The sequence below is a fragment of the Talpa europaea genome (genome assembly GCF_964194135.1).
Source record: "Talpa europaea genome assembly, chromosome: 9".
NCBI classification, from domain to species: Eukaryota; Metazoa; Chordata; class Mammalia; order Eulipotyphla; family Talpidae; genus Talpa; species Talpa europaea.
In genome coordinates, this window is record NC_140076.1 from 918574 (window position 1) to 1136487 (window position 217914).

General features: G+C 70.1%; 1 protein-coding gene across 3 annotated transcripts; it reads left to right on the forward strand.

Moving 5' to 3' along the window:
• Positions 1-7076: 7076 nt before the first annotated feature.
• Positions 7077-202276, forward strand: PRDM16 (PR/SET domain 16; the record flags this gene model as incomplete). Of its 3 annotated transcripts, none has more annotated exons than XM_084243700.1 (17): positions 7077-7113; positions 77303-77652; positions 110066-110116; positions 175424-175558; positions 183877-183979; positions 188508-188721; positions 190115-190262; positions 190859-191012; positions 191640-193047; positions 193199-193286; positions 196150-196319; positions 196788-196865; positions 199157-199332; positions 199550-199724; positions 200162-200392; positions 200981-201155; positions 202142-202276. In XM_084243700.1, the coding sequence occupies 17 exons, from the start codon at positions 7077-7079 to the stop codon at positions 202274-202276; spliced, it is 3828 nt and encodes a 1275-aa protein (XP_084099826.1). The 3 variants fall into 3 exon arrangements, with proteins under 3 accessions (XP_084099826.1, XP_084099828.1, XP_084099827.1); XM_084243702.1 differs by having other exon boundaries at positions 202199-202276; XM_084243701.1 differs by having other exon boundaries at positions 110069-110116; positions 193202-193286.
• Positions 202277-217914: the final 15638 nt, after the last annotated feature.

Below are 217914 nucleotides of genomic sequence, written 5' to 3' on the forward strand. Positions count from 1 at the left end.
TCAGTGGCTTTATTTAAGTGATAGTTTTTCCTCTTTGGTGAAGTTGGAGCAGCTGTAATGGCCCCAGGCCAAGGCGAAGCCGAGGTGGTCGTTACAGAGAGGTGCTGAGTGCCGGGGAGGCGAAACCCCGTCTGCGGCCCGGCCGTGGACTTACCTGCTGCTTATTAACAAACCTCTTTAAAAAGCACCGTCCGTCCTACCAGAGCCTGGTCTCCGACGTGACTGGCTTGTTCGTGCTATGAGACGGCGCTGGCCCGTGTGATCCACACGACCCACGGGGCACGTTTGCGAGGACAAACACCTGCTGGGAGCCCAGGGGTTACCAAAGCTGCAGAAGTCCTGGGGGTGTCAGGTGGGAGGGGCCCAGACTGCCCACGGAGAGCTGGGCTCACGCCTGCCCATGGAGACCCGGGGCAGGGCCGCGGCAGGCACCCCACGGCGGTCCTGGAGAGGCACGTGCGCCCGCACTGCCTGGACAGGGCCCGGCGCCCGCCGAAGCCCTCTGCCTGTGAGCACCAGTTCCCTGCCCGCAGTACCCACGCTAGGGGGCCGCAGCCAGGGCCAGCTACCCTGATGCCACTGGGGGACCACCCCGCAGAGCCCAGGAACCCTGGCATCACCTGGGCAGCCTTGGACACCCCAGGCAGGGAGCTCTGCCAGCGCTAGGCGTGGCCCGGATGCCCGCCCGCAGCCCTCGGGAGCGCTCAGCTCTCCCACACCGGCACCTGCTCCCGCAGCGTCTGTTGCAGGCCCGCGTCGGCCCTTGGGGAGCAAGAGCGGGGAGGCGTGCGGGCAGCACGGGCCTCCTGACCCCCATCTCCTCTGGGGCTGGAATCCACCTGCATAGACCCAAGATCACTGCACACCCAGACGCCCTGTCCACTCCAAGCACCAGCATCCTCACAAGTGCAGGTCGGTCCTGGGGCTTTCGGGGAAGTCAGACGCCTGGAAGCCGGGCCCACACCCAGGGCACCCACCTCACAGCGCTTCTGGCCACGAGGGCGACGCCCTCGGCCTCCCAGAGGGCAGGCAGCAGACCCCGGGATGCCCGATGACCCCCAGACAGCCTCCATCCGCTCAGCAAGACCAGCACGGCCACGGCGAGGGGTTAGACCTGCATGGTCCAGGGCTCCTGCCTCTCCCTCTCCGGAGCCCCGTCCTCAGCCCAGCCAGGGGCGCCTCTCTGCGTCCAGCCGGGAGGGGGATCCAGCACCTGGCCCGGCGGCGGAACAGACTTGGCTCTGGGAGAGACGGGACTGGAGCACACAGGCCCTACTCCACAGAGCCCCAGCCAGCGGCAGGCCCCTCGCCACCCCTCTCCCTGGCCCGGCCGCCCCTTTGTGGACACTCGGGACTTGGCAGCCCACGCGCTGACCCAGAGCCCAGAGCGCACAGCTGGGTCTCCCTGAGCCGGGGCTGCTGGGGCCTCACAGCCTTGCCTGGGGCTGACCTTGGGCGGGGTCAGGGGACAGAGAGGGGAGCAGGGAACAGCGTCCTGTGTGCAGGGGGCAGCCCCGGGCACTCCCTCTGCTGCCCCCACGGCCACGCCCACTGCTGCGGGAGCGGGGGCTGCCCAGGCCAGCCGGCCCTCTCCCCCTCACAGCCTCAGGGGTCCTGCAGTCTGCCTGGGGCTGGGAGGTGCCGCCCCCCAGAGGAAGGGGCGCAGCCGGTGCTCACCCAGCTTCCCAGGCCCACAGAACCGGTCCCGGAGGGCACGAGGGGTCTCAGCAGAAGGGGTGACCGGCTCTACCGGGGCGCCCTGGGGTCTCCCTGGCTCAGTAGACACTGACCTGGCGCCAGGTCAGGGAGAGCGCGCAGGGGGGCTGGTTTGGCCTGGGGGTCCTACCCCAAGCCCATTCCCCTCCCGCGGGGAAGCAGGGAATGACCTGGAAGGTTCCCTCAGCGGGCCGCCCCCGCCCCCGCCCCCGCCCCCCCTTGGCCACCCCGGGGTGGGTGGGGTGGCTTCGCGGACCTCGGAGCTGGGCTCCCAGTCAGGCCCGAGGCCGCCCCAGCCCGGCCCGCCCGCCCGCCCGGCGGCCACACCCGAGGAGGGAGAGTCAGGGGCGCTCCCGGGGGCGGCTCCCCTCCCGCCCGGCCCCGCCGCGTGTGTCAGACCCCAGCCGCCCCAGGCCCGGGCGCCGCGGAGGGGCGCAGGCCGCGAGGGCAGAGAGCACCCCTGGGCCGAGCCCCGAGCGCCCCGCCCGGCCCCGCCCCGCGCCGCGCCGCGCCCCGCGGACCGACGACGCGGCGGGCGAGGCGGCCTCTCCTCGGTCACTGGGTCACGCCCGCGGCCTGGGCAGCCCCGCGGGGGGCGCGGGGCGCGGGCGGGACGAGGGGCCTGGCGGACACGCGCGGCCTGGGCGCAGGCCGGGTGGGGCCGCTGGTCCGCGTGCCGGCGGCGGGCTGGGCGCGGGCGCTGGGCGCCGAGGGCCGGCTGGCTCCTGCCCGGCGGTCCCGGCCTCCGCCGCCCGGGGAGCGGCCCGGCGCCCCGTTTTCGTTGTGGCCGGAGCCCCGCGGCGGCCGGGCCGCGTCCTCGCGCGTGGGCAGCCCCGGGGGGTCCAGGCCGCAGGAGCCCGGCGGGCGGGCGTGGGGGGCGGGCGGGCGTGGGGGGCCGCCCCGGAGCCGCCCCCGAGGGCCCGCCGGGCAGTGGCCGAGGGCGAGGGCGCGTCCGGGGCCGCGCTGGGCGCAGGGGGCCGCGGCGTTCGTTGGCGGCGCGAGGGCTCGCGGGCCGGAGCGGGGCGCAGGGGGAGAGCGAATCCGCCCCGCTCCCCGGCGGGCCCTGGGTCGGGAGCCCCGCGATGGGCGGCGGGCCCTGCGCGTCTGGGAGGGCCGGGTGGGGTGGGGGTGCCGGAGCCGGAGCCGACTCCCTTGCAGCCTCCAGCAGTGAGCTCGGCCCTGGGCTTCCATCGCTTAAATTAAACAGACAAACCAGCATCTCCGGATCTGCCCCGCAACCCGCCGGGCAGGCACAGGCAGCGCGTCACACCCAGGCCAGTCCCCTGCCAGGACTCCAGGACGCCCGCCGGCCACAAAGCCCGCACAGAGGCGGGCAGCGTGCCCCACACCTGAGGCAGCGGGTCTCCAAACCTCTGGGGTTGCTGGAAACCAAACATGGCTCCCGTCCTGGGGAGTCTGGGCGGGGAGAGTCCCGACCCTCCAGAAGGCCGCGGCCCGGAGCCTGGGCACGTGTGTGCTGGGAGGCCACAGCTCTGGCCCCGGGACTTGCTGCCGCCAATTGGGGCCTCGGGTAGGAGAGGGGTGCAGGGGGTCCAAGGGGGGCCTGAAACTTAATCCCAAAGTCCAGGGAGGCTCAGGCGGCCCCGTTCTGGAGCTGAGGTTCCACTCCAGGGAGCCGCCCCTGCGGGCCACGGAGGGGGCCTCCCAGAGCAGGCCCTGGGTTTTCTGCCCCCCCCCCACTTCTTTCCAGCTAGCTCTACCTCCAGGAATTCTCCAGACTAGTCCCCGCGTCCCCTGCTGGGCGCCGAGACCACCTCTGCTTCCCCCTCCACAGCAAGAACCAAAAGGCCAAGCGGCCAGCACCCCTCCGGGTGCCCAGCCTTCCGCTGGCCAAGTCGGGGGAGCCTCCCCACAGGGGTGAGAGGAGAGTGCACCCGGGAGCAAGGGCCCCTCCCAGCTCCGGCCTCCCGCTGGGGACCGGTGCAGACCGGTGGTCCGGGCCCCGGGGCAGTTCCGGATCGGGGAGGCGGGGGCCTCCATGTAAATGAAGGGAGGGAGCCTTTACGCTCAGCTACCCCGCTTTTTCTCTGAGCAGAAACCCCGGAGGGCGAGCAAAACTTAATTGGAATCCAATAGAGCGCCGAGCCCCGCGCCCGAACCCCTGCGGGCAGTTTTGGGAGGACGTGAGGAGCTGGGAGGGAAGCGGCCGGAGCCAGGTCCTGCGGGCGCTCCCGGGCTCGCGGCTCCCAGCCGCGCGGGGCTCCCTGGCCGGAGGCGGGGGCGCGGCAGGGCCAGCTCCGACCCCGCGGGCCCCAGACTCTGCCCCAGCGCTGCCCTGCGTCCCTTCAGCGCAGAGCTGCGGGCTCTGGGGGGTGCGGGGCGGAACCTGTGCAGTCTCACTGCCCGCGCTGCTCTGAGCACCCCAGAGGTGGGGACCCCCTTACACATCGCCCGCAGCCCGCGTGCAGCCACGCCGCAGGCCGGCCTCGCTCACGGCACCAGGGCGCGTCCCCAGAGGGGTCCGCGAGGCCAGCGTCAGCCCCCCTCCCCGGGAAAGGCTGGGCGTGGCCGGCTGAAGAGATGCCAGCGTCGGAGCGAGTTGCTGGCAAATGTCCCCGCTGCGGGCCCCGGGACCCCATCAACCAAGTCCTTCCAAAACTCGAGAGCCGCTGGAGCACGGCTGGGCAGGCCAGCCACAGCCCGCAGGCCTGGGCCACGCCACGGAGGTCACGGGCAGGTGCTGGGCGGTGGCCACCGGCTCAGACTGCCTGGAGCTGGGCTCCATTTGAAAACTGCCCCGGAACCACTTAGTATCAAGGAAATAAAGGGCCCCTTTCCTGCTGGGCCCCCGCCTGCCCGTCCCTGTCCCCCAGGTCCCCGCTGTTGGGGGGCAGGATGCACACAGCCGGGCCAGGAGACCTGCCTCCCTCTTCCCAGGACCAGAAGCCTGGAGGCTCTCGCTTCTAAGTCTGGCCACGCGGGGGCAGGGCCTGGCCAGGCCAGGACCCAACTTCGGCCAGGGACATGGCCTTGGGGACAGCCTGCCAGGACTCCTCCGGCCAGGCCGGTCAGTGAGAGAGCGAGCCCTTGCCAGAGCTGCTGCTGCTGCACCTGGGGCCGGTGGGGGCAGAGGGGACACCCCCTAGCAAGTCCCAGGTCCCTCCCCATGGAGGCCCCAGCACTCCCCACCCCCTCGGCAGCCCCACGCGTGGGGGAAAGATCCGTGACTGCTCCCCCAACCTCCAGCCCCCTTCCCAGGCCCCACAGGGCATAGTCCAGACCGGAGGGTGCACCAGGGATTTAGTGGGGGCAGGAACTGAGGGAAGGAGCAGGGAAAAGGCCTACTAAGGGGGCCTGCAGAGGATGGCCTTCCTAGCCCGGGCCTGCTGGAGGCCTCAGGGTGGGGGGCAGGGCCAGGCTGAGGGTCAGGGGAAGGGGTGGCTTTGCAGGCAGGAGGTTTCGCAGGGGCCGCTGTGTCCTCCCCAGGCCTCATGCCTCACCTTACTGGGAGACGCCAGGGGTCCCGGTGCCGGGCATGAGGGTGACCTTGTGTTGTCTCTGGCCAGAGCTCAAGTCGCCCTGGGCCAGAATAGGCTGGTGAGCTCCCTCTCCTCCCAGCGACACCCTGGGCCCCTGAGCCCCCAGAGGCAGCAATGCCCTGGCCCCCAGTGGGGCTCCCCACCGAGCCGCGGAGCCGGGCAGCACCGCCCAGGCCCGGCTGAGCCCCGAGTTTCCTGCACGGAGCTGGGGCGGCCGCCAGCCGGCAGGAGGGCAGTGAGGCTGGGCGGCGGGCACTGGGCTCGAGGGGGCAACACTCACCTGAGCCGGAAACAGCCGAGGTGCCGCCTTGGGCGCGCGGGCGCGGCAGGACGTCCTCCGCCAGCGCCTGGTTAGGGGCGCAGGGCGGGTGCGCGGTGGGAGCGCGCGGGGCTCCGTCCCGCCGGGAGGTGGCCCCGGCGGCCCCGGCTCAGGACCAGCAGCCCAAGGCCCAGCGCCCCACGCGGGCTCCCTCCCGCCGGCCCGCGCCGCCCCGCGTTGGTTGCTCTGGGGTGGCGCGGGCCGTGTGCCTCCCGCAAGGCGCCTCCGCCGACCCCAGGGCTGGGCTGGGCTCCGAAGCTGGTGCCGCGTCACCTCCTTCAACTCAAGGCAACGTGGGGTCCTTCCGAAGGGAGCCCCGGAGGGGGCTCCGCTCCCGCCGCACAGCAGAGGGGAGGGGGCCGCCCGGGCGCCCCGCGCGAGGGGCCGGCGCCCGCCGGGGCCCGGGGCGACCGCGGCCCGAGCGGCGGGCGGCAGCCGCGCGCTCCGAAGGGCGAGGGGTCAGCGCCTCCCTCGGCGTCCAAGCGCTGTCAGGGTCCGAGCGCAGCGGGCGCGGGGTCCCCGCCACCCCGCCGGCCGCGAGAGCCCCGCGCGCGCCGGCCCGGACCCTCGGCGGGCGACGGGCGTGCGGGCCGGGCCGGCGGCCGCAGACCCTCGCGCCCCGCGCCTCCACCTGCGCGGCGGCCGGCGGGCGCCGGGGCGGGGCCGCCCCGCGGGGGACTCACCTGGGGCCGCGGCGGGCGCCGGGCTCGGCCTGGTGTGGGGCGCTGCCTCTGCGCCGCCGCCGCCCGCCCGCCCGGCCCCGCGCCCCGCGCCCCGCGCCGCGCCCCGCGGCTCCTCTCGGCGCGCTCGGGCTGCGGGCGGCGGGCGCGGGCGGGGCCGGGGCGCCCGCGCCGTTGTCTGGGGCCGCGAGCCCGGGCGCGGGCGCGGGCGGGGCCGGGGCCGCGGGGCGCGGGGCGCGGCGGGGGCTTCGGAGGAGCGGGGTTCGCGGGCGGCGGCGGGGCGCTCCGGCGACGGCGCGCGGCGGGCCGGGGCGCGCGCGGGGGGCGCGCGGGCGGGCGGGCGGGCGGGCGGGGCGCGGCGCCCTCGGGCCGCGGGGACCCTCCGGCCCGCGTGGAGCGGGGGGCGCGGCCGGCCGGGGAGGCGCGCGGGGGACGCGGCGGCCGCGCGGCCCCGGCGCGGGGGCGGGCTGGGGGGCCGGCGCCTCGCCTCCGGGGCCACCTGGGTCCTTTTAAAGTGTCGGGGTGCGGGCCCCGGGCGGGCGCGCCGCGCGCGGAGTCTCTTAAAGGGCCAGGGCCGCGCCGCGCCGCGAGGGGGGCGGAGGGCGGGGCGGGGGGAGACGGGCGCGGGGAAGCCCGGGCCGGCCGCGGAGGGCCCCCCAATCCCGCGCCGAGGCGGCGCGGCGCGACGATGAGGATGATGAATACATTGCAAAGTTTTTTTGGCCCCGGCGAGGGGTGTCAGATTGAGCGCTCTGTGCGCATGTGCGAAGGTGTCCAAACTGACAATGCTGGGGAGATGAAGATAGTGTGCGGCTGCTTCTGGACTCGGGGAGGCGGAGAGAGATTCCGCGCGCCGGCACCATGCGATCCAAGGCGAGGGCGCGGAAGCTAGCCAAAAGTGAGTCTCCCGCGCTCGGCCGCGCCGCGCCGCCGGGCCGGGGCCGCGGGGCCGGGGCGCCCGGGCCAGGGGTGCGCGTCGGGGCGCGGCGGGCGCGCCCCGGGCGCCCGGCCCCCGGCGCGGCCGCGTGGCCCGGGGGCCGCTCCGCCTCCCGCGCCCCGGGGCGGCCGGGCTCGGCGCGGAGGCTCGGGGCGCCGGGCCGCGCGCTCCCCGAAGGCGCCGGCCCCCTCCTCGCCGAACCCCCTCCCCCCGCCCGGCGCTCGGGCCCGGGAACCCGAGGCGCGCGGTGGGGGCCGGGGAGGGGGGCCGAGGGGGAGGGCCGGGGGTGGAGGGGAGCGAAAAGCGAAAGTTAGCGAAAAGTTGGCGAGAGGGAGAGCAACTTTTCCGCCTCGCTCGCGCGCTCCCTCTGTCTCCGCGCCGGGGCCCGTCATGCTCCGGCGCCTGGAGTAGTGGGCGCTAGAGCTCCGCCTCCGCGCCCGGCCGCGCGGGCAGGGGACCCCGGCCGGGCGGGGCGCAGGCGGGGGCGCGGGCCGGCGCCCCCCGGGCCCGCGGCGCAGGCGGGGCGCGGCCGTGGCGGGACGGCGCCGCCGCGGGGGCAACATGGAGCCGCTTTCCCGAGCCCCGCGCGCGGCCGCCAAGTTCGGGGCGGCGGGTGGCCCGGCGCGGCGGCGCCCCCCGGCCCCGCGGCCCGCCGGCCGCCCCGGCCCCGCCGCCCGCCCGCGGGGCCCGCGCCCCGCCGCCCGGCCCCGCGCGCGCCCCGGCCCGGCCCGGCCGCGAGGCCCGGGGGACCCGGCGGCCCCCGGGACGGCGCCCGGTCCCGGCCTTACTTTCTCTTTCGCTCCGCGCCGGCCGAGCCCCGGGCTCCGGGCGCGCCGCCCGCCGCCGGCCGGGTCCTCGCCGCGGGCCCCGCGCGCCCGCCGCCCGCCCGCCCGCCCGGCCCGCGCGCCCGCCGCGCCCGCCGCCCGCGCCAGCCCCGGCCGCGAGGCCCGCGGGCCCCGGCGCAGCCCCGGGCGGGCAGGTGGGGGCGGCGCGCGAGGCGCTCCCGGCCCGCCCGGCCCGGCTGCAGCGAAGCGGCGAGCGCCGCGCCGAGCGGGACCCGCGCCCCGGCCCGGCCCGGCCCGGCCCGGCCCGGCCGCCCCGCGTCCCGCGCCGCCCGCCCGCCGGGGCCGCCGGGCTCGGGCCTCGCGCCGCCCGCGGGTCCCGCCCGCCCGCGCCGGCCTCCCGCGCGCCCCGCCGGACCCCGCCCGCCGGCCTCGAAGCGCCGCCGCGGCCGAGAGGAACCGGCACCGGGCGCGGACCGCGCGGGGCCCGGAGGGCGGCTCCCCGCGGGGCTCTCCGGCCCCGCCCGACTGCGCCCCGGCCCCGGCGGGTCGTCGGCCGCGGGGAAAAGCAGCTCCGGCTCCCGCGGGGCGCCCTGGACTCCGCCGTGGCCGCGGGGCCCCTCGGCGCGGCGCCCCTTCCCGGCCCCCCGGCGCGCAGCCCCCGCCGGGCCTCGGCGCCTCCGCTGACCTCTGGTCCCTCTTGGTGCGAACGAGGCCGGCGCGTTGCGGCGCGGGGGCCGCGCTCGGTGCCCGCGGGGTTCGCGGGGAGCCTGCGGGGCGCGCCGGCCCGCGTCCTTCTCGGAGGCTCGGCCGGCCGCAGGCTCGCGCCTAGGGCGGGCCGGGGCGCGCGGGAGTGGCCGGGGGCTGCTGGGCCTTCGCTGCAGCGGGACTGCTCGGAGCGCCGGCGCCGGGAGGGCCGGGGTCCGCCGGGGAGCGCCGGGGTCCGCCGGGGAGCACAGGCGCTGGGCGCCCGGCCGCTGAACCGCTGCACGCCAGGTGGGTCTGGCCTGGACCCGGCTCCGCTCTGGACCTAGGACCGGGGCTGGCGGCGCCCTGCAGCTCAGGCCGAGGCCAGGCAACCAGGCCCAGAGGCAGGGGAGCCGTGCACCCCCTTCCTGGAGTGCTGGTGAGAAAGTGCCCCGGGCGATCTGTGGCTCAGACCCAGCTGGGGCCTCTGGAGAAAGCCCTGGGGCTCCTGGCCCCTCCGGGCCGGCCTCCCCAGATCAGGCCTCCCCAGGAGGTGCCGGGCGGGCCGCAGGGGCATGGCCGGCAGGGATTTCGTGTCCAGGACTGTATTTCAGGCAGGTGTGGCCGTCCCTGGGGACCTGACTCCACTCCCCGAGGGAGCAGGCGAGTGCCCAGGCCAGCGGGCAGGCGGGAGGGAGCAGGTCACCCCACCGCCCGCTCAGCACTGCCCTTGCATTGGGCCCTGGCGCCTACGCAGCTTGTGCTGGCCCTGGAAGGACGACCTGCCTGGCCGGTGTGACCCCTGGACTCAGCGGTTGGGGGGCTGCCCCAGAGGGCACACCTGGGGCTGTGATTTCGTTTGTGTTTGCCCAGGATCCCATTCCAGGGGACCCATCTGCCGGGCCTACATGCTGGCTGAGATAGCTGCACTTCGGGGTGCGCACCTGGGGCTCTGGGGCAGGCTCCTCCAGGACAGAGGCCACGGGGCATGCAGGCCTGGGCTGCAGGGCACCCCAGCACCCCTCAACGTGCGCCTGGAACCCAGGGCAGCGTGAGCGCGGGCCGGGCCCAGGCCTCCCTCATGCCGGCTGGGCAGAGCTGACCTGGGGAGTGGCTGTGCGCACCCCGTGTTTCAGAAGAACACATCCGGCAAAGCTCCGTGTTTCTCCTCTGTTGTGAGCCGGGGGCAGGTGGGGGGCAGCACAGCTGGGGGGAAGCACCACCAGAGTTCCTCTGGGGGCAGGTGTTTCCCAGAACCTGTCTTCAGCCAGGGTCCTGCCAGAGCCACCCCTGAGGCTCGAGCCCCGTGGGTGACAGCCCCCTCGTCCCCAGGCCTCTTGACAACTGCTGCCCAGCCCTGGGCCCGGGCAGGGCGAGGGCGTCCCTCTGCCGCCCGGGCACTGGGCCGTCTGGTGCGTGTGTGTTGGTGGCGATGTGCGTGGCGAGGCAGGGTGGGGAGCCGCCAGCTTGTCCCTTCTCTCCGCCGGCCCGCCCCGCAGAGTGGTCTGTCACTTCCACCTCTCGGTGCCCCTCCTGGGAGCTGGGATGCCAGCGTCTCGCCCCGCGCCCGGGAGGGCTGCGGAGCCCAGGGAAGCCCTGCTGGAGTTGAGCGTCTTGCCCGCTTCGGGCGAAAACTGGAGGCTGAGGTGGAGGGGCGGGGTGCAGGGCTGGCCGCCAGGGCCAGGTGCTGGGGCAGCACGCGGCTGTCTGCAGCCTCTGCCTCCTCCAAAGACCTGCCCGCCAGGGAGCCAGGCCCCGGGGGAGGGGTGCAGGTGTGCTCTGGGGGTGACCTCTGGCAGCCTCCCTGGGGATGGACGCAGGCGGCCCCAGGGTCCCCAAACGCCGGCCCCCAACACACCGCCCTGCTTCCCTGTGGGTGGCAGGTACGGGCTGGGCTGACCCTCCTGTCCCCCCAGGCGTCCACCTGGCTCCTTGCCCCCCTTCTGGGCAGAGCTCAGGGCAAGGCAGGGGCCATTTCTGTTGAGAGGTCAGGTGCCACCGGTGGGGCTGCCGGGGCCTCCCCCAGGCCCCCGGGGAGGGCGCCAGCTCCCCGGGCCGAGGTAGGCGATTAGCCCCCTGTTACATTCAATTAGGAGGCAATTAGGGATCCTTGGAGGGGCTGGGGCTGGTAATTAAGGTGACGCATAATTAGTTTCAACAAAAATTATCCAGGATTAAAAATCTTTTGAATAATTTCGTTTTAAAATTTCAAATAGCATCAAATAGCATTAAATACAATCGATCGGGTTTTGAATCAAACCGAGTAACAAGTCTTGGGAGCCGCAGCTGCCGCGGGCGCGGGGCCTGGAAGCGCCTGGAAGCGCTGGCGGGAAGGGGCTGCGGAGGGAGCAGGGGGCGGCCCTCGGGGCTGGCGGTGGGGGAGCGGCCCCAGCCGGGCGGTCAGGCCCCTGGCGCCCCGAGTCCAGCCGCTCCCTCTTCTCAGCGCAGAGTCGCACCAGCTACTGCTCCAGCAGCCCCAGCCCGCGGCGTCTGTGCTGCCTCCGATTCTGGCGGCTGCCGCCTGCGCCCTTGACCCCAGCCCGGCGGGAGCAGCCGGTCCTGCCCCAGGGCCGCCGTGGCCCCAGGAGTCCCGGCTCTCTGGACGGAGGAGGGCAGGCCCCCACCCGAGCCCAGTCCCGGAACCCTGTTCAGCCCCTCAGGCTGCAGACCCCTGTCCCTCGGGGGCTCGGGCCGCTGCCCAGAGAGACGGAAGGACGCAGCGGAGCCTGGGTCTGTGTGGGGGTGGGTGGGGCCGCCAGGGAGGCCGCCTGGATGGTGCCCCTGGCTCCCTGGGCCACAGCAGGGGTCCGGGTCCCGGGAGGCGGCTCCGGGGCCAGAGCGGCTCCTGCCGCGGGGAGCGAGGGTGCTAGAGGGGCTGCAGGGGCAGGCCTGGGAGAGGTTCCCTCAGAGGAGCCTCCCGCCCCTGCCCTGCGAGAGAGAGGGTGGGGTGTGCCCTGGCTGCCACTCTCAGGTGTAAGGAACCCCAGGCTCAGAGAGGCCTCCGAGGTCACGCGGGAGGGCGCGGGGCTTCTCGGGGGCTCTTCTCCGGGGGCTCGTCAGCCGGAGGCCTCCAAGGCTTCCCCCGGCGCCTCCCCCCAGAGCTCCGCAGGCCGCAGTTAATTCCGCGGGATTTCTTTTAACGTGTGGGGTTTAAGCACTTTCTAAGGCCGGCGCCGGCCGAGCAGGTCTGTGCCGGGCACAGGTGAGGGCCGCCCTCTGCCTGCGCGGGAGCCCGGCTGGCCGTGCGCTGCTCTCGGCTGCCCGCCTGGCCCTGCCTGACTCCCCGGGCAGGTGAGGTGCGCACCAGGGACAGCCTGGGCTGCACGCCCCCACCCCCCACCCCCCACCCCCGCGGCAAATGCAAATGCAGGGGGTGCCGGCTCCTGGGCTCGCCCTCCCACCCCACCCCACCCCGGAGGGGAGCGGCCCCTCCCCCAGGCAGCCTGAGGGAGGTGGAGCCCGAGGGGGACCTGAGCCTGGGGGGGAGGAGCCAGCGCGCAGCCTGGGCACTGGCAGGAAGGCCAAGGCCAGGGTCACGGTGGCCGTTCTGGGCCTGCGGCGCGGCCGGCTCTCCTGAGCGGCGGTGGGCCCCAGGGCGAGGGGGGCCTCTTCTGCTCTGGCCGCTGGCCTCTCGGGCGCAGGCAAATCCTCTGCGGTCTGGAGGTGGCCGGGCTGGCCGGCGACGGCCTCGCGGGGCTCCCGGAACAATGCCCCGAGCTGGCAGCGAGGCCGCGGCGCCCAGATACATATTTGTTTAATAGTTAACATTCTGTGCAAAAAAGGAGGGAAGTCGGGTTCTGGTGGAGGCTTTGCTTATTTTATATCCACTATAACTATTTCTGTCCATGAAAATTGGCTTAATTATATCAATGGAATGTTTCTTTTTCAATTCTGTATGCAATTAGTCCATCTTGCCGGCTGCAATTTATTTTAATAAAAAAATAAACCAGTGGTGTGTTCAGTTCCTCATCCCCTGGGGACAAACGCGATTGGTGTGTTTAATTTCATTAAGTACAATGCGGCCTACTGGAAAAATGTATAAAATCAGCTTTATACAGCTTAAACACTGGCATTTGAAACAAATCATTATTGCATTAGCTGTCACACTGGTAATTCTAGAATCTAAGGAAAAAAATATATTATGGCTGTTTTTATAACCCTTTGCAAATACACTGTTAAAATAATTTATAATCATTTTAAAACATGGCTGGGTCCTGGTGAATATTTTATCTCCTCCAAACAAGGTCCCACAATATCCCGATCTCGGGAGCCACGTATCCACGACGGGCCATTCCCAACCCCGCACTGCAGCGTCCAGCGCCGGCCGGAGCCGCCCTTAACCCTCCGGGAGCAGAGGCTGCCCTCCCTGCCAGCCTGCCCCTCGTGAGGTCGGGGGACCAGCCCAGCCGCTCCTCCCTCCACCCTGCCCAGCGTCCAGCGTCCAGCGGGAGGGAGTCCCTGCACCAGCCCTGCCCCACCCCCACCCCGGGCAGCAGGGCCCAGAGCCTCACAGTTCCCGAAGGACCCCAGGAGGCCGCGGGGGCTGGGGCAGCTCTCAAAGGTGCCCCCTTCCGCTTGGGCACCAGGCGGGAAGGGGAGTGTCTGAGTGTGCAGGGAGCGTGGCCTCAGGGAACTGGCTCGTGCCCTGGGTGCTGGCCGAGGATGCTGGCCGGCTCTGGGGGCTGGTGGGCAGGGGCGCGCGGGCTGTGCCTTGCAGAGCTCCCGCCTCGTGGTGGACAGGCAGGGCCACGTGGTCCCCCGTGCTGACACCATCCCTGGTGAGGCCTCAGCTGCTTCTGGGGATCTGTCTCTGCGCCCCCCACCCCGCCATGGACGCCGCCCAGAGACAAGGCAGTCAGGTGGAAGAGGGCCGGGGCAGCCACTGTCCTTGACCCTTCCCGGCTGCGTGCTGACGTCTCGCCACGGTGAGGACTCGGCCTGCCCTGCCCCTCGGCCTCCCGGCCCGCCCGTGTGTGTCCAGGCCGGTGGCAGCAGTGTTCCGTTCCATGCGTGCTCACTGCCCTGGGGGCCGAGGGCGGTGTGTTGGTCTTAAGGTCCCCCCCTGCTCCCCGTGGCTGCAGGCGGGTGTGGGGACCCATCTTCCAGAGGGGCTCCAGCCTGTCCCCCCCGAGTGCCCCCGTGCCTCCGGCCGGCGGTCAGCTTTCCATTCGGAGAGCGGCCGCGTCGAGAAGTAGCGGCCTGTCCACGGCCCTGCTCAGGAGGACGGCGGCGCGGGGGGCCTGCGTCACTGCTCCCGAGGCCTCGCTGGGCCCAGGCTGACGCCCGGGGACGGAGCACGGGCTGGGCTTGGCCCTCGCCCTCCGCGCAGCGCTCGGACCCGCCAGGACCCGGCGTCCCTCCGGCTGGGCGCCCGGGGCAGGACCGCGGCCCCGCCACCGCCTCTGGGAGGCCCGAGGAAGCACAGGCGGCTCGGGAGACAGAAGTGAGTTTTGACTTGGTGCGAGTGTGCGTGTGCGTGTGCGTGTGCGCCTCCACTTTCCACCCCACCTCGAGCAGGAAGGCTGCAGGCATGGAAGGTTCTGGAGGCCGGCATGGTGTTGGGGGGGTCCCGGAGAGGGTGAGTCGGAACGGCGACAGGCGATCAGGCCCAGTCTGGGTTGTTCTTTGGTCTGTCTGGGAGGCTGTTTTGTGGGTGCTCAGCCTCCCAGCCTCTATGGGGCCATTGGGGGCCCAGGGGTCTGCGGTCAGGCCGAGGGTGCTGCGCCCCAGGCTGGCCGTCCGTGCAGTCTGAGCTCGTCCCCCTCACCCAGCAGAAGCCCAGGTGCCCCTGCTTCCAGCCTCTGCGGGGCAGCCTTGGCCACGTGGGTCTACACTGCCCGGGCAGCTCCCTCCCTCCCTCCCTCCGCTGGGCTCGATGGAGGGCTGCCTGGCTACAGGCCCTCGCCCACCTGTGGGCAGGAGCTGCGGGGTGCTGGCCAGGCTGCCCCCGGGAAGAGCAGGTGTGCCCACCAGACTCTGCGTTTTGGGGCCCGGACCTCCGTGGCCACGCTGCTCAGATGAGGAGAAAGCCAGATGCAGGCTGCAGGCCTGGCACATCTGGGCACAGCCGGGCTTCCTGGCCTGGCCTCTGCTGGCCCAGGGGGGCGGGTCCAGCCCACGCCCCGCCCGTGTGCAGAGGGAAAGGCCGAGGGGGGGATCGCGGAGGGGCCCCGTGGAGGCCGGCGCAGCCTGGCCCGCGCGCGCTCAGCGTCCGCCAGGCCGTGGGCACCGTGCTCGGGTGGCCGGCAGGCCGGGCCTCCGTGTCTCGGCGCAGGGCCGGCAGACACGTGACGGGAGCGGGCACGGACGGCACGCTTTCCCGGGACACAGCTAATCCCGTATCCATATTCAGGAGCTGCGGTCGATACCACACTGAAATATGGATTTACATAATAGGCTCCCATCGCTCCCGGGCTGCGCCTCCGAGGGAAGGGGCATGCATTTCCAAACACTCAGACATTTGTGTCTGCTCAATGGGCTGTGACGGCCCCTTCCTAGAGGCCCGGTCACGTCGGTCCATAAAACATTTAAACAAAGACCGAAAATTACGCTCACCAGAGGAGCCAAATGGCGACCCCGGGAGGGCCAGCGTGCTCGGGGCCGGCAGCCCGCGGAGGCCAGGCGCCGGCCATGCTCTCCCACCCCGCCACCCTGCACACGCGCCCCTGCCACCCCTGCCCGCCGGCCCGGACGCCGCCCAGTGCTGCCCGAAGGACGCCGGCCCCCGAGCTGAGCTTGCTCCCCGCTGCCCGTCTGGGCTCGGCCCCGGGGCTGCGTGGCTGGTGGGCCGTTGCTCTGCTCGACAGCAGCGTCTCTGGCTTGTGCCGACCCCACGCCCAGCGCCAGCCCCCGCCCAGGAGGGCCACTGGCCACCACACCCCCCTCCCAGACGCCTGCCCCAGCCACGTCTTGGGGTGTCAGGGGAGGTGGGCGCCAGCTGGGGTCTGGGGGCCCTTTGGAAGGAGCAATGACCCAGAGAGTGTCTGGCTCCTGGGGGCAGGGCTCCCACCGGCTGCGCCACCTGACCCGCCACGGACACCTGCCTCCGTGGGTCCCGGCAACCAGCCTTCCTTGCAGATCAGCCCAGGCTGACTCGGGAAAGCGGCGCCTTTGGGGCCACTTGAGAACTGGGGAGTGCGTCGGAGGTCAGGGCACCCCAGATCCAGGAGGAGGCCCGTGCGGGACGGCCCTGGGGTCCATGCGGGGTGCGGGGCCATGCCCGCAGGCCAGGCGAGCCCCCTGTCCGGCCCGGGCTTGGGCAGCGCTCGCCGTCCACGCACCCGCGTGTCTCCACCTAGGGCGGGGTGGCCGGCTGTCCTGGGAGAAGAGGGGAGAGCTGCAGGAGGGGGCGCCGAGCCCCCCCGCATGTTGACACCCGCTCCCCGAGAAACAAAGGGGAGAGGGGCTGTTTAGATAATCCTGGGCCCTCGTGCTCACATCTCGAAAAATTAGACCCTCTTGAAAAATCGCAGAGCCATGCTGCCAGTGTCAGGTTCCCAGATAATGATGTGTCTGTGTGTGAAAATATTAAATTGCAATCACACGCCCGGGAGTGCCTCTCTGAATAGGGGATTCAGTTCCCGGCCGGGCTGCGCCTACAGCCAGTGACTGACAGGACCCAAATGGTGCCGCGCGGCCCGGCGGGCGGGCAGGCGGCCGGCTGGTCCTCGGGCCCGCGTCCGTCTCGGCCTGTCTCTCCGGCCTTTTCTTTCGTGACATGGCCAACGAGGTGGCTAATTATTTATTTATCACGTTAGCAAGAGGAAAAGCTTCCAGAGACAGATCAATTTTTCCCCGGGAGTGATTTGACGTCACTTTAAAAGTAAGACCTACTAAGACATCTGGGCACTGCCCCCTGCTCCTGGACAAAGCCAGGCGAGGCCTCGGCTGGCCGCCCGTCGTCCGAAGCCACACACCCGCCGCCGCCAGGCTCTGCAGCCCAGACGAGGCCCCGGTGCCAGCCTTGCCCTCCCGGCCGGCCTCCCACGTGTCCTGTGTCCGGTCTCCCTGGCCCTCGGGCCAGGCTGCCCTCGCAGGACCACGTCCACCTGGGCTGGGAGCTCTGACTTTGCCACACACCCATGGGTTGGCGCTTCGGGGGGGGGGGGGCTGGGCCCTGCGGCCTGGAGCTCGGGCCCTCCCGCGTCCAGGGAGCCTGTGCGTGGCATGCTGGGGTGCAGCGCCGGGGGGCGGGGAGGGGCACGTGGGCCTCGTGTCCTCACAGACAAAAGGGCTTACAGAACCCCCGGAGAGTAAGGGAGCTCAGAAATCCTGGGGGCAGATAGCTGGCCCAAGGGGGGCTCTTGTTTCATGGCTGGGAACCAGAATTGCAAAGCGGAGGGGCCCTGAGTCTTAGCTTTCTCTCCACGGAAGGTGTTACCCTAACCTTCCAGGGCTGCCGGAGAAAGCCCTGAGCTGCTGTTTGCTATTGAATCTCGTCTGCTAATGACGGGGCCCGGGGTCCAGGCCCACCCGCCCGCGGCCAGTGCTGGCAGCCTCCCAGAGGACCCGTTCTTCGCCCCGGCCCAGGGTTTAGGTTCCTGCTTCTAAGGGGCAGGGCGGGGGCCCGGCGGGCGGAGGAGCCTTCCCCAGCAGGCCCCGGCCAGCCCCTGGGAGCCCATGTGACCGCCGGCCGCTGTGAGGGCCAGGAGGGTCCCACAAAGCTCTCGCTCTTCACTCACAGACCCAGGGGACGCCCTGCCCTGCCCACAGCGCGGAGCCAGATGCACACGGAGCACTCGGTGGCTGCGCTGGGCCGAGGCACTGACCCCAGCCAGGTGCGGGCATCCAGGAGACGGTGACCACGTGCTGGCCCTGCTCGGGCCAGCGTCCCATCCACCTCCCTTCTCAGGCCTCAACGCTTGACTGAGTTGTCAATGCAAATCCAGGTGACCCCCTGGCAGGTACCTGAGGCCAGTGGCACCTCCCCTGCTGGCGTCCCCTGGTGCAGCCAGAGCCCTCGCGCCTGTCCACAGCGCCTGCTCCGGGAGCCGAGCGCGGCACGTGCTGCCTCACCCCAGGCCCAGGGGGCTCTGCCCCCTCGGCTTCCGTGGGCCCGACTGCAGGAGCGAGCCCTGGGGGCTGCTCGTGGGCACCGGCGGTGTCCAGGTCCAGTGTCCAGTCCCCACGTCAGGGTGGTCTCCGGTGGTGGAGCCAATGAGGGAGACTTGCTGGCCCCCGTGGGCTCAGGGGCAGTCAGGCCCCAGGGGTTCGCGAGAGGCCACCAGGCAGCGGTGGCCCTTGGCCTTGTGCTGGACTCACTCTTGGCTGCGGTCAGATGGACAGGAGAGTTGCAGGTAGCCCAGGGGTCCCTGGACCCCAGCTTGCTCTGAGGACCATTGCCAAGAGGCCCTGGGTCTGGAGAAGCAGAGAGGGGTGCTCCGGGGACCCCCTCCAGGCTGAGGCTGGGTGCAGGTGGCTCCTGGGCTCCCTGATGACCACCCCGCCCCTGGTCATGGCGAGCAGGCCCGAGGGCCAGCGCCAAGTGCCCTTCTATCCCTGAGACCTTCATCCTGGCCTCAGGGGTGGGTCATCCCCTGCCGGGGAGGCAGCACCGGCCACCTGGGCCTTGGTGCCCTCCAAGCCCTGAGTAGTCCGGGGGCAGCTGGAGTGGTGTGGCCTGCAGGGTCTGCGAGTCAGGGCCCCCAGTGCACACATTCATCCTCGCCGCCCTCCCCTCCCCCCCGCCCCGCTGCAGGGCAGCCCCTCTAGGACATTCCCATCCAGCCCAGGGTGCCGGGAGGGGCGGGCCGGGGTGAGGGCTGAGCCCGCGCAGCCACTGTCTGCGGGCCGGGCTGTCACCATCAGCAGCTGTTTCGGATTCTGGAGCTCCCTGCGCCCGGTGGGCAGGTGCTGTGAGCACGGAGCTGGCAGTCTCGGGCGGTGGAGGTGGCTACAGGCGAGCGGGCCCATCAGAAGCAGCATCTCAGGGGGTGGACAGTGAAGGAAACTGACTGGCCGGCACGCGATGGGGCATCGGGCCTGGGGAGCCCGGGTGGACAGTGGGGCGCAGGTGGCCGGCGACTCCCTCCAGCGGGCCTGGAGCCCCTGCCACGTCCCTCGGGGAGTGGACCCTGCCCGGGCACCCTGCCCGCCACCCCGCAGCCCCGCAGGGGCCGGACCCCCGCCAGGGTTAGAGTGCCACCCTGGCTCCTGGGGTCTCTAGGGTTGTTCTGGGGTGTGCGGTGCAGAGTGGAAACCCCAAAGCCGGGAGGGGAGAGCTGTTTCTCCTGGCCCTGACGCTGGAACTGTCTTCGCTGTCATCAGGGGATGCTAGGGAGTCCCTTGGGGGACACGGGATGCAGGGTCACCCCACAGTAAGCCTGTACATGCGTGTCATGCACACACGCACACACACGCCAGTGCAAGACGCACGGGCAGGCCCACAGTGCAGTGGACATGCAGGCTGCAGGCCTCTGCGTGTGCGCAGACCTGGCCACGTGCCGCGAACCAGCTTCCGGTTTTAGTCACCGACGGCTTAGGGGCTGGTGGCAGACACCAGGCGTGCCCTGCTGCGGAGCAAGGGACCCTCAGCGGTGCCGTCGCCGGCCCCGGGCCCCACACGGTGGAAGGGGCTGGGAGTCCAGCACCGCCTGTGGCCCCGCGGGAGAAGGACCGGGCTCTGCCCTCCCCTCGGCGGGCACGGCGGTCCCCACAGACCGGGCATGTGGCCCCCCCTCCCGCGTCGGGGCAGGACAGCTGGATCTGGTGTCATGCAGACCCAGGAGCGGGGCGTGGGGTCCCCCCTGGCCCTTTCAAAGGGACATTTGATCTGAACCCGGGGGCCCAGCTGGGAGGTTCCCGTGAAGCCGGGCTGCAGAGTCAAAGCCCCAGGGCCGGGGAGCCCTCTCCTGCCCAGCCTCTGGCAGGAGGCCCTTTGTGGGATTATCTGCCCCCCTGGGAGGCGCGGAATGCCGGGGTGAGGGGGCACAGCCAAGAGAGCTCCCCAGCCTCCGCAGAGCGGCTGCTCTCTGCGCCGTTTTGTCACCGAAATTTGAGGTGCAGTTGAGTGCAGGCCGCTGGCCCGGACACTGGAGCCAGGAGGCGCCGTCCCTTCTGCCCTCGCCCCGGCCACGTCTGCCGCGCTTCGGCCCTGGGCCGCTGCGCAGACTGGGGAGACGAGGGAGCCGGCCCAGGCGCTTGGGGGTCCCTTGTGAGTCACGTGCCGCCGGGCCCCCGGGCGGGTGCTCCCTGTGTGCCCAAATCACCCTGTTGGCGGGCGGCCCGAGGCCGCGGACCGGCGCCCTGCCGCCAGCCTGCCAGAATGAAGCCCGGAACGCTGGACACGGCCTCGGCAGGGGCCCCTCGTGTGGGTGTGGGGCCAGTGATGGGGCCTCTTCTCGAGGGTCAGGGCCACCCGGCCCTTGGACGAGGCTACCTGGCAGGTTAGCGTTCTGGGGCGACGAGGGGCTGCGCGTGCCTCCTCCGGGGGGCGGGGTCTGGCCTGCCTGGAGCCCAGGGCAGTGCCCACTCTCCTCCGGCCTCTGGGAGCTGTTTCCAGGGTCACGGGGCACACAGGCAGCAGGAGCCCTCGGTCAGGACTCCCCCAAGGCATGTGGGAACCCGGGGGCAGGGCATGGCCAGCAGCCCCTCGGGCCCTGAGCGGCGCCCCCACGTGTGGACGTTACCCAGGTTGGGCTCAGCTGCCCGCGCCTGCCCCTTCCGCACTGCAGGGCCGGTCCTGGCCCTTCTACCTTGGTGTGTCCACAGGGGCTGGCCTCCAGGGCCCTCGTTGAAGGTCACGGTGGCCTTGGGGGCTGGGCCGTCGGATGGGCTGCTGGGCGGGCCCAGGGTTCGCGGGGTCTTTATCAACTCCAAGTCGCCTGCCCAAGCAGCCCTGCAGTGGGGGGGTCGCAGGTCAGGGCGGCCTGTGCTGGCCCCGGCGATTCTCCCTGGCCCCTGGGGTGGGGGCGGGGGACGGTGGGGGGCCTCCCAGACCCCCCGCCCCGCCAGGCGTCTCCTACACCCCTAACCCCTCGGGCAGAAAGGCCTGGAGCCCTGGACCTCTCCAGGGCCTCTTCCCGCTGGCCTGCTGCCCACCAGCCTCGTCACATCCACTGTCATCTGGACACTTTGGTCCTATTTGGAAGCGGAGGGTCAAGAGGGACCAGTTGGGGCTTATCTCGCTGAGTGACTGGGGCCGCGCGGGCCCCGAGCCTGGGCCGGCCACGTCCGTTCTCTCCAGGGCCGAGTGTCAGGCGCGGGGACCCCACGGGGGCCGGGGCCAGGGCCGCCCCCACCTGTGACCTACTGGGTGGACGCGGAACCAGGTTCTCTGCGGGGAGGCCTCGATCGGGGAGCAAATGGGGGGCTCCGGGCTTAGGCCGCCGGGGCTGCCTTATTTATGTGTTTAGTTTGTGAAGCACGCTGCTAATTAGGCGAAAGAGCTGCAGAAATATGCTCGCCCCTGGAGATTTCTGTGAAAAACGAGAACCCTCCTGAAATTTCCAGTAGTGAAGCAATTAAGTGATGGAATTCCGCAATCTAAACATGGTATCACTCACCTCCGAGGCGCGGGAGGGGGAGAGAGGAAGCGGGAAGGGGAGACCCAGAGGCCGGCCCTGAGGCCCACCTGGCGCTGCCCTGGGGCTCCTGGCACCCCGCGAGCCCTTCCTCTGGAGGTGAGGGGTGCGGGCGGCGCGTGTCCCCGAGGAGGGGAGGGGAGGGGTCCTCTGGTGGCAGGAGGTCGGGACGGGGCGCCCCCAGTGTCTCCTCCGCGCAGGAGCCCGCGCCCCCCGCCCCCCGCGGCCCCGCCCGGCCAGCCTGCCGCTCTCGGGAACCGCTGTCCACATCGGGGTCAGGTCAAGGGCCCTGCCTGGCGCTTGGCAGGCAGCTCAGCCCCAAATGAGGAAATTCACATTACTTGGTTTGTGGGAGGGAGTTTTGAGATCATCGGAGGAGATTTCAGCCAACGTGGATTTCTTTGTTTGCCCACGAGCTCTCCAGGCAGGAAGGCCCCGCGCCCTTCCAGACCCTGCGCCCGGACGCCAGACCCCAGCCCGCGCCGGCCGCCTCCCTCTCCCGCCCGCGGCCCCGCCGTGCGCGTGCCCCCGAGCGCCCCCGAGCGCCCCCGAGCGCCCCAGAGTGCCCATCCTCACTTGTTTTTTTTTCTTTTTCAAAAACAACCTTGAGATGCCTTTGGAGGAGCCTCTGGTCTTGACAAATCAGTCTCCCGGGAGGGGGGCGCGTCCGGGGCGCGCTGGGCCGGCCTCCCCTGCAGTGAGCAGAGGAGACCAAACTCTGGGCCCGCCCTTCCCAGCCCCGTGACGCCGCTGTCCTCTCGCTCTGCCCGTCTGGCTGGGCCTTCCCCGGATGCTCGCCCCGCTCTCTGCCCGCCCGGCCGCCTGACCCGGGCCACAAGTGCCCCCCACCCCGCGGGCAACCCGCCGTGCTCGGAGCCCCCACGTGACGTGGGCCTGGGCCTGCGCCCCTAGAACAACCCTGAAGCCAAAGCAAAGCCCGCTGGCCTCCCCAAGGGGGCCGGGTGTGTCTGCAGAGCCAGGCCCTCGGTAGGGAGAGAGTGGGGTGCTCGCAGGACACCCCTCATTCAGTGCGAAGGGACATTGGGGAGGTTCTGCCCAGAAGTCGAGCAGCCTGTGGCCCCTGGTCAGCACGGTGTCCGGGCCTGCTGTCCTCGCACGAGGTCACCTGCGTGAGGGCCGGGCCAGCCAAGGCTGCTTTCCTGCTGCGTGGGGTCGGGGGGGTCTCCAGCTCAGAACCCCGGCGACCCCCATGCATGCCCAGCAGTGCTGGAGCACTGGTCACACCACCTGTGTCCACGGGGCCTGCGGGACCCCGCAGCGTTCTGCCCCCTCCTTGGCGGCCGACGTGGCTCCCCTGGGGGCCCGGAACGAACCGTGCTCTCTGAAAGGTGGGCCCTCACGCCCCCAGCTGCTCCCACCTCCGCTGGCCTCCCAGGAACTGCCCCCGTGGCTAGTCTGAGCCCAGGGCACTAGACGGGGCCCAGCGCCTGTCGGCAGGACACGCTGCGGGGCTCAGGCTGGCCCCCCAGGGCCATATGCCCGGCTGTGTGCCTCTGCGGGGGAGACTGTGCCCTCGCCGACATACTGGTGACCGTGGCCTCCAGCTCCAGCCGTGGGCCTCAGCTGTGGCTCCTGCCCCCCTGGCTGTGGGTGCAGCCGCGTGCGGGGACTCAGGGTGCCCCCTGCGCTCCCTCCGTCAGTGCAGCTAGGCGAGTGAGAGGGCAGCGTCTCGCCCCATGCCAGAGCTGTCGGGGCCTGGGGTTCAGCACCCACCCCCAGCCCCACAGCGTCCTGAGGAGCGAGCCGGGCAGCTGGGACCTCCTGAGGAGGCAGCACCGGTCCTGCTGCCCAGACCCTGGGGTCTACGTGTCCCCCCGAAGGCAGACACCTGGGGAAGGCTCCAGGGCTCCACCCGCAAGCCCAGCCCGAGCCGGCACTCAGCAGGCCTGTGCCTCCTGCCCCGGCCCCGCCGGCCTGGCCTCTGAGGGATGGGCCCACGGGTGCACAGGGCTGGGCCCCACACTCGGGCTGGGCTGGCGCCTTCCTCCCAACGCATGAGGGAGCCAGGGCAGAGGAGCCGTGACTGGACGGACGGCGAGGGCGCGTGAGGAGGCAGGAGGCTGCGGGAGAGCCTGCACCTGCCCCCCTCAGGTGCCAGCGGCGGGGTGCATGGTACCCGGGTATGCCCAGCCTGACCGCAGGCTCCCACAGGCCACCCCACAGCTCTAGGCGGGGCGACGACCGTGGATGCCCGGCCACGCCCGGGCCCCAGGAGCCTTGCGTGTCACTGAGACGGGGGTATGCCCATCCCGGGGTCCTGCACACAGGCAGCATCGGCGGGGCAGTGGGGAGAGGCTGCTGAGGTCGGGGTGATGGTGGGCCGGGGGTGCTGGCTCTGGGAGTGCTGGTTGGGACATAAAGGAGTTGCTGGGCAAGGCCATGGTCCTGGCCTCTTGGGTGCTGGCACCTCCCGGCGGCCCCTGCTGTGCAGGACGGGCCACCCGCCATGAGCAAGGGGTGGGCCGCCTGCACCCCGCCCCGGCAGGGCCCGCCCATGTGCAGGGCAGGGAGGTGTGCAGGGCGCTGGGCCTTGGAGGGGCAGGGGCTGGGGCTTCACTTGGGAGCCGTGTTTATTTCGGGGTGAAAAGTGCTGCATGCATAGAGCCGGGGCGCGCTCGGGTGGCCAGGAGCAGCACGAAGGCCTAGGGGCCCCCCACACGCTAGGGTGGGGGCCTGCGCTGTCTCCACGCGTCCAAGGGTACCAGGGAGCCTCCAGCAAGACCTTCCCGGCCCAGGAAGCCGGCGGAGGCCCCAGCTTGTCTGGTCTCAGCACCTCAAGGTAGATGACCAGGGCCTGGTGGTCTCGTCACATTATCCGGGTCGTCCCCCGAAGGCCGTCGGGGCTGTGCTGGCCAAGCAGTAGGCCACGCGCCCATCTCGCAGGGCGTCCCCCAGCCGAGCGGCCCCAGCACACCTGGCAGAGGTCTGAGCCCAGGGTGGCGGGTCAGGGGCAGGGACCAGACTGGGGGTCAGGGGCAGGGACCAGACTGGGGGTCAGGGGCAGGGACCAGGCTGGGGGTCAGGGGCGGGGCTCGGCCTACCTTTGTGGTGCCCCCTGGGGACAGACCCCACAGTGTGGGGACGGGATAGGGGTCTCAGAGTCCCAGGGGCCCAAGCAGGGGCAGGTGGGCAGGGAGGGGTTCTTGGTGAATTTCCCGGAGCGCTGAGGATTGGAGAGGGCCGCGGCGGCGTGTGCACTTCTGCGTCCTGCGGTCGGCCGCCGTGTTCCAGGAAGTGCCGAGGAGAAGTGGTGGCTCTGGCCGTGACCTTGGTCTGGGGAAGCGGTGGCCGCAGCCAGCGCGGTCTGTGGCTGCTCTGACCTAGAAACCAAGCCCAGGTGTGCAGGGGGGGGCGGGCGCCGTGCAGTGGCGCCGCGGGGGAGGGGGTGGTCAGGGCACCAGGCTGGCACTCCAGGCGCAGGCGAGCGGGGCCCAGGGCCGGGGGGCCCAGAGTGGGGTGGGGGTCCAGAGCGGGGAGCACCTGAGGCTCCCCCTGCCTTTGCAGCTGTCCTGGGGCATCTGAGATCTGAGAGGTTCTGGGCTGGCCCCAAGTTCTCAGAACAGACCATTTGCACATACACAAATGTTGCGCAACTGGGGGGCCCTGCACCCCCATCTCGGGATCAGGCCCGTCAGGGGAGCCGTGGGGGCGAGCAGACGGGCCTCCTCGGCCCGTGCCCCCGGCGTGACCCTGGAGGCCAGGGTCCGCTGTCCCCCGCGGGGCACGAGCCGTGCCGGGCGGTGACTTCCGTGCCGGTGACGGGGCGCGTTGGGGGTGCCGGCGCGGCGAGACGGCGGGTGGCCCCCTCCGCCCCCAGTGCCGCCTGTGGACTCAGCCTGAGCGACGGGCCTTCGGACGGAGCCAGCGCCCCCTCTGCCGGGGCAGCGAGGCGGGGAGTAGCCCCGTGGTGAGAGCCTGGCAGGCACCGCGGGGTCCCCGGGGGTTCTCCAGGAGAGTCCCGGGCCCGGGGCTTCCCGCCTGCCCCTCCCGCCTGGGGCCCAGAGGCCCGGCCCCTCCGAGTCCGTGACAAAGCACTTTGGCCCAGAGGAATTTCCGTGGGGGCTTTTCCGTGTCCGCTGAGACAAAAGCTGGGGTGGGGGGAGGCTGATCCCTCCCGTCCCCCGGCCAAGCCCGGGTGGCCGGGCCCTGGGAGGACAGTGTGGGCCGGGGCTGCCGCGGCGGGCGGCGGGAGGGCTAGCGCGGGCCGGGGTCTCCCGCTGCCCGGTCTGCCTGCGTGACGGGTGGGGGGCTGCAGTCCTGCCTTGGGGTCGGGGGGGGCCTGAGTCCCCTCCACTGGCCGCCCGGAGGCCCCCTCGGAAGAGGCTGGGGCTTGGGGGAAAGCAGAGGAAGTGAGACGCCCAGCTAGGGCCTCGGGACCAGGCTCTACAACCTGGGCCGATGACCCTGCCTCGGCCTCCCGGCCAGGAGGCCCCGCTGTCCCGGGAGGCGGGAGGCCCCGTCCGGCGATGTCGCGGCCGGCTCCGGGAAGTGAACTGAGGCCGGGTGCGAGCTGGCGGGGCCGGGCAGCGTGGAGGCCGCACGTCGGGCCAGGGCCCGCTTCCACCGCTGGCGTGTCGGGGTCAGCGGGGGTCAGCGGCGGCCAGCAGGCCTCGGCCCCCTGTCCAGACGGCTACCACGGTGGGCAGCCTCGGCCGGGAGAACAGGGCCTCGGCGGCCGGCCTGGCCTCGGGGTTCTCCAAGGGGTCGGGGGGACTCATGGGTGCATCAGCCACTCGGCAGTGTAGGGGTTGGCGCCCCTGCTCAGGGTGCTGCTGGGCTGGGGGTGCCCACCTGCTCCCCATGCCTGGTCTGCGCTTAAAATGAGGCCCCATCGCGTCTTAGAGGGGCATGAGGTTGCACTAGGACCCGCCGGGGGAGTGTCAGCCCCGCCCCAGGGGGCCGGTGGGCCTGGCTCAGCCCACCCTGCAGCGCCGGCCCTGCCTGCTGCTCTCACCGCCAGGCCGCCCGCGGGGTGTGCGCTGGGCTGGGCTGGGGCCCAGACCCCGGAGGGGAAGGGTCTGCACGGCTGTGCCCCTCCCGGGGCTCCCTCCCTGGCCTCCCTCCCTGGCTCCCAGGGTCCCCACCACCTCTTCAGCCCGAGCCCCCAGACCCGGGCTCACCCCCATGTGCCCCAGGGGCTGCCGGGACCGCCCTGGCTGGGGGTGAGGTCACGGGGGTGGGTCTGCGTTTAGGCCCCAGACCTCAGGGCGGAGGCAGGGCCAGGCGTCCCCGCGCCGCTTCCTCTTTCCCGGCCCGCGCCTCCTGCCAGCAGGCCTCGCAGCCACCTCCACCACCACCTGGGCAGCTCGCGCGGGCCTCCCTGCCCGCAGCAGGACACCGGCTGGGCCCTGGCACAAGCCCCACGGGGCGGTGAGTAGCCGGAGAGCGCGGGCGCCGTGACTCCGTCGTCCTCGGTCTCCCGGCTGGCCTGTGCTTGGACTGGCCTGGAGGGCGGGCAGAGGCTCTCTCGGGCCACTGGCCAGTCCCCAGTGGGCAGCCCAGGCCCTTCTCTAGCCTGGCCCTCCCCTCGCGCCCCTTCCCCAGGAGACCCGGTTCCCCAGAAGCTCCTGGAGGAGCCGCTCACCCTGTGGCCGGGCCGCACTGGGCCACAGTCCTGTTTCCTGAGCAAGCCACGAGCGATCGGGGCAGCGGCCGGAGTGGCTGGGTCATGGGGGAGGCCCAGGGCGTGGGGTGAGGCCCGTCTGCCCGGAAGGGCATGTCTCCTCGTCTCCAGGACGGGCTGGGGCTGCCGCTGGGCACCGGCAGGGCTAGACGAAGGCTGTCCTCTGTACCAGCGTCCCGTGGACACCTGTGGGTGGGCTGGGCAGGACCCGTCTCTCCCCAAGGCCCGAGCCATGATTGATGTGGCCCGCAGGAGCCCCCGCCCTCACCCCTGCACAGGCCCCATCGGGCCCCATGGCGGGCAGGGAGAACCTCTGGGACCCCCATGCCGAGTGCTGGGCACCCTGCGCGGCTCAGGGGAGGGGAGGAGCACCTTGGGGTCTGCTGAGCGTCCCTGGCACCAGGGGCTGTGGGGAGATGCCCCCTTCACTTGCTGCCATCGCTGGGGCACCCCACACCACCAGGTGGGCGCCTGGCACCCCTGCAGGCTCTGGGGCCTGCCCATCCACACGCAGGGCTGAGAGCTGCCTGCCTCCCTCACGGCGCCCCTCCCGCGGGCAGGCTCCTGGATGTGTGGGGGCGCCCTTGGCTGGGGTGACTGCTCTGGAATGGGTTTGCCCCAGTCACACCTGTGCCCCCAAGTCCTTCCACTAGTGGGGAGGAGCCAGGTCTCGGGGGCTGGGGTCCCCAGGCCCCCCAGGTCACTCACAGCTTTCGCGGCACCCGGCCTACCTCATGCGGCCTGGCCAGCGCAGCCGGGCCTGGGGCTGCGTGTAAGAGGCGTGTGCTTCCAGGAGACGAGCCCCTTCTGCGGCCTCGGGGCCTCTGCCCACCCTAGAGACACGCGGAGCCTGCCAGGCCCCATCGGCCAGGCTGGGGACTCCAGGGAGGACAGCGGCTGGGGAGGGGGCGCCCGGACCCAGGGCCAGGCAGGTGCCCCTGGAGCCCCCCCAGCCCTGCAGGTCCTGGCTTCCTGTCCCCCGGGAGGCAGCCCACCTGGCTTGCCTGCCGGATGTCAGGGAGTGTCCCGTCGGTGTCCAGAGCGGCCCCCAGACGCCCTCAGCAAACGCCGCTGAGTGGCCCAAGGATCTAGGAGGCCAAGGAGGAGGCAGAGGGTCTCCCTGTCCCTGAGCTAGGGGTTGGGGGGTGGTGAACAGGCCCAGCTGGACTCCAGGTGGCAGGAGCTTGGGCCCCACCCCAGGGCTCCAAGGGCCAGTGGATGCTCCTGACTGCCCCCCATCCTGGGCCATGTGCCTTTGCATCGGGCGGGAGGAGGTGCCGTGAGGCCGGGCGGATGGACACACTCAGCGGCTCTGCGGCCTGGTCTTTGCAGCGCAGGCCTGAGCCGGGCCGGGCTGGCTGTGGCAGGCGTCCCTGTGGGGCTGCTCCTCGGCCTCTGTGGCCACGGGGGGCCTGGTCCTTGCCCCCCCGAGCCCGGCAGGGCGTGCTCAGGGACGTCCGCGCTCAGGCCCCCTGACACCACGGCCTGTGTGGCTTAGGGAAGTGGAGGTCAGCCACGTGGCCTGCACTGGGGGTGCCCCGGCACGCGGCCCGGAAAAGCAGAGGCCAGCATCCCGCGGGCAGGAGCAGGGCCCAGGGCCGGCCCGGCCTGGGGAGGCGGAAGGTCTGGAGCCCACATGGCTGTAGACACCGGTGGGCCGGCCCATCCGGACCCGCCGCCACCAAGCCCCCTGCACCCCACTTATGGGGGCGCCCCCTGTGATACTTGCTGGGGAGATACTTGCTGGGGAGGACACAGCCAGTGTCCTCACGGTGGCTCTTTGGCCCTTCGGGTGGGAGGGAGGGATGCCTTGGCTGGCAGCACGGCCAGTGGCCTGCTGGGCCCGGACATCCCCAGGCAGCAGGGCCCCCGGAGGCGGGGTGGGGCATGGACTCCACCGGTCACTGAGTCACTGGCTGGAAGCCCCCACGTGAGGAGGCGCCCCGGGAAGGGGCGGGGCTCTCTCAGGTGACCTTGGCGCTTCCCGCCCGGCCAAGGCGCCCGTGAAGGGCCAGGACCGCGGGGTCCCGCTGCGGGGAGGTCCCGGGCTGGACAGTGGGCGAGGGGGCTGCGCCGTGCTGGCCGGAGGGGGCGCGCCCACACTCCCGACGCTCCTGCTCGGAGCGGGGTGGCTCCGGGCCAGCGCACCTCGGCTAATCACCGCATCGTGGGAAACGCGGAGCCCGGCCTAGAGGCAGCCCATTGTCTGGGGGAGATTAAAGCTCCAGCGCGGCATTGTCTGGGCAGCGGATAAATCTTCGCGCTGTCACTCAGCCGCTGAATTAAGTCCCCCCTCGTTTCTAAAGGGGCTTATCTGTGCTGAATGGGGGGCCGCCCCGGCGGCGTGAGCAGCGTGTCAGGGAGCGGCTGTGCTGGCACCTTGGGGTGTGCGTCTGGTGGGGAGGGCTCCACCTGAGGCCGGCTGGGGGTGCGGGTCCCGGCGCGGGCCGGAGAGGCTCGGGGGCTGGTCACAGGGCAGGCCGCACGCGGCCCCGGCAGCCTGAGCCGGAGAAGGGGTGCAGCTTGGAGACCCCGAATCTTCCAGAGTCACCACCCACTCGCTCCACAGCCCAGGGGCCCTCCTGCTGGCGCGCCCCTCGCCCAGCACCCTCGGGGGGCAGGAGGGTGGCTCAGGGGGGCTTTCCAAGGGTGTTAGCACGTGCCCCACAAGCAGGTAGTTGGGGAGAGGGCATCCCAGCCTCGGGCCCTGGGAGCCCTTCGGGGCCGCAGCCTGTTGTGGGGGAGACCCCACCAGGTGCCCACTTCACAGACGCGACCCAAGCAGAGGGGCAGGGCCGAGGCCCCGCAAGTCCCGCCCGCCTGGGGCCGCCCCACGGGTCTCCGGGGAGTCTGGGCCCAGGGCCCCCCCAGCAGGGCGATGCCGCCTAGACCGCGCCCAGCGGGGAGCTGATGCCTGAGGCTGCGGCCGTGGCTGCAGAGGCCTCTGGGGGGTGGGACCCCCTCCCGCCCCCCACCCCAGCCCGGGCCTTCAGGCTCCACCCACCCAGGCAGGGCTGGATCCACACCCAGATGAGTGTCGGGCGGTGCTGGGAGCGGGCTCTGCTGCAGGGTGGACCGTGCAGCTGACCGCCCAGGGTCACGTGTCCTCCAGGGCCTGCTGGGACCTGTCCTGACCTTCTCAGTGGGCAGAGCAGGGACACGTGGATGGCAGGGCCTGGTGGGGGCGGCCAGAGCTGGTCCTGGCTGGCCTCTGCCCTCTCTCTGCCTGCGTGTGGCTGGGCGGTGGCTTGACTGTGCACGGCGCGTGGCTTCTTCAGATCGTCCCGGGCCCATGGGAGCCTCCGTCCCCCCTGCTGGGTGATGTGAGCGCAGGCGCGCCCGCCAGGGCCCGAGGCCTCGAGCGCCCACACCGCAGCTGGAGGGAGCAGGGCGGCGGAGATGGGGCAGTGAAAGCACCGCGGGCTGGGGTACGCTTGGCTCCAAGGTGGGGTGCGGGCGGGGCCTCCCAAGGCCCCCTCCGGGGCGTGGACACGCCTGCTCCAGTCCTCACAGGGTCGCCCCGACCCCTGCTGATGGGAAGCCCAGTCCTGTGGGATTAGGGTCCAGCTGCTGACCTCATTTCGCCCCAATCACCTCTTTAAAGACCCTTCTCCAAACCCAACCTCATCCTATGGGCCCGGGGCCGGGGTCATCGCACAAACTTGGGGGTGAAAAGGCGGATGCCAGGTAACCCGAAACTACACTGTCCCCAGGATCCTCGTGGCCCCACCCGCCTTTCGGGGTGTCGCAGTCATGGCATGCTAATGTACCCCAGAAAGCGGGCCGCAGGAGTGCCCAGGGTGGAGCCAGAAACCCTCACGGGGTGCCGGGTGCCGTGGGCAGGCGCTGGGGTGCGTCAGCAATTAGCGGGAGCATTTCCTTTGGAGCCCGAGGGGCCGGAGCAGCCTGCACCTGAGGGCCGTGCTTGGGAATCAGGCTTGACTGGAGAGCTCAATTTTTCTCATTTTTGTGGGGTTGAGCCTTTTCAATAAGATTTCAAGAGAACAAAATCAACAGGCCCCAGGAAATTTGCATACGGCTACTTAACATCAATTCTGTATGTTTTTTTAAAAAGAAATAAACACATAGGCAGACTCCCCCATCCGCAGGGCGGCTGCCCCGGGAGCTAGCCCTTCAAGCCCTTACAATTTTTTAAAACCCAACAGCTTTCCATAACAAAGGGCAAAATTCACAAACAAATTGCCTTCCTCCTCCCAAGTCTGCTCCTTGGCCTGTGAAGGTCTGTTGACAACACACAGCTCCTGGGGTCAGTGCTGAATGGGGGACCCCACGGAGACAGGGTCCCCCGAGGTCTGTTGAGAACAGCGAGGCTCAGAGCTAAGTGCTCGCCCTCCCCCTTCCGGTCTCCTCGGAACACCAGCTAACAAGCGGCTTTGTGGGGGCCTGGGAGGTGGTCGCCCGAGGCGGGCCGGGCTGCGCAGTGACAGCCCAGGGACAGCTGTCCTTGCTGGAGGGCGCTAGAAAGTGCTAGAAGATGCTGGAAGGTGCTGGAAGGCAGAAGTCTCTGAGCATCAGGCTGGCCAGTGCAGAGCCACGGTGTGCTCTGTGTGAGCGCCACCCCTCCTGGCTGGGAGGGCCTGATGGACAGCTCTGGGGGGCTGGGAGCCAGCAGTGCGGGCCCCTCCGGCAGCAGGAGCTCCGCGGGGGCCTGAGGTCCAGGCTGAGGATGGTAGCAGACAACGGCCTCCGCACCTGGGCGGGTCTGCCTGGCTACCTGCTGGCGCCTGTCTGGGGCCCAGGCGGGTGGGTGTCCAGGCTTCCTCCAGAAGCCATGGGCAGAGAGACCAGGCTGGGAGCCAGGCCTGGCAGGCGAGAACTTTGGGTCACCCTCGGGTCCCAGGCATGGGTCTGGCCACCAGGACTCCCAGGCCTGGCTCTCTGCCCCTCGGTGGACTCCTCCCCAGCCTGGAGGACCCTGACCCTGGCTTCTGGCCGTTTCTGGTACCCGCAGGCACTCGATAAGTGCCCTTTGAAGGCGTGAACGAGGGGCGGGTCCACCGGAAGGAAAGGCAGCCGGTGTGTGGGGGCAGAGGCTGGGCAGGACGGAATGTTCTGGAATGGCTGGCACCGGAGGCGTTGGACCGGGAGAGCGGCAGGAGGCCGGGAGGACAGGGACTCTCCTCCCCTGTCGCTGGGCCTGCACGGAGCGGCAGGAGGCGGGAACTCGCCCCGGAGGGCCCCTCCTTGCCCGCCGACCGCTGGGGACAGTCCCTGGGCGCAGGTGCCGGGCCGAGCCCCGCGTCCACCTCATCCCGCCGCTCTGTGGCCTGGCCAGAGAAGACCCGGCTGCTGTCCTCTGCCCCCTCCCTGTTGGCTCTGGTCTCTGCTGGAGACATCCCGGGAGCTGGGCCGGACCAGGGGCCTGGCGGCCGGCGCTCCAGAAGCTGTGGCAGAGGACCTGGACCTGACGGAGCGAGCGGCCACGCGAGTCGCCGCCTGGACCCCAAAGGGTTAAGGAGCCAGCGCGGGCTTTGTTGGGGCATCTCTTCAGCCTAACCTGTAGCCCGGCCCAATCCTTTCCTCATGACCACGATTAGCCCGGCCGGATGAATAGGCCGCGTCTCCTATGGTAACCTGCAAAATGCATTCCTCCGTGCTCCCTCTCAGTAATTACATTCCGCGCTCGGCCCACAAACAGCATGCTAATTAGCCCTGGGAGCCTGGCGGGGTTCCCTCCGGAGGGGCCAGGAGAGGCTGCACACAGCCGCCCCCGCCCGGGCAGCAGCGCCGAGAGGTCCGGGGGGCCCGGAGGGCAGAGACGGGCACTGCCCGGCCTGGGCTGCTGTCCCTGGTGGGCCTTTGGCGTCCACCTCCGCCCCCGCCCAGGAACCGCCCCCGGGTCTGCTTATCCTGCTCCCCTCCGGCCAAGGAGGGAGGCACCGAGCCTCTCCTCCGTGGCTGGCCCTTGTCGGGGGGAGCCTCATGGCGGGGCGGGTGGCAGCCTTGGGGAGCTGGTCCTGGGGGAGGGGTCGCGCGTTCCCGGAGGGCAGCTGGGGGCACCCACTCCAGAGCCTGAAGCCCCCCGGGGCAGGAAGGTGGGCCTGAGGCTGCCCCAAGACCAGGGCGCTGGCCGAGGGGTGCCCGGCCTTCTTGGAGGTGTAGAGCCACCTCCCAACTTCCATCGGGCCACGAGGGCCAGCACCTGTGTGCCGGACACCGCCCAGGCCCAGGGCAGAGAGCGTGAGGCGATGCCTGCGTTGGTGCAGACAGGGCTGCTGCGTGGTGGGCGCGGGGGAGGGTGTGTGCCGGCAGGAGACACCCCGGGTTCCTGTGCTCCCTCTGGGGTCCACCTCCGCCCCCGCCCAGGAACTCCCCCGGGACCGGTTATCCTGCTCCCCTCCGGCCAAGGAGGGCCCGAGTGGCACCAGGGCCACCTCAGGATGGGGCCTATGTGTCGATGAGGTCAGCCCTGCCCAGCAGGAGCTGCCCACGGCCAGGCTGTGCACGCGACAGGTTGTTTCTGGAGCCAGCCCAAGCGGCAGGCAGCGGAGGGCCAGGGCGGCCTGGCTGTGGGGAGGCGAGGCCTGGGTCACGCCTGGGAGGGTGGCCTCGGTGGGCAGCCCAGCCCTCGTCGCGACGAGGCTATGGACATGGCTGCCCCGCCTCGGGGTCTGGGACGCAGGCTGAGCCTTCCTGGGGGGCCCCGCCCTGCAGGCCTCCCCACTCCACTGGTCTTGGGGGCCCGGTCCGGGGTTGCGTTGCCCAGCCAGGAGGGCGTGGTGCCGGGCCAGGAGCCGCCACTGCTGGGACCTGCGTCCAGGTGGCTCGACTGCGAGGCTTGAGGCTTACGGAGGGATTAGGCCTGGATTTGGAAGCCAGCAGTTGGAGGTGTCAGTCTGCCGGACTAATTCTAATGTAAACAGAGCAATCCCTTAAGTATATATCACTCAATGCTCCCGGGAGCAGCGGGCAGGGCTCCCTCACACCAGCCTCGCAGATACCTGCCGCTGCGTCTCTGTGCTCAGCCCGTTCCCCGACCGCCGTGCCTGCGGCGAGCCCTGCTAGGGTGTCACCGTAATTATGGGCAGCAAACCGGGCGGATTTCCATGCCCCATTGTCCTCCCGCTGAGCCAGCCCCTCGGAACCACCTTCCCTTGTCAGGGATACACATGATCCCGGGCACCTGTGGCCAAGCCCGCCGCCTCCCGGCACGGCCGCCCGGGGCCCCGCGCCCCCCACCCGCCGGCCCCCTCCCCGGCTCCCCTCGCTGGCTGTGGCCCCAGGCCCCGGGCCCGAGCGCGGCTGCCTCGGCCCGCGTTGCCCCGGCTGATGGCCGGCCAGCACTCTCCGCTGGGACCGGCCCCGTCCGGCCGGGGAAACGCGCGCGGCCAGGGGGGCTGAAACCTGACATCTGTGGGCGTCCGGGCCGCCTTTCCTTTTGTGTCTCAGTAAATCCTGCCCCACCCCAAGGTCAGATTCTCTGCTTCCTTCTTGAAGTTTGCTTCCCAGGGAAAGCCCCGGTCCTCTGGGCCGTGTATGTGAGTGTGCGTGTGTGTGTGTGTGCATGCGTGTGTGCGTGTGCGTGAGGTAGGGGTGCAGCGCGGCCTGGCCTGGCCCAGTGATGCGTGGTCCCTGCGCCCTGAGATTTCCCAGGGCGCCTGAATGCTTTCCCTTGGCCGCCGGGCGCCTGGGCTGAGGGTCCGGTCTGCGGGTCAGGGCTCCCTGGCAGGCCAGCGCCCAGCCCGACAGGCGTCACGGCACCGGCCACGGCCACTGTGGGCTGTCCCTGGCAGGGCTGGGCGCCTGCACTGTGCCCAGTGTGGCCGTTCCCCAGACGCTGGAGGCCAAGGCCCAGCAGGACCCTCGCCAGGTGTGGCCGGCCCCATCCCCTGCCCTGGCCACGTCGTCCCAGAAGCTGTTGTCAGACTCAGAGCGAGCAGAACGTGTCGTCGGCCCCCACCCCGGGCAGCGCCGGGCTCATCGGTGCCTTGCAGCGGGGGTGGCTGTGGCGTCGGGCAGGACTGGCCACTGCGGCCACTGCCTTGTGCCTGTTACAGTGACCATTGTCGTCGGCGTCATCTTAATGTGAGCCTGGTGACCGCCCCTTGGGGAGCTGCACCCCGTGCCCTGTGGCCCCCGCGGGGGGGGGGAGGAGCCCTGACTCGGCGACACCCCCGAGGCCAAGAGGGACCCTCACCGGGCAACAGCATCTGCTCCCCCTGGGGCGGGAGGGCTCCCGTCCACGCAGGGCGAGGCCTGGCAGAGCTTCCTGGCCAGGCCCCCAGGACCAGCCCAGGGACCCCAGTGTGTTTGCCTGAGCGCTGTGGTTTGGAGGAGACACCACTGGGCACCCACCCGGGGACGCGGCAGCCTCTGCAGGTCCCCATCTCATGGCGGGGGCAGGGCAGGCGTCCCCCTCCCGCACCTGGCTGGAGGGCTGTGAGTGACGTGTGTGGTCGGGGCGCTAACCCCGCCCCGAGAGTGGAAAGCCGCCGGGGTGTCTGGCCAGCCTGGGCAGAGTGGGCGCAAGCAGGGTCCTCTGTCCACCACGCCCCCTCCTGCGTCCCTTCTTCCACCTGCTCCAGCTGGGGCCGGGCGAAGCGCACGGGCTCCCAACTGAGGAAGGAGGGGCTTACCCCCCGAATCTGCAGCTTAAATCCCCCCTCGGAATGCCGAGGTCTCCCCCAACCCCCTCGCGGCTCTCGTTGCCCCCGAGGGGGCTTTCTTGGCGCCGTGGAGCCTGGAGGCAGCGTGGAGGCCCCTGGGTGCTGCGCGGCCTGTGGCTGCGGCCTGGGGGTGCTCCCTCGGGCAGAGGTGGCCCCAGGGGCCAGGGAGCCCTCACCGTGCTCGGGAGCGGCCGCGGCCGCGGGGCCAGGGCTGCAGGAGGCAGAGGTGGGGCTGGGCAAGGCGAGCACCCGGGTGCCTGTGTGGGTCAGAGCCCGCCGGCAGGCTCGCGGGGTGCTGGCGCCCCTGGGAAGCCACCGCTGGCCCCCCGGGCCCCTGGGACCCCACGGCAGCTGCCGGCTAGGGCCCCGCTAGGTGGGGTGGGGGACCTGCACCCCCTGCTGCCCGCCTGCACGGCAGGTGGCTCACGCCTGCGCCCGGGCTGGAGGCCGCGGCCACTGGGGTCTCCGGGGACACGGGTCGGCGCGGGGGCTGCGGGCCAGACTGGGCCAGGCAGGAGGCGACTGGCTGTGGGGTTTCTGGTGGGGGGAGAAGGGTGGGAGGAGGGAGAAGAGGGAGGTCAGGAGGACTGAGGGAGGGCAGGGAAGTGGGGAGGGGCCAGGAGGGGGGAGGAGGACTGGGAGGGGGAAGAAGGGACTGGAGGAGGGGGAGGGGGTCCAGGGGGAGGAGGGCTGGCAGGAGGGGGAGGAGGGGGAGGAGGGCCGGGGGAGGGGAGAGGGCCGGGAGGAGGGGGAGGAGGGCTGGGAGGAGGGGAGAGGGCCGGGAGGAGGGGGAGGAGGGCCGGGAGGAGGGGGAGAGGGCCGGGAGGAGGGGGAGAGGGCCGGGAGGAGGGGAGCAGGGCCGGGAGGAGGGGGAGAGGGCCGGGAGGAGGGGAGCAGGGCCGGGAGGAGGGGAGCAGGGCCGGGAGGAGGGGGAGGAGGGCCGGGAGGAGGGGGAGCAGGGCCGGGAGGAGGGGGAGAGGGCCGGGAGGAGTGGGAGAGGGCCGGGAGGAGGGGGAGCAGGGCCGGGAGGAGGGGGAGAGGGCCGGGAAGAGGGGAACAGGGCCGGGAGGAGGGGGAGCAGGGCCGGGAGGAGGGGGAGAGGGCCGGGAGGAGGGGAGAGGGCCGGGAGGAGGGGGAGCAGGGCCGGGAGGAGGGCCGGGAGGAGGGGGAGCAGGGCCGGGAGGAGGGGAGAGGGCCGGGAGGAGGGGAGGCGGGGCCGGGAGGAGGGGGAGCAGGGCCGGGAGGAGGGGAGAGGGCCGGGAGGAGGGGAGGCGGGGCCGGGAGGAGGGGGAGCGGGGCCGGGAGGAGGGGAGGGGGGCTGGGAGGAGGGGGAGCAGGGCCGGGAGGAGGGGAGGGGGGCTGGGAGGAGGGGGAGCGGGGCCGGGAGGAGGGGAGGGGGGCCGGGAGGAGGGGAAACAGGGCCGGGAGGAGGGGAGAGGGCCGGGAGGAGGGGAGAGCGCCGGGAGGAGGGGGAGCAGGGCCAGGAGGAGGGGGAGCAGGGCCGGGAGGAGGGGAGAGGGCCGGGAGGAGGGGAGAGGGCCGGGAGGAGGGCCGGGAGGAGGGGGAGCAGGGCCGGGGCTGGTGGGCGGGGGAGCAGGGGCACGGGGGACCCACGGCCAAGGCCGCGGGCGCATGCGGGGGGCGATCCCGGCGCGCAGCCCCCTCGGCCGGCCGGTCCGGCTCTGGGGTCCCGGCCTTTTGTCCGCGGCCCCGCGCGCCTGTCAGCGCCGCCGCCAGAGGCCTCATCTTTTTTCTCGCGGGCTGAAAAGGCCCAGCGTCGCGTCGGGCTGCACACTGCGGCCTATTCTCCTTCCCCGCGGACCGCAATCACCGGACAGCGCCGCTATAATTCACTCCCCAGCCCGCCCTTTGAAAGGGGCCTCCGCGGCGGCTCGCCCGGCGAGATAAATCATGTACTCGAAATTAACTTCCATTGAGGGCGGGAGGAAGAAAGGCTGATGGCCGGGCGGGCGGGAGCGCTCGGCAAATGTCAGGCGGATAATTTGGGGGGTGTGATTAAGATCTTATCTAGGTGGGAAGTAAATAGAAAAGACTTGAATAAAACCCCGGCCCCCCGCGCCCACCGGCCCGCGAAGCTCCCCGCGCCTGTCTTTCTCTTTGCCCCCGGCCCACCTGGGGGGCTGCGGGCGGACACGGAGCCGGGGCCGGGCAGAAGCCGGGCCGGGGCCGTCCCTCGCGGGCCGCCGCGGAGGCCGGGGCGTCCGTCTCCAGCCTCCCGCTCGCAGGAGAGGGCCGGCGGGGCGCCCCGCCCCCCCGAGACCCCCGCGGAGAGCCCCGTCCACTCTCGGGGCCTCCGGCCGCGTGTTTGCATCTTTCGGGTCAGGACCGCGAGTGACTTGGCCGCGGCGAGAGTTTCCCTCGAGTCAGACGAGGCCCCGGCCGTGCCTGGGAGCGGAGCCGGCGGCGGCCGCCTGGACCCCGGGCGCGGGGTGCACACGCCCCAGCCTCCACCTGCTGTTTCTTTTTGCTGCCGATGACTTCATCCACCTGAGCGCAAACCCCACGGCCGGGCCGCGCCCTGACAGTCACCCCGGCCCCACGGCCACATTCCTGGAGGCGGCTCCTCCGCGGGCTGCTCTGGGCCGGCGTCCCCAGCTAACAAGGTGGCTACACTGCTGACCATCTGTCTGAGGCCTGTGGCTCCCCTGATTGGAATCATGCAGGGGGGAAAGGCAGGGATGAAGGGCAGGGGGGAAAGGCAGGGATGAAGGGCAGGGGTGAAGGGCCGGGGTGAAGGGCTGGGGTGAAGGGCGGAGGTAAAGGGCAGGGGGTGAAGGACGGTGGTATAGGGCAGGGGTGCAGGGTGGTGGTGCAGGGCAGGGGTGCAGGGCAGGGGGTGAAGGACGGGGGTGAAGGGCGGGAGTGAAGGGCAGGGGTGAAAGGCAGGGTGTGCAGGGCAGGGGTGAAGGGCAGGGGAGAGAGCAGGGGTGAAGGTCAGGGATGAAGAGCAGGGGTGAAAGGCAGGGATGAAGGGCAGGGGTGAAGGGCGGGGGTAAAGGGCAGGGGTGAAGGGCAAAGGTGAAGGGCAGGGGTGAAGGGCAGGGGAGAGAGCAGGGGTGAAAGGCAGGGATGAAGGGCAGGGGTGCAGGGCGGGGGTGCAGGGCAGGGGGTGAAGAGCAGGGGTGAAGGGCAGGGGAGAGAGCAGGGGTGAAAGGCAGGGATGAAGGGCAGGGGTGCAGGGCGGGGGTGCAGGGCAGGGGTGAAGGGCAGGGGTGAAGAGCAGGGGGTGAAGGGCGGTGGTAAAGGGCACGGGGTGAAGGGCGGGGGTGCAGGGCAGGGGTGAAGGGCGGGGGTGCAGGGCGGGGGTGAAGGGCAGGGAGAGGGCAGGTGGAGGGCTGAGGCGGGTGAGCAGGGTGGTCTGCTGTGCTGGGCGCTGGGCGCGTGCCTGTGCGTGGCCGGGGGCTCCGAGGGCGCATGCGGGAAGGGCCCCTCCCGGGCGCCGCCTGGCCTGCTGTGGCTGTAGCTCTGGGCGCAGGGTCCACGCTAGGGTGTCCACTGTGGGGTGTGCTGCTCCCGGGGAACCCCGCGTTGTAGGGGCAGCGGCACAGGCCTGGCCGTGGAGGCGCACCAGCCGCGGGAGTCAGGCGCCACACGCGCATGTGCACACACAGCACCCACACAGGCACACACGCGTGCACTTGCACACCTGCACGCACCTGCACACACACACATGAGACACACGGCAGGGCACACACCTGCACACACACCTGCACAGGGCTCACACACATGCTCACACACATGCCGTGGGGGCAGCTCTCAGCGGGCACTGGTGCCCTGGCAAGGCCCAGGCATCTCCCGCTGGCCCCTGAGCGGGCTGAGCTGTGCCACCCCTGACCCAGGGGGCCCGGGACAGGCTGGGGCCCAAGGTGGGTGGTGGGGGGAGGGAGGCTCCTGCAGCAAGAGAGGGGGGCTGCCCTGGCCTCGGAGCAGGCGCCCCCCCAGCGCGGGCCCTGCCTCTCAACCTCCCCCGCACGGCCCTGCCTGGCCGGGTCCCACTGGCCTCGCTGTGGCCGGTGCCTCCGGCGCGGGGGCACGTGGGTGAGGAGGAGGGCGGTGGACTCCTTCCAGGTGGGAGAGACGTGCCCCGGGTGACAAGGGCCACGCCTCGGGGAGGCCCCGGGGGACGCGGGTGGCGGGGAGGCCACGGGGCAGAGAGGGAGGGCTCGGGAGCGAAGACAAAGCCAACACCCCGCCCTGAGCAAACCAGCAGGACCAGGCAGGTGACAGATGACAGGACGGCGCCAGCCTGAGAGCAGCCTGGACTAATGGCCGGACTCTGCACTCCCGGGATCGATATCCCATCAGGCCGGCCTTGCGAGGGGCGCTCCGAGGACAAAGGGGTGACCAGCGTCCGCCTGTGAGCGCTGCCCCCAGTGCACCTTCCCCGCGGCCCGCCAGAGCGGGCGGGGTCCCCGTGCGGCCAGGCCGCTGTCGGGGGGTTGTCCAGCCTCTCGCGGGCCCTGGGCTGGGGGCCCCCGGGGGGGTGCCTTCCAGGTGTGGCTTCCAGAGGCCCCCCGGCTCCTCTCGCCTCCCCCGCGGCCTTGGGTGAGGTCAGCGGTGGGTCTGGCACCTGTTCCACCTCGGTCAGGCCCCTAGCGCTGACCGGGCCAGCTCCCTGGGGTTTCGGGCAGCCCCTCCCTGCCCCACCCCCGTCCACCGGTCCGTGTGCGAGTGCCGAGGACGGGCCGCCGCCGGGGCGTGCTCCGCTGCCTCGCCTGGGGCGGTGGGTGGGCAGCCAGCTGCCCTGGGGCCCCGAGGCCAGCGGGGCAGACTCGAGGGGCGTGCAGGCACCCGGGCCACATGGCAGGCGCGTGAGGGTGCACACACGGGTGGGGAATGCGTGTGCCCGGACAGGTAAGCACATGCAGGGCCCATGTGAGCTCCGGCACACTGAGCAGGCCCGCGGTGCCAGGGGGAGCAGGCGAGGGCCCTCCCACCTCCCGGGCACTCTGGAAGAAGGGACCCCGCGGTGCCCGCAGATCTCAGCTCTGCAGACCTGGGCCCCTCAGTCCCTGAGCCTCAGGCTGAGGCTGGGCTGCTGACCTGCAGCCTGTGGCCGAGCCCCGGACGCCAGGCCTGAGAGCCCCGGACGCCAGGCCTGAGAGCCCCGGCGGCTTCCTTCCGGCTCGCCTTGTGTGGCCAGGGGCTTGGCCCTGAGAGGTCCCTTTAGTCGCCTCTCCGGCCCGCGGCATGGAAAGTCCTTTGCCCGCGAGGACGGGGCGAGGGGCTGCAGGGTATCCCGCCAGGCGGGGGGCTCCTGTGTGGCCGCGGGTGCAGGTTGTCTCGTGGTTGGGGGGACTGTGCAGCGGGTCCTGTCTGGACCATCGAGGGGCCTGGGCTGGGGGCCCATGGGCAGGCGACTGGAGGCCGGGGTGGCGAGGGGGCGCCGGCAGGTCGCGGAGGCCGCTGGCTGGGGCCGGGGAGCGGGTGTGCCGCGCACTGAGGTCTGGATGACGGATCCTTTTTCTTAATGTGAGCCACGGAGTTAAGTGTTTAAAAATTGTTCCAGAAGCCGAGAGGGGCCTGGTCTCTGGTCACGCCGGATTGTCTCTCACTTAGCAGCTGACGGGCCTGTCTGCAGACCACGGAGGCGGGGTCAGGCCGGGGCGCACCCGTCCCTGCAGCCCGGAGCTGGGCGCCCGCCTGCCCGAGTCTGAGCCCACCCGACGGGGCGCGAGGGCCCTCCCCGCCGCTCCCCAGCCTGCTCCGGCTCTGGGCCTGGGCTCTGGGCGGAGACACGGCCAGCGCGGTGCCCGCCGCATTATCAGTCCACAGCCTGAAATCCAGGCAATTGAGGGGACGGGTCAAATCGTGGGGTTCTCCTCGCTCAGCTGCCCCCTCCCCTCCTGGGGGCCGGAAGGTTCCAGGCTGCCCCCATGCAGGTGGGCCTCTGACCGTGCCATCCCGTGTGCGCCGAGTGCCAGGAAATAGGGGTCCTGAGGAAGTGAGAAGCGTGTGCAGTGGTGGGGGGCCTCCTGCTGCCCGGCCTGGGGCTGACCCCGACAGGCTGTCCCGCGGCGGGGTGCGGGGGGTCCCTGCCGTCCTTTATTTGTGCGGCTCACAGAGTCCCCCAGCCCAGGGCCCGAAGGCCGCCCGCCCGTGTCTCCCTGGGGCGCTGTGTGTCTGCGGGGCGGCGGGCGCGGGCCCGAGGGGCCTTGGTGCCCACCTCCCGCTTCGCAGCCGCGCGTCCAGGTGAGAAGCAGGACACAGTAGCTTGTTAGCGCGGCAGAGCCCGCGCGAGGACGCGTCGGTGGGTGTTTCTCCTGCCTTCTTTCTGCCGCGCAGGAACGTGCTGCAGTTAGTTCTCCGGGCGCGGGCGCGCGGGGGCGGGAGGTGGCCGGCGCGGGGGGCGAGGGCGCCGGGGCCATCCGGGCCCGGGCCAGCTCCCCTGAGCCCCCGGCCGCGGCTCGCCGGCCTGTAGGTGCTTCCTCGGGTCCGCGGGAGCCGCTGGCGAGGTGGGGGCGCCCCCGCGCCGGCCTCTGCCCAGGGAAATGGCCTGCGGGGCAGGAGGGATGGCCGGGCTTGTTTTTAAAACAGGCTTTTATTTTAAAAGCCTCGTGTCCTGGAGGAAAGCAACATGGGGCTGCTGCGGGAGGGGCTGGGCAGCGCGTCGGCTCCATCAGGACGGAGCGGCCGGCCGAGGCCGCGGCGGAGCAGACCTGCTTCTCGGCTCCCGGCCGCGGCGCCCCCGCCAGCGTGGCCCGGCCTGGGCAGGACCGCGTGAGGGCGAGGGTGGCCGTGGGACCGGAGTTCGAGCCAGGGCGAGGACGTGAGCGGCCGGCCGGGGTGGGGTGGGGTGGGGTGGGGGCCCGGAGCCCACCTGTCCCGGCTGGGCCGGGAGCACCCCGCCCTGAGCAGGCCGGACGCCAGGCGGGGGCGGGGGCTGGGGGCTGGGAAGAGGCTGCGCCACGTCAGGACCTGGGTGATGTAGTGAGTGAAACCCCATGAAAAATGAAAGCAAGCCCTGCCCTCCTCCTGAACAAAGGCCCCTCAGTGGGCCCGGAGCAGAGCGGGCGCGGGTATCGCCCAGATCTTTTATATTAAACGCGCCCGGCGGAATATGGATCTTATTAGGGGGCCTCGCTCCACCGCCAGCCCCTCGCCGGCACATGGTGTCTGCGAGGTCAGGGGCCGGGCTGGCCGGCTGCGGGGCGGTGTGTGGCAGCCGCAAGAGGCTCCGGTCAGCTGGGAAGGGACAGGTCCTCGTCCAGCCTCCAGAACCGTCCAGTCCCCGGGACCCCGACACTCTGCACAAATAACCCCGTCTTCTACTGCTGCAACCCCGGCCCCCGCAGGCTCCCCATGGCCGGTGCGGACGGCCAGGGTCCCCGCCAGGGCAGTGCAGCGCCCCCAGGTGCTCCCCTCGGCCCGCTTGGGCCTCCCCCGAGCGGAGCGGCGGCCTGAAGGCTCTGGCCCTCAAGCAAGCAGGCACTCGGCGCCCGGCCGCCAGGCCCCCCAGTAGTCCGGAGAGGCCAGAGCACAGAGGCCAGGGCAGAACAAACCCTTGAGGGCCTGCGGTCGGACAGGACCCTCTTGGGAGGCAGGGAATGTGCCCCTAACCTCCAGGCCCGCGGCCCATGGCCCCCCCCCCCAGGCCTGTGCCCCCTGCCCCCCAGGCCCCTGGCCCTGCCCCCACACAGCCCAGGAAAGGAAATCAAATTTAGGGGTTTCCCTTGCTGGCCAGAATGTTTAATTTAATAAGGGCGGAGGGATGCTGTTGTATTTTATTTTATTTCTACTTTGAACAGGTTGAATCTTCCTGTAGGGCCTGGGAGGCGGCTGCTGGGAATGAGAACCAGCCCAGCCTTGCAAATCCAAACCAGGGCTCCTGCCTCCCGCGCCAGCGAGGGCGGGGCGGGGTCTGCGCTGGGAGCCGTCGGGCCGGGCCGGGGCTGTGGGTGCAGGGGGCCAGGTGGTGACCCCAACTTCATGGCGTGCGAGGGGGGCTCGGCCCTCAGCAGGCGCCTCCGGTGCCCTGCTCAGGACACAGCCCACGCCCGGCTGAGCGGTTGACCGGGTGGGGCCCGGTCTGGACCCCACGGACACGTCTCAGGCTGGGCCTGCTCCACTGCTCTCAGCAGCCGGGGCGCGGATGCGCCGGGCCGCCATCCTACAGCGCGGCTGCCCTGGGGGAGGCCCCCGCGGGCTGGCTGTCGTCAGACCCCCTCGACTGAGGGCCGGGGACGGGGCGACTCGAGGCGCCTGTCAAGTCTGTCACCCCTAAGAGCGCCCTGTGGGCGCCCGAGTCAGCCTCCCAGGCACAGTGGGGTGTGCTGCAGCCCACGGGGCCTTTCTGGAGGAGGCGGCACTTTGTCTCCCGGACCCGCCCACCCTCCTCTTGTGCTGCCTTTCAGTCCGGAGTCCCCCAGGTGAGGCGGCTGGCTGGACCCCGGTGGGCAGCCCTCGGCCCTGGCCGCGCGGAGACGGCCCCGGCTGACGGGGTGGAGGCTGGAGTGGGCCCCGACCTTTAGCGGCCCAGTGTTAAGTCCAGCTCCCAGCACCAACCTGCAGCGTCGTCCCCTCTCCTCCAGGCCAGAGAGAAGCCCCGCCGCCGGCTGGGGTGGGGGCACCCGACGTGTCCCCCCACATGGTGGGGGCTGAGGGTGACACAGCAGCGTGTGGAGACATGCTGGGCGGGCGACTGGCTCGGCCCCGCCGGACCCTCGGCCTCTGAGGCCCCCTTGGCTGCCCAGGCTGGGGGTCATCCCTGCCGTGAACCCTGCTTCCTGGCCGTGGACCAGGAGGAGGAGGCCTCGGCCACGGAGGGTCTCAGGTGCAAGCTGACCCCTGGCGTCAGGGAGTCAGCCGCTGGCTGAGCTGCCGCCACCTTCCAGGCCAGGCCTGACCACCCGGCATTGTGCTGGGCCCCCAGGGCAAGCACGAGAGGGCGTGGCCTCAGACTAACCCCGCCTTCTGGCCCGCCTGGCCGAGGGCGGCTGTGACCCCGCACCCTCAGGGGAAGAAGGAAGCCCCCAGGAAGCACCCTTGGCTGACCGTGAGGCTGGTGTGGCCATGCCGGGCCACCCGGACCAACACCCAGCGCACGGTGCGCGGCACCACCCCCAGCCGTGGGCCCTTGTGCCCTGGGGCTCTTTCTGGGTCCCTGGAAAAACCCTGCTGAGCTCACCCAAACCAAAGCAGAGCTGCCCAGTCCCACTCGCCCGAGGCCACTGCCACTTGGGTCTTGCGCTGCCAGTCAGCGCCAAAGGCAGCAGGCTGGCCGTGGGAGCGGCACCGGGGAGCCCGCCCTCCTCCGGCCAGCAGGCTGTGGGCGCCCTCGCATCACTGGGTCCTTGGGTTCTTCTCCGGCACCTAGACCCAGGGCCTGGGTCCCAGAGGCCCCAGCACCGACCAGAAGGACAAGGAGGGCATGGCCACAGGACGGGCCGCCCCACCTCATCCCTGGTTTGGGCCCTCAGGCCTCCTGTTCTCCCCCCGCCCCAGGAGGCGCCATCAACGCAGGTCAGGCAGGGGAAACTGAGGCCCAGGGACAGGTGCTGGTTCAGGAGTGGCTGCTCACAGCCCTGGGGGCAGGGCAGGCGGCTCACAGGACCCACTCGGGCTGCTCAGCCTGACCGCGCCGGCGTGCAAAGGCTCCCGGAAGCTGAGTTCCAGGGGGCGATTGTGGGGTTCTCTGGCGAGGGGCCTTCTTAAAGGGGATAGAGGCTGGCTGGCCGGGCCGCCCCTTTGCCACCCCTCCGGGCAAGTTGGGGCGTCTGTAATGCGTTGGGGGGTTTGTGGGCGCTGACCCCACGGTCTGGCCCCGGGGCGGAGCCGGGCAGGCGTCAGGACCGAGGGAGCAGGTCCCGGCCGGCTCATTAGCACACTCCTTTGTGGGCCGTCCCGGCTGTCACCGGGACTCTGTGGGCATGAAGGCGTTAGAGCCCAGGAGCAATTAACAGGCTGCTTAATTAGCAAGAGGAATTAGCGTGTGAGAGGCTGCTGTCCTCCCCGGTTATCTGATTATGCGCTCATCAGGCCGGCCAGGGTAATCCTCCGCATCTGCGAGCTGGCTGCTCTGTGTTCCCAGCTGAAACGTCTTGGCGATCGAGGGGAGAAAGGAGCCATTGTGGGCGAGGCGCTGCTGGCCTCCCTCCCCGGCCAACTCCTCCGACCGGATGGAGGCGGCCGCCGGCGCCCTGGTCCCTGCCGGCCAGCTCGGCCTCGCCCGGGGACAGTGTCCCCCCAGCGGCCGATGAGCCTCCCCCGCAGCCCCAGGCCCCGCGGCCCCCTTCCCAGCTGTGGGGCGCAGAGCCCTGTGGATGGTGTGGTGAGGCCTGGAGGCCGCTGGGCAGTGAGCAGGGGGCGGGTCCCTCTGAGCTGGCCCGCAGGGACAGGTGGGCCGCGGCTGGTGCGGGCGGGAAGGTCCTCTGGAGGGGGCGGGCGCGGCGCGTCCTGGTGTGCACAAGCGCAGGGTGCAAGGGCTGCCCTGGAAGGCCTGGCCAGTCTCGGGCGAGCGGGCGGGGCGGGGGCTCCCCTGGGCCTGGCACGCGCCCGCAGACCCCACATGCCCCCCAGGGGGCCTGGCGCTCAGGGGCCGGGAGCTCGCTCGCCCAGCCCGGCCGGGGACCCAGCCCGCGAAGCTCCCGCGCGCCCGGGGCAGGGTCCTCCTGGCACCTTGGGGCAGCGTGCCAGGGCCAGGGGCCGGAGGCGGCGGTGGGAACCGGCGTCAGCTGGGAAGGGAAAGGTCAGAGCAGAAAGGCCGCGCGAGAGAGGCCCAGACGGCCTCTTGTTTTGCAAAACTCAAAATAGATTTCAGCGCTGAGCTTTTTAAAGACAGATCTTTCGCTCTTCCGCGGTCCTCGCTTGACCTCTCCCGGTTTCTGGCGGGGGAGCCTGTTACGATTTGGCATCGAGCGATTTAAAATGCATAGCAGCGCGCGCGGGCCGTGCCAGAGGCTGATGTGTGCCGGCCGCTCCAGCTCGGCTTTCTCTGGCTACATCAGGTATCGCCTTTCCCAGACGATGGCCTCGCGAGATAGACCCCACCCGTGACCGGTGGGCGCAGCCAGCGCCCTCGCCGCCCGCACGCTCCGTGGGGACACGCCCGCCTCTCCGGGCATCAGGGAGTCTTTATCGGGCCGAGTGATTAGCGCTGGTTTCTGGTTTCATTTTGGAAGGCCCGTGCTAAGCAGCTCCATCCGCCCGTAAAGGGACACAGATGCCCTGGCCGGGGCCCCCGTCCTCCGCGGGGCAGGGCCGGCCCACCTCTGCTGCCCACCGGCTGGGCCAGGCCCGGTGTGCGCGGGCACAGGCCACGGCCCGGCGCGGGAGGCCCCTTGGCCCTGGCTGCTCACGGCAGGGGCCGGACGCCGGGCAGATGGCTGATGGGGCGCGCGAGGGAGGGGACTCGAGCCCGGGGTCGGACTTTGGGCGGGGTCCCCACGGGGGCATCCGGGACAGGCCCCTGAATCCCAGCCAGCCAGGGTCTCCGGATCCCGGGAAGGGGCAAGCAGCTTGCGTCCACTCCCGGAGGAGCTTGAATGAGGAGCCCCTCCCCCCGGGGGGCCCCAGGGCCCGGACACGGCCGCCTCCCGAGGGTCCTCCTGGGGCCTTTGCTCCAGACGGCAGCTCCGCTCACCTCGGGGCAGCCCTCACCCCGGCGGGGAGGGGAGCCGAGGAGTCCATGCTGCCCCCCGCCTGGGCCCAGAGAACTGAGGCGTTCGGTCTACCTGACCTGTTGCCCTCGACTGTGGTGGCCGGGACGGGGCCCGCTTCCCTCCCTTCCCCCTGCCACGAGCGGCTCTGGAGACGGTGTCGCGGCCCCGTGAGCTGAGCGAGAACCATACGCCCCTTCGCGTGGGACGGACCACCCCATGGCACTGCCCCGGCCAGGGCTCTCAGGCCGCTGAGGGAAGCGACAGGGGCGGTCACCTGGCCGGGCAGCCCTGTGGACCTGGTGCGGGGGCGTCGAGACACCGCGCCGAGAGTTTCCCGGGGCGGGGGTGTGTGCAGGCGGGGACCCCGTGGACGCAGAAGGACACGCTGAGCCCGACACCCCCGGATTCCATCCCCAAGCCTGAGACAGCCTGGTGCGGGGCGTCCTCAGGGCCTCCTGGTCTCGCCCCCCCCAGGGACCCTCAGCGCCTGTTGCTCCCCTGGGCTGGTTCCCATCCCAGCCCCGAAACCACACAGCCAGGGGGCGTCAGACCGGCCAGCAGTCCGCGAGGCCCCTGCGGGAGCATCCAAAAAGGGGCGCCCTCGGCCCGCCCGTCCTCGCACGCCCCCCGTGTTCCCCGCACGCCCCTCAGGGCTCACCCTATCCTGTCCATGTCCTTTCTTCGCCATCCGTTGCTTCCACTGGGCCATGGCCAGTTTGCCCTGGGAGCCAGGGACCCTCAGCCTGTGGCCAGCAGCACAGAGGGGCAGGCTGGGGAGGAAGTGGCCTCAAGGGCGGCGCTGTCCGGGCAGGGAGCTGGCCGGGGTGCCCGGCGCTCGATGGGCGGTCTGCAGGCGCGGCCTGCAGCTGCTCGGTCAGAGCTGGGCTCTCCCAGAGCAAAGGCTGGCTCCGGCCAGAGGGTCATGTGAAGACCGAGGTGCCGAGTCCCCGGCGCGGCCACTGCTGAGGTGCCAGGGCCCTTGTAGGGGGTGGACACGAGTCAGGCCCCCGCCTCAGGCCTGGATCCCAGGGAGAAGGGGCAGCGCCCTCCGTCCAGCGGCCTCTGTCCAGCAGCACATGGGCCGGCCAGCACGCACCAGAGCCTGCGGGCTGCGGCGCTCCTGGGCCCAAGCAAGGCCACCTGTGTCCCACGGGCAGGGTGAGCTCTGGCGGCCCCCAGAGCTGCCCGGCTCACCCGGCTTGTTTCCAAGTTGAGACTCGCCACTCCCGGCCACGGCCCAGCCCACCCGCCTCCCGCAGGCCTTGGCCACCGTGGCTGCGACCCGCAGTGGGCGACTTGGCCCAGCCCGGGCTCTGGCCAGCAGATCCCCTGGCTGCGACGGCCGGGCTGGCTTCCCTGGGTCCATCCTGCGTCCGGGGCTGGGGCGGCACCCCCCACCCCCTCCCGCTCCGGGACACCCAGCTGTGTGCCTCCGCGGGCGCCGCCGGCCCCTGGCCGCTCGCACCTTCGCGTCACACCCGGCGCTGGACCCGTCCCGCGTGCGCGCACGTGCCGCCTCTCGCTGCTCCGTCGCCGTCTGGTTTTGCTTCTCTCCCGCTTTGAGGACAGCTTTGGAGTCGTTTCCGGTTCAAGAAAAAGCTTTATTTTCAATCTTATTCCGTGTCGAGGCGCAGGCCGGGCACGGGGAGCGTCACGGTCTTTCGTTCTAACCATTGAGACGACGTGTGTCTTGCTAAGTTTTATTTTTAAGCGGTTTTCACTGAGACTTTGTGTTTCCGTCGCTGCGCGAGCCCATTTCTCTTCTCGTCGGGTTTGTTTCAAAGGAAATTTTTAGCAAGAAAGAAAAAACCCAAAATATCAGTAATTCAAGCTCTCCAGCCGCCCCCCACCCCGCCCCGACTTCCCTGCCTATGCAGCAGAAAACACCCGCGGGGGTGGGTGGGGGCCTCCCCCAAGCAGCGTGCAAACATGCCGGCCAGGGTGCGGGCACCCCTGCGGGGAGGCCTGGGCAGGGCCACCCGCCCTCGCCCCTGCGCCGTCCCTCGGTCCCCTCCCGCCGCCGGCCTTCCTCCCTCCCGGCCCCTGCGTCCTGGATAAGCCTGTTAAATTGCCCCGTAATACTTAAAATGCTAGTGCCTTTAATATGTAAACAATGACAATTTTTTTCCAAAGGGTTTAGGATTTAAATTAGTTTTTTAAAAACCCAATTACTGCCTTTTAATGCGAAGGAGAAGCTCTTTATGTGCTAATTATATAGCTGGGGAATGGGCAATCAGGGTACAATGGGACATGAAGGGCACTTTTCAAGGTTTAAACTTTCTTCTCTGGGTCTGGAGCGGGTCTGCGCAGGCAGGGCCTGGTGGTGGCACGTCTGCGCGAGGCCCGGTGGGGGTCGAGGAGCCGCGGCAGAGACACGCACGTGGCTGCTGTCGTCTCTCACTCGCCATGTTTGTGAAGCGTCAGATCCTGGCCCCGGCCCCGATCCCTGCCCAGATTGCTCAGGCCAGTGGGCAAAGAGGGGACGCTGCTGGGTGCAGGGTGGACGGAACCCGGGCCTGGTCCCCGCAGAGCCCACATAGAACCTTCTGGAACCTTCCAGAGCATTCTGGATGCCTAAGCGGCTGCTGGGCTGCAAGGAAAGTCTCACCACAGGCATGTCCCAACGCAGACCCGCGGCGGGGCTGGCCTCCCAGAGCCCAGGTCAGCCGGGGATGTCCCGGCGCCTCGTGGACAGCACCTGCTTCCTTGGAACAGGGACGGTGCCGTCTAAACAGAACTTATCTTCGAAGCCCAGTGGCCCCTCTTTTGCTTGCGGTTCCGACTGTGGCCTGGTGGCCGACAGGTGCGGGGCATGGGAACGCCCTCCCTGGGGGCTGGGGCTGGGGTGTCAGGGAAGAGGCCGGGCTCGGCGGCGCCCCCACCAAGCCTGCAGCAGGACTCCTGCTGCCCAGACCTGGGAGCGGCGCTCACCCACATGGGCTGCCTGCCCACACCAGCCCCTGCGGACAACCGGGCCTGTGGCCGGCGCTGGGCTGCCGGGCGGGGCAGGGACCGTGGCCAGCGTGGCCGTGTGACAGAAGGCAGAGAGGACACGCTGCAGGTGGCAGGAAGGCTGACTTGGGGCCCCCGACAGCCCTCACGGGGGCTGCTGATCCTTCCCAGAGCTGCTGCCCCAGCATCACCGCCAGGACGTGACCCACCATCCCCTGCCCCAGCCTCTGCGCTGGACCTCACCTGCGGTCCTCCACAAATCCCGCAGCCCCTGGGCCAGCTCACGCCCCTTGCCAGAGAGGTGGGTGTCCCCGATGTGGGGGAGCCAGTGGGCAGGGCCCCTGGGGCCCCACTGGGGGCCGGGGTCAGGGAGGAGGGCGAGCACCCAGGCCTGGCCCCCGGGAGGGTGCCCAGGACTGGGCGTCAGGCAGGAAGGGCAGGGGCTGTGGGGGAGCGGGGGCCCGCGGTGGGTGGGGGCCGGTCAGCTGGACGCTCCAGGCGCAGGTGTCTCCGGGGGCTCAGAGCGCGTGGCCTGGGCCGCAGGACGGGGCTGCGGGAGGCACATCCGGCGGGACTCCTGCGCTCAGGTGTCCTCGGCACAGCCCCACGCGTTCTGGCGTCCACACTGATGCGTCAGGGCCCCGAGCGGCCCGTGGCAGGGTCAGGCGGAGGCCGAGAGCAGCGGGGCCTCAACCCAGTGGGTCCAGGAATGGCCGCGTTGGCACCTAGGGTGTTCAAAACCAGCGCAGATTAAACTAAAGCGATTAGACAACTTATTTTCTTTTTCAAGACATTAGCTGGTCAAAAATGACAAAAATGTCCTTAAGCCGAGCCGAGGCAGGGGCCGGAACAGGCCGCCCTTTGTTTGGCTGGGGGCCGGGCCGCGGGGCCCGCGTGGACACCCAGGACCCCTCCCGCAGCCGGCGCGGGAACCGGCCCGTATTAGCGGGGATTAGGCGGCCGAGCTGGGGTGGCCGGGCGCTGTGGCCACCCAACAGCGGGCCTGGGCCGAGTCCGCCGCCCGCCAGGTCGGGCAGCTTGGGGGAGGGCGTCTTCCTGGACCGGCCGGCTGCCCACTTCTTTGGGGGGTTGGGGCGCGCCCCCAGGGAGCAGGGAAGAGCCCCGATGCTGCCCGGCCCCACGCCCCAGCCCGGCGGCCCCGGAGCCGACCCTCCCGCCTCTGGCCCGGCCCGGCAGGTGGGGTCCCGGCCGGGGGGCGGGAAGGGCGGGCTGGGGCCCCCCCGCCTGGCTCTTCCTGTCCCGCAGACGCGGCCCTTGGGCCCGACATTTTCTCAAGCAAAGAAAACATACTAGAGCGAGTCTCTTATCTGGGGACAAACAATGAGGCCGGGCCGGCCGGGAAGGCTCTCGCGTCAGCCCGGGGCCCAGCGCCCGCCAAGCTGGGGCGGCCTCGCTCCGGGGCGGCAGGTGACGCGCCAGCTGCGCCGTAACGGGAGCCCCGCGCACCGCGCCGGCATGGCTGACAATTGGAGGGTCTCCTCGCCCCCTTCCGAGCAGCGGCGTTGTGGCCGAGCACACCCTCCCGGGCTCAGGCACAATCACGGGGTCGGGTTACCCCGAGAAACAGGCTTTCCCTTTGTTCCGTCCAGCGCGGCTCCGGCGGCCCGGCCCGGCCCGGCAGACCCTGCTCTCTGGGCCGGTCTCGTGCGCCCACCCCCACCCTCCTGGGCTCTGGTGGCCGCCGAGGGGAGGGTGGCCCCGGGAGGGCCGGGTGCGGGCCCGGTGAGGTGGGCGTCCCCCGTCCCCGCAGCGGCTGACGTGGCAGGCGCAGGTGTGCGGGAGCTCCGCTCGCCCTCTGGTGCACGGAGCCCGGGGCAGGGCAGGTGGGGGCCCAGGGCCGGGGTCCCGGGTGGCCTCTGGGCCTGCGACTCGGGCCTGGGGCTGCCCCTGTCCCCCCCGACCGCATGGGGCCGTGCAGGGCTGGGCGGGAGGGGGGCCCCGCCTGGCGGTGCCGGGGGGCAGTGGTGAGGGCACGACGTCCAGGAGGGTGCCCGGCCCACCAGAGAGGCCGCCCCCCACGTCCGCCTCACAGATAGGACGGGCCGCTCCTCCGAGGACAGCCAGTTCGTTTGGGAAGCTGCGCCGGCCGTGGCTGCTGTGCTCTTGGCCAACTTGCTGAGTCACGGAGAGGGGACGGCAGGGTCTGCCGTGGGGAGAGCCACAGCCCGGGGCTCCCAGGACCCTGTGGGCGTCCCAGGCTCTCCAGCCCGCTGGCCGCTGCAGACCGCGGAGCCCACCCCGGCCCCGGGCAAGCATACTGCCATCCAGGTGACACAGGCCCCCCAAGACAGGACACCGCGCTCATTGGCACCCCCTCCTGCAGGTTAGGACCTTCCCTGTGGCCGGAGCTGGTGGGGGACGGAGGCGGCGGGAGCTGGGGGGCCGGGTAGGGGGCCTCGGCCTGCCGCATCCGCGGTGGGCGTGGGGAGGCCGGCATTCGGCCCAGGCAGGGCCCCAGGGTGGAGGGCCCAGCCCTCGCAGCCACAGGCCGGGCGGGCGTGGGCGGTCACGTGGTGCGGATTTGGCCCGAGGGCCGTGGGACGCTGCTGCCCTCCCCCTCCTGGAGTACGTCATGCGCGGGCCACGTAGGGCCAGTGGCCGCGGGGGAGGGCTGGAGCGCACACCGGCCATGGCAGCACAGCCCGGCAGGCCCTGGTGTTTCTCCCAGAGATTCCAGAACACCCCGGCAGTGGCACCTCCCTGGGGTCCCGGGGTCTGCCGGCCGGGGAGGTATGACCAGGCCCAGAGGGGCCATCTGGGAGGGCTCCCCAGAGGCGGCGACTTCGGATGGAGCACGCGTGTGCCATCAGCCCCCCGACCCGTGTGTGGTCTGGTCCCCGGCAGCAGCTGTCTGAGGTCCCGATGCCTGGAGACCTGCCTCCCAGCGCCCCAACTGGCCCCGCCGTGGACACGAGTCACGAGGGGCCCAGCGCCCACCTGCCCCGTTGTCCGAGCTCGGGCCCCTCTGTGCCAAGGTGCCCTCGCCCCTCGGGGGCCCTCGGCTGCGTGGCCTGCCTGGCTGCTGGGGAGGAGGCCCCATGGGCCTGGTGTCCCGGCTGGCTCAGTGCTGCAGGCCTGCGATGCTGGGGAGCAGGCGGGGCCCCGGCCTCCCCAGATAACGCTCAGGCCCCCCCTGCTGCCCCGGCGTCGCCTCAGGATCCCATGGGCCTCCTGGGAGAGAAGGCCACGTCCACCCGAGGGCAAGCCTGGTGGGAGCACCAGAGGCCTCGGCCTCATGCGCCCACTCTGGGAGCCACAGCAGAGCCAGAGAGGGCCGGGCCGGGCCTCCCGGGGCTGGGGCTGCGGTGGGGTGACTGCGCCCCCACATGTCCAGGCCTAGGCCCCATTCTGGGTGCCCTGCCGCACCCCATGGAGTGCTCTGTGGATGCTGCGGTGCTGAGGCAGACACGGCCGCCCCTCCCTCCCCTGGAAGGCGCCCATCCCCACCAGCCAGCTCCCACGCTCACTTCCGGGAGGCCCCTGTGCCCTGGGGGAGGGGGGTGCAAAGCGTGCCAGACAGCCAGGCCTGACTCTGGACCCGGCACCACACCCCAGCAAAAGGGAGAGAAGGTTCTGGAAGGTTTTGGAGGTTCCCCCGCCCTGGCCCAGCAGGTGCCGGGGAGGCCCCAGTCCCGGGGGGTGGCGGGTGGTGTGGTCACTTGCTGGTCTGCGTCGGGAAGGGCTGGGAGGACCCGGGGGCCCCGTGGGCCTCTGGGGAGCCTGGACTCCCCTGGCCTCGGCTGTGGGCAGGACCCTGAGCACGGAGGAGGAGGCCGGCCCGTTCCCAGCGCTGCCCTCGGCTCCCCCTCGGCCCGTCTTCCCGGGCGCTGTGGGCGTTCCACTTTGACCTTTGGGGTAAGATAATGGGGCTTCTGTTCTGGAGCCGCTGGGAGTCGGTCTCCCAGCTGGTCTCCACGGGCCGCCCGGGGCGCCCACCCCCAGGGCCCCTGCCTTTGGCTGCGTTTCTCTCGGGGGTGGTGGCCGGGCCGGGTGGGCACTCCCCAGCTCGCCCGTGGGCACTGGGGCGGCGGCTCTGGTGTCCGTGCCCCCCAGGGCCATGCAGCACCCGGGAACCTTCCGCCCCATGCTGGCGCCTCCTCCCCCACCCTGCAGCCCAGCTGTTTCCGTGAGGACCCTAGAAAAAGCCGGCCGGGATGCCCAGGGTGACCGGGGATGCGAGGAGCCGTGTCTGAGTGATGAATCGTGTGCTCTTTGCCCCAAGCGGGCAGCAGGCACGGAGCTCGGTGAAAGCCGATCCCCAGCCAGCAGGGGCAGGGACAGAGCCCCAGCAGGCGGGCAGGGGCTGCGGGGGCTTCAGGCCGCCTGCCCCACCCAGGGCCCCGGAGCCTGGCTTTAGGGCCGCAGATGGCCGCTCGCTGCCCTCACGGCAGTCCTGGTGGCAGACGAGGTGCTGGCCCTGGCCTGCCGCGGCGCTGGCCTGGGTGCGGGCAGGGAGTGCAGACTCGTGGCCCCGGGGCCAGGACGGCTGCCTCGGAAGCGGAAAGGGGCGCAGGCGCAGCCCCTTCCGGGGTTCAGGCTGAGGGGTGGCCGGGGGCTGGGGAGGTCTCAGCAGGGAAAGGCCAGGTGGCCCCCCAGTCCTCATCGGCTCTCGGGCCACTCCCGGCGCCCGCGCCCGCCCCGGCATCGAGGCACCGCCTCCGCCCCGGCTGCCAGACCCACGTGCCGCCCGGCCGTGGGCCTCTGCTCCCCGCTCCCCACAGCCGGCGCCCGGCACCCAGCACGGTGGCTCGCGGGCGGACGCCGCCTCCAGTGGCCACGCTGGCTGTGCCCCTTTGTTTAGGGACCTGGTTTTTATTAAATTTAATTGCTTCCTTTTCTGGCCTTAAATCAAGGGTGGCCTCAAAACAGGGACAGCATCGATTTAATTTAATTACTCCGCAGCCTTCCCAGGAGAAGCTCGGCTACTGGAGCTCCGGGGCCCGGCCGTCGCGCCCAGCCCGAGAGGCGGGACGCAGCTCCTGTCCGCGGCCGGGCCGCGCTCGCCGGCTCACCGGCGTGTTTATTTTCCCCTGCCATGAGGAGCGCGGCCCCTGACTCGGGCGATTCATCAAGGGCCGTTTATCTTCCGAGCCGGCGTCCCCACCGGCCGCTCAGGCAGCACAAAGGAGAGGCGGCCGCTGCCGGCCAGGTACGGGGTGGGGCCGCCCGGCCTCGCCCCCGCCCGCAGCGCTGGGCCGCCCCGCGCGCTGTGACCCCGTCCTGCCCCGCGGCCCGACGCAAGCCCCGGGGACGGCGGCGTGGAGGCCGCTGCGGCGTGTTTTATGGAATGTCACCGAGGACACGGCGGGTCCTCGCGGCCCGGCGCCCGGAACTCAGGCGGAAACACTGGAAATTATTAAGATGATTTGTTAAATAATAGAAAATGTTTTTCATTTCCAATTTCCAGCGCTTGCTGAAACCCTCCTCGGCCGCCTGCTCCTCATTCCTTAATATTTAGACTTATGGGCCAATTTGAGGGTATTTTCTCTTTCTGCCGTGATTAATGCTTCCGTGGGACAATGTCATCACAAGTCACCCACCTGCCCTGTCAGCCCGGCATCAATCTCTCCGGCTGGGTGGTAATTTATGGCGGGCGCCGGCGATTTGCAAGCCTGGTGGGGCGGGCGGAGGCGCCGCTCGGCTCTGTCTCGGCCGCGTCAGCTCCCCATTAGCAGAACAAATGGTGCAGAGACCAGGCATCATCTCCAAGGCTCGATAAATATTTTATCAGCCATAATGGAAATTGTCAGATTGATCTAATTGTACAATACGTTATCAGTGTGCTATCGGGGCAGGCCGGCCTCGCCGGGCCCCGGGCTGCGGGCTGCGGGCTGCGGGCGGCGGGCGGCTGGGCCCGGCACCGAGTAAATAAAGCGCCGGTCACTGCAGCCCGTTAAGGGGATGATAAATTTTGTGGAGATAAATGGCTTCATCCGGCTGTGCCTGGCTAGTCCGGAGTTTTGAGAGCAGGAGGGGAGCAGAGGTGGGCCCGGGCCGGGGTCGGGTCCAGACTCCTGCAGCCCGCCCGCCCGCCCGGTCGCCGGGGAAACGCCCCGCAGAGCGGCAGTGGCCCCGGGGCCTCTGCGAGGGGCGCCGGCCGGCCTCGGATGTGGGCGCGCAGTGACCCCGGGGGCCCCGGCCCGGCCTCCAGGAGCCGAGCCCGCTGGAAAGGCCGATGCGTGAGAGCGGCCTCCGGGTCCGTCCTCAGGAAGGCTGGGGGAGGGGCGGGGGCGGGGGGCGGTCAGGCGCTTTCACAGCCAGGCAGGGCCTTTTGATTTCTAGAACAAACAGCGATGTCTCAGACCTGGAGCACATTTGCAAAACCGAGTGAAAACATCTGTGAACAAGCCCGCAGCGAGCTGCCGGGCGGCGGGGGCGGCCTTCCTGCCGGGCGGCCACTGCCAGCCCTGCCCACATCCTCGCGGCCTCCTCCCGCTGTGGATGCGTCCGGGGCGCACAGCAAGGCCGCTGGCCTCAGCCTCGGTGGGCGCAGCGGCGCCCGGGGACGTTGCCCCGAGGGGAGGGGGCGCAGGCGCCACGGAGGGTGCGGGGCCGGAGGGACAGGAGGTCAGCGCGGCGTGGCTCCCGCTCCTCGGCCCGCCTGGTGCTCTGCGGGCGGCTCTGGCCACGCTCTCAGCCCGGCTCCCAGACCAGCCCCCGCAGGGAGCCCCACGCGTGTGTGGGACGTGCACTTGGGCCTGGGCCGGAGCACATGCACACACACACGTGCACTCATGCACACGTGCACACACACGCACACATGCACATGCATGCACACAGCACACACATATACACTCACACGCGTGCACACAGCCATGCACACATGCACACACACCCCCACACATGCGCGCACACACGTGCGCGTGCACAGAAGCCCGTGCTCCAGCTCTCCGTTCCCATCACGTAAAGGACGGCAGCAGGGCTGGGCGGGCTCCACACGGGCTGAGCTGCCAGGAGGTCCCTGTGTGGAGTTCTGGGCGTGGGGTCCCAGCGTGGGGTCGGGCGTGGGCGTGAGCTGCGGGCACGTGGCCGGGCCTGGCGCTCGGGAGCTTCCCCGCCCACGGCCAGGCACTGGGATGGCCCCAGCCCGTCTCCCCAGCTGCCCTCTCCCCTTCCCACGGAGGGAGGGCAGCACCCAGAGCCCTCCGGCCCTCCTGGATGGCCAGGTCCGGCTGGGTCTGCGTGGGGTGGGCTCTCCCCGGGCCGCCGTCGCAGCTGCAGCAGAAACAGCCGAGGGCCCTCCTGCCGGATGTGGGGCAGTGGCTGCCACGCTGCTCCCTCCACTGCCTGGACTCCCCGGGCCCTGGGCCCTCTCCTGGCTGCTGGGAGCCCTCCTGGGAGGGACCCCCAAGAGGCCTGGCCGCCGGCACCACCTTCCGAGGACTGGCCGGCCCTACCCACCGAGGAAGGTGCTGGGCCTTGGGGTCCCATCACCCCAGGACTTGGCGGCCCCAGGCTCTGATCCCTGGGGACCTCTCTTCAGAGCAGACCCTGCCCCATGACATCACATGTGCCCAGAGACGGCTGTCTGGTCCTTCCCCGGGCCTGGCCCTGTGGGGGAGCCCCCGGGAGGCCTCAGATGGGCTGGAGGACAGGCCGGCTGCAAGGGTGACCAGGGCAAGTGTCAGCTAGAACCGTCTCCCCTCACTGCAGCTGCCCCGTCCCTACTCATAGTTGGGAAACTGAGGCACGGGGGAGCTGGGAGGCCGGGCACCTGCCTGGGTCTGCTCCCGGGCCTCTGTGCCATCTGAGCTGCACTGCATGCGGGCGAGGGCGGGGTCCTCTCCCTCCCAGCGCTCTCCCAACACCCCGGGCTCTCTCCTCCGAGGGGACACCCAGAGCCCTCCAAGGTGACCCTGGCTGGCCCCACCACCTGCACACCCTGGGTCCATGCTGGAGGCAGCCCCCCGGGGCCGAAGTGTGGGAGCAGCCGGGGGGCGGGCACCAAGGCCCTCGTGCATGAGGGGAGGGAGGCCAGGGGGTCTTCTGGCTCCGGCGCCACCCAGGCTCGCCCACGCGTGTGCCCCGGGCCTGGGGAAGGTTGGGGCTAGGCCTGGCCGCCAGGGGCTCCTCCTGCCCTCCCGAGTCCATCCTAAACCAGCCGTCAGGCGCCCCTCCCCCTGCAGAGGAGACAAGCAACCAGAACTGCAAAGTGCACCCCTTGGGCGCCTGGACGGATGTCCTGGCCGCCTGCGAGTGCTCAGGGCCGAGTCGGGGTTACCCTGTGCCTGGAGACCCAGGCCACACGCTCGAGGTGGGCCCCCAGCCCCCAGCCCCCAGCCGCCATCCACCCAGCCAGGTGCGCCTTGCATGACCCAGGTGCCTGGAAGACGCCTGAGCCCCTGCTGGCACGTGGGCAGCCGTCACCCCGCGCAGGTGCTGCCCGCCGCCCCAGGAGCCCCACTGCGGCCAGGAGAGGGCGGGGCGGGATGACACTGGCCCCATCGTGCTGGGCCCGAGGGACGCCGGGCAGCGAGCCCCGCTGCTGGCTGGGATTCCGCGCCCCGTCTCCTGGGCACCCACCCTCGGGTGGGACCCGCTGCTGAGGAGGGAGCGGCCTCGGCCCTCCACACCAGAGACAGAGCCCGGGCCCAGGGCCCTCCAGAAGCTGTGACCGCCTCACCCCCACCGTGTCCTGGCCGCTGTCAAGGACGCATGTGTGTGGTGTGCACGCGGTGATGCAGGCAGCTGTGTGCACGTGGCATGCAGGTGTGTAGGGTGTGCAGCAAGCGTGCGTGCATGTGTCCAGTGTGCACGCGCGAGTGTACATGTGCCTTCTCAGGAGTGCCATGGCTGATGGTCAGTTTCATCCCATATGACAACGAGGTCTGGGGGCACTCAGGAGCCCCTGGCCCAGCAGTTTGCTGCACTCGGTAGGGCCCTGGGCAGCCCCTGTCTGGGCTTCTGGGGCCTGGGCAGGAGCCGAACAGGTGGCCACAGCTGCTTCGAGGTCCCCAGGGGCCCGCGGCTACAGCCGGGGGGCAGGGCGGGTGCGCAGGGTCTACTTTCCTTTTCACTTGTGAGCACCCCCCACGCCGACCATGTCCGTGCCAGGCCGAGAGCTCCGTGGCCTGTGCCGGCCCCCTGCTGTCTTTGGGGGGCTGCCGGCCATGTGCTCTCCAGGGCTCTCACCTGGACTCTGCCCCCAGAGGGCCCCGGCGCATGAAATTGTGGGGTAGGGGCAGTGTTGGGGTGTGGGAGGGCTGCCTGGAGGTCCCAGAGAAGTGGGGGGTGCCTCAACGGCGCAGGCATGGGGCGGGCAGCGCCATGACGGTCAGTGCCTGGGACGTCACCGGCTGCGGTGACCGGGCCAGGCAGGGGGCCAGGTCTGCAGGCCAGCAGGCCAGCGAGGCGAGGGAGCCGTCTAGCCCGGCGCGGGCCAACACTTCGGTGCCCGTCACCCCCTCCCTGAGTGCGCCTTCCCATTCGGGTGGGGTCCTCAGGGCGGTGGCCCCAGCCGGGCAGCAGTGTCTGGGTTTGGGGCCGTGGCCTGGCTGGCGCGTGGGGCAGCACAGCCCTTCACGCCGGGATCGCGTCGGTGTTTGCCACACCCAGAGGGGGCCCCTGGACTGGAACCTCAAACAAGTGGGCGAGGAAGAGATGTCCCAGGCCCCGTGGATGACCTGAGGTCCCCCCTCGCCGGACTACCCGGCTCCTGGCGTGTGGGGGTGAGATGACCGCAGAGGTGACCAGGCCTCAGCCAGGCTACCCTGGCCGGCCGGATAAGACTGTCCCGGAGCCAGCACTTGACCACCTCGGCCAGCGCCTGGCTGCCGTTGTGTGTCCACCAGCTGGGCCGGGGCCTGGGAAGGCACAGGTGTGAGCCCCCGAGTCCAGGCAGCGGGGCTACAGGGTCTGTCTCAGGGCGAGCAACAGCCATGCGTTCGGGGCCGCCCTCTGCCGTGGCCCGGCCAGGACGGCCGTCCGCCTTCTCATGTGCGCGGTGGCCCGGGAGGAGCTCCGTCGGCGGCCCAGTGTGTGTCCAGCCACGTCCCCTGGGCCCTGGGCAGGCCAGCGTCCACAGGCACCGGCGCGGCCGCATCTCCACCGGCGAGGCTGAGCTGCAGGTGTGTGGCCGGGGCTCAGCCGCCCGCTCCCATGCCTGGAGAGCGCTGCGGAGGGCTGCACCGGGTGCGGCCCTGGGACGGCTCGTGTGGGCCCCGCGGGCGGCGCCTTCAGCCTCCATCCCGGAATTGTGGAGAATCCTGAATCCTGGTGTGCGCGGGCGCGGGGTGCTCCTCTGTCCCTGCAGACCCTTCCACGCCCGCGGCTGCGGCTTCAGGGCCGTAGGAAAGAAAGCGAGGCTTTGCACTGGGACATCCCACGCGTGGGGCCACAGAAGCTCTGAGTGGGGCCCCCCTCTCTCCTCCCTGCGTCGCTCGGGACCCCTGCCGGACACCCGTCCTGAGGCCCGTTGCGGGTATCTGGCTGGCAGGACACACGGGGCGAGCTGCAGACTGAGCTCAGGCCCCACACTGGAGCCCCCTCTCTGGCCCTGAGGGCTCCGGCAGGAGGTGGTGGGCGTTGGGGGGTGAGGGATCCTCGAAGTTCCCTGAGTCAGAATCAGTGGCCAAGACCACTGAAGTCCTCCGGGACTTGGCAAGCAAGACCTTGAAGACAGGCGGCGTTCATCCCTCGCCTGGCCTCCTGCCCTCCGTCCGCCCGTCCACCCACCCACTGAGATTCCTGGGGGTGCCGTCTGTGCCCATGTGTGTCCTGAGAGGGAGATCGCTGAGCCCGTTCCAGCGAGGAAGCTGACCGAGATGAGGGGCCGGGGCTCCTGCCTCAGCCTCTCGTTGGGAGCGCGAGTGTGCAGCCTCCACTGCCGAGCACCCTGGTCCGGGAGCCACGCTTGCCCCAGGGTCTCCGGGCAGAGTCCAGGGCCTCTGGGACGTTGGTGCTGCCCGCCTGCTCCTTGACCCGTTGCTGGGCCTGGCACCCAGCGGGTAGAGGGCTGCGGCCAGGCCTTCCCACTCTGCCTGGCCTGCGGCCTCCTGCCGGCCTTCCTGTGCCGGCTGCAGACTGCGGCAGGTGGAGAGACCAGCCCCGAAGGGGCAGAGGCCTCCGGGGGCCGGTACGGGTCTTGGAAGGGTCTGCGGAGCGGAACACGGGCGGGGAAGGGGCCAGGAGCCGGCGCAGGGTCCCGGGTGGGCCACGCAGGTGCCGGCCGGCTGTGCTCGTCTGGCTGCGGCGCGGGGAACGTGGCTGGGGCAGCGGGCGGGCAGGGCCAAAAGGCCACACCCTGACCCCTCGCCAGAGGCCCCGAGACCCCCAGGGGCGGCCACAGGCTGGGCCGCGTGCAGGAGCCCCTCGTTCGCCGCAGGGAAGGGCGAGAGATGCTGCGTGGGGCTGCCCGGAGGCCGGGCTGGGCCTGGCACCCGCCTCCGCTGAGGTCTGGTGACGGAGCGCCCGATCCACCCTTCCGGAAAAGGCAGTCCTGTTTGGATCAGAAAATAATTAGCAGGGCTTTAAGTGGGGGTTTCAAGTACACATTTAATTTAGGCTGATTAACAGGCATGTGCTAAGTACACGCCAGCTGAATTTTAAACCCGTCCCATTGAGAAGCTCGGAGCACGCGGCAATATGGAAACTCGGTAAATGCGCCGTTCCTGTAACTGGCAATTATATTAATAACACGCAGCACTTGTCTCGCGAAATTCAAATTAATGTGTGCGTGTCGGCCTCGGGGCCGCGCGGCTCCCAGGCGGCGTGTGACCGGGAGCCGCTGGCGGGCGCCGCGCGAGGGAGTCCCGGCTCCGGGAGGCCGGGACATCGGCTGCATTTCTCGCCCCTCCAGGTCCATCTCCGAGCCCGGCTCCCTCCGTCTGCGGTTCGGAGCCGAGAGCCGCTGTCCCCCGGGCCTGGCGCCCCCCCACCAGCCGCCCCCCGCCCGGTGCTGCTGTGTCCTCGGAGACCCGCCAGCCTGGCCCGGGGCCCTTGAGGAGCAATTAGGATCTGCCCCTGCCCCCCGCCCCCGCCCCCGGCCCCAAACAGGCTGCTGCAGTGGCCGCTGCAGGCCAGGGCGCTTGACCTTGCAGGAGGACACCTGGTGCTCTCACCTCCCCGCCCCAGGCGGGCAGTCGCGGACGTGGCTGGGCTGACGCCCCGGGACCGCCTTGGCGCCTTCCGGGGAGGACTCGCCGCTCCCTGCCCATCCCAGGCCGCATCACCCCCTTAGTCAGGAGCCCCGGGAAAAGCACTGGGAAGAAAAATCAACTAATCCTGGCCTTACACCCCCCACCCTAACCAAGGCTTTGGTTTTTGTGGGTGAATGGAGGCTTTGCTGGAATATGCGCCCCCCCATGCAGCCCCCAGCCTCTTTGGCTGCACAGGGTTCGGCGACGTGGGGTGGGAGCTCCAGGGCGGGTTGCCGGCGAGCTCGGCCTCCCTGACCGTCTCTTCTCCTGGGGCCCCAAATGGCCAGGGAGCCGTGTCCCAGGAAGAGACCCCTGGAGCCCCGGGGCTGGCTCCAGCGTCTGGATGCCCGACCACCCCACCCGGCGGCGGGCGGTCCTCCTGGGATGGTGTTGAAAGAAAACGGGGCAGAAGAGCCAGGTCCAGCCCGGCTGGACTGTTCCCCAGCCCAGACTCGGGGTTCGGAACTCGGGCTCGGGCAAGCGCTCCTGCCCTCCCTGTGTGGACACCGCTGCCCCCGCACGGGGCGCCGTCCCCGGCCCGCCGCCTTCCCCAACACCCGCCGCCCCTCTCGGCCCCCGGAAACGAGTGTGCTCGGGCGGTGCCGCGGCCGGTGCCGCGGCCCACCCCGCGGGACGAGCTTGCGCGGGGAGGCCGGCGCCGCCTTTTATGCCAGGACAGCTCGGTGGCTGGGAGGCTGCGGGCGCGTGGGGAGACCCGGCTCAGGGACACGCTGCCTTTGCTTGGCGCTGACCCCCGGGAGCCACAGCCCGCCCCGGCCCCTCGCCGCTCCGCGGAGCTGTTTGGGGTAATGGCCTTCCTTAAATTAATAATGCGTAGAAGGAGATTTACAACACGCTGCTCGAATATTGTCCCTGCCTTTTTTCATGCATTTGTCACCGTGGCCTCTAATGGAGGCGCCCGGGGAAGGATGAATAACGAAGAGGGGCAGCGCGCGCCATAATCCAGGGCCATTTGCAAATTCATCACCGATATTCCCGGAGAAGCCAGGACAGAGGCGGTGACGGATGTCCCCCCGCGCTAATATATCTGCGCGGCCCGCTGCCGGGGCCCCGAGCCGCCGGGGCCTGGAAGGAGGGTCCTCGCCCCAGCAACAGATGGCGGCCCGGGCGCCGGCCGGGCACATGCCCCCCGCGCTCAATTTGATCGTCCTGACTTTGGGGGTGACTCTGGCGGGGGGCAGATCAGAGACGCTCTCCCAGCAGCCCCCCTGCGCCCCTCAGAGGAGCCGCTTCCCGCTGCTTGGGGCGGCGCCTGCCCGGGGTCGACCCTGCGAAGGGATGGCCCAGACTCACCCCAGCGCCCCAGGCTGCTTTTCTGGTTGGGCATTTTGCGGCTGCCCCGTGAGGGCAGGGCCTGCTCCGGATGGGGGTCCAGACGGAGCGGGGAACGGAGGAAGGGGTCCCTCGGAGCCATCACCTCCCACCGGGTTGGACTTGCTTGGAGGAGGCGCCTCTTGGCCAGACCCCGCCCAGCTCCTGCCCACGGTCAGAGCCACAGCCCTGCTCCATCAGCAGGCTTGGGGGTGCACGGCGGAGCAGGAACGGGGTCTGTGGGAACCCGGGGTGCAGCAGCCTTCAGCACCCGGGGGGCTGCGAGACGTGGAAGGGGTGTGGTGTTTGCTTCAGCACCTGTGGGGCCTGGGGGCAGGTGGAGCCCAGGGGTGCGCCGGGCTGTGGTCTCCCCTCGGGGGCTTAAGGACCTGCCCGGGCAGCCTGCCCATGCATGAGGCTGACCCGGTGGACGTCAGCCTGGGGGCTGGCCGAGTGAGCAGGTAGAAAATTCCAGACGCCCAGTCCCGTAGAAACTCCGCTGGGCAGCACACGCGGCGTGGGAGCCGGGCTTACCCGAGTCTCGCATTTCTCTGTCAGGTGTGACCGCGCCGGCCCCTCCCGCCCTGCCCGAGGCTCCAGGCCGCCGCGGTCGCCCTGGGGTGGAAGGGCCTTGGATCTCCCTGCCCAAACGCTCAGCCCAAGCCGGTGGTCTGGGGGGGCAGGTCCACCCCGAGGACAGGGACCGTGGAGGCAGAGGCGGCAAAGGTCGCGGGCAGGCACCGGGTCTCAGGTGTGCCAAGTGCCGGAGCAGGTGGCTGAGCTGCCAGGCCTGGCAGCAGCCGGCGGGGTGCTGGGAGGCTGGGTGCGGGTGCGCCTGCGTGGAGGCAGGCGAGGGGGGCGGCAGCTGGGCTGGGTGCTGCCGGACACCCCGTAGCGTGGGCATCTGACGTGCAGGGACCTCTGCTCACCCCCTAATTAATGTGGACGAGGTCCTAGATGACGAGGAAGAAACCGTGATGACGGCTGGTCACGGAAAGGAAATGCAGAAACAGCTTTTCAGGACCAAGCTCCCCTCCCTGCCGCCGCCCAGGGAGGCCGGGTTCTGTCGCCCGTGGGTGCGGGCAGCGGGGCGTGGCCTCCCCCGGCTCACACACGCCGACACCGCCGGCCGTGACAGCCCCTCGCCCCCAGCGGGCCCACGCGTCCGAGACCCCAGCGAGCCGCGGGGGTGAAAGCAGCCAAACCAAGTTGCTGCCGCGTGTCCTGAGGGGTGACTTTCCAGAAAAGGAGCAGCCCTCGCTTGGTGAAAGCCGCCTCCGTGAAGCCCAGGGCGGCTCGGGGGCCACCCCCACGGCGTGTTTTAGAGATGCGTTTTGTCTGCGACTTACAACTGAGCCGCTGACATTTCAGGCTTTTTGCTAAGTCAGTTAAATTTAAAGCTGATATTTTCTTTGATTGCTGAGAAGGCAGTTTGGACGCTGCCGGGGCCGGAGGAGAGAGGACCGAGGGGCAGGCTCGGCCTGCGGGTCCCTCCTTTCCGGAGTCTGAGCTGAAGGGCTTGTCACACGTTTTCCTTTAAGACGCGGCAGGCTGGGCTGGCAGGAGCGGAGCGGAGACCCAGCTGCAGCCCCACAGGCCGGTGGCCCCGCTCCAGATGGGCAGGGAGGCCGTGGCGGCCCGAGGGAAGGGGTTCCCGGCCCCCGGTGCACAGGCCCCCGAGTCAGCCCCTGGGGGCAGGCCTGAGAGGCCGAGTGTCCCCCCTCCCTGCACCCCCTGTGCTCGGCAGGCATCGCTGGGGGCTGGGGGTGCCCAGCAGTGGCTTGAGAAAGATGGGGGCCAGGCGCCTTGAGGAACGTGCCGCTCGTGATCCAGGGTCCACCTTCCCTGTGTTGGGGGGGCCTCTGGGCCCCCTCTTGGCCCAGGAACCAGAGAACCACATCCCGCCACCGTCACCACGGACCAAAGAGCCTGCAGGGGCGGCGGGAGGGCCGGCCTAGTTCTGCGTCTGCCGTCCCGGGGGTGGGGGGCAAGGCCCCGGGAGTCCGGCCTGGTCTGGGGTCACCCAGGAGGAGTCTCAGGCCAAGCTCCAAGGGGGCTTCTCGGCCGCGTTGTCTCGGACCCTGCAGGAGGAGCGGGGCCGGGCGGCCCCTCCCGCGCCCGCCTCCCCCTGGGGCCTGGAGGGCGAGGCGTGGGTGTTTTTTGCGTGACCCCCGGCCTTTCTGCCCCAAGAAACACAGGGCTGGAGCCGCGCGGGGCAGCGGGGGGCGGCGGGGACGCCCCGAGAGCAGAGCAGTTTGCAAAGCTGCTCGGAGGGCGGCCACGGAGCTCATCTGATCCGGGCGGAAAGCACACAAAACGCGCCCGAAAGCGCTCAGGGAAAGTTTATTTGAAACTTGGCCGCGGAGCAGGCGAGGGCTCTTTGTTTGCCGGTCACAGCCGCACAGGCTGCAGCCCTGGCGTTCCCACATCTCGTCAAAGGCGGGCCGTTCCCCTCCTTTCTCCGCGAGCTGATTAGCAGGACGGGCAGTGGCGTGAGGAGATGTTGGGGGCAGGAAAATGGGGGTCATTTTGGAAAACCTCTTTGTGGATGGGTCGGGAATGGGGAGAAAATGAATAGTTATAAGCTCATTTCCATAGAAACTGTCTCATTATCATGCGGGCTGCCCGCTGGACGCGGCTCCTGCCAGCAAACGGGCTGCACAATTAAGTGTCCCCTGCCCGCCGCCCGGCTGCCGGGCTGGTCAGGAAGATGGCCCCCGACCCGCGGCGGGAGAGGGGCCGCGCCGCCCCTTATTTTTCTGGAAACCCCAGCCGCCGCGAGGGGCTTTACACGCGCGCGAGAGACACCCGCTGGGCCCCGCGCCCTGCCGCCCCGCGTGTCGCCCCCACGCGCTGCCCCGAGTGGAGCGGGCAGGCCCGCCCCGAGGCCGGAACAGACGGGGCCGGGACAATGAGGCCCAAGCCCCCTGCCCGCCGCGCCCTTGGCCTGGGGTCCCGCCAGGTGGGGGTGGGCGCCCCCCGCTGCCCCCGGCCCTTCCCGCCCCGGCGGGTCACCCGGGCTGCGCCCAGCCGCGTGGACAGGCCGCCGGCCCGGGGAGCGGGAGCCGGGAGAGGAGGGGGTTCTCGTAAAGAAGGCGGGCGCCGGGGGGCGGGCGGGGAGGGGCGGCCGGTGCTTTGGGGAAAGGCCTCCCGAGCGCTGGCTCAGGTGCTGCGATGGCCCCGGCGGGCGGGCGCACCGGGTGGCTGGTGGCTGAAGGGCCGGAGGGCGGGTCTCGTGGAGGGGAGCCCGGCCCGCTCGCCACTCTGTATCCCCAAAACTGTTTCATTGTCTCCAGCAAACGCCGCCCCTCCCCCGCCCTGGCAAGGGCTCACGTTCCTCCTGGTGCTTTCGCTGGCTGGTGCTTTCAAGACGAGCAGCTTTTCCCGGGAAGCGAAGATCATCTACACTCCTGCAGGATCCGCGGCGCCCCCGCCCCGGCCGGCCGCTGGACGTGCATTCAGGGCCCGCGGCCCCCGCGGCGTGGGGAGAGGCCTGGGCCCCCTCAGGCCACCGCGGGGACACCCGTGCCAGGCCCGGCCCACCCTGCGCCGGCCCTGGGCGCCTGGGCACGGGCTGGAGGGCGGCCCTGGCCAGGAAGCTGGAGGTCAGAGCGGACCCTTCCGGGCGGCCGGGGCCTCAGGGTCTCTAAGCTTCGAGAAGGTTTGCGGAGCGGGGGCTGGGCCCCACTTGGCTGGCCACCAACACCGCCCAGCACTTCCCACCATGTGTCCACCCCGGGGCGCCGAGTGCACAGTAGGGCTGGGGGTCGAACGAGAGCCACAGGCGGGGGCTTCACAGCGGAGCCTGCTGCTGCCGCTCCGGGTCAGAAGCCCGAGGCCCCGGCATGGGCCTCCCGGCGGCCTCCCTGGTGCGTGCCCCGCTGTAGCCACCCCCTCTGCCTCCATGGCTGGGGCCCTCAGGTGCCTCTGCACCAGCGCCCCCTTCCCAAAGGCCCCCGGCCCCTCCCTGATGAGCACACGCCCACCGATTCCATCGGGGCCGACCCTGTTCTCCATCAGGTCCCATTTAGGGTTCCTGGACTGGGGTTTGGAGCACAGCCACCCCCAGGGCAGTGGGCAGTGGCCTGGCTGCCCCCTGCAGGGCACCAACTTTGCTAGAGGGTCTGGAGAGTCCTACCCAGCCCAGGAGCTCAGACCCCTGCAGCCCACCTGGCCACCCCCTCTAACATGGGGAGGGGGCACTGGCCGGCCCCCCAGACCCGTGTCCTCCAGACGCCAGAGGCCGCGCCCCAGGGCTCTAGGTGCTCGCCCGCCGGCCACAGCTTAAGTAGACGTGTGAAGCACAGGGGCGAGGGGCTCCTTTTCGTGGTTTCTAAGGTTCCAGAAGCGATTTACAATAATTTTAGGTTGTCCTGGGCTTGGCGGACAGCGAGGCGGCAATTTGAGGAGACAGAGTGTTTCGGGGGAGGAATTCACTTCCTGGCTTCTAACCGGCAGCCCGGGGCCGCGTGTCAGGGACACGGCGGTGTCCGTGCGCAGCCTGGGGCGGGGAGGCCGCTCACCCCGCGGGCCACCTGCTGACGGGACAGGAAACTTCCCTGCGGAGGCGGGAGCGAGTCTGGGAGGCGTCGCGCGGGGCTGAGGAATTGCCGGCTAAGTGCAGGTGGCAGGCGGGGGGCGCCAGGAGGGCCGGGGGAGCGGGCGCGAGAGAGATGAGGTCGCGGCCGGTTTCGGTGGCGCCCTGTGCAGGTCTGGCTGCCTTGGCGGGAGAGACACCTCGGAAGCAATTTCAGGGGAGGGCTGCGTTGGGGGGGTTCTGGGGGGGGCGTGCTCTGTCTGCAGGGCCTTCACCCTTCACCCGCCAGTGGGACAGAGCTCCACGGGGCTTTCGGGCCTGCACCCCAATATACAGGGTCTCTGCACCCCAGTCGCCCCCACCATCATGTCCAGGTGCCGTGGTGGGTCACGTGGCCCTGATATCTGTCACACCCGGGAGACTGCCTCTAGCTGGGCGCCCACCTTCATGCGCAGACGGGCCAGCTGCGGGCCCCACAGGCTCCTCCCCTCTCCTTCCCAGAGCCCCCGTGGGCAGGGTGCTCTCTCCTGGCCCGTCCACCGGGCTCAGGCCGGGGCCTGTGGGCTCAGGCGGGGGCCCATGGGCTCAGGCTGGGCTCCGTGGGCTCAAGGCAGGGGCCCGGCCTCCGCTGTCAGGCCACAGCTCAGGCACCACCAAATGCTCCACACAAGGGGGGTTAGTGCGGGCTGCCCTGGGCCAGGGAGGGCTGGGGTGGCGGATGGAGCCCCCCCTTAGCCCCTGGTCTTTCCTGTGTCTGATCTGAGCGCCGCGCTGGAACCTCACCTTGCTTTCCGTTTGGCTGAAATTCATTAACTGCCAGGAAATCATGGATTTCCAAACCCAGCTTTTCCCACCGCCTTCCACTTAGCAGAGAAAATCAAATTGATGCGAGCACGTAACGAGAAACAGCCCGAGCGCTCGCGGGAGCCGGCGTGGCCGCCCTGGCTGGGGCAACGCGCCCGTGACTGTGCAGACCCGGGGCCGCCCGGGGCCGGGCCAGGTGTCCGCCGGGCAAGCCCGCCGAGGCGTTCTCCTGCCTTTGGGGCATTGTGGAGAGGAGACCGAGCCGCAGCCCGCTCAGCCGGGGGCCTCCTGCTCCCGCCCGGCCTCAGGAGGTGGGGCCTGTGCAGGGTGCAGCCCGGACCCGACGCCCCGGCCTGGGGGCTCCTGAGCAGTCACCCCGCGGCAGGGGGGCCCCTGAGGTGGGCAGGGGCAGGCAGAGAGGCGTGGCACCCGGGCCAGGCGCTTGGCTTCCAGCGGCCTCAGGCCCCAGCTGTGGGAGGCCATCCCAGGCTGACCGGAGTGACCACTGCCCAGGAGCCCCTGCACCCCCAGACGCCGGAGCCGGCCCTGGGAGGCGGCCGTCAGCACCCGCTAGGTAGACGCGGGCACCAGCCGAGCCTTGAGGGCTTTGCTGGGTGCACCCAGCGGCTCTCTCTGCACCACACGCCTCTGGCCGCCCGCAGAAGGGCCCCCACTCAGGCCTGGTGGGCACGGGGCTGGGGCGCGTCCACACCCACTGCACTCCCAGCGGGAGCGTGAGAGGCAAGAGTGCAGGCAGGGAGGCCCACAGCCTCTGAAGGCTCTGGCAGGGCCCCTCTCCCTTCCTGGGCACCCCCCGCCCTCCCTTGAGCCTCTGGCCCTCATGGCCGGAGCCGAGGCTTGTCCCCTGGGGTCTCTTTAGTGGGGGCAGCCAGAGGGTCCCGCAGGGAGGCAGGGCAGGTGCCACCCCAGCCCCGTGTCGTCACGCACCGAGTGCCGCCAGATGAGGGGCAGGTGGGAGCCCGCGGCTGGGGTCCGTGGCTCACGAGGAATATCAGGAACTTTGCTGCACCCCAGAGGTGAGGAGGCCAGAGGGGGGCGAACGGGCAGGCGTCATGGCTGCCCACCCTGCGCCCCACCCTGCCCTGGGCCTGCCCTGCGCCCGCCCTGTGCTCACCGCTGCCACCCACAGGGGCGAGGGGCAGCGGGAGAAACGGGCCCAAGCCGGGGGTGACTAATTGGATCAACGAGCAGAGAAGCTGTTACAGTGGAGCGGGAGCGAGGGGAGCAGCCCTGTCCTCGGGGTGCCTGCCCGGCTGCGTCCAGCGCCCAGGACCTCCCTGCGGGACCCCGCAGTGGGCTGCTGCCCCCACTGAGGAGGGGCCTGGGTCGGGCCACGTGGGCCGCGTCCATTCAGCCACCGCAGCTGCCCACTCCGGGGCCCATGGCCAGCGTGGGGCCGCTGCGGGGCGTGCGGGATGGCCCTCCGGGACTCCTCGGGGCCCGCCTGTTGAGGCCTGGCCACGCCGCCCCCGAGGCCGGGCGAGCGCGTGCGGGTGGACGGGCGGGGCGAGGCCGGGCTGTGGACGGCTCCCCAGAGAAGCCCGCGGTGGTTCCCCTAAACGTTCGTGGAAGGAGGCCCCAGGTCCCGTGCGCCCCTGCCCTGGGGGAGGGTCCGGCAGGAGACGTCTCTGCGGAGATCCTCCGTCCCTGCCCGCGGCTCCGAGGGCAGAGGCCCGCTGTCCCTGAGGCCCCGGGCGCGGCAGGCCTGCCGCCCAGCCTCCGTGGCCCGGCCGGGGTGGCGGGGCGCTGCCCTCGCTCGGGGCCCATCGGGCGACCGCGGGCACCGGGGGTCCGACCCGCCAGGCGCGGGGGGACGCGCCGTCAGCGGGGAGCGCCCGCCCCGCCCCGAGGCCGCGGGCCCAGCCCGCGGAGCGGAGCCCCGAGCCAGCCGGCCCTGGCGGCTGCGGTCCCGGCCGGCCACGCGGGTCAGCGGCGCGCTAACGCCTTTGTCAGGGTGATTAATAGTGGTGGGGAGCGTCGTTAATTCACTGCCTAATGACTGCGGCCGCGCGCGCCGCCGTCGGGTGATGTATGGGGGAGGCGCCCACCCCATGGCAGAGGTGAAAATCATTCCGACAAGTCAAATATTGTCACGGGGACAAATGGCTCTCCCTGTTAATAAAAATTAATGAATTTTTTTCCTTCTTGCTTTTTTTTCTCTCGCCACTGGCCTGCTAAATGGAGCCGCAGGCCGGCTGGGCAGGGACGCCCGGCGCAGTTAAGCACTTTATTTGATGGTTAAAACTATAAACGTCTTTATTAGGGCAGGAGCCGGCCAGAGGGCCGGGGTGGGCGGCCGCGGAGCGGCGGGAGCTGCAGCCGGCTCCGGGGGGCGGGGTGGGGGGAGCAGCGGCAGCCTAGGTCCGCCGGACCAGCCGCCTCTGCGGGCCGAGCCACCCTGGGGCCCCAGGCCGACCCTCCTCCCTCCCGCTCGCGCCCCCTGTTCACGGTCCCCCCACAGCGTCTTCATCGCGGCCAGGGCCGGCTTCCCCCCACCCACCGGGAGAGCCCCCGCGGGCGCCCATCCCTTAGGACCCTGCCCCCGAGCCCCGGCCGGCCTCCCTGCCAGGGGGGCTCCGGTCTCTCTCCCCCGGGGACGTTTATTTCGGGGCAGCGCCCAGGCTGGCGTGGAGTCGCGGCCTGACTGGCAGGCGGGCCCGGTTGGTAGGGACGGAGAGATAAATATGTCTATAAATAGTTGGGTGGCGGTTGTTGGGGTGTTTGCTCACGGTTAACCCTTTCCTCCTCAGCCGGGCCGACGGGAGCGGGGGGGGGGGGGCGAGGAACCCACGGGCCAGCGGTCCCTCCCTGGCCCCCGAGGGCACATTTCTCCCGGCGTTTGCCCCGGGGCAGCCACTGGGGCACCCCTGGCCGGGCCTCCTCTGGGGTGGCCCAGCAGCGGGCAGGGGTGGTGGGGACAGGCTGGTGGCTCTCCCCCCAGCCCCACACCCACCCCAGCCTCCAGGCCACAGGATCCCTGGGCACCCCTGGCCCTGTGCACCCGGCCACAGGCCGAGCGGGCCCCGGTCTCTGCCACATGCCCCTGGCGCCCCCTGCACCCACAGGGCCCAGGATCCCACAAAGTCTCAGGCCTGTGACCCCAATACACCCAGCCCAGCGGGAAGGCCTGGGTCCCCCCGGTGTGGCCAGCGCGGCTCCCAGACCCAGCGGAGACGGTACTTCCAGACCCCGGCACCCGGCTGGCCGCAGTGAGCCCCCCCACCCTGGTCCCCTGGCGCTCCACCCCGTCTGACACTGGCTTCCCACCCGCAGGGTGGTGTGTTGCAGAGTGGACGGGGTGCAGGGGTGCCTGCCCGGCCGCGAGCGCCCAGAATAGTGTCCCCACGGTCACCAAGGCGAAACGTGTCCCTTGGAGCGGGGCTGGGGGCCGAGGCGCAGCCGGCCCTGTGGCCACTGCAAGAGTGCCCGGCCTGTCCAGGGCAGGGGTCCGTCGGCGGCTAGGAGCCAGCCCGAGCCCCTTCTGTGGGTCTGGTGACAGGGAACAGGCTGGGGTGCGGCGGGTACTGTGGTCACAGCGGCCAGGGCTGGAGACCAGCGTCGTGGGCACTCGAGCAGGCTGGGGGGCGTGGCCCGGCCGCATGGCGGGGGTCAGCCACATAGGGCGGCCGTCCCCACACGCCAGCCCACTGGACAGGCCCTGTCTGGGGCCGACCCCCCGATATATGAGGGGTCTGGGGGCCGGGTCCCCCACTGCCTCTCAAACACAGGAGGCGAGGGGGCCGGGAGGGAGGCGGCTCCCAGGGCCGGCGGGCGGGAGCGGGGTCAGCTGTGATTTAGAAGAAAAACAGTGAGACTTGAGCGATCCCAGGCCACCGCGCCGCCCCGGGGCTCGGGGAAGTGGGATATTAACCGTGGAATAAAGGAGAGAAAGAAAAAAGGCCAAATCACATCTCCTGAAACAAAGAGGCTTTTACCAGGAACAAGCCTTGATAAAAATTACAGCAGCTCGAGCTGCGCAGGTGCCCGGGGGGCGCGGGGAGGCTGCGGGGGGCAGCATCCCGCCTCGAGCCGCCAGCCCCCAGAATAGAGCCCGGCCCCGGGGGAGGCTGGGGCCTGGGCCCTCGAGGGCCGGGCTGGGGGCGCCTGACAGCTAAGGAGGGTGTCCATGTCGGGGCAGCGGGAGGGTGGACATCCCGGGGGACCAGAGCCACGGGCAGAGCAGCCTCTCAGCCGGGGGTGGGGCGCAGGCAGCTCTCCCAGAGCCCAGGCTGGCCCGGGCCTGAGGGTGACCTTGACCAGGCCGCGCTTGGCCACCTCAGCAAGGTCGTGGACAGGATGCCCGAGGGATCCACGCCCAGCAAGGGGCTCAGCTGGGCCTGCCCTGGTGCCCCTCCCGCTCTGTGGGTGTGGGCGGCCTCACCCCGTCCTGCATGTGGACCAGGAGCCTCAAAGCAGCAGAAACGCCCCTTTCCGCCCTGGAGGGCTCCGTGTCCCAGGGCGACCCGAGCCTCGGCCTGCCGCTTCACGAGGCATGGTCTCTGGGCGCCCCCCACCCCCGGGACCGGCCGAGGCAGGTGCACATGCCCCCCTGGGCCACACTGGGCCCCCTGCAGGCTGGGCCTGCGCCAGCTGACCCGGGCACGTCCAGGCACTAGGCTGCGGGGCCTGTGACCTCTGCCAGGCCCCGTGAGAGGAGGAACTCTGCGGTGATGGGCCAGGCCAGCGTCCTGCAGGGCACGGCGGGCAGTGGAGGGGGCCCCCCTAGAGAGGGAGCCTGGCAGCCCGGCTGGGCATCCAGTTGCTAACCACCACTCACCCGTGGTGCCCAGGGCTCGACCCCTCTGCCTGAGGGCGGGGCCCTCGTGTGGTTGGGACACGCACCGTGGCCGGCTGGTTCCGGGGCCCTTTCCTGGCCCCCTGATCTGTGGCGTCGCGGCAGCTGGCCCGCCCCGGCTCCGCAGCTCAGTGTGACGTCGCGCAGTGGGGCAGTGGCACCCAGGGGGGCTGCTGCGGTCAGGTGGGCATCCAGCGGGCTCCTGGCACTATGGCCACCATCGCCATCTCCCGCCAAGGGGCGGGTTTGTGACCTGATGCGGCGGGACCTCCAGCGATCTGGACGGTCCAGGAGCCGGCCCGTGGGGCTAGCCCCTTCCTGGTCTGGGCCCCCCCCCAAGCCCTGACTGCAGTTCTCGGGCTCGGGGCGGGGCGTGCGGGCACACACGCGTGACTGGAGTGGCCAGGCAGGAGCTGGAAACTCCTTCCCCTGGTGCTGCAGGCTCAGGCCGTGCTGAGACGCCCAGCTGGGAGGGCAGAGCCCCCAAACAACCAGAGCACCCGTCACCTTGCTTCTCCTCAGCAGCCCAGCGCCTCCTCGGGGCCAGGCCTTTCCCGGGGTCCAGAGAGGGGCGTGGCAGGAGGCCGGGCCCTCAGGGAGCTGGCGGCTCAGGGACACTGGCCACGGCCCCCAGCGGAGGCCCACTCTCAGGGCCGGCGGCCCCTGCACAAGGTGGGGGGGGCTGCGGAGACCACAGGAGCCCCCGCCCGCCTATAGCTGAGAGCCGGGTCGGGGCGATGCGGCAGGGGCCACATTCCGGGATCACTGCCTTGCCTGGGTGCGCCTGTCACCCCAGGGGAGCGCCGCCCCACTCTGGGCCACGCGGCACCCATGAGCACAGCTCGGCCTGCGGGAGACCCTGGTGAGGGGCTGGGGCGTCTGCCAGCGGCTCCCAGACCTCAGGTTCCCAGACCCCGCCTGCCCCGGGTTCCCCCACCCCAGTGCCTCCTGCTGGGCTGGGGGTGGGGGGCAGCCTCAGGCTTGATGGACAGGACGAGGCAGCATGGCATTGGGGTCCCCCGGCCTGGCGCCCTCCCGGCCCCCAAGGGGAGGGAGCACAGCAGGTCCTCCCACCAAAGGGCCCAGGGAGGCGGGTCACCTAGGACATCTCCACGGCCCAACCGTGGCCCCGTACACACTCATCCACCTCTGTGCACACGTGCTCGCCGACACCCAGCACTCCTGCACCTGCACACACATTCACATGTGCAGCTCGCCTGCACACACCCAGGCACACGCCTGCATATGTACACACTCAGGTGTGCACACACAATGCACATGCATACACTTGGGAGCCCCTGCACACGCACACACACCTGCACACACTCACACCCCCACACACTCACACACCTGCTCACACTCCGCCAGGTTTCCCCTCAGGTGCTGTTCCGGCCCCTCAGGGCAGTGTCCACTGCAGGCCCACCCCAGGGCGGCGGAGCCGGCGGCCACACGCACTGGCAGGGGCCACGCAGGCAGCCCGAGCCTGCAGCTGGCCGGGCACAGAGCAGGGCTGGGCCTCGGGGACACTGAGGTCCTTATCTGGCTAAGGGGTCGCCCGTGTCGAGGGGACATGTGGGAGGCACCATCTGCCGCCAGCTGGTCGAGCACGTGGGTCCTAATTTGGAGACCCCTTTCTCTCCATACCCTTAAATACTGGCAGAGGGAATTGAGGCCCCACCTGGACCACCTCCGGCACCGCCGAGGCCCCGTCAAGAGGCTGAGAGACCCAGCCTTAAACTAGGGGCTCCCCAAGCGTCCCAGGCCAGGGCAGCTGGTCCCCTCACGGTGGGCATGACCGTCGCAGGGTTAGCACACAGCATCCCGAACGCGGGGCCTGGGTGGCCTGGCCTGCACGGTCAGTGCCCGTGGCCTGATGGCCATGGCCACCATCAAGTCTGGTCTGGCTGCCCACCCCAGCCCCACCCGCGCCTCTGCTGTCGTGGCGGGTCCCCCAAAAGAACTGTAGGAATGAAGGGCACAGCCAGGAGCCTCTAGCTTGGAACTACCACTAGACCCGAGTAGGGCCCGCGGGTCCCAACAAGCCGGGTGCGCAAGCCCCCTGGTCTCGGCACCCCAGTGCCCTCAGGGAGCACAGCTGGACTGCAGGATGGACGCGGGGTGTGGGTTGCCGCTGCAGAAAACACCCAGCCAGCCAGGGCAGCCCCTCCCCAGCTGACCATCTCAGGGGGGCAGCCAACTGTTTTGGGGGGTAGCCGACCGTCTTGAGGGCAGCCAGCCATTTTGGGGGGCTGAGGAGGGCAGTGTCAAAGCTGTTTTCCCAGTGGCTCTAGGACAGGGCGCCGATGTGTCGGTGCAGCTCCTGCAGCCTCCGAGCCTGCTGGCTGCTTCCTCGGCCCCGGGGCCAGCCCCCCTACCCCCCACCTTCTCCAAATGTTTCTGCTCAGTAATGAGGCCGCCTCACAGCCCCCCTCAAAGAGGGAGCTTTCTCCCTCAGCAGTGGGGGCGGCAGGTTGGAGCGGCGGGTTTTCCTGGCGGCTTCAGGCAATCACTTAACCCCTGTGACCGCGGGGCGGGAGGCCGGGCCCGGCCGCGCTGCAGCCAGCAGGAGCCCCTCTCGCGGAGCAAATGGAGCCGGCCCTAAAAGCCTGATTCCCGCCGGCGGGCGCGGACCTTCGGGAGGTAGCACTGAACAGGACACACGTGTGCCAGCACAGGGCACGCACACACACACAGAGGACATGCACACACAGGACACACACAGGGCACACACACAAATGTGCACATGCGCACACACAGGGCACACACCCATGGGACACACATGTGTACATACACGCACACACATGCACACATCCCTGAGGTAGATCCGGGGACCCTGGCCACGTCCAGCCGGCCAAGCTCCCGCAGCAGCCCCTCCAGGGCGAGTGCGGCCGTCACGGCTCCGGGACGGGTGGGCGCTGACCCCATGCTCTGCTCGGCTGGGCAGGCCGCAGGCGGTCGTGGGCCGGCCGCCCGGGGGCTTCGGGGTGGCTTGGCCGCCCCCCTTCCCGGAAAGACCCTCCCAGCCGGCCAGAAAGGAGCCGCTGGCCACGTGACGCGGCGCAGTTACCAGTGTGGACGCTGCTAAGCAAATAAGTGTCTTCCCTGGGCGTTTTTCCTTCTTCCAGACTTGGGTTTCTTTAGAAAGGAAACTTTGTTACTCCCCGTGCGGCCTGTGTGCAGGGCGCCCCGGGCTGAGCTCATTCTGGTTCCGTAAGGCCCGTCTCCCGAGGCTCCCGTGGCAGGGGGAGGGGGTGGGCAGTTCCCGCCAGCCCGAGGGGTGCCTGGGGGCCTGCAGGCCAGAGGCCGCCCCCTCCACAATGCGCCTCCAGCTGTTTTTCTTTTTTATTGCGATGAAATCCCCGTAACAGAGAACAACCCTTTTAAAGAGCAGCTGATGGGGAGGCTCTTAGCGGCTCTCGAGGTTGTGCGGCCACCCTGGCCTGAGGCAGCCCCCACCCCAGTGCTGCCTCGGCCTCTGGACCCGACGTCCGGACGTTTCCTATGGAGGCTACGGTGTGTGGCCGAGGCCTCGCGGGGCGTTCTCTTCCCGAGCGTGTTGGGCCCGAGCGGGTCCAGGCCCGACTGTGTGTCCAGGCCCGAGCGCGTGCGGGGGGCGGCGGGGCCTGCGTGGGGAGGCCTGTGCGGGCTGACGCTGCCTTGTCCCCGCAGGCGACGGCGACGCTGTGAACAGCATGTGCGAGGCCGACCCGGACCTGCTGGCCGGCGAGAGCGCCGGGGACGAGACCGAGGACAGCATCATGTCCCCCATCCCCGTGGGGCCGCCGTCCCCCTTCCCCACCAGCGAGGACTTCACCCCCAAGGAGGGCTCGCCCTACGAGGCCCCCGTCTACATTCCGGACGACATCCCCATCCCTCCGGACTTCGAGCTCCGGGAATCCTCCATCCCGGGCGCCGGCCTGGGCATCTGGGCCAAGAAGAAGGTGGAGATGGGGGAGCGGCTCGGCCCGTGCACGGCGGCCCCGAGGGCCTCGCTGAAGGAGGCCGGCTTCGGATGGGAGGTGAGCCTGCGCCCGCCTGTGCCCGCCCGCACCCGCCGCTGTGTCTGGAGCCCCCGAGCGCGGCTGGCGAGGGGGCAGGACGGTGCCCGAATGCCGCGGTTCCCAGGCCTGTTGTGTCCCCGCGCGCTGGACGCACCCCGAGGGCCTCAGAGGCCTGACGGGCATCCCCTGTGCCGGCCCTTCCCGGGACGTGTCCTTCTTGAGCTCGAGGCTCGGGTGCAAGAGCGGCCGCCGGGGTCTCGGCTAGGGGTGCGGTCCCGGCAGCATGGGAGATGGCGGGGGGCCCAGAGCGGACGTCCTTCTGGAAGGTTCTTCCGGGGCCTGGCGGCCAGTGCCCGCTGCCCAGTCAGCACTGGGCAGCCTGCTGGGGCTCCTCGTGGCTTAGCTTCCCAGCAACCTGTGCCCACCTGCCGGTTCTGGGTCCTGTGTGGGGTCAGGAGGCGGAGGCTCAAGTGAGGGGCACACTCCCTGGGTACCCTGCTCAGCCACCAGGGTCACTGGGCCCCAAAGTTGCGGGACCCTCAAGGTGGCTGGCGGGCTCGGAGCCCTGCAGAGACGCCCCCCCCACCACAAGCCTGGCCTGACACCCAGTGCAGCCAGGCCGGTGGGCATCCCGGGCAGGCCCCGCCTGGACATGCAGGGCCAGACACCTTCAGGGTGCCCTGCTTTCTGGGGCGCGGGGGCAGGGCACCTTGGGAGGAGGGAGCAGCTATGCGGAGCACCAGGGGTGCCACCCCTGCCCCCCGGGGCCCAGGAGAGGTCCTTGCAGCCTTGAGCTCCACGTGATGTGAACAGCGTGGGGCGTGGGGCCTCCTGGGTCCTGGCAGGTGCTGAGCCTCGCCCGACACCTGTTCCCGCTGGCCCGAGGCTCAGAGGTGCACCCTCTCCCAGCCTTTGGGGTCTGCCCTGGGGCCTGCCCCACCATCCACGCTACCCCGAGCGCTCTCCAGGCATGGTGTGGGCCTGGAAGGCGCCTCCTGCAGGTGCACCTGGTGGGTGGTCCTTGCTGCTGGGAGGGCGCTCCTCGGACATGGGCAGGTGCGGTTGGGCGGGAGGCGGCCCTGGGGACCTGGCCTGCCCCCCCCCGCGGCAGCTCAGGAGCAGGCGTGCAGGCTGGTGAGGAGGGCTGGGGCTTGCACCCCTGCAGGAGGCTCGGCGACCTTGGGCGACTTTGCTCTGGTACACACGTCCCTGTTTGCTCTTTGAAAAAGAAATGGCCCGTATCGCCCCGGCGCCTCCAGTGCCAGGCTGGGGCAGGCGGCCGCGCAGACTGCCGGGGCCTGTTGACTTTGCCACTCGCCCCGCGTCTGCTGCCAGCCTTGTCCCTGGCACTGACCCGACAGCCCTTTCACACCGGCGTCAGCCGTGCCTGCCCACCTGGCACCTTCTCGTACATGGGCGCCAACTCCAGCCCCCCGGCCTCGCGCTCAGGACCCACTGCCTCTCGGCCGGGCTCAGCCCCACGGCCTTGCCCCTGACCACCAGAGGCTGCGGGCAGCTGCGTGGAGGCCAGAGACAGGCGGCCGGGGCATGAGCGGGGGTGCCCCCCAGATCCCCAGAGGCCCGGCCTAGAATGGACCTGGGGGCTTCCTCTGTGGCCCACGGAACTCACGGGCTCTTGGGGCAGTTTCATTCCTCCTAAGGGCCTTGCTGGAATTTTCCACCCAGGTCCCCACGCTGGTGGTAGCTGTTTTGGGTTTCTGTCCTGCCTCCGGGCTGGGGCGGCCGGGTTCTGACGGGAGGGGCCTCCGGCGGACCCGGCTCGGGAAGCCAGGTGGACAGGAAGGGAAAGGCACGGCCGGGCTCGGCCCTTGGGTCAGCCGGGAGCGGCAGAGGTGGCCGGGCAGTGGGCGGCTCCGCGGCCAGGTGTGTGGCTGGTGCTGGACTGCAGGGCGTTCAGGTTTGCAGCGTGTGGGGGCCCTTTCTGGAAGGGGGGCAGGCGAGGCTGTGCAGCCAAGGTGGTGGCCCTGAGGAGGACGTCCAGGCCTGGTGGCAGGCGCAGCGGCCTGGGCACCCGCCCATCAGTCCGGGAGCCAAGCACGGATACGCGACCAGCCGGTCCACTGGCCCGGCCAGCACGGCTTGCAGGTGGTCGGCCACCCTCCGTGGCCAAAGCGCTGGTCGCCCTGCTGAGGTTGGCACGGGAGGCCTTTGACCTCAGGCTCAAGGCCAAGGGGTCATCCTTGTTCCAGCAGGGAGGGGTCCACGCTGGCCTCACTCTGCGAGCCGCAGGCCCACGGGCCGGGTCCCGCCGCACGAGCCGCACAAGCGTGCCTGACGCCCAGCCTGGAACCCCGCTGGTGCTGGGGCCGCCGCGGAGCCCGCGTCACCCGGGAGGGAGGCGCCCCAGCCGGGGCAGTGCGGCCACGTCGAGGGGACGGTGGCGGCGGGTGCGCGGGGGGCTCCCGGCTGTGTCCAGAGGGAGGGGTGAGTCCCTGCGAGGAGCCCCGGCCCCGCCGCCCAGACGCGGCCCCCTGCCCGGATGAATCACCCGTGATTGCGTTTATCGCCCTGGGGTCTGAAAAAACAATTCTATCATTCGTTGAGCAGATCATGACATTTATCATCATGCTGTTTATTTTGCTAATTAAGAGGCTCCGGTGTGCAGGCCCGGAGGGCGGGGGCGCAGCTGTGTCCAGGGCCTGCGCCTGGGCCCGTCGGGAGGCCGGGCCCCAGCGTGCGGTCTCCTTGTGGGCTGCTTGCTCCGCGTCGAGCGTGTGTCGGCCGAGGGCCGAGCCTGTGCCAGGGTGCCCAGGGGGTCCTGGTCCCAGCCGCAGAGGCCAGCACTCGCCGGGCCTCTGCCTGAGGAGCCGGTGGAGAATGCCCACAGGGACGGGCGGGCGGGCTTTCGACGGCCCGAGGAATTTGCTCAAGTGGCTGACCTCATCCCTCGGCTCTGTGTCCTGAGTATTAATAATCATGTTTGTTCAATCAACAAACAGACTGTGGGCACAGGGCCGGGGGGTCCAGGGGACGCAGCGAGGCTCGGAGTCTTGGGAATCTGCGCCCAGCCCGGGCCGGGGAGGCCTGGCTCGAGGGGCGGGTCTCGGCCCGGGTGCTGGGAACAGCCTCCGGTTTCCCGAGGTGCGCGGCCTGCACGAGGGAGAGGCTGGGCCCTCTCTGGCACCCGCGGCAGTTGACGGTGCCCAGTGGGGAGCCCAGCCCCGGGATGAGGGGGCCCTGTACCTGTGATGCCCCCAGGATGGACCTGCTGTGAAAATGGGGAAACCGCGGGACTCCCATGGGCCCCAGGGTGCTCGGTCTCATCCCCACCTCAGACTCGGGATCCCCTGGGGAGCTGCACTGTTTTCTGGTCCCCACTGCCTGTGGCCAGGCAGGAGCCGCCGCCAGCCGCACAGACACCCAGGTGCGGGGAAGGCCCGGGCGCGACGGTGCTGGAAGGGGGGAGGCCTGGACCCTGTCCCCTGCACCCCTATGGGGAGGGCCCCCAGCGCAGGCCTGGCCACTTCCAGGGGTTTCCCAGCAGCATCCTGGCCCAGGGGTCTGGAGGGCGGGACCTGTCCCATGGCAGAGCCACCCCCTGGCAGGCCTGTCTGGAGCCAGCCTGGGGTGAGGGGCAGGACAGCGCGACGCAGACGTGAGCTCCCCAGCCTGGAAAGAAGGCACAGGACCCCAAAACCCCAGACCCCGTGGCATTGTCGAGCAGCACAGCCACATCCAGGATCAGGGCGGTCAGGCCTTCGCGGGGCCGTCCAGATCGGCCGCCTCACCTGGGCCACGGCTGGGGCCACCTGGAGCGTCCAAGTGCAGCTGCCCAGGCCCGAGCCAGGATGCTCAGGCCAGACAGAGCCGCCCACCCCGCTGGCCCGGCCTGTCGGGTGTAAAGCCCGGGGGTTACACAATAGCCCTCCAGGGCCCTGGCTTATGACCGTGCCACCCGCCCCCCCGGGGCTGCCCGGAGTTTCATTTTAGGCCAAGCAACTTCCGGGGGGGCCCTAATGGCTTTCAGAATGTGTTGGGAGGTGTAACAGACGCCCCAAACGGGTCCCGCATCTGTGTGCAAGTAACGGCTGGATGGAGACGCCGGGGGCTCTGCTGGGCTGGACGGGGGCGCAGGGGGCTCTGCCAGGACGGCGGGGCTCAGACAGCCGCAGGGCAGGGCCTGGCACGGGTCGGGGGCCTGGTGGTGGGAGACCACGGCCGCCCCCCGCCCCTCCCCGCCCCCAGCAGTGAAGTGACATCAGGGCGGCGGGGCCGGGCCCAGGAATGCGTGAGATCGGCACTATCTTAGGCCAGCTCCGAGGCACGGGTATATAAGGAATTTTAGAAAAAAGGAGAGAGAATGACTAAGAATACCTCCCCGGCGGGCTCCTTTATTTCCTTAAGGGGTAATAACTCAGCCCAACCCAGCAGAGGGCACTTTCTTTAAATAGAGCGTCTGATTCACAAGCGAAAAAGGAAATAAATATTTTCTTTTCATATTCAAGAGATGTCCATGAATACCAACTTCTTAAATGGTATTTTACCATCCACGGCACACACGCACCCGCGCACAGACACACACCCGTGCACACGCCCACGCTCAGACACACATCTGCACACACACATTCACATCTGCACACGCATGCACATACACACATGCACGCACACGCACACATGCACACACATGCACAGCGACACACCTGCACGCTCATGCACATGCACACACGTACGTGCACACACATGCACATGCCCTGCTCAGGGTGGTCCTTGAATTCCCCACCCCATGGGCGCTGCCCCCTCCCCCACTCCCTGGGGTCCGGGGAGGAGGTGCCCTCCCGGGATCAGGGACCTTCTCGCAGGAGGCCTGGTGGGGTCCGGCCCGAGTGCGCAGGGGGGAGGGGCGAGGGGAGCCCGGCCGCCCGCTGGGCTCAGGTGGGGTTCTGGAGGGCAGAACCCAGGATCCCCCCATCCAGCTGGCCCGGCAGCAGGACCCCTCTCTGGGGCTGACCGGCAAGGGCTCTCCCTGAAGATGTGAAGGCGACAGCCGAGGTGGGGGTGTCACCGCAGCCCTGGGGGCACCAACATGGCTCACAAGCAGGCAGGAGCCCTAAACCCTCAGGAGGGGAGGGGCAGGGTCACGCAGGTCATAGGGTGAGGGACCACCCAGGCGCCGGGCAGCGTCCCCTGGCCTCGATGTGCCTGGCAGCTGCTCGGGGGCTGTGCCCCCCATCCCACCCACCGCCTTTCCTGAAGCCCCAACATTTCTCAGAAGCTCTGGTTCAGGGGAGCCCCAGCAGTGGCCTGGAGGAGGGCTCCTGGGGCCCCAACCGGCCTGGGCCGCCCGTCCGCCCGCACCCTGCCCGCAGGCGGGTGAGCACCTGGGTGCTGCCGGCCACAGACGTCCGGCCTGGGGGCTGGGCAGGGCCTCCCGCGGGGCTGCTATCGGCGCCCCCCAGGTGGGCTGGCCACCCCCGCCGGGACTGGGCCTCAGCCGAAAGCAAGGGCAACGGGCACCCCCGGCCTGTGCAGGGTGCTCTGGGCCCCCAGGCGCTGGCTGAGGCTGGTCAGTGCAGGGGGACTGGGGGACCCGAGGCCCGCCCCCTCCACACCTCGCCTTTCGCACTGTCACGCCGAGGAGCCGGCGCCCGCGGAGGTGCTGGTGGGTGCCCAGTCTGCGGGCGCCTCGCGGGGACACAAGGGCCCTGGCACACGGGGCAGGGCGGCCTGCGGGGCGGCCCTGGGCACCTGGGTCCCCTCGGGCCGGTGGCAGCCCGGGGATCAGCCGGAGGGGCGGCGGGAACCAGCTTTGTCTGCTTCGGCCGCTTCTCCCTTCTGGGCTAATGCCCAGTTTAATTGCACGTCCCATTGTGTGCCCTGCTCTGTCATGTCCAAAATGCCTACATCCGCTCCTTTCCCATTTAGCTCTTTCTAAAGTCCATTCTGGCTTATCAGCGCAGCAATTTCACGAGCAGAGCTAAGATTCCTGCCACTTAGGCCCGAGGCATTGTCTGTCCCTGCGGCGGCCGAGATAAACCCTCACCCAGAACAAAGTCGAAATGACCTTTTACAAGTGGAAAGGGCCTTGTTTCCCTCCAGGCTAATTTATCAGCCTTCCTTTTCAGCCGCCGGAGGCCGAGCGGTGGGCGGGGATTAGGAGGCCGCGCTTCCTCCCTGGCACCTCGGGCGCAGGGACAGGGACACAGCCTGGACAGGGCCGGGCGGGGCAGGTGTGCGTGGCGGAAGCGGCAGGTGTCACCGGGAGGCGGGGCCGCCGCGGCCCCCTGCTTGGCCCTGGTGCAGATGGGAAAGGAAGGAAAATAAAGACAGTGGGTGCCTGTAGGCCCGGGCGCCTTGGACCCTCCTCCTGGCCACCCTGCGGGCACCATGCGTGATACGCGCAGGGTCAGCGGGCAGAGCTGCACGGGGGGGGGGGGGGGCCCCACCCAGGGTCAGCGGGCAGAGCTGCACAGGGAGGTCCCCACCCAGGTGTGCAGGCATCTGGGCGGGTGAACGTGCTGTGTTGGGGCTCTCAGGGTACCCCCAGAAGGTGTCCCCCACCACGGGAGGGACCACAGCAAGCCTGTCCTCCCGTCCGGCCTCCAGGGGCCACTCTGTGGCCTGGGGCTCGGCAGCCACCTAGAACAGTGAGGCCTTTTCAGGGGAACTGAAGGGTCTGTCCCCCACAATCCCCACGGGAGCCTGCGCCAGGTTTTCCCTTTAGACTCAGCTGGTCCATCAAGGGGCCTTGAGTGGTCAGGGGCGTCAGGGAGGGGCCAGTTTCCCGAGTGCCCCAGTCTCCTGGAGGCGGGAGGGTGGGGGCTTGCCCCAAAGGAACTGGCCACGAGGGGCTCCATCTGGCTTCTGGCCTGGTGGACGCTGGGCCAGGAGATGCAGGCAGGCCTGGGGGGTGCCGAGGGGTGGGGGGGGGCCACACCCTGGTCTGAGCTGTCGGTCTGTCCCGTCCGCCTGGAGACCTGAGCAGCCCAGCCCTGCTGCTCTCCCGGAGCTGGGCCGTCCTTGGACAGTCGCCCCTGACCCCGACGAGGGTCGGTGTCTGGGCTTCTGCATGGGCAGTGAGGGTGTGGGCAGCCCCTCTAGTGACTGGCTGGGGACAGGCCTGGCTACGGGAGGGCCTCACTGCCCAGTGCCGTCCCGCAGGCCCGCCCCAGGCCCGCCCAAGCCTGCTTCACTCCAGCAGAACCAGGTTCCCAAAATGCTCCCAGCTCCACACCCACAGCCCCTCTGCACACAGGAGGCTCCACTGAAGCCCCCTGAGGTCAGACGGGCGGTTCCCGGGCCCCCTCCCTCGAAGGGCCTGGCCTCCCTTAAAGCTCTTAGAGGTGACCTGTCAGAGCACGGGCCAGCGCCGGGCACAGCCTGGGCGCCTGCGGAGTGCTGAGGACCCCGGCGCAGCCCCGAGCTCAACCCAGAGTCCTGCCCGGGGCCACCCCGCACCGCTGGTCCTGGCCACGCAGCCCTGGAGGCTGCTCCAGGGCGCTCGGCAGCCTGAGCCCCAGGACAGCAGAGGCCAGGGTTTGCCTGCCCTGGTGACTCCCCGTGGTCATTTCCAGGTCTGGGACAGCCGCGCTTGAGCATCAGACGCTCTGCAGGGTCTCGGACACGGTGGCAGCTTTCTGGGGTGCTCACGCCACAGGAACAGGCGTGGTGGGGGGACAGCCTGCAGCCCACACCCCCAGCACCCTATCACTGGGCCTCAGTGCCCCGCTTCGTGGGAGGAACCGCCCTGGGGGGCCTCCCAGCTCAGCTGGAGCGTGAGTCTCTGGGGAGGCCTTTGTCCGATGCAGCTGGGGGTGGGCCCCCGCTCGCTGGAGCCCCCCACCCACACACCCAGGAGCCCTAAGGCCATGGAGCCGCTGGTGCGCTGTTGCCCGTGCCTGGCCACTGGGCCCCGGCATCCCTGCTGCCACGTGTGCCAGCAGGCAGCTCCCCTGGTGGCAGCCCCCACGCCAGCCCCACAGGCCAGCACAGCTCTGCTGGCCCCTGCTTCTGCCCTAGGGCTGGTGCCAAGGGGAGGCCATTGCTTTGCTCCCCGCTCGGCCTCCTCCTGGCCCACCTGGCTGGTCCCTCCAGCTGCCAGGTTCCGGGAGCCCCCTCCAAAGCCCGTGCCCGGGAGGACCAAACCGGGCCCCCAGGCAGGGCCTGCAGCATGCCATCCAGACCGCCACCCCAGCGCCATGCGGGTGTCCCACACTCACTGTCCCCCGCACGCTCCACCACCGTGACCTCATTCTCAAGCAGGCCATCCTGACCTCCCTGAGGTCAGGCTTCCACACAGGCATTTGGGGGACACAGTCACCCTTGCGGCCCTCAGGATGAAGCACCTGGGCGGGGGCCTGCGGGGCACAGACACCCAGGACCTCCAGGCCAGGCCCCTGGGCAGCAGGAAGGGAGCTGGATGGGGTCATGGGAGGAGAGGGTGGCGCCCGGGCCCCTCCACAGGAGGCACCTTTAGGGGCATCGTCTTTGGCCAAGGCCCTCATCTCCCCTTTGCATTGGGCCTCCCGGGCATGGGCTGGGCCACTCTCAGACCCCCGTGTCTGCACCCTGTGGTGCCGTGCGTGTGTGCCATGCGTGAGTACACGTGTGTCCTGGGGCCTGTGTGTGAGCACACTCGTGTCCTGTGTGCCGTGCGTGTGTGCCGTGAGCACACGTGTGTGGTGACGCTGCAGGGGACACGTGGCCACGGTGACCCCGTCTGCTTCCCGCGGGCTCGAGTGTCTGTGCCTCGAGCAGGACGAGGGGTCGGGTGCCGGGAGGCGGCGCCTGCTCTCCCGACAGCGGAGCCGTGGGCGGAGGCCGAGGGCCAGGGCCGGGGTTTGCGGGAAGGGGCTGTCCAGACACCCCGCCCGCCGCGCGCGGGCCCTCAGGGTGCTCCCTTCCCGAGCCCCTCAGGGTGCTCCCTTCCCGAGACCCGTCTCCCCGGCCCGGCGGCCGCCCGGCCCGGCTCGCCGTCCGCAGGGAGGCCCCGGGGAGTCCGGTTGCAAAGGAAGGGTGAGAACAGGCAGCGGGAACGGGCGGCGGGGCGGGCAGGCCCAGCGGTGGGCTAATTGGAGCGCGGGACCCGGCGTGGGGGCGGCCGCGGCCCAGACAAAGCGCGCCGAGCCGGGCCGGGAAGGCCGGAGGATTGTTAGCGAATTAGCCGAAGTCAGAGGCCCCTGAATGGGGCGCGGAAGGGCAGGGAAAGAGGGTCCCGGCACAATGCGGCCTCAATGGAGCCCCATTCAGCGCCGTGAAAGGGCCCCGCTCGCTTCCTCTCTGGGAAAGGGAGACGCCGCACTTTTGTTTGGCGGAGGCGGGGCCGCCCCAGGAGCCGCTACCTACAGCCGCCGGGAGGGCGGGAGCGGCCAGGGCGAGGGGGGCGCCGGCCGGGGCCCGCCCGGCCCCCCCTCGTGGCGAGCGGCCGCCGTGGCCGGGGCAGGCGCGGGGCGGCCGCCGGGAGCCCGGGCGGGAAGGGGACGCGGGTGCGGAAAAATAAGTGCTGAGCCAAGCGCCGGTTCGGGAACTATTTCTTGAATTCAATATTAATTAATTTTCCAGATGAGATTTCCCTAATCCACTTTTACAGCCAGCGGATTAGGGCGGCGGCGGCCCGGCCGGCGGCGGGATGAAAGGCCGGCGCGGGCGTGTGCGGGGCCGCGTGGGGCCGGGGCGCAGCGGGGTCCCCCGGCCCGCGCAACGGCTTTGCTGCTGGAGGCGCCGCTGCAGGGAGCCGCCCGCGTTGGCACCCTCGGGCCGGGCTGAGCGGCGAGCCCCGAGCCCAGCGACCGGCTCTGCCCCCACTTGTCTCAGCACCGGACGGGGCCAAGGTGACGGCACCCCCACCCCACCCCACCGACAGCCCCGGTGGCGCCGGGGCCCCATTTTCATAGCGAGGGCCCCGTCCCGGCTCTCGGGGCCTGCGTGGTGGCCCGGGAGGGCATGACCCACACTGACCTGGCCGGCACCCCCATTAGACGCCCCGGCGGAGCTTCTGGGAGGCCCGGGAGGCCCAGTGGGTGGCTGCCCAGGGGGAGCCCCGGAGCGGCAGCAGGCGTGCCCGTCCGGGCCGTCCCCTGGGTCCCGTGTCCTGCGCTGCCCCACGTGCGGGTCCCAGACCTTGGGCATCTGGATCCCTGCTAGAAGCGCGTCCTGCAGGGGCCACCAAGCGCCGTGGCGTGGGTTACCCCGGGAGTGTTCTGAGGCCGGGAGGGCATGGCGGGCAGCTCGGGGTGCGGGCAGGCCGCGCCTTTCCTGGAGAGGCTGGGGGCAGGCGCAGGCCCCAGGGGTGAGGGGGACACCGTGCAGGCCGGGGCACCCGGCTCCCGCAGGCCGCCACCACCACCGCCCACCCAGCAGGACAGGCGCTGCCCGAGGGGCACTGCAGCCACGGGGGCAGGCACTGCGTGGACGCACCTGGGACCGCGAGCCTGTCCCCGGAGCAGGGAGGGAATGGCCTTGACAGGCGGTGGAGTGGACGGCACGAGGCGCTGAGCAGCTGCCCGCCCAGGAGGTGGGAGCTGTGGAGGGGGCGCAGGGATACGGGGGCAGCAGGGGGCACAAGTGGGTCCCCAGGACCTCCCGGGAAGAGACACAGCCCCCCCACCCCCCCTCCCCAATGCCAGGGCAGCTACGAAACGCCAGTCACGTGGTGGCGCTGGCCCACAGCGGGTGCTCGGCCTGCTGCTGCCCCACATCTGTCTGCAAACTCTGCTGGCGCCCCCTGGGCAGCAGGACCGTACCTGGGTGAGAATCAGCAACCTCACGTCCAGCTTCTTCCTTGGGAACAGCCCCCACACGCCCAGCTGTCTACCAGGAGCCGCCAGGCCCGAGCACCCAGCTGCACCAGGCCAGTGCCCGGCGCCAGGACAGGGGACCGGGCAGGGCGATGTGGGGGCTCAGACCAGGCCCTGTTTCCCTCAGACAGGCACCCCCTCTCTGTGCTCACAGGGTCTGCCCTGAAGCCCTGGTCTAGGTCCCGGGTTGTCCGAGGCTGCGGTGCATTGAGCGGCCCTCTCCTGCCGCCCACCGCCCGGGCTTCTCTGTCCAGCCCTGAGACAGGCTGGTCACCACCTGGTGGACAGGCCCTTGACATGATGCTCTGGCCACCACCCAAGTCTGGGGCTGTGCCCAGGCCCGGGTGGGGGGGCTGACAGTCTCCCAGGACCCCCTCAAGGGGCCTGGTGCAGGCTGCCCTGGTGTGGGGACTGGTGCTCGGCTTCCTGTTAAGTGTGCAGGTCCTCACCTCTGGGCGGCTGGAGGCGCGGGACATGGGGTTGCCGGGGTGCGGAGGCGCCAGGGCGGGCAGTGGAGTCGGGTGCTGACAAGGGCGCTGCGGCCTGCTGCGGGAGCGGCCTTCCGAGCCCCTAAGATCTGGGCACGTTTTGGTTAAGAGGAGCAAGTCACTGCTCTGGTCAGCTCACACCTGGATAGAGGACAGCAGGTGTGGGGGGGCCCTGGCCGGGCCCCGTGCAGCACACTCAGAAGCAGGAGGGGCAGGAGGATCCCTGTGCCCCGCCGGAGCCCCAGTGCTGCCCGCACACCGGCAGCTCAGAGGCAGACGGCGCAGCCCGACCACCTTGTCCTGGGAGGCTTGCGGGTCCCACCAAGAGTCCTGGCGCCCACACTGGGCTGCAGCTGGGGCCCATGCTCCTCAGCCAGAAGCTGGGCGGGCGCCAGGAGGCCCCATGTTGGAGGCGGTGCCCACTCTGGGTGCCCAGAGCTCTCCTCCACGGGGCTGCTCTGGGGCCAGGCCGGAGCCCCAGCCCCTTCCGCGAGGGCCCTCCCGGGCGCCGGGCCCCCTCCTCGTGTCCCTGGCCTCTTGTCCCAGCGCCCAGAACGTCCCCAGAATGTCAGAGCGAGGTGCTGGGGCGGAGGCTGCGTTCTGGACACGCAGCCGGCTGCCCTCTGGACCCCAAGGTCGCGTGGGGCCCCTGAAGGACACCCGCCGTGGGTTCCCGCACCAGGTCATCGGCAGAATTCTCATTTGTCGTGGAAAATTCCAGTACTTTGCAGCGACATCGGCCGGAAGCTAGCTGACACTTGGAGGTCGCCTTCCTTGCTGACGGCCGAGCGCCGGGGCGTGAGAACACCTGATTGTTGTGAAAGCCTGGGTCACTTTGAGAACAGAAACGAGTAAACGCTGCGCCTAAAGTTATTCTACTGGAAACCAGCCCCGCGGCTCGCCTGGGCTGTGCTGGGTGTGCCCGGGGCACCTGCTCCGTCTCCCTGACCCTGCCGGGGAGGGCCCTTCCCTGGGGACAGGCCGGGAAACCGAGGCCCAGCAGGGCCGGGCCGCGCAGCTCAGGATCTGCGCCTTGGGGAGATGCTTGCGGTGCGGCCCACGGCGGCTGGGCACGCTCTGCCACGTCGCTAAGGAGCGGGCCGGGCCGGGCGCTGTCCCTGTCGCCCCCAGACGACCTAGACCAGTCCTCTTCCTTCCCTGCGTCTCTTGTTCCATCCCAGGCGCGAGGGGGCAGGGCTGCCGACCACGGGCGCCCGGCTGCTTCCCGAGGGGACCGCCGCCCTCTGAGTGCCGCTGGCTCCAGGAGACACTGGCCAGAGCCAGGCCTGGGGACGGGCTCTCCCCAGGGGGCGTGGACGGCCCTCAGAGACCCGCCTGTTCCCAGGCCTGCCCGGCCGGCCTGCTTCTGCTTCTGGGACCGCGGCTGAAAGCGAGTGGTGGGGCTGCGGGGCCGCGGGCACTTGGCGGTGGGCCCTGGGGTGCGCACCCCAGTGGCGGGCGCTCGGGGACCAGGCTGCCCGCGTGGTGCGCGCGCTGGCGAGGGTGCAGGGGACGGCCGGCCGGGTGGGCGCGGGCGCGCGTGGGCACAGCGCCGGGGCGCGCCCGCCGACTCTCCCCGCCGCGGGCAGCGCGCACGGGGCTCAGGGGACGCGCGGGGGGCGCGAGCGGCCCCTCCCGGCTCGGTAATGGGGAGCTCTTGGGGCTGATTAATCCCGCGCCGCCTCTGGACGTCCGCGGGGAGTGACAGCCCAGCCTCCGAGGCCCTAATTTGCACTCCATTCACCGGCCGAGCCGTCAGCGCTGCGGAAGGACCGCGCGGGCCCATTCAGGGCGCGATGCTGGGAACGCGGCCAGCGTGCACAATGCCCAAAAGAGCAAATTGGCGGAAGCTTTGTTCCCGCCCGCGCCCTTTCACGCGGGGCGCTCGTTAAGCTCCTCATTTGTCCCCGCCGGGAGCGCGGGCTGGGGTCACCCTCGGGGCTGCTTTTTCAGGTGATCCCGGCGCCCCCCGCGCCCCGCTCGCTCGAGGGCAGGTGGGGGCAGGGCCGCCGAGGTGGGGACCCCGCGGGACCCCCGGGGCCGGCCTGGACGGGCGCGGGGGCAGCCGAGGTGGCCTCTGGCCTCAAGGCCTCGTGCCCCGCGGACACCCCGCACCTCTGCAGGTTGGAAGGGGGGGAGGCTCCCCCGGGCCCGCGCGCTGCGGGGGCGCTGGGGCCGGCACGAGGCGGTGTCCTCTCGCGCCCACCCAGCCGCGGCGCGCCCCTGCCCTCCTCAGTCCCCGGGATCCGGGAGCGCGGGGGCTTCCTGGGGCGCATGGTTTTGGGGGGAGGCCGGGCGCTCTGGAAAGGGGTAAATCGCGCTGTGCAGGCCCCGCGTGGCCCGCGCTGGCCGGGAGGACCCGCTTGGCGACGCGCACTCGGGGTCTCTCCGGGCAGACACGCCGCGCCGTCGGGTCTTGCGGGCCCGGCCTGGGGGCCGGTCAGGGCCTGGAAGGGTCAGGGCACAGGCGTGCGTCCCGGCTCCGTTGGCCAGCTGGAATAAAGGGGTGGGGAACTGGGGGGCTGCGGCGTGGGGGGCGGCCTGCAGGGCAGGACGCGCTGGGCTGTGACTGTAAAGGGCGCTGGCTGTGATTTGTCACTCAGGCTTGCCACGCGCTGGGAAGCCACAAGTGTGTGCCGGGGCCCCCGCCTGCCGCTGTGTGGGGTGCACCCTGAGCATGCAGACGCTTTGAGGGGTCATCCCAGCCCTCAGGTGCTGCTCTGAGGGGCTCCACCGAGGCCAAAGGGACCCCAGAGGCTCTCAGCACCAGCCCCACTGGGCGCTCCTTAGGAGGCCGAGCCACTCTCACCGGGAGGAAGCGGGGTGTCCAGACCCCACGACCCCCAAGGTCACCCTCCAACAAGGTCACAGCCAGAGCTGCCGACAGGACTGTCCCCCCTCACCTCGAGGCCAGGGGGCCGGCCGCTCTGGACACCTGTCCAGTCTGCAGTCACTCAGTCACAGGCATCTGGGACCACAGGTCCTGTTACTCCGGCACCCCCTCTTCCCGGGGGCACATGGCCAGCCGGAGAGGGTCCACTTGGCCCAACAGGTTCGTCTCCCATGAAAGTTTGTTACCAAAAAAGAAAAGATAATCAACAAGGAAAGTGGTTTTCCTGTTGGGACAGGAAACTCCCTTTCACTGCACCTGCCCCTGGGCCAGAAGCTTCTAGACCCGAGGGGGTCAACCCTCCCCCATCCTGGAGGGGCCTGCCCCTCCCCACCGCAGGTGTCCAGCCCTGCGCTGCTCAGACGCGGAGACGCTGATGACTTTGACCTTGGCCCAAAGGCGCTGCAGCGCTGGTGGACGCTGGCCCTGGACAGGCCGGTCCTGAGACCCTGGTGAGGCGCCATGTCAGGCGCTGTTCCCCGAGCCCCCCTAGGTCCCGTGACCCCAGAAGTAGGCGGGTGGACACGTCTGTGGGGACAGACAAGACAGACCTGTCTCCACCAATGGGGCCACGTCTCCCTCTCTCTCCGGGTGGGAGGCCCGTCACGCCCGAGGCGCACCCCAGCCGCCCGTTGCCACTCCAGTATGGCGGGCGGGATGGCGAGGGAGGTGGGCAGGCGGCCCCAGGGGACGGGCAGCAGTGGTCAGGCAGGTGTCTGCGGGACGGGCCGAGAGGCCCCGACCCACCAAGGTCGGCCACGGGCCGGGAGCCGAGCCCTCACCCTCGGAGGGTCCTCTGGACCAGCCCCTCGGTGAGAGGGTGTGTTTGAGGGGCGGGGGCAGGCGGGCAGCCCTGCCGGTGCCCGGCCGAGATGGTCCCCGCCGACCGGCTCCCCCGGAGCGGCACCGTCCGGCAGACGCGTCCCCCGCGCCGGTCCCGTCCCGAGCCAGCCCCCTAGGCCCGTCGGGCCCCCGTGCCCCGGCCTGGCTGCCCCCCGCGGGCCGACCCGGCGTGGAGGGTGGCTGGGCCCTGTCCCTGCCGCCGCCCTCCTCCCGGCGCCCTCGGGCCGGCTCCCTCGGCTCTCACAGATTCTGCCCGTGTCCGCGCCCTCATTAATCAACGTCAAGCACGCACAGCGACAAGGGCCGCATTCTTCCGCGGCCCCTCGCGCACACATCCCATTGTGCCGCCGGCCGGGCGGTGGGAGCAGCCCATGCAGCGCATGAAAGAGATGGGACAAAAATGAAAGGAATCGCGGGAGAAAAAAGAGGAGGCATTTTCCCCCGAAACACTCGAAGAAATGCTCGGCAATGATAATTTAAATTATTCATACATTTATGAAAACATCCATTGAAAAGTGAAGTGTATGACGCTCTTTGTCTATTTTTCTTGTCTCTTGTTTGGGATTAATCTTTACTGTAATCCGGCCGTGCCCACAAAGGCCACACTCTCTTTCCATGGGAAAAATGTCTCCACACATCCAGCGGGCTGGGGGGGCCGTGCTGACGTGGCATCGCCGGGCCCTCAGACGCCGGACGGGCCGTGTCCGCTAGTGTCCGGGCACACAAAGCAGGGGCGGCTCTCACGTCCCGGTGGGCGCGGCGACCTGGGCCAGGCCGGGCTGCCCGGGCTGGGTGGCCGCACGGGGCCTGGTGCCCGCGGCTGCGCCCGGCCGCCAGGAGCTGGGAGCCACCCCGTGACCACGTGACAACTGCTGGGAGGATGGACAGGCAGGCGCCCACTTGATCTTGGCGCGGTGGCGTCTGGAGGGTCCAGGCCATCCCAAGGCCACGTCTGGCTGGGCCCTACCTGAGGCCCGAGCAGTTTAGATCCCTCTTCCCATCACAGAGGGTGGCTGGGGCCGGCAGGTGGAGCGGACAGCTGGCTGACCGCCGGCCCGAGACCCGCACACGCTGGCCAGGCCACCCCCTCCCCACCCTGCCCACCACCCCACGAGCCCTGACTGCTGGGGGCCGCAGGGTCGTGCGGGGAACGAGGACGGGCCTGGCTCTGAGGCCCGGTGGGAGTGGCCTTGGGGCCGTGTCTCCGTGGAAGCCCCCGCACGGCTCCTGGCCCCCGCCGGGTGTCCTCAAAGCAGGTTTCAGAGCGGCCCGAGCGGGACTAGCCACGCGGGTCCAGGGAGCGCGGGCTGGCGGGAGCTGCCAGGCGGCCACTTTCTTTCGCTGGAAATGACCCGCGGGGCGGCAGACTCGGGCCTGACTGGGGACTGGTGGGCACAGTGCAGGGGCAGCGGTCACGGCTCGCTCGGTTCAGAACCCCTGCCCCGGGCACCTCCACACTTGTTGGTCTGCGGGGAGCTGGGCCACATAGGGCAGCCCTCCTGGCCTGAACGGACCAGGTCTGCACCCCAGAAAAGAACCAGGACACGCCGGTGACAGTGCATCCCGGGAGGGGTGCTGGCCCAGACAGGTGCAGAGTCGGGGTGCTCCAGGCCATGTGGGCAGCGACTCCCGCGAGCCAGCTTATCCCAGAAGGCCCTGCTCCTCCCCCCAGCCCCCCCCAGCCCTGATCTTGGGCGGGGTGCTCCAGCTGACCTCCCTGCCTTCTCCGGGTCGGCTGGCAACCCCCGACCTCGGGGCGTTGGGGATGCTGCCGGCCCGCTGCCACCTCCCACCCGTCCCCCCAAAAGAGGTGCCGGGCCCCCTCAGCCTGCAGCCCCGTCCCCCACCCCCTCACCATCTCCCTCCGCCACCGATGTTGGGGTCTGGGAAGGTAGCCAAATGCCACTGAGGACACTGGGGCAATAAATCATCCCGCGTCCAACATCTGCAGGCCCCGGGGGCCAGGCCTGGCCGAGGATGGTCCCCCCGCCGTCCCCGCTGACAAAACACCATTGTCGTGGCCGGGAAGAAGACGCTGGTGCGCTGACAAAGGGCCTCTGAGCCGGCCGTGGACCGCCGAGGGAGTGGCCAGGCGCGCGGCGGGGGCCTCGCTCGCTCTTTCTTCCTCCCTGGTTCATGCTTTTCCTCTCTCGTGGGGGTCCCCCAAAGCCTTTCATTCCGGCTTCATATTCACATAAAGACATCAAGAAAAAAACCAGCAGAAAGAATTATTAGGCATGGCTGTCAAATGCTTTATCAGGAAAACGGGAGGGAAGGGTAACCCTTTGTGCGCTGGCCCCACAGGCCCGGTCGCGAGACCCCGGGCGCCCCGAGGGGCAGCCGGGCCACAGCGGGCAGGAGGGCGGCCGGGAGGTGCCCGCTCAGCCGCGGCCCCGCGCCAGCCGGCTCGGGGCTCCAAGCCGCGGCCCTCTCCGCGCAGGTCGGGCAGCGCGGCCTTCCGGGCGGCCTCTGCTCGTGTCCACCCGCAGGCCTGGAGGTGCCGGCGCTGGAGCCCGGGCGGCCGGAGGCGAGGACTCCCGCGGGGCTGGGCAGGTGGGCCGCCCTCCTCGAGCTGTGCCAGGCCGGGGCGAGGTGTGGGCCGCCCTGGGCCACTGGCGCCCGCTTCCCGCATCCCCTCCGCAGGGGCCCTGCTCGCGGCTCTCAGGCAGCTTTGCCGCCCGCCCACTCCCAGCGCTTCCGAGCCCTCAGGGAGGGGTCCCGGGGGCCCGAGGCCCCCGCCAGGGAGCCCCGGGAGGCGTGTCCGACCCCTGCGCCCGAGCCCCTCGGGGTTTGCGGTGAGGGGCACCCCAGGGTGGGCCGCCCCGGGATGCGCTTTCCACGCAGCCTCCTGGGGCCCAGAAACCGAAAACCGCATGCCGACAAACGGCTCCCTCGGCAAACATTTTTATTTCCAATTAGCAAAAGAAAAATTGCTAATTTGCTGCAGTTGGAGCGGGCTGACGTCTCAATCTGCAGAGTGTCAGCGCGGTGAAAGGGACGCTTCACGCTGAGGCGGCGAGAGCGGCGGCTCCAAAGAGGGTCAGGGCAGCGGGCCCAGAAACCAGATTGACTGGCCACGGCGCTAAATCACTCACACAAGACGCACATTGTCTCCGTGCCAGCCCGGGGCGCGCTCCCACCCCGCGGGGCGGAGCGGCGGCGTGCCTTTGCAAGGAAGGGACCGTCCTCGGGAGAGCAGAGCCGGGTTAATGATCACCCAGGCCTGTCTGCGGTGCCCGGGAACAGGACGATAAAATGCCGCCCTGCCCGCCGGCGCTGCCCGGGAGATGCCGGAGATAATGTCGTGGGAGTAATAACTGAAAGGGGAGGGCCCCACACCGCCTCTCAAGGTGACCGCAACCGCCGCCGCAGCTGACGGGCGGGGCCGAGACCTGGGGTCCCGGCGGCAAGGCTGGGGTCTCTGCGCGGGTGGGACTGGTCCGCTGAGATGACCCAGCCTCTCCCGCCAGCACGACCTCAGACGCAGCGCCTGCGCTGGGAGGCCCGGCCGGCCCACGGTCCAGACAGGAGTCCGGCCCCGGCGCGCCCACGGGGGCTCGATGGGCGCCCCTGTCTGTCCACGCTGGGCTTGTCCACAGTCGTCTCGGCGCTTCCAGACCCCGCCTGGCCTCTGGCCAGCCACACGGCCTCTCCCCAGCGCCGTGAGGCCACGTCACTGGCATTTCAGCGGGCCAGCCCCAGGGTCCTGGCCTCTCGTCCTTGGTCCCCTGCCCACCCGGCTGCCAGGGTCCTCCTCCACCAGGGTGACTGGGGGTGGCCTCTTCCCAGAGGTCCCAGGGGCCCAGCTGGGGGCGCTCCCCATCAGTCCCAGGGTGCCCAGGAGCGGAAGCCCCCTGAGGCTGGGGGGCCAGGCCCCGCCCAACGGGGAGAAGGCCCTTGCGGTGACTCCTTAGGGACAGGCCTTTGCAGGCGAGAGAGGACAGCCCAGTCCTGGGAAGGCCAGCATCTGCTGACCTCAGGGCTTGGCGCAGGGTCGCTCACCCCAGGTCGCCGGACTCGGGAAACAGGTGCCACTCACCACCGCCCCCCGTCCCCCCAGGCCTTAGGCAGAGAGCTGGGATGGTCTGGCCGGAGCTGGGGCCTGGAGGGGAGCTGGCCGCTCCTGACATCTGCCTGACGTGCGGCCCTGGCCGCGCAGACCCCGCAGAGTGTCCTGCGGCCTCCCCTGCCTCCGGCTCACGCCGATCTCCAGGGAAACAGCCTCCAGCCAGGGGGAGGCAGGGCCGGGACGCAGGCTGTGTGCCCCGGGACCAGGCACCCAGCCTCTCTGAGCCTCGCCACACGGGGGGACGCTGGGCCCGGATAATGTATGTGGGACTTTCCCTGCACGATGCGGAGAGCTGCCTGGATGCGTTGTCTTTGTGCAAATAAGGGAAGAATGGCCGTGCCTGCATTGTTGGGGGGCCTTTGTCCCGAGGGGACCCAGTCTATAAGCAGTGTATTTTCTTCAGTAAAAATAAAGAGTTACTGCCCGGCCCATCAATCATGGAAAAGTCTGGCCTCAGATGTACAATGCACGCAGCGACGTTCCCAGGAGCAGGGCAGGACGCCCCTGCCCACTCGGCCCGGGGCTACCAGAGCCACAGCGCCGCGGGGCACACACCCGCACACGTGCCCACACACATGCATACATGCCCACTTGCATGTGCGTGTGCCCACACAATGCCATGCGCACGCACACAACGCACACACGCCGACACTCATGCACATGCGCTTGCACGCATGGACGTGCACGTGTGCCCAGATGTCCACACACGTGCACACACGTGCAGGCACAACCCACACATGTGTGTCCCCCAGCACAGGTGCCTGTGCAGCTGAGTGGACACACGTGTTCGTGTGAACCTGCTGGGACATGCATGACATGTGCGCACCAAGCACGTGCGCACGGCCCCTTGCACCTACATGGAGAGGCAGCACGCGGACTGCACACGCATGCACACACAGCACACCGCAGGCACAGGTGGGCTCACCCACACACCGAGAGGCATGGGTGTGCCCGCCTCCGGCCAGGCAGCCCAGGACTGCACCCTCCTTTCTGCTTCCCTCACCGCGAAGTGGGGCGCTCAGCTATCGCCAGGGCCTCCCGCTTGTGGGCGCCAGGTGGGGGGGTGGGGCGCCGGGCCCTTGCCGGGGTGAGCCAGAGTGGCCGGGCCCAGACTCTCCAGGCCCAGGGTCCACTCTCTCCCTGGCTGTGGTCCTACTGGGGCCCTGCCCTGCACCCAGACATGAGCCGGGCGGCCCCGATAGGCCTTTTGCCATGTGCCGTGATGCCCGAAGCAGCTGGGCCCGCCGGGTCGGAGCCAGGACCAGCTCCCCCCAGCTCTGTGGGCTGCAAGTCCAGCTGATGGTCTCCAAGTCTGCTTCTGTCGGGGCTCTGCCTCCAAAGGGACGGGGCAGTAGGCAGCCTGGCCACCCTGCCCCCATCGCCCGGAGCGGCTGGCTTAGCAGGAGCCAAAGTGGCTTGGGGGGCTCCCGGGTCAGCCCCGGAGGCCAAAGCTCGAGGGACTCCCAGGAGCAAGCGTGTGCGTGACTCACACCTGTCCACAGGGGCGCCTCACCTGGGGAGTGCCCAGATGAAGCCGGTGACACTCCTTGCTTCTGCTACCACCCAAATAAAGGCCGCTTCCCGGCGTTGGAGGTCACGTGAGCGTGGCTGGGCCCGTAACCAGGGCGCAGGCAATCCCGCGCGGGCTGCGAGCTGCTATCGATTTTTTGGGGCGAGCAAACGTCTCTTGAGTTTATAATGTCTGTTATCTTCGGGCTAACAGAAGCCGGGGATGAGCCGAAGTTCATCTTTGGTCTGGGCTCCCCCAGAGGCCGCCCCCACACAGGTGCGCGAGCGCCCTGCCGGCGCCCAGCACGCGTCCCAGCGGCCACTCGAGAGGAAGGCCTTGGCCGCCCAAGCCTGTGCTGCTGGAGCCGGGATAAGTGGGCCGGGTCCTGCTTCCCTTCCTGGGTGGCGGGACACCCCATTCCCGAGAGCTCTCGCGCCACAACCCAGCCGGAAGCCCGGGAGGCGGGGGGCACAGCTGCCGCACGGAGGGTCGCGGGGCACGGGACGCAGCCGCCCGCCCGCCACCCCGGCACTGTCCTGCGGGTGGGGAGCGCGGGGCCTTCGCCCCCGCCGCCTGCTCCTCCAGATATTCGGATAAACGGTATCACTTTCGAAAATCCCAAGACAGCAAACCCTCAGGCCGTGGTGGCCCCGCCTCAGGGGGCAGCTCCGCGTCGGGGCGGGCATGCCGTCCATCACCCCCTCGGCCCCGCAAATAGATAATCAATTTCCCTGAAAGCATCAATAATCAAAGTGGACATTTATGGCCCCTCGATGGTTTATCTTCGCCGGGGACGGCAGGCCATGATGAATGCCGAATATGTCAGGAACGCAATTAAGTGCTGCGGGTGGACGGATTTTATAACGTGCACAAAAAAGCAATCAAATCCGTGATTGAGCGCCATCGCAGGAAATTGGCCAGAAATAAATATCACAGCCAAGCACAGCGCCGGCCCGGGTCGGAGGTCAGGGCGTGTGCCGCCCCGGCGGAGGCCTCCCGCGGCTCCCCTGGCGAGGCCGTGCCCGCCTGGGCCTCGGTGCCGCCGCCTCTGAGCGCAGACGTCCCCGGGCAGAGGGTGGCCCCGGCCGCGGCGTGCGGAGCCGGCGCTGGGCAGAGGGCGAGGACGCCCGAGAGGCTCCGAGGGGGCTGTGCCCTGAGCTGGCCTCGGGGGCCCTGCGGGCGCTGGAAAATCCCAGCCCTGGGAATTCTCCGAGAGGCGTGCGCCCCCCCACGCGAGGGCCGCGGCCGGGGCGGGGGACCCCGCGGTCCGGGGCTGCGGGGGCCGCGGCGCGTCGGGGAGGGCAGTTCCGGCGCGGGCTGCTTGGACGCCACGGGGCTGGTTTTCGAAAGCGCCCTGAGAATGTTAGCGTTTAAGGTCTTGTGCACTTGGCAACGGAGGGCTTTTAGTTTGGAAGGAAAAAAGGCATAAAGGGCATTTTGGACACAAAATAGCTCTTTAAAACAGCATTTTGATGAGTTAAGTATAAATAAATCAGAAACACACGGATTTCATTTCCTTTAAAATACCCGCGGGCTCAAACACTAGCGGGAAGGGTGCCTGGCGAGCGGCGGTTTGGGATTCTGACAAACCCAAATATTTTGAAGAGGTTTCTGAAGTGTTTGCGCCCAGGTCTCGTCCGTTCCCGGCCTGTGAGCCGCCGGCCCGTCCCTCGCCACCGGCCCAGGTGCGCGCGGGGTGGGCTGGGCTGGGGGACGGGGGCTCTGGGGTGTAAGACCCTGGCTGCATGTCCCTGCGGGACCGGGAGCGCCACGGCGGCAGCCCTGCTTGGGGAGGGCTCCCGCTGGCACGGGCCGGCATGGGGTGCAGGGCCAGCCCCCACAGCGGTGCAGGTGGGAACCGGGTGGGTCCCCAGCAGCCCTCCCCTCCGAGGGGCAGGGGGACGCGGTGAGGGGGCCTCCCTGGCCCTGTGGGCACGGGCTGGGGCCAGCAGGTAGCCACTCGGGGGCAATCCCTGCCCCCACCCTGGGGGGCTCAAGGCCAGGCAGCAGGCAGGGAGGCTGCACCCATTCCCTCCTGTGCAGAAATAGGGGTGGCCAGCGGGATGCTCTGGGGAACCCCCGGTTCTGGGTTTGCTGGGCCTGCTGACAAAGTCACGTAAACCAATGGCTGGGCGGCACTGCTGACCAGGAAGCCCGGGAGGTCACGCAGGTCACTGGACTCTGAGGTTTCACTGACCACCAAGGCCTGGACGCCAGGGAGGGGGCACCCACGGGTGTCAGCGGCTCCCGAGCTGCGTGCACACGTCCCTGGGCTCTTATCTAAGACATCTGGCCCCGCCTGCCATCCCTGTGCCTCCTAAGTGCTCGGCAGAGACGTAAACAGACCCTTGTCTGCAGAGGCCCGCCCCAGACGCCCTCCCCCGCAGTCCTGCGCTGGCATCGGATTAGAAAAAAACTTGCAATCGATACTCAAAGTTGGATTTTGAGATTTTCTGCAGAATTGGGCTTGGAGCATTTAATAACAAAGTTCCTTACTGCTCGGCCTCTGAATTTGTAATAAAAATAAATATTTCCCCTTCCTGATGCTGGCGGCCTGGCCAGCGGCGCGGGGGAGCCGCGGAGCAGGACGCGATTGGACTCGCTCCGCCGCCGCCCCCGCGCCACGCTCTCGGGCCCAGGCCGCACCGCCCCCCGGCCCCGGAGCGCCCCGGATCCGCAGCCACTTCCAGGTGTACAGGGGCGGGCTGGCCAGCACCGACACCTTTGTGGCCCGAGACCGGGACAGAACAAAGCCTCAGACACTGACAACACAAATACGGCGCCTCCGAATCCGGGGACGCGGGCATCAGCCGGCAAAGCCCTTGAAGGGGGGGCGGCGTGGCCTGCAGGGCCCTGAGTGCCGGGCGGTGGCCCCGTGACTGTGGGCATGACCATCACCCACTGCCCCGCCAGCCCCGCCGCGCCGGGAGCTGCTGCCCGCGCCCGCTGGTGCGCCCCCCCGCGGGCCCGCGGCCAGGATTGCCGCTGTCCGGGGAGCTCCTCCTCGGAAGACAAACGAGGAGCTGCTGCTCCTGTTATTTATGAAGGAGCCTCAGGTCGCCGATTAGGAGCAGGAGCCAGAGCCTGCGTCCGCGCCCTGCGGCCAGAGGCTGAGCTGTTCCGCGGTGACCCCGGCAGCTCCTTAACCTTCACAGGCCTCAGTCAACTCAGCTGGAAAATTGGGTAAAAAGATTGTGGTGTCTGCCAGCCCCGGGCGGCCGAGAGCAGGCGCCGAGCGCAGCGGCCGCGACACCCGCAGCCGGGTCTGCGTCTCCTCCCGCTTCCTGCGGACTCATGACCCGCGCCCCAGGGTGGCCCCCTGCTCTGGGACCTGCCTCCGTGGAGCCCAGAGACCCAACCCCCGGCTCGGCCCAGGCTCCCGCCCCGCCGGCCTTGGCGCCCACCTGGTGTTAAGCTTTGGCGCAGCCTTGCGGCAGCCCCCATGAACAGCCGCGCCCATACCTGGACACCCCACATGGGGCTGCTGGCACCCTCGCTGGCACCCACCTGCTCCAGCACCTGATGGTCAAGCTGCGTCTCCGACACCCCAAGTTTCCAGCTGTGGCTCTGGGCTCATCCCTTGCAAGCATCCGTGTTTGACCCAAGTGGCCGTCTTTCCTGCAGGGGACAGGGGACAAAGCGGTGGCTGGCCTCCCCGTCACTCCCAGGCCTGGCCCCAGACCATCCAAGGGAGAAACCGCCACAGTGTGGGCTTAGCGGGCGCAGCAGGAAGTGGCGGGGGCTCCGGGGTCTTGGGCTACAGGTGGGGGGAGAAGAGGTGCTTCCATCTGCAGCGCAACCCACAGCCCCCAAGAGGGACCCCTGATGTCCCCGGATGCCCCGTGCCACCCAGGGGACAGCAGCCCAGTCGGAGCCCACAGGAACGGGCGGGCAGGGCTCCCTGACACTGGGAGCCGAGGGCCCTGTGGGGGGCCAGGAGGGCCAGCCCTGCCCCAAGGCGGACCCCATTTCGGGGGCAAACACCAGGGAAGAGGCAGGGGGCTGGGGCAGCAAGTCCACGGGGCCAGCTGACAACTCTGAGTCTTTCTCCTTGTTGAAAACGAGCAGGAGTGAAGTAAGGGACAGGAGCAGGCCGACTCAGGCGGCTCCCCCGAGACCTCGGCTGAGCACTGCCCGGCGGGCGGCTGTGTGCGGGACCCTCGCTGTGGCCGCGCCCCGGGCGCCGGCTGTGCCGCCCCCTGCCTCTTCTGCTTGGAGTCCTGGCGTGGCCCTGGGAGCTGGCCACGCGAGCAGGAGCCGTCCCAGGGCGGGTGGGCCACCCTGCCGTCGTCGGGCCTCCGCTCTGCAGTGCTCGGGATGCTTCCAGCAGGCCTCCTGGGCTTGCAGCTGAGCTGGCTGCCCCGGGGACGGTGACCGCCTCACCCCCCAGCCCTCTGGGCCAAGGGCCCTTGTGCGTCTTCCGTCAGGGACCAGAGAGTAAACAGTTGGGGTCTCTGCGCTGCACGCGGGCCCTGTCCCACCCCTTTGTTTATTTTTACAGCCCTTTGAAACGTAAAGACCATCTTAGTTTGCGGCCACGTCGAGCAGGCCTGCTGGGCAGCCACACGCCGGCCAGAGGCCAGGGCTCCCTCCTGGCCAAGCACGGGCTGGTCACCGAGCGTCTCCACAGGGGCACCCTGTTAGCGAGCCCACGGGTGCCCTCTGGGGCACAGGACTCGCTGGCAACGGTGGCTCCGCTGGGGGTGGTGGCGCGTCCTCCGAGGCCCTGCGCCCACCGCCAGGTGTGGGCAGAGGCAGCCTGCTCGGAGGGTCCCCCGCTCTGGTTCTGTGAGGGAGCAGCAGGGAGGAGGGCCCGGCCGACACCCTATGTTAGCCAGGACGCCCTGCGGTGTCCCCAGGCAGATGGCCCAGGCGTGGCCACAGTGCTACGCTCACAGGGCACCAATGATGTTCTGGGGCCACCGGGTGCCGGGTGTCTAGAAAGCCCAGCGAGGTTATGTGGAGGCCACCCCCGCTGGAGGACGGGCCGTGGACCCGCTGGGCCCCCCTTGTCTGGGTGCAGCCCCTGGGGGTGGACCTGGTGCTGTGGCCCCTGTGCATGTGTCCGGGCCTGGTCAGCTTTAGGGGCCACTGGGAACTGGGGCCTGGCCTGAGTGTTGGTTCCTCGTCCCGGACGCACCCTCCCTCCGCACTCCGCGCACCCCTGCGGCAGGTGCCCGGGCCGAGCTCTCCGGGGTGGGCACTCCCAGCCCAGCCCACACAGCCCTGGTGAGGGAAAGCCGGCCCTGCACCTGGGCCAGTGCGGGCCTGCGGGAGCAGCGGGCTTCTGGTGTCCGTGGTGAGCAGGCTCAGCTGTGCCCCAGGCTCCCTGCTGCCCTCCGAGGAGCTGGCCCTGGTGCCTTCCGAGCCCTGCACTCTGTGGCCCTGCCCCACTGCCCACCAGGAGCACAGCCCTGCCCTGGTGCGGCGGCGACTTGGCGTGTCTTCAGGGTGGACAGAAGAGCCCCCGCCTGAGGTCACAGGGCCTGGCCACCCACAGCCCATGCTGACCTCTGCCTGGCCCTCCCCCGGGGAGGGCACTGGGCACTGTGCTCATGGATGCCGTGGGAGCTCTGGCCCTCACTCAACCGCAGACCGTGGTTTGGTCAACGCTGAGCTTCAGCTCCTGCTGCCCCAGAGCCGGCTCTTGGCCAGAGGAGGTGTCGGTCCAGTCACCCCCGGGCCTCACAGAACCACCCACCTCCCTTGCCCACGTGCGGGGCAAATGCCTGGGCTCCCCTCAAAGCCTGCAGGGCGGCAACAGAGCAGCAGCAGAGCAGACCCTGGGGCCAGGCCGCTGTGTAGGACCAGCACCCAGGACTCAGGGCCGGCACCCAGGATGCAGGGCCAGGCCAGACCACCTGCCTCCTTTGGCTGTTGGCCCCTCTGCTGTCCCACCCACGCCTCGGGAGGAGGCGCTGGCGCGTGCGGGGGCAAGCAGCCCTCAGAACGTCCCCCTGGCTTCCAGGGCAGGCGTGTCCAGCCCCTGGAGCCGAGTGTCCCCTATGAGGCAATCGCTGCTTGTCCAGAGTCGCCGTGGGAGCCGCCGCCCGCTGCCAGGACTTCCGCGCACCCCTCCGGGACGCCCGTCCTCCGGGAGCGGGAGGCGCTGGACGCGCAGGTCCTTGGACGCGAGCCTGGGCCCTCGGGCTCAGCCCTCAGCCGCTGCCCGCCACTCCTCGCCGTGTGGTCCCCCAGAGTGTCCTCCCCGCGCCCAGGGTGGAGTCCAGCCCAGAGCCCCACTCAGGATCCTGGGAAGAGGCAGGACACAGGAGTGGGGTCCGGGACCCGGGAGGCCTGTCCTGCTTCGGCATCCCGGGCCGGGCCCCGGCAGCCCCACTGAGGACAGTGTCGGGAAGGGCCGGGCTGGCTCAGCCGTGGCTCGCGGGCCCACCCCAGGGCCCACTCGGCTGGTCCCGCAGGGCGCCCGCAGCGCCCTCACCGGCCGTCGCGCAGGCTGTGGTCCTCGGGCGCAGGGCCGGCGTAGGGCCAGCCTCTCCTCAGAAGCTGCTCTCAGTTTGGAGTCAGTGTGAGCAAGACCCGGCCCCTGCGTTGTCCCGGCTCCGTGGGCATCTCCCGGATGCCCGGCTGGGGACATGGAGCAGGTGGCCTGAGCTCCGTCCCCTGCGCACGGTGGCCCAGGGTGAACAGTGTCTCCGTGGGCCCTGAGCTGCGGCCGCCAGCGTGCACGAGGCCCCTCCTGCCCCACAGCGCCTGCCCCACCCTGTCTTGGGGAGCCAGGCCCCTGCTCCCACAGAGGTGGACAGAAGCCCCTCCGCCTGGCACAGGGAGCCCCGAGAAGGGCCTTTCCACCCGCGGCCTCTGCCGGGGTCCCCTGCCCACCCACCTGGGCCCAGCCGCACCCAGCGCAGGAGTCCTCGCTGTGCTCAGCAGGGCGCCACGGCCCCGGGTGGGAGGGGCCCCCGGGCTCGACCGTTGCCTCTGCCCGGAGCGGCTCTCTGCACCCGGCACTGCCCCGTCCAGGTTGACTGTCCCGGGACGGGCGAGCAGCTGGGTGCTCCATGCCAGCGGGAGGCACTGGGAAGGACCCCAGCCAGAGCAGCATCCACCCACCCACCCACCCATCCATCCATCCATCCGTCCATTCAGCCAAGGGGACGGTGCGGTCCTGGGCAGACAGGGAGGGGCCCTGCGCCCCAGGGGGGCTGTGGAGGGAGCGGGTGGGAGACCGGCCCCGAGGCAGCCCGGAGTCAAGCCGGCTTGTGCAGTGCGGCCGCGGGTACAGCGCGGTGGGCGTGGGAGGCGGGGCTCCCCTTCTCTGTGGGGGCCCTCGGGGGCCCTCAGCGAGGACCCCGGCCAGCCGGCAGGGCCGGGGTGGGGGCGGGGAGGAGGTGCGGGCTGGGAATGTAAACAGGGGGAGACCTCTGCGCGTCGGCTGCGCTCTGAAGGAGGCCGGGTCTCCTCTGGGGCACACTTGACTGTGTAAATATTTTCCTTAGGAGTAAGGAGAGAGCCTCCATTCACGGGGTAGGTGGCACTTGAAAGAACTGAGAAGTGTCTGTTCGGCATAAAAGCTAAAAACAGTGTCCAAGGCGCCTTAAAAAATCATTTCTGCAGCTCGAACACGGCCAAGCTGGGGTTTTTTTCTTAATGCAAAAAATAAATAAATATCCCCGCGCCCAGTCGAGCGCTCAAAGGTCTGTGCCAACAGCCCCGAGCCTCAGGTCCAGGAGCCGGCGAGGCCGGCCGGCCGGTGACCACCCCCTGGCTGGCCGCCAGCGGACGCCGCCCAGCCCGGAGCTGGTGCCCCTCCCGAGGCCCGACGGGCTCAGGTCCAGTCCCGGTCGGAAGGGTCCAGGGGCCTCCCTTCCGCCCCGCACCCCCGCTGCGCCTGCCCCCAGGGCGGAGCTGGCACCAGCAGGGTCTGGACACGGGTCCTCCTGGAGCAGCGCCGAGCTCCTGCCGCGCCCTGGGGCCCGGGGACCAGCCCTGCCCTCTGTCCTCGGGTCGAGGCCCGCAGTGGCCCGGTCAGCTGCGGCGGCTCCCGCACACGGACCACGACTTCAGTTTGCCAAAGGAAGTCAAGATGAGGGGTGCCCCTGGAAGTCCTGCCTCGGGGTGGGGGGGTCGCTGAGGCAGAACCAGGCCTGTGACCTCCCGCCGCCGGCCGGCCCCTGGGGTCGCTGAGCCGCGTGGAGCCCGCGGCGTCAAGCAAATCTGCTGACCTGGGACTCGGGCTTCGCTGTCTGTGCAGGCCAAGTGTCTGCTGCAGCCTGAGCCCCGCGGCCAGCGGGGTCTGCACGGCACGGGGGGCGGTGCCTTTGACCCCTCAGGCCCCTGGGGCTCCCTGAGTGACCTTCACAGGAGCCCTGACCCCCCAACATCCACAGAAGGGGCCTGGAATCAACTTCCAGCTGCTTCTAGACCCGGACACACGGCCCTGAGCACAAAGAAGTGACCCCAACCACGAGAGGAGAGAAGTGGGGTGCTCGGGGGCTGCGGGTGAGGGGTCCGAGGGGCCTCTGGCCACAGGCCAGAGGGGGCAGGCGGGGCTGGTCTGTCCACAGCGGACACTGAGGGCAGAGACGCCACTGGCCACGCAGCTGGGCCTGGACCCGGCCGTGCACGCGGGCAGCGGCGACTCCGCGCCGCCTCCTGGGGAACAGAGGGGGTTTATTTTAAGATGCCCCCCCCCCCCCGGCCCCGCCGAGCGCCGTCCTGGCAGCGGCACCTGGGGTGAAGTGCCGGGTCAGGCCTCGCTTCTGGCTCAAACGCTTAGTCAAACACACCTAATCCTCTGCCTGGGCGCGAGCTGGGGCTGCGGGAGCCAGGGGCACTGCCAGCGGCCAGCGGCCAGCGGCGTGGTGCTGAGGACGCAGCCTGCAAAGAAAGAGGGGTTTTGGCGGCGCAGCAGGCGGGACCCAGGGTGAGCGCGGCCGTGTCCGTGAGGTCAGCGGCCGGTGAGCAGAGGCGTGGGCCTGCCCGGCCCCGCCCCGCAGGCCTCACTGCCCCTTCAGGCACCTGGAGGGCGTCCACGGCGGGGCTCCCGGGCCACCTCCGCTGCAGCTCGTGACCGAGCTGGGCTTCTAGTCGCCTGGGCCCCACCCGCTGCGTGGCGTCACCAGCTGGCCCCTGCCTGCGGCCCCCAGAGCCCAGGGCCCTGCTCCCCAACAGCCAGGAGCTGGAGCCCCTGCAGCCCTGCTCCCGCTGCCCCCTCGACGCCCACGCACCTCTGTCCCTCTCGCTGGGTGTGTCTGGACACCTGCCTCCCTGTCCCTGAGTGACCACGGACTCTGGAAAGGTGGGCTCCGGCGCTGGGCTCCAGAGTCCAGGGCTCTCTCTGCGCAGAGAAGTTCTCGCAGTGTGGGCCTGGCTTCCGGGGCAGCTCCTGGGGACGTGTCTCAGTCTGTGACGAAGGACAGCGGTCAGGCTGGCCTTGGCCCAGGACGGGGAAGGCTGGACCTGGGCAGTCTTGGGGCAACAATTCTGGCCGCGCAGCCCCAGGACGGGCTTGGGAGCATCCGTCCGCTGTGCGGGGCACTGGCCGGCCCTGGGGGGAGTGTACATGTCCATCTTAAGCTACAGACAGGAGCAGGAGCCCCAAGACAGGCCACGAAGGCAGGCTCGGCTCCTGCACCTGGGGACAGGGAGGCCGCACGCATCCAACTGGGCATGCTGGGTGCCCTCTCATCGGGCTGCCCACCAGACGTCCCCACCCCGTCCCCCTGACCCGGCCCATGGTCACTACTGACCACCAGGGTGAACCAACCCTCCCGCCCACCTGGCTGACGAGTGGGAGCCCAGGTGGGCCTCGGGGCCTGCCCACCCCACTATGGCCACCCCTGGGTGCCTTTCTCCAGACCTGGCCTGGGCAGGGGTGGGGCTGGAGCCACCCAGTAGCATCCTCCAGGGAGGAGCTGGCCTAGCCCACTCCGCAGGCTGGTGCGTCAGGCCCAAGCCTCCCTTGGTGCTCTGGCCACCGAGTCCACAGGCACCGGTCCCCCGAGGCTCAGGTCCAGTGGGGAGGCCCCAGGGGGGCTGCAGCTGGGGCAGGCCGGTGGTCCCTGCGTGGGTCAGAGCCTTCCCCTGCTGTTGGGTGCTGGCCCCGTGACTCGCCAGGGAGGGAGAGCAGGGGCCCAGGGTCTGCATCCTTGACCCCTCAGGAGGGAATGGTGTTGGGGCTCAGGGGCTCCCCCAGAAGGGAAGTGGCTCTGGAAGACGCACCCCCTCCCCGGAGAAGGTTTTCTCCTCCTGGGTCCAGTGGCCCCTTGGACCACAGAATTCTGCCCAGTTGAGGAGGCCCGGGCACCCCCACCTGGGATCCCCAGCTTACATGACACTGGCCATCCCAGCTGGTGGCCGGGCCCAGGGTGCGGGCCTGGATGGGCGACAGTTGGACAGCGGGCCGCTGTTCTGGGGCCGTGCGGAGGACCCTGGGCGCCTGCCCGGCCGTCGGGCGTCACGCCGCGCAGCCACTTCCCGCAGGCCCTGGCCTCGCCGCGATCTGGGCGGCCAGCCCCACGCTCCTCTCCGCGCTGGCCGAGCCTCCCGCCAGCTTCCCTGGCTCTTGACGCGGGCGTGCCAGGGTGGGCAGAAACAGGCCTGCCCACGCCGCCTCGGGGGGCCCGCTGCCCGCCGCCCGGGGCCCGTCCCTGCCGCTGTCCCAGGAGACCCCGCGGCCCCCTGGGGCTGAGCGTTTTCTGTCTCGTTCTCTCTTCACGGAGAGTCACTTTCCAAACCCCAGTTTAAGATTCTATTAAGAGAAACATAAATTCCCCAAATGGGCAGAATTCTCAACACTGAAAGACGCGGCTTTTTGTTATCACAGCTGAGCCGCGCCCCGGCCAGGCTGGCACGCGGCGTCGGGCCTCTCGCTGGCCCACGGGCCCGGGGCGCCCCACTCCGCGCCCGCCATCCGAGAGGCCACCGCGCGGCCCGAGGCACGAGGAGCGGAAGCTCGGATTCGGCACCATTCCTCGTGCTGGTTTTCAAATATCCCTTTCGGTCTCGGTTTCTGTGTTACGGAAAGGACGCCGGCGTTTCTACACGGCGTGTGTGCCCGGCGCTGCCGCCCGGCGGGAGGAGCCCATTCTCCCGCTAACCTGTTAGTTCGCTCGGCTTGGAGAGCACTCGGGGCCCGTCCCTAACGCCCTGGCGTGGGGCCTGTGGTTTGCAGAGGGGCCGCAGCAGACTCACCCCGGTGCCAGCACCAGCCTGGGCCCCGCTGAGCGTGGGGGGACGCCCAGACCTGTTGGCACTGCCTCCTGCCCCCCGAGCCCACGCCGGGGCCGAGGGACAGCAGGAGTCCCACGGTGCCCACGGCCCTCTGTGAGAGGGTCAGTTGTGGCCACCCCAGCGCGCCCAGGATGCTGCGCCGCAAGGCCCCCTGCCACCTGACCCCTCTGAGGAGGCCCCTCCAGGCCTCAGGGCAGTGTCCTCCCCCCGGAGCCAGGGACGTGAGCAAGAGCAAGGGACCGCGCTGCTGCCCGCCTCCCCCACGCGGCAGTCGGCCCGGGCACAGCTGACACGATGGTGCCCGCACTGCGGCGATGGTGCCCCCTCCCGTCCTCGGTGGCACGGCCAGGCCTGGCCGCAGCCCGCACCTCTCGCTGGAGGGCCAGCAGACCAGGGACAGCCTCCCACACCGGCGCCCTGCCGAGCTGCCCGAGGGCCGCTGTGCTGTGCCGGCCCCCTGAGAAGGCCCGCGGAGGGTCTGCCCGCGAGGAGCCTGCGCCTGCCGGCCTGGGCCGCCGCGGTCCTCAGTCCCCAGACGGGGCCGCACGGGAGACCCCAGGCCCTGCAGGCTCCGTGTTTCGCGGCCCCGGGAAGCCCCATCCTCCCGTTCCCCAGAGAACACTCGATCGGCCCCGCGCGTTTTGTCAGAAACTAACAACCTCTTTCAAAATTGCTTTGCAGCAGATGCTGATGGACCCGGAGGTGCCGGCGCAGGAGAGCTGCATCAAGAAGGTAGGCGGGCGCCTCCGCGTGCTCGGGAGCAGGGCCCAGGCCGTCGGGCAGCGCGCGGGCATCAGCCACTGCCGTGGGCACCGGCGGGGGCTGGACACGACCAGGAGGGGCCGGTCTGGCGTGCGAGCAGGTGGGGTCACGCGGCGAGCCAGGGGTACCTACGCCACGCAGGCTCAGCAGAGTCTGACGAGCAGGCGTGTCACGCGTGTCTGCACTGGACGCTCGCACTGGCCGTGGCCCCACAGGCACTTGTGGGCTGAGCCCTGGCGCCTCGGGCGTGCGAGTGAGCAAGTGCTGCTCTCAGTGGGGCAGGCGGGTGCCAGCTCAAGGTCCAGAGTGCGGAGTAGGCCCAGAAAAGTCACATGTACACACACACGCATGCACACGGACGTGCCTGCTGTGTACATTGCAGGCCAGCAGCTGGGGTCAGATCTAGAAATCTCCAAACCCAGAAACCACTTGTCAGAGTTCAGCTTCCATTAACTCAGGGTCACACACACGTGCACACACATGCGCACACACGCACTCCACACACACACACCGCACACGGTAGCTTAGCTGACCAGGCATTCTGGATTGTCCAGTGGAATAAAATAGCATGCTCTCTCCTGGCACCTGTGCTCAGCCGAGCAGGGGGGACAGTGGTGGACAGTGGGGGACAGCGGGTGGGGGCTGCCAAGTGCCCCTCGTGTCAGCATCACGGATGGGCGCCGGTGTCCTGTCCACCTCTCATGGGCCAAGGCTTGGCCGAGTGCCCGTGATGGAAGGCCGCGCTGGCTGCGGGAGGAGGTGAGGCCGCGCTGGCTCACCAGACGTGGTCGGGTCCTCGGCCCTGCTTGGCAGCGTGAGTCGGGCACCTGGGCAGAGCTCCAGGAGGGAGGGGACCCGACGTGGGGGGACCAATTGTTGGGGGTGGCACCTGCCCCAGGCAGGCTCACAGTACGGCTTGGGAGACGCCCTGGGCCTCGCAAGCTCGCCACCTCGGTGCTGGGGCCACCTCACTCGGGCTGAGTCTGGCTGCTGGGAACCTTTGTCCACGCGCCGGACAGTCCCTGCCCGCCTCCCTCCGCCACAGCGCTCTCCCGCCCACGCCCTCAGACCCGTCCAGAGCTGCCACCGCCGCGGCTGCAGAGCAGGGCTGCACCCTCCACCCAGGGGCCGCGCCAGCCTCTGGCCTTCCAAGGTGAACCCGAAATCTTTGTTCCTCCACCACAAACACGGGACGGACCGTCTGACGCCGTGGGGAGGGAGGCAGGAGGTTGATGACGGCGGGAGCAGGGTCTGGCCTGAGCATCAGGGTCAAGACAGGAGGCCACAGGTCAAGTCTAAATAAAGGCAGGGGTTGTGAGGAGGCCAGGCCAAGGGCTGCAGCCCCTCCAGGGCCTCGGCTGGCCGCTCGGCCCAGTGTCGGGGGTGGTTACCGAGGGGCAGAGTGCCGGGTGCTGGGGGCGGGACCCCGCCGAGCGCGGGTGCTTGTCAGCCTGCTGAGGTCCAACTCGCCAGCTCGCTCAGAACAGGGCCGGGCCCCGCAGCCGGAAGGTCAGGAAGGCCAGCAAGGGGCGCGGTCAGAGCGGCCTCCTGACCCCAGCCCAGCGCCTCCCCTCGGGCTCTCGTCACGCTGATCCCCCGCTGACTTCAGGGTTTTCCAGCCTCTGCCAACCTGAGTCGTGGGCACCTGGGGCCTCCAGCTGTGCTGGTCGGGGACCCAAGGGCATGTCTGTGGGGCTCAGGGAAACCCAAGCCTGGCGCTTGGTCTGGCCCTTTGTCCAGGGGCTCAGAAGGGGGGAGGCTGACGCAAAGGCAGACGGTCGCCCACGGGGGTCAGGAAGACGGGTCCACGCAGCCGCCAGCTGGCCTTCTTTCCAGAATGCACGCCCGCCTGAGGACCGGCGCGTCCTCAAGGCCAGGAGGGCCTGGGAACGTGCCCCCGACCGTGGTGCCTCCCAGGCCCGAGAGGGTCCGTGTAGGGCCGACCCGGCGATGCCTTTCTACCGTACCGGAGTCAGACTCCTGTCACTCAGCTGGTGACTCGGCGGTGGTGTCCGGCCCATGGGGGCTCTTTCCCCGGGACACCCCTGCCTGGGGGCCTCACAGTAAGTCGGCACACGTTGGGAAGCGGGGGGCCGTGCCTCTGGGCCTCAGTCCTCCCGTCCGTCCGTGCCTCCTGCTCTTTATCCCTAGCAGAGGCGCAGGGCATCAGCTCCGTCGGGCCGACCGGAGACGCGCAAGACAGGGTCTTCCGCCGAGGCAGGCTCCAAACTGGGCGTAGGGTGCAGCCCCCGCTGGAGGCGCCCTGGCCCAGGAGGTGGGATTTGAACCTGGGACCAGCTGGTCCGCACCCCAGGCCGGTTCTGTGAGAGGCGCCAGAGCGGGGACCCCCTCCAGAAGGGGCGGGGTCCCCACCTGACTGAGCCTGGCCCCAGCCCCTCAGCCCCACCCCTCGCAGCCCCGTGCACCTGGGTCTCCCTGGTCCCCACGTCTCCCTGCGCCCCTCGTTCTTCTCCAGCCCCGTCCCCCCTTCTCTGCCTCCCCCTCCGGTCCCGTGGCCCCCGCTGTCCCCGGGCCCTGCGATGTGGGCGCAGATGAGATGGCCCGCCCCCGCCGCGCCCCCGCCGCGCCCCGCCGCGCCCCTCGCCCACCACGCAAAGTCACTTTGGCTGCAGGCTGCCTGCGCGGCCTCTCCTCGTGCGAGCAGGAGCTGGGCCCTCTGGGACTGCGACCCTATTTAGTCTCTGTTTACTTAGCGGGAAAGCCCGGGGCTCCGGAGAGCAAACAGCTGCGGGAGATAATCTAGCAGCTGTCCATCCATCACCCCGGCCCTCCCTGGAGAGCCCGGCCGAGCCTGTAATAAAAAGGCCGGGCGAGGAGGCTTTGGGGACGAATAAAGAGCCGTGTTAAGGGCCGCTGGAAATGGATGGAAGACGTTATTAAGGCTCAATGGCCGTCTTATCAAAATCCAATAGGATACACATTTGGCAAAGGGCTTAAATTTATTCTTTGACTTTCTGGAGGGCTGGAATTTATCCGCTAACAAGAGTGTAGTCCACCCGGGGAGATGGTATCAGCTGAAAGAATTTGATCCAATCTCTGGAGATGTGAAAAGGGGGCGCAGCCGCCCCGCAGCCCCCTCCTGCTTTGTCTTGTTGGCTGTCGCCCCCTCCAAGAGGAAGGGCCGGAGAAACGCAAACAAAGAGCCGTGACCCTCCTCATTTTCATTCCCCCCTCCCGCCCGCCCCCCACCCTCGCCGGCAGGGCGGGCACCGGCAGGGCCCGGTCAGGTGCTGTGGACGGGGGCGCCCGCCGGGGCTCAGGGCCGGGGGGCCGGAAGGAGAGTCCCAAATAAATTGAGCTAATAAAGTCCGACCGCCGGAACAGGGCGCGTGATGGGTCCATAAATCTCCCCGTTATTACGTACAAAATGCTACAGGTCATAAAAGTCATCTCCCGCCCGCCTGGCTTCGGCCGCCCGGGTGATCGATTGATAATTATGATAATTTGTGAAATGATTATTTGGATGTCAGGGCCGTGGTCTGTCCCGCTGGGCTTCGGAAGTGGACCTTTCTACAGCCTGACCGCGGCGAAAGGCCTCGGGGAGCGGGCAGCCCTAAGGGCCCCTCCGGGGGTCCTTCCCGTGGGGACCCGGGGGCCCCGGCCGATTGCGGCAGCCCCAGCCAGGCGGGACAGACAGCGGCTGCTAAGTGTCTTTTGTGCAGCAATTACTTAGCAGGCCACACACCCGGGGTCCCGGCGCCCCAGCTGCTGGTCCTGGCCTCGCGGGCATCTGAGCTGCAGCCCTCGCTGGGCAGGCTCCCAGCCCTGCACTCACTTCCTCTGCATTGTTCCCCGAGGAAGGGACTATTTTCTCAGGGCGGGGGCGGGAGGGGAAGGGAGGTGACTGGGGCGAGGTGGGGAGATGTGCAAACGCCCGAGCCCCCAGCGGCCGGTGGGAGCTCTCACCTCGGCGGGGCTGGGCGGGGGCCCTCTGGTGCTCTCGGCTCGGCCCTGCCCGCATCGGCCAGGCTGGGTTTGGAAGCCCCTCTCCTCTCTCCTCCCCTGGGCTCTCCAGCGCGCCCCGGCCCAGCGGCAGCTCGCCCGCCGCCCTGCACGCTCCACCGCCGCCCGCCCCAGCGCCCCCGGCGCAGCCCCAGGCCGGAGCGCCCTGCCATCGCGGTTATTAATTTGCATGTAGGATCAGTTATGTCTTTATGAAATCAAAGTGTGTTTAGCTGCCGCGGAGACAACCCGAGTTGATTTTGATAATCTCAGGCTGAATAGACCCGCTTCGTTCCAGTAAGCCCCGCACAAAGGGCTGGACAGTGGCTGAGAGCCCTGACGACATGTCTCTCGTTCCTTTGTTCCGGGGCTGCTGATAAAAGAGCTGGGAGTCCATTAATTCAGTGAATGAACATATAGTAAAGTCAGTCCCCTCTTGAGAACGACAATGTGGAGGTCAGCTTCGGTCGCCATGGAAACTAAGTTCTCCTAAGAAGTTCTCATCCTTGATTTTGCTGAATCAAAGGCCGCAGAGCCGAGAGGTGTGAGGGGGCCGGGCCCGGAGAGGCGGCCAGCCTGCCCCCCTGCCCGAGAGCTCCTGGCTGCGGCAGGCCCCGAGGACCCCAGCGCCTCCCGCCCTGCCCCCCCAGGCCTGCCTTCTCACCGCAGGGGAGGCTTATCTCAAGAGGCCCCTTAGCCGAGACTTTGGTGCCCGGGGCAGAAAATCAGGCCGAGGGAGGGGCCGCAACCTGGAAGCAGCCCTGGCTGGACTCTGACCTCCGGCTGCCCTGCAGCTCCTGAACTTGCCCCGGCGGGGGCCGCGCTGTGGCCCCTTCCTGCGCTGATAAGGGTGATTTATGGGCCGATACAGTGGCGGGGTGAGTTATGGGCAGCACCAGGCCGGGTGACGAGGTTATAAATGTAACCTGTTTGCATTTTGCCCGCCCCCCCCAGTCTAAATTGAGTTGATTGCGCCTTCCCCGCCCCCATCCCAATCTAAGGGTTCCTTAAATCAGCTTAAACCATCAGATTAGGCCTGGAGAGGCGAGGGTAATTAATCTCCTGCACGGTAATTTATTAGCTGTGGGGCCAGAGGCCAGGCGGTGCGAGCAAGGCCTCGCTGGGCGCCGCCGGCCTGGGGTGCGGGGTGCTAGTCCTGGAACCTCCCAGCCTGGGAGCCACCCGGGAGGGCGGGCAGGGTGAGCCTGACCCACTTCACCCTGTCGCTGCTCAGAGAGTGACAGCCACACTGCCCCGAAGCTGCCGCCGCACCGCCGCGCGCCCAGGGCTGCGTCTTGGGGTGCAGGTCTGGAGGAAGGGGTGCAGGGGAGCCACTGGGCAGGCTGTGGGAGCCAGGGCCTGGGGACTCGTCTCCGCACGGGACCCCCGCCCACTGCCACTCTGCCCGTGAGCCTGCAGGCCGCGGCAGACGCGGGCTGGGGTGGCGGCTTCAGCCGGAAGGTAAACAAAAGGCCCCCTTTGGCCCGAGACCTGCAGCCCGGCCGGCCTCTGACCCCGGTCCTGGCCTTGGCATCTCTGCTCCCCGGCGGCAAGGGGAAGGCGGCCGGCGCAGGGGCTGGGAGGGCGCCTGGGCCCGAGGTAGGGGCCGCTGGCCCCACACAGGTCCTGCCAGCTCCCCGGGAAGCCGGGGGCACCTCGGCACCTCGGGTGTCCCTCGCAGTCCGGCCCGGGGACGGCGCCCAGAGCAGCCGCCTGCGCCGCTGCCGGGTAATGAAGCGGATTTATTATCTACATTACCGGCTTTATAGGAGCCAGATGGCGGCGTCCATAAACTCCGTAATCTTCAGGTGGGTGCAATAGCGGGTTAATTAAATTGTGCTGCACTATTAGGAGAGAAAAATACATCAGCTCGGAGGCCGACTTAGCATCTTCTGCCGGAAACGCCGCACACCTCGCTGGAGCCGGGAGGGCCGGCTGCGGTGGCCCCCCCGGAGCCCGGCTGGGCTGGCGGAGAGCCCGCCCGCCCCGCCCGGCACCCTCCGCGCCGCTGTCATCTCGAGTGTCGGCGACTCCTGGTTTTACACAACCCGCCTGGACAGCTAGCCCTCCCCGGGGCCCCTCTCCAAGGGCCGCCGTGGGCCCGGGACCTCGGCCGCTGCGGCTGGTCACTGCCGGCCGTAGGCTCCAGGCCCAGGGGTGGAGGGGGGCCTTCCAGCTGCCCTGCAGCCGGTCTAGCGTCGGGCGCCTCCTGCCTGGAGGCAGAAGCGAGGCCTCAGCGGTGGCGTGGGGTCTCTGAGGCTGGTCTGGGGTGCTGTGGAAACTCTGGCAGGGCCCCCAAGGAAGGCTGCGCCCCACCACGTCTGAGTGAGCGAGACCCTGGCCCTGAGCTCACGTCCCCTCACCTTGCACCACTTGAGGGGACCCCGGCTTCTTGTGTCCCACCTGGCGTCACAGGTGTGGGTGCGGGGGGCTGGGAAGTAGTCTCACTTGGCACTGAGCCACTAGCTGCCACCCCACAGCAGCTCTGGCCCCTGAGGCCTGGCCAGGGCCCCCCGCACGCCCTGTGGGCTCTCGTGTACCGCCGCAGCCGCCCATCTTGATGTCACCCCAGCACCTCCACCCGCCGGGAGCAGGCCAAGCACAGGTGACGCCGCTCGCCCACAGCCTGAGTGCGGACAGGTGTGTCTGGGGCCCGGTGTGGGCCCTTCACCCCGCTCAGCTGGCCCCCTGGAGCTCAGAGGGGCCCCCAGCCGGCGGTCCAGTGCAGGCCACTGGCGGGATGAGCCTGGACCAGGCAGGGCCCGGAAGCATGGAGGGAAAGCAGGCTCAGGGGAGAACACCCCACGTCCACCCGCTCCAGGGACACCCAGGTCCCTGACCGGGCAGGGCCGAGGGACATGCCGGACATGGGGGGCACAGGGAGGCCTGGTCCCGGGCCCAGGGCAGGCAGGGACCCCAGTCATTGTGGGGGGAGCCCCAGCCCAAAGCACGAGGACTCAGGGAACTGCCTCTGAGTGAGACGGACAGACGGACACCCTCGCCAGGGGAGAACAAACCAGCGCCTCAAAGGGCACTTGGATCTTCTGACCCCCAAAGGGGGCTGTGCTCTCAGGGCACAGAAACACGCAGCCTTCAATACCCATCCCACTGGGAGAGGCCACGAGAAGGCCACGCAGCGGACCTGTCTGAGGGGCTGGGCAGGCCGGACTTAGGGCAGGGAGGGCAGGCGCCGCTGAGTGGCCCTGAACTGGCAGTGGACACTGGGCGTGTGGACCTGGTGTCCGTGTGGCCGTGGTCAGGGACGATGTGGCACCACTGGCTCTGGGGTCATGTCCACCGGGCTGATGCAGGCGGGGGAGGGGCGGGGACGTCCTGCTTTCCAGACGTTTCCCTACAAGCCCAAAACTGCTCTGAAAATAAAGGCTAGTAATTTTGTTTTTAAGGAGCTTTTAAGTGGCACGTCATGCGCTGCGCACGCACCTTCTGTAAAACACGAGGACTCGCAAGCAGCCAAGCTGGGGTCGTGGGGGTGGAGCCTGGGGGTGCAGGGTAGAGCCTAGGAGCGCAGGTTGGGGGTTGGAGCCCGGGGCGTGGGGGCGGATCCTGGGGGCTCTGCGAGTGGGTGGGTCCAACCTCTGCCTCTGGGGTGGAGGTAGGGCTGCTGCAGGAAGCTCATGTGGACCCGCGAGGCAATGGCCGTGGGCAGGGCCTCCCTGTGCCTCGCCGGCCCGTGGGGTGGGCAGCTGGGCACCACGGGGCCCTTCTCTGCGTCTGGAGATGGCAAGGGCAGCCCCCTCAGCCTGCGCCTGCCAGTTCAGCGGATGCTGGCCAGCACCTACTGTGGGGGGTGGGTGCTGTCTGGGGTGCCGGACCCGCCCCCTGGCCTCCCCATTTGGCGCTCTACTCACCTGCGTGCCTGGGCTGCTGGCCATGCTCATGGCACCCCACGGGCGCTGCCCCCACCCCGGTCAGGGCCCGTGTGTGGCCCTACTGGTGCCGTGTGGGCCGGGCCTCTGCTGCCTGCGGCTCCGGGAGCCATTTTTCTAGGCAGTCCCTCCTTGGCCGCTTCCCGTGTGCAGGGGCAGCGAGAGGGTAGCACGCGGCTCCTGGCCGGAGCGAGGGCCTCCTGGAGTGACAGGTGCCCCGGGAGCACCGCCCCTGCGCGGCCCCCGCCTCTCCTGTGCTGCTGCAGGCTCATGGCCGCGGGGGCCGCCAGCAGGCCAGGAGCCTCTCGCCGGCAAGTGAGAGGTTTCTCCAGAACAGTGTTGATAAATTAAGTAATAAAAGGCAAGACTTATTATTTTTTGCTGGATCCTTGCCTCCGCTGCTCCTGAGCGCCGGCCAAGACTCAGCACACCAGGCCGCCGCGGCGTCTGTGCTGCCGGGACGGACACCGTCACCAGCGTGCTGGGCTGAGGGGCCCAGAGCCGCTGAGGGCGACGTCCCAGGCCGAAGCCGGCCTCGGCCCGAGCCCCGGCGCGGGAGGGCAGGGACGGGCAGGCACGGGCAGGGAAGGGCCCTCACCCGCGCTCGCCTGGACTCCCAGCCCCGGCTCCCGGTTACCAGGGCCCCAAAAGGGCAGATAATTATCGGAAGAGAATCTGAAGCATGGGCACCCCAGAGAGCTGCAAAAATAAAACGAGGAGGAGGAATTTTGAATAGATTTCCTCCCTTTGTGCTGCTGTTTTGGACGCGGCGCAGAGGCAGGAGCGGGGCCTGGCACGGGGGAGGGACGCCAGGGCCGGGGAGGTCGGGGTGGCGGCCACGGGCTGGAGGGCTGGGGGCAGGGCGGCTTCGTCCCGCGCCCGGAAGGCAGCAGTCTGGGGGTGTCTCTCCACCTCACCCGGGGGGGTCGGCAGGCACTGGCCAGAGGCCCCGGGCGTGGGGCCCCGCGGCTGGGTCTTGGCCAAGTCAGCCATGTTGGGCCAAGACACAGGCAGGTGGCGGCCTGCGGGCTCGCTGCCCGGCTGCCCAGACCCCAGCCTGGCCAGGTGACCAGTGAGGTGGCTCTGGAGAGGGCGGGGCCCCACCTTCCCTGGGGTTCCATGGCAGGGCCGCCCAGCTCGGCCCAGCAGCTCCCGAGCCCGGGCCCTGCAGCGCAGGCTCCACCAGAGGACGGGGGCCTTTGGCAGGACAGCCGGCCGGCCCGTCCTCCGGGGCTGTCCACTCGCCTGCCCGTCTGCATGGGGCTGGCATCCCCCTGCCACCTCCCTGTGGCCTGGGCTGAGCCCGCCTCCCCCCCGGCGTGCCCCGTCGCCCCGCATCCGCCCCTGGCGCCCCTTCCTCGTTAAACACGCGGGGTGCCATGCTGGCCACTGCTGTCCAGGCCACGGGCCGGCTGCTCCTCTCCGGGCCCTGGTTTCCAGCATCCCAGAAGCCCCCCAGCGGGACACACCTGGGGGCCAGACCCCCTCACACAGCTGCAGGGGCGTTGGGGGGTGGCTCTGCCTCCGCTGAGCCGCGCCGGCAGCCCCCCTTGAAGGCCGGGGCTGGGGAGAACCCCTGGGAAGAGGAAGGGGCTCGTCCGAGAACCTGTCCTCTGGCGCCTCGGCTTCCCCCACGCTCAGGCGGAGGTGACGGCTCCAGCCCGGGGCCCGCGTCCCTGCGAGCGGAGCCCTCCCGGGAGGCGCCCACACGTGTCACGCTGAGTGAGACCCAGGGCGGGGGCAGCTGCTGTGGGGGTGAGGGCAGGGGTGAGGGTGGAGAGGAGGCGACGGTGCTGGTGGTGGGGGTGGGGTGGACAGAACGGAGAAGACGCAGGTGATGACGGGGATGGGGTGCAGATGGGGACGAGGACGGTGAGGATGACGCCGACGAGGGTGGTAGGGCCACGTGACCACAGCGGGGGGTGCTCACGGCATTGACGGTGATGCAGGGCCCCCGAGCCGCACCCCGACAGCGCCACGCGGGCCACGGGGCTTGGCGGGGGAGGCCACAGGCCGCGCAGCTCTGCTCCCGCCCCCGCCCGGCGTGACCGGCCAGGCCCCTCCTCTCGGGACCTTGCTTTCCAGCTCGGTGTCCCCACCCAAGTCCCAGGCAGGGGGGACCCCCCGAGGCCGCGGGGAGCACGAGGCAGGACTCAGGAGAAACAACAGGAAGAGACTGAAAGGCCGCTCGTAAGCGGCCCCGGCGCTGGCCCTCCGCGGTGACCTCTCACCCAGAGAAGCAGGCCGCGGGCGCTGGTGAGAGCTGCAGGACTTCCTGCGCGATAGGAGGGATTGTGAGGCGCGGGTTGCTGTTTTCCTTGGGAGGATGATGCAGTTGGGTCAAAATAGTTTTGCATTTGAAACCCCCGAGCGCCTTTGTCCTCCGCCCCGGGCTCGGCCTCCCCGCAGCCTCACAAGGCGTGGAAACATCCTGGAGCCTCCAGACGGCGCTCCCGATAAGCCCGTGGGCCTGGGCGCTGGGCGGGGGGCCGTCCCCAAGTCTGTTTACCGGCGACAGAGGCCGGGGTTGGCGGGGGCCCCACACCCGCACCTGCCGGGCCAGCACCTGCCGCTGCCCCGGGGCTCTCCCTGGTGCTGTCCCTGCCTTGGCGCGAGGCGGAGGCCTGGAGGCCTGGACTGTCCCTCACGGCCTGTCTTGCTCTCGCACTGTCCCTGCTTCGGAAACATCCCCTGGGTAGGTTTGTCGGGGGAGGCCTCTGGGCCGCAGCGCCCTCAGCAACTTGGCTCCTTGGTAGGGGGAGCTGCCCCGGGCCAGGAGGAAGCAGGATGGGGTGCAGACACCTGTCCCCTCCTTCCTAAGCCACCGCCTCTGCGCGCCCCCGACCCCAGGGCAGGGACTGAAGTTGGGCTTGGGTCCCCGTGCAGGAAGCAGCACTGGTAGAGACAGATTTGGGGGGCACCGGGCAGGACCCCGAGGTGACTGGGATCCAGCCCTGGTCGCCACAGCAACAACAGAGAGCTCAGGGCCCAGCCAGCCCTGTGGGGCCCACGGGGGGCGCTGAGGGCCGGGCGCAGTGCTCGTGGCCTGTGCGGGGCCGGCCAGCACCCCCCAGGCACCCGTCAGCCGGGGCCCCGTTTGCTTCTTTTGTGTCCAAGGCCAGGATGGGGCCCATTCAGCGCACAGCCAGGCGCCTCAACTGCCTGTCGGTCCTGCCGGCCCTGCCCCGTGCGCCCCACCCCCTCCACTGCGCGCACGCCAGGTGTGGGCGCCGAGGCCCAGGCTGGAATCCTGGGACAATCCCAAATATGTGGGGAACGCGCTTGCCTGCGGGCGGCCCCGGCCACCAGACGGGCCCACCTGTCGGCCGTGGAAGGGGCGTCCCCAGCACAGGGGCCGCGGCCTTCCTGGAAGCGGGCACGAGCCTGGGCACCGCCTCCCGCCAGGCCCCTGCCCTCCTGGGGTCTGAGCCGCCCACCCAGCTCCTGCCACAGCCCCCCAAGAGCCCGCCTGCACCCCAGCGGGTGCTAGCCTGGGGGTCCCCGGACTCTGTCCGGGAGAACAGACACCCGCCCAGGCCCTGCGTCTGGACTCGCTGCCCCCCGGCCCACACACGCCCCTTCCGTGGAGCGTCCAGATCTCTCCTGGGAGAGCCCAGCTGGAGAGCTCCCGGCAGGAGTCTTCCCGGTCACTTAGACCAGGTGCGGGGAGTCTGCCGAGCCTGCCTGTGGGCCCGGCCCAGAGCCAGCGCAGCCACCCTGCCCGCGGAGCCCTGTCCAGCTGGGCTTGGGCACTGGCCAGTGCTGGCAGGGCTGGGGTGCTGAGGCCGTGCCTGGCAGGGAGGGGCGGGAGAGCCGCGGGCGAGGAGCACCCTCTCCAGCGATCCCGGTGGGACCCATCCTCACACCCTCATCTCCCCTGTGACCGGGGGCACCAGGCCCTGTCCCCAGGGTGGGGCTGCGGCCCTGGGTCTGGGGTGTGGACGCCCCCCGTGGCAGCGTGGAGACCACCGCAGAGCCACTGCCTCCTGAGGGGCACAGCCCAGGGCTGGGGCAGCAGCAAATGGGCAGGCCGTGTGACGCGGGCGTGGCGCAGGTGTGACACAGCTGTGATGCAGGTGTGACGCGGGGGTGGTACAGGTGTGACACAGCTGTGATGCAGGTGTGACGCGGACGTGGTGCAGGTGTGACGCGGGCGTGGCAGGGTGTGACGCGGGTGTGATGTGGGTGTGATGCCGGCATGCCCAGCTGCATGGCAGCAGATGCCCTGCGCAGTGGGCCAGTGTAAGAAGGCCCCAGAGTCTGAGGGGGCAGCAAGGGTGTTCCCGGCAGAGGAACAGTGGTCAGGGGGCCCCAGTTGCCGGGAGGAGGTGTGGGGTGGCCGGCCAGTGCGGGGCAGTGGGGGTGGCAGGGTGGGGGCAGGGAGGTGACGGCCAGAGGGGGGCGGGCAGGTCCAAGGCGGCAGGACTCGGACAGGGACGTGGCGGCCAGCGCGGGCGGAGCTGCCGGGCTGAGGGGCCCTTGGGCGAGTGGACCCGACTGGAGCGGTGGCTTCAGTGGGAACCGGCGGCAAGCGGGCGAGAGCAGGAGGGTAGGGTCAGGGGACCTGCAGGCCAGGGGCGTTGGTGGCCCCTCGCGGGATCCTGGGCACTGGGGATGGAGGCCGGGGCCTGGCCTGGGGGTGCAACCTGGGTTTCTGGGGCCCCTTGAGGTTCTGGGAAGGAGGGTGGGCGTGAAGCCCGCCGGAGGCCGGGGAGGGGGGGAGTACTGGGGTGACCGCCAAGGCCGCAGCTGTGTGCCACCCTGCTCCCGGCCCGCGCCCAAGCAGCGGCCCGCCGGGAGGGTGAGACGGGGGCAGGTGCGGGGCACACCGTGAGCCCCAGCTGGGCAGACCTGCACCCGCGCTGCGCCCCCAAGCCCCGCCTCGAGCCTGAGGGCAGCGGCCAGCGTCCCCCGTCCCGACGGGGCCCCAGCCAGGCCCCTCGTCTCAGGAGGTCCGCATTGTCCGGGCCGCCGGGCGGCGAGCAGCCGCCGAGTCAGCAAGAACGCCGTCGCCGCGTCATCAGAAATGCCGCGGCCGCTGTTTCTTCCCGCCCCAGGCGTCCAGAGACGGGCCTCGCGCTTCAGCTGTGACGGGAAGTTAATCAAAGTGGGATTTTGAGCAGCACCGGCCTCTGACATCTTAATCTTTATTAAAGAGAAGTAAACTTCCAGGCCTGCCCCCGCAGCTGGACGCCGGGGAGGGTGCGGGCACCCTGGCCCTGCCAGAACCCGTCCCGCCGCCTCTGCTGGCCCCGGCCGGCCCGCCTGGACGGCGCACGCGCAGCTGCTGCCCACACCCTTGTCTCCTTTTTATGGAGACGTGATGCCGTCGGGCGCCGGGCGCATCCGTGGGGGGGCAGGCATCACCGGACCCGGCCCGCCCAGCCCGGCACAGCTCCGCCTCTGTCCCCGCGTGGGCCCGGGTCACACCAGTGGTCGTGGGGGCTTTGCGGGTCCTCGAGGAGGGTGGCGCTGTCCTGGGCTGCTGGGCTGCCCGTGTGGACGTGCGGTCCCGGCCCATGGCTGCTGCCTCGTGTCCTCCCTCGTCCAGGCAGGTCCGTTCTGCCCGACGCCGGGAGGTGTGGTACGAGCAGGGACGGGGCCCACTTCCCTGGTGACTGCCCAGGAGCCCCCCTCGTTCTGGGGTGCGGGATCCCAGGGCCGACTCTAAGTCTCGTGCCCAAGACTGGGCTGTGGCTGGGGACCCCCAGGCGGGGCTGGGTCCCCCCAGTGTGCGGAGCTCAGCTGACGGGCCCAGCCTGGGAGCAGCCTGGCCGGCTACCCCGGGACCTCGCACACCTCGCACCTCCACGTGAGCGCTTGGGGCTGCCACGCGGGGTCCCCGATCACTTGCAGGCCCCGATCGCGTGGCCGGCCGGGGACCCACTGGGAGTGCGGGCAGCCAGCAGCGGGCTCGGGGGTGCACGCGCATCGGCGTTTGTCTCGGCTAATCCACCCCCGGAAGGGGGAAGGGGAGGGTCTTTGTCAGTCTCCAAGCAATTAAGATAATTAAAAAAGAGAGTTTCTTGGGTAAACAAGCTCTTGGAGTGTGACCCCTTAATTAATGGACCACAGGGAGAAATTACAGCGGTGGCAAGATAATTAACACGTGCGTCTAAACGAGCTGCAAGACGGGCGTGGAGGGCAGCCTCGGGCTGGCCAGGCCGTGCGGAGACCCGCCCGCTCGTGGGCCGCCGCCTGGCCAGGTCGGGCGCCCGCTCCCGCCGCCCACAGCTGGCCTTCGGGTAGGAAAGTCCAACGCTCTGGCAGAAAGCGGGGCCTCCTGCCCTCCCCCCAGCGTGAGCGTCCGCGGGACCTCTGAAATATTCTGGAATATTGCCCATGTCGGGGGCCAGCGAGGGCTGGTCGGGGCTCCCCGGGCCTGGGGGAGGAGGACCCGGGCCCCGCACCTTGTCTCCAGGTCCCCCCGGCTCCACCCGGGCTCTCCAGGCGGTGCGGCTGCCCGCGGGGCAGCAGGAGGGCGCAGGTACCCCCAGCTCTCGCAGGGGATCGGAGCCACTGGGCCGGGCCAGCATCCGGTCATTGCAGCGCCACGAGCACCGGGCATCCCCGCACATGGAGGCCCGTCCTCCGGGGCAGCCCCAGGGGCAGGGAGGCTGCCTCACACCCTGCCAGGCCCAGGGGTCCCTCGGCCTCAGGAGACGTGTGTGCCCGCCAGTGGCGGGGCCGCGTCTCTCACCTCGGAGAGCCCCCTCAGGCCACGGCATCCAGCCGGGAGCACACGGCAGATGTTGGCCCCGCTGCGGGTGGGCGGGCAGGCGGGGACCTCCTGGGGCGGGTGCTCTGAGGGCCGGGGCTCCTGGGCCCCGCACGCCCCGCTGGCCTCTGGGAGCTGCTGTGTGAGGTGTGCGGTGAGGGGGCCGAGGCTGGTGGCTGAGATGCCCACCGCGCCCACGGCCGGGGGATGAGGCTCTCCTTCAGAGCAGCGTGGGTGGGTGGGGCTGCCGGGCCCTCCGGGCTGTGCTGAGGGCTCAGGCACGTGGGGGCCATGACGAGCCTTGGGGCAAGGGTCTGGGGACTTTCTCCCTGCCTCACCCCCTTGTCAGGGCTGCCGGGCACAGGATGACCCCTGTCCCTGGTCCAGGGACCCGCCAGGTGTGAGACAGGCCTGCAGCTGAGCGGCAAACTCAGTGTCCTGCCTCAAGGCCAAGCCCCGGGCGGGCGTGTCCGCCCAGGCCAGCCCACTGGCCACACCTCGTGACGCCCTGGCCTGCTGTCCCCCTCTGGGGGTTCACACTCACCGGCAGGTACGGCAGGGCTCACAGCACGGGGCCCAGAGGAGACAGCCAGGCTGTCGGGAGGTGGACACACCTGGCCGGTGGAGCCGAGAGTCGCCGTCCCTGTCTGGAGCGGGGTGTCCCCGCAGAGGGAGCAGAATGTGCAAAGCCTGGAGGGGGGACGGCCCTGGGAAAGCAGGTCTGTCTGTCTGTCCATCTGTCTGCCAGGAGCACAGGGACCAAGCCAGGGGAGAAAGTGGCGTCAGGCAGGGCGTGAAGGCCAGGGGCCCGGGGGCCATGGGGGCCGCGCGTCAGCACCCACCCGGCCAGGGCTCAAGGGCTGCCCCGGAGGATGGGACAAAGTTTCGGGGTCCCGAGGAGTGCAGCTAAAGTGCGACCCATCACCAGAGTCGCTTCCACTGCAGGAAAGCAGGGCTGGAGCAGAGGGCAGGACGCCGGGCTCGTGGTGACACCTCACGTGATCCGTGCTCTGCTCTATTTTTAAAATCCCCCCATACAGAGACGCGTCCAAATTTGGGGAAGCGAGTGGGGCAGGGAAGAAGACCCGAGGGCACTGTGCCCGCGTTCCTCCCAGCCCCGGGGGTGGGCGCGTGCCTGGGGGGGTTCACCTGAGCGGGGGTGTGTGGAGCGCCCTCCCCAGGAGGAGAGCGGCCCGGGCTGGGCTGGAGCGTGGCGTGGTCCGCAGGTGCGGGCCCGAGCTGCCTGCCGGACCCCGCGTCCACACCGCGCGAGTGGTCTGGAGGTGGGGGCTGCTCCCGGTGCCCCCCGCCCGGAGGACGGGGCTGTGCGCTGGCTGCAGGGGCCACCTGCCCCGACTGCTGCCATCCACATGGGCGCAGGGTGTCCCTGACCCGCATGTCCCCGCACAGCACCCCACGGCGCCCCTGGGGGCCATGAGGACGGAGACCCCGTGGGCGGGAAGCGGTCGCGCCGGCCCCCGACCTGTGGAGGAGGGTCCAGACCGTTAGCTGCCCCACGCGAGGCCCCGAAAGCAGAAAGAAGGCCCAGGAGTCCGCTCCGAAGCGTCTCGGGCTGACCGTCGCCGGCCTCGCCTGCCAGAGCCCGGTGCCCTGGCAGGTAACTTCCATCCAGCGCGTCTGAAATGGCACCTAAATGAATTAGCAATAAAACGGACTTAGGCCGAGCAGTGGGGACCCCCATTAATCTCGGGTTAATCACTAAAGAGGTGCCATTCACTTTTCTTAAGAAGTCACATTTTTCTCCCCTTGCTGGCGACCAGATTTCATAAAGTAACATATTTCTAATGAAAGGTCTCGGCTTGAATTAAACCCTGAAGGTTTATGCAGATTTCGCGTTTGATTGCTGCTGGCACGGCTCTTAGCGGCGGCGGCGCGGCCCTCCCCAAAGGCCCCAGCGTGCAGTTCATAATATTCTTTGAAACAGAATAGCGCTCTCGCGCTTAGTGGCTTTAATCAGCCCTGACTTTTGATAGTCAAACAATAGCTAATTACAGTAACACCTGCCTGCAGGCCCGTCTCGCCGGCTCCCGCGGGCGCGCCTTGTCTCGAGCTGTGTGATTGCTGCAGCCGCGCCGCGCGCATGACACCCGGCGACCCGGTGGCCATTAGGGGAGGCTCGCTGCTGCCGCGGTGCTGGCTGTGCCATTACGCCCTTCTCCTTTGTATTTTGGGGGGTGGGTGATGGCGAGGGCCGGGAGGGGAGGTAGGGGCCCCCGAGAGCCGGCCGCCGGGCGGGCGACACCCCTGCCCCAAACCCTGGCTCGTGGGCTCCCTCGGCCGAGCCAGACGGGCCCGGGTGCGGGCCCCGGGCACCCGGGCGGGCAGTTGGGCACGGTCGTCTGAGGCGGGTGTGATTTCCGAGGCGCTGCACCGGGACGCGGGGGGCCGGCTGGCGGGTGGAAGTCATAAATTACTATCTCGTTTAAGTCTTTCTTTTCTCATTAATTTTGCCTGGCAAATGAGGCTGAGTTTTCCAGAATCCAGCCAAGTGAGTAACATCAGCCTGTCAGCCGCGGGCCTGACAGACCCTGTAACAAGTTTCCGGGAATGATCGGGGGCCGTGGACCCAAATGCGTGGGGGCCCCACCACCCCGATGCAGCAGACCCACCTGCTGGCCCCTCAGCTCACCCCCGTGCCGCTCCGCAGGACCCCCCCAAAAGACTCAGACCAGGGAGGGGCCGTGCGGCTGGGCCCTGCGGGAGGGGTGAGCATCTGGTCACCCGCTGGCCACCGCAGGCAGGCTCCAGGTGGCAAGGCCGGGTCACTGCTCCTGCCAGGCCGTGCCCCTGCCGGGGGGTTGTTGGGTGCAGCAAGTGGACCCCAGGCAGAGCCGAACCCGCCACTTTCTGATGCCCCCGGGGCCCCCGCCAGCCCCCACGAGGCCCCTTGCGTGCCGGGCCTTCCTGCAGCAGGCCAGTGGCCTTCAGCTGGGGTGACCGAGAGCCGGGGGCAGAGTGGGCGGTTGGGTCGCCCCCCAAGGCCTGCTGCGCCCGCCCGGCGCTCCCCTGCCCGGACCAGGCCCAAGGCGCCGTCCGGCCTGGACACCGCGTCAGACAAAGCCCCCTTCTCCGGCCCGCCCGTGCCTGCAGCCCGCATCCCGTCCACTCACGCCCCGGGCGCCATTTCCGCCCTGCTGGCGCTGGTCTCTGGACGCTGCCCCGTGTTGACAATTACCCACAGCCAGGACTTGCCAAAACCTGGAGTTGAAAAGCTTCAAGGAGGAAAAAAACAACTGGAAAGCTGTTTTCTGTTAAGGCAGGTTTATTTTTCCTTGCAATTATGTCTGACTAAAACGACCTTGTGAGGACGCGCTCCCCAAGAAAGGCCTGATTCACCCCTCCTGGGCGGGAGGGGCACAGCCTGCCCTCCAGCCCCGCGTCCAGCACCCGCTCCCGCGCCAGCAGCCCTCGCCGCCGACCCCAGGGAAGCCCAGCCCCAGCCGGCACCCGAGGCCCAGGAACCCAGCCTCAGGCTTCGGGCAGCCCAGGCTGGACTGGAGCCAGGACAGCGGTCAGGCTGGCCCGGCCAGCGACCCGTACCACCGGCCACACGGGCCCGGACGGCTAGCGGCCCTGACGCCCTCCCAGGCCTCCCCCGGCCTCCCCGAAACTCAGGGCCTGGCTGGAGGGGTCACTGTGGCCTCTCCTGCTTTCTGAAAGACCCGGTTTCTCCTCTCTCCCTGGCCAGAGAGCCAGGCTGGCCCAGGCCCCGCCCTCCGCCCTCCGCCCTGAGATTCCAGCCCGAGGCGCCCCGGGCCAGCGGGAAGGAGAGGGCCTGGACTCCGGTCAAGTTCGGATGCAGACACCGGCCTCTGCGGGCCGCCGGCCCCACCCCCATCGCTGACCCCGGCCTCCAGGCCGGCGTCTGCCTCTCGTCTCCCGGGTTTGCCATCACCGATCAGCTTGATTGATCATCTCTGCGGCCACAGGTTGGTAATCAAGCCGTTTTGAGAGCCTCTCGAATTTCCCCCAGGACCCCGCGGGCATGACAGGCCTTGACACCAGCCATTCGTCACCTGCTGCCCGTGGTCACTGCGCGGTGACCAGCAGACAGACAGGAAGCAGGCCGAGACGCCGCAGGAGGGGCAGTGAGGGCCAGATGGACGCACGGCGGACGCTGGGCCAGCTCCCCCGGGGCGCGCCCACGTCCAGGGCTCCCTCTCCCGGGGCCGTGATGCACCCCCCGCCTCCCGGGGCCGGAGGCCGACAGGCACGTCCACCAGGAGCTCCCGCGGCGCCTTCCCAGGCACCTGAAGATGCACCCGCAGCTACGGGGTCTGCAGAGACCAAGGAGCCCCGTGCCGACCCCCTCTGCTGGGCCCGGAACGTGGCCAGGATGGATCAGCCCAAACATTTCACCGCGGCGGCCCCCGAGTCCACCGCCCTGGAGCAGGGGAGACACCCTTGCTCTTCACACACCTGCGCGCACTTGGCCTCCGGCTCGTCCAAGGATGCACATGAGCTGCGGGGGCTGGGGCCACACGGCCGTGACCACAGAGGGGGCACCAGCTGCCCTCGGGGAGACCCCGCTGTGTACCCACACATGCACATGGGCGTCCTGGTTGGGGTAAAGCCGGCCAGACCTCTGGGGCCCGGGCCCTGCGCCGCAGGGGGCGGTGGGGCCAGCGGCCTGGAGCGTGTGGCCAGAGTCACCCGGCACCAAAGAGCCAGGTCCACGTTCTCACCAACAAGGGGCCGAGGGAGCTCCCGTTGAACTGACCAGTGACCGGCTGACCGGGGCGCGTTTGAAGAGGAACCCACACCTGCGCAGAGGAGACGGGGATGGAGCTGTGACGCCACAGCAAAGTGCAGACCCCAGGCCCGACCCTTGGGCCCACCACCCCCCGCTGCCTCTCAGGCCTGCATCCCCTCTCACCCCCAGAAGAGCTGGGCACAGGGGCCTCGTGGCCGCCCTGCTGCTGTCTGTGGTCGGGCCTGCGGCGCCTGCAGTGCTCACCCTCCCGCCACATCATGGGGGGCAGATGCTGGGCCACGGCCGCCAGGCCTTGGGGGCCCTGAGGTCCAGGGGCGCCTCCTCTTACCCAAGGATGGGGGCCCCCGCTGCTCCCGCCATGGAAGGACCAGGGCACCTCAGTGGAGTGAGGCGGGGCCTCGAGGCCAGCCTGGCCACGGAAGGGGGGAACATCCAGCATCGGCTGCATCCCCACGCGGACCCCCGTGCACCTCCCGACTCGGCCCCTCGGGCCCAGCGCAGACCCGCTCTCCAGCCCCTCTGGGGAGACCGGCCCTGCCCCGCCTGGAGCCTGCGGTGGCACGTGGGGGCGGGCCCCCGGGTGCGTGCGCTGGGTGTGGGGGGCGGGAGGAGCCGTGTGCAAGTTCGCAGGACGTACATGGGGGGGAGGCCGCGCGGCCCGGGGCGCCCGCCCAAGGCCGGACCCGATGCGGTGGCCCCAGCTGGCGGCTCCCCTAGCTCAGCTGAGAGGTGGAGCCTGGCCGGGGCCCGCGGAGCTGGCCTGGGGTGGTGGGGAGGCCGCGGCCGGCCCCCTTGGCACTCGGGGGAGACGCGCTCGGACTCGGGCTGCGTCCGGGCTCCTTGGGAAACTTCAAGGCCCTTTCTTCGCAAATTCTGGCCCCAGAGACCACAGGCCAGCGCAGGCCTGGGTGGAGGGGGCGCTCCTGGGCACAGGGCAGTGACCTAGGGGGCGGCGGCCACGCACAGAGACCGAGCTCTGCCGCTGCTGGCCCCGCGGAGGAGCGCCTGGGCGCGTGTGGGACTGCCCTGCCCCTTCCTCTGCCGCTGCCAGGAGCAGCCCCTGCCCTGCACACCCTGCCCAGTCCACAGGCCCGCCCGTGTGTGTTCACCAGCTGGCGCCGAGCAGCAGGGCCCAGGCCTACTGAGAGACGCCGGGTCCTGGGGAGACCTGGCCTTGGGGGCACACGCCTGCTCAGGGCAGGGCCTGGGGGGCGAGCATCGCGTAGAGCCTGTGGGCGGCGGCCGGTCCGCTCTAGCTGGCCTGGCTCGCGCTGTTTTCGGGAAGAGGAAGGGTAGGTCAGGGACGGGGACAGGGAGGAGCCGGGGGCCAGCCCGGGCTGGCAAGGGGCTGGCTGGGCTGTGCCTGGTGGGGCGCCCCAGGGGCTCAAGGCCCAGGCAGCCACGACCCTGGTAGGTAGGACCCGTGGCCTCCAGGCACTGCCCACCCCCCGCCCCTCCTGTGATTCAGACCCGGCTCCCTGACGGTGACCCCTGTCTCTCTCGGTACTGGTCTGGCCCAGTGGGCGGAAGCGACCATCTCTCCTGGCGAGGGCAGGAGCCTGGAGAACGTACCCCCCTGGCCTGCAGTCTGAGGCCCCTGGGGCAGGCCTGGGCTTCCCGTCCGAGGCCTCCTGTGCAGCCTGACCCCACGCTGGCCGAGAGCTGGCCCGGGCAATCTGCCCCTGTGACGGACATGGCTCTCCCCAACTGGTCCTCAGTCCAGCCCTTGGAGCGCCGGCGGCTCCCTCACAGGGGCGCCCCTTAGCATTTGCAAATGAGAAGCATCTGCGGCCACTCTCCAAGCTGGCCCTGCTCTCCTACCTATAAACAGGCCTGAGCGTGAGTTCTCAGAATGTTCTAGAAGAGGAATGTGCTTGGGGCCGGCGTGGCTGTGCTTTGGCATGCAGACACCTCTGTGGAGAGGTCGGTAAGTGCCAGGCTGGCAGCAGCCCTGGAAAGGCAGGCTGGCCCTGCCCTGGTCAGCACGCGGCCGGCCCCCCGGCTCCACCCCATGCAAGCTTGACCGCCGGCCTCGCCCGACTCTGGGCTCGGCTGCTGAGCCGCAGCCCCGAGTACATGTGGCCCATCCTGAACGTCCTCGCCCCTCCTCCGGGTGCTGTGGACATCAGCGTCCTGGCAGGTCCCGCCAGAGAGCCGGGGGGCTGGGGCTGGGTGGAGGCAGCGCTGGGGGGTGCCTCGCCCCACGCCCTCTGGCCCTGCTGTGGAGGAAGCTGACAGGCCGGCATCACCGCCTGCGGCTCCTCCACCTCCACAGGTTGGTCCTGTGGGGGCTGCCCGGAGAAGACCCCCCCCAACTGCCTTTTGGGGCCTCCCTCCCTCTCCTCAGCACCCCCCACCGGGGGCTCATGGAGTACTGTGGGAGCCCCCTCCTCCCCCCCGGAGCGGCCAGGGCAGGCACCAGCGCAGAGGTGGGGAGCGGAGGGCCCCACCAAGACCCCATGAGGTGGGCGGCCCTGTCCGAGGGAGAACAGGCCGGTCACATCGACCTTCCTGCGTCTGCGGCAAAGGCCAGGCCGGCAGCGCCGCGGCCACCCCAGCCTGGTGGCGCTGGGAGGCGGAGGCGAGGTCGGGACAGGTGCGCAGTGGGACACCCCCAGCTAAAGGGGGGCGGTGGCGGGTGGCCCTCGTGGCCAGGAGGCAGGCGGGGCGGCCTGGGGGGGCCAGCGGGTGGGGCTGCCGGAGGCCGGGGCCGAGGCGCCCTCGATCTCCGGCCGGGCCTCCCCGCCGGGGCGCCTGCAGCCCAGAGCCTCTCTGCAGACCGACATCAAACGCCCGGTTCCCCAGACATTATCTGCCTTTTGGGAACCTTTAAAATAAAGAGTCAAGCGCTCCCAGCTCCCGTCTGACGTTTAACGTGAGCGGCGGTTCCTGAGGTGCGCGGCGTTCCCCGGGCGCTGGGTCTGCGGGGGGGGCGGGAGCCGGTTCTCCTAGAAAAGCGGTCAGAGGCAGGACCCACTGAGGCTGTTTCTGGGCGGCCCAGGATCCCGTCGAGAGCCAACGCCTTCCAGAAAACCCAAGCAACAGCAGAGAGCAGGGTGGGGGGCGCCCCCGGCCGGCTTCCCCTGTTCTGACTGGGAACGGAGGAACAGGGAGGGGGTCCCCCGGGCCCTCTGCGGGGGCAGAGCTCCAGGCCTGTCCACAGCCCCAGCTGGGCCTTCGGAGGGCCGGTGGTGGGGCACCCAGGGGTACCCGCTTCAGGGCTGCCACGAGCCTCAGCGGGACGGGGGTTTCCTCCCAGGGTGCCCACCCCGCGTCCCTGCACCCCCTCTGGCCTTGGGAAGGACAGACCCGGCCCTCAGCTCCCAAGACAGTGCAGCAGGGTCTGTGCGGCCGCCGTTCGCCTGGCCTCGGTCCCACGAGCTGGCCACCTGGACGTTCTCACCGCCTCGCCAGGTGCCGCTGGGCAGCTCCGTGCCTCCCCCCTGCGCCCCATTGTCCCACAGACTCTCTTTTAGGTCAGTTTACACTTTCACCTGATCCCTGTAATTCTGCAGAACACTCCCAGGCCGCAAGCCCCCTGCAGCTGGCCCGTCGGGCTCATAGGCCCGGAGAAGAACCAGCCCCCCACCCCCCTGCGCTGGCCGTGTGGGCAGGTGGCCGCAGCGGGTCGGAGCTCCCGTGGCCGGATGCGGGCCTCGGGGGGCAGGGCCACGTACTCGCCACGGGCGCTCTGGGCTTCCCCGGCCGGCCGCAGTGCGAGCAGAAACCCCTGCGGCATGACGCAGCTGAAAATAAATATCAAAGGAGCGTTTGAGGAGCTCGATGCATTGATCACATCGCGGTGAACTTCACCCTCGTAAGACGGGCCATTTAAATGCTAATGTCATTTTCTAAAAAGTCAATTACGCGTGGGCAGGGACAGCCTCCCCGGCTGCGGCCTCTCCCCGCCCCCACGCGGCTCCGGTAATTGGATCAAGCTAATGCAGACCCCAAGGTGTGCTGGGCGCTGGGGACACACGTCTCCAGGAAGCGCCGCCTTTGCGGATCTGGACGGCGGGCAGGTGTGCAGGGTGGCACTGCTCACCTCCCGCGGCCCTGGGCGGAGCGCTGGGCTCACTGTGCCTGGACACCCTCATGGGGACGGGGGGGGGGGGGGGGGGGGAGCTGCACCAGGCAGGTGCAGGGGGAGGACCAGGGAGGGAGGCTCCAGGGCCTGGACTCTGAGTCCTCCGCACTCTGGTGCGTGGGATCTGGGGAGTCCTGACACTCCCCCAGCTGGGGTACAGCCACAACAAAGGGGGCACCATGGGAGGGAGACCCAGCTCAGGCCTGGGCTGGCCCCCGGGTGGGCCAGGAGGGCACCTCCCTGCTCTGCCCACGTACCTGGTCTGGCCTGCTCTGCCCCTGGTGCCCACGTGTGGTTCACAGCCAGTGCCCACTGCACTTCCAGGGCCACCTGTGGCTCCTGCTGGTCCTGACTCGGCCCCCACGCTGCCCCGCCCACTGCCTGACCCCGCAAGGCCCACGTGGCTGTCCCAAAGGACCTGGTGGACGGGCTGGGGAGGGACAGCAGAGCCGCACCGCCTCTGGCCACGGGCCAGCACCTGACACCCACAGGGACGCGACGGCAGGGGAGGGGATGGGCAGGGCTGACCTGCTTCGCCCCCGCAGGGCCCGCTCGCCCACCCCGTCCCCCGCTCCTGGCCCACCCGGGCCCAAGCCCGCCTCTGACCAGCCCCCATGCTGGGGACAGACGCACACTCGGGACAGTGAGGGTGACCCCACCCCTTTCCGGAGCGTGTCCCGCCCGGGGCCAACCGCAGGCAGCCCGGGTCGGCGCGGCCCCGCTGTGCGGGCGCAGCGAGGAAACCCAAGACAGGGTCGGGGGTCCAGGCCCCGCAGAGCTTCCGGGCAGCCCTGTCGGGCCCTGAAACGGGACCCGCGGCCTGAACTTGGCCGCATAATGCGCCTCTGTCTGGGGCGCGCGGGCCGGCCCGAGCTATCTTTCAAAGGGCGATAGTTACGGAAATTAGTGGTGCAGAAATCCGCCCTCGTCCGTCATCGGAGACCTTATTACCTGCCCTGTGGAGGAGCAGGGGCCGGAGACGGCTCCACCCCGGGACTGGGTGGGCGTGGGACCCGCGCCTGAGGCCCAGCCTGCGGGCGCAGCCGAGCCGGGAGCCCTCAGGGTGCAGGTTCTCGGCGTCCAGCCCAGGCTCCTGAGCGGGGCCTGATCGGCACACCCCGCCAGTGACCCCCACCCCGGTGAGACCCCGCACGGGCCACAGGGACAAGCCCAGCCCCACGGCGGTCCTCCCGGGTCCCGCTCTGCGGGGTGACGGCGTCCCCGGCCCAGCTCGGGCGCAGCTGGACTCTGCCAGGACCCTCTGGGCCTGGCCCCGCTCCCCACGCCGGCATGGAACCCAGGCCCCGATGCCGCCGCATCCTGCTGGCTTGGCCAGGCAGGGGCGGCCGGCACAGGGTCGGGGGTTGGCACGGGGCCCTTTCTGGAGGCCGGTCTGGAGGCCAGGGTCTCCGGGCCGACACGCGCCCCTCGAGGCCATGCAGTGACCCTCCGCACGAGACGGGCTGGCAGCGGGGCCCCTGGCGCCGCGGCCGCCCCGGCCTGCTGCTCACCACTCGGGCTGTTGCGTGGCCAGGCGTGTGCCACGGTGGCCATGCAGGGCGGGGCCTTCCCGGCCCGTGCGCTTTCAGCCCGAGTGGCCAGGGCCGCGGCCGCCCTGTCGGGTGCTCCGGCCCCCGAGCCGGGCCGCGTCTCTCCACGCAGCCGAGAGTGAGGAGAGACGAGCGGCGCCGCCCAGCCACGGCCCGTGGCTCCGCTCCCCAGCAGCACACACGGACCGTTGCCCCTGGAGTGCCACCTGGGGGTGGGGTGGAAGTCAGGGTGTTGTAAAGGGATGGGAAGGGGAGCTCGGCCGGCTTCCTGGAGGGGGCACAGCCGGGAGGGGAGGCCGGAACCCCCAGGGATGAGGCTGGCGCCTTCCACCCACACACCCTCACCCCCAGGCCAGCCCCGCGGCCCCCAGACTCAGCCCCTCCCTGGGCACAGACGGTGACCCGGACTGGGGCGTCCCATAGGGCTGCCCCCAGAAGAGGCGCCACCTTGCTGTGACCCCCGAGCCCTGGACACTGCGTGTCCCCCCAGACGCTGCGTGTCCCTCTCTCGGCGGCGGGCCTGGGAGGCGGCTCCGGGCAGAACGTGGCGTGGAGCCCACACGCGCCCCGACCGCTTTCCGCCGCGCGGGAACGCAGCCTTTGAAGGCCACGGCGCTCGGCCGGCAGTGTGTGGGTGAGGCCGGCAGGGGCCGAGGGGCTCATCCATCTGCGAAGCAGGACAGGGAGGTAATAGGAGGAGCGATCGCCGGGGGCAAAGTCGGGCGCGGGCTCCTCGGGGGCAGGAACTCTGCTCCGCGTTAAATAGGCTCCCATTACTGTTTCATAAGCAGAGATTGAGGTGCGGCGGCCGGCGCTCCCCGGGACCGCGCTTAGCTGAGCTCGTGACCAGTGTTTGTTTTGAGTAAGCGGTTGTCTCGGCTAATAGCAGGGTACTTCGTTGTTAAGAGCTTGTTGAGCGGGATTTATGGGGGATCCTGCGCGGCCGGCGTGCAGGGGGCCCCGGCCGTGGAGGGGGCCGTGCTGCGTCTGCGCCAGTTCTCGGCTGGTGTCGCCCCTCAGAACGTGGGGGGCTCGGGCTGCGCCCAGCACAGCTCCCAGTAGGTGTGCACAACGGTGGGAGTGTGCGTGTGCACAGGCGTGTGACTGTGAGTGCACCGAGTCCCACCGCATGTGTGTGCACAGATACATGTGTGCAGCGGTGTGTGCACTTGGCCATGCATGCGTGTGTGGGCACATGTGTTCACAGCTGTGCGTGCACAAGCATGCACACATAGACTTGGCGTACGTGTGTACAAGTGTCCGTGCACGCATGTGTGTCTGTGAGTGTGTGTGCACACGTGTGCGATATGTGGAGGGTGTGTGTGCACTGCGTAGTGAGGGGGTGTGTGAGTGTGCGTGTGCACTCAGCTGTGATGGGGCTCGGGGCGCTCACTTCACACAAGGCAGGGCTGGGCCTCCCCCTGCTCCCTGGGGTCCAGCGCCCCAGTGTGCTGCTGAGGGGGGCAGCAGACTGTGGCAGGCCAGGGAGAGGCAGAGACAAGCTCGGGCGCTGGGCGGGTGTGCCGGGCAGGCATGCTGGGGTGGGTGTGCCAGGGCAGACGTGCTGGCGTGGGTGTGCTGGGGCAGGCGTGCCTGGTGGGTGTGCAGAGCGGGTGTGCTGGGGTGGGTGTGCTGGAGCAGGCGTGCCGGGGTGGGTGTGCTGGGGCAGGTGTGTCAGGGTGGGTGTGCTGGGTGGATGTGCCGGGCGGGCGTGCTGGGGTGGGTGTGCCAGGGTGGGTGTGCCAGGGCGGGTGTGCCGGGGTGGGCATGCTGGGCGGGCGTGCCGCGTGGGCGAGCCCTCCTTCCTCCACGAGGGGCTGTGGTTTCCGAAGCGCTTCCGGGGCCTCGTCCCCCACCTCGGGATTTCCCTCCCCGCGCGCTGCAGGCAGCAGGTGGACAGGACCCCAGGCCGGGCCCTTGGGCCAGCGTCGGCCACTCTGCTCTGCAGTCGCACGCTCAGCCCCTTCCCGCCGGGGGGGCAGGGACCTGGGCGCCAGGCAGCCCGCAGCGAGCGGCCCCGAGCCGACGAGAGGAAAGAGACCCCGGCAAGGTGCCAACTCCCGCCCCCACCCCACTGGCTGCATTTAGCTCACGGTGACCCCGGGGTCCTCCAGGGAACACCCCAGAGGGAACCGGAGCCAGGGCCTCGAGCAGAGCCGGGCAAACCAGGCTGCCGTCCCCACACGGCGACCTTCTTGTCCGCGTCCCTCTCACGAGACGGCGAGGGCGGGCAGGTTTGTACCCGCAGTGAGGCCCAGGGGTTGCTGGGCTGAAGGCCTGGCGCCCTCAGCGAGGGGCTGGGCCCCATGTCTCCCAGCCCCGAGGCTCGCAGCCCGGGGCCCGATGCCCGCCGCGGGGCACCCCAAGGCCCTGAACTGCCACGGGCCCTGGCCAGCTCGGGAAGGCCCCCCGCCCCGCTCTGGCGAGCCCCCGTCTGGACGTGTCACGTTCCGGGGGGGCAGCCGATGCGGGAGGCGTGACGCCCGGCCTTGAGGAGAAGCCGCGCTGCAGGTGGTGGTGGCTCCGAGACGGTGCCCTTCCGGCCCCAGGGCCCCTGCCGGGTGGGCAGGCCGTGCGAGCACGGGGAGGACGTGGCATGGAGCCTCGGCCGCCCCCGGCCGCCCCGGCCCCGCCCGAGCCCCGGAGCAGCGGCCTCCCTGGCTGCAGGTGCGCGGCCCTCGGGGAGGCGGCCTGCACGTGTGCGGGGAACAAAGGGCCCCTTCACCGCCCCGGCCGGAGCCGCGGCCCCCGCCCCTGCCCAGCTCGCCCGCGGCCGGCCTTGGGGAGTCTGGCTCTGGCTCCGGCTCTTTTTTCTTCAGAGTCTTCCAAACTTACATGGCCGAAGACCCCGCTCCCGCAGCCCACGGGAGAGCCCGTCGTGGAGAGGGTCCTGCCCGCCACGGCGCTCGCAGGGCCGGGCCAGGTGCGAGGGGATGCCCGCGGGGGGGCAGGAGGCAGCGCTGCCCCGACGCACTCAGCTGCCCACCGCAGCCAGGACCAACGCGCCCAGGCCCTCTCTGAGGGGCAAGTGCCGTTGTCCAGCCGCGGCCAGTGGCGTCCGCTCGAGCATGTCCAGGGCCCTAGGGGCACTGGCCGCAAACTGCCGGGGCCCATCCTTGGCAGGACGCTCGCCATTCTGCCCATTCTGGTGCTGGACGCAGAGTGTGGCTCCAGCAGGGGTGAGAGAGGACGTCGCAGGCACAGGACATTGTCTGGGGACATGGGCAGGGGCACGGGCAGGGGCACGGGCAGGAGACCCGGGAAGGGACACGGGCAGTGGATATGGGCAGGGACACGGGCAGAGGACAGGGGCAGGGTCACAGGCAGGGACACGGGCAGGGACACGGGCAGGGACCCCGCAGCGGAGGAGGGTGGGGGTTCTCGGGGTGACCAGCGCTTTGTCCCCACCATCACGTGCCGGGAGGAGAGATGGCGGCCACCCAGGCGGGCAGGGCAGAGGCCCCAGGAGAAGAGCCTGACGCTCAGAGGGGAGGGTGGGGGTTTCCAGAAGCTTCTCGGGTCCCTTGTGCCCTCTGTGAGCATGAGACAAGGAAAGAGCCGGAGGAAGATTCGGGACAGACCAGCCGCCCATGACCTTGTCTCTGTCCTTCGTCCCAGCCCTGCCGCCCACTCTCCCTGGGTCCTGCTGACTTTGGTCTCTTTGGTCTCCACTCCGGACCCGTCCACCACTGGTCTGGGGGGCGGCGGCGGCTCTCCTGGCAGCTGTCAGGCCTGGTTCGGGGGTCCCGGGTCCTGTAGCCCCCCACGTCTGTGGGGGCCTGAGGCCGCAGGCAGGCCCGGAGGGGACAAGGGGCCGGTGTCCAGCTGAAGCCGAACGGCTGCTCCCGCCCGAGCCCCGGGGCCGGCGTGGCAGGGGCGTGCTGAGGAAGGGCTGCGTGAGGTGGGAAGGGAAGGAGAGGTCGGGGCCGGGACCAGCCGGCGCCTCCCCGGGCCCAGACGCCTGTCCGCTCTATCCTGTGAGCAGCCTGCTCGCCCCCCAGCTAGGGAAGCCCTCGACAGCGTGCAGATGCGAGACCCCGGCGCCTCGCGCAGCCCCCCAAGGGGTGCCCGCTACGGGAACCGGCCCTGGCCGCCTGGGGACCTTCCTGCCGCTCCCCTGGCCGCCCCGGGGCCTCCTTCCCTCCGCTGCCCTGGCTGCCCAGGGCCTTCCTGCCGCTCGCTCCCTGTCACTCCCAGAAGCAGGGAGAGTCTCTGTTTCTTCCCACACTTGCCTGACCGCCCCACCGCAGCCTGCCTGTGCCCAGCCTCCAGGCCCAACCTCCGACCGAGGGGCAGGTCGGGGGGTCGTGTTGCGGGGTGCAGGGGACTCTCCTGATGGCCGAAGGGCCGGCCCAAGGCCGTGCAGGCGTACACAGATGCATCTCCATTTAGCCCTCGCCCGACCCTCTAGCCCACAGGTAAACTGAGGCTCGGAGCAGCGCGGAGCTGGCCAGGAGGCCCGAGGGGGAGCAGGCCAGGGCAGCTCTGGGCTGGCCCTCAGCGGGAGCCCCACCAAGAAGCTTGGTCCCCACGACTGGCTGACCCTGGCCCTGTTGACCTGCCAGTCACGTGCCCATGCAGCAGGCACCGATGGGGCAGCGTGACCAGCGGGAGGCAGGGCTGCTTGCGGCCCACAGGTCCGACGAGCAAGGCCACCACCCGCCCCCCAGCCCGCGTCCCGCCTGGTCGCAGGCCCTCAGCACCAGGCTCCGGGCCAGCAGGTCCCGGTCACTGGCGGGCGGGTTGGGGGACGTTCAGAAACGAAGCCCCTTCCTGCCGCGCAAAGCCGGGCAGCCAGGCCGCTCGCCCCCAGGCTGGACTCTGCGCGCCGAAACCCCAGCCCTCCAGCACATCCCAGACGTTTGTGTTGGCCCAGGCGGTGTTTCCTTTTATTGCTGTTACGAGATTCAACGTTTTTCCAGAAATAACTCCTGACGCGAGCCCGGCCCGGCCTGAGCACGTGCGCCTCGCGCGGCAGGGCCCTGGGCGCACACGGGTGCAGCCGGCCGGCCTGGGTGCGGGGCCCGCTGGAGCCACGCCCGCCCCACGCGCCTCCGCACCAGCCCTCCCGGGAGCAGGGGATGTGACTGCCCGGGACGGCCAGCAGGGCGGGGGCAGTTGTCAGGGACTGTGGTCGCGGTGGCGCCTGGACCCCGACTGGGCCCCGACCTGGGTCAGAGCGAGGAGCCAGCACAGCAGCCGACGGGCCGGAGAGGGGACAGCTGCAGCCTGTGAGAATTTGAAGAGTAGGGGTGGGGGGTGTCCAGGCCAGAGGGGGAGGATCTGGGGTCCCAGTGGCAGGCCCATCCGCACCCCAGCCCCGGGCAAGCAGGGCGCGTGGGAACGGAACGTTCTCTCCGACAGCAGACGTGCCCCTCGGGCCGGCAGTGCCAGCGTAGTCTTAGGCGGCCACCGGGCCCCTGGCCGTGGCCTGAGCGCCCGCTGCCCTCTGCGGCCCCAGGAGGCCCCCTCCGGAGAGGAGGGGCTGCGAATGTGTGAGGGCGATCGCTGCAGCCCTGGAAGCCGGCCGGCCTCCCCCGGCGGGAGCACGGGAGGCGGGAGTCTGGAGCCCGCCCAGCCGCGGAGCAGGAAGCACCAGCAGCCTGGCCGCTGCTGTCAGCGCCGCACGATGGACGGCCTCGCGCAGAGGGGCGCGGCCACCCAGCGTGGCCATCTGCGGAGGCCTCAGGTGCAGGCCGGGCAGGCCCCTGAGAAGAGTCCTCGTCCAGGCATGTGACCGTGACCCTCAGCAGCCTGGGAGGGGCCAAGACGCCGCCACGAGCTGAGACCGGTGGGGCCTGGGGAGCCGTGGCTCCGGGGCAGAGATCAGGCACCCTGGAGCTGTGCGGCGGGAGAGGGTGGACGAGGGACGTCTGGGGACAGGGCGGAATGAGCTGGGCCTCCTGGCACCCTTGGGCCTCGCTGCGCCCTGAAGGGGTCTGTGCACGGGAGAGGCAGAGGCTTGTCTGCACGTGCGGCTGCTCGGGAGGCGTCACCGGGGGTGCAGTCGGACACGAGGACGGGCACAGCGTCTGCACCTCCAGCAGGATACCCGCCCCACGCCGGCTGCCCCCTGGGAGGCGGCCCCCAGCTCTCTCTCCCGCCACTTCCCGAAGCGTCTGTCTCATGGCCAGCTGGTCTCAGCAGATCCCCCCCAGCCCCATCTCTGAGCTCCGGCCTAGGGCCAGAACCTACTCTTCTGCAGTCACCAGCCTGGGGGCAGGCGGCCTGGCTGGCAGATGGGGCAGGAGTGAGGGGCCTCTGCTGCCACACCTCGCCCTCTTGCACGCCTGCACAGCCACTTGGGTGAGGCACTGGGCGCGGCACGTGCGTGGGGCCAGCCACGGTGGGGCCAGCCACGATGGACGGGCCAGGGGAGCCGGGCCACACTGGACAGGCCTGCCCACCTGCTTGTGGGGAGCCCCTCCGCAGCCAGGGGCCAGGATGGACCCCAAGGGCCACGGCGCTGCAGCCCGTCTGTCTCGCAGCCTTGTCACCCCGCCCCCGCCTTTGGGCCTCTCCGAGCTCCCAGCCCCGGACCAACCCAGCCGCTGGGTCAGAGCAGCAGGTGGGGTCCGTGTGCGTCTCAGGAAGGGCGAATCCGCCGCCCCCAGTGCCGCCTCCGGAGGCTGTAGAATTGGCTTCGTTATCCGTGGGCCGGGGCGCGGGGTGTGGGAGCGGCCGAGGGGCTGGCGGGAGGAGCAGGACCCGGCCGGGCTCGGGGGTGCTCAGGGGCGCCGCAGCGCTGCCCCACGGCGGCCTTCCCGCGGCCCCTCCCCGAGGACAACTCACCGAGCTGCCGCTCCTGGCCCTGTTCTTTGCGAGCAGGAGAACATGGCGCGACCCGCGCAGCCCGGGCCGGCCTTTGTCTTCTGCCGTTCTCGTCTCCTGACCTTGCACGAGAGCTGACAGCAGCCCCGCCGGGAAGGCCGACCTGCCGCGCGGGCTTCAAAGCGCTCGGCCAGAGCCGCCCCTGCCACCCGGCTTCTAATCAGCCCGGCCCCCAGCCCCGCCACCGCAGGCCCGTCCGGCGCCCAGGGCTCAGCCGCCGGCAAGGCCCGACGGAGGGAGATGCTCGCCTCGGTGGCCGCCGGCAGGTACCTGCGGCTTGGATGGCGTCTCGGGGGACAGGATCAGGCTTCAGATTCCTTTCATCCATCAGATGAGAAAACAAGCCTGGCTTTCAGGCGCACGGCGGGGCCTCCCGCAGCCAGCGGCCCGGGCCACACAGATAAAGGGCTTCTCCTGTTCCTCCAGACCGCTCCGGGCAGGGGCCGCGGCCGCTGACCACGGCCGTGGGGGCGGGGCGGCCCAGCTGTCCCAGGGAGCATTCAGGCCCACGGGCGCTTTCCTGCCCCACCTGCCAGGCTCACTGTGTCCCGGGCCAGGTCTCCCGCCCGGGAGGGAGAGGCGGTGCCCTCAGGCCGCAGGGCACAGCCACCCGGCTTCCGTGTAGAACCGGCACCCGCGGGCCGGGGCGAGGGGCCGTGGTGAAGGGGGCTGACTGCAGCGGGGCAGGGCCGGTGTCCAGGGCCGGGATGTGCAGGGGTGTGCGTACAGGGGCAGGGAACCTATGTGCAGGGATGCGTGTACCGGGGCAGGGGCCGGTGTCCAGGGCAGGGGTGGGCAGGGGACCCGTGTGCAGGGGCCGGTGTGCAGGGCCAGGGGCCGGTGTCCAGGGCAGGGGTGGGCAGGGGACCCGTGTGCAGGGGCCGGTGTGCAGGGCCAGGGGCCGGTGTGCAGGGCAGGGGTGGGCAGGGGACCCGTGTGCAGGGGCCAGTGTGCAGGGCCAGGGGCCGGTGTGCAGGGCAGGGGTGGGCAGGGGACCCGTGTGCAGGGATGCGTGTGTGGGGGTAGGGGCCGGTGTGCAGGGCAGGGGTGGGCAGGGGACCCGTGTGCAGGGATGCGTGTGCGGGGGTAGGGGCCTGGGTGCAGGGACCCACGTGCAGGGCAGGGGCATATGGGCAGGGCCCCCGGGTGACAGTGCAGCCCAGGGGACGACCAGCTATCTCCCCTCCCTGGCCGCCCTTGATCCCAGGAGACGCTGCACACCGACCTGGGGTGACAGGCTGAGATGACGAGGGCTCCCCTCGTGGGCCCTGGGTCCCCCAGCTGACAAGGACAGACGTGTGCGCCCCCTCCAGCTGCTGGCTCCCTCGTTAGCAGGGTGCGGGTGTGGGGGCCTGGGGTGCCGGCCAGGAGGGTCTCCAGGTCAGGCTGTCCCTGGGCTTCCTCCCCCAGGACCCGCCGTTCTACAGCGAGGCCCTAGGAAGCCCCCTCCCCCGCCTCGGGTGTCCTGGGGGCCTCCGGCCAGCCCTGCTCCGGACCCCTCGGTGGGGAAGCCCTGGGGGCAGTGGCGGAGAAGCACCCCGGCCTCCCCCCCTCCCCCGGACACCCCAGTGCCGGCAGGGACACACATTCCCTGCAGGATTATTTCCTTTTAATAAAGACCCAAAAAAGTTTCCAAAGGCAAAATGACAGGCTGGTTAACTTTATATCCCAACCCCAAAAAGATACATTTCCCTCTCCGCAATGCGTAGTTAGTGGTTCCTGGCACATTACATTAACTAATTTGAGATCGAATTATCAAATTTGCTCATTGCTGCTAGCGCTAATTTGAAACCGTACAATGGAGACGCTGAGAGGCGCATGAAAGGCCACCCACGGCGGCCGGCCGGCCCGGCGCAGCGCGGCGCGCGCGGCCCGGGGTAATTGCTGTCTTGAGCCGAGTTGACTGAAGAAAATTATACCCCAGATTTTTACTACAAGTTTTTTTTGTGCGGCTTTTCTGAAATTATGCGGTGAAATTCAATGACAAGGGAAGACGCGCACGGGACCTCGAAGGCAGCGGGGAGCGCGGGCCCCGGCGCTGACCCGGCCTCCCCCGCGCGCCCCGGCTGCCGAGTCCGCCGCTCCCGGGAGCCGCCGGCCAGACCCCGCGCCGCGTCGGCTTCTCGTTGTTCACCGGAAAAGGGACGCGCCCACCCGTCGGAGGTGTGTGTGCACGCTCACTCCGCACACACGGGGCACCCCCGTGCACACACGGGCAGCACGGTGTCCTCGCCACTCCCACACCTCACGTGTACACTCGTGCACACAACCACATGCACGCACCCTCAGCCAGGCACACAACCGTGTGTGCACACTTGTTTGTGCACACACCCTCACACATGCAACTCACATCCACACACGTGTGCGACACAGCACACTCATACATGCAGCGCTCACACACATGCATTGTGTGTCTACTGCCTGGCATGCGTGTGTATACCGCCCGGTACACACATCCCCTCACGATGTGCAACATACACCCATACGTATGTGTGCCCACAGATACGTGTGCATATGTAAGCACCAACATGCCCACCCACATATAAGGCTCTCACCCTCACATGTGCACACTCATGTGCACACACATAACCACACGTGGGCACACTTGTGTACACACAGCCACACACTCACACATATGTACACTCACTCATGCTGAATTCACACGCCCCCACACAGCACATGCTTATGCGCACACAGCACTCACGGCCCCCACCATGCCCGCGTGGCCCCAGGCAGGGGCTCCCACAGCCACGTTTCCAGGAGGCAGGTGACAGAGCAGCCAGGAGTTCTGAGGTGGCGGGTGTTGGAGGCTGGCGGGGAAGTGCAGGGGCGGCCCCCCTCACCCAAGGACCGTGACAGGACCACGCCAGAGCTGCGAGGGGGCAGCCGGGGGCCGCAGTGGGCAACTTGGTCCTTCACGCTGCAGCAGGTCTGACGTGGCCCCGAGTCCGGCACGAGCTGTTCTATGCACCATCTGTGGGCATCGGGGGCGGCGCCTTCAGAAGCTGGGACAAGGCCCTCGGGCGTGGCGGGGGCGCTGCAGGGGTCCCACAGCCCGGGAGGGAGCGTGAGGCCAGCAGGACGTGGCTGGGGTCTGCGATTGGGCCCCGCGCACAGGTGGGGAGGTGGGGGCCACGAGGGGCCTTTCAAGGGCAGGCCGCAGCGGCCGCTGTGGGCATGTCCCCGAGGCCAGCCCAGCCCGGGCGGGAGGTGATGACCCCGCAGTGGCCCGGAACTTGTCTCCTGGCCCCGCAGAGCCGAGAAGGCAGCCTGGGCCCTGGGCCGGGGTGAAGCATAAGAAGGCGGCCCTGACCCAAGGCCCCCGTGAGCGCGCAGAGGCCCCAGCAACCCAGCTCTGCCTCCATCCTGCCGTCTCCTCCCGCCCCAGCCACTCTGCCAGGAGGCCCTCGGGGACACGAGCCAGGCTGGGGGGCGCGCTTGTCACAGCTGAAGAGGGGACCGGGGGCGAGGTCGTGTCTGCCCTGGCCACACGCCCGCTGGGGCCACTCCAGGTCGCGTGTCTGACGCCAGGACGCCACGGGGAGAGGTGTGGGGACCACGGGGGAGAGTGTGGGATGGGCGCGGTGGACGCATCAGGCCTGTGTGCGTGCGTACATGTGGGGGCTCTGTGTGTGCATGTGCAGGTACATGCAGGCGTGTGCACACATGGGTTGTGTGTGTGCAGGTGTGGCCACATGTGTGCACCCGTAGGGCTATGTGTGCATGAGCAGGCATGTGGTTACATGTTATGGACGTGCAGGCATGAGCCTGTGTGTGCTCGTGTGGGGTTGTACGTGTGCAGGCGTGAGCGTGCTTGTGTGGAGTCTGGCTTCCGACGCAGAGGACGTCTCCTCCCCTCAGAGCCTGCCCCACCCCCTCTCGTGGAAACAGAACCCCCGAACCCCCGACGCTTGGGGCTCCTGGGCCGACCCCACTCTGCCTGCGGCTGGTGGACGTGCGGACACTTGCCATGGCCCCTTGCACCCAGCCCCTCCCCACCTGGGCCCTCCTCCCTGCACCCCACTCCAAGGGGGTGGCCTTGGGGAGCCTCGTGTTGTGGGTGCCTTCTCGTGGCCCAGCATCCTTGGCCCGTGGCCCGCGCTGACCGTCGGGGCCCGGCCTGTGCTCCTCCTCCAAGCCAGAACGTGTCTCCCTCCTGCCCCGCCCCTGCAGGGCTTCCGTCCGGGGAGACCGAGCGGCTGAGGAGGCAGTGCTCGCCGGTGGGCGCGTGGGAGCCCAGGCCGGAAGCCGTGGCCTGCCTTGCAGAGCAGGAAAGCCGTCGCACCCCGTAGAAAAGCCCTGTGGGTGCGTGGAGCCTCGGCGGCCCCCACCTCTGCCCAGGGGCCTGGGGCCTGAATCCAGAGTAGGGAAAGCCCCAGGGCCCACCCCAGCGGCTCGTCAGCAGAGGAGTGCTCGTGCCGCTTTATGGACAGAGGCAGAGCGGCCACACAGCTCCCCGCCCAGCCCCGCGCCCCAGCCACCCGCCCGTCTCACCCCGCAGGGGAATACCCGTGGCTGCACGGTGACCTGGTCAGAAGCCCCAGTGGGGACTGCCCCAGGAGGACTTCCCCTACGAGAGGCACCCCCTGGAGGGCTCCCCCAGAAGAGACTCCCCAGGAGGGGCATCCCCAGGAGGGGCATCCCCAGGAGGGCTCCCCAGAAGGGGCTTCCCCAGGAGACCTCCCCCAGGAGGGACACCCCCAGAAGGGCTGTCCCTTGTCTCCAGTTTCCGGTCTCTGGTCAGGAAGGGGACCCACCTGCGGGGTGCAGAGGAGAACCTGCAGTTCCCGGGGAGAGGCACCCAAAGCCTCGCTAAGCCCCACCCCCCGGGCCTCCCTGTCCCCAGGGACGCTCACCCACAGCCCCTCCTTCCCCTGGAGTCCCCCCAGAGTTGCCCTCACCCGCAGGCAGAGGGGGAGGGTCTGCGGGGCTCTGGCCATCTCATGGGCTCCCACAGGCTGGCCGTGCTCCCTGGCTTCGGGGATGGAAGCTGGGTGGTGGGAATGACACCCAAGGGCCCTGAGGGCGGCCCCAAGGTCACCAGACGAGCTGCTTGAGCATCGTGCCGCCTGCCAGGAGGGAGCGTCAGCTCCACCTGTGGACCTAGAACTCCAGGAGGGACCCCTGAGGTGCAGCCGGCTTCCTGGGTGTCCCCTGGGTCCTGATCTCCGGCCCTGCAGCAGCAGCTGCCCCCCCATGCCGCCCGCCGAGGCAGGACCCACCAAGCGGACACTGCACAGAAAAGCCTTTGGGGAGCCCTGGGGCCTCCCGGCAGAAGCAGGCTCTGGGCTGGGACGCAGGAGGGCGAGCCTGACCCGGTGGACCGGCCGCCCCGTCGGTGCCCCCTGCCCACGCAGCTGCCGCCTGGGATGTGGCGCTACTAGACTGAGGCCGCCAGCACTCGGGGTCAGCTCATCCTTGGGGGGCTGTCCTGGCAGGCCCGACCCCCCACCAGGTGGGAGTGCCCCCAGTGCCGGTTGGCACACTCAGGTCTAGGCCAGGGCGGACGGGGCGCCTTGAGGGAGGCTGTCCGGCCCGGCCAGGGTGGGGCCCAGACTCGCCAGACCCCGATCTCGTGCACGCAGGGTCTCCTCTCTAGTCGCGCCTGCCCCCAGCGCCCCACCAGGAAGCCCCCTCACCACCCCCGGCCCTCGCTGGTCACCGTCCCCCGCTGCCCCGCTCCGAACCACCGGGCAGAGCCCCTTTGGCCCTCCCAAGCGGGTGAGGTGGCAGCGAGCGCAGGGCCTGGGTCCCGGAGGGGGCAGAGCCAGCGGCCAGGCCAGGAGGGGCGCACCGCCACCCCGCCACCCCGCCCCTGCCGCCCCGCCCGGGGCTCCGCAGCCCAGACTTTCTCACCTGCCCGGGGCAGAACCTGAGCCGCCCCCGGGGCCCTCCTGGGGTCAGGGGTGAGGAGATAACAGCGGCTTTGTGCCCGCGGGCTTCCGCGCAGGGGAGGCGGCTGTGCCAGGGGAAGCAGCGCCCCCACCCCCCCTCGCGGGCAGCGGCTGCATCTGATAAGGGGGAGAAACCCCACACAGGCAGGCCACGCCCCCACGCCCCCTCGCCCGCCGGGGGCTCCTGCCCGCCAGCCTGGAACGGCGCCCTCCCCGGCCCACGCCTCACCTGGGTGGCCTCGGCCCTGGGGCCGGCACAGGGGCACGGGCAGCTGCGCTCGGCCCCACGCTTGCTGGCCGGGGGGCCAGGAGGCCGGAGGCCGGGTCTGGGGTCTGGGAGGGGCCGGGGCGGGGGCAGCCCCCGCCCGTGTCATCAGGGTGATCGGCACCCGGGGGTGGGTGCCCTGGGTATGAGGGCGGCCGGCGCCCTGGGCGGGTGAGTGGATGGACAGACAGTCACATACCGTTTCTGGGCCGGCCGCGACCGCGGGGTGCCGGGCTGAGCGGGCCCCAGCAAGCGCCTCACCCGCTCCCAGCGGACTCCTGGCGGGGGACACCGCGGGCCTGGGGGTAGCCGGAGAGGCCTGTCGCTCTGGGGCACCGGGCAGGGCTGGCAGGTGAGGGCTCTGGTGGCGCTGTCCTGTGCTGGTCAGCACCCATGGGGAGGGGAGCAGCTTGGGGGTCCCCTTCAGCCAACTCTGGGCAGGGCCTTGGGGTTCTGGGGCTCCAGGCTCGGGGTGTTTCTTCACATGATATGAGAGCCCAAGTCCCGGAGGGGGGCACGGCCCTGGCGCACTGGGCGGACGGCAGGGCACCCCGGGCGGAGCACTGGGCAGGCGGCCACCTGCCAGGACCAGCATCCCGCCTCGCGGGGCCCGCGCCCTGGGGCCGGGGTGGCGCCCCGCCCGCCGCAGAGGGGTGTGTGCCGAGACCTAATGAGGTTCCGCCCCTCGCCGCGCACAGCCGAGAAAATCGTGTATTAATTGGTTCCAATTACTCTTAATTGTTCCTCACACATCCCAATTAGGCGCCGCGCTGGGCTGGGGCTCGTGGGCAGCCGGTCACGCCGCGGGCGACGGGTGCATGAGGGGTGTGGCCGGCCAGGCCGCGCAGGGCAGCCCGCACCCCCCGAGGCTGGGGGCCGCCCGCGCGCTGGGCTGGTGCAGGGGCTGGCTCCACGCGCCCTTCCTGGATCTGCCAGCGCCGACGGCCGCGGGCGAGGTAGGAGGTGGACGCACTAAGCAGGCGCATCCTGCGGTGACCACCTGGGGTGTCCGGTGTCCCGTCCCCTCACGAGCAGCACCGCGGCTGCCCCGGAACGTTCCCAGCCCCCAGGGGACCGTCCCCCGCAGACCCGGCTCGCAGCCTGTATTGGCATGGGGCTCGCGGCCACTCACGCCTGTCACCCCGGGAACCCACCCTCAGGCTCTGCAGGCCTCTGCGCTGGGCAGTGTCCCTGTGTGGCCGCACCCGCCATGGACACCTGAGCCGCTCTGCCTCCGGCGGCCGTGCGTACTGAGCGTCCTTGCGCAGGTGCGGGAACCCGGATTCTGGTGGGTGCCCTGCTTGGGAGTGGACTGGCCAGTCCTGCCCACCACTGTCTGAGCCACAGAGCCCTGGCACCATGGCCGGGCATGAAGGGTGGCAGAGGCCGGGGCAGGGGGCGGGGGCGCTGGCCCTCTGCGTCCACCACACGACCCTCGGGCGAAGGGCAGGCCTCCCGGGCAGGGGCCGATGGGGTCGGGCTCTCAAAGGAGGGGCAGAGTCCACGCTTGTTGGCCACCGGGCAGTGCTTGGCCGGAGCCCTGGCAGCACGACAGAGCCTGGGGCCAGCACCTTCCTTCGCAGCCTTCCAGAACCTTCTGTCGCCCACCCATCATGAGCATGTCATGGCGTGCGATGCTGTCCACGTCCACCCGCTGCGCCCCCAGCACACACGCGGCCCCCGCCCAGCAGGGCCCAGCACAGGGGGCACGCCAGGGACGCTGGCCAGGCGGCCGCCAGTCCAGACCAGCACAGTCACCACGAGGACACTGTGTGGGCCCCTCAAGACACTGCGCGGGGCCCCCGAGACACCACATAGGCCCCCAAAATACCACACGGGCCCCCCCCCCCAAGACACCGCAAAGGCGAGGGCACGCCCACCCAGCCCCCACACCCTCATCCCCGCAGGCCGCAGCCACAACCCAGCTCAGGCACCCCGGGGCCTGGCCACAGAATGTCCCTCCACTCCCAGCCCCTGGACTTGGTCAAGCGACGGGCACGGGCACCACAGACGCCAGAGACCCTGGGCGACCCCAGCAGATGGCCGGGAGCCCCCTGGAGCGCCCACCTGGAACCCCCACTCCCCCCCACTCCCCCGCCTGCAGCCTCACCCCCCCCAGGCAGTGCCGGGCACAGCCCCAGAGAAAACCCCGAGAGGCCCCCAGAACCCCGCCCGCCTCCACCCAGCTGCCCACGGGGCACGGTTGACCTGCACTCACCACACGGCACACACCACACACACCACACCACACACATCACACTCACCACACACACACCACATACACCACACACACCACACACTCCCTATACACCACACTCTCCACACACTCCCCACACACCACACTCACCACACACACCACACACACCACACACTCCCTATACACCACACTCCCCACACACACCACACTCACTCCACACACTCCACACACACCACACTCACCACACTCCCTATACACCACACTCTCCACACACTCCCCACACACAACACTCACCACACACACCCATCACACACCACACACACCACACACTCCCCACACACACCACACACCACACACTCCCTATACACCACACTCCCCACACACACCACACTCACTCCACACACACCACACACCACACACTCCCTATACACCACACTCCCCACACACACCACACTCACTACACACACACCACACACTCCACACACTCCACACACACCACACTCACCACACTCCCTATACACCACACTCTCCACACACTCCCCACACACAACACTCACCACACACACCCATCACACACCACACACACCACACACTCCCCACACACACCACACACACCACACACACCCATCACACACCACACACTCCCCACACACACCACACACACCCATCACACACCACACACACCACACACACCACACACACCCATCACACACCAAACACTCCACACACTCCCCACACACCACACACACCCATCACACACCACACACACACACCACACACACATACCCATCACACACAACACACACACCATTCACAACACACATACCACACGCACCACACATACACACCACAAACACACCACACACACCACACATACACACCACACACACACCACACCCCTGCGGCCTCATCCTGCCCCTCCACTGACACCTGCCGGCGCCCAGGCGAGCCCGGGGGAGTGGCAGCGGAGGGCAGGGACCCAGGGGTGCCGGGAGACCTGGCCTGTGGGGAGCCTGCGCCCGGGGGAGAGAGGCTGGCCAGGCCCGAGGAAGCCCGCTGGCTGCAGCCCTCGCCTCGGCTGGCCCACGCGAAGGGACGGCGTGAGGGGAGCGGCGCGCCCCCGCCCCGGCCCCCACCGTCCTCGCAGCCAGGGGCCAGCCGGGCCTCGCTGCGGCGGGCGGCGTGAGGCGCTTCCGCGCCGCCAACCCAAACAAATAAACAGCACTTCCAGCCGGGAGGACATCTGAAATCCGACCTCTGGCTGGGCTTAAAAACAACACGCCCCCGGACACGGATCTGCAAATAAACTTTCCAAAGGAAAACATCTACTTCTCGCGAAGTCCCCGTGGCCCCCTGCTCCCCGCCTCTGGGGCGGGGGGCACAAGCGGGCCTGAGGCCCAGGCCTGGGCTCAGCTGCTGCGCACTCCCGGCGGGGCAGGGAAGGTGCCGACCGCGCACCCCAACCCACCGCTCTGTCCCCGAAACTGCCCACAGCTCCCCTGCACCCCTTCTCGGGAGCTCGTCTGCGGCCGCGCCGTCGGGGTCGGGGCAAGCGTGAGCGGCGCTAGGACGGTGGCACCGCCGAGCCGGGAGTGAGGAGGACGGGCCCTCGGCGTCTGGACACACCCTTCCCACCCCCAGCCGCAGCGCCCTCGCACGCAGGTGTGCGGGGCTGTGTGCACACGCATCGGGGCGTGGGTGCGTGCACGTGCGCTTGCATGCCCCGGGGACGGGGAGTTTGGGGGGGAGGAGAGAGGCATACTGACCATGGGGAGCAGGGGCGCCCCACCCTGAGCAGAAGCCCGTGCCCTGTCCCACAGTGCCCCCCTTTTTGGGAACACACCCTCTGGGCTCTCTGAGCGCCTGGATTTCGGAAGCTGCAGTCGGGCTGGCGCCTGTCCCGGGCATCTCTGGGCCCCGGCATCTCGGGTTGTTATTTCTGGGTGCAGGGGCCTTAGGCTCCAGGCCGTGGAGGGGCGCGGGGGGAGGCTGCCGAGCAGCCGCTCCCGGGTGGGGTGGGTGCACCGGGCGCTCTGAGCACCCCCTCAGCTCAGCGGGCGACTTCTCCTTCGTGCGACCTGGGACAGGTGTCCAGCGACCGCTCTAGTGGGGCGTGGGGTGCAGGGAGGGGTTCTGGTGGCTTGAACGTCCACTGACCCCCACCCAGAGCTGTGGGGCAGGAAGGGAAGGGGGCAAAGAAGCAAGAGGCGCACGCGCGCGCGCACACACACACACACACACACACACACATGCGCACGCCCGGGAAGGTGACTGACGCACATCCCCAGACGTGACCGGTGCTGGCGACAGGGTCTTCCGCCACGGCCGGGGCACTTAACAGGGAGATCCCCAGAACCAGGGAACTGGGGCCACTCTGCCCTCTGGGGATCCAGATGCAACCAGCACAGAGGTTTTGGGGGAGCCTCTCTGGACAGGCCACACAATTGCATCTGAGCCCTGTTTTCCTGGGCCGAGCTGGGGGTGCCTGGGGCCGGCGAGCCAGGGCAGAGGGAGAGCCGTCCGCGGCCGCCCCCACCGCTCCCGCCCAGACGGCCATGTGCGCCTCAACCCAGAGAGCAGTGCGGGGCGGAGGGCCGGCCCAAAGGCGCATGTTTGGGCCAGAGAGAAGTGATTGGAGGCCTCTCTCTGGGGAGACTTGGGGCTCCAGGCCCTCCCCGGGGGCTTCGGAACCTTCCTCCAGACCAGCCTCCCCGCTCTCAGAGGCGCCCATCTTCCTCCCGCGCCCGCTCTGGCCAAAAGCCTCTCAGCCCCTGGTGCCCGAGCCACATTTTGTGGGCCAATGACCTCAATGGCAGCATCTGCCCGTCTTGGCACCCCTAACCCTAACCAGAGGAGACACAGTCAGACTGGTGGCATCAAGGCCGTGGAAACATGAATGGAAGGACTGAGGGGTGGAAATGACCTTGGGCGGCGGGAAAGTGCCCAGAGCCTGGAGGGGGGCATCCACCTTCACCCGGCGATCTGTGAGGGCTTCCTGGAGGAGGTGCTGGTTGGACTGGGACTGGATGGGCACGGAAGGGGACTGCGGCGAGACCACAGGGCCTCCTGCAGGACAGTGCACCATCCGCCCAGAGGTGGGGCTGTGCTCCCCTCCCACCTGCCCAGGACGCAGAGAGTGTCCACGCCAGGGAGGACCCGGGCCCGGCGGGCCGTGCCAGGACGTGCAGCATCTCTGGAGGAGGATGAGCTTCTGCTGTGGCAGACGGAAGCTGGGGAACCCCTTACGCGGGCAGGCGCTGGCCACGTGTGCCCGGCCAACACCCCGGCGCTCTGGGGCCATGCGAGGTACTTTTGACAACACTCCCGATGGCCAGCAGCTGCGGACACAGGGCTCGCTGACCCCGGGCAGCTTCTCCCAAAGCCCTCCCGGCCAGAGCACATCCCCACTCCTTCAGGTGACCCCCAAGGGGGCGCGGGGGGTCTGCCGAGGTCTTTCTGGGTCTTCTCGTGTCCCTAGCGTGGCCCGGGGGGTCCCCTGACTCCCCTTGTCCAGGTCATCCCCAAGCCCCCCGCAGCCCCCGCCCTCCGAGGCCAGCGGGAGCGGCCGGGCGTCCCCCCAGCAGCTTGGGCTGCGGGACCAGAGGCCCAGCCTGCACCTGACCGGCTGTGGGGGGGGGGGGACATGCCGGTAAATGCCACTGCTCGGGAGCCCGCGCCACGGATCAGCGCATCCGGGGGTGTCTGGAACGTTCCCGGGGAAAATAAAACAATTATTTTTGACAACCTGCATCAATACCATCTACATGTCTCCCTCCGCGGGTCCCCGCCCCTCCCCGCCGCCCCTCCGAGCGCTGTCTTGGGGAAACAGAGCCGGGAAACTCAATAAACCAATTGTTTCCTCCATCGATCTTATTTGGGGGCCTGAACACGCAGCAGACAGCACAGTGTTAAATTATTAACTAAATGTTTCCACTCGCCGGGGCAGCTTCTGCGAGACCATCTCGCGAACAATGGCCCTCTGTAGGGGCGCGGGCCGGCGGGGCCCGGTGGGCGCGGGGTCGGAGGAAGGGCTGCCGTGGGCGGCCCGGGCCCAGAGGCGTGGCCTGGCGGAGCGGACCCTCTCGGGGGAGACCGGGCCAGGCTCCCCTGCCCAGCGTGTCCAGGCCCCGGGGACAGGCCTCCCCGTGGCAGCCGAGGGGTTGACCCGAGTCCTCTGTGTCCCTCCCCAGGGAGGGGTGGCTTCCAGGCTCAAGAGCGTCGCGACGGCCAAGCCGCCCTGCAGAGGCTGAGGGCGGCTCCCCTCACGCCGGCACCCACCCCCCAGCGCAGAGATGGTCCACGTGCTCCCTCCGCCGTCCTCCCTCGTGCCCTGCAGTGGGCGCGGCAGCGGCTGAGACCCGGCGCCAGGCCGCATGCTCCACGGGAAGCTGCCCGTGCCGAGCACCTGCCGGCCGGGGTGGACACACAACCAGCCCTGCGCAGGGGCCTGGCAGGGCAGCACGACGGGTGGGGTGGCCTCAGGCCACAGGGCTGCTCAGCGGGAGGGGCAGCCGGGAGGCCCCAGGAGCCCAGCACCAGCTTTGAAGTGCACACCCTCACTGCTGGGGCTCCCCACCACAGCCCAGGGGGTGCGGGCAGCCTGGGGGGCTGTGGGGTATGGGCGCCGCTGACTACGCCCCTGCTCCACTGCGGGGAGGGCAGCCGGCTGGACAGGGCGTCCGGCACTCTCTCACCCCTGAATCCTGTGGACACTGGGGGGTCTCGGGACAGCCTCGTGGAGAGACGAGGACTGACAGGACCAGCGTTCCCTGCACGTCCCAGCGCAGCTGGGTGTGTCCCGCTGTGGCCCACGGCCTGCGGCTCTCCCTGGGATCCGTGATTTTCCTCCTGCCTGCACCCCACCTCCAGGGAGGCCTGTTCTCCGTACCCGCTACGCCCCGGGGGGTGCCCGAGATGGTGCCACGGTGGGTCACCCACAGGAGATCCTCTGTGGGCCTGGGGTGGGCGCCGGGGCTGACCCCAGTTTACACCATGTCCATCCTGGCACCGCTGTGCGCCTGGACCTCCTGTGCACCCAGGAGGGAAGGAGGTGTCGTCCACGGGCCCAGAAGATGTCCCGGGGTTCCCCTGGACCAGCCGTTCCATCCCCCCTCCGGCGACAACAGAGCGGCCAGTGGCGGGTGCTCGCTGGGCTGGGGGCTTCACCTGCTCCTGCTGACCATTGCCCTCTGCAACGGTGCTGGCCGCCCCGTGCCCCCTGGCCTTGGGCGGCCCCGCTCTCGCGCGGGCACTGAGCCTGCGGCGATTGGTGTCCCCTGTCGCCAGCCCTCGGGCGGGTCCCTGGTCACGTGCCGCGGGCTTGTCCCGCTCCCGCGCGGCCAGGCCCCTGAGCCGGGCTGCTGGTTTTCTGACCAGGGGTGTCTGCACGTTTTCTTGTGTTGCGGCTTCTCCGGTCCTGCCCCGCGCCCCTGCTCTGGGCTCTGCCCCTCCCCTCGCCCTCCCTCCTCCGACTCCAGGTGCAAACGCAGAGCCCGGCGAGCCCGCCGCGCGCGTGCGTCCTGCTTCCGCGCGTCCTGTGCTGTGTAGCCCAGGCCCGGCCCCGCCGGCCCCTGCGTCGCCCTCCCCGACCGTCGCGCGCCCGTTCTCGCGTGTCTGGTTGGCGAGTCCACCTCTCTGCGGCCGCTCTGTGCCCTCCTCCTCGGTCCTCAGGCGCGTCTCTGAGAGCTGCTTTGAATCTTTACCTGCCGCTGGCCCGGGCCCGCCACAGCGGGCCGCCTCCTTGACTCCGGGCCACGTGTCCACGTCCTCGCACACTTGGCTTCTGGCGCGGCACAGGGGCCGGGTCCCCTCGGAACCCATTGGCTCCTGACAAGTCCTGGGACCGCGCAGGGGACGCGCCCGAGAGGCCCCAGCCTCTGGGGTCTTCCTCCGCAGCGCCGCCCCCGCCGGCTGCCCAGTGTGCCAGCCTCGCTCCACGCCACCCCAGGGCCGGGTGTGCCCTCGAAGCTCTCGGCAGAAACCATGACAGTCACAGGCCTCCCTGGACGCGGAGGCCAGACTCCCTCTCCTGCTGTGGCCACGGCTGAGGCCTCAGCTCCCAGGTGCCGCCTTCCCCAGGGCTCCGTGGCATCCAGCTGCCTGGGCAGTTCGGGGTAGGCCTGGGATTTGGGGGATACAGGCGCCCTGGGAGGGCCTCCCTCAGCGCCGTGTCCCGCGGACATGTTCCCTCCACAGCCGCCGCCCCGCCCCCTGCGGCCTCGGCCCGACAGACCTGGTCTGCGGGCCTCCCGCGGCCTCCAAGCGGACGGGGCAGCAGCCTCCGGGGAAGGCCAGGGAAGGCCGGGTCGCGGCAGCGGCTGTGGTCAACACCCCCAGCTTCCCCTCTCCACTCCGCTCTGGCTCTCGTGCCGCAGGTGCCTCGAGGCGCTCGTTGTCAGGGTGTTGCTCCCCAGAGGCCGCGCCCAGAGGCGTCTCTGCCCAGTGGGAGCCAAGCCTGCGCCTGAGCTCCCGGCACCAGCACCGTCCCCACCTGCTGCACAGGAGGCGCGAGGTGGTGCCGGAGCTCCCTCAGGACGCCCAACTGGGGGGACAGGGACTCGGCCCTGGGCCCGGCGGGCTGCCCGCAAGCCCACGCCACCCATGCTGCGCGCCAGGACCACAAGCCCAGGCCCCCCGCGCTCCCTTCCAGGGCCCTGTTTGCCCCGGCGGCCTTTGCCGAGTGCTTGCTGGCCCAGCCTGGGCTCCTGGGAGCGACGGAGGCCCACGGAGGCCATGTGGCGGGGCAGGGTCCCGGCAGCAGGCCGGTCTGAGGGGCTGCCTGTGCGGAGCATGAAAGGGGCATTGAGGGCGGCCGCGGAGGCTCCTCTCCTGGCCACAATGTGGGCTTTGTGAGCCCGGCAGGGCCCGGCTGCCTGGGAACTTTCCTTTTCTCTGAGGGAGAGATTATTTAATTTAAAAATAATTGAATGTGGAAAATGCTGGATATGGAAACTGTTTATCAGGGTTCCTTTTCTGCCTGTGCATTGGCTCTGCCCCTGGCGCCCCCCGATCGGCAGTGCCCCTCGCTGGCTCCGCGGCCGGGCGTCGGCGCTACAGGCCCCGTGTGACGAGGGCGGGGGCTCTGGGCCCCGGGACACGCCGCGGCCGCAGTTGACAGGGGCCTGGAGAGGGGGGGTCTCGGTGGAGAGCCAGCTGCCCCGGGAGGGCGGCGTCCATCAGAACCACGAGCCGTTCATTTTGGGGTGCCTCTGGGCCCCCCAGCTTGATTCTCTGCCGTTGACCCAGTGCCCACACTTGCACGCACCATCCCCCACCTCCTTTCTGTCCTGGGGTCTCACACCCTCACCCCCACCACCCAGTCTCGGGGGCCTTGTGCACACCCCCTTCCTCCAAATCCATCTGATGACCGCTGAGCTCTGGGCACACTGTGCGCAGTGGCACACGAGGGTACCAGCCCGCCTGGTGGCACTGAGGCCAGGGGGTCACTCTGCTGTGGCTGGCTGCTGCCCCTCGGGTGGCCAGCGGCTGGCCCATTTTCGCGGCGTCCTTGGCTGGAGGGACGCAGGAGCAAGTGCACCGACGCCCCCTCTCGGCATCTGAGTTTCCATCAGAGACGGCCCGTGACGGCGGCCTCTGGGCGGCGTTTTCTAGCTGACCACCCCAGGGTGCTCGGCACCGGCCTGGGCTGACCCAGGGGCTTCACTGTGGGCTCCGGGACCTCAGCAGACACTCAGGACGCCAGTGCCCGAGTCATGTCCTGGGCGGGCGGGCATCTGAGCTGGCCAGGGGTCCAAACACGGCGCGGAGGGGCCGCCTGTCGCCCGGGAGCTGCGCGGACAGGAGTTCTGCGCGGGGCAGGTGTGCAGCCCGCCACGGCAGGCGGATGCTGGACGGGGCCTTGCCCGTTCCTGCCGGGGACCGGCCTGGAGGCCCTGGGGGGTCGGAGCGCCTGGGCCTGCACGGGTGGCGCGGCCAGTGGGGAGTGCTGCGGCCTGCTTGCGGGGCCGCCCGCCGGATGCTCGGCCATCTGCAGGCTGACCGCGGCAGCAGCGGGGCGGGGTGGACCGTCGGGCTCATGCCCAGCAGGGCAGTGCTGGTCCTGCGGCAGAGGGACAGTGCGCGAGTGATGAGGCTGCTGCGGGCCCCGTTGCGCCCTCTGCAGGTGGGTCCTGGCTGGGGGAGGGACCCTGCACCCAGTGCCCAGCCCCTCCCACGAGTGGACCCTGGGCCCAGCGCTGCAGGAAAGGCAGCCCCAGCCCTGCACGGTGGCCACTCCCAGCCGTCGTCCCCCGTGGCCGTGGCCCACTGGGCGTCCCCAGGGTGTCACAGGGGTGAGAGCTGGCGTTCTGTGTCCCAGTCTCATCGGCCTCCTGTCCAGGCCAGAACCAGGCTGCAGGGGCAGCTCAGGAGACTGCCGAAGCACAACACCAGCTGGTGGCATGAAGCGGCGTTTTACCGGGGGCTTGGGGGTGTGGGTGGAGCAGGGGGTGTGGGTGGAGGGGGGGGGTGGAGCAGGGGGTGGGATGGAGCAGGGGGTGGGGTGGAGCGGGCGAGGAGGGGGCATGCTCCAGGGGCGGCTTGTGGAGGCCCAGGCGGTAGTTGGTGGCCCAGGCCAGGGCTCAGGTGGAGGAGGGGAGGCCATGGGCAGGCCCTCGCGTCCTGTGCGCGCCCCCGCTGCCCTCCACGCGGGCCAGGCCCTGAGCTCTCTGGAGCAAACCCGCCGTGGCTGATCCGGGCCCCTTTTTAGTATTCGTGAGGCGGCTCTGGGGGAAGTGAAACGGCAGAGCGAGGCGCAGGAGGCCAGCTATTCAGCACCAGCCCCAGCCCGCGGGCCAAGGACACGGGACAAAGAGCTGTCTTCACTCAGAGCAGGCGTGGCTCTGCCGCACAAAGGCGGCCCTGAGGGCCGGGGGCTCATCACAGACGCTCCTCCGGGCTGCTCGGCCCTTGAACTCAAGAAGCCCCTCTTGAGCGGTGACCTTGATGTCAGGTGGCACCGAGCCTGCTCCAGGCTCCTGACAGCAGCCCTTGGCCTCTGCCCGGCCTTCCTCTCGGAAGCAGGGGGGGGGGTCACCCGGCCCGCGCCCCCCACCCTGTGGCCGACCGACGGGGGGCCCCCTGCAGCCCTGCGGAGGCACAGGCAGGGTGCCCGCCGGGGGTGGGGGTGGGGGCGCCCCCATGTGACCGGCCTCCCCGGCTGCCTGGGAGGAGGGGCCGGGCCCGCGTGCACCGTGGCCCTCTGAGTGGATTCCAGAGCGAGAATCCACGTAGCGCTGTGGCTGTCTGGACGCGCATTCCTGGCCCTGCTCGCTGGCTCCCGGCAGGGGTCCCGCCCCAGAGATAAGATAGACCGGTGTCGGGGAGGAGGTGCCGACGGGGCCGCCCCGGCACGCTGCGGCGATAAAGGGGCTTCGGGAAGGTGCTGACGTGGCCGCCGCGCTTAATGAGGTCATCGCCCAAGCTGCGGCCCCGATAACCTGGGGTCAGGCGCCCGGCGAGTGGTCGCGGCGGGACCGGCCGTCTGTCGCCACCCAGCCAAGCCAGCGCCGGCGCAGCAGCGCCCGCACCCTCCGCCAGGCTGCCCCGGCCTGGGGACGCCCGAGTGCCGGGGGGACAGCAGAGCCGGCAGCTGTGGGCAGGGCGGGGTCCAGCCGTGCGTCCCCTCTCCTCAGGTCAGCTGTGAGCCCTGTCCCTGGGGGGTCTTGAGAGCCGTGGCTGAGCCGAGCCGTGGGGTGCCGCCATGCAGGTGCTCAGTGAGCCGGGGCCTGAACCCCTCCTGTCCGGTCACCCAGAGCCTCTGCCCCCTGCAGGGTATTCTGCACGGCCGGGACCCCTCCACCTGGGCCCTGGCCCCTGGGCTACACACCCAGGAGCGGGACACTCCAGGACACCCCAGCCCCTCTCCCGGTCTGTCTCCCATCGGCCACCGGGGCTGAGGGTGGGCCCGGCGTGGTGCGTGTGAGTGTGAAGCACGGCCAGGCCACAGGTGCGGGTGCCCAGGCCGGCACAGCGTGCCCCCATGCTGGCTGCCGGCTGCCCGGCCCACGCACTGGGTGGCAGGAGGGAGCCTTCGCGGGGTCAGAGGCCAGCAAGGGAGGCAGGGTTCGCAGTACCCCGTGTCCACATTGGGGCTTGGGCCTAGCAGTGCCCAGCGGGCAGGGCCTGCATCACAGCCAACCCCTGGAGGTTCCTGGCCCTGGGCGTCCAGCAGGAGAGCCGAGGGGGCCCAGGCCACTGCAGGGGCACGGGCCACCCCCACCACCGCAGACTCACTGTGCACCCCCAGGCTTGGCACCGACCCACAGGCAGGACCCGTCACTGGCTGGGGTGTCTGAGCACAGCCCCTGGGCCATGCCGGCCTGACCGGCACCTACTGGTACCGCTGCCCTCGCCCACCTGGCACAGCCCGAGGGACCCGGTCAGCACTCGGCACCGCCCTGAACTGAGACCCACCTGGCGATTTCTGATTAGAGAAGACAACAGGTTTGCCACAGGCATCGGCTGCGGGGCACCAGGTCTTCACCCGAGAGAGCGAGACCCTCCCCTCCTCCCAGTCCCGAGGGGCAGCAGGGCCGTGGCCCGCAGTGACACAGGGTCCGCACACAGGGCCTGGCCCGGAGCCCGCGGGCAGCCGGGGTGATGCTGTGGTCTACGCGGCCTTCAGGGCACTCTGCAGAACAGTGGTCTAGACCCCGAAGACCTGGGCCCCTGACCCCATGGGAGAGGGGCAGCAGACAGGCGGTCAGGTCCTGCCAGGCGGGCTCTGCAGCTTCCTGCTTGTGGGGTCCTCACGTCACCCCACAGAGCCCCTGACGCGTTCACAGCCTCCTGCCTCGTTCTCCAGAAAGCGGAGCTCCCTCCCGCTCCAATCTCCGCCTTTCCCTGTCAGGGGCGCTTCTTCCAGGAAGGCTTCTTCGTCCCCACTGTCCCTGCAGGCCACAACCCTGCTGCCCAGGGGGCACCCAGGGGTCCTCTCCCCAGCCCCTGCACGGAGCCCCGCCCCGCACGGCCTCCCGCGTCCACAGCTGCCCTGAGCACGCCGGCCTCTGCTCCCCACACCGCCGGCCTGGCCCCGGCCCTGGCCCCGGCTCCCGCTCTGGCTCTGGCCTGCACCCCCCTCAGCGGCCCGGCCCTGAGCCTTGGAAGCAGAGCGGCGCCACCTGTCTGCGTCGGGAGCAGCCCCAGAGCCAGGCAAACAGGATTTTGTCTCCGCTCTCTGTGTCCATCTCTGTCTCTGCATCTCTGTCACCCCATGTCTCTCTGCCTCGTCTCTGCCTCTCGGGGTCTCTGTCGCCGCCCCCCACTCTCCAGTCCACCTGCAGCCGCCGCCCGTGGGCACTCAGGCCTCGCTCTGCGGGGCGGGAGGGTTCGTGTGTCCCGTGCAGGGAGGGGGCACTCGGGGGCCGCCCCACGGTGCCCCGCCAAGCCTCTGCCCAGACCGGGGCCCCTCCGAGGGCAGGCCGACCGCACGCTCTCCATCCAAAACGGACACTTGGGGGGCGCGACCATGGGGCGGGGGCTGCACCCCCAGGGCTGGTCCCCGCGCCCTGCTCTCGGGCTTCTCCTCCAGGCCCTGCTGCCCGCCCCGGGCCGCGGTCTCTGGGGGCCGCCCGCCCTCACGGCCCCTCCAGCCGGCCCCTGCGCGGGGGCGGGCCCCAGACGCGGTAGCATTTCCGCCGCCTGCGCTCTCGCTTCAAATGTTCCCTTCCCTTTCTTCTCCTCTGCCGGCCCAGCCTCCGCGATTAAGCCTCCGGGCCTCCCGCTGCTTTTAATAGGCCTGCGCTGACCATGTGAGCAGAGGCGGCCGCCCGCCCGAGCCTCCAGGGCTCGGATTAATCATTAATGTCAGCGCCCCCACACCGCCCAGCCCCAGCCGGGACGCGGGACCCGCCGCATATTGGAAACAGACATGGGGCAGCCCTCGCCCCCACCGCCCCCACCCGGCCCGGCCTCTGCGGGGCGCAGAGGGGCGCAGAGCCCACCGGGCCCCAGCCTGGCGCTCCCGCCGCGTGGGGGGGGGGGGCCGAGGGGAGGTGGCCGAGCCCCCAGACTCCTGAGCCCTGGCCGCCGGCCCCCCGCTCTCTGGCACTGCTCCTCCACGCCGGCCGCCGCTCCTTCCTCCTCGGAGCGCGTCATAAAAGTTAACCGGGTGTGAAATGCTTGTGGCGTGGGGTGTGGTAAAAGTTTACGAGGGCCGCGGTCTGCCAGGGACGGTGCTGAGCGGGGCCGGCCTCTGCCGCTGGCGGCCAGGCAGGAGCGCCGGGGCGGCCCGGTGGGTCTTTCTAGAAGCCAAAAGGGGCCTGGGGTGTGTGCGCAGACGGGGCCCTGGGGACCCCGCCCGTGTGGCCCGGGCAAGTCCTCAGAGGGGAGCCGCCGAGCAGCGGCCCTGACTCCCCGAGTGACTGACCAGTCAGAAGCGGCCTCTGGTGCTCTGAGCCCACCTCATTCTTCAGCGGACGGAGTCCACGCCCCAGACCCCTCCAGAGTGGACACTGGGGGGGCCAGCACTGGCCCTGGCCACAGGTGTCCTCAGGTGGGTCTAAAGCGCCCCAGAGACACCGTCCCCACGCTGGGCGGTGTCTGCAGAGCCTGTGTTTGCTTATTGGGCAAGAGAGGGGCTCCCCGTCCCCCTTGGCCACCCCAGAGCCAGCTGGGCCAGGACACCGGAGGCGATGTTAGAACAGGAAGCCAGAGCTGGTGTCTGGCGCTTGGGGCCTGCAGAGCGGACCGGGCATCTCAGCGCCGACAGCTGTGCTGAGACAGACCGGTGGCCCAGGTGGGGTGGCCGGTGTTCTGGGGTGCAGGGAGCAGGCCTGCCCTCCCCCTGAGGTCTGCACAATGGGCGTAGTATGCTGGAGCTTGGGGGAGCGCAGCCCGAGATGGGGGGCTGCAGGGACCCCTCCCAGCGCCGTGGTGGCCAGCGGGTTGGACAACCAGCTCCAGGCCGGGCACAGGAGCCCCGGACTCTGCAGATGCCCCGGGACGGTGGAGGGGCTGGGCCGGGGAGGGGCAGGAGCAAAAGGGGCGAAAGGGGGCTCTCCGAGCTTTGTCCGCCGCCCGTCTCGCCCTAGTCCTCTGCCAGACCCCGGGGGCAAGAGAACCCAGCTCGCCCCGCGCACCTTCTACCTGTATTTCTTCCCGAGACAGGAAGCGCGTGGCCTCAGTGTCCCTGTCTGGGGGGGGGGGGTGAACGTGCAGGGACGTGCAGGGGTGCGCCCCTCCCTGCCCCAGCGCGGCCTCCTCGCCATCTGGCCCTGGCTGCAGGGAGACCCCAGGGCCCCAGGGAGGGTCAGAGGCTGTGCCGGCGCTTTCTTTCACCCTTGCGGGGGCACGTCAGCAGCTCCCATGCACAGCCTGTGGGGGAACTGCCGCCCGCATTGGCTCCCGGGGCCCTGGGAGCAACAGGAGAGCGGCCCCCTTGGAGCAGGGCTCCTCAGCTCCTACCCCACCTGGTTTTGTGGGCTCAGGCGCCCTCCGATCCCAGGTGCCATCCACCCAGCACCCCATCCACGAGCGCTGAGATGCCTGTGGGCGAAGACACAGCGCCCACTTCTCCGGCACCTCCCGGCAGGAACAATCGGCCTGTCGTGACGAGGTGACAGCCACCGCCTACACCCCGAGTCAAGCGCAGCTCCAGGGCCCGGCCCCCACGCTCCCGGCAACAGCGCCGCCGCCTTCCCAGACCCCCGCGTGGCGCTCGCCAGACCTCCCGAGGCTCCAGCAAGCGGCTTCCCTCCCACATGGGCGTGGCATGCGGACGGGCAGCCCCCGAGGCTGGCGTTGGGGTCGGACCCAAGGTCGGCAGCATCCCCCAGCCCGGCAGTGGGTGCGCCCCGGGCCACGGCCCCTGTTGGGCAGACATGTGGGTGCTGATCCCTGGAGGGAACCCAAGCCAGTGTCCACACCCAGTGCCCAGGGTGGAGGGGTGCGTGTCAGAGCCTCCCCCAGGAGCTGCAGCTCCCCACTCTCCTGGCGAGGGCAGCCTCGCAGCCAGCCCCGGGGACCTGCTACCGCTTGGGCAGCCCCTGGAGGTCAGCAGCTGGAGATGGTGGCCCCGGAGCTGAGGGGATCGCTGCACGCACCCCCGCCCACCGCAGCCTTGCCTCCCACCCCGCCCCGTCCCGCCCGCCAGCACCTGCCCAGGAGCAGAGCCCGGGTCCAGGCCACAGGTGCCTCACAGACCCCAAGTGGAGCCCGGGACCCCCTCATCCCCCGCCCAGCAAGGGCCGCCAAGAAGCTCCGCCTGGAGCAGACACGTGGCTGCTCCCCGTGCCCAGGAGGAGGCCGCTGGACACCCACCAGGTGCGGGGTCTCCACCCACCCTCTCCCACCGGGTCACGGATGTCCCGGTCGGTGCCTGGAGACACAGGCAGCCTCCCCCGGGGTCTCCCCGGGTCCTCCCGCAGTGACCCGCCTGCTTGCCCACCCACGGCGTTCTCCGAGGCTGGCGTCTGTGGCCAAGAAGCGGCGGCCTTCCACAGGGCTCCTGGACGCCCGCGGCGGCGGGGACCGCGGCTGGCACGCAGGGCAGCCCCAGCAGGAGGAGGCAGGGGCCTGTCTGGGGCCGAGGACAGCGCCGAGCGCAGACCACGGCAGCGCTGCTGGGCGCGCCCCTCCCGGCCATGTGACAGGGAGGCTGCACCGGCCCGCCCAGCCCTCCCACCCCCGCGCCGTGTCTGTCCCGGGACCGTGTACCCCGGAGCCTTGCCTCGGGAGGCCTCTGTGTTCCCTGGACTCAGCTTCACCTGCCTGAGGGCAGCCGGGCAGGACACCTACCGGGGCAGCCGGGCAGTCGAGGGCAGCCCCCGGGACCGGCCAGGGCTCAGGGCACATGCAGCTGGGAGCGGACGGCGGTGCCGCAGGGAGAGCGGCTCCCTGGCAGGACAGGCCCCCATGCCCGCCTCTCCTGAAGGCATGTCTCCGGCAGGACGAGGGTCCCCATGCCAGAGGGGGCCTGTGCAAGCAGGACCACAGTCCGGTTGACCCCGCGAGGGCAGATGGCGTCGATGCCCACCCCGCCCCCCAGGAGGCTGTGCGGGAGGGCAGCCAGAGGGGACGCGCGCGCTCACTTCCGGCCATTTCCCGGGAAGCGTCCAGGAGACCAGAGGAGGCCACGTCACTGCCCCGTCAGGGCCGTCCCTGGCCTGGCCAGCCGCCTCCTCCTGTCCACTCCGCGACAGTGGCGCATTCAAATTCTCCAAGTCAGGAAAACAGCCCCACCTGGCAGGACGGCCTCAGTGGACTCAGCCCCGCGCCCCTGCACCTCGAGCGGCCGCCCGCCCCAGCCCAGGCTCAGGGCGCCACAGAGCGGCCCCCCTGGCCCCACACAGCAACTCTGGGGGTCATCGCCAGCGCGGCCATCCTCCGCCATCTGCAAGGAATCTCTCCCGCCGCTACTCCGGGGCTCGGGTTTCACCCCAGCCCACCTGTCACCCCTGTTTATCCTCATCCACTCACAGCTCCATCTCTCGGGCCTCCTTCTCGGGGGCCTTGAGAAAATTGCTGGCAGCCGGCTCTCTCCCAGGAGTGTCCCTGCAGGGGGTGGGGGGCGGCCCGGGAAAGGAGCTGCGGTCAGAGCAACACCCCACTGCAAGGCCGTGTTTATTTGGACGCCGGCCTTGGACACGGCCCGCCCCGGGCCACGCCAGGCCCCCGGGGAAACACCTTCGCGGCCGCCCACCTGTGGCCAGGCGTCTGCTGAAGGCGCACGTGAAGGCGCCCACATGGCCTACGCCACGGAATGAGCCTGGGCCTCCGCCCTGGCCCCCGGCCTCCCACCCCGAGGCCACACAGCCCCCACCCCTGCCCCAGCAACCAACCTGGCCCCCTGTACCCCTCCACCTCCCCCAACCTGGGCCCAGGTCCCCAGCCCCTCCCCCGGCCCCGGCCCCACCCTTACCCCCCCCCTACTGGCCCCCCTGGCCGCCCAGCCCTCTCCCCAACCCCCGCCCCCAATGGTCGGGTACTCTAAGCTGGAGGCGTCTGTGCCAGACAAGGCGCCTTCGTGACGACCGCGTGGGCAGAGCTGGGTCCTGGGGCCAGGCCTGCCGTCCAGGCATGCTGGCCACTGCCCCCAAATGTGCTTGGTGGGTTTGCAGGCCAGAGAGGCCGGCCCCTCTGGCAGCTGCCGGTCCCTCAGGGCCCAGTGCTGCTGGCTCTGTTTTCGGAGCAAGGGTGACTCTGCCAGGGAGGTGGGCGTGCACCCCGGGGGCCCAGACCCCAGAGCAGCATCTGAGGCAAGAATCATGGTGGTCCCAGCTCCCAGCCATGGATGGCCTCTGGCGGTCAGGCCCTCTGGAGGGACCCCTGCCATGCTCGGCCGCCAACTCGCAGCCTCACCCTGGGAGCTGGTGGTGAGGAGGAGGCACCGGCCTCCTGGGGTCCTCAGGTCCCCGTGCAGAGGGCAAGACGGAGACCTCTGGGTGACGCCCCCAGTCAGGACCTGTGGACCAGCCTCGGCGCCAGCACCCTGGCTCCAGGCCCGTGTTTCCCCGAGGGCAACATCCCTGGATATGGCGGCCGTGCGGGCCCTGCTGGGGGCTGGGGCCTGGGCCGGTCGGTCAGAGTCTGCAGACGGGGCGACGGTGAGCATGGGAGCCTCCTTGGTCTGGCTGGATGGGGAGGGCCAGCCGGGGCCCCTTCAGAGGCCTCTGCCTTTCAGCCATGAGTCTGTGGTGACCGTCGTGACCACCTCGGCCTGTGGGGCTCCATCCCTGGGCCCTGCAGGCCTCGCCCACCCCACGCCCCGCAGGGTGAGTGGACAGGGGCCTTGGGAACCACGGGGCGCCTGGGACCCAGAGCTCACAGTGCCGACGCCCTCCTGGGACCTGAGGTGTCCAGGGCAGACGCCCCAGAATGTGGTGCGGTTGACGTGGCTTTGTTAGCGACAGAAAAAGCTGAAAAGGAAGCTTGAGGCCCGCACCTCAGGCCCACCCAGATTCACCCCCCATCGCCCTGAGGCCGTGAGGGCACGGCACCTGCCAGACCCATGTTCTCAGAGGGAGGCTGGAGGGAGGGCTGGGTCCTCGAAGGCAGGAGCCCCCTGGGGCCAGGGAAGGTGGGGCGGGGGAGGGCGAGGCGGCAAGGACAGGGCCCAGCTGGCCGCTCCGGCAGCCAGCCACCCAGCCGGCCCCTGCGGCAGCCTTTCCTCCTGCTACAGAGCCCCTGGGGGGCAGGGATCAGCAGCCGGCGGCCCAGAGCCTGTCGTCTGGGGACAGCGGAGCCCGTGGCCACTCAGGGGCGCAGAGGGGGGCCCGCCCCATCAAGGACTGTGGTCAGCGGTCAGCCCCATCGAGGACCGTGGCCCCATGACCCAGGGAAGACACCTCCACTGCCCCCTAAGGAAGCGGGACGCTCTGGGGGGCTGTCCTTTCGGGGTGCCTGCCCCACCCAGCAGCCATGCCACCTGCACAGAGCGTCTGGGGCAACCATCCCGGGCTGGGCAGGGTCGCAGGCAAAGGAGTAGGATCCAAGCCCTGGTGTGACAGGCTGGAGGCAGCAGGAGCCTCCCAGACCCGCGGTCAGCGCTCCCCTCTGTCCTCTGCCCCGTCTCTCGAAACCACCCTCTCCGGGCCCAGGTGTCCGTGTCTGCACACGCGCGGCCCCGGTGCTGCTCCCCGGCCCAGCCGCCCCAATCACGGGTGCGCCCCGGGCCCACGCTCCCCAGCGCACTTTGCACTAACGTGACACCCCGTGCAGGCGATGAAGCCAGGCGGGGAGCGAGGCCGCAGGTGCCGGCCGCCGAGGCGGGGCAGGAGGGGAGACAAGCCAAGCTGCCCCCATTCCTTACGGCGTCCGGGCACCGAGGGGCAGCAGGGGTCCCTGGGACAAGGCAGCTCATCTCGTCGCCTCAGTCGCGCCGGTGCAGCCCATGGGCAAGACCTTGCAGGTGAGGGGTCCCCTGGGAGGCTGAGTCGGGGTGCTGGGCGGGGGCTTCCAGCTCAGGAAGGGGAGCTGACGCGCAGGCCCAGCGGTCACATGAGCACCAGGGCGACTGCGGCCAGCGCCAGCTGCCCCTCCTGTCCCTCCCCCGCCCCCTCCATGCTCAGCCCATCCTGGAGCCACAGACACACCTGAGCACCCGCTGGTGCCTGCCCAGGGCCCGTGGTCAGACGCAGACCCCCGAGTGGGGCTGGAGGGAGAAGGACCCCGGCCCCGCCGTCAGCCACGGGCCAGAGGTGCCCCCGCCGCCAGCTGCTGAGCAAGGACGCTCAAGGCTGGTCAGGGCCACATGAGAAGGCCGGGCAGGAGGTGGCCCTCTCGGCTCCGGAGAACACGCAGGCACACAGGCACACGCGTGTGCGCACATGCTCGGGAGCCCGCCTGCGGGAGGCGAGGCGCCTGGGGGAGGCCGGGTGAGTGGCCGCCGAGGGCGCCGCTGCGGTGGGTTCTCCGGCTGGGACTCCACGGCCGGGCAGTGCTGGAGGACCGGACGGGTTCAGCCAAAATTAGAAGCAATGGAGGGAGGATGTGGGTGTGGGGCCGCGAGGGCCAGGGAGGAGCAGGCCGGGCCCGCCGGAGCCGCCCACCCGGCCCTCGCGAGGAAGTGGCCCAGCGGCCGGCCTCGCATCCTCGCGGCCAGCGCGGCTCAGAGATACAAAGTGTCCTTTTATTGGGAATATCAATTCAGAAAGGGGCTAGTAGTAAGCTGAGAATATTTGGATAAACTTGACAGCCCTTAGGACTAAAAAAGACCTTTTGTTCCCGACGAGAAAGAGGCTGTCACGCCGCCCGGGCCTGCTGGAGCCTGTCCAGAAAAAACGGAGGTCGGAGCAGAAAAATGATTAGGGCGTCTCGTGAAAGATCTTTACTCCAGGTCAAATGTTTATTAGTATTTATTTTATTTTTTATTAGAACGTGCGGTTAACATCCTATTGCATAATCCCAGGCAGAGGCCCTGTCAAAGGCAACTTTGTGGCGAGGGGGTGCAGGGTGCACCCCAGCGCTCTGGCGGCTATGTCTTGGGGTATGGGTCAGTTTCGGGGAGCGAGCACCCATTTGTCCAGGGCCCACGCAGCTGGGGGCTACCGCCACGAGGCGGGACACCTCTGCCTCGGAGGATGGGAGGTGTGCGTGGTTGGGGGCCTCACCAGCAACGGTCAGGGCACAGTGGGGGTACGCGGGCCCAGGACATGCTGCCTTTCAGCCGACCTCCGAGGCCAAGGCGCCAGCTGTCACAAGCTGTGGCCCTGACGCCTCAGAACAGCAGCACCACGTGTCCACTGTCAGGCACTTGCCGTGGGCAGCCCCCGTATGCCCCACGTCACACTGCCTCCTCTTACCAACTCCACGAGGGGCCCGTGGCCAGAGTGCCTGGGCCTGGCCGCCCTCCGGCAGCTGCAGAGGTGAGCACCGCAGCCCTAGCCTGAGCCGACACGCAGAAGCGCCGTCTGGCAGCTCCCGGAGGCAGGGCCTGAGCTGTCGGGCATGCGGCCGCCGGGAGGCCACCGGGCAAAGCTGGGCATCCTCGCTCGGGCAGGTCTCCCGCCCAAGAGTGAGCCGTCACTGCAACCCCAGGGCCGCGGGCCACGCGAAATCAGCAGTCTCCCCGCCAGCCTCTGCAGAGACCCCTGGGAGGGCGGTCCGGACCCGTCGTTGGCCGGGGGCCCGCCGGCCCATGGGGCAGCACCGCGAGACTCGGCCTCCATGGAGAGGGGTGTCCGTGCCGCGTCCTCGAGGCGGTGGACCCGGGCGGAGGGGCCAATCTGCACCCACTCCCCAGGCTGCTCGGCCTCCCCGAGTGCCCGCCCCACAGGTCGCAGCTGACCTCAGCACTGGCATCCCGCAGAGCTTTGCCCACGCGGGGCCCAGGCCCCCAGGCAACCACCCGGGTCCCCAGTCCTCAGCCAGGCAGCCCCTCCCTCGGGAGAAACGCTCTTGCCCCGCGTCGGCCCGGGGTGAGCGACTCTGGCCAAGACTTGGGCCCCCGCAGCTATTTCCCAAAGGAAAAGGCTCCTGGCGGGGTCTGTCGTGAGGGACGCCAGCGCGCCCGGGCCCCGCACCCCGCGCGGGGCCGGGCTGTGTATCTCCAGCCCCGCTCCTGCGAGCCCCGCCCGGTCTGGAGCGGCTGCGGCCGGCCGGCTCGGGTGGGGAGCGCGTGTTTTAAATGTTTCTGTTCCGCTGCACTTTTCATGTAAGTTTCCAAAAATTAAAGGCAAAAAAAGAACCGGTCTTCAAAACAAGGCCCTTGGGAAAGAATCCACGTGATTATTTTTACTTAAAAATAATCTAAAAATAGCTGTCGTTCGGAGACGAAGGCTAAAGAGAAATAATGTGAAATGAAAGGAGCGTTAGACACGGCGAGGGAGTGAGGAGCGGAGGAAATAAAGGGGCTCTCGCAGCTGACGCCCCTGCAGGGTGGCAAGAGGGAGCGCGCCTCTGGACGGGGCGTGCCCCCAAGAGGGGAGGCGCTGCGTGCACCTCGGGGGGCCCTCAGGCCAGTGAACACTCCTGGCCCCTGAGGGGTCACTGAGGACCAACCTGTCAGCCTAAGGCCACCCCCAAACCTGCCAACGGGGGTCTATGTCAGCACCAACCATCTAGACTCTGCACTGCCATCTTGAATCTGCTGCCCCGGGCAGTTCTGGGCAACAATCTCTGGACACAGCACCCAGCTCAGGGGCCACTGTCCAGTGCTCCACAGACCAGTGCTCCACCCCTCTTCCAAGAGGGGCTGTGAGGGGCCCAGCCGTCCCATGGCGATGGCGGTGCAGACCACCATGAGGAACCTTCTGCCGATGTCGCTTGTAGAAAAGCCAGAAGTCCACAAAATTTGCAGGGGACGCCAGAGCCCTTCCAGACATGGTGCCCCCTCAGCTGCCCACCCCGGGGTGGGGGGACCGTCCAGGACACACAGCACTCCCTGGGAGAGGCCTGCAGCCGGCACCTGCAGAGGGCCCTGGGGCTGCACAGGGGCTGGTGAGCCACCTGCCTGCGTCCCGCCCCCAGCTGGACCTGCAGGGGACCCCGAGCCGCCTGAGTGGGGTCCCCCGCCCCGTGGGCTCACCCCGTCCTGACACCACGAGAGTCGCCCCGTCGGGCAGGCATCCTCAGCTCACTCCAGGAGGGGACCGCGACGCCATCTTGCCCTTTTCAAATAAAAAACACAATAGCAGAAGCCACGGGACAGGCCCCCCGCGCCGCCGAGGCTCCCAGGCCCGACTTGGCCGCTGTGCGCGGGGTGCCGGGGAGCTCCCGCGCGGGGGGCAGCGACGCCGCCATCAGGATTTTCAATCAGCGTCTCTGTGCTGTTTCCTGGGCCTCAGTGGATGCCGGGGCTTGGCTGGGTGGACTTGAAAGGGATCCAGGTAATGTCAGAGTGGGGGACACACTTTTAATTCCTTTAATATATTCGTCAGAGGTGACTGGCCCGGGAGCCGCGGGACGCGGGCGAGCTGCTGGATTTAATTGCTTCCATTTGTCATTCAAGACTGACTCCGCTGCGCCTGTCGATGAATCATTTCCAAACTTGCTGATCTGACCCAAGGGCCCCCCGCCGGGAAGGAAGCCAGCCGGGCCTCGGGCGAGCTCACGTCCACCTCGGGGCCCGGCACCGAGGCCGGGTGGTCTCCGGTCGGGACGGCAGCGCCTGGGAGCCCGGGAGGCAGGAAGCCTCTGGGGGGCCCACGGGAGCCCCTGCCTCGCTGTCCCCACCTCCCGGGCCCCCCGCAGGCATGCTGGGCGGGTGCAGAGGGGGACGGGACCCGGGGGCCGCCGCACAGGGCCCAGGACTCCTGCACTCGCGCTCAAGCAGGCAGCGGTGCGCTCTGGCCCCCTGCGAGAAACAGAGGCCCCAGGAAGACCCTCGCGGCAAGGGTGGGGGCAAAGCTCGCCTCCCCCCAAAGTCAGAACGAAGCCGGCCGCCGGCTCCTCCCTCCGCGCACGGCCTGCGGGAGGGACCAGGGCCGCTGCCGGCCGCGCTGCGCAGCGAATGACCATGTTTGTCTGGCGCGGGGCTGGCACGGCGCTGGCGAGACGCGGCCTGCTGAGAGCCGAGCTATTTGCAGGCGCTGACGTCACGCGTGAGGCCCGACGCAGAGGCCGGGAGTTGGGAGCCTCTCCAGACGGACGCGTCCCCGGAGGGGAGGGATGGGGCCCAGGAAGGGGGGGCGCAGGGACAGCTAAATATAGCACGTGGACCGTCCCCACCGCCAGACCCCGCTGAGCCCCTACTGTGTGCCCAGAGGGCCTGGCAGCCAGGCCGCGCCTGGGGAGCTGGACGCCGCCCGGACCCCGGGAAGTGGCGCTGGGCCGTGGCGCAAGGGCCTATGACGCCGGACGCAGGAATGGGCAGCTCTGGCCTCGGGGGAGGCAGAGCCCCTCGGGGTGCCCAGGAGGGGCCGCGCTTCCGTCAGCAGAGCCCGTGGAGGCAGCAAGGGCAGAGGGGAAGAAAGGTCCACCGGCAGGGCCATGGGAGTTGGGGCATCCCCAGTGTCCTGAGGCACCCACTTCCTCCATGTGTCCCCCAAAGGCTCACGGGACGTCACGGCACGCCTGGCTCCAGGCTTCACCCAGAGGCGACCTTCAAAGCCCGCAGCGTCGGGTGGTCCAGCCATGAAGGGCGGGGCTGAGGGCCCTCGGAGGGCCCGTGTGGGGGTCAGGGCAGCCTGTGCCGGGGTGGGGGGTGTTCCCGCACGTCTTCCTGTGGGCAGCTGAGAAGCCAGAGATGTCTGGGCAAAATGGAGAACTGGAGCCTCACCCATGCACCCTCCACCCACCCAACCTCCATCTGCCCACAGAGCTGCTCCGTGGGCCCGATCGACACGCGTCCTTGATGCGTTTCCGGGGAAGCTTCCGTTGCTCTCGGCCGCCATTCTCAAGTGGAAGACAGGAGAAAGGGCAGAACGATCCAGAAGGGGTGATGCTGGTGCCCACAGACCGTGAGGGCTGTGCCGCCAGTGCCTGCCTGCTGGTCTGCAGCTCGCGGCGACACAGGGCCAGGGCCTGCCTGCCCGCGCCATGTCCTCGTGACGCGACCGTGGCTGCCGGAGGCCGGGTACAGCGAGGCTCGGCCGTGGCAGCAGCCGAGCCCACGACACAGCGCGGCAGAGCCGACCGGAGGGTGGGGGCAGAGCCGCGCGACCCGGCCAGGGCGAGGGCCTGGCTGGCCTCAGAGAGCAGGGCGGCGAGCTGACCTGCCCTCCCAGCCCGCGTGGGCAGCCCGCGCCAGCCCGGCCCTCTCAGCAACATGCCGCCATGAGGTGGGGGCAGCTCCGGGGGCACAGCTTGGGTGCAGGGCCCGTGCTCCCTGTGGGGGTGTCTGGCTGCCTCCCGGCCCTCCCCCATCTGTGGTGGGGGCTCCGCCTGCACGTGCCAGGTTCCCCGCTCGCAAGTGCCGCCGTTTGTCACCAGCTCTGTGGCCAGGAAAGGTCACGGACGTGACGCCGGGCCTGGCAGGGCCCCGCTTCCTGTGCAGACCCTGCACCGGCGGGCGGCGGGCGGGGCCAGGGCGCTCGCTTTGCCTCGCTTCTGCTTCAGGCCCAAGGCAGGCACAAGCCCTGGAGCCAGCGTCTGCGGTTGGCAGCCACTTCCCGCTCCCCGGCGCCAGGTCCCGCGTGGTTTGAGGTGTTTTCACCCCAGGCCCGAGGAGCAGGGCAGCCTGGGGCAGCGGGGGGCGGGGGCGCCACCCACAAGTGGGGACCTCGCCAGCCCGCAGGATCAGGGGCTCCTCCGCACCCAGTGCCCTCGCTGTCCCGACCACCCAGCTGGAGCGTCGCCACGGGCTCCGCCTGGGCCTCAGCTCCCGGGGTGCTCCGGTCCAGCAGCAGCGGCAGGGCCCCACAAGGAGCAGTCCCCGTGCGGCTGGGGTGCTGGAGGCCCGGCGTCTGCTCGTGGGCACGCTCAGATGGGTCAGGGGCCCCCGAGGGGTCGGGCCCGAGGGGAGCGGGGGCCAGAACCTTCAACCTGGCCCACACCCCCGCCGGGAACCCCGTGGAAGTGTCCCCAACGCCCACCAGCGCGTCCTCGCAAGTCCACAGAGGGAGGTGGGGTGCACGGCCGCTTGGGCTCCTGGACAGGAGGGACTCAGTCATGGACGGGAGGGGCTCAGTCCAAAGTCCTTGCCTGGACCTCGCGGTCCACACAGCAGCTAAAACCCCATCCGCGTGTGTGTGTCGAGAGCCTGGCCTGGCATGCGCTGGCGCCATGTGGGGTGGCGTGGAAAGGAGACGCCCCTCGGGGAAGCCGCCCTCCCACACCCCCACTTGACCACTGGGCCCCCCACCCCGCCGAGGAGGGCAGAGAGGCCAAGGAGAGGGGCTGGAGGGAGACCGATGTCCAGGTCTGCGCCGTGTCCCCCATTCTGGGGCCAGAGCCCTGTCCCCGGCCAACACGGGCCCCAGGCCCACGTCCTGCCCACCTGGGCAGAGGCAGCGCTGGGCGCCCGGGAAATGCACGGCGGAGCAGGGAAGCACCAGCTGCTGAGCACCTGCCCCACACTCAGCACTCAAGTGTGCCCAGGTGTGCCCAGGGGAGCCCGCAGGCCTGGACTCTGTCCCGGGACAGCAGGGAATCCTGTCCTGGCACCACAGGAGGTCCTGCCGCTGCTGACCGTCGCGGCAGCACCCAGCCCAGGCTGCTTCCGCCTGCCCAGCGGGGCCACGTCCAGAGGGGTCACCAGCCACCCGACCCCTCTCAGAGGTTTGGCTTAGCCTCTCTGGAAGGAAGGAATTCACCAAGACCGCCACGCCCCCCAGAAAGCCAGCAGCATGTCGGGGAGCCGTCAGGACGCGCTGGGGTGGGGCCTCGTGGCTGTGGGGGGCCGGGGTGGTGAGCACCAGCGTCCAATCAACACCCTCCACTTGAGGACCAGGTGTTCTCCGGCTCGGGGGCGGTGTGCGGGAGGGGCACACTCACGCTCACACCAGCGCTCACGCTCAGCACCTCGCCTCCTGGACGCTTCCTGCCCACAGCCTGGCCCTGTTCTGACACCAGAACCCCCCCCTCCGGCCCACACGGCTCTGCGGGGCTTCTCAGGGTGGGGGTGCCCTCACCGCCTAGCCAGGGCGGGACCCCTCGGTGAGAAGAGGGCCTGGGGCCTCCGGGCATGGGTGGGCCAGCTGAGGCCTGCAGTCAGCGGATGCCCGGAGCAGACACCCTCCTCTGGGCCCCGTGGCTGGGATGCTTGCCCGGCAAGTGCCCGGGCAGAGTCCTGCCCAGCTGCGCTGACCCTTGGTTTCTCTCCCCCGGGCAGATCTCCGAGGACCTGGGCAGCGAGAAGTTCTGCGTGGACGTGCAGCAGGCGGGGGCGGGCAGCTGGCTCAAGTACATCCGGGTGGCCTGCTCCTGTGATGCCCAGAACCTCACCATGTGCCAGGTCAACGAGCAGGTAGGGCGGCCGGCACGGCCCGGGACATGGGGCCCAGGGGCAGGGGCACCCCCCAGCCCCTCCCGGCGACCTGCACGGGCGGGGCCACTTCCTGACACTGGGCTGGCACTGGGGTTCTGGGTGCTCGTCTGCACCCCATGAATGCCCCTCCGGCCCTCATTCAGCGCCTTGCAGACCGGACGGGGCATGAGAGCTGGCCGAGGCTGGTAGGCAGCCCGTCCATGGGCCCAGGGCCGCGGGGGTCCCCCCGCTCCGAGACAGGCACAGACTGGCCTGCCGAGCATCCTGGGGAGGGGCTGCTGCACAGAGGGCAGCCGGGGTGCCCGACCTGGGGGTCACCAAGCTGGCAGAAGCCCATACAGGAGACCGGCCTCACTTGACACAAAGCGCCGCACCCTGGGAGCGGCTGGTCCTTGTCCAGAGCTGAGTGTTCCTGACCTGGCCTCCGGGGCCCAGGGACACCCTCACCCCGGCAGGCAGCCCCTGGGACCGTGTGTCCTGCGGGTCAGTGCCAGCTGCGTTGCGGGCATCATGGCACTGGTTTGACCAGATCTCATCCCACCGGGTCCTCGGGCGCCGCTTCTCTGGACCTTTGCGGTGGGGTCCCCGGGGGCTGCCCGGCCCCCCTGTGCCTGTGAGGCGGCCCCCTCGGAGAGTGTCCCCGGCCCCCTGCGCCCTTGTTCTCACCCCACAACCCAGAGCTCGGGGCGCCCAGCCTCTGCCACCCGAGTGGTTTTCTTTCGCCTCTGCGATCTTGGGGTACACGAGATTTCGTTTGCAAAAGGGGTTCCACTGCTCTACAACACGTCTGCGGAGCACTGGAGGAGGGAGGTCCCTGGTGGTGTGGACCACGCGGCCGCCAGGCCCGGCTTTGCAGAAACGGTTTCCCTCTCAGCGCCACGGGCGCCCCTCCCGCCGCCCCTCGCAGCTCCTGCTGCCTTCGGGCTGGGGCGCCCCGAGCCGAGGCCCCTCTGCTGCTGACGCCTGCAGCTTCTGGTGAGAACCCAAGATTTAGAAAATCACTTTTTTTTTGCGTGTAAAAGACACTTCAGAAGTAAAGCAAAAGATGCTTTTTCTGATCGTAAAAATCAGAACAGATTTAAAAAAAAACAAACTTTCCTTCTCCCAGACGGAAGCGGCTTTAAGTGGCGAGAAGCGGGTGAGAGTCCAGAGCGGGGTGTCTGGCCCCCGTGGGAGCGGAGCTGGCGGGGGTCAGTGGAGAGCCCCACGGCCGGCTCAGGCTCGTGTGTCTGAGACACGGAACCGGAAGGCGCAGCCTTTACGTTGGCGCCACACTCGGGCAGCCAAGCAGCTCCGTCCGGGGCGCTCCCAAAGCAGACGGGGTCCTCTCGCGGGAGGGCGCTCCCGGGTCAGCATCAGGAGCTTCCAGCGTGGCCCACGGAGGCCCACGTGGACCTGACCGCTCCGCAGCCAGCCTCTTCCGTGGGCAGTGCGGGCCGAGACGCGGCCTGCCGGCTCCTCCCAAGCGCCCCTCAGCCCCCAGGGCCAGGGAACCCCCTCCCGACAACCCGTGCGGCCCAGACGCCGGCCCCAGGGCCCGAGCCCCTCAGCTGCCATTTCTCTCCAACAAACGTTGGGGGTCCGTCCCCCATCTTGGGCACGAGGGACAAGCATTTATGGAGAGGCACTGGGAGGGCCACAGAGCCGGGGCCGGCGCTCACCCCACGGGGGCAACTGCAGAGCCCCTGGCCGCTGCCCGCCTGCGCCCTCCCTCAGCGATGCCCACGGCCAGGCAGGAGGCCGGTCCCAAAACTGCGCATCCACATGGCAAGGGACTCGCACGGTGACGGTCACTCGGTAGACACGGACCACGCTCTCGGAGCTCCCTCCGCCAGCCCGTGGCCACGCGCGCCAGCCCCAGGGACGGCCCCCCACGCGTCCCCAAGACAGGGACCCCAGGACGCACCCAGGAGGGCACCTCAACCCTTGGAGGGCCATCAGCTGCACCCCGCCCGGGGGACCCCGGAGCAGCCCACACACACCAGACACACCACACCCCACGCACACCACACACACACACCAGACACACCACACATCACACACACCCTCCAAACCCAGGGCGCGTCCGCTCTCCGCAGGGGGCCCGCAGGGCCTGGCGCAGCGGGCAGGAGAGCGGGTGTCTTCCCAGTCTGGCTGGTGCCCAGGCTTCAGGGCGGGTCAAGGCAGGCGGGAGGCCCTGGTCATCCGTTCCTGAGGCCACCTCAGGGTCAGGTGCACTCTGGCCGGCAGGTAGCCTCCAAGGGCCCGGCCGGCCCGGCCCCCCTGCCCGGTGCCTCCCGGGCTGATGCAGGGTCTGTGGACAGACGGCCTGGGGGCCCCGCAGCCCTGCACCCCAGCCTCTGTGCCGCCACCGCCGGCTCTGGCTTGTGTTGTGTGTGCGGCCTCTGGCCAGGCGCCCCCCAGCCTGGGGACCGCTGCCCTGCGCCCCCTGAAGCCCCGCCCGCCCCGGCCTGGGCATGGACGGCTGCACACGGGCCGCGGGCAGCCAGCTGGGCAGGCGGGACGCGCGTGAGGAAAGGGGCGAAGGAACCGAGCGGCTCCCAAAGAGAGCCCGTGACCCCGGAGGCAGGTGGGGGGGAGGGGGGCGGCGCGGAGGACCCGGCCCCCCCCCCCCCCCGGCAGCGCTGGCCCGGCTTCCACAGAACCGGCCCGTCTTCCCAGCCTGTGCGGCGTGGCTGGCGCCGAGTTCCCCCAGGGCCTCCAGACCCCGCGGCTCCTGCCAGCACCCTCCTGGCCACCCCCCGGGCGGGAGAGGCAGAGGCCACGCCGGCCACCCTCCATCCGGGACCCGACGCTGTCGCTGAAAGGCGGCTGCGATGCGCCCTGCCCACAGCGAGGCCGCAGGTGGCCCTGAGGCGGCTCGGGCCGGGTGCAGGCCGACGGGAACCGAGCAGCGCGGTCGGGGCCACGGCCTTTCTCGGGCCTGCGGGGGGTGCTCTGGCCACAGCCCGAGAGCCTGGGCTGATGTGTCCACTTACCATGAGCAGAAAGCAGAGCGGGCCCATGGCGGTCAGTTCACACGGGAGACACGGCCCCCCCCCGGCACCCCCTAGAGCCCCCCCAGGGTGCTGCCCCCCATGTCTACCTTTCGTTTGGGAAAATTCTGGAGACCTGGTTGCCCGTGGACGGTCCTTCCAGCCATTATGAGCAAACAAGCTGGTGGGAAACGTCCCGGGAAGCACAGGCAGCGTTTGCTCCAAGGCGGGGAAAGGAAATTGCTGGGGGAGCGCGGGCTGAGGGCGGCCTTTTTCAGGCTCCACTCTCGCTCCTGGGCCAGCAGAGCGTGCCAGGAGGCCGGGGGGGCGCGTGGGGCTGGAGTCACCCACACGCGTCACAAGTCCCCACAGCAGAGTGCGGGGACCGTGTCCCCAGGACAAGGCAGCCCCACGGCCCCCAGAGTGGGTGGACGGAGGTCACCAGCCGAGCCACTGGCGGATCCCCACCTCCAGGCCTGCGCTGGTCTCTGGCGGGACCTGCGGCCTCCAGGACAAGGCGGCCTGGCCGGGGAGGGGGGTCCCCTTTGGCTTCATTCTCTCTGGTGTGACCCCTCTTGTCCCCTCAGGGCCCGGGGCTGCGGGCTGGGATTCAAGGCCAGGCACCGGCCACCGCCCTGCCCAGTCCCCCCGGACTGTCCCACCCCGACTCTGCTCTCATCCCTGTGATTTTTTCAAAGAAAAGTCGTACACGCGTCCACTCCCCAAACTGGTGGCCTCCAAACAGCTCATACAACCTTCCCTCCGATGACAAGGCGGCGGGGACCCGTCCCAGCGTTCTTGGCCGTTCACAAGGCCCTCGACGAAAAGGGCCGCACGCGCCGTGGCCGGGAGCTGCTGCGCCTGCCGGCTGACCGGCTGGTCCGAGGGCTGACCGGCTGACCGGCTGGTCCGCCCCGGCCGCACCTCGGGATTTACCCTCTTCCCGGCAGTGTAGCAGACGCCGTTGAGATGGGGAGAGAGCTCAGCCGCGACCAAGAATTGATATTTAGCAAAAAATAATGTCCTGTCCCAGCCGCGCGACTGGACAGCTGGAGCGTGGGGGCTTCGTCCAGGGCTGGAGCTGTAGGGTGGGGGTTCCCACAAGTGGGGACCTGGGCCCCATAGCCGCAGCCTCCGTGGCAAGCGTGGCCGGCTGACCCTGGCCCTGCCTGGCCCTGGAGCTGCCATGGGCTGAACCCAGGGCTCCTGGGCTGGCCCAGCTCTGCCTGCTCTGAGGATGGATGACCGGCCGGAGGCCACCTCACGCACAGCACCGCCGGGCAGAGAAAGTGAAGCCCCTCACAGACCCTGCGGCTCGGACCCCACTGGACTTGGGCAGCGCCTGGGGCTACACCCCAACTGGCCCCTCTGCCACCGCAGGGCGGGAGTCCGGGCCTCCCCGAGGGCATGGCGTAGGTGGGACGGCAGGTGGTGGGACGCATCCCAGGTCTGTGCCACGGGGGCAGCCCCGGGACCCCAGGTGGATGCGCGGGCTAACCTCAGGGTGACCCTCAGGACAGCGTCCTCCAGGAAGCGCAGGTCAGAGGCTGCGTGGCCAGCGGGGTCTGGGGGGCAGCTTCCCCTCGCCTGCGCTTCTCCTGGGGGGGCGGGGGCTGCGGGCACCCGGCCTCCCGGTACCCGGGGTGAGGGGCTGGGTCTCCAGGCGAGCGCGGATCCCACCTGCTCAGTCCACACGGCCTCTCGGCGCCTTAGAGTGGCCACGCAGGGAGAGCCGCCCAGGTCACTGGGCCTGGGGGCACCCTACGGGCACCCGCAGTGGGAGCCGACCACCGTGGGTTCTGCCGGACCCCGGCCGCCTCGTCCATTTACACCCAAAAGCTCTAAGTCGGTGTGACAGAAAACCGGGCGCTCCAACCCCTGTCGTGGGAAATCGTGTCCTCCGGCGGCCTGAGAGTCAGGGAACACGGCACCCCGGGGGAGGCGCGGCAGCGGGGGTCACGCGGGGTCACGGTGGCGGTGGGCTCCGCCTCCCGGACGCTGGGCGGGCACGAGCGGCCAGTGCTCCGTCTGGCTTCGCTGGGGCGGCTTCTCTGGCTTTCGTGAGGCCACGGCGTCTGTGCGCCCCCCGAGCCGCGCTGCCTGGCGGGGGGCCGGGGCAGGCGCGCTGAGGCGGTCTCCAGCCGGCAGGCCGGGGCTGCTGGCCACGCGCAGCAACGCCAAGGCCGGCCGCAAGGCGGGCGCCGCACCCCACCTGCCTTCAGGCCCCGGCCGCCTGGCCAGCTCTGCAGGCCCTCGCGGCGTGTATTGCCAGAGCAAACGCTGTCGCTGAGGCTTTGCTGCCCTCCCGTCCTCCGCGGCGTGGACACTGCCCTGAGGCCCAGGCCCGGCAGGGAGGCAGCGCTCACAGCACAGGGCTGGCCCCGCCGCCGCTCCCGCTCCCTCCCAGGCCGAGCCCTCCCTGGAGGCTCCGAGACCAAAGGGCGGCAGCGACCTCTCTTCCTCCTGTGAAGACGGGGCGCCTCTCCCCACGCTCACAGGGCCTGGGGTCTGGGGTGATCCATGAAGGGGTGTGCAGGTAGCCAGCCTGCAGGGGGCCTTGGGGGGCTGTGGTAACCCGTTCTCACAGGCCCCGCGCTCACAAAGGCCTCGCAGCCGAAGCCTGTGGCCCTGGCCGGTCCTGCGCCTTCCCACCACCCTGGCCTTTGTCCCAGGAAGTCCCGACCCTGCGGCCCCGGAACCAGGCGCTCTCGGGCCTCTGCCGATAAGGCCTGTGCCACCGGACCGGCCCTGAAGACAGCTGCCGTCTGTGGGGCTCAGGATCCCCATGGACGCCGGCAAAGCCGGGCAGCCCAAGACAGGGAAAGCCGGTGCTGAGCCCTGCTCCCCCTCGGGCCCCCCTCCAAGAGCGGCGGCCGGGACTCCCCACCCCTCTCCGCCCAGGCCCTGCGATTAGCGCTAATAGCTATTAATTCTGTCTGCGCTCAAAGTCCACCGCCTCACCGCCTCCTGTCCGCCGCGCGGGGCCCAGGCGGCTCTGGGTCCCCGGGCCAGGCGGGCCGGCCCTTCCCCCGCGGAGGCCTGAGGCTGCCACCTCACAGGCAGGGAAGGGTCCCCGGACGCCTGGCGCCTTGGAGGCGGTCAGAGGTGGGAGTCCAGGGCCCTCGGCCGGGCGGGCGCGGGAGGGTCGGTGGGCCGGTGTGCGCAGGGAGCCCTCAGAGCCGGGCACGGCAGGGCGGGGACAGGGCGGCGGCCCTGGAGGAGGGGTGCAGCGGCTGAGGGGTGCAGTGGCCGTCCAAGCAGGAGTGGAGGGTCCCAGACACAAGGTGGCCCAAGGAGAGGGGTGAGGGGCTGGGAGTCCCAGAAGGCCTGTGGCCCAGGGGTGGGGGAGGAAGGCCGCGGCCTTCGGAGGGGGCGTGGGGCCCCCGGGAGATCTAGAGGCCCTCCTCCGAGGCAGGCGGAAATGTGGAGGGTCCCTAGAGGCCAGCGGCCCGTGGGGGCGGGAATCGGGAATCCGAGGAGGGAGGCAGGCGGGCGGCGCTGCCCCCCCCCTTGTCCTGGCCCTGTCAGGAGCCCAGCGGGGCTGCGGGGGGAGGGGGTGGGAATGTGTTGGCCTGGGGGCCGCGCACCAACCTGGACGCCAGGTCAGAGCACGCGCCGGCCTCCTGCGGGCGTCTGTCCGGGCCTGCCCAGTGGGCAGGGCGGGGAGGGAGCTGTGGGTGGCAGCGGGCAGCGGTCTGCCCTGCCCTCAAACATCCGCAGCGCCGGGGCCTCCCGCCCTGCACGCTCGCCCTGCAGGATGCCAGCCTCACTGCCCGGAGGGGTGCGCCGTGCGGCTGAACCCGCTTAGGAACCGCTCCTGACTCCCCGCCCTGCAGGGCCACGGGCTCACCTGGGCTTTGTTGCCTCTTCAGTGCACTTTGGGTCCTATTTGGGGGCCAGCAGCACCTCGGAATTTTATTCTTATTACTGTTCTGCCGCCGTGCAGGGCTTGGAGCAGGCGGTGCACACCCGGGCTGCGCAGAACACCTGCCTTAGTTAGAGGACGTCACGTGCCCAGTTTCCGTGTTGTAGCAAGTTACCTGTGAACAGCAGCCCACTGAGGTCACCGGGGGCCAGAAGCAGGGGCTGTGCCCCCAGGACACGGGTGCACTGCGGGTCTCCTGCCCCGCAGCCCCTCGACAGGGGCCGGCGCAGCGTCCAGCTGGTGTCAGGACGGGGCGGCTTCTGGGTGTCCTCTGGACAGTCGGGTGCTGTCCTCTGGGTGGAGGTGTCCTGTCTGGCAGGCTGGGTGGAGACCTCAGCTGGACTCAGCCGGGGGTGTCGGGGTGAGAGGTGCACGAGTAACCAGGAAGCTCAGCCTTCCAGATGATTCCAGGGAAGGGGGCAGCAGGGCCAGGCAGCCCGGCTGTGTGGCCTACCCGGCCTCTGGGGAGCTCGGCCCATGCCCGGCTGCTGCTGAGAAGCCATGACCCCGTCTCAACCCCCGTCTCCGGGGTCAGGTGGACCTGAGCGGGCTCCCCAGCCTCAGGCTCCCGGCTCCCCGGGGCTGCTGCCCTCTGAGGAGAGCCCCACGCCAGCCCGCGCGGCCAGGGAGGCAGTGGTGGGTCTGAGGAAACACACCTGCCGTCCGGCATTTCCAACCTGGACACGGCCTCCCTGCGTTGGCCTTGCTCGCGTGAGGCGTGGGCACCCCAGGCTAATGTCCCTGGTCTGCAGAGGACAGGCAGCTCAGCCCAGGGTCCCGCCCCACCCGAGGGCCCCTCCACGCTGCCCTCGGGGCTCTCGCGGACCCCAGCTCTCATCCGGCAACCGCAGGCCGCTTGAGGTCTCGCGGGAGACACTTCCCAGTTGGTTCTCTAGAGCTCGGGGCTCGCTCCGCGGCAGACACTGACGCCAGCCCGCCGCCCTGTTTTCGGGGTCCCACCATTCAGGCCCCAAGAGGCACTGTGTGCGGCCCCCTCCCCCCCCACCCCCTGCTGATGGCCCCCACAGTGCTGGCCCACGCAGCCCCGTCCGCGCTCACACGCACTTCGCAAACACCCAGATTCGCCCTTGGCCTCTCTGGACGCAAGGGCACCCCGAGCATTGACCAGCAGAGCCCGGAACCAAGCAGGGCCACCCCGGCGAGGGCCACGCAGCTCAGACTCCGCCAGGATGGCCCTGCTGGGGCTCTCCAGGCCGGGCCTCAGCTTTCCTCTCCGAGGTCCCGCATCTGGATAAAACAAGTGGGAACGAGACTCCGGGTCTTTTGGGCGTCTTTGGCAAGCGCCAGCGGGACCCTGGGCAGCAGCGAGAGGCGGCGCGGGGCGGGCACACGGAGGCCGGGCGAGGCTGACGGGCTCTCTGGTGTCTCCATCCTAGATTTACTACAAGGTCGTCAAGGACATCGAGCCGGGGGAGGAGCTGCTGCTGCACGTGCGGGACGCCGCCTACGCCCTGGGGGCCGTGCCCCCCAGCCTGGACGGTAAGCCGGCCTCCACCCGGCGCCCCAGACACCCAATTCGCGGGGGGCGCGGCTGGACGGGCCCGCGGAGTGAGCGTCCAGTGGGTCTGTGATGGATTCTAGTGCAGCAACAGGCGTCGTTGGCTTTCAAAAAAGGAAAAGGAAAAACAGCCAGTTCTGTGCTTGGAAATAGCCTCTCGGCCAGAACCAGGGGGACGCCCTGTCTGGGAGGGGGCAGGGGCAGTGATGCAGGCGTGTCCTGGGCGTGGAAGGCTCCAGGCAGGGCCAGTGGGCACCTCCCCCGCCCTCGTCCTCTCTGCCCAGTGGGTGCTCCCTCCCGCGCCCGCCTCCCCCCGGTGTGTCTCCTGCGTGGAGGGCACCATCCTCAAGCCCACTGGACGCGGAGCCGCGGTCACTTTAGCTCCATCCGCGCCGTCCGTGGCCCGTACCTGGGATCCCTTAGCAGAGGGCCGGGGAGGATGCCATGTGGGCGCGACCCCTTAACTGCCACCCCCACGGCTCGGCGGGGGCCCTGGGGCACGCTGCCACCTGCTCCGTGGCTGGCACCCGCAGGCGGGCAGCAGAAAGCCCCCGTCTCAGAGCAGCGATTCTGCTCAGGCCGCCGGGGATGCGCAGGGGGCAGAGGCTGGGGGGGGGCCTGGGGCAGGTTTTCCCGACGGTCTCTTCCCCCCACCCCCAGCCCAGCAGGGCTTGCGATGAAGCCAGGGAGCCAGGCATCGGGATTAGCGGGAGCCCCCAGCCAGGGTAGAGAGCCCTGCCCTCGTGTCCCCGCCCCGTGCCCGGCTGGACTCAGCAACGGGCCCTTCCGTGAGGCTGCAGCAGCTCACCCCCGAGTTCCCCAAAGAGAGACCCCCCCCCAGAAGGGCGACTGCAGGAGCCAGCGCCCCTGCACTCACCTTGCACTTCGGTGTTAATGAGGCCGCTGGCGCGGGAGGCCTAATGGCCGGGCCAGGGTGGCCGGGGACGGTCTCCTTTTCCTTCCAATAATTGAGAAAAGACCCCGAATCTTAGCTAACACCCGAGGCCTCTCAAAGACGCAGCGGCACCAGGGGGTTTCATTTGTATAATGAAATCTCTTTCTTCCAAAAGGTTTTAAAATCCAGCCCCTGATCTTAAATAACCTGGGTCTACATTTTCCTAATAATTTATCAAACATTTGTGGGCTAATTGCTTCGCGCACATAATAGCCCAACATCAAATATTTGACTTTTTATACTCTTTCCTGTCAAGATCTCTCTGGCCTCCCAACAGCCACCCCCCCGCCCCAGTTAAACTCTGAATCACACAGAAAGAAAATGCAAAAATGTTCCTCACTAAGATAATTATCATAAAAAATCTTTTATCCCAGCCCCGGCTAAATGCAGCGGGCCCTTATCGCGGCGGGAATTTGGAGTGGGTTCCCGGCGCCTTTGAGCCTCCAGGCTGCTGGATTAGCATGTAGATGCCATATAATTGTGTCCCCCTCGGCTCCCCGAAGCCATTAGGCACCGATTTATTTTCCTGTTACGTTCCGGCTCTGCCAGGAAAAGTTGCGGACAGGACTCGGGGTCGACGCGGGTCCGCCTGGCCGTGCCGTCGGGGGCTGGCGTGGGGAAGGCGGCCCTCCGCCGGGGGGCCGGGGCTGCGGACTGGCTGGCTGTGCGTGGTGCCGGGGCGCCGGGTCCACCTGCGATGGGGACGGGCCCCGCGGGCCCCCAGCTGTGGGCCTGGACGCCCCCTCGGAGGGCAGCCCCGGCGGGCAGGGCAGCCCCGTGTGCCACGTGTGGCTTCGAGAGGAGGGAGCCGGCCTCCCCTGCAGCCCCGCTCCTCTGGCTTTGCTCTTTGGCGGGGAGGGGAAGGGCGTCCCTTTCGGGAGAACTTCTTGCCCCTGAGAGAAAATAAAGGAAAGCATTTCCGTTCAAATTTGCTTTTCTTTTAAGGGGAGCTCAAAATGATGAACGTCTCCCCCTCTCCAAGAGCAGTCGGGCACGAAGCAGCGAGACAGGCGCGGCCGGGACAGGCCAGCAGTGGGCCGCGTGGCCAGGGGACACGCCTCGCGCTCCGCCCTGCCAGGGTTCTCGGCGGGAAAGGCCACCACGTGCACGGCACAGGCCTGCCGCCCAGACGCCACCTTAGGGAGACGCCATGCCCGGGCCGGGGGGGCGTGGGGGGGTGGGGGCCGGGGGGCGACACGAATCCCCTGGTCTGCCCGTCGCCCTCGGGGCCCTCAGGAGCCGTCAGAGTGAGGAATGGGCTGACTGGTCACTTTGGAGCCACGCCCCGTACGTCGCGGTGAATGGGGTTCGTGTTTCTTCTCGACTCTGTCTTCAAATTCCACCTGCCGCGGTGGTTCTTGGCCGGGCACAGAGGGAGCGAGATGAAAACTGGCATTTCTAACCCAGCGTGACACGGCCCGTCTCAGCCTCCCCCCAGCCCCGGGAGCCACGTAACCCAGGGCGCAGTGTTGGGGGCCGTGCCTCCGGCCCGACCTCGGGCGGGGTGCGTGGCCCCGATAGGAAGGACACATCTGGGGTGGAAACCCACATTTCTGAAGGCAAGGCAGGTCTGCGGGGGCGGGGCACACTGCTCGGCCCCAGCCCGTCCTGCACCCGCCTCCGACTCGCAGTGGCAGGGGCCGGGGATGGGGCTCTGCGCCTTCTCCCGGGGCCTGGGCCAGTTATACAGCCTCTCCCGGCCGCCTCAGTTTGCCCGGCGGCTTGCAGGAGCCTTCAGAATGGTCCCCACCGGTGTGGACTGCTGCTGAGATGCACCACAAGGAGGTGGATCTGGGGCGCCCATGGAGGCCCAGACCCCAATGTCCGCAGGGATGGCCGTACGGCTCCCAGAAGACGCGGGGCCCCCGTTCTGCTGTGAAGGCCTCACTGCGCACGTGCAGGTGATGGGGGCGCGGGGCCTCCTCCCCGGGGCCCGCCACGCCCCTGCCCAGCTGCTCCGGCCGCGCAGGGCTCCAGGCTTCTGCGGCGTCCATGATTGCAAACGCTGCATCGGGTCTCTGGCGTGGCCGCCTTCTTGCCTCCTTCCAGCCCGGCTGTGTCCGGGGCGCTCCGAGGGGGCCTTTCCTGGACATGTCAGAGCAGAGCCTTCTGCCCCCAAGGCCAGACTTGGGCCCCCTGCCCACGGTCAGGGCCCCGGAGAGGGGCCGGGTGCTGGAGCTGGTCCCCAGGCCCTGGCTCGGGCTGCTTCCTCCCCTCCGCCCCTGCTGTCCAGGGCCTGCGTGTCCCGGCAGCGGCCCCCGCAGGGACGCCCAACTCAGGCAGGCGGCCAGCAAGGCGCCCACTCCACTCTGCCCGGGCTCGGGCCCTGCCACCCGTCCCCTCCGCGCCGGACAGGAAGGGAAGTCACATGTAGGAGGCAGCACCCGAGGGTGTCCCGTGAGGGGCTCGGCCAGGGCAGCTCCTGGAGAGTCTCCCTTGGGTGTGGGGGCTCTGGGGACCCACCGGCGGCCAGACACCTGGAGCAGCGCCGCCACCCACAGGCTCAGGGGCGCTTTGGCCAGAGAGGTGCCTCTGCCCGCAGACACCCTGCCAGGCCACAGAGCTGCCGCGCGAGAGGTCTCGGACACCGGGGAAGGGGGGGCCTCCTCGGGTCGCCCCATCTCGCCGCCTCCTGGCCCCTCGGCCCCCGGGTCAGGCCCTTTCAGCCAGCACGAGCCCAAGCTAAGGTGCCCAGTGCTAGCCCCAGGTCCTCGAGGGCGCACCACACACACACTTGGATTCACGCAGGCACACGCCCACATTCACACTCACATGCTCAAGGGAATCCACACACACGCACACAAGTGCCGCGTGTGCACACTGACGGTGCGTGCACAGATGCGGTGGGACACACAGCACACCTGCACACTCACCAGGCGTACGGCAGGCATCGGCGTGCGGCGTTCACACCCACACACACGTGCACACGCACGCCCGCCCTCACTGCCTCTGTGCAGGAGCTGGGGGCGAGCCTCCCCTCCCAGACTCGTGGGGGGCCCAGGTCGGGGAGCGCACTCGGGGGAGGCGCTCGCTGCCAGGCAGGGCGGGCGGGGGAGCCAGGACGGACTGGGAAGCCACCCCCCCAGGAAATTCACAGCCCCAGGCTGATTGTTTGGCTTGGCACCGTGGTCAGGATGCTGCCTCGTAAACGTAATAATAGCTGCCCCCTCTTAATTTGTTTGACCTTGACGACAATAATTTATGATGTGCATTAGGGCTCTGTCGTCTTTTTTCTCCCAATTCATAAACAAAGCACTTGGCCTGGCTTCCTTCTCCGCTCCCGAGCGTGGGCCCTTCTCAAGCCCTCCGCCGCCTCCCGGGTCGGGGGTGGGGAGGAGGATGGGGGGCTGGGGGGGCCGGGGGGCCCGCCCTGCAGTGCAGACACGGGGTCCCGTGGCCCCCGCGGCCCAGGCAGCCCCTCCTCGTCCGGGATGAGGCCGGAAGGAAGCCGGGGGCCAGCCGGCCGGGGCAGGCCCCACGGACTCCCCGCGCCCCCTAGGGCCCTGGGCCGGGGCAGGTCGGGGGTCACCGCCCACCCGCCCTCTCTCTTGCAGAGGAGCCCACCTTCCCCTGCGACGTGTGCGACGAGCTCTTCCAGTCCAAGCTGGACCTGCGGCGCCACAAGAAGTACGCGTGCGGCTCCGTGGGGGCCGTGCTCTACCAGGGCCTGGGCGAGGGGCTCAAAGCCGAGGGCCTGGGCAGCGGGGGCAGCGATGGGCAGGCCCACGAGTGCAAGGACTGCGAGCGGATGTTCCCCAACAAGTACAGGTGCGTCCCTCCACCGCATCCCCCCCCCAGCCCCCACAAGCCAGCTAGGCTGCGGGCAGACGGCCGGGAGCACAGAGGGGGCCCGAAGGGGCGGCCCTTGTCCTCAGCCCTGTTGGGTGTGGACGAGAGCCCGAGCGGCTGTACCCCAGCCCACTCCCCCGGCGTGGGGCAGAGCAGACCCACAAGCTCGCCCCAGAGGCCACAGGTGCCCCCGGCTCTGAGCGCAAGGGCCGGCCCAGCCCCTGGCCGGAGCCCCCTGGGGGTGCACAGAAGGCCCTGCCTCTGCACGGTGCGAGACGCGGCCTGGGGCCCAGCCCACTTCTGCAGGGTGTCCAAGGTGGGGATGGGGGGGTCAACGCCCTTCCCCCGGCTCCCCACGGTGGCCTGACCGACTGGACAACCGCAGGCCTCCTCAGAAGAGGCTTCTCAAGTCTGGGACGCAGCCCCAGGCAGCCGGCGGCGTGGGCCCTTGCGGTCTCTGCTGCAAGGCCAGGCGAGAGTCAGGACTGGGGAGCCGGGGCGCCCAGGAGCCCTGGGCAGGACGAGCCGGGGGCGCCAGGACCTGCATCTCATCAGCCCCGGAGGCCTCCTCGGGGAGCAAAGTCAGAGCAAAAGCCCATCAGGCCGCTAACAGGCTGTGGGATTGAGGGGACGGAGCCGACCCCACACAGCCTCCCCGGGGACGGGCAGCCCTCGCCCCGAGCAGATGACAGAGAAAATAAGCATTTGGGCAAATCCCAGCTGAGGCCCTCGGTGGTGAGCGCCCCTCGAGAGGGTCCGTGTTTTCTTTACATAAACACATAAATCACAATTAGCAACAGGGAAAAAGATACAACCTGCTCGAGCTCAGGAGCCGGCGTTTCTGATCGGAACGGATGGCTGGCCCCGTAATGAGCGGGCCGTGATGTATTACTGCTTTGCTCATGAAGATTAACGGTCATACCTGGGACGGCAGCGGGGTCCCCCGAGAGGAGGCTGAGCGCTGCCCCCCCGCCCGGCTCAGGGACACCCTCGGCCCCTCCCGGAGTGTGCGTGGCAGGGCCCCAGCCTGAGCCGGCCGGCCGGCACCCCTCCGGGCCGCTGGGAGGGGGGCCTGGGGCCCGGGCCTCGCCCCAACTCCAGCCCGCAGCAGTGTTGAGAGCTTCCGGGCCCCTCTTTTCTCAGGCCCCAGGTTAGCTTCGAGGTTAAGAGTGGCCGGTGCCGCAGGGCCCAGCCTTGCCTCTGGCGGCCGGACGGCCAGGGTGGGGGCCTGCGGCCCGGGAAGGCTGCCTCTGCCCCGCGTCGACCTGTCCAGAGAGGAGGTGGACAGGGGCACGGGCAGGCGCTCTGACCCCGGGGGAGGAGGGCGAGCCGGGGCGGGGCGCGCGGCGGCGCTGACCCGAGTGTGCCGCAGCCTGGAGCAGCACATGATCGTGCACACCGAGGAGCGGGAGTACAAGTGCGACCAGTGCCCCAAGGCCTTCAACTGGAAGTCCAACCTCATCCGCCACCAGATGTCCCACGACAGCGGCAAGCGCTTCGAGTGCGAGAACTGCGTGAAGGTAGGTGCACCGGCCCGCCGCCCGCGCTGTCCACCAGCCGGGCCCCGCCCACCCTAGCGGCCCCGCCCACCGAGGGCCCCGCCCACCGAGGGCCCCGCCCACCCTAGCGGCCCCGCCCACCGGTCAGGCCCGCCCACCGGTCAGGCCCCGCCCATCATCGCGGACCACGCCCGCCAGAGGGCCCCGCCCACCCGGTCAGGCCCCCACCCGTCCATACGGGCCACGCCCACCAGAAGCCCCCGCCCCGCCCAGGCCCCGCCCGTCCACGCGGCCACGCCCACTGGAAGGCCCCGCCCCCGCCCAGGCCCCGCCCGTCCACGCGGGCCACACCCGCCCACCTAGCCCAAGCCACGCCCAGGCGCCCCGGCCCCCGCTGTCCCTCTGCGCCGGGTGAGGACCCCGAGGGGCGGGGTCCCGTCCTGCGCCCTGGGAGAGCCCCCAGCCCCGTCCCCGCCGGGAGGCGCCCGAGCCGGCGTGTCCCGCGCCCCGGCCCCCGCGGCCGCCCTCGGGGGAGTGACCGGCGCCGAGGCCGGGGCGCTCAGCGGAGCCCCGCCCACAGCGGGCCGGGCGGACCCCCACGGCCTCCGTGTCCGCAGGTGTTCACGGACCCCAGCAACCTGCAGCGGCACATCCGCTCGCAGCACGTGGGCGCGCGGGCGCACGCCTGCCCCGACTGCGGGAAGACCTTCGCCACGTCCTCGGGCCTCAAGCAGCACAAGCACATCCACAGCACGGTCAAGCCCTTCATCTGTGAGTGTCCGGCGCGGCCCGCGGGAGCCCCACGCGGCGCACGGGCGCCTGCCGCACGGGCGCCTGCCGCCCGGGGTGGGGGGGCTGGTGGGTCCGGGGTGCTGCTGGCCCCGGCTGGAGGCCAGCGGGGCAGGGGAGGAGGCGCCAGCGGCAGAGGCCACGTTTCCACCAGAGAGGCCCTGCGGGCTGCCAGCCCCTGGGGCAGGCGCAGCGCAGGGGCACGAACACCACTGCACGGTGCGCAGACCTGGACACACATGCACACCTGTGCACACCTGTACATGCACACCTGTGCACACCTGTACATGCACACCTGTGCACACCTGTACATGCACACCAGTGCACAGGCACACCACCTATACATGCACATCTGTGCACACATGCCTGCACACAACCCGTGCACGCCTGTGTGCACACACCTGTACGTACACACCTGTGTGCCCGTGCACACCTGGGTGCACACGCCTGCACACATGCCAGGACACACACAGAAGGCCTGGATATCAGTGTCCACGTGCATGCCTGCACACACATGCACACGTCGCCCCGGAGCCAGGTGGGGCCGAGCCCCACCCCGTGCCCGCGAGGCCTTCGGCGCCTCACGCGGTGTTCGTCCCCGGCCTGCAGGTGAGGTCTGCCACAAGTCCTACACGCAGTTCTCCAACCTGTGCCGGCACAAGCGGATGCACGCGGACTGCCGCACGCAGATCAAGTGCAAGGACTGCGGCCAGATGTTCAGCACTACCTCCTCCCTCAACAAGCACCGGCGCTTCTGCGAGGGCAAGAGCCACTACACGCCCGGCGGCCTCTTCGCCCCGGGCCTGCCCCTGGCCCCCGGCCCCATGATGGACAAGGCCAAGCCCTCCCCCGCCCTCAACCACAGCGGCCTGAGCTTCGGCGAGTTCTTCCCCTCCAGGCCGCACCCCGGGGGCCTGCCCTTCTCGGCGGGGCCCCCCACCTTCCCCACGCTCACGCCCGGCTTCCCTGGCATCTTCCCCCCGTCCCTGTACCCCCGGCCGCCCTTGCTACCTCCCACGCCGCTGCTCAAGAGCCCCCTGAACCACACCCAGGACGCCAAGCTGCCCAGCCCCCTGGGGAACCCAGCCCTGCCCCTCGTCTCCGCCGTGGGCGGCAGCGGCCAGGGCGGCGCGGCGGCCGAGGACAAGCTCGAGGGCCGGCTGGAGGACGCGTACGCCGAGAAGCTCAAGACGCGGAGCAGCGACCTGTCGGACGGCAGCGACTTCGAGGACCTGAACACCACGACAGGCACCGACCTGGACACCACCACGGGGACGGGCTCGGACCTGGACAGCGACGTGGACAGTGACCGCGACAAGGCCAAGGGCAAGGGCAAGGCGGCCGAGGGCAAGGCCGAGTTTGGGGGGGGCGCGGCGCCCCCGGGGGCCCCCGGCAGCGTGGGCGACGTCCCGGTCTTCTACTCCCAGCAGTCCTTCTTCCCGCCGCCCGACGAGCAGCTGCTGGCGGCCTCGGGCGCGGCGGGCGACTCCATCAAGGCCATCGCGTCCATCGCCGAGAAGTACTTCGGGCCCGGCTTCATGGGCATGCAGGAGAAGAAGCTGGGCGCCCTGCCCTACCACTCCGTGTTCCCCTTCCAGTTCCTGCCCAGCTTCCCGCACTCCCTGTGCCCCTTCACGGACCGCGCCCTCGCCCACAACCTGCTGGTCAAGGCCGAGCCAAAGTCGCCCCGGGACGCCCTCAAGGCGGGGGGGCCCAGCGCCGAGTCCCCCTTCGACCTCACCACCAAGCCGAAGGAGGCGAAGACCGTGCTGCCCGCGCCCAAGCCCCCCTCGGCGCCCGCGCCCGGCGAGGAGCAGCCGCTGGACCTGAGCATCGGCAGCCGCGCCCGCGCCAGCCAGAACGGGGGCGCCCGGGAGCCCCGCAAGAACCACATCTATGGGGAGCGCAGGCTGGGGGCCGGCGAGGGGCTGCCCAAGGTGTGCCCGGGCCAGCTGCCCCAGCAGCCCCCCCTGCACTACGCCAAGCCCTCGCCCTTCTTCATGGACCCCATCTACAGGTATTAACACGGCCCGCCCTCGCCTGCGCGCCAGGTGGGCGGGGGCGGGGCGGCGGGGCAGGCGGCTGCTCCCCGAGGCCGTCCAGGGAGCCGGCCGAGCCCGAGAGGCCTCCCGCCCAGCGGGTGCGTAACCCTCTGCGCTGCCGTCCAGCAGGGTGGAGAAGCGGAAGGTGGCCGACCCCGTGGGCGTCCTGAAGGAGAAGTACCTGCGGCCGTCGCCGCTGCTCTTCCACCCGCAGGTGAGACCTGAGCAGGCAGCCCGGTGGGCACACCCGGGACCCCTCCCCGGCCCCCAGCCTCCCCAGGCAACGTGGGACACCCGGGTGGGGGCAGGAGTCCCCCGTTGGTGCCCAGGCAAGATCATGTCCCAGGGCGGGCCTTGTGCTCGGTGGCCCCCGGGCCCCTGGGCCTCAGTTTCGCCATCATCAGGAGCCAGGGAGGGTCCCCGCAGACCCCACAGCCACCCCAAGCCTGGAAGGATGGGCGGGGCCCGGGCTGGCGAGGAGGAGGGGCCTGCCGTGGCGGCCAGCCCCTGAGGGCCACTGTGGACACGAGCAGCCCTCTCTGGGGTGCATGGGCCTCGAGTGTCTCAGTGAGAAGGCCAGGAGCGCCAGGGCCAGCGACAGCAGAGGCCAGGGCACGAGGACAGGGCCAGGCAGAGGCAGGGACAGTGGGAAGGCAGAGGTCCCGGGAGGCGGACAGGAAGAGGGCGCTCCCCGGACCATGCAGGGTGGCCAGGCCACCGGCAAGGCAGGCACCGTCTGTCCTGGCTGCCCTCCTGCCTTGTCCACCCAGGAGGGAGCGGGGGGCTGGGCGGTCTCCCCGACTGCCTCCGCTGTCCTCCCTGCTCGAGGCCCAGCCGCCCCCAAGACCTGCTCCACCCCAGCCAGGGGCCCTGGGCCTGAACCCAGACCCCAGACCGGGCGTTGTTCTCCGCCGTCCCGCCTGGGACAACACCCCCAGTTTGTGAAACCCCCGCTGCCCGGCCTCACAGCTAAACTTAGCGTCTCCCATTGTTCCCTGCGCCTCGAGCCGGCGAACGACTTCCCCTGATTTTGCTCGGGCCGGGCTGGGAAGGCCGACAAGGCGGCCAGGCGTATCCTGCGTTTGTGTCCGCGTTGAGCTGGACGGGAACATCTGATCGGGCAGCACAGACGGCCAGGCTGGCCCTGCGGTGGCTTGGCTGAGACCGGCCAGACCTGGGGGCGGGGCCGGCCGCCCATTGTCCCTCCCGCCGCTCCCCCAGGCCCTGCCGCCCCCCCCTGCTTCCCCGCGGGCCGGGGACAGACGGCAAGAGACGACCATGAAGTCACCTGTTGAACAGTCCGCGCCTGGCCAGTCCTCAGCCAAACGCGTAGCCTCCACCGAGGCCGGGGGCCCTGCCGTACAAAGCAGGACATGCCAGGCCTCCTGCTTTTTGAGCGCGGGCGAGTGTGGCCCGCCCCAAAGCCACGCCGCAGCGTGCCCGGGACCCATGGCTGGTGGAGGCCAGAGCCTTCTGAGGCGCAGCAGGAGGGCGGGTGCCCTGTGCCCATGGCCAGGGCAAGGCAGTGTCCATCTATCCAGCGTGGAGGGGGCGCGTGCCTGCAGCAGGAAGCACCAGGCATTGTGATGGCAGACTTGGCCCCCGGGATGGCAGAGCTGAAGCCGTCATGCGGGCCCAGCTGGCAGGGCTGGCTTGGAGGCTGGGGTCAGAAGTCGGCTGCTGTCCACAGGCGCCACTTCCACTCGAGACCATCTGGCTGTTCCCCAAAGAGCAGAACGTGCCCACCACGGGGCGGGGGCAGCGTCAAAGCCCTCCACTCCCCCGCAGCACCACCCAGTGAGAGCGGGGCCCACAGAGACAAGGTGGGGCAGCGGCGAGGGCAGCGGCGCTGCTGCTGGCACTGGGGTGAGGTCCGGGTGCAGGTGAGCAAGGACTTCTGGGAGTGGCCGTCCCCAAGTTTGGGCACAGGCTGCGGCCCCTAAAAGAGGCTTCCCCGCACTCCCCCACACCCGGTCTTTACACGCCAGCTGCTGGGGACCCCCGGGGCTGGTGTCTCCCAGTGATCACAGCACCTGGAAGGTTAAGATCTCCCCCGCATGGTCTCCCCTGCACGTCTGCGCTCCCCCAGCCACCCTGCTCCCCTCCTCTTCTCTGGGGTCTCCCAGGTAAAATGGGCTGCTGTGAGTATAGACCAGCTAAGGTGTGCAGAGGGCCCGGGGTCACCAGCCCACCTTCCAGGGGCTTGGGACCCCGTGGGAGGTACAGGCTTTGCACCCCAAATTCTCTTGCTAAGCATGAGCCCCAGGAGCTCAGGGCACAATGCAGCTCCTCCTCCCCAGGATCCACCCCTACCCCCCGGCAGGGTGGCTCCGTGGGGGTGAGAGGGGACGTGCCCCTGAAGCCCCACAATACCAGCCTCCCCCGCCGTCCCCAGCCCCATGGCCTCGGTGGGCAGTCTGGGATCCTGGTCAGAATTCTGCCCACCAGGCGGCCATGACCATTGCCGTGGTCTGTGTCCTCCTGGGGACAGCCAGGGGATCTCTAAGTGGCTGAGGGCAGCTCTTCTTGCCCATGTTGGCTGGCTCTGTGCCAGGCGCGGGTGACACTGGGCATTATACGTTCCAGTTGATTGAACGGGCCGGAGAGTCGGGTGCCCTCTGGAGCCCTTTGCCTGCAATTGCAGCAGCTGCCACGAGGTGGTGGAGCCGCATCGGCCCCGCTCGCCCAGCTGCGCTCAGAGAGCTGTCTCGACTTTTCAACACTTTAAAAAATAAAACTCGATCTAATTCTGCATTTAACCCAAGTTTGCCAACGAGGGGTGCAGGCCAGGCCAGGAGTCCAACCGTCGGGACTCTGCTGGCTTAGGCCGGGATGTGTCATGAGCAGCAGGGGCAGGCTGCCTGCCCAGGGCCAGTGTCCTGCCAAGCCTGGCAGAGGCGGGCTGGGGAAGGCCAGTCAGCTCCCAGCCGGCGGCCGGACCTGCAGGACACCCGGCCTCCGTGCTGGCCCGCCCCTGACCTGCTGGGTCACCCCGGACCCCCAGTGCCTGGGGGTGGGTCCAGAGCGCCGGCCGCTCGGCGGGGCGCTGCAGCCCCAATCCACTCTGCCACCAACAGATGTCGGCCATCGAGACCATGACGGAGAAGCTGGAGAGCTTCGCGGCCATGAAGGCGGACACGAGCAGCTCCCTGCAGCCCCTCCCCCACCACCCCTTCAACTTCCGGTCCCCGCCCCCGACGCTCTCAGACCCCATCCTCAGGAAGGGCAAGGAGCGGTACACCTGCAGGTGGGCACCCTGGGCGGGGGGCGGGAGGCCTCAGTCACGTGCGCCCCTGAGCCCAGGCTGCTGGGGGCAGGCCCCGCGGCAGCACGAGGCCAGGGCGCAGGCGGCGCACCCGCCAGCCGAGGTTGCCCCGCGCACGTACTCGTGGGGACCCCCGCCCCCCCACGAGGCCTCGGCCCCGCGGGCACAGGGAGGCAGGCCAGCGCGCCGAGGGCAGCGGTGACCGACGGTCTGGGGGGAGCAGAAGGCCTGGTGGGGGACCCAGGGTTTGCCCAGCTGGCGGGAGCTGAGCCCACTCTGCCCGGATGCTGCGGGGGCCAGAGGAGGGCACCCTCCGCCGGGTGCAGGTGGGACCGGCTGAAGGAGGAGGACACGGGGGCTGGCGGCCACCTGCGGGGGGCTACACTGGGCACACCCGGCCCCCTGTCTCGGCGCCGCGCGACGCTGGCCTGACGGCCCGCCTTTCCCCAGGTACTGTGGTAAGATCTTCCCCAGATCAGCCAACCTCACGAGACACCTGAGGACGCACACGGGGGAGCAGCCTTACAGGTAGGCGCCCTCCCACCTGGGGGGGCAGGCGGGTCGGACCCACCGCGTGCGCAGGCGGAGAGCGGCCTCCCCCAGCCACCCTGGTCCCTCTTGCCGGCCCCACCGCTGGGACATGCTAAGGTCAGGCGGGCGGTGCCCCGGCTTCCAGGAGGTGGTGCCGCCCCCCCCAGAGGGTGCCCGCTCGCTCCTGGGGTGGACTGGGGGGCTCAGATGGGGGGGGCCAGCACAGCCCCCAGGCGCGCTCTGTGGGACACACCTCAGCCCCACCCTGCTCAGCCCTGGCCATCCCGGGCCCAGCGGCCACTGACCCTGGGCACCAGGCCCAGCGCCGTCGCAGCGGAGAAGGGGCTCCGTGCAAACAGGGTCTCCAGCCCGCCCAGCCCCTTGACAGCCCCGAATGGGGGGCCGTGTGCCTGTAACGGCCAGGCGAGGTGGGACCCCCGCGCCTCGCCCATCCCGAGGGGCACCGCAGCCTGAGACTCGGCCCCCCGCTCCCACTTGGCGTTGCGGGGAGAGGGGTCCGCCGGGGTTCCTGGCACCTTTGGTGGGCAGGCAGCTGAGGGCGACGTCCTGCTTTGGGGTGCCCGTCGGGAAGGCCTGCAGCCGGCTTTCCAAAGTTATATTGGGGTCACGGTGGCCGGGGAGGAGCTGTGTCAGGCACCGAAGCCTCGTTCCGGGCTGGGGGGCCAGGAAACCGCACCCTTGGGGCGCCCGAACAGGGCAGCGAGTCCTGGCCACGCCTGGAGACACGGCGTCCCATCCCCGGGGAGGGCGGCCGTGCCGCAGCCCTGGAGGTGACCAGCTCCTGGGCCCTGGGGGCACGTCCTGCCCAGGCCGCAAGGAGCAGCCCGGCTCTGCCCGGCGCCATGCTGGCCCGTCCTCCCACGGCAGCCGGCACTGCCCGGCCCCTCCCTGCCAGGCGGGCCACGTGGGTGCCGCTGCAGCGAGGCTTTTGGGGGAATTTAATTATCATCAACTTCTTCGCTCCCCCCGTCTGCGAGCCTGGACTCCCCGCACGGCAGTGCTGGCGAGGAAGCCCCCCGGCCGCCCTGGCCCTGCGGGGCCTGGAGCCAAGGCCTTCGGGGTGCTGGCTTTGACACTGCAAGTTTTCGGGGCTCCCTCTGGAAGCCAGAAGGGTTTGCCTTGTGAGAGGCAAAGGCCTGCGCTTGCGTCCAGGAGCCCAGCCGAGGAGGGCCGCCTCCGTGCAGCTGGCGAGACCCCACCCCCGGCCGAGCCCCACACGTCCCCCGGGAGGCCAGCGGGTGACACGGCCCCACAGCAGGACAAGGCAGGGCTCAGGACCCTGCCCCCTCTGCCGCCGGGCGCTCAGGACCCAGCCCAGAGTCTGCAGCCACCCTAGGGCGCTGGCCAGAGGCCCCTGCAGCCCCAGAGTGGCCAGCGGGGCACTCGGCATCCTCCCGGCCGCGGGGGCTGAGAGCCTGAGGGCGTCTGGCATGAGGGGAGCGCTGGGCAGTGAGAGACCACTTGGGGGGCAGAGCGGGTGCCTGACCTAGGCGTGGGGTCTCAAGCCCGTCTTCAGTGACCCCTGCGCCCCCCCCACCCGCCACGCCAGACAACGGCTGTGCCACGGCTGTGGACGCCAGGGTCAGGGAGTGGCAGGAGGGGGCTCGGCCAGGAGGGCGGCCCACGGCCAGCTCAGGGGCAGGGCCTGCGGGAGGCCGCAGTGGGTCCGGCGGCCGCTGCCTCGGGAAGGGCCCGCGTCAGCCGGCCCCGGGCGGGATTTGGGGGCTCAGGAGCTGATAATGAAGAGGAATCGCTCCCTGGGGGGCCATCACCGCCGTGTGCCCACGTGTGGCCCTCCTGGGCAGTGTCGACCCCCAGGGTCTGCCCCGGCCCCGAGGAGGCGATGCCCGCAGAGCTGGGGTGAAGGCTGCGCCCCCACCCCCCCGCCCCTCGCTCTCAGGGCCCTGCGCGACCCCTCCCGGGCCGGGCCGGCCGTGCAGACCGCGCCCCCCGAGGCCGCCCTGCGGAGCCGCGCCGGAGCCCGGAGCCCGGGGCCTGGGGGGGCGCGGGCCGGGCCGGGCCGCGCGTCCCGGGGCGGAGGGGGCGGGGCGGGGCGCGGGCGCCGAGCGGGGCGGGGCCGGGGCGCGGGCGCCCCCTGGCGGCCCCGGGCGGGCGCGCGGGCGCGGGCGCGGGCGCGGGCGCGGGCGCGGGCGCGGGCGCGGGCGCGGGCGCGGGCGCGGGCGCGGGCGCGGGCGCGGGCGCGGGCGCGGGCGCGGGCTGGGGGGGCGCGGCCGGGGACCCCGCGCGCTGAGCCGCGTGTCTTCCAGGTGCAAGTACTGCGACCGCTCCTTCAGCATCTCCTCCAACCTCCAGAGGCACGTGCGGAACATCCACAACAAGGAGAAGCCCTTCAAGTGCCGCCTGTGCCACCGCTGCTTCGGGCAGCAGACCAACCTGGACCGGCACCTCAAGAAGCACGAGCACGAGCACGAGCACGCGCCAGGTGGGCGGGGCCTGCGGGCGGGGCGGGGCCTGGCGGGGTGGGGCGGGGGCGGGGCCTGGCGGGGCGGGGGCCGGGGCGGGGCCTGGCGGGGTGGGGCGGGGCCTGGAGGGGGCGGTGTCTGCTGGCGGGGCGGGGCGGGGCGGGGCCTGGCGGGGCGGGGCGGGGCCGGGAGGGGCGGGGCGCTGCCGGGCGCCCCCCTGACGGCCCCGCCCCGCAGTGAGCCAGCACCCCGGGGTGCTCACCAACCACCTGGGCACCGGCGCCTCGTCGCCGACCTCGGAGCCGGACCAGCACGCGCTGCTGGACGAGAAGGAGGACGCGTACTTCTCGGAGATCAGGAACTTCATCGCCAACAGCGAGCTGGGCCCGGCGGCCGCGCGCCCCGACCCGCGGTGAGGGGCCCCCCGCGCCCGCCCGCCGCCCCGGCGCTCCCTCACCCCGCGGCCCGGCGGCTCAGCCCCTGCCCCTCGGGGGCAGCAGCCGTGCTTGGAGGCCCCCGGGCTGGCGGGGCCTCGGGAGGCCCGTGCAGTGGGCTGGCCACCTCGGGAGCTGCCCCAGGAAGGGCTCCCCCGGCTCCCGCCTCCACCCTCGGCGCCCAGGGCGCTGACCACCCGGCCGCGCGGGGAGCCGAGCCCGCGGTCCTCGGCTGGTCAGGGCGGCCAGGCCCGGGCAGGGGCCCCGCGGGACCGGCTCTGGCTCCAGGCCGGGGCCTCCCCAGCAGGCCCCGTCGCCGACCCCAAGCAGCCGAGTCCACTGGGCGTCCCTGCAGCTGCCGTCCCGGGCAGCCCGGCCGGGGGCGTCTGCAGCCAACTCCGCCCTGTGATTGCAGGCCAGAGGCCCAGGGCCTGGACAGCAGCGCACAGTGTCCAGGCCTGGCAGGCGGGAAGCCGGAGGACGCGGAGGACGAGGATGAGGACGAGGACGAGGACGAGGACAGCCTGGCCGGGAAGTCCCAGGAGGACGCCGCATCCCCCGCGCCAGAACCCCAGGGGGCCTACGAGGATGAGGAGGACGAGGAGCCGCCCGCCGGCCTGGCCGTGGGCTTCGACCACACCCGCAGGTGGGTGCTGGCCACGGGCCGGGTCCGAACCGGGGTCCTGCTCCCCTCCTCAGCGAGAGGCAGCCAGCCGTGCCACGCCTGCGCACACGCCCACGCCCCCACCCGGCGGCCTGGAGGCAGAGTGCAGGCTGCGGAGAGGAAGCGGGTCCAGGCCGGCAGGGGCTCTGCAAGGACGAGGGTGCCGAGCCCCTGCAGCTTGGAGGTGCCTCCTCCCCCAGGTCCCTACTGCTTGCCTCTCCTGCACGGCGGCCCCGGCCCCTGCCCGCGGAGGCTGCAGACCAGGGCCTCTCCGAGATGGCCCTTCCTCTCGGGCCCTGGCCCCCAGAGCAGCCAGGGGTCAGGCCCCTTCTTTACCGGGCGGTCGCCCTCCTGCTGCTGGCGGCCAATGTGCGCGCCCCGGGCCTCCACCCACTGCTGTCCTGCATCCGTGTGCCTCCGTCCGCTGTCTGTGTCGTGTGTCTGTCTCTTTGTGCATGTGGCTCCTGGAGACGCCGTGGCGTGCATGCAGGCACAGAGCCGACCGGAGGGTGTCCGAGAGGTGGCCGGAGGCCAGCCCGGCTGACCGGGCCTCTCCCGTCATTGGTGCAGGTGTATTGAGGACCAAGCGGGCGGCCTGTTGGCTTTGGAGCCGATGCCGACTTTTGGGAAGGGGCTGGACCTCCGCAGAGCAGCTGAGGAAGCGTGTGGAGTTAAGGATGTGCTTAATGCCACCTTAGATTCTGAGGCTTTAAAACAGACCCTGTACAGGCAGGCTAAGAACCAGGTAGGTACCCACAGAGCCCCAGCCCCTACCAGGCCGGACGGCAGGCCGCAGCCACGCCTGTCCGGGAGATCCCCGAGTCCCTGAGCCCGCCCTGTGCCCATCACGTTGGCTAAGAGGTGCCCAGCTGACTGCCACTTGCCCGTGAGTGAAGACAGGACAGGGAGAGTCTGAGCGCAGGACCTGAGGCTCCCGGGCACGTGGCCACTGTCCTCTGGCCCCGCAGGGCCATCCCAGACCAGCTTCCAGGGTGAATGCTGTGCCGGCCCCGCCCCGTGCCCGTGCTCCCTCCAGGGAGCTGGGCATCAGGCGGTCACTGACCTCCTCTGAGCCACAGGGTAGGCCAGTGCCCAGCCCTACCTCCCGGCCCTTGCGCGCCAGGGTCACCGAGCCAGGAGCCCACGTGCATGTGTCTGTCTTTGTCTCTTTACTAATTCTGTCCAGTGTTCACGGCAGGGGGCCTCTCCACCCGCCTGCTCTGCGCACCCCCCACCCCGCGCCCTGGGGCTTGTGGCCAAGAAGACCCTCGGCCAGCCTAACCCCCCTAGGCCAGAAGCACGTCTGCCTTGTAGAAGCCTGTGCGTCCCTCCCCCAGGCCGCAATGCGGCGCCCCCACAGCGTGCAGGCAGGTGTCCCCCGGGGCCATCAGCGTCTCCAGCCGCAGCAGCGGCCCCTGCCCAGCAGGCGGGCATGGCTCGTGGCAGGGTCTTAGCAACAGCGACCGCCGTTCCCTGCCCCCCCCCACCAGCAGAGCGCCAGGAGGATGCCCCAGACTGCAGGGGGATGCACCCCAAAGAGGCCGAGGGGGCCGAGCAGGCTGGCACCCCCACCCCGGTGTGGCCCCGCACACAGCCCTGCCCTCCCTGCTCACCCCCACATGCTCCTCTTCTGGTGCCTGCGTTGGGGGGCAGCTGGGGGAGGCGGGGGGCAGGCGGGCCGGCACAGCAGAGCCCCAGCTCACCGCGGTCCTGTGTGCCCCGTGCCCCCAGGCGTACGCAATGATGCTGTCCCTGTCCGAGGACGCGCCTCTCCGCACCGCCTCCCAGAGCCCTCTGGACGCTTGGTTGAACATCACGGGAGCCGCCCCCGAGTCCGGAGCCTTTAACCCCATCAACCACCTCTGACGACCCAGAGGGGTGGGGTCAGAGTCCAGAGCCAGGGACCGGGGCCCCGACGCCCGTCCCGACGGAGATCCCCGCTGCGGACAGCGGCGGCGAGGCCGCAGGACCGACCGCCCGACCCGGGAGACCGTCGCCGGCGTCTGCCCACCCTCAGCGTCCGGCCTCCCGTCGCCGCTCAGCCCCGTGCCCCACGTCCCGGCTGCTCCCCCGCATTCGAACTGACCTTGAGGCCGCGGTCCCGGCGCCAGCGCACCCCTGTCCGAGGCGGCCCGCAGGGTCAGGCGGGCTGGACCCCGGGCTGGGGCCGGGGCGGGCAGCACAGACCGCGCTGAGCGGGGCAGGCGGTGCCGGGCAGAGCCCGGGAGCCCGCCGAGGGCAGCGTCCGCTTGAGCATGTGGTTTTAAAGATAGACAGTATTTTTTAAAAAATCGAAAAATGACTTGCAAATTGTTTTTTAAAAGTAATTTTGCATCGCTTTGAAATCTCAGCTTCCTCGCCGCCCGCGCCTGCCTGCAGGGCGCGCTGCCCGGCGTGTTCTTTATACTGTAGCTACGGCAGGATTTTCTACCCCCGACCCTCTGCGCGGCCGAGGCGCCGGGCGCTGGGGCAGCCCGCAGGGCGCGTCCACTCGTGCGGCGCCGGCCCCGGGGCCCCGGGCTGGGGCTGCGCCGCCATCGGCTGACGCGTGGTCTGTGCCCGGGGCCCGCCGAGACCCCCCATCGCAGGGGAAGGCGGGCGGCGACCCCGGCCCCCTGTGCCCGCTCCACGGCGACCCCGGGAGGCGGGGCCTGCTGGCCGGCCGGACTCTCGCGCCCCCGCCTCCTCCCCCATCAGAGCCACAAGGCAAGGACGGGCCAGCCCACGGCCGCGGGCGCCTCACGGCCCGCTCACAGCCACCAAGTCTGGGTCCCCCCGAGACCCGGGATCCAGGACGCAGGCCGCGCTCTGTGCGAGGTGCGGCCCGGGGACAGCGCCGGACAGCGACGGGCACCGAGGGACCGGCAGGGAGCCCGGGCCGTGCCCTCCCGGCCAGTCTGCTTCCCACGGACGGCTTTAAATTATTCCCGAGGGGCCAATCTCCAATAGTAATTTCTTCCCTGATGGATTTACCTTAATCTGTATATAACTTGTAATTTTTTCTAATTCATTTCTTTCTTATTTTATTTCTTCCTTAACAGTATTTTGGCATTAGACATTCTTATCGTGAAGAAATGATGTTAATATAAGTATCTAGTGACGGACCAAAACCCTGTACCGAGGCTGTGCTGTGGGGCGGGCACCGGCGGCGGGCGGCACCCCGCGTGCCAAGCCCCGTCCCCGCGCCCGCCGCAGCGCTGCCCGCTTCCCAGACAATCATGTGTTTTTGTTAAATCTGAGTTTCAGTTGCATTTAAGACAAGTGTTCTATTTATTTCTTTTGTGGTTTGGAAGAGTCACGGTTTCCCCAGGAGGAGGGGAGAGCGCAGGTTGTCCTCCGAGCACAGCCGGCGCCCGGGCAGCTGGGGCACGCTTGGCGGGGGTCCCCCGGGGTGTGCTCTCGGGACAGACAGCCGCCGGCGGGCGCCAGGCCCCACGCCCCGCACACCCGGGGAATGGCCTGCCCCCGCCCCGCCCCACCGCAAGCGGCCAGGCCGCAGCCCCGCAGCCCCGCCCGCCGGCACCTGGGCCTCCAGTGGCCCTGCGAACAAAGGGGCGCCTTTGAAAGTTCGATCTCAGATACAAACACCCCGTTTCTGTAAACCCCAATTATATGATTTCTTCTGCTAAAGAATAAGGTGTGTGCTCTTTTTTGCGCTCTGATGCCCCGCTCGAGACAGGGGCCCGGGTGCAGAGCCCCGACGGGGCAGCACCCCCCGGCCTCTATCGTGGCCAGCTCCACCCATGGCCGGCTCCCGAGGGTCCCCTCAGAGCCCCTCCGGAAGGCCCTGCGGCGCGTCCTCCCTCCTGGGTGTTTGCCCGACGCTGAGTGGACTCGGTTTCTCCTAAACATTCAGCCCCTCAGGTCCCAGCACTTGGCAGGCTCCGGGCGCCATCCTTGGACCTCCTGACAAAGCACTTACTTCCCCCGCCTGGTGCCTCTGGGACGCCCGCCCCAAAGCGTGGTGCTGCCCCCGCCTGCCTCTCCTCGCCCCGCCCTGCACTGGCCTCCGCAGGCTCAGGGAGGCCCAGAGCCGGGCCCCGCGGCCACTCTGGGCGGGTTGTGGGCAGGGCCTGCCATCCGGCCTCCCGCGGCAGCCACGGAAGTCCAGCGGGCGACCCTCAGCCCCATCCAGACTCCAGCCCCCGGGAGCCAGGCCCCAGCGCCAGCCCAGGACACCTGGGCGGGGCGCCTGTGACCAGCCGGGCCCTCCACGGGGGGCGCCCCGAGGCCCCGATGCTACCCCGGAGGCCTGCAGTCCAAGGACTGCCGGGGCGGGCGGCGGCTCCATGGACAGAGAGCCCGAGAGACTGCCAGGTCCGTGTGGCCCCCATGGACCAGGCCCAGCCGGCCGCCTGCCCCCCCACCCCCCAACCTAACGCCGCCCCGAAGCACCACGGGCCCCCAGCCCTCCCTCCCCGCCCGAGCGTCGGCGAAGACACGCACAGGCGTCGGATGACTCTAAGCACTGGATGACCCAGCCCCGAGGGGCCCAAGTCTACTGAGCTGCATTGCCGGGGCGCGGCCACCCCTGGGCCGCGGGACACAGCTGTGGGGCCCGGCCGCCAGCCTCCCGCCCGCGAAGCTGCCCTTGCCGGACGGCGGGCCGCCGTGAGGACCTCGCGACGTGGCCAGAGCCTCTCCTCCCGCCCCGGGGTCCGCTCCACGCCCGCGTCCCCCCCGCTGGGCGATGATGCGACAGAAAGGCGAGAGAGGCGCTGGGGACCCGCCGGCCGCTCCGCCCGCCCGCCCCGCCGGCTCCGCCCGCTCTCCCTGCGCCGCGGCTGCTTCTCGGACTCAGCTCGGCTCTGTTTTGTGTTTCGTTTTCCTCTTGGGACTGTGTAGTGTTGCAACAGAAATCAAATGTAAATGTCCGGTTTTCACATGTTTTTTTTTTTTTCAAAAGCCGGGGGAGGGCCGTGTGTCCCGCGTCCGGGTGTAGTTGCTTCTGTCCGTGATGTGCATGGCCCGTGTGTGGCGGTCACTTTGGTGTCTGTTCATGGATTTTGACGACGACGAGGAGTCCGTAGCTGCACTGACCAGGCGTGGGCCGGGCCGCGTCCGGGCTGAGCCCCGCCCGCCAGAGCAGGGTCTGGGGCGGCGCGGGGTCCCCGGAGGGGGCGGGACTCGGAGACACGGTGCCGGGAAGGCGCGAGGGCGGTGTCGCCGGTGTCGCTTTGACGCCTGTGAAAACGACCAGCGAACTCGTGTGGAGAGACGCCCCTCAGGCGGAGCCTGGGAGGAGCCGACTGCGGGAGAAGGTGGAGCAGGACTGAATGCCAAATGTAACCCCACCGACACCGAGTGGACACGTGAGACTGATATGCAATAAATCTGTGTGCTTTTCTAAGCCTCGCGCCAGCGAGTCTCACTGCGGGGAGGGGGCCGGCGGGGGGAGGAGGGCCGAGCCTGGGGCTGCGGCGGCTCCTGTCCCCAGAGACCCTGGGCACGGGCTGCTGCCCGAGGGACCCCGCCCACACCTCCCAGCGGCCCCTTCCTGCCCTGCCTCCCGGGAATGAGCACTCGGAGCAGGCCCCGCAGGACAGCGCTGGCCCCAGAGGTGGTCCCTCCGGGTGTGCCCTCCAGGTGTGTCCACTGCAGGTGTGGCCTCCAGGTGTGGCCTCCAGGTGTGCCCTCAGGTGTGCCCACTGCAGCTGTGCTCTCCAGAACTCAGCCCCTTGAACTCTTGCCTGGGGTCATTTGCTGGCACAAGGGCCCCTGTTGTAGGGGTGGCGGGAGCCTGCCCCGCATGGCCAGTGCCCCTTCTGGAGGGTAGCTTGTGCCCCCTCCTCCCATGCCTGCCAGGGCCTGAGCCTGCCCCACAGGTGGCGTGAACACCAGCCACAAAACGGGGAGCAGAGATGCAGCCTGGGCCCCTCCTGAGAGCCTGGGTGTCCTTGTGGGGGCCCTCATGTGCCCCCAGCAGGGCCTAGCTCTTACCCGGCTCCTGCTGTGAGGGGGGCCAGAGTGACACAGCCCAGGAGGTGAGTGCTGGGCCCTGTGGTCCCCAAGCCCTCCCACCCCCCACAACAGAGGCCAGCCCTATCCCCAGCGTCCCCAGCTGCAGCGTAGCTGTCACGTGCAGGTCACCCCCTCCCGCCCCACCCTGGACCCCGGCAGCTCCTACGTGCCCCCTGCTCCTCGGCTCAGCCTTGGTGAGGGGCTGGGGGGGTGCCGCACACGGCGGCTCCCCGTGGGGTTGGCGGCTGCACCCTCCACTCTCCCTGCGGGTGGCCTCGGGGCACGCGCACCTGCAGCCTGCATGGCCTCTCATGGGGGTGCCCACCCGCCCAAGCCCCGCACCCAGCTCACCCCCTTATACCCACACGCCGCAGGAGGCCACACCGGCCCCGGTCCCGGGCCGGCACCAACCGCCCCACTGGCACTGAGGGGGCTGGCGGTGCGTGCTCCACCCAAAGAGGCCCGACAGGCGCCGCTCCGAGCCCCACCACGGCGGCCTGTGGCCTCTGTTTTCTTCGCGAGGTGGGGAGAAAACAAATGAGTGTCAGACACAGAAAGAGGGCAGGCACCCCTCCGGCGGCCTCGGAGGGCTGGTCCCAGGGCACCCCGGGACCGGAACCGCAGGCTCCCAGGACAGGCAGGAGCCCCGGGTCAGGAAACACGGGCGCAAGACTGGGCTGCTAGGGGAGGGTGGGCCCAGGGACCCCTCCGTCGCCAAGGGCAGGCGCGGCACGGACTGCAGGAGGGTGGCGGGGGAGGGAGGGAGCACTGGGGGGTGGACGGAGGGTGGGCAGGTGGGCGAGTAGGTGACGCAGGGTGGGTGGGGAGGACCGGTGAACAGGCGGGTGGGTGGGGGCGGGAGGAGGACGGACGGGCGGTGGGCAGGGGCGGCTGGGTGGCCACCACACGGCCATTGTCAGTGGGGCGCTGGCAACTCCAGGGCCTCCAAGGGGCCTGAACAAGTTCTGGCAGAAGTAACGGGGACCGGAGCCCCCAAAGAGCAGCTCTGGGAGCACCGAAGGAGACAGAACTCCGTCTCGGAACAACACGCTGGCCCCAACCCGGGCCCCGGGCCTTTTCCTGCCCGTGCATGTGTTTTATTTTGCGTTTTCTCTATTGAGGAGACGCTGGCTCACAAGCCGGTACGCGGGGTCACAGGCCCCGCCCCCTGCGCGGGGTTGGGGGGGCTGCAGCGCCCACACTCCCTCGGGCGTGACCCCGCAGCGAGCCGTCCGCCTCGGTGGCCAGGCCGGGGCTCGGCCCGGAGGGCCCCTCCTTGGGGCTGTGTCTCCGTCCTCGGGGGGCAGGTGATGAGTCTCAAGGCCGCGGCCACGCTCCCGGGAGCCGGTCACTGACCGAGGGCAGCGCCCACGCCCCCGCCCGCCCGGGCCCCATCACGTGAGCCCCACCTTTGTCCAGCCTGGCGGCCTCTCGGGCGCTAGCCGGAGGGAGAGGGGCTCTGCGGGCCAGCGCGGCTGATAATGGCCCCATTGTCGGCCCCGAGGACGGGCAGAGGAGCAGAGCGCGGCTGACAAGCAGACTTTGTCTCCCGAGCCCGCTGCCTCCGGAGAGGCCTGAGAAAAAGGCTCCATTCGGGGAACGGGAAAAAATCCACTGGAGAAAAATGTGTCAATGAGGAATCTGTTTTCTGGGAAGAAGGATGCTTTTGAATTCCCCCGCAGGTTCCCTCTGCGCCAAGGGGCCTGTGGCCGTGCGCAGAGAAGCGATGCTGAGCACTGAAAACCCGGCTGCTCCCCGCAGCGCGTCTCCAAGACGGAGCAGCGTCCTAATTGGGGGTGAAGTGGCCGGCCCAGGGCGGTTTCACGGGGACAGGAGGACCAGAGAGGCGTTCGCAGGCACAGGTTTGGTCACAGGGTTCTGGGGTGCAAGGTGGATTGCAGTCCCTGCCGAGAAAGCCCACCTGCACCCTCCTGTGCCCTCCTGCGCCCACCTGTGCCCTCCTGAGCCCACCTGTGCCCTCCTGAGCCCACCTGTGCCTTCCTGAGCCCACCTGAGCCCTCCTGCGCCTACCTGTGCCCTCCTGCACCCACCTGAGCCCTCCTGCACCACCTGCGCCCACCTGCGTGGGGCCTGCTTTCGCTCCAGATTCAGAAAGGGCAGCGGCGGGCCTCCCCCGGTGGCGCAGCGGTTGAGCGCTGGGCTGCAAAGCTGCCCACAGCCTCTGCAGTGCCGGTTCGATCCTCGGCCGCCGGCGAGGGTCCCGCATGGCGCAACAGCCCTCTCCTGCCGCGTGTGTTCCGTCAGTCGGCCTGCGGTGCTCCCCGCTCTGGCTCTGGTGAATCCTCTCACCCTCCCGCGCTTCTGACTGTACCCAGTGCTTGTAGAAATAAATAAATAAGTCTTAAAAATAGAAAGGGCGGCGGCTTTGATCCCAGAGTTCCAGGGCACATAAAGGCACCGGCTCCAAGGTCACAGGAGGGCAAGCCGGGCAGCAGGCGGGTCTCCAAGCCCCACGGGAGGGCGTTGGTGCCACTGAACTGGGCCCAGGCCCCTGCGGGTTCCAGGAGCCCTGGAGCTGGCTCAGAGCAGGACCGCAGGGGGCGCCGGGCACTGGCCTTCCAGCCCAGCCTCCCAGAGCCGGACGCCCGGCCACTCAGGGAGCGAGCACGGAAGCCAGGGAGGAAGGCCCGGGCGAGGGAGTGGAGGCCGCCCTCAGAGCCGCCCCGCGGGGCCCACGCGGCCGGGACAGGGCTCGGGCGCAGAGCGAGGGGCTGCTAGAAGCGGGGTGTCCACGTGATGCGTCTGCTCGGCCCTGGGCGCGACGTGGGGACAAACAGGCCACCTGCTGGACACTGGCTGGACCTGCCGCCCCAGCCGACAGTCTCAGCGCCCCTGCTTGGCTTCCTGGATTGTGGGTCAGAGGTCAGAGGTCAGAGATCTAGTGCGGGCATCAGGTCGCTGTCCCCTCCTCCGCCTGACGTGCCGTGGCACCCCGGGCCCAGGAGGACAGCGGCAGGGACACGGAGACACAGGCAACAGGACGCGTGTGCGTGCAGAGAGCACTGTCAGCGCAACAGCACGCGTGTGTGAGCGAACATGTGTGCGGGGGGAATACATGTGTGCACGCAAGAGAACACGTGTGCAACAGAACCCTGAGTGGCCGACCTTGTGTGTAACCGAATGCGCGTGTGCGTGCAGCAGGGTGTGTGTGGCAGAACATGTGTGCGGGAGCAGTGGGGGGAGCAGGTGGGTGTGGCAGCACACAGGGCGCATGTGACAGGCCATGCGTGTCCGTGTGCGGGAGCACACGTGTTCGTGGGACAGAGCAGGGGGACAGCACCGGCCGAGCTGCGTGCAGGAAGTGGCTGGCGCGGGCCTGTTCCCAGGGCGCCCCGGGAGCGGCGGGTCAGCGGGGGTGGCGTGGGGAGGGGCTCCCCCTTGGCTGCAAAGGGACCGGGGACAGCTCCTGGGGCGCGGCGGGTTCCAGGTCGAGGCGGCGGGTGCCCCGCTCTGGCCTGTTACGACTTGCCGAGCCGGCACCTGCAAATCACACCTCACCTGGCCGCACTGTCCAAAAGCTTGGGCCCCCCCGGAGGCCCTGGCGCCCCGGCCCCACACCAGGCCACCCCGCCTGCCTCCAGAGCCGGGGCCGCCAGCCGCTCTCCGGTGCGCCCTGCACCCTGACTCGGGTCCGGCCTGGGCGTGTTTCCAGTTTTCTGGCTGGTGGCGCGACCCCCTGGGAGTGTGAGGACATTTTCCATCCTCGGGTGGAGACAGACACGCATTAAAACCAAACCCGCTTTCTTTGGAATCCCGAAACAGCCTCGTTACTAGAGGGGCCTGGGCTCTGGAGCCCAGCAGTGGGGTTCTCGTCCTGGCCAGTGACCGGTGTCCCCACTCGCGGGAGGGGGCAGCCAGGCACCAACCAGCCCCTCCCGGTTCCATGGGGCCCCGACATGGGCGCCTCAGGGGTCCACGGGGCGATGCCAGGCTTGGCACACGCAAGCCGTCCACAGGGAGGAAGCGACACTCGCCGTGCGGTGCCCGGAGAGGGAGTCACATCGGCCCTGAGCGCAACCTCCTGTCCAGCCTCCTGGGGCCGGCACCCCTTGCGCCCCCACCATGTGCGGCCCACCCAGCCCTCTGCTCCCGGCACAGAGGCGCCTCTGTCCGCAGGCGCACCCACGGCCACCCTCTCACCCGAGGGCAGCGGGCATCCTTTCCCAGCCGCCGCGGTCTGGGCGGGCACCCCGGGGCCCTGCTGGGGCCTCTGCTGCCTGTGCCAGGCTGAGAGGAAAGGAGAGCTTTTGTGCCCAGCCCCAACCCTGCACCCCCGCGGGCCCGGGTGGGGCGGGAGGTGGCGCTGACCCTCACCCTGGCAGGGGACACTGGGGCGCGCTCTTGCCTGGGGCTGGGCTCGGGGCCGAGGGACAGAGTTTGGAGGAGCAGAGGGGTGGCCCCGGGAACCTCGGGGCAGCCTCTGCAGGCGGGAGTGTCCACTTCCCCCAACAGCCCAGATTGGGGTCCACGTCCTCTCCCCTGCTGGGGAGACAGGGAGCCCCCGGAGGGCGGGGGCCAGGCGCTGAGCCCCGGCTCACCTTCCAAAGTGAGGCCCAGAGCACAGACCCGCCCCCAGGGCCTGACCCCAGCGCCCAGGCTGCCTCCCAGGCCAGGACCCCAGCAAGGGGACAGAGTGGCTCCGGCAAGGTGCTCATGGGGAGGGAGGGAGTCCAGGCCGCCACCCGCTGCTGCAGGCCCCAGTTCCTATTCTTGAGGCCGCAAACCTCACCTAGTGGGTGGGGGCCGGATGTGCCGGAGCGGGGAGCCGCCTCCTGTGCACCCGGGCCCCTCTGTCCTGCCCGAGCTCCGCGAGACCCGCCAGGCAGCCAGGCACCGGGGGAGAGCCTGCAGGGCCTGCACCCGCCCCCACATGGGCACAGGCAGCAGCGGACGCGGGAGGCTCATGGGAAGGTGAACACACACGGGCCGCCCGGAGGCCAGAGTGAGGGGACCTGTCCCGGGCGGGCTCCTCCGAAGCCCTGACCCCCACCCCGCAGTCTCTTCACCCCCACCTACCTGTCCCCTCCCCGGTCCCCAGACCTCCTCCTCCTAGACACCGGCAGAGCCCAGGCGCCAGGGCAACCTCGCAGTCAGGAGGGCGGGCACCACGTGCTGGCTTAGGGCTTCGGCATATTTGGGGTCATGGACGTCACCCCAACAGGGGACTTGGTCCGCAGTGGTGAGCACGACCTGCCTTCCTCCGAGGGGTGGACAGGAAAGGCTGGTCGGGGAAGGTGTCAGGGAGCAGAGGGGGGCAGAGGGCTGGGGGAGCGAGGGGAGTCCCGGCCGAGGACGGCAGGCGAAGGCCCTGAGCCCCAGGGTACACGCTCTGCACTGGGGGAACCTTCCTGCGAAGCTCGGCCCTTGGGACCCCCGCAGAGGCCCTCAAGGGGTTTCATTTGCCTCTCAGTGAGGGACGCAGCTGGACGGGGGGCCCGCGGGAGGGAAGCAGGGCCGTGGGCACCGTCCGGAAGGGCCCGGCTCTGTGCCAGCCTGGCCCGGCTCTGGGTCCCAGCCAGGTTCACCTGCTGGGGGGGGGCGAGTAAGATGCCTGAGCTGTGCCCCCCCAGCCCCACCCGGCTGAGATAACTGAGGGTCCCGGTCACCCAACCAGCGAGCAGGCCTGTCCCCAGCCACAATGGCGCCGGCCAGAGTCAGGGTATGGTGCCCTCAAGGCCTCCGACCTTGGGGAGCTGGACGGCGCCCCTGGGGCCTAGGGATGCCGGCGGCCGAGGCCAGGCGCTCTGGTGCAGTACCGGCGATGGCCTCTGGAGGGCAGCAACGGCCCGCCTTTCCAGGGAGCTGCCAGAAAACCTGCCACCCAGGTGACCGCCCGGCAGGGGGCCCCCAGGGCCTGTCCCACTGGGCACCTGTTCCACAGAGCCTGGACCTGGCTGCTGGCGGACGTGGGGGGACACAAGGCATCAACTTGGGCCAGACTGGGCAGGCCACAGGCGCTCAGGGCAGAGCTGCCCCTCAAACCACAGTCAGTGCCCAACGACGTGCCAAGCTGGACCCCGCAAGCCTGCAGCACCCCCTGGCCTGGCACAGGGTGGCAGTTCACACAGAGCCCGGCCCCGAGGGGGTGGGCAGGGATGGGGGGCTGTGTCCCACAGGGGACTGGGATGGGGGCTGTACCCCATGGGGCTGGGATGGGGGCCCTGTGCCCCTCAGGGGGCCTGCCCTGAGCCCACTGGGATGGGGGCCCTGTGCCCCTCAGGGGGCCTGCCCTGAGCCCACATGGCGCCAGGGCCCAGCTCGGCGAGGCACCCCTCTGGGATGCTCCCGGCATGGGTCTGCGCTGCAGAGGAGGCCTAGAGAGAGGCTTGGGACAGGGCTCACCTCCAGGGCGGGGTCCTGCATGTCGGGGACACCATGGCCGGCCTGGCTCTATTGTGGGGTGAATGTGCCCCAGGAGGCTGCAGAGGAGCAGCCCCCCCCCCCAGGTGAGCACCCTCCTCCTGCCCGGGGCTGTCCTGCTCCTCACAAAGGGAGGTGAGGGGTTTGGGCCGCAACTCGAGGTGTCTCGGGGCGGCACGTCGGGATGACAAGTGACCGCAGCGAGGTCACGCCAGGGGTGAGGGGCGAGCGTGGTGGCGGGACGGCGCGGGACGCCCAGCCTGGGGCCCTCGCCCGCCTCGCGCCCGCGCCCGCCTCGCCCCTTTGCTTGAGTGAGTGGCCCCTTGCTGCCCTGGGCTGCCGCCCGCCGGCCACAGCCTGCCCACCTGCCCTCTGCCTTCGGCCGGGCCCCGGGGGGCTCCTGGCCCAGCCCCTCCGCTCCAGAGGCCGGCGCGTCCTCGGGGCACCCTCAACTCCTTTCGGGGAGCTCGGCCCCCGAGTCCCCCGAAAGCCCTCTGAGGAGGCCGCATCTCGCGCCAGCCCCGCGCTAGCCCTGGTCACGGCTCTTCCTCGCGGTCACTTTGCACCGTCCTCCCGCACTGAGCGGGGAGCCCCTGCCCTGCAGATGGGGGTCCCGCCTCCCGCGCCTAAAGGCAGGAGCGCCGGAGGGGGGGGCGCTGGCCGGCGGGGAGGCCCAGAGGCCGGGAGGGCGGGTCAGCTCCGCTGGGCAGCACCCCCAGCGGGGGCAGGGCCGAGGCAGGGGCGGCCCTCGCGGGGGTGGGGGGCGGGGGGGCGCGGGGGGGGGGCGGCTCACCCCGGGGCGGGGCGCTGGCGGAGGGGCTGAGGCTTCGAGCCGGGAGGGCCCGGGGTGGGTTCGCGGAGCCCCGGCCGCGCGCAGAGCCCCGAGCCCCGCGTGGCCGCCCTGGGCTGCGAGCGCCGGGCTGGGCGCGGGGTGCCGGGGCGGGGGGCGCGGCCAGGGCGCCCCGTCCAACGCAGCCCCTGCCGCCCGGGGAGCCGGCCCGCGCCCCCGCCTGCGGCCTCGGCCTCTGGGGGCGCGCAAGGCCCGGGGAGGCGGCTGGGCCCGGCGGTGGCGACGCCCCTCCGGCCGGGTGCCCCCCGCTGCGAAGGGGCGGCGAGGTCCGCGCGTCGGGGCCGCCCGCGGGCCTGCCCGCCGCCCGGAGGGCTTCCTGGAGGCGGCGGCACGGAGCAGGCCCGGCCGCGGCGGGGCGTGGGCAGCGGAGGGCGCGGCGGGTCACGTGGGCGGGACCGTGACGTCGCGCACGGCCAGGTGCCCGGGACGCCCGGCCGCCCCCCCCCCTCCCGCGGGCGCGCACCTGGCGGGCCGGAGCCTCCGGCCGCGCAGGAAGTGGGGGGGCGGGGCGGGGCGGGGCCAGCGCGACCTGCGCGCCGGAGGCTGCCCCGCCAGGGCCCGAGCCTGCGGCTGCCGTCCCGCCTCGGCCCGGGCCCGTCGCGCGCCCTCCGCCCGCGGCGCAGGGAAGCTGGGCGGCAGGTGAGGCCGGGACACCCACAGGTGAGCCGTGGGCGCGCAGGTGAGCGTGGGGCTGAGGTGAGCAGATGAGCCTGGGGGAGCAGGTGAGCGGGGTGGGGCGTGGGGGGGCCTGGGGAGAGGAGCGGACCCTGGCGCCACCCCTAGTCCCATTCAGCTCCCCCCAAGCAGGGGCCCCGCTCGGGGTCTGCCGACCTCCGTCCCCTCCTCCCGCAGGGACTGAGGCTTGGGGCTGCGGAGGGGCGGAGCCCACGGCCGAGCCTGCGGGCTGGAGACCCGGGACCCCACCCACTCGGCCGGTCCCAGCCCCTCCCTCGCTGCCCAGGGGAGCCGTCTCCAGACCGGGCAGGGAGGCCCCTTGCGGGCCCCCAGGACCTTTGAGCATGAACCCCCCAAGGTCTCTGGAGCGCCTGCTGTCGAAATGCTTGGGCCCCACAGTCAGTGGCCCTGGGAATCAGGGTCCTCCCCACAGCCAACCGAGCACCCCCACCTTGTGCCAGTCCCTGTGGGCAGGGAGGGGCCCCAGCAGGGCCGAGGGGCACTTAGAAGGCTTGGGTCCCGCAGGTCTCTGCCTCTGGGGAGCAAGGATCCTCTTGAGGTTTGGGGGAGCCCTGCCCCCGGCCTGGGGCCTCTCATCCCACTGGGCTGGGCCCAAGTCTTCCCTCAGCCCTCCAGGTCCACAGTCCATGCCTCCAGGGGGGCTCAGGGAGGATCCCGCCCCTGCATGTGTACCCCGACTCCCCCGTGGCCAGTGCACAGGGGTGGGGACCCCGGATCAAATCCTGGCTCCACGCAAACCCACGCGAGGTTCCTGAGCCCCTGGACCCGCTTCCTCACCTGTGAAATGGGGAGGGGTGGCCTCTGCGGGGGCCCAACCCAGCCGCAACCCACTTCCTGGGGTGCCGTGACCACGAACCCCTCAGAGCCACGGGGTGTGGCTGGAGGTGGGGGCTGGGGGGCTGCCCGGAAGCAGTGAGGCCTTAATCACTGGAACCTGCGGGGGAGGGTGCCCCTGCCTCCCTGCCGCCGCCTCTGGAGAGCCTGTCTGGGGGGGTCTTTGCAGGGAGTCCCGTTGCGGGGGCTCTGGCCCTGGCGGGGGCCCTGCCCCCCTGAGGCGGCAGGTGTGGGTTCCCTCACCCGCCCCCAGGGAGGCCGTCCAGGGTGGCCCGACAGGCCAGGCGCTCACCCCGTCCGAGTCCTGGCATTTTACTTTCAGTTTCCAGCTGGATCTCGCTGTGTCCCTGCCGGGGCTGGCGAGACACCCGTGCCCGCAGCGTGACCGGGTCTGGGCGGCCCGACCGGGGGCGGCGTCCCCGCTGCACCTGCTCCCACGCCTCCGGAAGTTGGGTGGCAGGACCCCAGGGCGAGCAGCGCTGGCAGGAGGCCTGCTCCTCGCGTGTGGCCTCGCCTGGCCGGGCCGGCCCGGGGCGTCTGGGGTCAGCGCCGGGCGAGGAGCTGGGGCTGGGCCTTGGGGTGCTGGGTGGGAGGGGCGAGGGGCCCCTGGCCCTCCTCCTGCCCGGCTGGGCTGGCTGGTAGTCTCCCGCTGCCCCCACTGAGGGCCGCCCCAGGGAGTGGAGAATTTCCGGTCGTGGCCATCCCTGTGGGCATGGGCAGCACCAGAGCGGCCAGTGGCCGGCCCAGCTGTGACCACCAAGGACATCTGAAGATGCTGCAGTGTCCCCAGAGCAGAGCCTCATGGCCCCCTCGCCGGGCCGTCTGTCCGCGCTGTGCTGGCAGCCACAGCCTGCATCCTGGGCCCCGCCCGAGCTCGCCGGGCAGGGTTACCCAGCACAAGGCCGGCATTGTGGGTGCAGACGACCTGAGCAGGGGCCGGGTCGGGCCCCAGCGGGGCGGCAGAGCTAGAGATGTCCGAGCAAAGAGGGCCCCCGTCCTGTCCACAGAGAGCTGCTGTGCCTGCGCTCAGGCCAGACCTGGGGACCGTGGTCTTGGGGGCTGAGACCCAGGGAGGGGAGGGAGCAGGGTTGGGCTGCAGGGCCCGAGGGCTGGCCGGGCTGGAGCGGCCAGGGCGGGGCCACCGCAGCTTAGGACGGCAAGGACCCCGCCTGACCCTACCTAATCACCCTGGCCACCGCCTGCGCGGGTCCCGAGTGCCCTGCCCACCCCGCGCCTGTGCTGGGGACACGAGGGACTGTTTCGCGGTGAGGAAAGCGCCAGGTGTGGCTTCCCAGGGCTCAGCCATTGGGGTCCTCCAGGCCAGCCTGAGCAGAAGCAGCAGGAGGCCCCTCGGGGTCAGGGAGGCCTGGTGGTGTCCTGGCCGAGGCAAGTGTGTGCTGACTCGGGGCTGGGCCGTGTAGGAGAATCGCACCCAGGGCGGAGCCACAGCCCCCGTGTCCCCCTTCCGCTTGGGGCCTCGGGCGCATGCACAGGAGGTCATCCTGCCCCTGGAGGACCCGCACACAGGGTGGACAGCACAGCCTCCCTGCTGGGCCCTCCCTGTGGCCCACGCGGCCACTGCAGGTGTCAGGCCCACCAGGACATGGCTGCCCCCGCCTGCGTGGCTGAGGGCGCTGGAAGAGGCCAGAACTCCAGGCACAGGGTGCCCTGCGGGGCCAGCTGGTCAGTAGAGAGGCCCCATGCAGAGGGCCTGTCCGCTCACCTCGCGCCCAAACCAGGCCTCCCCCAGTGGTGCCTGCCTCCCGCCTGCCAGCAGCAGCCCGCGGGGAAAGGCCGGGGCCTGAGTGAGGCCTGGGGAAGCCGGACCCGGCCCAGAGAAGGGCTTCTGCCTGGGTCTGGGCAGTGCAGACGCAGCCCCTCTGCAGCTGGGGCAGCCGGGCGCAGGGGTGCTGGCTCTCTGCAGTTTCTGGGAAGAGGGGAAGAGTTGGGACCCTCCATAGAGCTGGGGGGGGGGCAGGGAGCAGAGCCGTCGGAAGCTGGGAGATAGCCCCGAGTGTCAGCGGGCAGCGCTGGCCTGGACGGGGCACGCGGCCGGGGGTACACGCTGCCTGGGAGCCTCAGGCCCGGGGGCACAGGCGGCCCTGCACAGGGCCCGGGAGGCTTGGTCCAAATCCCGGGAGGCCAATCAGATGTCCCCGCTGCGGTCGGCGGTGGGGGCCGGAGCAGAGGCCCAGGCTCGGACCCAGCCCAGGAGCAGCCCAGGAGACGGGCGGCACCGCGTGAGCCCCGGGGGAGGCGGACGGGTCCGGAAGCACCAGCCCCCGGCGGGGAAGGGAGGCCTTGGGGGTGAGAGGGGACGCAGGGGTCTCCAAAGACCCGGGACCCTCATCTTGACTGACAAAGGGACAGCCTGAGCCAGAAGGTCACGGCGTCCGGAATGCTGGGGAGATGAGAGGGGCGCGCCGGGGGAACGCCGGGGAATCATTAACAGGGCGGCTGGGCGGGTGGAGGCCGGTGCTCGGAGGGAGGCTGCACGGCGGGAGGCGGCAGCGGAGCCCGGCCCCGGGGCACCGGCAGCCACACCTGGGCAGGCTCCGGTCTCCTTGGGTTCTGTCCCCGCGGGCGGCGGCGAGGCCGCTGGGTGCGGCCACCCTGCTGGGAACGGAGGTCACGCCCTCGGCGCGGCTGGCCAGACAGGTTCCCGCCGAGACCTTCACCCGGGGCAGACTTTGCCCTCTGCGGGGAGCGGCCCTGGCCTGGCCCACCACCACGGCTCGCAGGGGCCGGGGTCCAGGGCGGAGGGCGGAGGAGGGACAGGGAT